The 253237-nt window shown below is 46.3% G+C and overlaps 4 protein-coding genes and 1 long non-coding RNA gene across 13 annotated transcripts in view; 1 reads left to right on the forward strand and 4 right to left on the reverse strand.

The window, feature by feature from the left end:
* LOC309526510 (uncharacterized protein) overlaps positions 1-8017 on the reverse strand; it is a 16284-nt gene extending 8267 nt beyond the window's left edge. Inside the window, exons 1-2 of one of the 2 annotated variants that reach the window (XR_014216754.1) lie at positions 7772-8017; positions 4710-5796 (exon numbers count right to left, since the gene is read on the reverse strand). Coding sequence is in view for 1 of the 2 variants with exons in the window: in XM_082212702.1 (XP_082068828.1) it covers positions 4812-5796; positions 7772-7989 (1203 nt within the window). In the remaining variant the exon portion in view is untranslated. Of the gene's footprint in view, positions 1-4507; positions 5797-7771 lie in introns of those variants that run through there. The other variant, XM_082212702.1, reaches the window with a different exon arrangement.
* Positions 8018-18981: 10964 nt separating this feature from the next.
* On the reverse strand, positions 18982-23934 carry LOC309526647. 2 transcript variants are annotated; one of them, XR_014216781.1, is made up of 2 exons: positions 23115-23934; positions 18982-19718 (listed from the first exon to the last, which is right to left on the reverse strand). It is a non-coding gene; the product is annotated as an uncharacterized lncRNA (long non-coding RNA). The 2 variants fall into 2 exon arrangements; XR_014216782.1 differs by having other exon boundaries at positions 21470-23934.
* Positions 23935-38568: 14634 nt separating this feature from the next.
* Positions 38569-48251, reverse strand: LOC309527604 (uncharacterized protein; the record flags this gene model as incomplete). The annotated part of the gene is made up of 4 exons (XM_082214423.1): positions 48213-48251; positions 43492-43584; positions 38762-40001; positions 38569-38622 (listed from the first exon to the last, which is right to left on the reverse strand). The coding sequence occupies exons 3-4, from the start codon at positions 39998-40000 to the stop codon at positions 38569-38571; spliced, it is 1293 nt and encodes a 430-aa protein (XP_082070549.1). The 5' UTR covers position 40001; positions 43492-43584; positions 48213-48251.
* Positions 48252-71992: 23741 nt separating this feature from the next.
* LOC309526531 (glycoprotein-N-acetylgalactosamine 3-beta-galactosyltransferase 1-A-like) lies at positions 71993-112363 on the forward strand. 5 transcript variants are annotated; one of them, XM_082212743.1, is made up of 5 exons: positions 72870-73119; positions 80428-80522; positions 96457-96720; positions 99613-100277; positions 105750-112363. In XM_082212743.1, the coding sequence occupies exons 3-5, from the start codon at positions 96516-96518 to the stop codon at positions 105969-105971; spliced, it is 1092 nt and encodes a 363-aa protein (XP_082068869.1). In that variant the 5' UTR covers positions 72870-73119; positions 80428-80522; positions 96457-96515; the 3' UTR covers positions 105972-112363. The 5 variants fall into 5 exon arrangements, with proteins under 5 accessions (XP_082068873.1, XP_082068869.1, XP_082068871.1 ...); XM_082212747.1 differs by lacking the exons at positions 72870-73119; positions 80428-80522 and adding an exon at positions 71993-72100; XM_082212745.1 differs by lacking the exon at positions 80428-80522.
* COL2A1 (collagen type II alpha 1 chain) lies at positions 112224-221059 on the reverse strand. Of its 3 annotated transcripts, none has more exons than XM_082212373.1 (54): positions 220686-221059; positions 216542-216748; positions 213991-214007; positions 213160-213192; positions 213021-213053; positions 212870-212923; positions 210066-210167; positions 205289-205366; positions 201594-201638; positions 201420-201473; positions 190353-190406; positions 189465-189518; positions 187441-187494; positions 187292-187345; positions 185066-185110; positions 183699-183752; positions 172145-172189; positions 171696-171749; positions 167901-167999; positions 165152-165196; positions 164836-164934; positions 161022-161075; positions 157286-157393; positions 155314-155367; positions 153286-153384; positions 149704-149757; positions 148322-148420; positions 147444-147497; positions 146430-146483; positions 144823-144876; positions 143033-143086; positions 142353-142397; positions 141161-141259; positions 139171-139278; positions 138902-138955; positions 138008-138061; positions 137334-137387; positions 134949-135002; positions 134709-134816; positions 133747-133800; positions 130874-130927; positions 128686-128847; positions 128476-128583; positions 126588-126695; positions 124583-124636; positions 123312-123419; positions 121425-121478; positions 120355-120462; positions 119517-119570; positions 118820-118927; positions 116833-117121; positions 115165-115352; positions 114220-114462; positions 112224-112899 (listed from the first exon to the last, which is right to left on the reverse strand). In XM_082212373.1, the coding sequence occupies exons 1-54, from the start codon at positions 220777-220779 to the stop codon at positions 112753-112755; spliced, it is 4473 nt and encodes a 1490-aa protein (XP_082068499.1). In that variant the 5' UTR covers positions 220780-221059; the 3' UTR covers positions 112224-112752. The 3 variants fall into 3 exon arrangements, with proteins under 3 accessions (XP_082068499.1, XP_082068498.1, XP_082068500.1); XM_082212372.1 differs by having other exon boundaries at positions 216539-216748; XM_082212374.1 differs by lacking the exon at positions 216542-216748.
* Between the last annotated feature and the right edge of the window lie 32178 nt (positions 221060-253237).

The following is a 253237-nucleotide window of genomic DNA, read 5'->3' on the forward strand; positions in this document are numbered from 1 at the left end:
TTTTGGGTTGTGCAACGTTTGTTCCAGTATGTGTTACAATTGTATAAAATCTAATAAAAATTATAAAAATAAATAAATAAAGCAGTAGTGGATCACCATGAAGAAGGTGCCACCACCGTCAAGGCCTCTGCCTGGTTTCCTGTAGCTTGGCTTCTCGCAGGCGTCTCCTTCGTTTTTCCTTCCACCGCCTGCTGAAAAGTTTTGATTTCACCCCCCAGAGGCACACTCCATTGCCTCTCGAAAGAGATGCCTACAACTTCCCAGGGAACTCTGGGAATGGGAGTTCTGGGAGGGGAATAGGGGGTCTCCATATGGCTCTCAGCACTACAGCTCCCAGAATCCCTTTGGGGGAAGCGTTTCAAGGTACCATATGGCTTTTAAGTGGATGTTGGGAGTGTAACGTCAGCTGTCATGTGTTCCCCATCCACTGGATGTCAGGTTTCCTAACAAAAACCTCCAAAACAAACCCACGCTCCTTTCTACCCCCTAAAAAAAGACCATCAACTGGAGAAAATGCGGTTTATCTGCTGGTATGATTGGTACAACCTGAAGTGGGTGTCAGAATTGTAGGTGAGAGAATGGAAGAGTTGGAAGGGATCCCAGGGGTCATCTAGTCCAACCCCAAGAAATGAGGGAATCATGAAGGGTCAAAAGTGGGAGAATGGACCCAATATTTGTCAGAATGGACCCAATAATAATAGAAAATATGCTTTTAAAAGAATAGATTTGAATGCCAGCTCATTCATTCCATGCACATTTTTGAAAGGGGGGTGGGTGGGTGGAAAGAGTGATTTCATCACCAGGGGGCTTCCAAGTCCTGGCAATTCACTGCTTGCTAAGAACCAGAGAACTAAAAAACACCTGGCGGATAAAAAAAAGCTCAAGCGATCCAGCACTTATCGGACACTCATGATGCACAGAGTTTCTTTAAAGCCACACAGACCATCTATGGACCAATAAATCATGGCATATGCCCCCTGCGCTCAGCAGATGGTACCACACTTCTAAAAGATAAATAAGCTATTGCACTGTGCTGGAAAGGACACTACCAGCATCTCCTTAACCACAACTCCCCCATAGCTGCTGAGGTCCTCTCACAAATCCCGCAAAAACAAATTAGAGATGAGCTGGCTGTATCTCCAAATCTGGGAGAGTTGTGTACAGCTATTAACCAAGTGAAAAACAACAAAACCAGTGGACCTGATGGGATACCTGCTGAAATCTTCCAAGCGGGGGGAATTGAACTTACACAACAACTTCACAAGGTGACAGAACTGGTTGTGGAAACTATCGCGGCATCTCTCTATTAGCTGTGGCCGGCAAAATGCTTGCAAGGATCTTAACAAACCGTCTCTTAACATTATCCGAGGTGACCCTTCCTGAATCCCAAAATGGTTTTCAGCCTTCTAGGGGGCAGTGGGCATGATTTTCACAGCTCAGCAACTTCAGGAAAAATGCAGAGAGCAAAACCAACCTTGGTACTCACACCATGCCGCCAGCTCTAGTGCTGCATCCAGCATCTCAGGGGCTCCCCTTGCTTGCTTATGAGAAGAACTGGCTCTGCATTCCATACAAAAGGGTGTTGTGCCTGCTGTTTTCTGCAGAGACTGAAGAGTCCTTCCCCCAGGTTTTGGCCCTGCTTAAGAACCAGTTAAGCCCTTCCATGCCCCATTCATTTAAACTGCTGAATAAACTTGGCCCTTCCATGAATCCCATTGAAATCTATAACATTATTCAGTTGTGTCTCAGCATATTTATGGGAAATGTCACTATTACAAAGAGTTTGGAAGAAGAGTTTGGACTTGATATTCTGCCTTTCACTCCCCTTGAGGAGACTCAAAGCAGCTAACAATCTCCTTTCCCTTCCTTCCCCACAACAGACACCCTGTGAGGAGCTGCATGTGGAGGAGCAGGGAAGCGAACCCAGCTCACCAGATTACGAGTCCACCGCTCTTAACCACTACACCACACTGGCTCAAAGACTAATAGATGGCAGCTATACATAACCTTTAGTTTAAAAAATAGCAACAATATCTATCTAATGGAACAATGCAGCGTGCTAGCTAGTGTCATAGAATCATAAAATCATAGAGCTGGAAGAGACCGCAAAGGCCATGCTGGAACACACAAGCAAAGCACTCCTGACAGATGGCCAGCCAGCCTCCACTCAAAAACCTCCAAAGAAGGAGACTCCACTACTCTCTGAGGTGGCATATTCCACTGTCCAACAGCCCTTACTGACAGAAAGTTCTTCTTAATGTTTAGGTGGAATCTCTTTTCCCATAGTTTGAATACATTATTCTGCATCCCAGTCTCTAGAACAGCAGAAAACAACCTTGCTCCCACTTCAACATGACATCCCTTCAAATATTTAAACATGGCTATCATGTCACTCCTTAATCTTCTCTTCTCTAGATTAAGCATATCCAGCTCCCTAAGTCTCTCCTCATAGGGCTTGGATTCCAGACCTTTTACATTTTGGTCACCCTCCTCTGGACATGCTCCAGCTTGACAATATCCTTCTTCAACTGTGGTGCCCAGAACTGGACACAGTATTTCAGGTGTGGTCTGACCAACCAGAATAGTGTGGTGGCATTCCTTCGCTTGATCTAGACACTATACTCCTACTGATGCAGCCCAGAATTGCATTGGCGTTCTTAGCTGCCACATCACACTGTTGACTCATGTTCAGCTTGTGGTCGGCTAAGACTCCCAGATCCCTTTCACAGGTACTGTTGTCAAGCCAAGTGTCCCCCACCCGTGCATTTCATTTTTTCTATCCAGGTGTAGTACCTTACATTTCTCCCTACTGAACTCCATATTGTTGGTTTTGGCCCAGCTCTCTAGGCTATTCAGGTCATTTTTGAATTCTGACCCGCCCTCTGGTGTATTAGCAACCCCTCCCAGTTTGCAGTCATTTACAAATTTGATTAGCATGCCCTCTATTCCATCATCCAAATCATTTATAAAAATATTGAATAGCACCAGGCCCAGGGCAGAACCTTGTGGAACCCCAATAGTCATTTTTCCCCAGGATGAAGATGATGAAGTTTTCATCATCATGGCAGGGATGGTCCTTTTCCATAGAATTCTTATTCATGGAGTTGGTTTTTATATCCTGCTTTTCTCTACTTGAAGGAGTCTCAAAGTGGCTAAAAATCTCCTTTCTCTTCCACCCCCACAACAGACACCTTGTGCAGTAGGTGGGGCTGAGAGAGTTCAGAGAGAAGTGTGACTGGCCCAAGGTCACCCAGCAGCTGCATGTGGAGGAGCGGAGAAGCGAACCCAGCTCACCAGATTAGAGTCCACCGCTCTTAACCACTACACCACAGAAACGTATCTCTTAAAACTCTGGAGCAAGCTGTTCAGTTCAGCCTCATAGTGATACTGATTTGCGGAGGGAAGGTTGGTGATGAGCAAGATCTGTTCATGATTGTACTTCCCCTACCCTCAGCCCTAACTCCGTTGAGTATTTTTTGTTATGAGACTGAGTGTTTGGGGCTGACCAGGAAGCCGTGGATCTGAGTTTTTTGTGGACATGATGTGTGATTTGACGGTGAGTTTGGGGTGGCTCAATGCAAAAAGTGTGAGGATCCAGGAGGATCCGTGCTTCAAAACCACATTTTTGGGCCAGGGTATGACCAGGAAGCCGTGGATCCGAGTTTTTTGTGGTGCAGGCTGTGCCCCTAGACATGTGTGATTTGACGGTGAGTTTGGATTGGCCCAATGCAAAAAGCGTGAGGATCCATGAGGATCCGTGCTTCAAAACCACGTTTTTGGGCTACGGTGTCACCAGGAAGCCGTGGATTCGTGATTTTTGTGGTGGATACTGTGCCCATGGCCATGATATTTGAGCTGATGGTGACTTTGGCCTGATCTAATGCAAAAATCATGAGGATCCATCAGGATCTGTGTTTTTTAACCATGTTTTTGCTCCATTTCAGCAGCACGAAACAGTGGATGCGTGATTTCTTTGGTTTTGCTTACAGACTAAAAAGTGGTCTACAGTATCATGGTGTTTTTATTTTGTTTCACTATAAAAATCATATGAATTCATGAGGATCCATGCCTCAGATCCAAGTTTTTGTGGTGCTGCAGCCACGTTTTTGATAGTCCAGTCTGTAGGTGTGCCTTCCAGGTGTGATTTGACACTGCATTTGATGGAGTTATTTTTTAAAAAGTGGAGGATCCATGAGGATCCGTGTAGATCCGCCTTTAACCCAGACCCAAGTGCACAATTATCAAGAACTGAAACATACACAGGAGTAGACCCACCGGTTAGGCTTTAGTGGGTCTGCTCTGGAGGAGGTTCTGAAAAACGGGACGAGAGCGTGCATTAAGACCGGCCAAGATCATGCGAACAGAGTCAATATCTTAATTAATATTGGTTTATTAATTGGTTTATTAATTACAAGCAAACAGCAAAGAACCTGCACAAACAATGCTGATACCAAACCCTAGGTATAGTAAGTAAAATAGAAAAATCGCTACCGGACCCCACCCCCACCCATCGTTCCCCCCTCCACCTATTTCCCCTTTTCTTCCTAATGTCTCAACAAATGAAAATGATTTATAAAAATGTTACATGGGGGGGGGACATGAAAGAGAGACATTGCACACTTTTGTAAATCAACAAAATCTTTAATAACTAACTAACTAACTACTAGTCATAAAAAGGGCCTCCTCACCTGAAGGATATCAAAGCCCACCTGAAGTCCCAAAACAAAACTATCATATCCTGATCCACGCAGATCCATGCGTGTATGGAGCGATCTGCGTTGATCTGGATCTGATAGTTTACGACTCCCTGTTTAAGGGATAACATGTATAATAGTATGTTTTGGGACTTCAGGTGGACTTTGATGTCCTTCAGGTGAGCTTTGGGGCGTACAGCTTTCCTCCATCTCTACTGTGCAGGATTCCTCTGGAACTACAAGATCTTTTGCACAGCTTTCCTCCATCTCCACCGTGGAGGATTTCTCTTGAATTACCAGGTCCAGCAGAGAACCACACTTTGAACACGTAGTAAGACTCTCGTTATTCACCGCACTTCCTGGGGTAATCACCACTACAGTTTCTATTTGAGATGTATCTGTTGCGGTGGTCCTGATGCAACATCTCTCCATCCCAACAAATGCTGCACTCAGCAGCTGGAAACCTGCAGCAATATAGCCTAGATAAATAGAAGGTCCAATATGCTGCTCGCTGGGAATTTGAGGCAATTCAAAAGCTTCAGGGAAGTCAATTTCCCCATTTTGTAAGACAGCAGACATGTTCCATATCACGGAAATCAGGATGAGTATCCCTGCTGGTAAGTTCAGCAGACCTCCAAGTCCAAAAAAGGTTAAGAGAAAATCCTTATGGTTTCTGGTCTCGAACACATTGCAGAGGGCAAATGCCTGTAATCCAAGGGCCGCTGAATTCATAATGGCAGCTAAGGCCATTAAGTCCTGAGCAATAAAAATTTCCCTTGGGAGGTTTGGGTGTTGTTCATGGAGCTCTTCACAATGGTAATAATAGTTTCCGTCGTTAGAAGGGTCTTTCAAAAAACAGACCTGCCAGATCCCAATCCAGATGTTTCCAGAGCCCATTCCCTTTATGTTTTCCACCCGCCACACTCGCCAGTTGACAATGGCTATTGAGGCAATGCACATCATCCAGGCCATAATATCCACCAGGAACGCACACAAGTGGAGGCAGGACACCAATCTCAGCCACCTGACTACCAGGGAGCCTTCTTTCACCCGCAGGGGTGGTTTGGAGATGAGGGGAGCAGGGGAGACCTTGGAAGACATCCTGGAAACAAAAGAGAAGACAACATGCAGTGAGAGAGGGAATAACAAGCATGTCTAGTCATTGAAGGACATCTTTCCATGCACAGAAAGAAGCAGCAAAAGAAAGAGTTCCCCTCCTCTCCCCCCCACCCCCCAGTTAGGTATAGACATCTGATCCACACATACTTTCTTCCAGCAAACTGCTACTGATTTAATATACTCTTGCACTGTTGCTGTGCAAATGGCCAGAACCTCAGCAACCTGTTGTGGATGGGAGCTGCTCATGTTTAGCTGTCCTGCTATCTGCTACTGCAGCTATCCTTTTCCACCGAGCATAAACACACCTGATGGCATAGTGAGGAATGTTTAATCCATAAACCTACGTGAAATGCCTTCCTCAGCTACAGTCTAGCGTGCCAGGAACAGAGCAGGTATTTGCTAGGTGCTCCTGAGCCTCAAGAAGACTGAGCTGTTGGCCACTGAGCTGACGTTCGCCTGAGCAGCCAGCCAGCCACAGCAGCAACTGCTCTGCAGAATTCTTAGGTCAGTTACAGTTACAGTTGAAATCCCGACAGCAACACAAATCATAACTCCAAGGTACTGGTCATTTGGAACATCAGGAAAGTGGAAAATGGGAGGGAACTCAGTTCCCTTCTTTCCCAATGCAGAGTGTTTATTCCAGGACACTGCGCAGTTAAAACACGTTCTTCCTGAAGTCAGATTCAGAGCAGTTCCAGCAGTAAAAATGGTGATACAGTATGTGTATCTCAGTACAGATTTGTTTGATGGGCCTGAATGCATTTCATAAAGGATCTCCATGTACAAGAAAGGCTAACAGCATGAGACATAAGAATTTCCTTGGCAAAATTATTGAAGACTCCTTACAAACCTATCATTCTTCTTTCCCATCCCATCTTGTTCGGACATCATAGTAAGGGAGAAGATCTTAGCTCTTTTCCTTTGCACTGGGATTACATGAAATTTGTGCCATGGGACCCCATCACTCACACCAATACGGGCAACACCATTTTCAGAACCTAGGTGCCCATGATTTAAAATCGCTTTCCTAAGACACTTCAGTCAAAATATTTGTGTTGCTTCCTTCCTGTTCCTTTCTGTGTTGATGCTCCAAATGTGAGCTGCTCAGCTGCATGCAGTTTCCACTGAAGTGTGTGTGTGTGATTAACATTCAGCCAAGCAATGGGCCTAAATCCATCTATTTCACCTGAAATAACTTTGGGAGCAAGCCTTTAAAAATCTAAAGTAGATATCAAATTCAGAGGAATTAAAAGTTGTCATCTTTTTGACTATTTGAAACATCTTAGAACATACACAAATGTTAATGTTTGAAGGAAGGCAGCAAATGGAGCATTGGAGCCATCCATTCATTTCAGGAGTTGTGACCATTGATAAGATGAAGCACTTTCACATCGCATGGCAGTGTGCAGTGCTTTTAAAAAGGTAAAGGTAAAGGACCCCTGACAGTTAAGTCCAGTCACGGCTCTGGGGTTGCGCCACTCATTGGCTTTACTGGCCGAGGGAGCTGACGTTGGTCCGCAGACGATTTTTCCGGGTCATGTGGCCAGCAAGACTAAGCCGCTTCTGGCGAAACCAGAGCAGCGCACAGAAACGCCGTTTACCTTCCCGCCGGAGCGGTACCTTTTTATCTACTTGCACTTTGACGTGGTTTGGAACTGCTAGATTGGCAGGAGCAGGGACCGAGCAACGGGAGCTCACCCCGTCAAATACGCAAGTCCAGTTCTGTATCTGCATGACATCCTCCACACCCAAATGCTCTCCCGTTCTGTTTCCCCCACTTAGTCAGGATACACCATCTCCATTGAAAACTCTACTCAGTGACACCCATCCAATAGAAAAGTGCTGACCGTCTTCCTGCAGATACACTTCCGTGCAGGGGTTTGGCCGACAAGTTCTTCCCGAGTGTGGGGATGTTTTCAGGGGCTCTTTGCTTTTCCCTGCCCCCCTTTCATCCTCACCTGAGGAGATCTTGGCCATTCTCTTGACAGGGACCTCCGTTCTCATGCCGGATTTCTGTTTTCCTCCATTCCTCCTTCTCCCGGTCTGGTTCACTGAGCAAATAAGAGAGAGGAGGTTTCATGCAAGTCAAGGTGTGCAATGGATCTTCAGGGCATTTGGGAGGAAGAAAAGGTTCAGGAACAAGCGTCGCAGCAGCCCCCCAAGCGTAAAAACACATTTGAACATATCGCTCATGAGATTTGCCCCCCCCCAGGATATAAATGCAGAACATCCCGTGCTCCTAAGACCCTTTCCATGTGGCCTAGGCCCAGATTCGCTAGCCCCACAAAAGAGGCTCCTCATGAGGCCAGAGGAACATGGCCTGGCTGTGGGGCATGATTCGAAACCTCCAGTCCCAGTCCAGTGCTCTAACCACTAAACCACACTGCCCCCCATTGCAGTCTATAACAGCCTGGAGGGCCACAGATGCCCCATATTCTCTGGCTCTGAGATTGCCCAAAGTTTCCTTTCTATCCCTTGTTGTGCAAAAAGAAAAATGCCCATGACAAAATGTGACATTTTTGGTTCTTTGGAGACAGTTCTGCTTCTCTCTCTCTCTCTCTCTCTCTCTCTCCATTTAAAGGAGCCTCATCTCTTTGCCCACCCAACTTCCTCCTGCACCCCCCCCAGCTTCAAGATTTTCATAAATAAATACTAAAAAAAATCATAAAAAGAGGCCTCCTCACCTGAAGGACATCAAAGCCCACCTGAAGTCCTAAAATCCCTGAAGTCCTGATCCACGCAGATTCCTCTGTGTGGATTCCTCTGGAATGACAAGATCACTTGCACAGCCTTCCTTCAACTGTGCAGGATTCCTCTGGAATGACAAGATCACTTGCACAGCCTTCCTTCATCTCAACTGCGCAGGATTTGACAAGATCTTCCGCATGGGTTTCCTCCATCTCCACTGCGGAGGATTTCTCTTGAATTACCAGGTCCAGCAGAGAACCACACTTTGAACAAGTTGTTAGACTCTCACTATTCACCGCACTTCCTGGGGTAATCACCACTACAGTTTCTATTTGAGATGTATCTGTTGTGGTGGTCCTGATGCAACATATCTCCATCCCAACAAATGCTGCACTCAGCAGCTGGAAACCTGCAGCAATATAGCCTAGATAAATAGAAGGTCCCCACAAAAAGAGGCTCCTCATGAGGCCAGAGGAACATGGCCTGGCTGTGGGGCATGATTTGAAACCTCCAGTCCCAGTCCAGTGCTCTAACCACTAAACCACACTGCCCCCCATTGCAGTCTATAACAGCCTGAAGGGCCACAGATGCCCCATATTCTCTGGCTCTGAGATTGCCCAAAGTTTCCTTTCTATCCCTTGTTGTGCAAAAAGAAAAATGCCCATGACAAAATGTGACATTTTTGGTTCTTTGGAGACAGTTCTGCTTCTCTCTCTCTCTCTCTCCATTTAAAGGAGCCTCATCTCTTTCCCCAACGGGACGCGGGTGGCACTGTGGGTAAAACCTCAGCACCTAGGACTTGCTGATCGCATGGTCGGCGGTTCGAATCCCCGCGGCGGGGTGAGCTCCCGTCGTTCGGTCCCAGCTCCTGCCCACCTAGCAGTTCGAAAGCACAATTAAGTGCAAGTAGATAAATAGGTACCGCTTTCTAGCGGGAAGGTAAACGGCGTTCCATGTGCTGCTCTGGTGCCGGTTCGCCGGAGCAGCTTCGTCACGCTGGCCACGTGACCCGGAAGTGTCTGAGGACAGCGCTGGCTCCTGGCCTATAGAGTGAGATGAGCGCACAACCCTAGAGTCTGTCAAGACTGGCCCGTAGGGGCAGGGGTACCTTTACCTTTACCTTTACATCTCTTTCCCCACCCAACTTCCTCCTGCACCCCCCCCCCCAGCTTCAAGATTTTCATAAAGAACTAACTAACTAACCAACCCATAATTGGAATTTACGAGATTAAGGAGATAATTTATTTTTATATAAGGAAAATAGATGGAAGGATAAATTAATTGCGCAAGGCAAGAATCTATAGGATGGCAAATATCAAAAGAAACAAAGATTATGATTTGGGTTCTTAAAATAACACCAACACATGCCTGCCCAGTGGATTTCAGAACAAATATGTCTCCGAGAACTACCATTCCCAGAGTTCCCTGGGAAGTTGTGGGCATCTCTTTCGAGAGGCAATGGAGTGTGCCTCTGGGGGGTGAACTCAAAGGTTTTCAGCAGGCGCTAGAAGGAAAAATGAAGGAGACGCCTGCGAGAAGCCAAGTTACAGGGAACCAGGCAGAGGCCTTCTCGGTGGTGGCGCCATCTTTATGGTGATCCACTACTGCTTTAAGGGAGGTCTTGGAATAAGTAGATTGGTTGCTGATCCAAAACACCCACCCACCCCACTCACACATGAAAACAAAGACCACCACAGCCGACTACAAATGAATAACCACACCCTAGGCCAACCCCAACCTCTCTCACCACCAAAGGAACACAAGTGAACGGCAAAGAACCTGCACAAACAACGCTGACACCAAACCCTACATATAGGAAGTAAAATGAGATCCCCCCCCCTTAGCATATAAATGCAGAACATCCTGCGCTCCTATTAATATAAATAGTGGCGTATTTCCTATGATAAGAACAGAGAAAGCTGTCTTATACGGAACCAGACCAATTTTTGGAAAATGCTACATGGGCCAGTCCACCAATTGGCCTGCAAAAGAGGCTCCCCTTGAGGCGGGAGGAACATCGCCCGGCTGTGGGGCATGATTCAAAACTTGTGTGGGATTAGGCTGGTGGTATTGAACGGGAAGCAGCAAAAGGAGTATTCCGAAAGGCAGTGAGGTTTTGCTGCACATGCTCTATACTGCTACATGAATTGTGCAAATAGGCAACAGCAGTAGGGTGCCAGGTCCCCCCCCCCCGCCACAGGCCCTTCATCTGCTGTATTTTTCTTTGGGTAATATTCCAAATCTCCTGGCTCCTCCTTCTCTGCAGTTTCTGGGAATATTGGAACCTAAGGAAGCAGCACCAAGTTCTCCATCAGCCTCCAAGATCTCCACCCTTTTAGTTCTTGGGAATCCTGGCTTTGTAATTATATCATTTCCCGAAGAACAAAAACAGTTATAGTGGCCTCAGATGCTCCTTTGAAGCAGTTATTTGGAAGATCCCAACATCTTCTCTGCTCGTCACTCTAGGCAACTCTAGGCATGAAGGTGGTTTCTGCAGCAGAATTCTCCACAGAGTGCACAATTGGAGAAGTGCCTTTGTAACTCTTTGAGTTTTCAGGATGCCAGGAACGATTTGCACAGTTAACCCAAAAGATGAGCAAGAGATGCATTTGCAGGATCAAAACAAAGGTTTGTCCTGGACTATCAGTTCTGGGAGGGGGGAAGAGCTAAGTGCCTTCATGCCCTGCCTGGAAGCTTCCTTGAATCATCCGTCCGCCTTTTGTGGACATCAGTGCATTGGACTAGAATGGGCTATCGGTCTGTTTGCATGATCTTAAGCAATTGTGAGGTTGGGTAACTCGCAATCTGAACAGCAGTGCCATTTCCTAGAAAGTCAAACAAATTTTCTGTTTCTTTGGAATTCAGCTTTCCTTAGAATAAGATACATTCTCCCGAAATCACAGTCTCCCGCTGTCCTCATCTACCAGAGTCCACAAAAGTCTGGGGGTGTCTTTTTCTGTCGACCTTGTGCTTTCCAAACAACTGGCCTCCTCCCAAACCGTAGTGCTTATATACTGGGATGGATCTCGTACACGGAAAACCACAAGAAGAATTCATTTCCGCAGCATCTAGTAACAGCCCCCCCCCAAAAAAAATATCTGAGAATTCCAAAGAGCTCAATATGGTTTCCAGAACCCTGAGAAAGCTGCAGTTCCCAGCACCTTTAACAAACTACAGTTCCCAGGATTCTTGGTGGGGGCGCCTTAAATGTACGGTGTGGCTACCAGTGTTGCAAAGCCAAGTTCACAGTCCTAAAAAGAAAGCTGGTTTAAGCAGGAATATAGATTCCCAATTAAGGGCTGCTTCAAGCAGGAAGGTGGAGAGGCAGTGCGGCTTAGTGGTTAGACTGCCAAACTAGGACCTGGGAGGCACCTGGGTTCAAATCCCCCACTCGGCTATGAAGCCACATCTAAAAAAGCATAGAAATAAACAAAACGACGAAATGATACAAACATGACCCCCGCTTTTCAGCCTCCTTTGAACAGAAGTGAGGAGGCTCGGTGTGCCATCCTGCCCAGGGCCGGGCGATGTCTGGTTTTCAACGTCAGCCGATGAGCAGGGCTTAAATTCTGCTCAGTTGGGCGGGATTCCAAGCAAACCCCTTCCTGATTCAGGCGCTAGAAGGAAAAAACGAAGGAGACGCCTGCGAGAAACCAAGTTACAGGAAACCAGGCAGAGGCCTTGACGGTGGTGGCGCCTTCTTCATGGTGATCCACTACTGCTTTATTTATTTTTATTATTTTTATTAGATTTTATACAATTGTAACACATACTGGAACAAACGTTGCACAACCCAAAAAAACAAACCAAAACAAAGATTACAAAAGGAAAAAAGGAAGAGATAAAGAATACATCTATAACAAACAACAACAGACAAATGAACCACACAAACAAGCTTAATTATTTAAAAATCCAATCTTCTAGACATATTACTTGACTTCCTCACTCCTCCCTTCTGAGTTTCTTTGTGTCTGAATGTAACAGTTTTCCAATCTCATTATTAAAGCACAATATTCCGGTTCTAATCAAATTTCTTCACTTTTCTTAGTGTTCTATATCCCATTTATTGAAATAAAACCTAATTTAATCCAAGGCCTGTTAGGTACTTTCAAGTAACTTCTAATTTTTAATATTACAATATTTATTCAAATGGTCCTTAAATTTCCTCAAATCTTCTTGATATTCCTCTTCTTTCTGGTCGCAGATTCTTTCAGTAAGGTCAGCTCGCTCCATGAAGTCCATAATCTTCATTTGCGATTCTTCCACAGTTGGTAGTTCTTGTGTTTTCCAGTTCTTGGCTAGTAAGATTTGAGCAGCAGTTGTGGTATACAAAAATAATTTTACATCTTTCTTGGGCAATTCCAAACCTGTTATTCCTAGAAGAAAGGCTTCTGGTTTCTTTATTAATGTATATTTCATTATTTTTTTCAATTCATTCTAAATCTTTTCCCAGAAGTCTTTCACCTTGGGACGGGTCAACCACGTATGATAAAAAGTTCCTTCTTTTTCTTTGCATTTCCAACATAGATTATCACAGTTATGGTAAATCTTTGCTAATTTAACAGGGGTCAAGTACCATCTATACATCATTTTCATTCTCTTTTCCTTTAATATCGTACATGCGGTAAACCTGATCCCTTTCTTCCATAACCTCTCCCAGTCCTCCATCATTATATTATGTCCCACATCTCTTGCCCAATCAATCATAACCGATTTAACTTGTTCATCCTTTGTATGCCACTCTAAAAATAAATTAGACATTTTAGACATATTCTTAACTTTAGTATCTAACAACTCCGTTTCCAATTTCGTTTTTTCTATTGCAAAACCATTTTTCTTGTCAATCTTAAATAATTCATTAATTTGATAATATTGAAGCCAATTCACTTGATCTTTAATTTGATCAAACGGTTTTAACGTAATACCTTCCTGATCCTCAATCAGTAAGTCTGAGCATCTCAACCATTTATTTTCCATGTTTTACTTTTTTGGGGCCTGTGCTTCCATTGGCAAAACCCATTTAGGGATCCACTACTGCTTTAAGGGAGGTCTTGGAATAAGTAGATCTGTTGCTGTTCTCCTGCGCTCCCTGCCTCCCGCCCTGGTCCGTGTGCCCTTCTCCCAAGCTCTGCACACTATTTCATATTTGGTTCTGCATTGCAATAGTGCAACGATGAGAGCATGTTGGCAGGGGGAACTAGTCTGACAGGGGTGGGGCCAAAGGACCTACCTATGTGCTCTTTCCATCTGTCGATCCTGGCTAGCTGACAAATCCAGAAGGCTTTGAAGTGAGTTGCTTCCAAACGACACTGCACTGTGTCCCTTCGCAACACCCCCCAAATGCAAATTCTTAGGGTGACTTTGCCCTTGTAAATGAGTGGTTTTTGCTAGCAAAAAGTCCAGCTTCTTGTTGCTGCAAGGTGGTATCTGTACTACGACTTCAGGGCCTGATACTCACCATTTCATGCCCTGCACCAAGGCATTCCCACACTTGACTAATGCTCTCAAGCTCCACCAACCTTGAAGCTTCCTGCTTTTCTCTTTGGGACATTGCCTCTTGAACAACTGCTTCCTGCCCATTTTTGGGAGCCCTTGTCAATTTCAATAAATTGTGCACGCTTGCTACCTTAGAGCTTGCAGGCTCAGTCTTGGCTGTCATTGTTGAGTGGTGCCAAAACAGCTGGTTGCATGGACCCAGGAAGCAGAGTGCCACAGTCTTGGATTGAGATTAATTTTTCCACATCTCTTGACTTCCAGGTTTTTCTTTGTTTGCTTGTGGTCCATATCATTGAGGAGTCCAAGATCACTTTTTAATACAAATCTATTAACTAATAGATTGGGAAATTTAGCCAATAATCTTAGTAAACCACAACAAAATCCTTAAATTCCTCTACCTATAATCACATTAAATACTACAAAAGAATACAATGAAGATCAATGGACAAAAGTACTGGAGTTAATTTCAAATAATAGAACATAATGTGTTAGGAATTATAAAACAATTGTATGCAGAAAATGATAAAAAATAGGAATGTCTATTCATGATATCCTATAACATGAAAATATATCATATAGCATTAAAGGATGATATCCTATAATATTAAAAGGGAAAAATCCCGAAATTGTCTATTTATTCAAGGCTCTACCGATAAACACTCCTCCAGAGAAATGAAAGAGCTGACAAAAAAATGTAAATCTATGAGTACACATAGGAAAGAAATCCAGAAGAGGAACAAGCTAAAGGGAACAAGGACACAAATGGTAGAGAACACGTAAAAGAGGCCTCCATGTGATTCCCTTCCACCGTAAAGAGCAAACTATCAGATCCAGATCCATGCAGATCTCTACAGTTTGTTCAGGGCGTCGGGAACTGTAGTTTCTTCGGGGCTCTGGAAAGCGCAGTGTGTCAAGGGAGCTGGGAACTGTAGTTTAAGGGTGCTGGGACCTATAGCTCCCGGGATGTGCAGATGCACGCGTTTGCTTTAAGCGCAATTCCGCAACCCAAAAGAAGGTTTATCATGAGGACTACACTCTTGTGCATGGAATTGAAATTACAGAACCCTTGGATTACATATTTTTTAAAAATTGAAAGTGTAGGTTTGCTTCGAAGGGACTTGAGTGTTTTTATGTCCCAGGTTGTTTTTAAGTGCATATCTATATAACATATGGGACCAAAGGGGGTGTGAAATATGTCTACGTCTGAACTGTATTTAAATGCGGAGAAAATATTTGCAGTTCCTACGGAAACTACCGGGGGGGGGGGTAAAAATGCCTGCACAGTCAGTTTTGGGTTTGGGAAACCCATTCCTTCAGCACATCTTTAAAGTTGTTAAATGTTACAAATATTAGGCCTGAACCTATCCTTTCGACTTGACAGCTCAGGGAAGATACCAAGCTTTATGAATCCTATAAAATCAACCCCTTTGCCAAGTTCTTCCATTCCAGCACCATTTTGCCCTTGGAAAAAATACTCTTTCCCCTTCCACCTCCCCAGGATTGAAGACATGTGTACACACCTCGTGCCCCAGGAAATGCCCAGAGGTGACAATTGCTGGGCTCCTGGTTCTCCAAGGGAAGACAAATCTCATCCCCAGACTTGCCTCTGGCTCCAGACATGCCAAGGAAGTTCTGTTATACTTTGGGTGGTGGGTACTAAAGACATGTTTGCCTATGAAGCTAAGCTTATACTGTACTTGGGTGTTGCCCTGACATAGCTGCCTATGCTAATCTTGTGTAACCCTCCCCTTTTGTGACATGTTAGTGATGTAGCAATGATGTATTGATGATGCTGTGTAAACTGTATTCTGACATATGGTGGGAAAGGTTTCAAAGTCAATGTGGCCCCATCCTCTGGGTTCACTGGCTGCTGTTGAACCTGTTGTGCAACAATAAAGGCTCTGAGGCTACTGACTGCTCTTTTGCTCCAAGTTGCTTGCTTGCTGGGATTTCCTTCTTTTACTGACCACATGGACCTGTGGGGGGACCTGTACCCCGACAAGCTGGGCTGTTGAGTAGTCTCTCAACTCGGAATTTTCCTTACCAGTGTGGAACCTCTAATGGAGCTATCTCCCCACTCCCCCAAAAAAATATTGTTCCTTAGACTGTCCCTGTGGCTGGCTTTTTGGTTTTTTAAGAAAAGCACATTTCACATCAAATTTAGCTGCAGATTAAGCTGGAGGAAGGGAGGGGTCACTCTCTCTCTCCTAAATCTCTCCTGTAAACCACCACCCTTTTCTGGGCACAATTATTTTAGACAGCCCACCCCTGTTTCCTCCCTATGCAGAGTTAAGGTCCAATACGCTGCTATTACTGTTATTATTGTGAGCTTTGCAATGGTCATGGGGGATAATTTGTAGGAAATGTGTGGCTTACTGTGTTTCTTTTTTAAGAAAGATCTATTTGCAAAAGGTTTATATAGAAAATCAATCAATCGATTAGTAGTAGGTCCTCAAAACACCTGGGGAGGTACTGCTGCTAGAAACTATTCCCCCTCCCCGTCCATCCCACTTCTAATGCAAACCCCCTTCCTCAGTCAAGATGGGATTTCTGCTAAAAGAGAGTTGGACAACTTGGGGGTTTCAGCAGGAAATTCAAGGCAGCCCCCTGCCTGAATGAGACTGGATTCACCTGCTAAAACAAAGAAGGGGGGCTGTTTAGGAGATAGATCCAGACAAACCCGCGTCTGAATCAGGAATGGATTTGCTTGGAATCCTGCCCAACTGAGCAGAATTTAAGCCCTGCTCATCGGCTGACGTTGAAAACCAGACATCACCCGGCCCTGGGCAGGATGGCACACCGAGCCTCCTCACATCTGTTCAAAGGAGGCTGCAAAGCGGGGGTCATGTTTGTATCATTTCGCGGTCTTCTTTATTTCTATGCTCTTTTAGATGTGGCTTCATAGCCGAGTGAGAGATTTGAGCCCCAGTGCCTTCCAGGTCCTAGTTTGGCTGTCTAACCACTAAGCCACACTGCCTCTCCACCTTCCTGCTTGAAGCAGCCCTTAATTGGGGACCTATATTCCTGCTTAAACCAGCTTTCTTTTTAGGACTGTGAACTTTTAAGGCGCCCCCACCAAGAATCCTGGGAACTGTAGTTTGTTAAAGGTGCTGGGAACTGCAGCTTTCTCAGGGTTCTGGAAACCATATTGAGCTCTTTGGAATTTTCAGAGATTGGGGGGGTGGGCTGTTAACAGATGCTGCGGAAATGAATTCTTCTTGTGGTTTTCCGTGTACGAGATCCATCCCAGTATATAAGCACTATGGTTTGGGAGGAGGCCAGTTATTTGGAAAGCACAAGGTCGACAGAAAAAGACACCCAGACTTTTGTGGACTGTGGTAGATGAGGTCAGAGGGAGACTGCGATTTGGGGAGAATGTATCTTATTCTAAGGAAAGCTTAATTCCAAAGAAACAGAAAAGATGTTTGACTTTCTAGGATATGGCACTGCTGTTCAGATCGCAAGTTCCCAACCTCACAATTACTTAGAGTCATGCAAACAGACCGATAGCCCATTCTAGTCCAATGCACTGGTGTCCACAAAAGCCGGATGGGTGATTCAAGGAAGCTTCCAGGCAGGGCATGAAGGCATTTAGCTCTTCCCCCCCTCCCAGAACTGATATTCCAGGACAAACCTTTTTTATATCAGAACTTTAATGCGCTATTAGAATTAAAAGAGGGGGAAACCTAGCCGGATGGGCGGGGTCTAACTAAATTATTATTACGGTATTTTTTGCTCTATAGGGCGCACCTGACCATAGGGCGCACCTAGTTTTCAGAGGGGGAAATCAAGGGAAAAAATATGACCTCCCCCCATCCCTGGGAGCAGCCAAGTTACAGGGAACCAGGCAGAGGCCTTCTCAGTGGTGGCGCCTTCTTCATGGTGGTCCACTACTGCTTAAAGGGAGGTCTTGAAATAAGTAGATTTGTTGCTGATCCAAAACACCCACCCACCCCACTCACACATGAAAACAAAGACCACCACAGCCAACTACAAATGAATAACCACACCCTAGGCCACCCGACCCCACCCCCACCCATCTTCCCCCCCTCCACCTCTTTCCCCTTTCCTTCCTAATGTCTCAACAAATGAAAATGATTTGTAAAAATGTTACATGGGGGGGAAAACATGAGAGAGAGACATTGCACACTTTTGTAAATCAACAAAATCTTTAATAAATAAATAAATAAATACTAAAAAAAATAATCATAAAAGAGGCCTCCTCACTGGAAGGACATCAAAGCCCACCTGAAGTCCCAAAATCCCTGAAGTCCTGATCCACGCAGATCTATGCGTGTATGGAGTGATCTGCGTGGATCTGCATCTGACAGTTTACGACTCCCTGTTGTAGGGAATCACATGTATAATCGTATGATTGGGGACATCAGGTGGCCTATGATGTCCTTCAGGTAAGCTTTGGGTGTATGGCTTTCCTCCATCTCCACTGCGCAGGATTCCTCTGGAATGACAAGATCACTTGCCCAGCTTTCCTCCATCTCCACTACACAGGATTCCTCTGGAATGACAAGGTCACTTGCCCAGCTTTCCTCCATCTCCACTACGCAGGATTCCTCTGGAATGACAAGATCACTTGCCCAGCTTTCCTCCATCTCCACTACGCAGGATTCCTCTGGAAAGACAAGATCACTTGCCCAGCTTTCCTCCATCTCCACTACGCAGGATTCCTCTGGAAAGACAAGGTCACTTGCACAGCTTTCCTCCATCTCCACTACGCAGGATTCCTCTGGAATGACAAGATCACTTGCCCAGCTTTCCTCCATCTCCACTACGCAGGATTCCTCTGGAATGACAAGATCACTTCCACAGCCTTCCTCCATCTTAACTGCACAGGATTTGACAAGATCTTCCGCATGGGTTTCCTCCATCTCCACTGCGGAGGATTTCTCTTGAATTACCAGGTCCAGCAGAGAACCACACTTCGAACAAGTAGTAAGACTCTCGCTTTTCACCGCACTTCCTGGGGTAATCACCACTACAGTTTCTATTTGAGATGTATCTGTTGCGGTGGTCCTGATGCAACATCTCTCCATCCCAACCAATGCTGCACTCAGCAGCTGGAAACCCCCAGCAATACAGCCTAGATAAATAGAAGGTCCAATATGCTGCTTGCTGGGAATTTGAGGCAACTCAAAAGTTTCAGGGAAGTCAATTTCCCCATTTTGTAAGACAGCAGACATGTTCCATATCACGGAAATCAGGACGAGTATCCCTGCTGGTAAGTTCAGCAGAGCTCCAAGCCCAAAAAAGGTTAAGAGAAAATCCTTATGGTTTCTGGTCTCGAACACATTGCAGAGGGCAAATGCCTGTAATCCAAGGGCCGCTGAATTCATAATGGCAGCTAAGGCCATTAAGTCCTGAGCAACAAAAATTTCCCTCGGGAGGTTTGGATGTTGTTCATGGAGCTCTTCACAATGGTAATAATAGTTTCCGTCGTTAGAAGGGTCTTTCAAAAAACAGACCTGCCAGATCCCGATCCAGATGTTTTCAGAGGCAATTCCCTTTATGTTTTCGACACGCCACACTCGCCAGTTGACAATGGCTATTGAGGCAATGCACATCATCCAGGCCATAATATCCATCAGGAATGCACATAAGAGGAGGCAGGACACCAATCTCAGCCATCTGACTACCAGGGAGCCTTCTTTCACCCGCAGGGGGGGGTTGGAGATGAGGGGAGCAGGGGAGACCTTGGAAGACATCCTGGAAACAAAAGAGAAGACAACATGCAGTGAGAGAGGGAATAACAAGCATGTCTAGTCATTGAAGGACATCCTTCCATGCACAGAAAGAAGCAGCCAAAGAAAGAGTTCCCCTGCTCTCCCCCCCCACCCCCCGGTTAGGTATAGACATCTGATCCACACATACTTTCTTCCAGCAAACTGCTACTGATTTAATATACAGTGGTGCCTCGCAAGACGAAATTAATTCGTTCCGCAAGTCTCTTCGTCTTGCGGTTTTTTCGTCTTGCGATGCACGGTTTCCCATAGGAATGCATTGAAAATCAATTAATGCGTTCCTAGGGAAACCGCCTTCAGACCAGGTCCGGGGACAGTCTGTCCCCGGACCTCTTCTGAAGGCTGGGGGGGGGGACAAGGGCTTTTCTTCCCACCCCCAGCATTTTTAAAAAACCCTGGGACAGTGGAGGACTTCTCCGCTGTCCGGGCGACCTTAAAATGATGGCGGGCGGCATTTTAAAATCGCCCTGGGACAGCGGAGGACTTCTCCACTGTCCGGGGCGATTTAAAAGCCCCTGGGAAGGCAGGCAGGGGGGACAAAGACTTTCGCCCCCCGCCCGCCTTCAGAAGGTGTTCCCGCCCCCCCCCCGCCCGGCTTCGCAGCAGCGCTACGAAGCCCGGCGGCTGGGGCAGGTGTTCCCGCCCCCCCCCGCCCCGCTTCGGAGCAGCGTTCCGAAGCGGGGTGGCTGGGGCAGGTGTTTCCGCCCCCCCACCCTGCTTCGGAGCAGCGTTCCGAAGCGGGGTGGCTGGGGCAGGTGTTCCCGCCCCCCCCGCCCGGCTTCGCAGCAGCGCTACGAAGCCCGGCGGCTGGGGCAGGTGTTCCCGCCCCCCACCCAGCTTCGCAGCAGCGCTACGAAGCCCGGCGGCTGGGGCAGGTGTTCCTGTCCCCCCCACCCCGCTTCGGAGCAGCGTTCCGAAGCGGGGTGGCTGGGGCAGGTGTTTCCGCCCCCCACCCCGCTTCGGAGCAGCGCTACAAAGCCCGGCGACTGGGGCAGGTGTTCCCGCCCCCCCCGCCCGGCTTCGCAGCAGCGTTCCGAAGCGGGGTGGCTGGGGCAGGTGTTCCCGCCCCCCGCCCGGCTTCGCAGCAGCGCTACGAAGTCCGGCGGCTGGGGCAGGTTTTCCCGTCCCCCCCACCCCGCTTCGGAGCAGCGTTCTGAAGCGGGGTGGCTGGGGCAGGTGTTCCCGCCCCCCGCCCGGTTTCGCAGCAGCGCTACAAAGCCCGGCAGCTGGGGCAGGTGTTCCCGCCCCCCCCCCCGCCCCGCTTCGGAGCACCGGGAGAAGCAATCTCCCCGCAGCCGCTTGCTTCAAAAGAGGTCCGGGGGCAGCGGGAAGCGCTTCCCGCTGCCCCCGGACCTCTTTTGAAGCAAGGGGCGGTGGGGAGAAGTGATCTCCCCACCGCCCCTTGCTTCAAAAGAGAAGACCCGCTGTCCCCGGGGCAAGCTTCGTTTTGCGAAGCAAACCCATAGGGAAATTCGTCTTGCGAGGCAACTCGAAAACGAAAAAACCTTTCGTTTTGCGAGTTTTTCGTCTCGCGAGGCGTTCGTCTTGCGGGGTACCACTGTACTCTTGCACTGTTGCTGTGAAAATCAGCAACCTGTTGTGGATGGGAGCTGCTCATGTTTCGCTGTCCTGCTATCTGCTACTGCAGCTATCCTTTTCCACCGAGCATAAACACACCTGATGGCATAGTGAGGAATGCTTAATCCATAAACTTACGTGAAATGCCTTCCTCAGCTACAGTCTAGAGTGCCAGGAACAGAGCAGGTATTTGCTAGGTGCTCCTGAGCCTCAAGAAGACTGAGCTGTTGGCCACTGAGCTGACGTTCGCCTGAGCAGCCGGCCAGCCACAGCAGCAACTGCTCCGCAGAATTCTTAGGTCAGTTACAGTTACAGTTAGAATCCTGACAACAACACAAATCATAAGTCCAAGGTACTGGTCATTTGGAACATCAGGAAAGTGGAAAATGGGAGGGAACTGAGTTCCCTTCTTTCCCAATGCAGAGTGTCTTTTCCAGGACACTGTGCAGTTAAAAACACGTTCTTCCTGAAGTCAGATTCAGAGCAGTTCCAGCAGTAAAAATGGTGATGTGTGTATCTCAGTACAAATTTGTTTGATGGTCCTGAATGCATTTCATAAAGGATCTCCATGTACAAGAAAGGCTAATAGCATGAGGCCCTGAACAATAAGAATCTCCTTGGCAAAATTATTGAAGACTCCTTACAAACCTATCATTCTTCTTCCCCATCCCATCTTGTTTGGACATTATAGTAAGGGAGAAGATCTTAGCTCTTTTCCTTTGCACTGGGATTACATGAAATTTGTGCCATGGGACCCCATCACTCACACCAATATGGGCAACACCATTTTCAGAACCTAGGTGCCCATGATTTAAAATCGCTTTCCTAAGACACTTCAGTCAAAATATTTGTGTTGCTTCCTTCCTGTTCCTTTCTGTGTTGATGCTCTGAATGTGAGGTGCTCAGCTGCATGCAGTTTCCACTGAAGTGTGTGTGTGTGTGTGTGTGTGTGTGTGTGTGTGTGTGTGTGTGATTAACATTCGGCCAAGCAATGGGCCTAAATCCATCAATTTCACCTGAAATAACTTTGGGAGCCAGCCTTTAAAAATCTAAAGTAGATATCAAATTCAGAGGAATTAAAAGCTGTCATCTTTTTGACTATTTGAAACATCTTAGAACATACACAAATGTTAATGTTTGAAGGAAGGCAGCAAATGGAGCATTGGAGCCATCCATTCATCCCAGGAGTTGTGACCATTGATAAGATGAAGCACTTTCACATCGCATGGCAGTGTGCAGTGCTTTTAAAAAGGTAAAGGACCCCTGACAGTTAGGTCCAGTCACGGCTCTGGGGTTGCGCCACTCATTGGCTTTACTGGCCGAGGGAGCTGACGTTGGTCCGCAGACGATTTTTCCGGGTCATGTGGCCAGCAAGACTAAGCCGCTTCTGGCGAAACCAGAGCAGCGCAGAGAAACGCCGCTTACCGTCCCGCCAGAGCGGTACCTATTTATCTACTTGCACTTTGACGTGCTTTCGAACTGCTAGGTTGGCAGGAGCAGGGACCGAGCAACGGGAGCTCACCCCGTCAAATACGCAAGTCCAGTTCTGTATCTGCATGACATCCTCCACACCCAAATGCTCTCCCGTTCTGTTTCCCCCACTTAATCAGGATACACCATCTCCATTGAAAACTCTGCTCAGTGACACCCATCCAATAGAAAAGTGCTGACCGTCTTCTTGCAGATACACTTCCGTGCAGGGGTTTGGCCGACAAGTTCTTCCCGAGTGTGGGGATGTTTTCAGGGGCTCTTTGCTTTTCCCTGCCTCCCCTTTCATCCTCACCTGAGGAGATCTTGGCCATTCTCTTGACAGGGACCTCCGTTCTCAGGCCGGATTTCTGTTTTCCTTCATTCCTCCTTCTCCCAGTCTGGTTCCCTGAGCAAATAAGAGAGAGGAGGTTTCATGCAAGTCAAGGTGTGCAATGGATCTTCAGGGCATTTGGGAGGAAGAAAAGGTTCAGGAATAAGCGACGCAGCAGCCCCCCAAGCGGAAAAACACATTTGAACATATCGCTCATGAGATTTGCCCCCCCCCTCCTTTTAGGATATATATGCAGAACATCCTGCGCTCCTATTAATATACAAAGTGGGGTATTTCATATGATAAGAATGGAGGAAGCTGCCTTAGACGGAGCCAGACCAATTTTGGGAAAGGGCTACATGGGCCAGTCCACCAATTGGCTACCAATGAGAACATAGCAAAACACAAAATGGCTGCCCTATGGTGTGGTATGAAATAAAATTGCCTGGCTGATGGCGTGAAGGCCGCACCCTGCAAGACCCTTTCCACGTGGCCTAGTCCCAGATTCGCTAGCCCCACAAAAGAGGCTCCTCATGAGGCCAGAGGAACATGGCCTGGCTGTGGGGCATGATTCGAAACCTCCAGTCCCAGTCCAGTGCTCTAACCACTAAAGCACACTGCCCCCCATTGCAGTCTATAACAGCCTGGAGGGCCACAGATGCCCCATATTCTCTGGCTCTGAGATTGCCCAAAGTTTCCTTTCTATCCCTTGTTGTGCAAAAAGAAAAATGCCCATGAGAAAATGTGACATTTTTGGTTCTTTGGAGACAGTTCTGCTTCTCTCCTTCTCTCTCTCTCTCTCTCTCTCAAAAAAAAGTTATTCAGACGTCGAGGGCTAATTCTGTTTCCGATGATAAAAACCCATCTGTTTCCACAGAGAAACCTTTCAGGGGATCGTTTGCAACAGTTTGGCAGCATGTTTGAGTGAATCGCAGAACGTCAGATTTTTGCTGAAATTGTGACCGTGTGTCTTAGGGATTTTTTTTTTTTAAGTTGTTGAGACGTGGAGGGCTAATTCTGTTTCAATGATGAAAGGTTTTTACCGAAAAAACCTTTCAGGGGATCGTTTGCAACACTTTGGCACCATTTTTGATTGAATTGCAGAACGTCAGATTTTTGCTGAAATTGTGATTTTTTAAGGGATTTTTAAGGGATTTTTTAAAAAAAAGTTCTTCAGACCTTGAGGGCTAATTCTGTTCTGGATGATAAAAACCCATCTGTTTCCACCGAAAAACCTGTCAGGGGATCGTTTGCAACAGTTTGGCACCATTTTTGAGTGAATTGGCTTAGGGATTTTTTTTAAAAAAAAGCTGATCAGACCTAGAGGGCTAATTCTGTTTCAATGATAAAAATCCATCTGTTTCCACGGAAGAACCTTTCAGGGGATCGTTTGCAACACTTTGGCACCATTTTTGAGTGAATTGCAGAACGTCAGATTTTTGCTGAAATTGTGACTGCGCGGCTTAGGGATTTTTTCAAAAAAAAGTTGTTCAGATCTCGCAGTCTCATTCGGTTTCCAATGATAAAAATCCATCTGTTTCCACCGAAAAACCTGTCAGGGGATCGTTTGCAACACTTTGGCACCATTTTTGAGTGAATTGCAGAACGTCAGATTTTTGCTGAAATTGTGACCGCGCGGCTTAGGGATTTTTTCCAAAAAAAGTTGTTCAGACCTTGCGGTCTCATTCTGTTTCCAATGATAAAAATCCATCTGTTTCCACCGAAAAACCTCTCAGGGGATCGTTTCTTGATGTAATAGCAGAATATGGAAAAACGAATTCATACCAAGGAAAAATGAATAACAATTCAAAGTTGTGGTGCAGGTACCTTGAACTAGCCACAATAAGAAAATTAATCAGAAGTAAAGTAAAAAAAGGTAAACTGTGCAGGATTCCTCTGGAATGACAAGATCACTTGCACAGCCTTCCTCCATCTCAACTGCACAGGATTTGACAAGATCTTCCGCATGGGATGGCCAAGGGGGGTTCAAAGTCTTTTATTACTCCCTTCCCAAAAAATCATATCTGTATATATATATATATATATTTACTTACAGGTCAGAATGATGGATGTGCTTTTTGTTGAAATTGGGTCAAAGCATTTCACCTTCTCCTGTGTTTAGGACTTTTTGCTGTATCAATTTGTGCATTTTTTCTTGCTTTCTTTCTTTCATTTTTGAACGTGGATAACGGAGTTTGTTTTAACAAAAGTCCACAAGGAGTTTCACATGAAAGGCTACTTCGGCAGCTCGCTAAAAAACATATGGCACAAAAAAAACGCGGGGAGAAATCAATCCAATGCAAGACTTTTCACTGTGCAATGGAACTTTCTTTTCTCTTAGTGTGTACCCCCAAAATCTGTTCTGGCATTTCCCCCAACCCCTCGAAACAAGTCTTTTTTTCATATAATTTTTATTAACAAACCAATCAAATCACATTAATTCCAAATTACAAAGCCAAATTTTTAATTTTTTGTTGGGGGTACCCATACTTCGAGCTCAGAAAAGGATCCAAACGTCTCTCTTGCTGCTGCTTTAATATTCACAGTTCTGTCCAAATAGTATTCACAGTTCTGTCCAATCTTCTCTCTATTGTTTTCTTCATCTTCTTGTTGTTATCGTATATTCCTTTCTTTGTGACCTCAGGTAGTCTCCACAAGCGGGTTAAAAACAAACGTTGTTATATCCTGTGTGGATTTTCCGTTCCTCCAAGAGCCATATTCAAACAGACAGATGCCATTTCAACACTTCCGTACAAAGCATTCTTAAAGTCTGCCCATTAATCCTCACAGGCCTGTCACTCTCTCCTCAGACTTCTTAGGGGGTTCTGCCAGGTCAAACTCACATTCCGATATAATAACAAAGCCATGGTCTCCCCCCCCCCCATCGTAAATCCACCAGGCCTGCTTCCTAACGAGTCTCTTTTTATAACTGCTTCATTCCAAAGGCCTTTCATTCCTTTCCAAATATTTCACGTCTTTGATTAGTAATTCATTTCCACACAGTTCTTAATCATTCCGCTTATATTCAGTAATTGCAAAGATTCTTCCTGGGGGGGGGGGGATTGTTAGGTAATCACATAAGATAAAAAAAGAAAAGTCCCCCCCATTCCGTCCCGTTCCAACATACCGACCCTTTGATGTGTCTTCTTCTTGATATCTTTTCCTGTTAAATCCAGCCGTCGCTCCACTTCACAGAGGTCACTTCAATTAGCAATCTTAACTCCCGTTCTTCACTCGAAATACGTGCATTTGCTTCTCTCTCTAATTGTTTATTTTGAGTTGCTGCAAACAGGCTGCGCGACCAGAGACAGCGTCCGGGAGAGCCGTCCCACACGAGTGCTGTGCGCCTTGTGCCCTCACCCCCTTCTTTCGAACTTGAGGGTGATATATGGCAACAGCAGGCGAGGCAGTGTTCCCCATTCCCTTGGGGTAACAAGGGAGGCTGCATACTCCCATATCAGCCTCTTAATTACCTCGTGTGGGCCGGAGAGATGGTATTGTCGTCCATCTTCCAATGCGCCCCTAGCGGCCCCCCCTTTTGAAACAAATCTGAGGATGGCACAGGGTTTATGTGGGGAGACAGTACGTACATGTACTGTCTGTAAGCCCCCCTTCCTCCTGTTTCAGCCTCCCTCTTTTCTCCCAGACAGGAGTCACCCGTTATCTCATCGCCTGAGCTACATTCCTCAAAAGGGGCCTCCTGACTATAAAATCTCCTTCTAAGGGAGAGGGGGGGGTGTTTCCGGACACCTCGCACCCTTTTTAAAACTTTATTCCAACTCTGAAACCAAACCATCTTTCTATACCAAAAAAGCAAAGCTAGGCTAAACTTCAACCCATCACATTACCCCAGAATTTTAAATGCCCTCCAATGCTTTGCAGACTCATTGGCTTCCACATAGCCATAAAATTGGGAGAGTTGAAAGGGACCCTGGGGTCATCTAGTCCAACCCTCCAAAATACAGGGTTTACAGCAAGATTTGTACTACCAAAGAGACACACGCATTTAAGTACAGATGCACAACTGGAAAGGAAACATCTACGCTCCTATCCTGAATGCTGCCTATCACACCCTAAGGAGGAGGAAAATAGAAGTATCCAACCTCGTATAGATCTCAGATCCTGAAATAAGGGTTAATTCAATTGATACAACCACTCAACAATAATAAAACAGCCATAGATTGGATTTAATAGGAATACAAAATGAACATTTTTTTCTTTCCATAACTTGTATAAGAATAGGAAGCCTAATTAAGATTTTTAAAATAACCACACAGGAAAGTTAGACGTGCGGTACCTTTAGCAAACATTTCCCCCCTATTGCAGATTTCTTGTTAAGGGAAGCTTACTCGGAAGTAAATTTACCTGGCACAGAAGTAAGAAGGGGGGGTGCTGAAAGAGACAGGGGGAAGGGGGGGAGTTGGAATTTCCCAAGAGAAGAGGCCAGGAAGTCTCACAGAGACTGATATCAGGAGCCTTACAACTCCTCTGTCCAACCAAATCAAAATTAAAACTGGACTCAGATAGACAATTGCTGGCTAGGGAAGCTTCTGCCTTTAATAACATTTGTCTCTCAAATGGAGACCTACTTAAGGCTCATGAAACACTGGGAAACTAGCTTCTGAGCAAGGAAACATTCCCCAGCAAAGTTACAAATTCCTTTCCTCTTTAGTTGCATGGGGGGGCAACCCCCCCACTCAGAACACAGGATTTTTCGCTGCTCTTGAATAATAAACATTTGCCGTGAAAGAAAGGGCCTTCTTATGGCCCTACATTGGAATAAGCAGATCTGTTGCTGTTCTCCTGCGCTCCCTGCCTCCCGCCCTGGTGTGTGTGCCCTTCTCCCAAGCTCTGCACACTATTTCATATTTGGTTGTGCATTGCAATAGTGCAAAGATGAGAGCATGTTGGCAGGGGGGACTACTCTGGCAGGGGTGGGGCCAAAGGGCCTACCTATGTGCTCTTTCCGTCTGTCGATCCTGGCTAGCTGACAAATCAAGAAGGCTTTAACTGCACTGTGTCCCTTCGCAACACCCCCCAAATGCAAATTCTTATGGTGACTTAGCCCTTGTAAACGAGTGGTTTTTGCTGGCAAAAAGTCCAGCTTCTTGTTGCTGCAAGGTGGTATCTGTACTACGACTTCAGGGCCTGATACTCACCATTTCACCCCCTGCACCAAGGCATTCCCACACTTGACTAATGCTCTCAAGCTCCACCAACCTTGAGGCTTCCTGCTTTTCTCTTTGGGACATTGCCTCTTGAACAACTGCTTCCTGGAAGCCCATTTTTTGGAGCCGTTGTCAATTTTAATAAATTGTGCACGCTTGCTACCTTAGAGCTTGCAGGCTCAGTTTTGGCTGTCATTATTGAGTGGTGCCAAAACAGCTGGTTGCATGGACCCAGGGAGCAGAGTGCCACCATCTTGAATTGAGATTAATTTTTCCACATCTCTTGACTTCCAAGTTTTTCTTTGTTTGCTTGTGGTCCATATCATTGGGGAGTCAAAGATCACTTTATATTACAAATCTTTTAGCTAATAGATAGGGAAATTTAGCCAATAATCATAGTAAACTACAACAAAATCCTTAAATTCCTCTACCTATAATCACATTAAATACTACTAAAGAATACAATGAAGATCAATAGACCAACGTACTGGAGTTAATTTCAAAACATAGAACATAATTTATTAGGAATTATAAAACAATTGTATGCAGAAAATGATAAAAAATGTCTATTGATGGTATCCTACAGCATTAAAAGATGATATCCTATAACATTAAAAGGAAAAAATCCCTAATTTGTCTATTTATTCAAGGTACTACCGATAAACTGATCGCCAAAGAATTGATGCTTTTGAATTATGGTGCTGGAGGAGACTCTTGAGAGGCCCATGGACTGCAAGAAGATCAAACCTCTCCATTCTGAAGGAAATCAGCCCTGAGTGCTCACTGGAAGGACAGATCCTGAAGCTGAGGCTCCAATACTTTGGCCACCTCATGAGAAGAGAAGACTCCCTAGAAAAGACCCTGATGCTGGGAAAGATGGAGGGCACAAGGAGAAGGGGACGACCGAGGACGAGATGGTTGGATAGTCTTCTCGAAGCTACCAGCATGAGTTTGACCAAACTGCAGGAGGCAGTGGAAGACAGGAGTGCCTGGTGCGCTCTGGTCCGTGGGGTCACAAAGAGTCGGACACGACTAAGCGACTAAACAACAACCGATAAACACTCCTCCAGAGAAATGAAAGAGCTGACAAAAAATGTAAATCTATGAGTACACACAGGAAAGAAATCCAGATGAGGAGCAAGCTAAAAGGAACAAGGACACAAATGGTAGAGAACACGTAAAAGAGGCCTCCATGTGATTCCCTTCCACCGTAAAGAGCAAACTATCAGATCCAGATCCACGCAGATCTCTACAGTTTGTTAAGGGCGTCGGGAACTGTAGTTTCTTCGGGGCTCTGGAAAGCGCAGTGTGCCAAGGGAGCTGGGAACTGTAGTTTAAGTGTGCTGGGACCTGTAGCTCCCGGGATGTGCGTATGCACGTTGTCAGGGAACTGCCATCGGAGGAACAGGTGGGGAGAGGGCTCATGGAGGCTGGGAGGGACTCAGCAGCGAAAGCAGGGACCAGCAGGGGGAGAGATGGGTCTCTGGAGGAAGGTCTCATGAATGCGGAGAGAGACGCAGCAGCTAAAGCAGGAACTAGCAGGGAAGGGGAAGGATCTCTGAGGGAAAGCGAGCAAGAGGGAGGGCTCAGGGACACGTCCAGCGAGAACAGTGGGGAGGTGTCAGAAGCTCCCATAGGGAGACCCATTCCTCGCCGGAAGCTGTCACGTCGTGAGTCCAGAAGACGTGTTTCCGTTAAGGAGCTTCTATGCTGGAAGCGCTTCCGAAAACAACCACTGTCGGAATCTGCAAGTGACTAGGGCAGACATGTCTGAGGAGCTCTGTCACACACAGAGGTTTGTGGAGTTGCACAAACTCTGAGGGACCACGATTTTACGCACAAGCAGCTAATCATCCCATCACAGCATTCCGACAGTCTTTGTAAGCTGCCTGTGCAGGAGAAGGCATCATGAGCGACCCAGCTGGAACCGGAGAGGCAGGAGTTGGAGCGGGTCCAAGCTTGGAAGAAAGGTACCGAGCGTTGGAAATCCAACTGGCGCTGCAGACGGCGAGGCTTGAGGAGAGAAGGGCTCAGGATGCAGACAAGAAGGGGAGAGCCACCCAGTTCAACAGAAAGGTACCAGGATTGGTGCAGAAGTTTGGGGGGGACCCCAAGGACTACCATGCCTTTAGGACAGAGATGCAATATGCCCTCAATGTGCAGTTTGATGAATTCCCTGATGAGGAATCGCGAGTGGCTTTCGTGATTGGGCATCTTGAGAGGGGGGCGAGGGACTGGGTTCGACCCCTGATGGCAACGCACAATGACGTCCTAAAGGACACCATGAAGTTCTTTCGTGCAATGGATCTCATGTTTTCCAGCGATATTGAGGAGGGAGTGGTGCGCAGACAGCTAATGGCTTGCAAGCAGGGAAGCCGATCTGTCCGTGAGTACTGGACTGAGTTCACCATGCTGGTTCACAGATTGGGGTGGGACTTATCGGCGGCACCCATTCAAATGCTATTTGAAGAAGGCCTTGCTTCGGCTGTGAAAGACGAACTTTCCCGGGGTCCTAGGGCGGATTCTATGGATCAGCTGACTAAATCTGCGCTGACCATAGGAGCGTGCCAGGAGGCGAGAGCTTTGGAGAGGCGGGAAGGGAAGGGGGAACGCTGGAAGGAGTTCCGCATTCCTGACATTCCAGAGACAACTTTCCCACCGGCAGAGCCGATGGAAATCGGAACAGCGCGCGCGCGCGCAGTTTCAAAGCCCAGTGAGGGGGGGGGGGAGGAGGGAAAAGGCGCCCGGAAATGCTATCTCTGCCAACAGCCAGGTCACTTTGCCAGAGTCTGCCCCCAGAGGAAGGAATGGCAAGGGATGGTGGGAGCTGTTGAGGGAAGAGAGGAGGGAAAACCGGAGCAGGTAAAAGCCAACGCCTGGTTGCCACAGTCGGGGCACAGCAGCCAGGCCGAAGAGCAGTGAAAGTGCCCATGCCAGAAGCTCCTCAACCTGCTCTAGTGATTGAAGTGTCGCTAGAGCTGCAAAATGGACACCCCCTAAAGATAAAGGCGCTGTTGGACTCAGGCAGCTCCTGCAATTTTATGAGCAAAGAGTTTGCTGCTGAACACCAGATACAGACGATCCCTTTAAGCAACCCCCTGCAGGTGACCACGATCGATGGCAGGGAGTTGTTCGGAGGAGAAGTCAGCTTGCAGACCGTCCCAATGATAATGAGGGTGGCAAGGCGCACAGAACTGATAGCGTTTAATGTGGCCACCTTGGGAGGAGCTCCTATTATTTTGGGGATGAGCTGGCTAGCGTTACATGATCCGCTGGTGGGCTGGCATCAGAGAGTGGTTTCCTTTGGTTCAGCACATTGCTTAGAACACTGCAAAGGGGGAAAGGGTTCAGCAGGGGCCCAAGCCACCCTAGCAGGGACGGAAGTAATGGAGAAGGTGAAGGTACCACCACAATACGCAGATCTCAGCGACGTGTTCAGCGAGAAGGAAGCTGACCAACTACCCCCGCATAGGCCCTTTGACTGTCAAATCAATTTACTCCCTGGAGCACAGCTTCCTGTAGGCAAGTTGTATGCCATGTCAGACAGAGAAATGCAGGAGCTAAGAGAGTTCATTGACAAGAACCTGAAGAGAGGCTTCATCAGAGAGTCCAAAGCAGTCGGAGGTAGCCCAGTGTTTTTTGTGGATAAAAAACACACGGACAAGCCGAGGCTGGTGTGTGACTTCAGGGGGTTAAATGCAGTGTCAGAACCCGTGGCTTTCCCTATGCCCAGGATTGACGACATTTTGACCAGGGTGCGGAAGGGAAAGATTTTTACAAAGCTGGACCTAAGGGGGGCGTACAACCTGATACGTATAAGGAAAGGGGATGAATGGAAAACCACCATGTTCACCCCTTTGGGGGCATTTGAATATCTCGTGATGCCATTTGGCTTACAAGCAGGCTCGGCGTGCTTCCAATCGTTTATGAACCACGTACTGGGGCCTTTGCTTTACAAGAATTGTGTGGCCTTCCTAGATGACGTGTTGGTGTATTCTGAGAATGAGGAGCAGCATGTGAGAGACGTCAGAGAAGTGTTGAGCAGGCTGCAAGCCAACAGGCTGTGGGTGAAACTGGAGAAGTGTCAGTTTCATACCAAGGAGGTGGAATTCCTGGGGTACCGCCTGTCAGACAAGGGATTGGCCATGGATCCCGGCAAGGTCCAGGCAGTGCTGGAATGGAAAACACCCAAAACCAAGAAGGATGTGCAGAGGTTCCTAGGGTTTGGGAACTTTTATCGTAAGTTCATCCGAAACTTTGCACACCTGACGGCGCCCATTACGGACTGTCTCAGCAGTAAGAAGAAATTTGTTTGGACTGAGGAGGCGGAGCGAGCGTTTGAGGAACTGAAAAGGGCCTTCGCCTCTGAAGGACAACTTCTGCATGTGGATTTACAAAAAAAGCTGAGAGTCGAAACAGACGCATCAGACAGAGCCATAGGGGCGGTGCTTCTTCTGCAGCCAGGGAAGGAGTCAGAGTGGAGACCGTGTGCCTTTTTTTCGCGAAAGCTGAACAAATCCGAGAGGAACTACACGGTGTACGACCAAGAACTTCTTGCTATTCATGAGGCTTTCCGGAGATGGAGGCACCTGCTAATTGGTGCACAACATAAGGTGCAAGTGTGCACTGACCATAAGAACCTAGAGTATTGGAGAACGGCGCGAGTGCTCAACCAACGGCAGTTGAGATGGGCCCAGGAGTTCTCCAAATTTAACTTTGAGATTTGTTACGTGCCAGGCCCAGAGAACGTTAGGGCGGACGCTCTCTCACGCAAACCTGAATATTTGGAGGGGGAGGGAGCACCCGAAGAAAGACATGTCATTCCAGAGGACCGCTGGGTGTGTGGGGCGGCATTGGTGGGGCAAAGGGAACTGGTAGAGGGAACGGTGCATGATGAATACGCCCAGGACAAACTCAGGGGTCTCAGGAGGGAGGGAGACAAACCCGGGGGTTTTGAGGAGAGAAACGGGGCGTTGTATTACAAGGGAGCGTTATATATACCTGAAGGTGATTTGAGGGAGAAGGTACTCAAGCAACTGTACGATAGCCCCACAGCAGGGCATTTTGGGCAACACAAAACCATGTGACTGGTTACCAGGGAATTTTGGTGGCCCAAGGTCAGGGAAGATGTGCGGGAGTATGTGAGAGGGTGTGACCAATGCCAGCGAGCCAAGGGGGAGAGGTGGGCACCGGCAGGGTTATTAGAACCGCTACCCACACCTGAAAGACCATGGGAAGCAGTGGCAATAGATTTCATGACTGATCTGCCAAAGTCCAGAGGGAAAACAGCCATCATGGTTGTGGTAGACCTGTTAACCAAAATGGCCCACTTTATAGCCTGCTCACATGCTGTCACGGCAGAAGAAACCGCTAAATTGTTTGTAGAAAATGTGTTTAGGTTGCATGGCGCCCCCTTGAGGGTGGTTTCAGACCGAGGGAAACAATTTACTTCCAGGTTCTGGAGGAAGCTCATGAGCTTACTGCATGTAGAGGTCAATTTTTCGACTGCCCGGCATCCTGAAACCAACGGGCAGGCGGAAAGAGCCAATGGCATCCTCCAGCAATATTTGAGGTGTTATGTGAATGACAGAGTGAATGATTGGGTGGAGAAGCTGGCGTTGGCAGAATTTGCCTACAACAACGCGGAGAACGTATCCACGGGGATGAGCCCCTTTTTGGCTAATTACGGGTGCCATCCCCGAGCTTTCCCGGGGGGGGGGGAGGGGAGAACTGGAGCGTTCCAGCTGCCGAACAGTTCGTAGAAGAAATGGAAGCGATCCATCGCCAGCTCCAACTTAACTTAGACAGGGCCAAGGAGGAATATAAGAGGCAGGCAGACAAAAACAGAAGAGAAGGTGAAACCATTAGGGTGGGGGACCAGGTGTGGCTGTCAACCCAAGGGTTACCATTCAAAGGGGGTTGTAAGAAGTTAAGACCCAAAAGACTGGGCCCATTTGAAGTCACGCAACAGGTCAACCCAGTGGCTTTCAGACTCCGGTTACCGAACCACATGAACCTGCATCCAGTTTTCCACAGGTCGTTGCTGTCACCGTATAAAGGGGACAGAGAAGGGAGGGTCACTCGGGGACCAGCAATGGATGAAAGGGAACACAGCTACCATGTAGCGGAGATTCTCGATTCCAGGTGGAAGGGAGATCAAGTAGAGTATTTGGTAACGTGGGAAGGGGAACCGGAGTCGGAAAACACCTGGGTCATGGCAGAGGATGTCAATGACGAGGTTTTAATAGAAACGTTTCATCAGAGGTTCCCACGTAAACCTCAGCCAGTGGCGAGGTTCCGGAGGGAATACTTTGCCACCACCGACGAAGAAGAAGAGTTGGAGGGGTTCACAGATTCCGAGGAGGAGGAGGATTCAGCGAGCCGGAACGAAGACCGATGGAGGGAAATGTTCGAGACGTCTGAAGATGAAGAGGATTCTTTTCGGGGTTTTACCTCCTCACCGCCCAGAGGAGAGGGAATGGGTGGGGGTGAAGGGGGTCATGGAGGGGAGGTGGATGTCAGGGAACTGCCATCGGAGGAACAGGTGGGGAGAGGGCTCATGGAGGCTGGGAGGGACTCAGCAGTGAAAGCAGGGACCAGCAGGGGGAGAGATGGGTCTCTGGAGGAAGGTCTCATGAATGCGGAGAGAGACGCAGCAGCTAAAGCAGGAACTAGCAGGGAAGGGGAAGGATCTCTGAGGGAAAGCGAGCAAGAGGGAGGGCTCAGAGACACGTCCAGCAAGAACAGTGGGGAGGTGTCAGAAGCTCCCATAGGGAGACCCATTCCTCGCCGGAAGCTGTCACGTTGTGAGTCCAGAAGACGTGTTTCCGTTAAGGAGCTTCTATGCTGGAAGCGCTTCCGAAAACAACCACTGTCGGAATCTGCAAGTGACTAGGGCAGACATGTCTGAGGAGCTCTGTCACACACAGAGGTTTGTGGAGTTGCACAAACTCTGAGGGACCACGATTTTACGCACAAGCAGCTAATCATCCCATCACACACGTGTTTGCTTTAAACGCAATTCCGCAACCCAAAAGAAGGTTTATCATGAGGACTACACTCTTGTGCACGGAATTGAAATTACAGAACCCTTGGTTTACATATTTTTTAAAAATTGAAAGTGTAGGTTTGCTTCGAAGGGACTTGAGTGTTGTGATGTACCAGGCTGCTTTTTAAGTGCAGATCTATATAACATATGGGACCAAAGGGGGTGGGAAAGATGTCTACGTCTGAACTGTAGTTAAATGCGGAGAAAATATTTGCAGTTCCTACAGAACCTACTGGGAGGGGGGGGGCACATCTTTAAAGTTGTTAAATGTTACAAATATTAGGCCTGAACGTATCCTTTCAACTTGACAGCTCAGGGAAGATACCAAGCTTTATGAATCCTATAAAATCAACCCCTTTGCCAAGTTCTTCCATTCCAGCACCATTTTGCCCTTGGAAAAAATACTCTTTCCCCTTCCACCTCCCCAGGATTGAAGACATGTGTACACACCTCCTGCCCCAGGAAATGCCCAGAGGTGACAATTGGTGGGCTCCTGGTTCTCCAAGGGAAGACAAATCTCATCCCCAGACTTGCCTCTGGCTCCAGACATGCCAAGGAAGTTCTGTTATACTTTGGGTGGTGGGTACATAAGACATGTTTGCCTATGAAGCTAAGCTTATACTGTACTTGGGTGTTGCCCTGACATAGCTGCCTATGCTAATCTTGTGTAACCCTCCCCTTTTGTGACATGTTAGTGATGTATCAATGATGTATTGATGATGCTGTGCAAACTGTATTCTGACATATGGTGGGAAAGGTTTCAAAGTCAATGTGGCCCCATGCTCTGGGTTCCCTGGCTGCTGTTGAACCTGTTGCGCAACAATAAAGGCTCTGAGGCTACTGACTGCTCTTTTGCTCCAAATTGCTTGCTTGCTGGGATTTCCTTATTTTACTGACCACATGGACCTGTGGGGGGACCTGTACCCCGACAAGCTGGGCTGTTGAGTAGTCTCTCAACTCGGAATTTTCCTTACCAGTGTGGAACCTCTAATGGAGCTATCTCCCCACTCCCCCCCCCCAATATTGTTCCTTAGACTGTCCCTGTGGCTGAGTTTTTGGTTTTTTAAGAAAAGCACATTTCACATCAAATTTAGCTGCAGATTAAGCTGGGGGAAGGGAGGGGTCACTCTCTCTCTCCTAAACCTCTCCTGTCCACCACCACCCTTTTCTGGGCACAATTATTTTAGACAGCCCACCCCTGTATCCTTCCTAGGCAGAGTTAAGGTCCAATACGCTGCTATTACTGTTATTATTGTGAGCTTTGCAATGGTCATGGGGGATAATTTGTAGGAAATGTGTGGCTTACTGCGTTTCTTTTTTAAAAAAGATCTGTTTGCAAAAGGTATGTATAGAAAATCAACTAATCAATTACTAATAGGTCCTCAAAACACCTGGGGAGGTACTGCTGCTAGAAACTATTCCCCCTCCCCGCCCGTCCCACTTCTAATGCAAACCCCCTTCCTCAGTCAAGATGGGATTTCTGCTAAAAGAGAGTTGGACAACTTGGGGGTTTCAGCAGGAAATTCAAGGCAGCCCCCTGCCTGAATGAGACTGGATTCCCCTGCTAAAACAAAGAATGGGGACTGTTTAAGAGATAGATCCAGACAAACCAGCGTCTGAATCAGGAATGGGTTTGCTTAGAATCCCGCCCAACTGAGCAGAATTTAAGCCCTGCTCATCGGCTGACGTTGAAAACCAGACATCGCCCGGCCCTGGGCAGGATGGCACACCGAGCCTCCTCACATCTGTTCAAAGGAGGCTGCAAAGCGGGGGTCATGTTTGTATCATTTCGCGGTCTTCTTTATTTCTATGCTCTTTTAGATGTGGCTTCATAGCCGAGTGAGAGATTTGAGCCCCAGTGCCTTCCAGGTCCTAGTTTGGCTGTCTAACCACTAAGCCACACTGCCTCTCCACCTTCCTGCTTGAAGCAGCCCTTAATTGGGGACCTATATTCCTGCTTAAACCAGCTTTCTTTTTAGGACTGTGAACTTTTAAGGCGCCCCCACCAAGAATCCTGGGAACTGTAGTTTGTTAAAGGTGCTGGGAACTGCAGCTTTCTCAGGGTTCTGGAAACCATATTGAGCTCTTTGGAATTTTCAGAGATTGGGGGGGTGGGCTGTTAACAGATGCTGCGGAAATGAATTCTTCTTGTGGTTTTCCGTGTACGAGATCCATCCCAGTATATAAGCACTATGGTTTGGGAGGAGGCCAGTTATTTGGAAAGCACAAGGTCGACAGAAAAAGACACCCAGACTTTTGTGGACTGTGGCAGATGAGGTCAGAGGGAGACTGCGATTTGGGGAGAATGTATCTTATTCTAATGAAAGCTTAATTCCAAAGAAACAGAAAAGATGTTTGACTTTCTAGGATATGGCACTGCTGTTCAGATCGCAAGTTACCCAACCTCACAATTACTTAGAGTCATGCAAACAGACCGATAGCCCATTCTAGTCCAATGCACTGATGTCCACAAAAGCCGGATGGGTGATTCAAGGAAGCTTCCAGGCAGGGCATGAAGGCATTTAGCTCTTCCCCCCCTCCCAGAACTGATATTCCAGGACAAACCTTTTTTATATCAGAACTTTAATGCGCTATTAGAATTAAAAGAGGGGGAAACCTAGCCGGATGGGCGGGGTCTAACTAAATTATTATTACGGTATTTTTTGCTCTATAGGGCGCACCTGACCATAGGGCGCACCTAGTTTTCAGAGGGGGAAATCAAGGGAAAAAATATGACCTCCCCCCATCCCTGGGAGCAGCCAAGTTACAGGGAACCAGGCATAGGCCTTCTCAGTGGTGGCGCCTTCTTCATGGTGGTCCACTACTGCTTTAAGGGAGGTCTTGAAATAAGTAGATTTGTTGCTGATCCAAAACACCCACCACCACCCCACACATGAAAACAAAGACCACCACAGCCAACTACAAATGAATAACCACACCCTAGGCCACCCGACCCCACCCCCACCCATCTTCCCCCCCTCCACCTCTTTCCCCTTTCCTTCCTAATGTCTCAACAAATGAAAATGATTTGTAAAAATGTTACATGGGGGGAAAAACATGAGAGAGAGACATTGCACACTTTTGTAAATCAACAAAATCTTTAATAAATAAATAAATAAATACTTTAAAAAAAATAATCATAAAAAGAGGCCTCCTCACTGGAAGGACATCAAAGCCCACCTGAAGTCCCAAAATGCCTGAAGTCCTGATCCACGCAGATCTATGCGTGTATGGAGTGATCTGCGTGGATCTGCATCTGACAGTTTACGACTCCCTGTTGTAGGGAATCACATGTATAATCGTATGATTGGGGACATCAGGTGGCCTATGATGTCCTTCAGGTAAGCTTTGGGTGTATGGCTTTCCTCCATCTCCACTGCGCAGGATTCCTCTGGAATGACAAGATCACTTGCCCAGCTTTCCTCCATCTCCACTACACAGGATTCCTCTGGAATGACAAGGTCACTTGCCCAGCTTTCCTCCATCTCCACTACGCAGGATTCCTCTGGAATGACAAGATCACTTGCCCAGCTTTCCTCCATCTCCACTACGCAGGATTCCTCTGGAAAGACAAGATCACTTGCCCAGCTTTCCTCCATCTCCACTACGCAGGATTCCTCTGGAAAGACAAGGTCACTTGCACAGCTTTCCTCCATCTCCACTACGCAGGATTCCTCTGGAATGACAAGATCACTTGCCCAGCTTTCCTCCATCTCCACTACGCAGGATTCCTCTGGAATGACAAGATCACTTCCACAGCCTTCCTCCATCTTAACTGCACAGGATTTGACAAGATCTTCCGCATGGGTTTCCTCCATCTCCACTGCGGAGGATTTCTCTTGAATTACCAGGTCCAGCAGAGAACCACACTTTGAACAAATAGTAAGACTCTCGCTTTTCCCCGCACTTCCTGGGGTAATCACCACTACAGTTTCTATTTGAGATGTATCTGTTGTGGTGGTCCTGATGCAACATCTCTCCATCCCAACCAATGCTGCACTCAGCAGCTGGAAACCCCCAGCAATACAGCCTAGATAAATAGAAGGTCCAATATGCTGCTCGCTGGGAATTTGAGGCAACTCAAAAGTTTCAGGGAAGTCAATTTCCCCATTTTGTAAGACAGCAGACATGTTCCATATCACGGAAATCAGGACGAGTATCCCTGCTGGTAAGTTCAGCAGAGCTCCAAGCCCAAAAAAGGTTAAGAGAAAATCCTTATGGTTTCTGGTCTCGAACACATTGCAGAGGGCAAATGCCTGTAATCCAAGGGCCGCTGAATTCATAATGGCAGCTAAGGCCATTAAGTCCTGAGCAACAAAAATTTCCCTCGGGAGGTTTGGATGTTGTTCATGGAGCTCTTCACAATGGTAATAATAGTTTCCGTCGTTAGAAGGGTCTTTCAAAAAACAGACCTGCCAGATCCCGATCCAGATGTTTTCAGAGGCAATTCCCTTTATGTTTTCGACACGCCACACTCGCCAGTTGACAATGGCTATTGAGGCAATGCACATCATCCAGGCCATAATATCTATCAGGAATGCACATAAGAGGAGGCAGGACACCAATCTCAGCCACCTGACTACCAGGGAGCCTTCTTTCACCTGCAGGGGGGGGTTGGAGATGAGGGGAGCAGGGGAGACCTTGGAAGACATCCTGGAAACAAAAGAGAAGACAGCATGCAGTGAGAGAGGGAATAACAAGCATGTCTAGTCATTGAAGGACATCCTTCCATGCACAGAAAGAAGCAGCAAAAGAAAGAGTTCCCCTGCTCTCCCCCCCCACCCCCCGGTTAGGTATAGACATCTGATCCACACATACTTTCTTCCAGCAAACTGCTACTGATTTAATATACAGTGGTGCCTCGCAAGACGAAATTAATTCGTTCCGCAAGTCTCTTCGTCTTGCGGTTTTTTCGTCTTGCGATGCACGGTTTCTCATAGGAATGCATTGAAAATCAATTAATGCGTTCCTAGGGAAACCGCCTTCAGACCAGGTCCGGGGACAGTCTGTCCCCGGACCTCTTCTGAAGGCTGGGGGGGGGGGGGACAAGGGCTTTTCTTCCCACCCCCAGCATTTTTAAAAAAACCTGGGACAGCGGAGGACTTCTCCGCTGTCCGGGCGACCTTAAAATGATGGCGGGCGGCATTTTAAAATCGCCCTGGGACAGCGGAGGACTTCTCCACTGTCCGGGGCGATTTAAAAGCCCCTGGGAAGGCAGGCAGGGGGGACAAAGACTTTCGCCCCCCGCCCGCCTTCAGAAGGTGTTCCCGCCCCCCCCCCGCCCGGCTTCGCAGCAGCGCTACGAAGCCCGGCGGCTGGGGCAGGTGTTCCTGCCCCCCACCCGGCTTCGCAGCAGCGCTACGAGGCCCGGCGGCTGGGGCAGGTGTTCCCGCCCCCCACCCCGCTTCGGAGCAGCGTTCCGAAGCGGGGTGGCTGGGGCAGGTGTTTCCGCCCCCCCCCCACCCTGCTTCGGAGCAGCGTTCCGAAGCGGGGTGGCTGGGGCAGGTGTTCCCGCCCCCCCCGCCCGGCTTCGCAGCAGCGCTACGAAGCCCGGCGGCTGGGGCAGGTGTTCCCGCCCCCCACCCAGCTTCGCAGCAGCGCTACGAAGCCAGGCGGCTGGGGCAGGTGTTCCTGTCCCCCCCACCCCGCTTCGGAGCAGCGTTCCGAAGCGGGGTGGCTGGGGCAGGTGTTTCCGCCCCCCACCCCGCTTCGGAGCAGCGCTACAAAGCCCGGCGGCTGGGGCAGGTGTTCCCGCCCCCCCCCCCGCCCGGCTTCGCAGCAGCGCTACGAAGCCCGGCGGCTGGGGCAGGTGTTCCCGCCCCCCCCACCCTGCTTCGCAGCAGCGTTCCGAAGCGGGGTGGCTGGGGCAGGTGTTCCCGCACCCCGCCCGGCTTCGCAGCAGCGCTACGAAGCCCGGCGGCTGGGGCAGGTTTTCCCGTCCCCCCCACCCCGCTTCGGAGCAGCGTTCCGAAGCGGGGTGGCTGGGGCAGGTGTTCCCGCCCCCCGCCCGGCTTCGCAGCAGCGCTACAAAGCCCGGCAGCTGGGGCAGGTGTTCTCGCCCCCCCCCGCCCCGCTTCGGAGCACCGGGAGAAGCAATCTCCCCGCAGCCGCTTGCTTCAAAAGAGGTCCGGGGGCAGCAGGAAGCGCTTCCCGCTGCCCCCGGACCTCTTTTGAAGCAAGGGGCGGTGGGGAGAAGCGATCTCCCCACCGCCCCTTGCTTCAAAAGAGAAGACCCGCTGTCCCCGGGGCAAGCTTCGTTTTGCGAAGCAAACCCATAGGGAAATTCGTCTTGCGAGGCAACTCGAAAACGAAAAAACCTTTCGTTTTGCGAGTTTTTCGTCTCGCGAGGCGTTCGTCTTGCGGGGTACCACTGTACTCTTGCACTGTTGCTGTGAAAATCAGCAACCTGTTGTGGATGGGAGCTGCTCATGTTTCGCTGTCCTGCTATCTGCTACTGCAGCTATCCTTTTCCACCGAGCATAAACACACCTGATGGCATAGTGAGGAATGCTTAATCCATAAACTTACGTGAAATGCCTTCCTCAGCTACAGTCTAGAGTTCCAGGAACAGAGCAGGTATTTGCTAGGTGCTCCTGAGCCTCAAGAAGACTGAGCTGTTGGCCACTGAGCTGACGTTCGCCTGAGCAGCCGGCCAGCCACAGCAGCAACTGCTCCGCAGAATTCTTAGGTCAGTTACAGTTACAGTTAGAATCCTGACAACAACACAAATTATAAGTCCAAGGTACTGGTCATTTGGAACATCAGGAAAGTGGAAAATGGGAGGGAACTGAGTTCCCTTCTTTCCCAATGCAGAGTGTCTTTTCCAGGACACTGTGCAGTTAAAAACACGTTCTTCCTGAAGTCAGATTCAGAGCAGTTCCAGCAGTAAAAATGGTGATGTGTGTATCTCAGTACAAATTTGTTTGATGGTCCTGAATGCATTTCATAAAGGATCTCCATGTACAAGAAAGGCTAATAGCATGAGGCCCTGAACAATAAGAATCTCCTTGGCAAAATTATTGAAGACTCCTTACAAACCTATCATTCTTCTTCCCCATCCCATCTTGTTTGGACATTATAGTAAGGGAGAAGATCTTAGCTCTTTTCCTTTGCACTGGGATTACATGAAATTTGTGCCATGGGACCCCATCACTCACACCAATACGGGCAACACCATTTTCAGAACCTAGGTGCCCATGATTTAAAATCGCTTTCCTAAGACACTTCAGTCAAAATGTTTGTGTTGCTTCCTTCCTGTTCCTTTCTGTGTTGATGCTCTGAATGTGAGGTGCTCAGCTGCATGCAGTTTCCACTGAAGTGTGTGTATGTGTGATTAACATTTGGCCAAGCAATGGGCCTAAATCCATCTATTTCACCTGAAATAACTTTGGGAGCCAGCCTTTAAAAATCTAAAGTAGATATCAAATTCAGAGGAATTAAAAGCTGTCATCTTTTTGACTATTTGAAACATCTTAGAACATACACAAATGTTAATGTTTGAAGGAAGGCAGCAAATGGAGCATTGGAGCCATCCATTCATCCCAGGTGTTGTGACCATTGATAAGATGAAGCACTTTCACATCGCATGGCAGTGTGCAGTGCTTTTAAAAAGGTAAAGGACCCCTGACAGTTAAGTCCAGTCACGGCTCTGGGGTTGCGCCACTCATTGGCTTTACTGGCCGAGGGAGCTGACATTGGTCCGCAGACAATTTTTCCGGGTCATGTGGCTAGCAAGACTAAGCCGCTTCTGGCGAAACCAGAGCAGTGCACAGAAACGCCGTTTACCTTCCCGCCGGAGCGGTACCTATTTATCTACTTGCACTTTGTAGTGGTTTGGAACTGCTAGGTTGGCAGGAGCAGGGACCGAGCAACGGGAGCTCACCCCGTCAAATACGCAAGTCCAGTTCTGTATCTGCATGACATCCTCCACACCCAAATGCTCTCCCGTTCTGTTTCCCCCACTTAATCCGGATACACCATCTCCATTGAAAACTCTGCTCAGTGACACCCATCCAATAGAAAAGTGCTGACCGTCTTCCTGCAGATACACTTCCGTGCAGGGGTTTGGCCAACAAGTTCTTCCCGAGTGGGGGGATGTTTCCAGGGGCTCTTTGCTTTTCCCTGCCTCCCCTTTCATCCTCACCTGAGGAGATCTTGGCCATTCTCTTGACAGGGACCTCCGTTCTCAGGCCGGATTTCTGTTTTCCTCCATTCCTCCTTCTCCCAGTCTGGTTCCCTGAGCAAATAAGAGAGAGGAGGTTTCATGGAAGTCAAGGTGTGCAATGGATCTTCAGGGCATTTGGGAGGAAGAAAAGGTTCAGGAACAAGCGATGCAGCAGCCCCCCAAGCGGAAAAACACATTTGGACATATCGCTCATGAGATTTGCCCCCCCTCCTTTTAGGATATATATGCAGAACATCCCGCGCTCCTATTAATATACAAAGTGGGGTATTTCATATGATAAGAATGGAGGAAGCTGCCTTAGACGGAGCCAGACCAATTTTGGGAAAGGGCTACATGGGCCAGTCCACCAATTGGCTACCAATGAGAACATAGCAAAACACAAAATGGCTGCCCTATGGTGTGGTATGAAATAAAATTGCCTGGCTGTGAGTGTGAAAAATTCTTCTCCATGACAAGAGAGGGCTGATTCAGATGTTACCTTGGTGGCTTAGGTGCTGCTGAAAAATGCAAGCAAAAATACTTCTTTGAGCCTCGTGACCATAGTACTTCCATGGTCATGGTCATGCGAAGCCAGGGGTGAGGACCAGAAGGTGTGGTGATCCACATCACTGCTACACTGACTGGCATGGATGCTGCTCACTAGGAGATTGAGCTGTGCAAGCTGATGAAAATCCCTTGTATTCCTTCTATGGTCTATGGCAGCTACTGGAAGGAAATGTAGACTCAAGGTCTAAACCGCCATGGTATTGTCTCTGGTGTACACCCCAGAGTATATACTGCAGCTTCGAAGCAAGACCACAGTGAGACTGTGGTGTCGAGTTTGTTGTTTGGGATTGCTCCACGGCATGATTGATCGCGGTGTCCCCATCAGTGAAGGACAACAATGGCTCCCCACAAGCACTCACCACAAGAGGGGAGGCAGAAGCCACAGACTTCCCAAGAGGCACAAGAGACACAGCAAGGTTTTTAAGGTTTTGTTTTGGTGTCTGGACAAATAGCCAGCAGCACAGGGTAGAGAGGATAGATTGCAAACACCAGTTGCGGCGAGGAGCTTGTGGATCTATGGCCAATTCTCTTCCTGTGCGCTTCTTCGCTCAGTACAGAACGATCCTCTCTCATCACCGCAAGCTAACATCAGCACCGTGGAAACCAGAGGGTGTCTGGGAAATGTTCAGGATGGTGTCATAATAAATAAATAAGCAGAAAAGAAGTTGCACCACCCATGGCTCATGCCTGAGTAATATGTGTCTATGAATTGCAATCAGATTCTTTACTCTCTATGCCAGACAGATCTTTGCTTTTCCCTTTTAAGGGTCCATTTGACATTTTCTCTCTCTCAAATATCAAGCAAGTCTTCAGACACAAAAATTAAGGTAGGGGTAGGCTCTGATCACCCACCCTACCAAAGTCCATCAGAACCATGTGTTCTTAATGTGCCTGCTTGCTCTCTCAGGTCTCACCCCTGATTCCCTCCCTAGCCAGCTTGCATCTGAGTGTGTGTGAGGGAGAAAACAGGGGAAATGATTTGTTTTCACTTCATGTTTTTGGAAGGCAGAAGACCTGGCCTGCAGGTGTCTTTTGAGGATGCCTCAGCAGCACATCTGGAGGCTTTGGTTGAAATGCAAAGGCTGCTTGGAGAGAGGGGAAGATTGATTAAGCTCTTTTCTGTGGTAGTCTCCCCAACTTATTGAGCATATTCAGAGGTAGTCTGCATCTCAACCTGGAGGCTCCATATAGCAATCTACTGACGGACGCCCTTCTCCACAAAAAGCCTCCATTCAACTGAACAGGCAATAGATGTTTACTTACTCTTGCTTTACTTTTAATACAGATGAGCACTGCACTGTACAGTTGGAATCACCTGAGACAGGTGTGGGTACGCTTTAATCAGGTTGGGTCTGGCTGAAGTTGGTGGGGCCCTAAATCTGTCTTAAAATACCAGCCTCCATGGCCTAATTTAGCACAGGAGTGTGGAAAGTTACCCCAGAGCAACATGCATGTGGGGCTCCCACTACTGTCCCTGAGTTATTAACAAACCACACCTTTATGGAGACACATGCCCCAGTTGCATAATCTTCCCTGTACACCTAAAGTTTTGCAGAGAACCCAGTGTTCTCACAAAGCCTTCTTTTTTATATATATATAAATATTTATTAAGTTTTCACAAATTTAAAAACACATACAATACACAGAATACAAAGATATACATACAATAACAAACAAACACATATAATTTCAACTCCTTTTTTTCTTAAACTTACTTCATCAACTTCCCCGTACCTCCCCTTTCTGCATTCCAATTCCCAAAATTATTTCAGCAAATCCTTCCCCTTAATTTTATCCGATTTTTTCCTTTCCTTTTCTTTTACTTAATCTTTAACAGCTGTAATCCCTTACTTTATATAACCACAACATTTTAACATTCATTAATTTTGCAATATTTCTTAAGATAAATTTTAAATTTCTTCCCATCTTCTTCCGCCGTCTCTTTCCCCTAATCTCGGATTCTGTCAGTCATTTCAGCCAGTCCCATGTAGTCAATCACCTTCATCTGCCACTCTTCCAAGGTGGGTAGATCTTGTGTCTTCCAATACTTTGCTATGAGTATTCTTGCTGCTGTTGTAGCATACATAAAGAATGTTCTGTCCCTCTTTGACACCAATTGGCCGACAATGCCCAAGAGAAAGGCCTCTGGTTTCTTAGGAAAAGTACATTTAAGTACCTTTTTCATTTCATTATATATCATTTCCCAGAAGACCTTAATCTTCGGGCACGTCCACCAAAGGTGAAAGAAAGTACCTTCAGTTTCTTTACATTTCCAACATTTATTATCGGGCAAATGGTAGATCTTTGCAAGCTTGACTGGAGTCATGTACCACCTGTAAATCATTTTCATAATATTCTCTCTTAAGGCATTACATGCCGTAAATTTTATACCGGTGGTCCACAACTGTTCCCAGTCAGCAAACATGATGTTGTGACCAATGTCTTGTGCCCACTTAATCATGGCTGATTTAACTGTTTCATCTTGCGTGTTCCATTTCAGCAACAAGTTGTACATTCTTGACAAATTCTTAGTATTGGGTTCTAACAGTTCTGTTTCTAATTTTGTTTTCTCCACCTGAAAGCCAGTTTTCCTGTCCTGTTTGTAAACCTCCATTATTTGGTAATAATGGAGCCAATCTCGTACTTTAAGCTTCAATTTCTCATAACTCTGTAATTTCTCTCACAACAAAATCCTTAAATTCCTCTACCTATAATCACATTAAATACTACTAAAGAATACAATGAAGATCAATGGACCAACGTACTGGAGTTAATTTCAAAACATAGAACATAATCTATTAGGAATTATAAAACAATTGTATGCAGAAAATGATAAAAAATAGGAATGTCTATTGATGGTATCCTACAACATTAAAAGATGATATCCTATAACATTAAAAGGAAAAAATCCCTAATTTGTCTATTTATTCAAGGTACTACCGATAAACTGATCGCCGAAGAATTGATGCTTTTGAATTATGGTGCTGGAGGAGACTCTTGAGAGTCCCATGGACTGCAAGAAGAAATCAGGAAATCAGCCCTGAGTGCTCACTGGAAGGACAGATCCTGAAGCTGAGGCTCCAATACTTTGGCCACCTCATGAGAAGAGAAGACTCCCTGGAAAAGACCCTGATGCTGGGAAAGATGGAGAGCACAAGGAGAAGCGGACGACAGAGGACGAGATGGTTGGATAGTGTTCTCAAAGCTACCAGCATGAGTTTGACCAAACTGCGGGAGGCCGTGGAAGACAGGAGTGCCTGGCATGTTCTGGTCTATGGGATCACGAAGTCGGACACGACTAAACGACTAAACAACAACCGATAAACACTCCTCCAGAGAAATGAAAGAGCTGACAAAAAATGTAAATCTATGAGTACACATAGGAAAGAAATCCAGAAGAGGAACAAGCTAAAGGGAACAAGGACACAAATGGTAGAGAACACGTAAAAGAGGCCTCCATGTGATTCCCTTCAACCGTAAAGAGTAAACTATCAAATCCAGATCCACGCAGATCTCTACAGTTTGTTAAGGGCGTCGGGAACTGTAGTTTCTTCAGGGCTCTGGAAAGCGCAGTGTGCCAAGGGAGCTGGGAACTGTAGTTTAAGGGTGCTGGGACCTGTAGCTCCCGGGATGTGCGTATGCACGTGTTTGCTTTAAACGCAATTCCGCAACCCAAAAGAAGGTTTATCATGAGGACTACACTCTTATGCACGGAATTGAAATTACAGAACCCTTGGTTTATATATTTTTTAAAAATTGAAAGTGTAGGTTTGCTTGGAAGGGACTTGAGTGTTGTGATGTACCAGGTTGTTTTTAAGTGCAGATCTATATAACATATGGGACCAAAGGGGGTGGGAAATATGTCTACGTCTGAACTGTAGTTAAATGCGGAGAAAATATTTGCAGTTCCTACGGAAACTACCGGGGGGGCACATCTTTAAAGTTGTTAAATGTTACAAATATTAGGCCTGAACGTATCCTTTCGACTTGACAGCTCAGGGAAGATACCAAGCTTTATGAATCCTATAAAATCAACCCCTTTGCCAAGTTCTTCCATTCCAACACCATTTTGCCCTTGGAAAAAATACTCTTTCCCCTTCCACCTCCCCAGGATTGAAGACATGTGTACACACCTCCTGCCCCAGGAAATGCCCAGAGGTGACAATTGCTGGGCTCCTTGTTCTCCAAGGGAAGACAAATCTCATCCCCAGACTTGCCTCCGGCTCCAGACATGCCAAGGAATTTCTGTTGTACTTTGGGTGGTGGGTACTTAAGACATGTTTGCCTATGAAGCTAAGCTTATACTGTACTTGGGTGTTGCCCCAACATAGCTGTCTATCCTAATCTTGTGTAACCCTCCCCTTTTGTGACATGTTAGTGATGTAGCAATGATGTATTGATGATGCTGTGCAAACTGTATTCTGACATATGGTGGGAAAGTTTTCAAAGTCAATGTGGCCCCGTGCTCTGGGTTCACTGGCTGCTGTTGAACCTGTTGCGCAACAATAAAGGCTCTGAGGCTACTGACTGCTCTTTTGCTCCAAATTGCTTGCTTGCTGGGATTTCCTTATTTTACTGACCACGTGGACCTGCGGGGGGGGGGGGACGGGACCTGTACCCCGAGGAGCTGGGCTGTTCAGTAGTCTCTCAACCCGGAATTTTCCTTACCAGTGTGGAACCTCTAATGGAGCTATCTCCCCACTCCCCCCCAAAATATTGTTCCTTAGACTGTCCCTGTGGCTGAGTTTTTGTTTTTTTTAAGAAAAGCACATTTCACATCAAATTTAGCTGCAGATTAAGCTGGGGGAAGGGAGGGGTCACTCTCTCTCCTAAACCTCTCCTGTCCACCACCACCCTTTTCTGGGCACAATTATTTTAGACAGCCCACCCCTGTTTCCTTCCTAGGCAGAGTTAAGGTCCAATACGCTGCTATTACTGTTATTATTGTGAGCTTTGCAATGGTCATGGGGGATAATTTGCAGGAAATGTGTGGCTTACTGTGTTTCTTTTTTTAAAAAGATCTGTTTGCAAAAGGTATGTATAGAAAATCAACCAATCAATTACTAATAGGTCCTCAAAACACCTGGGGAGGTACTGCTGCTAGAAACTATTCCCCCTCCCCGCCCGTCCCACTTCTAATGCAAACCCCCTTCCTCAGTCAAGATGGGATTTCTGCTAAAAGAGAGTTGGACAACTTGGGGGTTTCAGCAGGAAATTCAAGGCAGCCCCCTGCCTGAATGAGACTGGATTCCCCTGATAAAACAAAGAATGGGGACTGTTTAAGAGATAGATCCAGACAAACCCGCGTCTGAATTAGGAATGGGTTTCCTTGGAATCCTGCCCAACTGAGCAGAATTTAAGCCCTGCTCATCGGCTGACGTTGAAAACCAGACATCACCCGGCCCTGGGCAGGATGGCACACCGAGCCTCCTCACATCTGTTCAAAGGAGGCTGCAAAGCGGGGATCATGTTTGTATCATTTCGCGGTCTTCTTTATTTCTATGCTCTTTTAGATGTGGCTTCATAGCCGAGTGAGAGATTTGAGCCCCAGTGCCTTCCAGGTCCTAGTTTGGCTGTCTAACCACTAAACCGCACTGCCTCTCCACCTTCCTGCTTGAAGCAGCCCTTAATTGGGGACCTATATTCCTGCTTAAACCAGCTTTCTTTTTAGGACTGTGAACTTTTAAGGCGCCCCCACCAAGAATCCTGGGAACTGTAGTTTGTTAAAGGTGCTGGGAACTGCAGCTTTCTCAGGGTTCTGGAAACCATATTGAGCTCTTTGGAATTTTCAGAGATTGGGGGGGTGGGCTGTTAATAGATGCTGCGGAAATGAATTCTTCTTGTGGTTTTCCGTGTACGAGATCCATCCCAGTATATAAGCACTACGGTTTGGGAGGAGGCCAGTTATTTGGAAAGCACAAGGTCGACAGAAAAAGACACCCAGACTTTTGTGGACTGTGGCAGATGAGGTCAGAGGGAGACTGTGATTTGGGGAGAATGTATCTTATTCTAAGGAAAGCTTAATTCCAAAGAAACAGAAAAGATGTTTGACTTTCTAGGATATGGCACTGCTGTTCAGATCACGAGTTACCCAACCTCACAATTACTTAGGGTCATGCAAACAGACCGATAGCCCATTCTAGTCCAATGCACTGATGTCCACAAAAGGCGGACGGATGATTCAAGGAAGCTTCCAGGCAGGGCATGAAGGCATTTAGCTCTCCCCCCCCCTCCCAGAACTGATATTCCAGGACAAACCTTTTTTATATCAGAACTTTAATGCGCTATTAGAATTTTTTTTTTTTTGTTAATACTTTTTATTAAGTTTTCTTCATCATACACAGCCAAAGAAGAAAAAAGGAAAAAACCCCTCCAAAGAAAAACAATACACATTAAAGAAAAACATTAAGTAAGAATAAAAGATTAGAAAAGAAAAAAAGAAAGAAAAGATACATACAAACAATTTACTAATAACAACTTCCTTCCCTTCTGATTTCGGATTCCTACCTTTAATGATTTCAGTCTAACAGCTGGTATAGGATCTTTGATTGTAACATTGGAAGATTAGGTCAAACCTACTGTAGTTGATAAGCTGCTAAAATTACTATTGAAATAAACCATAAATTTGTTCCAGTCTTCTTTTAGCTTTGTATTTTTTTGATTTCTAATTCTTTGCGTCATTTTCGCCATTTCTATAAAGCCATAAAGTTTCAGTTGCCAATCTTTCACCGTTGGTAAGGTTGGGTTTTTCCAATTCTGGGCAATTAACATTCTAGCCGCCGCTGTTGCGTATTGGAATAAGGTTTTGTCCTTTTCCGGTATTTCTTTTCCCACCATCCCTAGTAAGAAGGCCTCTGGTTTTTTGGGGAATGTGAGTCTAAATATTTTTTTTAATTCGTCATATATCTGATTCCAAAATTTTCTTACTCCCTCACATGTCCACCACATATGTATGAAATTCCCTTCATTTGTTTTGCATCTCCAGCAGGCCTTGTTACCAGTCTTATAGTAAAGGTAAAGGTAAAGGTACCCCTGCCCGAACGGGCCAGTCTTGACAGACTCTGGGGTTTGTGCGCCCATCTCACATCTATTGGCCGGGGGCCAGCGCTGTCCGGAGACACTTCCGGGTCACGTGGCCAGCGTGACAAAGCTGCATCTGGCGAGCCAGCGCAGCACACGGAACGCCGTTTACCTTCCCGCTGGTAAGCGGTACCTATTTATCTACTTGCACCCGGAGGTGCTTTCGAACTGCTAGGTTGGCAGGCGCTGGGACCGAACGACGGGAGCGCACCCCGCCGCGGGGATTCGAACTGCCGACCTTTCGATCGGCAAGCCCTAGGCGCTGAGGCTTTAACCCACAGCGCCACCCGCGTCCCCCTACCAGTCTTATACATCCTATTTAATTTTTCTGGGGTTAAATACCATCTATATATCATTTTCTCTAAGTTTTCTCTAATAGCAGCACTTGCTGTAAATTTTATTCCCTCATTCCATAATTTTAACCATTTCTCCTGTTCTATATTATGTCCTAAGTCTCTTGCCCACTTTACCGTGACTTCTTTAATTTCTACTTCTTTTGTATCCCATTCTAGTAAGATATTATACATTTTAGATAGCAGCTTAGATCTACTTTCAATTATTTCAATTTGGAATTTTGATTTCTTTTCACTCATTCCTGCTTTCTTATCTTCCGTCCATCTTGCATTGATTTGATGATAATGTATCCAGCCCTTCAATTTCCCTTGCAGCTCCTCATACGGTCTTAATTTCCAGCCTTCGTGGGATCTTATCAATAAATCTTCATACGTTAGGTTTTGTTCGTCCAAATTTGTTTTCTTAAATGATAAAATATCTATTGGGGATAGCCACCAGGGTGTTTTAGGTTCTAACAGTTTTTTGTTTCTTTCCCAAACTTCATATCGGACCTCTGATAATATGGTTCGTAAAACTCTTATGTACTTTTCCTTTACTTGACCAGAGGTAGGCATGCCATCCAGACCTGTTTTCTACACCTTCAAGTTCCAATAAGTCTTTGTTTTCCAGAGTTATCCAATCCTTCACCCAGCATAAGCAGGCCGCTTCGTAATACAATCTTAGGTTGGGTACCGCCAGTCCTCCTCTTTCCTTTCGATCTGTAAGTAGTTTATATCTAATCCTTGGCCTCCTTCCCTGCCATATAAACCTAGAGAGTACTTTCTGCCAGTCTTTGAATATTTTGGTCCCTCTGATAACCGGAATATTCTGGAAGAGGAACAACATCTTAGGAAGAATATTCATTTTTATTGCCTCCATCCTGCCAAGCCACGAAAGGTTTACTCTGTTCCAGACGTCCAGATCTTTTTTAACTTTGTTCCAGATTGTTGTGTAGTTATCTTCAATTAAGTTTATATTTTTAGGTGTGAGCCAAATACCTAGATATTTTATTTTTTTGGTTACTTCAATTCCATGTTGTCTCTCTAATTTCCCTTTTATCTCATTTCTCAAATTCTTTGTTAAGATCTTGGTCTTTGATCTATTCAATTTGAATCCAGCTAGCCTGCCATATTCTTCTAATATTTCCAACGCCTTCTCAGTGCTTCTTAACGGTTCTTCAAAGACAACATTAGGTCGTCTGCGTAAGCTTTTAGTTTAAACTCCCTTGGTCCTATTTTTATCCCTCGGATGTCCGATGTCGATCTTATTTCATTTGCTAGAACTTCCAATACCATAATGAACAAAAGCGGGGAGAGGGGACAGCCTTGCCTGGTTCCTTTTTCGATTTGGAATGTATCTGTAAGATTATTATTTATCACCAGTTTGGCTGACTGTTTTGAATATATTGCCCGTATTCCTTTCAGGAATTCACCCTCTATCCCTGCTTCTTCCATGGTCTTTAGTAAAAACAACCAAGAGACATTATCAAACGCTTTTTCTGCGTCTATGAAAATCAAGGCCGCTGGTATGTCATTGTTGATTTCCAAATATTCAATTAGGTTTATAATATGTCTCACATTATCTTTCAGGAATCTGTTCGGTAAGAAGCCTGCTTGGTCCTTGTGTATTAAATGTATCAAGCATTTTTTTAATCTGTTTGCCATAATGTCGGCAAATATTTTATAATCGTTGTTCAATAAAGATATTGGCCTGTAATTTTTAATACACATTTTATCTGTATCTGGTTTTGGGATTAGTGTTATAAAGGCTTCCCTCCACGACTCAGGTATTTTCCCTCCTTTTAAGATGTTGTTCATAGTATCACGGAGCGTCGATGATAGCTGATTTTCCAGAACTTTATAGTATTTGGCCGAAAGACCGTCCGGGCCTGGAGCTTTTCCTATTTTCATTTTTTTTTTATGGCGTTTTGGACCTCTTCTATACTAATGGGTTTGTTTAGTTGAGATCTTTCATCCTCTGTAATGGTCTTCCCTTTATGACTCTTCAGGTATCTATCTATTTGTATTATATCCTCTTCCCCTTTCTTATATAGTTCCTCATAGAAGTCGAGAAACTTCTTTCGTATTCTTATGGGGTCTACTATCAGATCTTCCTCTACCTTTATTTTATTTATCATATTCTGTTTCTGTCTTTTCCTCAATTGCCAGGCTAAAAATTTCCCTATTTTATTCGCTGACTCAAAATATCTCTGCTTCATTAGTTTGATTTTCCATTCAATTTCTTGACTCGTCAGCATCGAATATTGTGTTTGTAGCAGTTTTATTGTTCGGATGCTTTGCTCGTCCTTCGGGTGGTCTATTAATTTTTTCTCATATTCTCTTAGTTGCTTAAGAATCTCTTCCTTCTTCTGCTGTCTTATCTTCCTTTTGTAGTTATTTTGCTGAATGAATAGGCCTCTTGCTACCGCCTTGCTGGCGTCCCACACCACTTCTATGTTTGTTCCTGTGTTCAAATTTAAATCAAAGTACTCTTTTAGAGTATTTTTAGCTTTTTCCAAAACGTCATCGTTTTCTAGTAGATATTCATTTAGTCTCCACCTGAAGCTTCCCTGTGTGACGCCTTTAATTTCTAGAGTTATCTGGTTATGATCTGAAAAGGTCTTGGGTGGATTTCACAACTTGTTGCTCTTAAGGTAAGTGCTCGCGATGTCCAAATTTGATCTATTCTGCTCCAACTTTTATACACTTCTGAAAAAAAAGTAAACTGTTTTTCTGTCGGATGTAGATATCTCCATATGTCTATTAGATCTAGGTTTTCTTCCAGATCTTGAAATGATTTCGGCAGCTTCCCTTGATTTCGTTTTCTGCTTTCGGTTAGTCTATCAACTTCTGATGACGGCACCGCATTAAAGTCTCCCAATAATATCATCTTGTTATCATCTAACTCTATTAGAACTTGTTCTAATTTCTTAAAAAACTCAGGTCTGTTTGTATTTGGGGCATAGATGTTCACTACATTAATCTTTTCTCCCTGGAAGTTGATTTGAACCCCTAATATCCTCCCCTCCTCATCTTTATATATCATTTTTGGCTCCCATTTTTCCTTCACATATATTGCTACTCCTCTTTTTTTTTCCTCTGTAGAGTTTATAAATTCCATACCCAAATACTTGTTTGTTAAAACATGTTTATGCTTTTTGGCTACATGAGTTTCCTGGATACATATTACGTCCATTTTTTCCTTTTTCAGCACATTCACAATTTTATTTCTTTTAACTTTTTCGTTCAAACCATTTACATTCCATGATACGATTTTAAGGTTCATTTTCACTTTTGTCTACCAATAGATCAGTAAGTTCCCAGTCTAGATTGTACCGGTTTAAATTCGGTTGGTTTTGTCTTCTATCTGCTCTTCAATCTCTTCCTCCTCCCTTTCCTCCCCTTCTTCACCCTCCTCTTCCTCTACCCCTCCCCCTGCTCCCCCTTCCCTCTCTAGTCTCTCCTTCAAACTCACTCCTCCTCTTTCCTCTCTCTCTCCTTCCTTCTCTCCACATCTTTCCCCTACCACCCCCGAGATCTTTTTCATATCTGCGTAGGAATTTACTGATTTCCTGGTTTTCCGTTATCTTAAACCTTTTCCCTTTATAAAAAAAGGAAATCCCTTCTGGGAATTCCCACCTGTGTTGTATGCCATTTTTCCTTAGGATACCAACTATTTGTTTATAACCCTCCCTTTTTCGGAGGAGTCTAATCGGTATTTCTTTCAAAATAATAATTGGTTTCCCATTAATTACCAATTTTTTCTGGTAACTTTCTCTCAGAATCATATTTCTCATTTCTATCGATTTAAAAATCACTAAGCAGTCACCTGGGGCTTTTTTCAGTCTATTTTGTTTGGGTTTTATTTTTATTCTGAAAGCATTTTCTATTGTTTGTGCAACCTCTTCTTCTTTCAGTACGAGCCACGCCGCAAGTTCTTTAGCAATTTTCCCTTTTATATCTTCCTCTCTTTCTTCCCCTATCCCTCTAAATTTTAAATTTAGCTGCTTTTGTTTCATCTCCATCAAGGCTAAATTATCTAAGACCTGATCTTGGGTTTTACTCAGTTCTCCAAAATTTTCTTTAGCTTTTTCAGCTTCTTTTCTCTGGTCTCTCAAATCTTTCTGTATTTTTTTGTTTATTTCTTCTAAAGACTTTGTTCTAACTGTAAGGTCTTTTATCTTATTTGAGAGTTCCCCTGTAACAACTTCAATCTTTTTATCAAACGATTCTTGCATCTCTCCTAACTTTTTTTCTATACGTGTTTCATTTTGCCTAAATTCCTCTTTTATTTTCAACCATAATGCATCTAGGTCTTTTATTTCCTCTTGCCTTGAGGTTCTTCTGTCCATTGGGGTCCCCACAGATTTCTTCCCGTCTTTCCCCGGCATCTGTTCACCCTCCTCCTCTCCTCACCCCCTCCCTTCCACAATCAATTAATCTAGAGGTTTGTAGCTTTCCCGAAGCAAAACATACAATCTTGAATCTTATAATTGTCACAGGGTGGGTTATAACCTACCCCTTAATTCAATTAACACACTCTTTCTATATTCTCTGACTTATTTCTCTTCCCTGTTTAAATGGTATTTGTGTTATCCTTTGAGTCAACGTACAGTTGCCCCGTCTATTTCCACAAACAGTACACAATTTGTTCCCTTGCACCGTATTAGAAACCTTCCCCTCTAATTTGGGGATCTTTACGGTTACCTAATAACCAAGATAAATTTCAATTAGGGGGATAATATGTAAGATACCAAAAATAAAAAGGGGGGGAAGGGTTGAGAGGTACTGAAAAAGTAAAATAGGGCGAGAAAAACACAAATGAGAGCAATAAAAAAAATAGTGCAGTCCAAATAACACAAATAACACGGGGACTTCTCTTTAAATCTCCGCTACTTGTTTAACTTAGTCCGTTCCCTTGTATTGCAGGCTCCTGTCCTGCCAAAGTTACCTTAAGTTCAGTCCAAGATCAGGGAGGTCAAGAACACCGATGTTGCTGGGGAGATAGAGTGGGGTAAGAAAAGGGGGGGGGAGCAGACAGGGAGGGCAACCAGGTAAGTATGCGGGCGGAGGTCCAAACGGCTTTGAAACTGCTCAACAAAGTCTGGGTGAATTTCTCACGAGGAAGTAGAGAAATCAAATTTGAGGAGTAAAAGTCTCAGGTTCAAATTCGGAGAGTAAAGGTCTGAATTCCAGTTCCAGAAAAAGAAAGAGGTGCAAGCGCCAAAAAAAGGGGGCTGGCCCCACGATGCAAGGTCAATCCAAGAGAAGAGAGGAGAAAGGAGACCAGAATGAGATGGAAAAGTCTTTCAAAGTCTCTGAATCCTTCAGGAAAAACCAGCTTCGGGCGCGTGCAATCACGCAACCGCTAACCGGACCTCTGCCCTCAAAGGCAAACTGTCTCGTCTCACACGTCCGAGCTTGTGCGCTGTGTCCCTTTTATTGTTGAGGTAAAATGGCAACAGGCTGAAAAAAAAAAAGACTGGAGAGCTAAAAAGAAAAATGGAAAAAAAGAAGACCTGGGAAGGTAAGTACGGAGAGTCTGGGTCGCTCTTATCCCCCCGTCGCAGGGGTTGGGGGGGGGACTTTGCCTCGCCGTCTCCCTGAGCCGATTTACTCTCCCTTCCCCCTTCGTTCGTCTTCTCCACTTCCGCTCATTCCTCCCGATTCTCTCTTCAGCCTTTAGCTTTCTATTCAAGCTCTCCGACAGTCCGCTTCTCGATACAAAGTCACAAAGTCTTTAAAGTTTCATTTCGTTGTATATCTTTTTTTCTAGTTACTTTGCCCCGCGGAGTCTCCAACGGGGGCTTCCCTCTCTTAGTTCTACAGCGGGTGAGTTTTAGTTACTTTGTCTCACTCTTCCAATTAACTCCCAGCGCCATCTTAACTCCGAGATACAGTCGGGCTCCTTAAAATTAATCCGTTAAGTTCTGTCGCGTCTTGGAGTCCTTTCTTCTAATCTTACACTCCAACATTTATTTGGCAACTCCGGAAGCGACAGTTTTAAAAGGTTTCGGAAATTTGTCGCCTCTTTCCAGTGGGAGCTTGAGACATAGCTGCGCGGGGTCGCAGAGCTTACCAAATTGCGTCTTCGGTCCCGTTGCTCCGGAGTCCTCCCAAAGGAGGGGAAAACTCCAAAAAGCTTCGAACCTTTCCGACGCTGCTGGAAACGTTTCCCTCCAGGGGGCCCCCCTGGAGATTTTGGGGTCGCAGTGCCTTTGCGTTGCCCCTCAAAATCCCCGCGCAATTCGGAGAAGTCGTGCAGCAACTTCTCCGCGCTCCCGCACTGCTTGGGAGCCAAACCGGAAGTCCAATGCGCTATTAGAATTAAAAGAGGGGGAAACCTAGCCGGATGGGCGGGGTCTAACTAAATTATTATTACGGTATTTTTTGCTCTATAGGGCGCACCTGACCATAGGGCGCACCTAGTTTTCAGAGGGGGAAATCAAGGGAAAAAATATGACCTCCCCCCATCCCTGGGAGCAGCCAAGTTACAGGGAACCAGGCAGAGACCTTCTCAGTGGTGGCGCCTTCTTCATGGTGGTCCACTACTGCTTAAAGGGAGGTCTTGAAATAAGTAGATTTGTTGCTGATCCAAAACACCCACCACCACCCCACACATGAAAACAAAGACCACCACAGCCAACTACAAATGAATAACCACACCCTAGGCCACCCGACCCCACCCCCACCCATCTTCCCCCCCTCCACCTCTTTCCCCTTTCCTTCCTAATGTCTCAACAAATGAAAATGATTTGTAAAAATGTTACATGGGGGGAAAAACATGAGAGAGAGACATTGCACACTTTTGTAAATCAACAAAATCTTTAATAAATAAATAAATAAATACTAAAAAAAAATAATCATAAAAAGAGGCCTCCTCACTGGAAGGACATCAAAGCCCACCTGAAGTCCCAAAATGCCTGAAGTCCTGATCCACGCAGATCTATGCGTGTATGGAGTGATCTGCGTGGATCTGCATCTGACGGTTTACGACTCCCTGTTGTAGGGAATCACATGTATAATCGTATGATTGGGGACATCAGGTGGCCTATGATGTCCTTCAGGTAAGCTTTGGGTGTATGGCTTTCCTCCATCTCCACTGCGCAGGATTCCTCTGGAATGACAAGATCACTTGCCCAGCTTTCCTCCATCTCCACTACACAGGATTCCTCTGGAATGACAAGGTCACTTGCCCAGCTTTCCTCCATCTCCACTACGCAGGATTCCTCTGGAATGACAAGATCACTTGCCCAGCTTTCCTCCATCTCCACTACGCAGGATTCCTCTGGAAAGACAAGATCACTTGCCCAGCTTTCCTCCATCTCCACTACGCAGGATTCCTCTGGAAAGACAAGGTCACTTGCACAGCTTTCCTCCATCTCCACTACGCAGGATTCCTCTGGAATGACAACATCACTTGCCCAGCTTTCCTCCATCTCCACTACACAGGATTCCTCTGGAATGACAAGATCACTTGCACAGCCTTCCTCCATCTTAACTGCACAGGATTTGACAAGATCTTCCGCATGGGTTTCCTCCATCTCCACTGCGGAGGATATCTCTTGAATTACCAGGTCCAGCAGAGAACCACACTTTGAACAAGTAGTAAGACTCTCGCTTTTCCCCGCACTTCCTGGGGTAATCACCACTACAGTTTCTATTTGAGATGTATCTGTTGCGGTGGTCCTGATGCAACATCTCTCCATCCCAACCAATGCTGCACTCAGCAGCTGGAAACCCCCAGCAATACAGCCTAGATAAATAGAAGGTCCAATATGCTGCTCGCTGGGAATTTGAGGCAACTCAAAAGTTTCAGGGAAGTCAATTTCCCCATTTTGTAAGACAGCAGACATGTTCCATATCACGGAAATCAGGACGAGTATCCCTGCTGGTAAGTTCAGCAGAGCTCCAAGCCCAAAAAAGGTTAAGAGAAAATCCTTATGGTTTCTGGTCTCGAACACATTGCAGAGGGCAAATGCCTGTAATCCAAGGGCCGCTGAATTCATAATGGCAGCTAAGGCCATTAAGTCCTGAGCAACAAAAATTTCCCTCGGGAGGTTTGGATGTTGTTCATGGAGCTCTTCACAATGGTAATAATAGTTTCCGTCGTTAGAAGGGTCTTTCAAAAAACAGACCTGCCAGATCCCGATCCAGATGTTTTCAGAGGCAATTCCCTTTATGTTTTCGACACGCCACACTCGCCAGTTGACAATGGCTATTGAGGCAATGCACATCATCCAGGCCATAATATCCATCAGGAATACACATAAGAGGAGGCAGGACACCAATCTCAGCCACCTGACTACCAGGGAGCCTCCTTTCACCCGCAGGGGGGGGGGGTTGGAGATGAGGGGAGCAGGAGAGACCTTGGAAGACATCCTGGAAACAAAAGAGAAGACAACATGCAGTGAGAGAGGGAATAACAAGCATGTCTAGTCATTGAAGGACATCCTTCCATGCACAGAAAGAAGCAGCCAAAGAAAGAGTTCCCCTGCTCTCCCCCCCCCACCCCCCGGTTAGGTATAGACATCTGATCCACACATACTTTCTTCCAGCAAACTGCTACTGATTTAATATACAGTGGTGCCTCGCAAGACGAAATTAATTCGTTCCGCAAGTCTCTTCGTCTTGCGGTTTTTTCGTCTTGCGATGCACGGTTTCTCATAGGAATGCATTGAAAATCAATTAATGCGTTCCTAGGGAAACCGCCTTCAGACCAGGTCCGGGGACAGTCTGTCCCCGGACCTCTTCTGAAGGCTGGGGGGGGACAAGGGCTTTTCTTCCCACCCCCAGCATTTTAAAAAACCCTGGGACAGCGGAGGACTTCTCCACTGTCCGGGGCGATTTAAAAGCCCCTGGGAAGGCAGGCAGGGGGGACAAAGATTTTCGCCCCCCGCCCGCCTTCAGAAGGTGTTCCCGCCCCCCCCCCCCGCCCGGCTTCGCAGCAGCGCTACGAAGCCCGGCGGCTGGGGCAGGTGTTCCCGCCCCCCGCCCGGCTTCGCAGCAGCGCTACGAAGCCCGGCGGCTGGGGCAGGTGTTCCTGCCCCCCCACCCCGCTTCGGAGCAGCGTTCCGAAGCGGGGTGGCTGGGGCAGGTGTTTCCGCCCCCCCACCCCGCTTCGGAGCAGCGCTACGAAGCCCGGCGGCTGGGGCAGGTGTTCCCGCCCCCGCCCGGCTTCGCAGCAGCGCTACGAAGCCCGGCGGCTGGGGCAGGTGTTCCCGCCACCCCCACCCCGCTTCGGAGCAGCGTTCCGAAGCGGGGTGGCTGGGGCAGGTGTTCCCGCCCCCCCGCCCGGCTTCGCAGCAGCGCTACGAAGCCCGGCGGCTGGGGCAGGTGTTCCCGCCCCCCCACCCCGCTTCGGAGCAGCGTTCCGAAGCGGGGTGGCTGGGGCAGGTGTTCCCGCCCCCCGCCCAGCTTCGCAGCAGCGCTACGGAGCCCGGCGGCTGGGGCAGGTGTTCCCGCCCCCCCGCCCGGCTTCGCAGCAGCGCTACGAAGCCCGGCGGCTGGGGCAGGTGTTCCCGCCCCCCGCCCGGCTTCGCAGCAGCGCTACGAAGCCCGGCGGCTGGGGCAGGTGTTCCTGCCCCCCCACCCCGCTTCGGAGCAGCGTTCCGAAGCGGGGTGGCTGGGGCAGGTGTTTCCGCCCCCCCCACCCCGCTTCGGAGCAGCGCTACGAAGCCCGGCGGCTGGGGCAGGTGTTCCCGCCCCCCGCCCAGCTTCGCAGCAGCGCTACGGAGCCCGGCGGCTGGGGCAGGTGTTCCCGCCCCCCCGCCCGGCTTCGCAGCAGCGCTACGAAGCCCGGCGGCTGGGGCAGGTGTTCCCGCCCCCCGCCCGGCTTCGCAGCAGCGCTACGAAGCCCGGCGGCTGGGGCAGGTGTTCCTGCCCCCCCACCCCGCTTCGGAGCAGCGTTCCAAAGCGGGGTGGCTGGGGCAGGTGTTTCCGCCCCCCCCACCCCGCTTCGGAGCAGCGCTACGAAGCCCGGCGGCTGGGGCAGGTGTTCCCGCCCCCGCCCGGCTTCGCAGCAGCGCTACGAAGCCCGGCGGCTGGGGCAGGTGTTCCCGCCCCCCCCACCCCGCTTCGGAGCAGCGTTCCGAAGCGGGGTGGCTGGGGCAGGTGTTCCCGCCCCCCCGCCCGGCTTCGCAGCAGCGCTACGAAGCCCGGCGGCTGGGGCAGGTGTTCCCGCCCCCCCCACCCCGCTTCGGAGCAGCGTTCCGAAGCGGGGTGGCTGGGGCAGGTGTTCCCGCCCCCCGCCCAGCTTTGCAGCAGCGCTACGGAGCCCGGCGGCTGGGGCAGGTGTTCCCGCCCCCCCGCCCGGCTTCGCAGCAGCGCTACGAAGCCCGGCGGCTGGGGCAGGTGTTCCCGCCCCCCGCCCGGCTTCGCAGCAGCGCTACGAAGCCCGGCGGCTGGGGCAGGTGTTCCCGCCCCCCGCCCGGCTTCGCAGCAGCGCTACGAAGCCCGCGGCTGGGGCAGGTGTTCCCGTCACCCCCACCCCGCTTCGGAGCACCGGGAGAAGTGATCTCCCCGCAGCCGCTTGCTTCAAAAGAGAAGACCCGCTGTCCCCGGGGCAAGCTTCGTTTTGCGAAGCAAGCCCATAGGGAAATTCGTCTTGCGAGGCAACTCGAAAACGAAAAAACCTTTCGTTTTGCGAGTTTTTCGTCTCGCGAGGCGTTCGTCTTGCGGGGTACCACTGTACTCTTGCACTGTTGCTGTGAAAATCAGCAACCTGTTGTGGATGGGAGCTGCTCATGTTTCGCTGTCCTGCTATCTGCTACTGCAGCTATCCTTTTCCACTGAGCATAAACACACCTGATGGCATAGTGAGGAATGCTTAATCCATAAACTTACGTGAAATGCCTTCCTCAGCTACAGTCTAGAGTGCCAGGAACAGAGCAGGTATTTGCTAGGTGCTCCTGAGCCTCAAGAAGACTGAGCTGTTGGCCACTGAGCTGACGTTCGCCTGAGCAGCCGGCCAGCCACAGCAGCAACTGCTCCGCAGAATTCTTAGGTCAGTTACAGTTACAGTTAGAATCCTGACAACAACACAAATTATAAGTCCAAGGTACTGGTCATTTGGAACATCAGGAAAGTGGAAAATGGGAGGGAACTGAGTTCCCTTCTTTCCCAATGCAGAGTGTCTTTTCCAGGACACTGTGCAGTTAAAAACACGTTCTTCCTGAAGTCAGATTCAGAGCAGTTCCAGCAGTAAAAATGGTGATGTGTGTATCTCAGTACAAATTTGTTTGATGGTCCTGAATGCATTTCATAAAGGATCTCCATGTACAAGAAAGGCTAATAGCATGAGGCCCTGAACAATAAGAATCTCCTTGGCAAAATTATTGAAGACTCCTTACAAACCTCTCATTCTTCTTCCCCATCCCATCTTGTTTGGACATTATAGTAAGGGAGAAGATCTTAGCTCTTTTCCTTGGCACTGGGATTACATGAAATTTGTGCCATGGGACCCCATCACTCACACCAATACGGGCAACACCATTTTCAGAACCTAGGTGCCCATGATTTAAAATCGCTTTCCTAAGACACTTCAGTCAAAATATTTGTGTTGCTTCCTTCCTGTTCCTTTCTGTGTTGATGCTCTGAATGTGAGGTGCTCAGCTGCATGCAGTTTCCACTGAAGTGTGTGTATGTGTGATTAACATTTGGTTAAGCAATGGGCCTAAATCCATCTATTTCACCTGAAATAACTTTGGGAGCCAGCCTTTAAAAATCTAAAGTAGATATCAAATTCAGAGGAATTAAAAGCTGTCATCTTTTTGACTATTTGAAACATCTTAGAACAGACACAAATGTTAATGTTTGAAGGAAGGCAGCAAATGGAGCATTGGAGCCATCCATTCATCCCAGGAGTTGTGACCATTGATAAGATGAAGCACTTTCACATCGCATGGCAGTGTGCAGTGCTTTTAAAAAGGTAAAGGACCCCTGACAGTTAAGTCCAGTCACGGCTCTGGGGTTGCGCCACTCATTGGCTTTACTGGCCGAGGGAGCTGACGTTGGTCCGCAGACAATTTTTCCGGGTCATGTGGCCAGCAAGACTAAGCCGCTTCTAGCGAAACCAGAGCAGCGCACAGAAATGCCGTTTACCGTCCTGCTGGAGTGGTACCTATTTATCTACTTGCACTTTGACGTGGTTTGGAACTGCTAGGTTGGCAGGAGCTGGGACCGAGCAACGGGAGCTCACCCCATCAAAGACGCAAGTCCAGTTCTGTATCTGCATGACATCCTCCACACCCAAATGCTCTCCCGTTCTGTTTTCCCCACTTAATCAGGATACACCATCTCCATTGAAAACTCTGCTCAGTGACACCCATCCAATAGAAAAGTGCTGACCGTCTTCTTGCAGATACACTTCCGTGCAGGGGTTTGGCCGACAAGTTCTTCCCGAGTGGGGGGATGTTTTCAGGGGCTCTTTGCTTTTCCCTGCCTCCCCTTTCACCCTCACCTGAGGAGATCTTGGCCATTCTCTTGACAGGGACCTCCGTTCTCAGGCCGGATTTCTGTTTTCCTTCGTTCCTCCTTCTCCCCATCTGGTTCACTGAGCAAATAAGAGAGAGGAGGTTTCATGCAAGTCAAGGTGTGCAATGGATCTTCAGGGCATTTGGAAGGAAGAAAAGGTTCAGGAACAAGCGACGCAGCAGCCCCCCAAGTGTAAAAACACATTTGGACATATTGCTAATGAGATTCTCCCCCCCCCCTTAGGATATAAATGCAGAACATCCCGTGCTCCTATTAGGCCGCACCCTGCTAGACCCTTTCCACGTGGCCTAGGCCCAGATTCGCTAGCCCCACAAAAGAGGCTCCTCATGAGGCCAGAGGAACATGGCCTGGCTGTGGGGCATGATTCGAAAACTCCAGTCCCAGTCGAGTGCTCTAACCACTAAACCACACTGCCCCCCATTGCAGTCTATAACAGCCTGGAGGGCCACAGATGCCCCATATTCTCTGGCTCTGAGTTTGCCCAAAGTTTCCTTTCTATCCCTTGTTGTGCAAAAAGAAAAATGCCCATGACAAAATGTGACATTTTTGGTTCTTTGGAGACAGTTCTGCTTCTCTCTCTCTCTCTCTCTCTCTCTCTCTCTCTCTCTCTCTCTCTCCATTTAAAGGAGCCTCATCTCTTTCCCCACCCAACTTCCTCCTGCACCCCCCCCCAGCTTCAAGATTTTCATAAATAAATACTAAAAAAAATCATAAAAAGAGGCCTCCTCACCTGAAGGACATCAAAGCCTACCTGAAGTCCCAAAATGCCTGAAGTCCTGATCCACGCAGATCTATGCGTGTATGGAGTGATCTGCGTGGATCTGCATCTGATAGTTTACGACTCCCTGTTGTAGGGAATCACATGTATAATCGTATGTTTGGGGACATCAGGTGGGCTTTGATGTCCTTCAGGTAAGCTTTGGGTGTATGGCTTTCCTCCATCTCAACTGTGCAGGATTCCTCTGGAATGACAAGATCACTTGCACAGCTTTCCTCCATCTCCACTACGCAGGATTCCTCTGGAATGACAAGATCACTTGCACAGCTTTCCTCCATCTCAACTGTGCAGGATTCCTCTGGAATGACAAGATCACTTGCACAGCTTTCCTCCATCTCCACTACACAGGATTCCTCTGCAATGACAAGATCACTTGCACAGCTTTCCTCCATCTCCACTACGCAGGATTCCTCTGGAATGACAAGATCACTTGCACAGCTTTCCTCCATCTCCACTACGCAGGATTCCTCTGGAATGACAAGATCACTTGCACAGCTTTCCTCCATCTCAACTGTGCAGGATTCCTCTGGAATGACAAGATCACTTGCACAGCTTTCCTCCATCTCCACTACACAGGATTCCTCTGCAATGACAAGATCACTTGCACAGCTTTCCTCCATCTCCACTACGCAGGATTCCTCTGTAATGACAAGATCACTTGCCCAGCTTTCCTCCATCTCAACTGCACAGGATTTGACAAGATCTTCCGCATGGGTTTCCTCCATCTCCACTGTGGAGGATTTCTCTTGAATTACCAGGTCCAGCAGAGAACCACACTTTGAACAAGTAGTAAGACTCTCGCTTTTCACCGCACTTCCTGGGGTAATCACCACTACAGTTTCTATTTGAGATGTATCTGTTGTGGTGGTCCTGATGCAACATATCTCCATCCCAACAAATGCTGCACTCAGCAGCTGGAAACCTGCAGCAATATAGCCTAGATAAACAGAAGGACCCCACAAAAAGAGGCTCCTCATGAGGCCAGAGGAACATGGCCTGGCTGTGGGGCATGATTCGAAACCTCCAGTCCCAGTCCAGTGCTCTTACCACTAAACCACACTGCCCCCCATTGCAGTCTATAACAGCCTGGAGGGCCACAGATGCCCCATATTCTCTGGCTCTGAGATTGCCCAAATTTTCCTTTCTATCCCTTGTTGTGCAAAAAGAAAAATGCCCATGACAAAATGTGACATTTTTGGTTCTTTGGAGACAGTTCTGCTTCTCTCTCTCTCTCTCTCTCTCTCTCTCTCTCTCTCCATTTAAAGGAGCCTCATCTCTTTCCCCACCCAACTTCCTCCTGCACCCCCCCCCCCAGCATCAAGATTTTCATAAAGAACTAACTAACCAACCCATGATTGGAATTTACGAGATTAAGGAGATAATTTATTTTTATATAAGGAAAATAGATGGAAGGATAAATTAATTGCGCAAGGCAAGAATCTATAGGATGGCAAATATCAAAAGAAACAAAGATTATGATTTGGGTTCTTAAAATAACACCAACACATGCCTGCCCAGTGGATTTCAGAACAAATATGTCTCCGAGAACTACCATTCCCAGAGTTCCCTGGGAAGTTGTGGGCATCTCTTTCGAGAGGCAATGGAGTGTGCCTCTGGGGGGTGAAATCAAAGGTTTTCAGCAGGCGCTAGAAGGAAAAATGAAGGAGATGCCTGCGAGAAGCCAAGTTACGGGGAACCAGGCAGAGGCCTTCTCGGTGGTGGCGCCATCTTTATGGTGATCCACTACTGCTTTAAGGGAGGTCTTGGAATAAGTAGATTGGTTGCTGATCCAAAACACCCACCCACCCCACTCACACATGAAAACAAAGACCACCACAGCCGACTACAAATGAATAACCACACCCTAGGCCAACCCCAACCTCTCTCACCACCAAAGGAACACAAGTGAACGGCAAAGAACCTGCACAAACAACGCTGACACCAAACCCTACATATAGGAAGTAAAATGAGATCCCCCCCCCTTAGCATATAAATGCAGAACATCCTGCGCTCCTATTAATATAAATAGTGGCGTATTTCCTATGATAAGAACAGAGAAAGCTGTCTTATACGGAACCAGACCAATTTTTGGAAAATGCTACATGGGCCAGTCCACCAATTGGCCTGCAAAAGAGGCTCCCCTTGAGGCGGGAGGAACATCGCCCGGCTGTGGGGCATGATTCAAAACTTGTGTGGGATTAGGCTGGTGGTATTGAACGGGAAGCAGCAAAAGGAGTATTCCGAAAGGCAGTGAGGTTTTGCTGCACATGCTCTATACTGCTACATGAATTGTGCAAATAGGCAACAGCAGTAGGGTGCCAGGTCCCCCCCCCCCCCGCCACAGGCCCTTCATCTGCTGTATTTTTCTTTGGGTAATATTCCAAATCTCCTGGCTCCTCCTTCTCTGCAGTTTCTGGGAATATTGGAACCTAAGGAAGCAGCACCAAGTTCTCCATCAGCCTCCAAGATCTCCACCCTTTTAGTTCTTGGGAATCCTGGCTTTGTAATTATATCATTTCCCGAAGAACAAAAACAGTTATAGTGGCCTCAGATGCTCCTTTGAAGCAGTTATTTGGAAGATCCCAACATCTTCTCTGCTCGTCACTCTAGGCAACTCTAGGCATGAAGGTGGTTTCTGCAGCAGAATTCTCCACAGAGTGCACAATTGGAGAAGTGCCTTTGTAACTCTTTGAGTTTTCAGGATGCCAGGAACGATTTGCACAGTTAACCCAAAAGATGAGCAAGAGATGCATTTGCAGGATCAAAATACAAGGTTTGTCCTGGAATATCAGTTCTGGGAGGGGGGAAGAGCTAAGTGCCTTCATGCCCTGCCTGGAAGCTTCCTTGAATCATCCGTCCGGCTTTTGTGGACATCAGTGCATTGGACTAGAATGGGCTATCGGTCTGTTTGCATGACCCTAAGTAATTGTGAGGTTGGGTAACTCGCAATCTGAACAGCAGTGCCATTTCCTAGAAAGTCAAACATCTTTTCTGTTTCTGTGATATTAAGCTTTACTTAGTACTTAGAATAAGATACATTCTGCCCAAATCGCAGTCTCCCTCTGACCTCATCTGCCACAGTCCACAAATGTCTGGGTGTCTTTTTCTGTCGACCTTGTGCTTTCCAAACAACTGGCCTCCTCCTAAACCATAGTGCTTATATACTGGGATGGATCTCGTACATGGAAACCACAAGAAGAATTCATTTCCGCAGCATCTATTAACAGCCCCCCCCCAAAAAAAAAAATCTCTGAGAATTCCAAAGAGCTCAATATGGTTTCCAGAACCCTGAGAAAGCTGCAGTTCCCAGCACCTTTAACAAACTACAGTTCCCAGGATTCTTGGTGGGGGCGCCTTAAAAGTTCACAGTCCTAAAAAGAAAGCTGGTTTAAGCAGGAAGGTAGAGAGGCAGTGCGGCCTAATGGTTAGACTGCCAAACTAGGACCTGGAAGGCACTGGGGCTCAAATCTCTCCCTTGGCTATGAAGCCACATCTAAAAGAGCATAGAAATAAAGAAGACCGCGAAATGATACAAACATGACCCCCGCTTTGCAGCCTCCTCTGAACAGATGTAAGGAGGCTCGGTGTGCCATCCTGCCCAGGGCCAGGCGATATCTGGTTTTCAACGTCAGCCGATGAGCAGGGCTTAAATTCTGCTCAGTTGGGCAGGATTCCAAGCAAACCCCTTCCTGATTCAGAAGCGGGTTTGTCTCCTAAACAGTCCCCATTCTTTGTTTTATCAGGGGAATCCAGTCTCATTCAGGCAGGGGGCTGCCTTGAATTTCCTGCTGAAACCCCCAAGTTGTCCAACTCTGTTTTAGCTGAAATCCCATCTTGATTGAGGAAGGGGGTTTGCATTAGAAGTGGGACGGGCAGGGAGGGAGAATAGTTTCTAGCAGCAGTACCTCCCCAGGTGTTTTGAGGACCTATTACCAATTGATTGGTTGATTTTCTATATAAACCTTTTGCAAATAGATCTTTTTTAAAAAAGAAACACAGTAAGCCACACATTTCCTGCAAAGTATCCCCCATGACCATTGCAAAGCTAACAATAATAACAGTAATAGCAGCATATTGGGCCTAAACTCTGCATAGGGAGGAAACAGGGGTGGGCTGTCTAAAATAATTGTGCCCAGAAAAGTTGGTGGTGGACAGGAGAGGTTTAGGAGAGAGTGACCCCTCCCTTCCCCCAGCTTAATCTGCAGCTAAATTTGATGTAAAATGTGCTTTTCTTAAAAAAACAAAAACTCAGCCACAGGGACAGTCTAAGGAACAATATTGGGGGGGGGGAGCGGGGAGATTGCTCCATTAGAGGTTCCACGCTGTTAAGGAAAATTCCGGGTCGAGAGACTACTCAACAGCCGAGCTTGTCGGGGTCCGGTCCGTCCCCCCCCCCCTCGCAGGTCCATGTGGTCAGTAAAAGAAGGAAATTCCAGCAAGCAAGCAATTTGGAGCAAAACAGCAGTCAGTAGACTCAGAGCCTTTATTGTTGCGCAACAGGTTCAACAGCAGCCAGTGAACCCAGAGCACGGGGCCACATTGACTTTGAAAACTTTCCCACCATATGTCAGATTACAGTTTGCACAGCATCATCAATACATCATTGATACATCACTAACATGTCACAAAAGGGGAGGGTTACACAAGATTAGCATAGGCAGCTATGTCGGGGCAACACCCAAGTATAGTATAAGCTTAGCATCATTGGCAAACATGTCTTAAGTACCCACCACCCAAAGTACAACAGAACTTCCTTGGCATGTCTGGAGCCAGAGGCAAGTCTGGGGATGAGATTTGTCTTCCCTTGGAGAACAAGGAGCCCAGCAATATCAGCCCTCCCTTCCCCACAGGTGGGCAGGGTTTGCGGCACCGAGCGAGGCTCACCTGGGCGGGTGCCACCCACCTGCTTGAGCTGGCCTTTGACCCGCCCTCGGCCAGGGAGGACAATAGACGTCTGGCCAGGGGTGGGCCGAAGGCCAAAAAGAAAAGAAGCTGACTCCTGGGCTCAAGCCTCTTTTGCCATTCTCCCTTCCAGGATCATTTCTTCATTCATTCTTCATTTCTTCATTCACTCAAACACGCACCTGTTGACACAATCACAATTCACGGCAGTTTTACAAAAGCCTTATCTGCTTGCGGTGTTAGTCCCCAGGAATATTCTGTGCACTCGTTCCGTATCGGGGCTGCTACTTCAGCAGCGTTACAGGGTTGGGACCCCGCACACATCAAGACACTGGGGCGCTGGCGCTCGACAGCCTACAAAAGTTACATTCGTCCCGGCTCCTCCTCCTTATCACTTGCAATTTAATTGTCTTACAGGTTTACCCACCATGAAGATCTGGGTGATAGGCCACAGCATTGTCCATTGGGCAGCGGATTATGCACGGTCTCAAAATCATGGCCATAGCCTTAACATCCACCCCAAGGTACGCTTTTATTGGATGGCCCAGCGGGGCATGCGTTAGCGGAGCTTGATGCCCATGCTGCGTAGTGCCGCAGCGACCCATGGCCCTCCAAGGGTCTTGATTATACATGCGGGGGAGAACGATCTAGTGGAGCAAAAAGGCATTGCCCTTGCCCTTGCTGCAAGGGCAGATTTAAAAAGCCTGCATGCCTTGTACCCATCAATGACCATCGGCTGGTCCAATCTCCTACCCCATCTTCACTGGAGGGGGGCTTCCAATCCCTCTCGCCTCAATTATGCGGTGAGTAAAATTAACAGGGCCATGCGCAGCACCATGCGCCCAATTGGTGGGTTCTCTATCCCACATCCCACCATCACAGCAGATAGAGTTGACCTATTCCGGGGGGACGGGGTGCACCTGACCCCACTGGGCAATGACTTCTGGCTGCACGACTTGCGACAAGCCCTTCGGGACTGGATAGATTGCGGGGTTTGATTGGTCCTCGGTTGTGGGACTTGGCGGCAAGACCCCTTAGGGCCTCGAGTGGCGGTTTTAGGCCTTGGCAAGGTAGCCTTTAGTCTAACATCAAGTTGGGGGGGATGGATTCATACTCCCTCCCCATGCGGTGGTGCTTGCAGGGCCCGTTAAAGGGCAAAACCGGGAGTCCCTGGCCCTAGAGCGGCGGCATGTAGGTCAGACTCCCCGGACGAGGTCAGTGGAAGGGCATGCTGTGTAAGTTTGCGCTTTGCAGTCCCCTCTCACTGGGCCTCAACTGCCTGCATATCCTCAGCCAGGAGGGCTAAGAGGGCTACCTGCCAAGGCCTGTGCCAAGTTTCCCACTTCTGAAGTTCAATAAAGTTGTGGCCAATTTGAACCCATACTCTGGTCTCTTGTCTTATCATTTGGGCAGTGGCGTAGCGTGGGTTGTCAGCACCCGGGGCAAGGCAAGTAATTTGCGCCCCCTAACCCCTAACCTGCCGCCGCCGCCAGCTTCTTCTTGCTGCTGCCTGGTCTGGTCTGGTGTGGTTCTCTCCCGCGCTCAGCGCTGCGCTGGGCGGCCGCTACACTGTCCCTCCCCCAGATAGTCCCTCGCTCTCTCTCCGCACCGCACGCCTGGCACCCACTCCCTCCACAGTGGGTGGCAACCCAGCGGCTCGGATCGGATTCGCACAGCCAACACTGCAGTGAGAGAGAGTGAGTGAGCCAGGTAGGGGCAGAGAGCTGAGAGTGCGAGCGCGCCCCCCCCCCAAGATGTTGCGCCCGGTGCGGCTGGCCCCCCCTGCACCCCCATGCTACGCCACTGCATTTGGGGGAAAGGGGTAGGCACCACAGACAGGGTTTAGCGCGTGTGAAGGACATTCTTTATGACCCCCTTATCTGATGAGATCCTTGGAGCAATAGAGAGGCTTGAAAGAGTCAAAATGACAGCAGGAAAAATCCCTTTATTTTGTCATGACAAAAATGGTACAGACACGCGTTGCCTGATGTCTGGCCCCGAATTCTAAGCGAGCCAGCTTTTTATACATTTGCAGAATACAATACCACCTGATTTCTTGTAAACCACCTGATTTCTGGGAAATCGAAAGTTATAGTAAGTTCCTTTTACCATGTAAGGTCTTGCCTCCCTCTTTCCTGCCATGGCCCCACTATGGCCATTTGCATTCCTGAGTTTGCTTATCTCTTTGCAACCTTGAATAATAAACATTTGCTCCATCAATGTCAGCCTTGTTCTCCTGACGGACTTCTCCTTTCTCAGAAAGGCCTTTGGCGGCGGGGGGGGGGGTTGCTATGGCCCTACACATGAAGCAGAGAGAACTGCCCTGTGAGAGGGGATGCCCAGGTTTTGGACCACTACTGTGAAGGTCCCTTTGCTACACCTCAGATAGTGGGGGAATATGGAGCAGGAGCTGCATAAAAGATGAGAAGAACAGGTAGGCTCACATGAGACGTGGTGATTCTTTGTGTATTCTTGACTTGTGTCATTCAAAGATTCAGCAGAACAAGCTAGCTCATAGAACTGAGCCTTGAAATCAACTGGAAGCCTATGAAGATGTCTTAAATTTGGCATTACCTTATGCAGTTCTTACATCTGTCCCTGGGGACATTTTCAAATAGCTTCCAATGGAAAGGAATTGCAAGGGAGACATTTATGCCAGCTCTTGAGTTACTCTAAATAGCCCCCGCTTTGTGTCCTAGTTATTATCCAGGCCTAAATCATAGAATTGTAGAGTTGGAAGAGACCACTAGGGTCATCTAGTCCAACCCCCTGCAATGTAGGAATCTTTTGCCCAACCTTGGATTCAAACCCACAACCCTGATATTTCGAGTCTCATGCTTTACCAGCTGAGCTATCTCTGGCCTCAAGGCAACAGCCACTTATAGAATTTGATATCCCGTTTGGATTTGATATCCCGCCTTTCACTCCCTTTAAGGAGTCTCAAAGCGGCTAACATTCTCCTTTCCCTTCCTCCCCCACAACAAACACTCTGTGAGGTGAGTGGGGCTGAGAGACTTCAAAGAAGTGTGACTGGCCCAAGGTCACCCAGCAGCTGCATGTGGAGGAGCGGAGACGCGAACCCAGTTCCCCAGATTACGAGACTACCACTCTTAACCACTACACCACACTGGCTCTCTCTTATGGGAGTTTGCATCACAAAGGCCAGACAATGCCTCTGCAGCGGCCAATCAGATGCCTCTCAGAAAGTCCCAAGCTGGGTGGGTTAGCAACAGTCACCTTCCTTTGCTGTTCCTTGGCAATGATATTCAGAGCCATACCATCTCTGAACCAGGAGTTTCCATATACTAGCCAGATAACAGTTCCATGTGACACCCACCTTACCTTCCTGGCATTCTCCTTCAAGTCGTGAATGAACTGGACCAAGACCCAGGTTAGTGCTGATCGTTGTATCTGGCAACACTGCCATGGAAGATTATCAAGAAACTTCAATTGGTACAATATATATAGCTGTCATAATTTTGGCTGGTACAGCCATGTGTATGTATACTAAAAAGGGACACAGGTGGTGCTGTGGTCTCAACCACTGAGCCTCTTGGGCTTGCTGATCAGAAGGTCGGCAGTTTGAATCCCCGTGACAGGGTGAGCTCCCATTGCTCTGTCCCAGCTCCTGCCAACCTAGCAGTTCGAAAGCACACCAGTGCAAGTAAATAAATAGGTACCGCTGTGGCAGAAAGGTAAACGGCATTTTGGTGTGCTCTGGTTTCTGTCATGGTGTCCTGTTGTGCCAGAAGCAGTTTAGTCCTGCTGGCCACATTACCTGGAAAGCTGTATTTGGACAAACACCGGCTCCCTCGGCCTGAAAGCGAGATGAGCGCCGCAACCCCATAGTCGCCTTTGACTGGATTTAACTGTCCAGAGGTCCTCTACCTTTACCTTTTTTTACCTATGTATACTAAAAACAATTAATGAACTTACAGGCTTTTTTAAAGGAAGGTTTTGGGTTTTTTAAATTTTTATTCAGAATTTCAGCATAACAATTTATCAAAAACATATCATCCTCATTCCCCCCCATTTTCCCTTCCCCCCTCCCCAAGAAACCCCCCTCCCCCCGGACTTCCCTCAGCTCCTCTCTCTGGTTTTTCAGCACATGTTATTCTCTGCATATTATAAAATTGTAAAAATCCTTAAGTTATCTGTCTATATGTTGCCAATAATAAATTAGTGAATGTTTATTCAATTCTGAAGGAAGGTTTTAGTCCTTATGATTGGAGGAAATAGATCTGAAGCTCCATGAACAGCATCTGGTGAAATCTCAAAAGGGTGCAGCTCAGAATTTCCATTGATTGGAAAGAGTTAAAAGTTGAGTTTGATCAAAAGCAAGTCTCCAAGTCTAATGGGGAAATCTTAGAATTGTAGAGTTAGAAGGGAACCTGATTATCATATAACCCAACCAAATATGCTGCTGTCCCATACAGGGATCGAACCTGCAACCTTGGCATTATCAGCATCATGCTCTAACCAGCAGTGGTGGCCTAACTCGCCCCCCCCCCAGATGTTTTGGGACTACAATTCCTATCATCCCTGACCACGGATTCTGTTAGCTAGGGAAGATGGGAGTTGTAGTCCCAAAACATCTGGAGGGCCGGGTTTGGCCACCACTGGCTGCTAAGCTATCCAGGCTCCTTCCTTCAACAAGCTTATTTACAAACTGGATCCCGACAAAGCCTCACACAAAGGAGATAAGGAACAGCAGCCAGAACAGGGTAGGAAGAAGACAGGGTGGCAGATTGAGAAGCTGCTAAAGAAGAAGATCCAACCTATCCATTCTTAAGGAAATCAGCCCTGAATGCTCATTGGAAGGACAGATCCTGAAGCTGAGGCTCCCATACTTTGGCCACCTTGTGAGAAGAGAAGACTCCCTGGAAAAGACCCTGATGTTGGGAAAGATGGAGGGCACAAGGAGAAGGGGACGACAGAGGACGAGATGGCTGGACAGTGTTCTCGAAGCTACCAGCATGAGTTTGACCAAACTGTGGGAGGCAGTGAAAGACAGGAGTGCCTGGCGTGCTCTGGTCCAGGGGGTCATGAAGAGTCGGACACGACTAAACAACAACAACAACAACAACAAAAGAAGATGCAGCCCAACTCAGCAACTGGGAAGTTCCAGTACAAGAAATGAGACGGACTTGATGCTTTTCAGTTAGTAAATTTGAGGATTATTTCTGGATCAGCCAGCAGAGGGAACTCCTTTGCCATAAATAGCATATGAAGGTTGGTTACACATGCTGATTTGGATTTGTCAAATAAATTTGAGAGCGGGTGACTAGAAAGAAGTGGTGTAAATGAGGAAAATTGTAGAGGCAGCTAGGTAAGGAGACCCCCCTGTTGGTGAGACGGCTTTTTCATTACTTATCCTTTCTTGCATTCCTAAAATTTGCACAGGAGATAGCAGTGGAAGTTGTTGGAGAGTCTCAGTTTTGTATCGAACAGCTATCCAGGCACAATTCTCGGAGCGATTCTGCAACCTGAGATAGCCTTTTTGGACTGGCTGCAGCAAGGTTGTGTTAGGAAGAGTTACTTAAGAGAGAGCAGTCAGGGACGCAAAGTCGCTGGAGGGCTCTTAATGACACAGAGTCATGATCACCCTGATCCTGATCCTGATAATCTCAGTACATTACCTGCTTAATTCTTTTCCGCTGCTCTTCCCCTGCTTCAGAGAAGGTTTCTGGGACCAAGGTTTAAACTTCTAAAACTTGCTGATTTAAAAGTTGATAGAATACCATTTAATCCTAAGATCCTTTTTTTAAAAAAAATAATATTTATTAAGATTTCAAGAACAAAAAATTACATAAAAGACAATGAAAAATATAAAGAAAAAAAGAAAGAAGGGGGAAAAAACATACAAAATGCAAAGTATAGAAAATATATATAAAAAAAACACTTAGAAACAAATTTATCCTTCCGTATCTTACATTTCATTTCCTTGCTTCCCTGACCTCCTCTCACCTCCCTTTTTTGTATTCTTGTTCAATTGGTTAATTCAGCAATTCCTTTCCCTCTTTATTTTTGTCTTAGTCCTTTAACTTAATATATTATAGCTTTAAATTCTCACCTATTAACAGCCATTTTTTCATACAGCTTTATGACATTGCTGCTAGAACCACTTAATTTCATTCTGACATCATTCTAACATTCATTAATTTTGCAGTATTTCTGTAGATAGTCTTTAAATTTCTTCCAATCTTCTTCCACCGACTCTTCACCCTGGTCTCGGATTCTGCCAGTAATCCTAAGATCCTTCCATGATAAAGTAGGGGGGAACATATGCCTTTGCTTTGATACTAAAATATAAATTTAAAAATCAAGTGTTTGGTTTTTAAACAGTGACATCATGAAAAAGCAGCATCAAGCACATGGCAAGAAAGAAGAGAGAAAAATCTAAAGAAAGGGAGGAAAGGGGGAAAACAATGCAGTGTCTCTTGTTCCTGGCATGTACATTATAAACATCATAGCAGTGAACATCTGAACTACTGCTGTAATAATAATAATAATAATAATAATAATAATAATACCCTGCCCATCTGGCTGGGTTTCCCCAATAAAAGAGAAAAGTATGTAACATTGATTCAGGAGAACATAGACATCTCTGCATGTGCTGACCTTTTGGAAAGCCAGTACAGTGGTACCTCAGGTTAAGTACTTAATTCGTTCCGGAGGCCCGTACTTAACCTGAAACTGTTCTTAACCTGAAGCACCACTTTAACTAATGGGGCCTCCTGCTGCCACCGCGCCGCCTGAGCACGATTTCTGTTCTCATCCTGAAGCAAAGTTCTTAACCTGAAGCACTATTTCTGGGTAAGCGGAGTCTGTAACCTGAAGCGTCTGTAACCCGAGGTACCACTGTACTGTAGTTGGAGAACAGCACCGGAGACAGACATTAGACTACAATTTGAGAAAAGATTCTTGCTTTGTGAAAACATGGGGCTTAAAACAGCAGACGTCTAGCTTGCTTACTGTTTACCAGTCCACATCTTAAAGAAGGTACTGTATAGTATGAAAACCTGGCCAACCCCACAGGGGTACATGTAAAACCCTCCTAGATGTTCAGCGTAGTCCAGCATAGCTTTGTTGGTAAAGCATGAGACTCAATCTCAGGGTTGTGGGTTTGAGCCCCAAGGTGGGCAAAAGGTTCTTGCATTGCAGGGGATTGGACTAGATCAAGCATAGCCAAACCTGGCCCTCCAACTAACTGTTTTGGGACCACAGTTCCCATCATCACTGACCACTGGTCCTGTTAGCTAGGGATGATGGGAGTTGTAGTCCCAAAACAGCTGGAGGACCAAGTTTGGCCATGCCTGACCTAGATTATCCTTTTGCTCCCTTCCAATTCTATGATTTGTGTTCTGTTCTAAATAGAACCCATGACTATTATTATTAAGCTTATTCTGAAATTCTTGTCTAGATTTTGTTTGGGTCCATCATTCTTAATATTTCCAAAGATGCTGAACAACAAATAAAATTGTAAGTCTCCAGGCAGACCAGTTTTTCATCTGAAGCAGCAAATGTAAAATTCAAAAACAGTTTGTAGGGGTGTTAGGCTGGCTTTTGCCTCAGCTTTGGAAGAAAGCTTCTATTTCCAACATTATTAATCGATGGAATGGAGATTTAAATGTGGCTTGTGTCCCAGTCAATGCTGTGCTGTTGCCATGGCCTGGGGGCTTTGTCATTGTCAAAGCCTTGCTGCTCTGAGGGCTGAGTTGAATTTAAAGATCAATTGAGAATTGCCTATAGTGTACGTAAACCTCATTGTGCATCCCTGAACAATTATGATAGAAGCCTTTACTCACTCACTAAAGTAATTGCAATTCCCAGATGATTCTGTTTGAATTTGGTTGAAAGTCGCTTTGAGTTGGCATGGCAAGAAAAAGCAGCTAACAAATTTAATGAATAATAATAATTCTGGTGTATCATGTTGAGAATCAGAGTGGGGTGGGGTGAGAGAATGTGTCAGGTAACACCTTTGGCCCAATCATTCAGCTGTAAGCAGAAAAATAAGGAACCCACTGTATAGGAACATACACCAACAGGAAAAAACAGGCCAGCATAGAAAGACACAAGTAAAAGGTAAAGGACCCCTGGACAGTTAAGTCCAGTCAAAGGCGACTATGGTGTTGCGGTACTCATCTCACTTTCAGGCTGAAGGAGCCAGTGTTTGTCCACAGACAGCTTTCCGGGTCATGTGGGCCGCATGACTAAACTGCTTCTGGTGCAATGGAACACCGTGACGGAAACCAGAGTACACAGAAACGCTGTTTACCTTCCCACCGCAGTGGTATCTATTTATCTACTTGCACTGGTGTGCTTTCAAACTGCTAGGATGGCAGGAGCTGGGACAGAGCAACAGGAGCTCACTCCGTTGCGGGGATTCGAACCACCAACCTCCTGATCAGCAAGCCCAAGAGGCTCAATGGGTGGCAGGTTGGGCTGTGGTCCAAACGACGTTTCCGGGTGCTCTGGTTTCTGCCATGGTGTTCTGTTGCGCCAGAAGCAGTTTAGTCATGCTGGCCACATGACCTGGAAAGCTGTCTGTGGACAAATGCCGGCTCCCTCGGCCTGAAAGCGAGATGAGTGCCACAACCCCATACAGTCGTACCTCGGCTGCTGAATGCCTTGGAAGTCAAACGTTCTGGCTCCTGGATGATCGAAAACCGGAAGTGAGTGTTCGGTTTTTGAACTTTTTTTGGAAGTAAACGTCCAGCGCAGCTTCCACTATTGTTTCCGGTGCACCTGCGCAATCAGAAACCAATTGGAAGACATGCCTTGGTTTCCGAATGTTTCGGAAGTCCAACAGACTTCCGGAACAGATTCCGTTCGACTTCCGGTGTACGACTGTAGCCGCCTTTGACTGGAGTTAACCATCCAGGGGTGCTTTACCTTTTTGACAAAGACACAGTACATGGCAAGCAAACTGCAATGAATGTTTTTGTCACAATGTACCCACTATTAAGAGGGACGCGGGTGGGGCTATGGGTTAAACCACAGAGCTTAGGACTTGCTAATCAGAAGGTTGGCAGTTCGAATCCCCATGACGGGGTGAGCTCCCATTGCTCAGTCCCTGCTCTTGCCAATGTAGCAGTTTGAAAGCCCGTCCAAGTGCAAGTAGATAAATAGATACCACTCCGTCGAGAAGGTAAACGGCGTTTCCGTGCGCTGCTCTGGTTCGCCAGAAGCGACTTAGTCATGCTGGCCACATGACCCGGAAGCTGTACGCCGGCTCCCTCAGCCAATAAAGCAAGATGAGCGCCGCAACCCCAGAGTCGGCCATGAATGGACCTAATGGTCAGGGGTCCCTTTACCTTTAACTGCTATTAAAAGACATACAGCACATGCAAGCAGTACTCTGGAATCATCAAAATAAGTACAATATTACAATTCATAATATATTTTCATTATGTCTGATGCAAGGGAATTATTAGGAGCGGCGGAGCACCTGTAGCAAACAGGACTCTACTTGTTCCCGACATGGGACCTCACAAGGTGAGTCACCCTGCTCATGGTCTGGGAAAGTTTACACTATATTGTTTGGCTTGGGTTGCTACCATTTTCTTATATATTGAAGGAGGGGTTTCTCTTCAAAACAGGGATCACTGGGCTCCAGGCCTGTTTGCTATAGCTGTTTCACATCTCCCAAGAATTCCCTTGCGTCAGAGATAATGAAAATATATTAATAATAGTACAGTGGGTTACAGACACTTCAGGTTACACACTCCGCTAACCCAGAAATAGTACCTTGGGTTAAGAACTTTGCTTCAGGATCAGAACAGAAATCGTGCTCTAGCGGCGCAGCAGGCGGCCCCATTAGCTAAAGTGGTGCTTCAGGTTAAGAACGGACCTCCGGAATGAATTAAGTTCTTAACCTGAGGTACCACTGTAATATGGTATTAATTTTAATCATTCAGTTGTGGCATGGCATAATCGTGACAGCTGTTCTCTCCACAGAACCTTGAGATACCTGCATATGGCCTCTGTGAATTACGTCTAGCACATGTAGGTCAAAATTGTGAAGTACAGTTTTACTGATCAAGTAACTTAAGTGTGCAATTCTGGCCTGGGTCTTCTTTTCTGCTGTTTTGTATAAGCACACTACAAGCTGAGCGAACAGTAAATTAAGCTGTATTGTAGTCTAATGTTAAATTAAGCCTACACAAACTAACTTCGCCAACCAGGCCACACCTCTGAGTTGCCTCTCTAGGAGCTGGTTTCCTGGGTCATACCTGTTTCTCTTAAAAGGACCACATGGTAGATATTTAATTGATAATACATACATTACAGCCTGTATATGTTGGATTTAATAGATAGTGGAACAGCCACAGCTTTCCATTCCAGTAGGCATAAGCAGAGGCAGAGCCTGTGCAAACCCTCCAATATTCCGTTGAACAAAATCGGGATGCACATAGTTTGGTGTCGCACTCTTGCGGAAACCAGTTGTGTAATCAGGGCACCACTGCAAGCAACAGCGCCCGCTGCAAGTTCGTCCTCACTGCTGAGCTTGGCGGCGGCAGCACTGGAGAGGGGAAACGGGATATTCTGGAATCTAATCAGAAGGTGGGATGGTTTCTGTAATTCTGGAATGTCTTGGGAAAATCAGGACAGTTGTGTGCTCTGTCGCTGGAGTTGGGAGGTCTGCTCATGCTGTGCTCTTTGTGATGAGCCCAATTGGATAGGAAGCACCACCAGATCTGGCCTAGCATAGCCGTGCAACTTCTGCTGCCAATTAAGATTTGTTTAACTCACTAACAGGAAGGATTCGAAACCGGCGGGACCAGAAATTCACGGAAGACTGGAGTAAATTTACAGACTACTTGAAAAGTATTTGTGAAGATCAGACAACGTATGTAGGCTTGCAAGAGGTTTTGTGAGGAGTATTATTGGAAGTATTGCAAAAATGGAGAAGGGGAAGGATGATTTGTTAAGAGATGTAAAGGCAATGTAAAGTTAAGAAATGCATAAGAAGTGGTTAAAACGATGGATCATCAGAGGTCCTGATGGAAATCTAAAAAGATTGTATAAGTGATAAGTTTTGTGGTACATTTTATAATTTAAAATAAAAATATATAAAGGGGGGGGAGATTCGTTTAACTCAATGATTTGGGTGGGTGTGGCTGTTTCTTCTCTTAAGAAGAAGCAGGAAATGGTTCTAAAACCAGTATGACCCATGGCCTGTTTTCTTTCCCCATCAATTTCTCATATCCTATTTCCTGGATCTATAAATTATTAAATGACACACCTGGGACAGGTGGCTTTGTGCCACAGACTCCCCTGGATCTGGGTGTAAAATAATTTAATATCCAAAAGCTACCAGTACTGCTAATCTTTTCTTTGTGAGCAGCCAGCTTCCTGAACGCTGCTTGTTGGCCGCATAGTTTCTGGATTCAGTAAAAGCTCACAGCACCAAGCTCACTATATTTGGCAAATACGTACTCTTCCCAGAAAGTAGATCAAAGAGTATCAGGAATTTAAGTGCGTTTGTTGGAGTTGCCACTAGAGCCGGCCGACATTTAAATTGAAGTTCAGCTGCGATACCAGTTTCAAACTTTTCCAGCTGGCAATATATCGCACCTCCTCACCCTGCCTGTCCGTCAGTGTTGGAGGCAGTATGATTCTGAATGCCAGTTGATGAAAACCGCAGGACTTCCATGCAAATCTTCTCTGTATCGTTCCAAATTTTTTTTTAGTATATGTGCTGCCGAAGCGAATATATAGTTCAAATATATGTTGGAAGTGTAAGGAAAAGGAGGGGACATTTTATCATATGTGGTGGGATTGTAAGGTAATTTTTTTAAAATGGGAAATGATATAGAACGAATTGAAGAAAATGTTCCATTTAACATTTGTTAAAAAACCCGAGACATTTTTGTTGGGGATTGTAGATCTGCCAGAAAAGTTGAAAAACATCTTCATGTATGCGACAACAGCCGCGAGAGTTCTGGTAGCACAAGGATGGAAGACTGAAGGAACCCCAACTAAAGAATCATGGCAAGAAATTGATGGACTATGCAGAACTGGCAAAACCGACATACAAGCTACGGGACAAGGATAACTGTGACTTTAAGGATGAATGGGAACCCTTTACAAAGTATCTGAAGACGCAACAAAGCGAACTGGACTCCTTGGCAGGTTTTGAATAAACATTCACAAACTTTTTTATTGATAATAATCAGCTAAATAGTTTGAGGATCTATACAACTGTGTAACATGCAGAAAACAGCATTCTTAGAGAAACCAAAGACTGGAACTGAGGGAAATCGGGGAGGGGAGAAAAATGGGGGGGGGAACAAGGATGATATGTTTTTGGATAATATGTCTTGTTATAATTTTGAATAAAAAAAATAATTAAAAAAAAAGAAACCGCAGGACTCCCAAAAGAGGGCATGTCTGGAAATTCCTCAATGTTTGGCAACACTATGCTTGAGGGCTTCCCACAGGCATATTGTTGGCCACTGTGAGAAGAGGATGCTGCAGTAGATGGAGCACTGGCCTGAAACAGCAGGCTCCTCTTATGTGTGGAGTAAATAAGTGAATAAGGCTCAAGGCTCATGTGTATTTTTGGCTGTTCCCATGGCAACCAAAACATTATCTTTCTCTTCTCCTCTCTCCCCTCCCATGCTCTTTCTAGCTCATGTTGCCCTAACTCCTTTTTTAAAAACTCTTCGTCAATACTGAGAAGTTTTCACGAATGCATAGCAACATATAATGTCACTTGGCAAACAAAAAGGATATACGGTGGTACTTCAGTTTTCGAACGTAATCCGTTCCAGAAGACCGTTCGAGTTCCAAAACGTTTGTAAACAGAAAACTCAAAATGGAAAACTCAATACGGAAGTCGCGTTTCTGGTTCAGCTTCCAAGGCGCGTTCAAAAACCGAAGTAATTACTTCTGGGTTTACGGCGTTCAAGTTCCAAAACGTCCTGCGTGTGAGGGGAGCACCCTGTTGCAACAGTTCAATAAAGATCAAGCTTACTAGCTGCTTTGCTTCTCAATATTCTCTGGTTGGCCTCTGTTATTCTCTCCTACCAATAGGGAACCTATGTAAGGACTCTATATGGGGCTCTTGGATACCCCATAAGGGAAAAGGGCTATTTTTGTTTACAACAATAGATACAGAGCAACCTAGAAAATATTTGTGTTTTGGCTTTACCTTGAAGAAAATTATTTGCTTTGGTAAGTTCATCCATTACGAATCAGTCCCATATCTTTCAATGCTAGCTCAAAATAATGAGATGTAAAGATCCTTTCCCTGTGCTTAAAGCTACTTCTGTTCTAACTCTTGAAATTCCTTCCAGTAGCACCTTAAAGACCAACTAAGTTAGTTCTTGGTATGAGCTTTCGTGTGCATGCACACTTCTTCAGATACACTGAAACAGAAGTTGCCAGATCTTTCTATATAGTGAGAAGGTGGAGAGGGGTATTACTCAGAAGGGTGGTGGGAATGGGAGATTGGCAGATAGCTGAGATGAGCCTGTTGACGACTCTTAACGACTGCAATAGGTCTTACAGGAAAAGGCAAGGGGTGAGAAGGTGAAAAATGGCTTAGTCATGTATAATGAGATAAGAATCCAATGTATTTGTTCAGACCAGGTCTCTCCATGGTTTTAAGTTTGGTAATGAGTTGCAATTCAGCAGCTTCTCTTTCCAATCCAATCTTCCAAGAACTAACTTAGTTGGTCTTTAAGGTGCTACTGGAAGGAATTTCTTTATTTTGACTATGGCAGACCAACACGGCTACCTATCTGTAACTCTAACTCTTGAGTAACTGTTTAGTTTTACAAGTCCTAAGATGTCCCCGTTTCCCTGTTTGTTGAGGTGGGGGAAGGAGATGAAAATTCTTGTGCTATTTGTTCTCTGTACCTGAACTAGCTGAAAAGTTAGTTTTTCTTGCCACACTTAGCAAATATATTGATGTCATACTTGTTCCATAAAATATCTGCTTCCTTTTTCTGCGTCATTGCTCTCCAGGATACAGTTCCTCATTCTATAGGCCTGAAACCCTGGAAGCAAAGATCTCTGAATTCAGGGACAGAAGCCATCTCTGAATTTTCCAGGGACAGAAGCCATCCAGGTTACTGATTTGATCCCAGAATGTCCTGGTTTTCATTCTTCCTCCCTTCCATGTCTCTGAGAACAATCAAAAGTGGTGGAGAGATCAGAAACATGCACACACATTCTCTTTGGAAACAGGAGCCTTTGCTCTGTGTGGGGTTGTGTGTGTATGTGTAGTGTAAAAACGGAGTCCTGATTATACTGAAAATAAGGTAAAGGGACCCCTGACCATTAGGTCCAGTCGCAGACGACTCTGGGGTTGCGGCACTCATCTCGCTTTATTGGCCAAGGGAGCTGGCGTACAGCTTCCGGGTCATGTGGCCACATGACTAAGCCACTTCTGGCGAACCAGAGCAGCGCACGGAAACACAGTTTACCTTCCCGCCAGAGCAATGCCTATTTATCTACTTGCACTTTGATGTGCTTTCGAACTGCTAGGTTGGCAGGAGCAGGACCGACCGAGCAACGGGAGCTCACCCCGTTGTGGGGATTTGAACCGCCAGCCTTCTGATCGGCAAGCCCTAGGCTCTGTGGTTTAACCCACAGCACCACCTGCGTCCTTCATATTGAAAATAAAATGCACCAAATAAAGGAAAGGTGAAGCTGGCATACGAAGCCCTTCCTATATGTAATTTTGAAGGAAAATGTCACCAATCCATTTTAAAAAAATTATTTGCAATGCTTCAGCAGCAAGCCATTTTATTTTAGGGTTTATTCCTTTATTGTAAATTGAGCCTTACACTGCAAGCCCTTATATGTCTACTCAGAAGTAAATCCCACTATATTCAATGGAGCTTACTCCCAGATAACTGGGTAAAGACTGTACAGTGGTAACTCGGGTTACAGACACTTCAGGTTACAGACGCTTCAGGTTACAGACTCCGCTAACCCCGAAATAGTACCCCGGGTTAAGAACTTTGCTTCAGGATGAGAAAAGAAATCATGCGGTGGCGGCGCAACGGCAGCGGGAGGCCCCATTAGCTAAAGTGGTGCTTCAGGTTAAGAACAGTTTCAGGTTAAGAACAGACCTCCAGAACAAATTAAGTTCTTAACCCGAGGTACCACTGTACAGCCTTACACTGCAATCCTAAGCATTTTTACTCAAAACTAAGACCCACTGAGTTTACTCTTTGGTATGTTCCTGGTCATTCTCACAGTTTCCGTTATTATTAGTATTACTATATCCTGCCTTTTCCCCCTGAAAGGGACTCAAGGCAACTTACAGCTAAAATTTTATTTCATCCCATTTATCTGTTGAAGGTGTTGTACGCGATCCCTTCCCTTGCATGTGTGAGGGAGATCAAACATGGGAGAAGCTTCCAGTTGTAGAACACGATGTCCCAGTTTTCATCTGAGAAATGTTGGAAGTATGCAGTAGTTGTTACGAGATTAGGACCAGGGTTCGAATTTCCACTCAGCTGTGAAACTCACTGAGTGAACTTGCGAGAGTCGCTTATCTGTCAGCCTGTTTGCTGTCTCCCAGTGGCTGCAAAGACATCACGAGTGAGATTCAAATAAGTTGTTGCATGAGCACACTGAGGTGCACTGATGCAATGGGACTTCTCCCCTGCACACCTCTGTGCGCCCTAAATCTGCTCTGGGGAGATTGAGGGAAACCACAGAACAGGTTTAGGAGGTCTGAGGGGCATGCTGAGGGAGGATATGGGATATGGGACAAGTCCCATTGTGCAAGCGGACCCCACACATCTGTCCCACTTAGTGCCATGTTGAATTCCACCCCATACATTTAAAGCACATGACTTCTCCCAATGAATTATGGGAACTGGAACTGGCAAGCCACTCCAGTATCCCTGCCAAGAAAACTCCATGGACAAAGACAACAGACATATAAAAGTTATGACGCTGGAAGATGAGCCCCTCAGGTCGGGAGGCGTCCAACATGCTACTGAGGAAGAGCGGAGGACAAGTACAAGTAGATTCAGAGCTGATGAAGCGGCTGGGCCAAAGGTTGCTCAGTTGTGGATATGCCTGGAAGCGAAAGGTTGCTCAGGTGTGGATATGCCTGGAAGCGAAAGGAAAGTCCAATGCTATAAAGAAAAATAATGCATAGGAACCTGGAATGTAAGAACCATGAACCTTGGTAAGTTGGATGTGGTCAAAAGTGAGATGGCAAGAATAAATATTGACATCCTGGGCGTCAGTGAACTAAAATGGACGGGAATGGGCGAATTCAGCCCGGATGACCATCATATCTACTACTGTGGGCAAGAATCCCGTAAAAGAAATGGAGTGGCCTTCAAAGTCAACAGAAGCTACCAGCATGAGTTTGACCAAACTGCGGGAGGCAGTGGAAGACAGGAGTGCCTGGCGTGCTCTGGTCCAGGGGGTCACGAAGAGTCGGACACAACAAAACGACTAAACAACAACAAAGTTAGTTTAGGGCAGGCACCCCCAACCTGCGGCCCTCCAGATGTTTTGGCCTACAACAGGGGTAAGCAACCAAAGGCCCATGGGCCACAAGCAGCCCATGGGGGTCATTTAACCAGCCCACGAGCCAACCCCGAACTGAGCCACCTGTTCGGCGAGTCCCTGTGCGCTGCGCTAAACCAGCACAGGAACTCGCTTCTGCGGTGCCGGAAATCGTGTTTGCGCAGACGCCAGAAATCGCATGCGTGTGATCCAGCCCACGAAGGGATCTCCGTTGGAGTGAACCGTCTCAGGAAAAAATAAAAAAAATCCTTCCAGTAGCACCTTAAAGACCAACTAAGTTAGTTCTTGGTATGAGCTTTCGTGTGCATGCACACGAAAGCTCATACCAAGAACTAACTTAGTTGGTTTTTAAGGTGCTACTGGAAGGAATTTTTTTATTTTTGACTATGGCAGACCAACACGGCTACCTATCTGCAACCGTCTCAGGAAAGGTAAACCTTTCTGACCCCTGGCCTACAGTTGTCAGGGATGATGGGAATTGTAGTTCAAAACATCTGGAGGGCCAAAGGCTGGGGGTGCCTGGTTTAGGGTGCTGGGAATGGTAGATCTGTGAGAGGCAAACTAGGATTCTTTTGGGAAAGTCATGTGCTTTCAATGTGTGGTATGGATTGCAGCCACAGTGTACTGTATACAGTGTAGTTGAGAGGATAAAATGGTGTGATGCGTGACCTTGATCTCTTTGGAGAAATGGCAGGATGTAAATGCAAGAACGAAACACACACACACACACCCCGGTTCACTGTGGATTGAGCCTGATACTGAAGTTAAGGGAATCTTGTGGTTTTGGACAGATCATGAAAAAGAGTAGGAGCCTCGAGAATCTGTGCTGAGGCACTTTGGAATGTACCATAGAGCATGGGTAGGCAAACTAAGGCCCGGGGGCCAGATCTGGCCCAATTGCCTTCTAAATCCGGCCCACGGATGGTCTGGGAATCAGCGTGTTTTTACATGAGTAGAATGTGTCATTTTATTTAAAATGCATCTCTGGGTTATTTGTGGGGGCTGCCTGGTGTTTTTACATGACTAGAAAGTGTGCTTTTATTTAAAATGCATCTCTGGGTTATTTGTGGGGCATAGGAATTCGTTCATTCCCAACCCCCAAATATATAGTCCCGCCCCCCACAAGGTTTGAGGGACAGTGGACCGGCCCCCTGCTGAAAAGTTTGGTGACCCCTGGTCTAAAGTATGCATGTTTTGCTTTTTAAAAATGGAAATTATCTTCCTGGTCAGGTTGAAGTAGGAGAGAGTTAGGAGCAGAGACTTTTGGGATCTCTAAGGAAGGATTTATATGGTTTCTTGGCCTGCAGATTCCAAACTTAGAAGCGAAATTGTAAAACTCTTACAACCATGTACAACAGGAAGAAAGTTATCTAAATCTTTGTTTCGTTTCTGTTGTAATAAAATGAGCTTTTACTTTAAGAGAGAGAGAATGAGGGAGCATACCGTCATGGGGAAAAGAAAGTACACCTCTTTGAATTCTGTTGTATTATGTATCATCTGTTGTTATTATTATTGATTAACAACAACACATGACATATTAAACTGTGTCATGCTTTATTTAACAAATATAAAGCCATAATGGAGAAGCCTTGTGTGGAAAATTAAGCACACATTGATGGCAGAAAGTGAGGAGGAATTAAAGAACCTTTTAATGAGGGTGAAAGAGGAGAGCGCAAAATATGGTTTGAAGCTCAACATCAAAAAAAGGAAGATCATGGCCACTGGTCCCATCACCTCCTGGCAAATAGAAGAGGAAGAAGTAGAGGCAGTGATAGATTTTACTTTCTTGGGCTCCATGATCACTGCAGATGGTGACAGCAGCCACGAAATTAAAAGACGCCAGCTTCTTGGGAGGAAAGCAATGACAAACCTAGACAGCATCTTAAAAAGCAGTTACATCACCTTGCCAACAAAGGTCCGTATAATTAAAGCTATGATTTTCCCAGTAGTGATGTATGGAAGTGAGAGCTGGACCATAAAGAAGGCTGATCGCTGAATAATTGATGCTTTTGAATTATGGTGCTGGAGGAGACTCTTGAGAGTCCCATGGACTGCAAGAAGATCAAACCTATCCATTCTGAAGGAAAACAGCCCTGAGTGCTCACTGGAAGGACAGATCCTGAAGCTGAGGCTCCAATACTTTGGCCACCTCATGAGAAGAGAAGACTCCCTGGAAAAGACCCTGATGGTGGGAAAGATGGAGGGCACAAGGAGAAGGGGACGACAGAGGGTGAGATGGTTAGATAGTGTTGTCAAAGCTACCAGCATGAGTCTGACCAAACTGCGGGAGGCAGTGGAGGACAGGAGTGCCTGGGGTGCTCTGGTCCATGGGGTCACGAAGAGTCAGACACGACTAAACGACTAAACAACAACAAAGCTACAGCAGCACAGGCGCAAAGATCGAGGGGCCTTGAGTGCATGCTGGCTTGCAATCCCCAAACCAGCCCCTCGCCCACCCCCACCCCCACCCCCAGGCAGCGCGTCATCTCCAGACAAGCGGGCAAAGCAGCCGTAGCCACGCCCCCTGCCCTCCCCTGCCCGGGCTCGGCCGCTTCAGCGCCTGCATGCTTTTTTGGGAGGAGCTAGCGCACCAATCGGGAGAGGAGTTGCAACCTCTCAGCCAATGGGCGAACCCGGAGGCCGGCTCGGGTAGCCCAGGGCAGAAGCGCTGTGGCTCCTCGATGACCGCGCAGAGGCATCGTGAAGAAAGAGCGCAGCCGGAGTTGCTGGATGATTTCCACCCTCTCCCAATCTGGGGGGTGCAAAAAAAGGTAACGCCGAGCAATTTCCTGCATGCTCCAGGGTTTCCCACGCCGCCCATCTCAGCATCCTAATTCATCCCCCGCCCCCCTTAACCTTGTAGCTCCCAATCGGAGATGCTCAGAGGCGGCTCCCTATTCCTCTTCGTGCCCCCCACACCCCTTTGGTATTTCCAGTCCCCAGAGCCTTCCCAATCGGCTTCCATCACTCCCCTCTTATCTCCTGTTATCCCTCTGGAGGAGCCTAGCTCAGCGTCGGGGAGCGCCGACTGCCAGGCATGCAGATGGTCTCAGGTTAGACCCCCGGCTTCTCCAGGGCAGGGAATGCCGCCCCCCTCTCCTAAAGCAAAAAATACCCCGGAGAGCCGTTACGGGTCAGAGTCGACAGTGGTGAGCTGGGTGGATCAAGGGTGCAAGGCTTGTGCGTCTGTTGCAAGGCTGCAACCTATACGCACTTACATGGAAGTAAGTTGATCTGCAGACTTCTGAGGAGGCATGCCTTCAGCTGCACTGTAACTCCCCCTCCCCCTTTTCCATGCTCATTGTTGCTTAGGTGGGGGAGAAAGAAGCTCCACCACTCTATCTCCCTCCCTCCCAGAGACCTGCTTTTGGGGGGTCCCGTGAGAATCAAAATTAGTTCTGTCTCTGCAACCCTTGTTCCTTCTTCACAGTTGCTTCTGGTCCTAGCAACAGGGACGGTGGCCAGAAAACAGTGTATGTTAGTCCCTTTAATTCTAGAGAGCTGTTTGTTTTTTTCTAGATCCCCGGATTACTAAGAGATCCCTTTTGATCACAGCTACTTGCCACACCTGTAGTGTGCAGCACAAGCTCCCTGAGTGAGCCTATCCACTGCCAATAGCTGCTTATTCCTTGCACTGGCCTTGTAAAACTATAAAATGGGATTGAATGTGCTGCTTTGGGGCATCTGATCCTGGGCCCTGCGATATGCAAGGACAGGGTGTGTCTGGTTCCACTGACCCCTGGAAGCTATTGGGGAGCAACCTTTGCTATGTGCTCATTGGCTTTCCAGGGTGAATGCAAGGAACTTGGCTTAGTTATTTACCTTTCAACCCATAAAAGAACTTCTCTAAGTCATGCATAAGAAGTTAAATGAAAACTATTTTAAGATTAAAATAAAAAAATTCCTTCCAGTAGCACCTTAAAGACCAACTAAGTTAGTTCTTGATATGAGCTTTCGTGTGCATGCACACTTCTTCAGATACACTGAAACAGAAGTTGCCAGATCCTTCTATATAGTGAGAAGGTGGGGAGGGGTATTACTCAGAAGGGTGGTGGGAATGGGAGATTGGCAGATAGCTGAGATGAACCTGTTGACGACTCTTAACGACTGTAATAGGTCTTACAGGAAAAGGCAAGGGGTGAGAAGGTGAGAAATGGCTTAGTCATGTATAATGAGATAAGAATCCAATGTCTTTGTTCAGACCAGGTCTCTCTATGGTTTTAAGTTTGGTAATGAGTTGCAATTTTTTTATTTTGACTATGGCAGACCAACACGGCTACCTATCTGTATTTTAAGATTATAATGGTGATGCAATGAAAACATAAAGGAACGTTTAATGCACAATGCAGCAAGTCCTTTTACACATTGGAAGAGCCAAGGCAACCTTGAGTTGGCCTTCCTAGCCCCCGTGTGGATGTGCTAGAATGCTGAACTGGGCACCTGGATGGGTTTAACATGGGTTGTATACCAGTTTGACACACACAACGTACGCAGCAGTCTACTGTGGAGCTGCTGTCCCATGGCCTGCTTGTCTTCAGTGGTTGAGCCTCTGGGTTGCAAGCAGAAGGTCTCAGGTTCAACCTCTGGCATATTCAGGTAGGACTAGGAATGTCTTCCACCTGAAATCCAAGGAGCACAGCAGTGATGAAGGGTTAAAGCCCAACAAGCTCTATTGGCTTTCAAAATGTTATCCTTTCAATTGCTGAGTGCGTAAATAGAGTGCCTGGTCACTCCAATGCTGGGAGACTTGTTGGAGCCAGTCTTTGTAGACTGGCCACTAACATGACCTGTGTTCTGTTGCCGGCAGGTTGACATGGGCTAGGTGTATGGTGATAAACTTGAAAGTCAATTCATTTTGTGCAGTGAATCTGTCCTGACGACTGACTGTACTGCTACCTCTTCTGGTTTTATGTTTTGTGATTTGAAAGCGGTTTCAAGCACGTGTGTGTGTTTGTGTGTGTGTGTTCATGGGTGTGCATGTGTATAGACCTCTGCTGGGTAAAGGGACCCCTGACCATTAGGTCCAGTCGTGGCCAACTCTGGGGTTGCGGCGCTCATCTCACTTTACTGGCCGAGGGAGCCGGCGTACAGCTTCCGGGTCATGTGGCCAGCATGACTAAGCCGCTTCTGGCGAACCAGAGCAGCGCACAGAAACGCCGTTTACCTTCCTGCCGGAGTGGTACCTATTTATGTACTTGCACTTTGACGTGCTTTCGAATTGCTGGGTTGGCAGGAGCAGGGACTGAGCAACAGGAGCTCACCCCGTCACGGGGATTCGAACCACCGACCTTCTGATCGGCAAGTCCTAGGCTCTGTGGTTTAACCCACAGCGCCACCCGCATCCCCTCAGCTGGGTTATCCTTTGTCAAATACCGCGGAAATGGGAGTGGTCCGGTTAAGCAAAAGTATTCTAGTACATTCCTGGCCTGAGGTACTCATGAACCCACGTGAAGAGCTGGGCAGGACTTTGGGAGGCATCCACAAGTTCACCTTCCAAGAGTTGAGGTATCTTGCTGAGGTTTGTAGGTATGAATTTCTGCAAGAAAGAGAGCTGCCTCTGCAGTCCAGGTACCCACATGGGGCATGTTAGGTTGAAGGTCTTTGGGCTAGGCTGGGAAGCCTGTGGCTCTTCAGATGTTGTGGGCCTCCAACTCCCATCAGTCTCATCCAACGTGCTTATTGGTTAGAGACAAAGACAGTTGTAGTCCAGCAATATCTAGAAAGGGGCAGGAGTGAGGTCCTGCTTGAGGTTTCCCATAGGCATCCGGGTGGCCACAGTGAAATCAGGATGCCGGAGACCCAGCAGGACTCTTCTTAGGTTCTTAAATAAAGTATGTTTAGGATTGCAGCCTTCATCTGGACTGACGGTCCTGCAGCCAGGAACATGGAATCCAATTTTTACTCTGTTCTTAAGCGTGGATGCATTGAAAGAATGGAGAAAGAGAAAATGATCTGTCCTTTTATCCCCCTGATGGCTATTCTATAAGGTGGTAGAGATATGAAAGAGTGATTAGTCTGCATAAAGTGTCCTTTTAGCATGCAGAAGAGGGGGCTTCTCTCCATCCTCTGTCGCTTGGGCCTGGCTTTCCGTTGGGCTGAGAGATGTCCCTTCTGTTGCTATGGAAACCTCTCCCGGTGATGTGTTTTGGCAAACCACTGGCTCTCCGTAGAATTTCACTAGCTGGGGGCTGGGGAGAAGCAGTTTGGGGGTGTGGATAAAACCTAGATTGTTGCTAAACATTCACACTCTCCTCCCTACCCCCAACAATAGGATGTTTGGGTCTGATCAGATGTTTCTCCCTTTCAGTTAGTGATGGTTTTGAGGAGAAGCTATTTCATGTGTAAGACAAGGGTAAAATGTGTGTGTCTGTGAGAGAGAGAAAGGTGTCAGATTATCTCCCCATTTCACTTCCATATAACTGATTGTGTTCCCACTAAATACATTACTGGGCTTTCTGCCAAAAACACTGTACTGGCCATGGGGGGAAATGACCACTTGGCTTGATTCTTGCATTGTCCACCTAGCAACCAACCTATAGGTCACCTTGGACAGCAGGGGAGAATAAATTCAGGCCACATCTGCACCAGACATTTAAAGCACTATTAGGGTAAAAAGGTAAAGGACCCCTGGACAGTAGAATCCAGTCAAAGGCAACTACAGGGTTGTAACGCTCATCTCGCTTTTAAGGCCGAGGGAGCTGGCGTTTGTCCACAGACAGCTTTCTGGGTCATGTGGCCGGCATGACTAAACCGCTTCTGGCGCAATGGAACACTGTGACGGAAACCAGAGCGCACAGAAACGCTGTTTACCTTCCTCCCACAGTGGTACCTATTTATCTACTTGCACTGGCGTGCTTTTGAACTGCTAGGTTGGCAGAAGGCTGGGCAGAGCAATGGGAACTCACCCCGTCACACTATTATACCACTTGAACAATCACTGCTTCCCCCAAAGCATTCTGGGAAGTGTAGTTCATTAAGGGTGCGGAGTGCCATGAAGAGGCCCTCGTTCCCCAGAGTTCCCTGGGGAAAGGGATTAAGCCACTCTGAGAATTGCAGCTCCAAGAGGCAGACTGGGGTCTTCTAACAACTCTTGTCAGCCTTAACAAACTACCGTTCCCAGGATTCTTTGGAGGAAGCCATAAAGCAATATAACAGTACTTTAAATGCCTGGTGGGGAAGAGGCTTCAGGTTCCAGAAAGATGAGCCTGAAGACCTGTGGCCCTGTCTGCAGACAGAGACAAATTATTTCATGAGGCGTTCTCCCCTAATAATAATAATAATAATAATAATAATAATAAATAAAGTCCCTTGCTCATATTGGCTCAGTTTCCTTCTAACTAGGGCACATTTCCTATTTGATGCCATTGTAAAGATTGTAAGGTGATTGCTATTATTATTATTTATTAAATTTGTATGCCGCCCTATGCCTGCAGGTCTCGGGACGGTTCACAAGATAAAAATAGCAATATAAAAACATAAAATAAGTGATAAAAATGGTGTTTTTTAATTGTTCGTATTATACTGAAACAATACTGCCCTGGAAACTGTTGGGTTTTAGGCCGAGATGTCAGGGCATGGCCATAGCCAGGATTTATTTTTTTGGAGGGGGCAGGCTTTATGTGGGGGGAGCAGAACCAAGTTATATGCAACGCAATTGGTCAGTTAAGTATTTTTATTTATTTACTTGATTTGGGGGGGGGCAGCTGCCACCCTGCCCTCCCAGCTACGCTCATGTGCCAGGGTATAAAATAAATGTGGGAGTCTGACCCATTTTTTCACCCAGGGAAGCACAAAGGGAATATTTTCCTTCTAGTGTACTTGACTTCTGCCCAGCGCTTGTAACAAATCCCCCACCCCTTTCCTTGTTTCGTCTTCTCCCTCCTGCATTCCATTTTTTAATGAGAGCAGGAGGAGTAAAAGAAGAATCTGTCACATTTTGTCTCTTGAGGCTGCTTTCCTGAGTTGTTCTTCTCGGCCACCCCTTGCAAGCCTGCTACAAGGGGCGTTAATTGGGTTGTTGTTTTTAATTTTGATTATATATTTTGTGGTTTTACATTGTGAACTCCCCTGAGACCTCTGGCTATAGGGCGGTATATAAATTCTAATAATAACAATAATAATAATAATAATAATAATAATAATAATAATAATAATAATAATAATAATACTCCCTCAACTATACGTGGCACATTAACAAACTAGGACAGCTGTGGTGACTGATGGGAGTTGTAGTCCAAAATATCTGGGCCCAGCTGTGGTGGCTGATGGGAGTTGTAGTCCAAAATATCTGAAGGGCCCCACTTTGGCAAAACCCTCCCTGGAATTTAGCCTCCAGCCCTAATATTTATCCCCCAGCGTACAAGAGTTTTCCGTGGTGCCATCTGCCTTTTCTTGCCTCGAGGGCCGCCGCTTCTGCCAACTCTTTGGGCAATTAGTTCGTTAAGTCCTCTGGGGCCAAGGGATTAATTAGCAGTCACTTTGAACTGATTAATAATAGATGGAGCTGGGTTTGTAACCGCTGCCAGCAGCCAGCTACTAAGCAATTCATTAAGACAGCAACCCTTGGTGCAGTGCATCCTGCAGCCCTCCTGGAGTGGAGCGGGGAGCGTGGCTAAGCAAGTCAAAATAAAAGGGGAAAGGAACGAGGTGCATGTCGCATAGTGGTTACACTAGAGTGTTGCACAGGGACCCGGGAGACCAGGGTTAGCATCCCCACTCAACCCTGAAGCTCTCTGGATGACCTTGGACATATCACTGCCTCTCAGCCTGATCCACCTCGCAGGCTTGTTGTGGGGATTAAATGAGGAGGGGGTAGAGAGAGAAGCACGTCTGCCACTTTGAGCGAACAAAGGTAGCTATCAATGCGGGAAATTAAAATAAATCAATAGACGTGCTCTCTTAGGAACATAAAGGTAAAGGGACCCCTGACCATTAGGTCCAGTCACAGACGACTCTGGAGTTGCAGCGCTCATCTCGCTTTACTGGCCGAGGGAGCCGGCGAACAGCTTCCGGGTCATGTGGCCAGCATGACTAAGCCGCTTCTGGCGAACCAGAGCAGCACACAGAAACGCCGTTTACCTTCCCGCCAGAGCAGTACCTATTTATCTACTTGTACTTTGATGTGCTTTCAAACTGCTAGGTTGGCAGGAGCTGGGACCGAGCAACGGGAGCACACCCCGTCGCAGGGATTTGAACCGCCGACCTTCTGATTGGCAAGCCGTAGGCTCAGTAGTTGAACCCACAGCAGGCAAAGCAGTAGTTTAGCTCAGTACTGTTTACACTGACAGGCAGCGGCCAGGATGCCAGGTTGGCGGCTGGGGAAAGCAAAATGTCACTTAGAGAAGGATCTGAAATATTTTCCTTAAAGCCTGAATCAGTTGAATTCTGGATTGCTTTATGTGATGTTTTAATGTGCTGTAAACCACAGAGCCTAGGACTTGCCGATCAGAAGGTCGGCGGTTCGAATCCCCGTGACGGGGTGAGCTCTCGTTGCTCGGTCCCTGCTCCTGCCAACCTAGCAGTTCAAAAGCACGTCAGAGTGCAAGTAGATAAATAGGTACCGCTCCAGCGGGAAGGTAAACGGCGTTTCCGTGCGCTGCTCTGGTTTGCCAGAAGTGGCTTAGTCATGCTGGCTACATGACCCAAAAGCTGTACGCCGGCTCCCTTGGCCAATAAAGTGAGATGAGCGCCGCAACCCCAGAGTCGGCCATGACTGGACCTAATGGTCAGGGGTCCCTTTACCTTATGACATTAAACTGCTTTGAGATTTTATTTTTTTTTAATATAAAACAGCATAGGTATTATTGTTATTGTTATCATTATATTATTTTATTCCTGGAGAGGGTGGAACAAAACTAGACAGCCCATTGTGGTGACTGCAGTCCAGGTTTAAGGTGCTATTTAAGGTGCTATTTAGATAATATATCTGGATTTCTAACGCTGACAGCAGCTCTCTCTAGGATTTTCAGATTACAGTCTCTCCCTGCCATACCTGAAGATACTAGGGATTAAAACTGGAACCCTCTGCACACCTGTTCGACAGCATTGCTAAAGCTAAGCTGATGTGGACCTGACCTTTCCCTTAGATAGGGAGGCCTCTGAGAGCACCAAAATCCAATAAATAAATAGTTTTCAGCTGAGGTGGTTTCTATAAAGATCTGAGCTGCTAGACCAGAATTTAACTATTAACTCCTTGGCTGTCACTGGGAGCAGAATGGCTATATTTCTAGGCAAGGCCCCTCACTCTTATTCCTCTGTCTTTCCTTCCCTCCACTACAGGCCACATGAAGCACTCTGCTCTTCCCGTCCTCCACCCCTGACACTGGCCGCAGGTGGCCATGGGGTTCCTAGGCTCCAAAAGTTCCTTGTTGGCGTTCCACCTAGGCCTCATCGCTGGCTTTGTCAGCACCTTCTACCTCATGGGCAACCTGACGTGGGAAGGGCCCCCACGCCTTGGCACCCAGCTGCCGCGTGGCTACAAGGACCCGGAGTGGATTGTCGATAGATCAGCTCTCTTCAGCGTGGCACACCCGCACCTGGAAGGTAAGGGCTGGAGGGGTTGTTGTTTAGTCGTTTAGTCGTGTCCGACTCTTCATGACCCCATGGACCAGAGCACGCCAGGCACTCCTATCTTCCACTGCCTCCCGCAGTTTGGTCAAACTCATGCTGGTAGCTTCAAGAACACCGTCCAACCATCTCATCCACTGTCGTCCCCTTCTCCTTGTACCCTCCATCTTTCCCAACATCAGGGTCTTTTCCAGGAAGTCTTCTCTTCTCATCAGGTGGCCAAAGTATTGGAGCCTCAGCTTCAGGATCTGTCCTTCCAGTGAGCACTCAGGGCTGATTTCCTTCAGAATGGAGAGGTTTGATCTTCTTGCAGTCCATGGAACTCTCAAGAGTCTCCTCCAGCACCATAATTCAAAAGCATAAATTCTTCGGCAATCAGCCTTCTTTATGGTCCAGCTCTCACTTCCATACATCACTACTGGGAAAACCATAGCTTTATCTATACGAACCTTTGTTGGCAAGGTGATGTCTCTGCTGGAGGGGAGAGGGAGGCAAGTGTTATAAGAAAAATACTGTTCCCTTTCCCTTATGGGGTATCTAAGAGCCCGTATAGATTCCCTAAGTAGGTTCTCTATTGGTAGGAGAAAATAACAGACGTCAACCAGAGAATATTGAGAAGCAAAGCAGCTAGTAAGCCTAATCTTTATTAAACTGTTGCAACAGGGTCCCCCACTCCCCCATGTAGGGAGGGAGGAGAGGAACCCACAACATTGGTGTGCAAGCTCTTCTACAGACTTTTGAAATCGCCTCCCCTGTAGCTCAATACCACCCCCCAAAACATCATACATACATCACAGAAAGAGGTGGTCCTGAGCAGAAATTTGAGTGTGTTGCTTCTCTCCTTTTGTGCCAGGATATCTGATACTGCCTTATCAGATTGTCTTTTCTGGGTAGCCTGGCCATTCCTTTGAGATGGTAAATACTTGGTTCCTGAAAGGTAAAGGGACCTCTGACCGTTAAGTCCAGTCGTGGATGACTCAGGGGTTGTGGCACTCATCTCACTTTACTGGGACAAACGCCGAGGGAGCCAGCGTTTGTACGCAGACAGCTTCTGAGTCATGTGGCTAGCATGACTAAGCCGCTTCTGGCGAAACCAGAGCAGTGCACGGAAACGCCGTTTACCTTCCCGCCAGAGTGGTACCTATTTATCTACTTGCACTTTGACGTGCTTTCAAACTGCTAGGTTGGCAGGAGCAGGGACCGAGCAATGGGAGCTAACCCCGTTGCGGGGATTCGAACCGCCAACCTTCTGATCGACAACCCGCGTCCCTTTAGTTCCTGAAACTCTTACGCATATTGATAGTGTGCTCAGCTTAACAGATACTTCCAGACTGCATTTACAGTGAGGTGTAAGCCCCTACAGTCCAAAGAGGATTGGAAAGCTTTTCCCATTTCCTTTCTCCTTGCAGAGAAATATTTGAGGTAAATTTGAGAGAGTCAAACAAAATGGCTTCAGGATTGTTCTCCTGTACTATTTCAGGCACGTGGCTTATATACTTATATTTATATACTTATGTATGTGTTTGCCTTGTACATTTATGAACACACACACACACGTGTGTATATGGCCTTAGAATTCCTATAACAAAAGGGTGGGAGGAATCTCTGTTGGACTACCACTCCATTGGTCTCCAGTCACCGGCCACGTTGAATGGGGTTGATGGGAGCTGGGAATGCAACAATGTCAGGAAGGATGCAGGTTCCTTAGTGGTGCAACAGAGAAATCTAAGTAGGGGCCTTTAGGTAGGAGCAGTGCTTTTTTTCTAAACAAAAATGTTTAGGGGTGCTCTCATTTTGACTCAAGAAAATCACCATTTTATAGTTCAAATTGAGCAAAATAAACACAGTAAATGGACCAAAGTACAACGATTCACAAAACATCTAAGGGTATGCGTACCCCTGCATACCCCCAGAAAAAAGCACTGGTTGGAAGTATGTCTTCCACTCTATTTGGGGTTACCTTTGAAGGTGACTCAGAAACTACGACTAATTCAGAATGCGGCTGCATGGGAGTAGCCGCTGGGACCATATAACACCGGTCTTGAGATATCTGCATTGGCTCCCAGTACGTTTCTGAACAGAATTCAACGTGTTGGTTCTGACCTTTAAAGCCCTAAACGGCCTCAGTCCTGTATACCTGAAGGAGTGTCTCCACTCCCAGCATTCAGTCTGGGCACTGAGGTCCATCTTCGAGGGCCTCCTACCCATGATAACTGAGATCAGGTGTCCCAGTTCATCCCCTCCCCCCTCCCCTGTGGAGCCTGTCCCAGCCATTCTGTTGGCTGTGGCTCACTCCCAGGGAGCCCTGATCCTCTCCCCTTCAGAACAGAATGCAAACTATACTATAAACCAATAAAACAGTAGAAACTAATTTTCAAAAAAACCAATTTACAATTATACTAAAATTAAACAAATCCCCACCCCCAACAGAGGAAAAACAAAACAAAAAACCAAAATTTTAAAAGCCACAGATTAAAAACTATTTAAAAACATAAGTATTTTCAACATTTGCCCCAACCCCAGAGTTTGTTCCAGTGAGTCTGGGCTCTTCAGGACTCACAGCAGGGCAATGTCCCTCTGGTCTCCCAGGAGTCTAAAGCAGAGCAGGGCGAGTCTGGGCCCCGCTCCCTAGGCCAGGTGGAAAAAAGGCCTTGCAAGGAGCAGCCAAACAGACAGATAAACAGGGAAAGGTTCCTCTATTGTCTCCATTTTCAATTAACGATTTTGTGTTGGTATATGAAGCCCTGATGTTTTGTGAGTGGGAAGTCTATAAATACTTTAATCAATAAACAAAGTGCGTAGTACAAGCCCTATAACCGGAAGCGTCTATTGTGGAATATGCTAACTCTGTGGCCTCCTCTTTCTCAGGTGAGGAGAGCAGTGTGGCTGATGAGCTGTATGACAAGGTGCGGATCCTGTGCTGGGTGATGACAGGCCCCAGTAACTTGGAGACGAAGGCTCGCCACGTCAAGGCCACCTGGTCGCGCCACTGCAACGTGGTCCTCTTCATGAGCTCCGTGCAGGACGACAACTTCCCCACTGTCGGGCTGGGGACCAAGGAAGGCCGGGACCAGCTCTACTGGAAAACCATCCGGGCTTTCCAGTACGTGCATCAGCACCACTTGGAGCAGGCGGACTGGTTCCTCAAGGCCGACGACGACACCTTTGTGGTGGTGGACAACCTCCGGTGGCTGCTGTCCAACTACACCGCCGACAGGCCCATCTACTTTGGCAAGCGCTTCCGGCCCTTCGCCAAGCAAGGCTACATGAGCGGGGGAGCCGGCTACGTCCTCAGCAAAGAGGCCCTGCGGCGCTTTGTGGCTGGTTTTGAATCCAAGGTGTGCAGCCACACGACTTCAGTGGAGGACCTTGCCCTGGGCCAGTGCATGGAGAAGATGGGTGTGGAGGCTGGGGACTCGCGGGACACAAAGGGGAGAGAGACCTTCCATCCTTTTGTGCCGGAATCTCACCTGACGGAGAAGTTCTCGAAAAGCTTCTGGTACTGGAACTACTGCTATTACCCCATTGTGGAGGTAGGTGGCCGTATCCTGTTTTGGGAAGGGGCAGGGAAGCTGAAGTGGCTCTCTGAGGTTTTGGAAAGGAGAGATGCTGGGGTTGAACCTGGGACCAAGCCCTGTGCTCTGGGGCAGCGTATCAGGAAGGAAATCATCTTTCACAGCCCTGTCTCACAGTGCTGAACTGCCAGGAGCTGGAGTCAAGGAGTAGGTCAGCAGTCAGAGAAAAACACAGTGCTGTGCTGTCTAGGACTGATGAGAGTTGAACTTAGACCTCCAAACAGGCAGCAGTGTGCATGGATGAGAGTTTATGTACCTGAAAAGAGCCTGAGCTCCTATTCATGTTAGCTCTGAGTTAAGTCCCGTCCAACTTCAATGGGTTTTACCCCCAGGTAAGTGTGTGCATAGGGACGCGGGTGGCACTGTGGGTTAAACCACAGAGCCTAGGACTTGCCGATCAGAAGGTCGGCAGTTCGAATCTCCGCGACGGGGTGTGCTCCCGTTGCTCGGTCCCTGCTCCTGCCAACCTAGCAGTTCGAAAGCACGTCAAAGTGCAAGTAGATAAATAGGTACCACTCCAGCGGGAAGGTAAACAGCGTTTCCGTGTGCTGTTCTGGTTCACCAGAAGCGGCTTAGTCATGCTGGCCACATGATCCGGAAGCTGTACGCCGGCTCCCTCGGTCAGTAAAGCGAGATGAGCGCCACAACCCCAGAGTCGGCCACGACTGGACCTAATGGTCAGGGGTCCCTTTACCTTTTTAAGTGTGTGTATGGCAATAGGCCAAAGTGAGCTATAATCAAGGCCCAACCTGCTCCTTCACGCATTGCAGCTGTCAGAGCTGATAACGTTTTAATAGGGCAATATTTGCTGCTCTCACCTACTCCTGGTATTTATTTAACCAGAACAACAAACATCCTCTTTGCTACATCAGTGCAGGACTTGCATTCAATCCTGGTGCCTGTTGTCGTTGGTGGGGCATGGTAGTTCCCGGCAGGCAGCTGGCCTTACGTTTCCTGAATCAGAAGTCTCCTCTGATAAATCCTACGCATGCCATAGCTAGGAGAAGCACCTTCAACAGTAGAGACAGGGGTGAGACTTTGCTCTTTGGTTAGGGAGCGTGTCTTTGCCTTTCAGTGGTGAAAGATTCTGGAGGTACGATCCCAGATTCATGTGGTTTTCTAACAGAGGCAAGAGGTCTGTGTGCTCCAGCCATTCCCAAAGCGTTTCCCTCCAGCTGTCAGTGATGTGTGGATTTTACCCAGTGAGTGATGCTCAAACCTGGTTTCATTCCTTTCCTAAGGCGTGTTTTTCCACCCTGAGCTTTCAGCAGTTGGAAGTTTCTCTGTGACGGCAGCAATTTGTGGCACCCCTGTGGATAAGGTGATAGAGTTAATAGCATTAGGCACTTTGCCCTGCTTTATGCAGGAGGATGTAGCAAGGGAAGGACCAAAGAGGGTCTCCTCATCCCACCTTTGGTTTTCCTTTTTTTTTTTTTAATCTGAGTGGCATATATGAGGGGAGGCTCACAGGTACTTAGTCAGAAAAGGGGAATGTTCGGAATACGGAAGGTAAAGTTGCCCGAAATATGAGTGGCCTGAGAACTGAGAAGACCGAGGGGATTAAGTAATTAGGTTAACTTGTGTTTAGCTGTGAGATGCATGAAAGAGAGCCAATAGGATTTCTCTGCTTCAGGGAGACTTTTTTTTTTTGCCTAGTGTGAATCTGGGCTGTTTGTTCTCTGGAAACTTCATTTATACTGGAAACCAGCACTGCTTCTTCACCAGTGGTGCTGGGGTAGGCAGGTTGCCATCAGAGATGCTACCCTAGGGCTTCTGCTACCTGAGGTAGCTACCTCAGCTCACCTCATGGCAGACCAGCCCCAATACCAGGGATAAGGAATTGGATCTGACCAGTGGGCGGGGTCCTTATCTCCGTGGCCCACTGTGGGCCAAGTTTTACGGGTGGGTGTGGCCACCCACCTGCCAGTCACTTGCCATCATTCTGTTTTTCTAGCCCAGGTTTCCTCAACCTTGGCCCTCCAGATGTTTTTGAGACTACAATTCCCATCATCCCTGACCACTGGTCCTGCTAGCTAGGGATCATGGGAGTTGTAGGCCAAAAAACATCTGGAGGGCCAAGGTTGAGGAAGCCTGTTCTAGCCTGTCTTTCACCATCTTCCATTTTTCATAGACCAAATGGAAGGGGCGTGAAGTGGCTGCTCTGCTGAAACTAAGCAGACCTGGGACTGGCCAATAGCTGAATGGGAGAACACGTGGAACCTTGAGCTCCATCGTGGAAGAAAGTTGGGAGGACATAAATGCAACCCAGATATTGGTAGACTACAACTCTTGTGGTGGTTGCCTCCTAGGATGGCTCATAAGGAAAGGGTTAAAATAGGTGTGATGTGATTGGCCAGTGAGAATGCAAGGGGGGAATAAAAGTTAGAGTGGGAGGTTTTGAAAGTCAGTTGAGGTTTGGGAGTTGAGGGTTGAGGTTTGGGAGTTGAAGAAGGAAGAGGGAGGTTTAGGTGTGGGTTGGTAGACTTGTATTGTGAGAGAGTGCGAGGAATTGTTAGGTGGAGTCAGATACATAGTTGGAATAATCAATTTGGAGTTGTTAGGAACTAAGAATAAGAAACTGACAAGAGAAATATTAACTGAAACCATAAGCTTGTTCCTGCATTTTAAAATAAACTTGCTTATTTGTTTATGTTAACAACTGTCTGGACTCCGTGTCCCCCCGTGAGATACGGGGTGGTGGCAGCGGAAAAAGCAATCACAGTGGCGGCACAGGGTCAATAGACCGTCAAACGTCCGGGGGCTCTGGGTGTGATCGCCACAACTCCCACCATCCCCAGACAGCATGGTCAGTGGTCAGGGAAGATGAGAGTTGCAGTCTAACAGCATCTGGAGGGCCACAGCTTCCCCAATCCTGATTTAATAAATGAATTATTTTTTTAAAATTCCCGAGTCCATTGCCAAACACACCCAGATTCTTAGGAGAGTTGCTGTCCGGTGCAGAATACCTTCTGCAAAATAAGCAGGTACCGTATTTTTCGCTCTAAAGGACGCACTTTTCCCCCCTCCAAAAATTGAGGGGAAATGTGTGTGCGTCCTATGGAGCGAATGCAGGCTCCTTGGCTTCAGCCATAGCAACGCTAAGCCTCCAAACGGCAGAGGGAGCGCTCCCTCCGTGCTCCAAAGGCTTCGCATTGCTTTTGCTGAAGCCTGGAGTGCGAGAGACGTCGGTGCGCACCGACCCCTCTCGCTCGCCAGGCTTCAGGAATAGCCGTGCGCAGCCCCTTCCTGGGAGAGGCTGCGCGTGGCTATGGCTTCTTTAGCCCCGCGCAGCCTCTCCTGGGAAGGAGAGGTTGTGCGGGGCTAAAGAGGAAGCCAAAACAGCCAGCGGGATCCATCCCGCTGGCTGCCTTGGCTTGTGCCATAGCTGCGCGCAACCTCTCCGGCAGGGAGAGGTTGCGCGCAGCCTGTACGCTGCTCTTAGGGGCTGGGGGGGTCTTAATAAGATTTTTTCCCCTTGATTCCCCCCCCCCAAAAAAAAAAACTAGGTGCGCCCTATGGAGTGAAAAATACGGTATGTACTTATTTATTTGAATAATTAGTTCAGCTTGCTAAATGTTGCAGAATCACAATTTTTACTTCTTTCTTGATTATACAGAGCGCACACCCAGCCCTATTCTCATTGGATCGTGCAACTGGCATGGCCGGGGGTCGTGGATGATGGATTCAAATTCCCATTACCCCTGACGGTTGACCATGTTGGCTAAGGGTGATGGGAGCTGGAGCCCCACAGAATCTAGAGGGCCTCAGCTTCTCCATTCCTGACTTAGAGAATGCCTGGCATTTCTGATAAGCATGCATTTCTGCATGTGGGGTTCTTATAAAGGAATGATTGGCACTGAGCTTTGCGTTGCCTGACCCTTTTAGGAGGCCGTTTACCAGTTCCACCCAACCCCAACCTCATGTTTCCTGAAGCGTATTATGCCCCTTTTCCTTAATCCAACTAAGGCTATTGCTTTAGTCTGTAATGGGATGAAGGTTTCCTGCGACATACATAGATGGTAGGAGTGGACAGCAAAACAAAAGGCTATGTCTGCTGATATGGATGTAAGGGAAAGAGGAAGGAGCAGGCCATTGGAACGCTAGACCTGTCTCAGCAGAAGGACTCATGTCACCCCATGTCCTCGACCACACCTGACCTGCAAACCAGTCTGTCTGCTCGACCAACACGTGGGATGAACTTGGAGTCCTGATTCAGCACAGGGGGATTAGCCCTTTACCCATTGTGTAATCGGTCCTCGGATAACAAAACTGCAGCTTAGAATCAAGGATGCGTAGTTTGATCGCAAAACCGGATTCTTGATCAACGTGCATGTTGTTCCAGAGTTATTGCAGGGAGGATGAACTGGGCAAGCAGCAATCAGATTGGCAGCTTTGTTACATCTGTGGCTGTGTCACAAACCAATATTGTAGGCTGCCCTGATGGATAGGTAAGCAGGCAGGGTCCTCCATTGCACCACAAGTTTTCTGGTGAGAGCATCCTCACATTTGTCTGCGGCTTCTGCCGTTCTCTGTGGTTGTCACTTCTGCTTCTTGTGGCATATGGAAAAAAGGGATACGGGTGGCACTGTGGTCTAAACCACTGAGCCTCTTGGACTTGCCGATCAGAAGGTCGGCGGTTTGAATCCCCGCAACAGGGTGAGCTCACGTTGCTCTGCCCCAGCTTCTACCAACCTAGCAGTTTGAAAGCACGCCAGTGCAAGTAGATAAATAGGTACCTCTGTGGCTGGAAGATAAATGGCATTTTTGTGTGCTCTGGCTTCCGTCACAGTGTTCTGTTGCACCAGAAGTGTTTTAGTCCTGCTGGCCACATGACCTGGAAAGCTGCCTGTGGACAAATGCCGGCTACCACAGCCTGAAAGCGAGATGAGCGCCACAACCCTATAGTTGCCTTTGACTGGACTTAACCATCCAGGGGTCCTTTAAAGGTAAAGGGACGCCTGACCATTAGGTCCAGTCGTGACCGACTCTGGGGTTGCGATGCTCATCTTGCTTTATTGGCAAAGGGAGCTGGCGTACAGTTTCCGGGTCATGTGGCCAGCATGACTAAGCCTCTTCTGGCGAAGCAGAACAGCGCACGAAAACGCCATTTACCTTCCCGCTGGAGCGGTACCTATTTACCTACTTGCACTTTGAGGTGCTTTCGAACTGCTAGGTTGGCAGGAGCAGGGACTGAGCAACGGGAGCTCACCCCGTCGCAGGGATTCGAACCACCGACCTTCTGATCGGCAAGTCCTTGGCTCTGTGGTTTAACCCACAGCGCCACCCGTGTCCCTTTTCCAGGGGTCCTTTACCTTTGCCTTTATGGAAAAAGGACAGCTGTTCAGCTAGCGAAGCAACAGTGAAGGGGATGGCTTTCCTCGCATGCTGGGTGGTCCACAGTTAACCCTGGTTTTCCTTTGCTCCTCCTAGGGTCCCCAGTGCTGCTCCGACTTGGCCGTCTCCTTTCACTACGTGAGTTCAGAGTTGATGTACACCTTGGAATACCTGTGCTACCACCTTCGCGCTTACGGCTACAGGTATCGCTACCACCCGCCTTTGCCTGAGAATGCTGCTCATCTCCAGCCCCGCCCTCGGGGGGAAGCCCCGGAGAGGACCAATAGTACTACACTGCAGACCGAGAAGAAGGTGTAGGGGCGGATCCCTGGCACGTGACCCTTGAGCAGAGCGGCCCGGCCCAGCCATCCTCGGACAAGACCAGTGCTCCTGTTATGGGGCCATCTACGCGGGAAAAAACAACAAGAGCTGAGCAGGACACAAGCTGAGAGATTTCTTTTAATCCCTAAAGGTGTGTGTGCACGCACACTTGCCACACAAGGGGTCTTGCACATGGCAGAGGAGCCATTCTTATTTGTGTGCTGAGAAGCAAATGTCTGGCCTACTATGGCCTATCCTATGCTTGCTCGTTTTCCTACTGCAAGCTGGAGAGGCCCAAGCCTTCCATGTGCTGTGAAGCGGTTTCATGCTTAGTAAGTGCTCTTGATGCACTGGGGTGGGGAGACTGGTCCCTGGGTGGTGGGGAAGAAGAGGGGACAGAGGGGCTCTTGTGGGTCCCGGAAGGGAGAGCCGAACTCACAAGGGTGTGGGTGTGTGGCTGCTGCCACCACAAGAATGAGGCACAACTGCATGGCCATAGACTGAGCAAGGAGAGCACCACAGAGTGGGGCTTGGGTTTTACCACTGGAGAAAGAATAGTAAGGGTCCTGGCTGGTCAGTGGTTGGTGCCATTGTGGTAAGAGGGACCCAGCACTACAAGAGGGGGACGCACGGTCCGCTTGCACCCTTGCAAGCTGTGTTCGGGGTCTCGCAGTTGATATTATAGGATGAAGTGCTTGTATCTCCTGTGCCTGCAATTTCCCCCCATTATTAGGTTTCCTAAATAATTAAGCCATCTGCCTTTAACGTCAACACGTTCCAAGTCGGGGTTCTTCACTCTTGGGTCCCCAGATGTTGTTGGACCACGAGTCCCATCAGTCCCAGCCAGCATAGCCTTGTTGTTTAAGGGAAAGAGAAGGAGAGAATAGGAAGAACAGAGAGCTGGCAGGTAAGCAATTAAAAAAGGTAGGGGAATGTGTTTTTTTTTAAAGTGGCAATTTGTGGCTTAAGGCAGGTCCCAAATCCGGAAAGGCTAAAGACCTGTGAGCCTGCAGTTGTTTCTCAACTGCACATTCCATCATCCTCGACCACTGGCCGTGCTGGCTGGGGCAGATGGGAGTTGTAGTTCCACAGTATCTGGAAGGCAACAGCTTCACCACTCCTTGTATGAGACACCCTAACTGTGCATGGTCCTCAACATTCACATGAATAAAGGTGCTGCTGTATTATGGCCATCTCGCAGTCAAAAACTGATGTTTTGTGCCAGAACCAATAGGTTTGGGGCAGGGCTTGCCTGCCCAGGAGTTGGACTGAGGCAGTTGTATCAGGTGGAAAAATCATGGCAGGACTGCCCCCTGCTGCCACTGCTGGAGAAGCAAGGAGAACGCTGCAGCTTCTGGCGAGATATTGTAGAGCTCACAAGATATCACTGCTGCTTCTCCTGGGGCGGGGGGGGGAGATGCACCTGCCCCCTTCCACTCACTGGAGAAGCAAGGAGAAGTGGCCTCAGCTTCTGAGTTCTGGTGAGATCTCATGGACTTCTCACGAGATCTTGCCAGAAGCTGCAGCCGCGCAACCTCAGTAAACAAGACTTCAGTGGAGGGATATCAGCCGTGAGGTGGGTGGCACCTTCCCATTTTGCCTCTGTATGGGTTGGTGGGTGAAACAGGACAGGACAGGCAGGCAGAAGAACAAGCAAAAGTCAGGCAGTGTGAGAAAGCCTGAAAGCGTTATTGCTCCTTGCTGTGTCACTAGATTTGAACGTTCTTGTGTTTTTTGCCTGGTGGGTTAGTCTCTTAATCATTTGATGGCCCCAAGTGCCCCCTGGTGGCTATTACATGCCATTTTATGGTTACGGTAAGACTTTTTACCGAACCAATCTACTGTATTTTTCGCTCTATAAGACGCATCAGACCACAAGACGCACCTAGTTTTTGGAGGAGGAAAACAAGAAAAAAAATATTCTGAATCTCAGAAGCCAGAACAGCAAGAGGGATCGCTGCGCAGTGAAAGCAGCAATCCCTCTTGCTGTTCTGGCTTCTGGGATAGCTGCGCAGCCTGCATTCGCTCCATAAGACACACACACGTTTCCCCTTACTTTTTAGGAGGGAAAAAGTGAGTCTTATAGAGCAAAAAATACGGTAATTTGTTGAAGATGCAGGCAGACCTTTGAATTGTTCAGAGCTCTTTGCCAGATGGAATGGAAAGGCAGATGCATTTTCAGCTTATAAGGAGAGAAAAGATAGGCCCAATTTAATAACCGAAAGTACAGCCTTTGTTTTGATCAAGAGTTAAAGCCGAAGCACTTGTGCAGTTCACAACGATCTGCCTCCATAAAACAGCATAGATGGGTGAAAGAAATAGCTAAGCATCCTTTTTGTGGTCTGTTGCAAAAGCTTGGAGTAGAGGTAGCCCTGCAGATGTTGTTTGCCTTTATCTCAGATCATCCCCAGCCAGCATGGCCAGTGGTCAAGGATAATGGGACTTCCAGCATCTGGAAGGCAGCACGTTGGGGATTCGATGGTTACTGAATCCTGAACCTTAAGGGGTGAGCAGTTGCCAAGACATACTGGGCTCACTTGCTGATAAGAATTTTGCTGGCATGTTTGTTGACATCTGACTGTCCTCCTTCCAGACGTTTTGTTTTGCTTGCTTTTTTGTCCAGAAGAGGGCAACAAAGATGAGGAGCACAGCAGGAGACCAATTCCATGGTGGAAAGATTGAAGGAGTTAGTTGTGGTTTAATCTGGGGATAGGATGGTTAAGAGTCACAGCCATCTTCACATATTTGAAGGGCTGTTGCATGGAGTCTGCCAATGGCATGAATGATTCTGTTGCTCCAGAGGTTATTACCCAAACCATCGGGTTGGTATTACAAGGACTTAGGCTAAAAATTAGGTCTTTCCCAACCGTCTGAGCTGTAAAAACAGCTGGCTTCCTAAAAAAGACAACTGAGAAGGATTTATGCTCTGAGTCTTAGTCTGACCTTCTGGGGAACCTCCGCTAACACTAGCTTGGAATTAGCACTGCCTGTGAGCCTTACCTGCACATTTCCCAAGAATTTTACGAAATCATAAGCCAACAACATCTTCTCTTTCAAATGAACAAGTCTGTGGACTCTCTCCTTCATTAGGGTTCTTCCCCCCCTTTCCCTTTTGACATTTCATAATACTGTTGGGTTCGATCTAGAGAAGAGTAAGTTGAAACGTATGGCAGTATTTCAGATAGTCCTCCTGATTGTCTTTTAAAAAAGAAATTAGAAGGAGCTGCCAGTTACCTATTCATACTGCTGGGTCACATCAAGTCTGACTGATGAGTTCTCCAGTATCACAGTCAAAGGCCCTTAGATGCTTTTAAAGCAGAGTTGCCAGGGACCCAAAAGGTATTTCTCTGGACTGCCCATTTATTAACCTGTTGCCTTCCATGGTACCCTTTGCCATTCACTTCAGTTGAGGGATTGTTCCACTGTTATGTACTTCTCCTTGTGCCTGCACAGCTGTTACTGCCATTGAAGTGAATGGTGACTTACTCACACACAGTTGTGTAACCAGAGCGTACACAGTGTCCTAAACTGGAATGTTCTCTTATTCCATAAATTATAATGATATTTTTTAGAAGAAAGACTTTGGGAGCTACGAAATGGTAATAACTGGTGATAACTGGCAGAATGCTTCCTGTTGCCAATTTTGTTGTTTTTCTTCGTAAAAGAATGTTTAGATATTTACTGAAAATGATTTTGTTAAAATCTTTGGATCTGGGGGAGGTAGGTAGTTTCCACAAGAGACATGTTTGAAGTTTTTCCTTTGCTTTACAAATAAACCAAGTTTCAAGGACAGTTAATTCTGTGCTTCTGCTGATCTCTGAAGGAAATTGCTTAGCCAAGGTTGAAGATTGTGAGTTTTCAAAAACAGGTCGTGGGAGAATGCATTGTTTAAAGTTGAAAACCACAAAGGTTTTAAAAATTTTCTTTCAGAAAACTTGCACTCGGAAGCCTTATGCCATAGCTCAGTGTAGATTCAAGATGGGGAGTCTGTGGCCTTCTGCCTATTTTAGTCTCAAACTCCCATCAGTCCTTGCCAGCATGACCAACGGTCAGAAATGAGTGTTATGGTCTCTGCTGGGGTGGGCTCAGTTGCTCACCACCCAGAGTATATACAATACTTGGCTACCTCAGTATAAGGCAGCTTTTTATCTACATACGTGCCCTCTTTAAGGAAAAGCCCACCTTTTCCTGGTTATCTTGAAATATTGTGGCCTTTGATGTTACTGGTTTAATTGTAAGCTGCTTTGATCTTAGGCAAAGGAAAAGCTGTGTTTTAGGCTCATGCATAGTTACTTGCCTGGTTGGTTGCGACAAGTAAAAAATCATTTCTGGGTGACCAAGCAAGAGACTTTTAGAAAAGTTGGCTTGGTGTTTTCGGTTTCACTTTAAGTTAATAATGCTTTCTAACATAGTTTTGTGTGGCTACAAAGCCTCTCCCCCCCCCCATACCTGTCCCCTGATCATGAGGTTGCAGGGCAGGTTATAAAAACTTTTATAAAAAATACAATCTTGGATTGAATGAAAACAAATCAGGGAACAAAATGTGGCCGTCAACCTTGGGGATTTACAACTCAAAACTTGCAAGCCTGCTAAGGGTTGTAGTCAACCTAGTAGCTCTCTGTGCGAAGGGACCTGCTTCTGTTTGCACAACAGGAAGGACTCCCCCTCCCCTCCTCCTGTGCACCCCATAAATCTCTTCTGGGGGTTCAGCCAACCATCTGGGGCAGATTGGTGATCGCAGAAGAGACAACGGAGTGGTGGCAATGGGGAGAAAGACCAATTGCACAAAAGGAAGTAGTTCCACTCGTGCAGTTACTTATTTGTATACTCTGTCCCGATGAATATTTGCTGCCCTGGGCTCCTTCAAGAAGAAGGGTGGAAAATTAGCCGAGTTAATAATAATGTACTGCACTGCTGTCCTATACATCTGCTAGGAAGTAAGCCCGTTTTTAATTCAATAGGCCTTACACCTAAGTAAGCATGTATACTAGGATTGCAGCCTTAAATGAAGTTAGGGCACAATCCATTCAAATTAAAGGACTTGTATGTATGAAGGCGATTTTGTGTCTGAACTTAAATATCTCTCACTGAAATCAACAGAAGTTGAGAGTGCTTCAATCTTTAAATGTGGAGAAATGAATATTACCATTGACAGATTGAAGGAAAGCTGCCGCCAATGTTACTGTGCTCTTACCTCTTTGTAAGGTAAGAAGAGTTATCTTGATTCAAAAACACAAAGACTAAAATCCCCTTCCCTCCTTCTAAAAGAAATTCTGGTCTTTTCTGCTTTTCTTGGAAATGTTTCCTCAGGGAAGATAAACATTGTTTAATAAAGATTACCTCTTAGGGTGAAAATTAATACACACGGAACAACTTCAACAAAGATGTCTTTATTTGGAATAGGAAAAGCATTCTACCTTGAGTGCAAGGGTGGGGGGAGCAGAAATTAAAGAAAGCAACTGGTATTGATGGTGATGGGGGTGATCAGGATAGAATATGGGGTGTGATGTGGTGGACCTGACTGTGTTTTAGTCATTTTACATTCCTTAGTTTTTAAAGGAGAACAACAACCTGCTCTTCTTTTTACCTTGCACTTCAGAAACTCTCCTTTCTCTTGATTTACTAACTCTGAAAGTAGACAAATCGAAGCAGAAGAGGTGGTGAGAGAGAGAGAGAATGTAAAAGTGGGACCAACTTTACAAAAAGGTTGTAACTGCCGTGTCGGTCCCAGAAATATAAAATAGGTAAGAAGCTATCTTTTATTAGGCCAACAGAGCTCTGTGTAACTCAAAAGTGTACATATGCTTACAGTCAGCCAAAGTTGACTAACAAAAGGTAGTTTTGTCTACTCAAAAAGAAGAGGAATTGGTAAAGGAGCGTTCTGCCATCAGCCAAGTCTCACTTATGCAAGGGAGTAGCAATGTGTTAACCTGGTGTCTGAGAGCTGTAGTTCAGAAAGGCACCAGGTTGTTGAAGGGGGTCTTAAGCACCATGTGTTTCTGTGGGAAGGGGTGGTAGTCCCCGAACTTGCACCTCATCTCTTTTGTGGCTGGCGGTGAGATCATACTGACAAATGTTTCCTTAAGTGTGAGGTAGCTTAAAAACCAGGGACGTTTGAGAGTTGACCCTATGACTTCCTTCATTTTGTAAAGAGAGAGTAGAGCGAGTAGATGAGGCTTGGTAGACTTCAGAACGGTGGACAGAAGCAAAAATAGTAAGAAAAACAACAAAAATCAGATCAACTTGTACTTTCCAACGAAGGTTTTTTATAATCAATTGATGTTAAAAAATACAGACTTGTTTTACAATAATAATAGCACCATTTTTAGTATTATACACAGTAATCTTGCTTGTGATACACACCCAGGGTTGTTTGGATGGGTGGGGGGGGGGAGAATTGGCTACAACCTGTACTTTGGGGCATCAGCACCTTGGAGGGGAAGGACCCTTCCTGCATGCTAGTTAGCTTCCAAGAAAGGTCTTACAGGAAGACAATAAATAAATAATACCATTATTTGTTGTTCCTTTTTTTCCTTTTTCTCCTTTGCTTGCTTTCATGGTCTGCCCAAGTGATGGTTGCCTCGGAAACTGACAGAGTCCAAAATGTAAGCATGGGGGAACGGATGGAATTTTGGGAAGGGAAGAAGGTTTGGTTCAACTCTTCAGTGCAGAAAGTCCTACAAGGTGATTTGGGGAGCACTTGGGTTCCTTGGGTTGGTTTTGTATGGTAATGGACTGGTTTTTTAAAAAAATATTAATTTTTGAAACTTTTTTTTCTTTACAAGAAGCACACCGGGCCAATGTCAACACCAAATTCTTGATCAGCTCCGCCAATGTCCATAGGTGCAATGTCAATGATGGGCAGGCGTGAGGTCTTCTGAGAACGGTATTCAATGATTGTCTTCCCCCATTTACCAGTGTGTTTCTGGAATGGAAGGAAAAAACCCACAAAAGAATGCATTATTTTAAGTGCCACAAGATCTCCAGCTGGGATCAGTTGCTGGGGGTGGCTGGCTGGAACAAATCAAAGTTCTGGAAAGCAGGGCAGGAATAACCATGGTACTAAACATACTAAAACACAAGAGCTTTTACTGTGTTGCTGTTATCTGGGGAATCTTAAGATCTGCATTCTGTCCTGCTCAGGTTGCTATGCAACTTTGGAAGCTAGTACTAACAACCCACAGGGACGCAGGTGGCGCTGTGGTCTAAACCACAGAGCCTAGGGCTTGCCGATCGGAAGGTCGGTAGTTCGAATCTCCGCAAAGGGGTGAGCTCCCGTTGTTTGGTTCCAGCTCCTGCCCACATAGCAGTTCAAAAGCACGTCAAAGTGCAAGTAGATAAATAGGTACCGATCTGGTGGGAAGGTAAATGGCGTTTCCGTGCACTACTCTGGTTCACCAGAAGCGGCTTAGTCATGCTGGACACATGGCCCAGAAACTGTCTGCAGACAAATGCTGGCTCCCTCGGCCTATAGAGCGAGATGAGCATGCAACCCCAGAGTCGTCTGCGACTGGACCTAAGGGTCAGGGGTACCTTTGCCTTTACTAACAACCCACACGCTCATGGCCATTAAAAAGGATCATATCTGATTTCATGTGCCATGAGCAGAAGCTGAAATTGTGCATGGGGGTGCAGAATGCCAGCTTCAGCAGGAGTATACAGTGGCTGCCAGCATACACATCAAGCAAGTAAAGGAAGAAGGATAATCCTCTGAATCTGTTTTGAGAGTCCTATGACTCTTGAGCACAATGGTGGTTTTCTTGCTACAGCCATGTCTCCTCTGTGTGTGTCTAATTTTAAAACACACCCATAGCCCGTCTACTTTGAGAAGTGCCACACAATGGCTGATTTCAAGTGGGGGGTGGGGGGACACAGGGTGAGAGAATCAGTCTCTATTTGATCACTACTGTGAAACGAGATGAGCAAATGATGTGGGATTTAGTGAAGCAAAAAAGCAACCCTGTGGGGTCTTGTAACACTGCTCTCACCCTACAGTGCACTCCCAAATAGGGCCAGACAAAGGACTTTGTGGGTCCCACTCAGGCTAGGGCCGCACTTTTCAATCTAGCTGGTTTCTCACGTGGAATGGAAGTATTCCTGACAGTCTTCTCTGCTGATCCTCTCCTTATGGTCAGACTGGGCCTTGGCAAGTGCCCGGCCTGGCTGGCTGCTACTGTCAGCTGCCTTAGTTCTGTGCCTTTAACCCAGCAACGTCATATTGCTGTGGCAAACCCCTCAAACTTACCGTGCAACCATCCTGCAAGGCGCTATATGTGAACCTGCTATTGCCCTCGGCTCTGATCTCCACGTCGTTGGATCCCTGTATCAGGAGAGCTTTCTTAAGGTTCCCAGAAGCCTCGTCCATGTAGGCAATGCTGTTCTTGCAGTGGTAGGTGATATTTTGAGAGCCTTCGGTAGACAAGAGGCGCAGGAAGGTCATCTGGATGTTGGCTGTGTTAGGAGCCAGGTTCTCATCTCCATAGCTGAACTGGAAAGGGACCAAGAAGACAGAGGTTGAGAGACGCCTTTCTTAGAAAGACCGCACAAAGCAAAAACTGGTACCTCTGTAGATTGTGAGTTTCCCTTGGCCATGCCAGTACCTCCCTCCTGTCTCACAGTGACCCTACTGCACTCACCAGCTGAGTTTGCTATCAGGGTGATGCCTCTGAACATCAGCCACCATGGTTGGTTTATCATTCTCAAATTTGTCTAAATCTTTTAAAAAGCAATCTAAGCTAGTGGTAATCGACCACATCTCATTGCTGCGAACTCTAAAGTCGCCCTGTTTCCTTTCTGCTGCCTGTTGCTTGATTTCTTCTCATTTCTCCCAAAGTTGGAGAATAAGCCTCACACAGACATTTCAAAGACAAGAATAGTGAGATGCAAGTATAAAAACAGAGGGTCAGTATAACGATTAATGGACAAACAGAACCTTAAGCCCCAAGGTGAACATTCTGTAAGTGCAAGGAGAATATTCTCTCCGTTCTGGGTTTCTCTCCCCACTGCAACCTTTCAGAGCAGATTCAGAGAATGGCACAGTAAGTGTGTGTGTGTGTGTGTGTGTAAGTAATCCTGTTATGCTAGCGCCAAGCCTTGCACTAATGCAACCGTTTACTTGCATGGGTTCACGCTGGATTTGCATGCCTTGGATGAAATATCAAAAGCATTTATTCTAGCTTGACCCACTTACGTGGAAACCTCCATTGATTGTCTCTCCAAACCAGATGTGCTTCTTGTCTTTGCTCTTGCTTGTCCACCAGTTCTTCTTGGGAATGCTGCTAGGCTTGGGGTAAACACAGCTCTCTCCCGTCTCCATATTGCAGAAAACCTTTATGGCATCCAAAGTGCAACCCTGGTTGGGGTCAATCCAATAGTCGCCTGCAAAATTAAGAAAGAAGCATTTGGGACGGTGTTTTTCCTCTTTCTCTCTCTCATCACACCGCTGTTCTGTGCTGCTGGGTCTTAGTCACAGACTTCCTGCAGTGACCCCCGCCCCCAATCCCTTAGGTGGCATGTGCAAATTCAGAAGCTTAAGCAATTATAATATCTACAGGGGAATTGAATTTATTAGTGTCAGATTGCAAATAGAAAGTTAACTATTTGCACACAGTAATCCTGCTCTGGAAATTATGAGGATTGTAAGTGCGATTCTTTGAGCTTTAAAGCCTCTGCAAACGGTAGGTTATTAAAACATTATTCAGGCAATTTTCATTCTGAAATACTGATCAACAAACATATGATCTAAAAGCTTTGTTTACTTTATTAGGATACAATAACATGAATATCACACACACACCCCAATTAAGTTACTATGGCCAGATGTGTTTAATTAAACACGTTAAATATTTTGATAGGAGCTTAAACTCTCTGAGCTCTTGTTAATGACTTTGGTCAGAAAAAAGGTTGTGAATTTGATGCCAAGGGAAGGGGTAGGTGGGTGTCTCTGTGGCTTCCACAGGGAGAAGAAATGTATCGCCAGCTGTAGGGATTCTGCATGCCACTTTCATGCCTTCTGCTATGTGGATGAGGCTACATTTCCCATGCATTTTGGTGGCAGGAATTGGAAGTGCTCAAACAGTAGCCTCAGTCCTTGTAGATGCTCTGGGTTAAGGTTACCAGACATCCCCGTTTCCCGGGGACAGTCCCCGGATTTACAAATCAGTCCCCTGACAAAATCCATCCATTTAGTAGGAAGTTGAAAAATGTCCCCGGATTCATTTTAAAAATCTGGTTACAGATAGGTAGCCGTGTTGGTCTGCCATAGTCAAAATAAAAAAATTCCTTCAAGTAGCACCTTAAAGACCAACTAAGTGAGTTCTTGGTATGAGCTTTCGTGTGCATGCACACTTCTTCAGATACACTGGAACAGAAGTTGCCAGATCCTTCTATATAGTGAGAAGGTGGGGAGGGGTATTATTCAGAAGGGTGGTGGGAATGGGAGATTGGCAGATAGCTGAGATGAGCCTGTTGACGACTCTTAACGACTGTAATAGGTCTTACAGGAAAAGGCAAGGGGTGAGAAGGTGAGAAATGGCTTAGTCATGTATAATGAGATAGGAATCCAATGTCTCTGTTCAGACCAGGTCCCCCTCCCCACCTTCTCACTATATAGAAGGATCTGGCAACTTCTGTTTCAGTGTATCTGAAGAAGTGTGCATGCACACGAAAGCTCATACCAAGAACTAACTTAGTTGGTCTTTAAGGTGCTACTGGAAGGAATTTTTTTTATTTTAAAAATCTGGTAACCTTACTCTGGGTGGTGAGACGCAAAGACCTCTCTGGGATTGTTATGCTGCGGAATAGGAAGCGAGGCTCCTGAGCCCACAACCCAGCCAGTGACAAGCCCCAATACACTCACCGCTCTTCCATTCGGGGTGGCAGAGTTTTAGGTCACGGCAGGTACGAGCTGGGTTCTTCCTACTGCCCTCGGGGCTCCGGATGCTCTCAATCTGGTTGTTGAGCGACTTCAGGGTGGCATCAACCTCTGCATCATGCTGCCTCAGGTTGCTAGAAGCCTGGTCGGATCGCATGTAGCGCATGGGGTCGGGGCCTTTCTCCGTCTGACCCAGGCCAGCAAAGGCGGACATGTCAATGCCAGGTCCGGGTGGGCCAGGAGGACCAGGGGGTCCAGGGTTTCCAGGAGGACCCTACAGGGTTAAAGGAAAGGAGACAGCCCTGAAATGCTTGCTGTTGGACGAAAGCAACCCCCTGCTGTATGGTAGGTGCATTTATGGAGGTAGCCCATCTGGGCCCTCACGTTCCATTTTCTTTCACTGACATGGGACTAGGTTGAGCCGATAGGACCTACAGTTTAAGTTCCAGATGGTCTCACTCTTGGGCAAGAGGGGCTGAATCAGAAGTCTTTTTCATGCTTTCCAGCTCCGTAGTACATCTGCTGCTGGAAGATGACTTAACAGAAGCTATCACACTTGCTGAGACATCAGCAGACACATCACCTTGCCGACAAAGGTCCATATAGTTAAAGCTATGGTTTTCCCAGTAGTGATGTATGGAAGTGAGAGCTGGACCATAAAGAAGGCTGATCGCCAAAGAATTGATGCTTTTGAATTATGGTGCTGGAGGAGACTCTTGAGAGTCCCGTGGACTGCAAGAAGATCAAACCTATCCATTCTGAAGGAAATCAGCCCTGAGTGCTCACTGGAAGGACAGATCCTGAAGCTGAGGCTCCAATACTTTGGCCACCTCAAGAGAACACTCCTTGGAAAAGACCCTGATGTTGGGAAAGATGGAGGGCACAAGGAGAAGGGGACGACAGAGGGTGAGATGGTTGGACAGTGTTCTCGAAGCTACAAACATGAGTCTGACCAAACTGCGGGAGGCAGTGGAAGACAGGAGTGCGTGGCGTGCTCTGGTCCATGGGGTCACGAAGAGTCGGACACGACTAAACGACTAAACAACAACAACATCATCATACTTGCTGCTATTTTGGAGATGGATTATATGGTTTAGATCAGTGTTTCTCAAACTTGGGTCTCCAGCGGTTTTTGGACTACAGCGCCCATCATCCGTAGCTACCAGGACCAGTGGCCAGGGATGATGGGAACTGTAGTCCCAAAACAGCCAGAGACCCAAGTTTGGGAAACCCTAGTTTAGATGTTATTTTATGGTGCTCTTCCGTAAACTGCTCTGTTGTTTTTAAAGGAGAGTGGTATATATTTGATGATAATAATTCTCATCGATTTCAAATATTTAGACGTGCTGGGCTGTACATTAGATCCTGCTCATAGAACCCCATGTAATTCCCACAGGGAGATGAAGCACAGCCCTTCCGTAGCACAGAGTGCTGTAGGCCACCCTCAAAAGGAGAACAATTTGAGCCACTGATTAATACCTAGGCAAGCTCCACGGAGGCAGTCAAACCAGCTGGGTAAAGGGCACAAGGGCAGGGGACTGCCTAGACACAGAGTGCACAGAATTTGCACTCCCCTGTTCTAGGTGCATTTTGCAACAGGGAATTTTCATTTCATTGGCGCTAGCAGTTTCTGAGCTTTGGGCACAGTCCTGCGCCTAAGATTTCAGATTAAAACTGCGGAGTGGAAAGAAAGGAGGAGCTTTTTCTGCCTCTCCACTTCCAGCCACTCTCTGAAGACTGGAGAAGAGACCCTCTTAAGAATATTAGGAAGGTGGGCAGGGGAAGGACTAGACCATGTGAAAAATGAGCATAATATTTTAGCTGCAGTTCATTTTCAGCTTTGAATTATTGTTATAAAAAATCACGCCGAGACATTCCATCGTTGCGCCCATAACCTTAAGGTGACATTTAGCTCCTAGCTTTCATATCTTTGTTTCTGTACTTCATTTATGCCATTGCTTCAGTTACTTACAGCTTGGCCAGTTTCTCCACTACGACCACGAGGACCGGGGGGGCCAATGGGGCCAGGCATTCCGTTAGAGCCATCTTTGCCAGAGGGGCCAACTGGACCTGGGGGTCCCTAGGAGAGAGGCAATGAGCATGAGTTAACACCAGGCTGCGCATGAACATTAGCAAGTACTGGGATGGGCTTCTTAAAAGAACCACATAGTAAAATCTACAAGTGGTAGTATTGCAGCGCAGTAGAATTGTGTCTGACTCTGTCCCCCAGATCCCACACTGCATATGACATTTACCATATAATCGACCAATGAACCTTCTTCAGTTATCAGCCATGTACACACTCTGACAACATTTCAAAACCCACCAGGCCAAAACAAACATTCATATCACAACACACAAAAAGCAGAGGTCCCCAGATTTCTGATCACTAAAATTTATTTGTAATACCAAAATAGTGAAGATCGGTCTTCTCCCTCTTAAAGTTCTCTCCTCCAAATACATTAATTTCTCCCCAAATCAGCTGGCATCCAGAAATTGGGGCCTGGATATAACAATCCCACATTCTACCAGCTGAAAAAACTGAGCAACACACAAGACACTTAGTGAATAAGGCTAGTGTACACAGCAGAGTCTTAACACCCAGCCACAACACTCCCTGGTCTTTCGCCAAGGAAAGGAGCTCTTCTTATCAGGGAGATTGGACTTACCCTGGGACCAGAAGGACCAGCCGGACCTGATGCGCCTTGATCGCCAGAAGGACCCTATGGAAAAAGGTGAGGGGGTGGGGGAAAGCAAAGCCATAGTTACATACCAGCCATGTCACAGCCTCTGCAGAAGGGCCTAAAGAGTTTAGGAGTTGTAGAGAATGGCTTCAAGGACGTTCCATGCCAGAATTATTTTCTACCTCCTTAGGTTTTTACTTTGCTGCTTTAATTGCTAGACCTGTACTGTGCCAACAATGTTTTATCTTCAACTGTATGCTGCATTTAACCAACTAGTAAAGGTAAAGGGACCCCTGACCATTAGGTCCAGTCATGGCCGACTCTGGGGTTGCGGCGCTCATCTCGCTTTATTGGCCGAGGGAGCCGGCGTACAGCTTCCAGGTCATGTGGCCGGCATGACTAAGCCGCTTCTGGCTGTTTATCTTCCCGCCAGAGCGGTACCTATTTATCTACTTGAACTTTGACATGCTTTCGAACTGCTAGGTTGGCAGGAGCAGGGACCGAGCAACGGGAGCTCACCCCGTTGTGGGGATTTGAACTGCCGACCTTCTGATCGGCAAGTCCTAGGCTCTGTGGTTTAACCCACAGCGCCACCCGTGTCCCATTTAACCAACTACCCAGGGATAAATACTATAAAGGGAAGTTAATAAATAAACAAATAAATACTAATTAGACAGACAGGCATCCCTGCAGGGAGAAGTTGATTCACATCCCTGCTGCAGCAGATAGACTCAAACCCAAAACTCCCCTGAGCCCATGACAAGCCTAGAACAGAACACCACGGACCGAATTCTACTCTAAAGATACGGAAACCAAAACTTACGGGAGGCCCAGGAAGACCCTGCAGGCCAGTGAATCCCCTGTGACCCTTCAGACCTCTCTCTCCTGCCTCGCCAGCTTCACCCTTGTCGCCACGAGGACCTTGTGGACCCTAGGAGGAGAGAACACAAGCAGCATTCAGGGCAAGAGAGTCATGCGCAAAGTTTGGCAACATAGTATGGGGTGGCGATGCTGCCTGCAGATCTGAACACAACTTCCCTCCTGGCAGCCCTACACTTGGCCAACATCTCTCGACCCTGTTGGTTGCTATGTTCTGATGTCACAAAGGGCCTCTGTTTCTCCTGCAAGTGACTTGACTTCATGGTCCTATGCTGGGGGGGGGGGGGACACATTCCCTGTGACTGCCTAGAACTCATTTGCCTGAGGCAGCAGCTGACCAGTTAGCGGAAACCAGTTAATTTCTGGTTCTGAATCCATGAGCATCTTTGAGCTGAAGCAGAGTGCAGTTACGCCTTGGGATTAAGAATTATGCTCATGCAGGTGAACTAGTTGATCTTAGAACCCTTATGCGGAAACAGACATATAACACTTGGCACTTCGAAGGGGTGTGTGTGTCGGGAAGTGGCACTGATTAATACAGAGAAAGATGTTCTCCGTTGCTCTCTGGTGGAGGCAGTAAATAAAGCAGAAGTCCCCAGGGCTTTTACCTGTTCCTTAGGGCTGCGATTGCTAGGATCACTCTGCTTCCTTTCTTGAAAGCAGAGGAAACCTTCACAGTACTGAACTAGGATCCTCTTTTCAGGGAAGGTGGGCAAAGTACTCCTGTGACTACTACAGGTAAGAGGCAACTGCTTCTGAATGACCCCACACCGAGTACTTATTGCTGTTTGCCTCTGTGTCAGATGAATACATTTTTGTTCAAATGGCAGGTGGTCGTGTTCTAAGAGCGAGAACTTCAAGCACTCATTCATTGTGCCAAAAGCACAAATTGGAAGGAAACTTTCCTCTTTTGGATGTACACAGCAGTGACTCGGGGGATGCTCAGTAAATGCAACAGCCTCTACTGGGAGCCCAGGAAAAATGAAAGTGGGTAAAGGAGAACTAAATACTCACGGGCATGCCGCGTGCCCCTGCAGGACCAGCAGGACCCATTGGACCTTGAGCACCCTAGAGAAAGATGAAAACAAAAATTATAAGCTGACTACTGGGCACCTTCTTCCTCTATGCTAAGATGAGATAGGAGGCCACAGCTCTCCGTGTTGACCAACAGGATTCGAATCTAGTACAGTACAGTCATGCTCAGGGCTCTCCTTCAAGGCCTGACCCAAACCACACAGCAGCTGAGGTATGGATATTAGTAGCAGAAAGTCCCACTAGAAGGGAAAGGGTTAAGAAGTGCCTTCCTCATTCTTCTACTTATGCACTGTAAACAACATTCAAAGGGGGAGGAACTACATGTGACTGAGCACAACATGCTGTTTGGCCCAAGCTAAGTAACTGGATAGCTCAGTTGGTTAGAGTGCGGTGTCGATAATGCTAAGGTTGCAGGTTTGATCCCCATACGGGATAGCTGTATATTCCTGCATTTCAGGGGATTGGACTAGATGACCCCTGAGGTCTTTTTCACCCGCATCCCTCTGGTCTCTCAGGGAAACTTTTGAACTGCTGATCTTAAAATGCACCACCCACAAGCCAAGCCGAGATTTATTTTATTCTGCTTTCACATTTTGAAAGAGGCACAGCAATTACCCGAGAGGAGGCTTCTGAAGGTACTATTTATTGATGTGAATATCTTCTTACGGGGTTCCTAATCCATTAATTTCATCCCCACAGAACCAGTTCTGCCTGTTCTAGGAATGGCTGGGGCTGTTCAGCAACGTTTAGAAGGTCACAGTGTGTTCACACTTGATGCAGAGCCTTAAAATGAGAGACAGCAGCTCCAGCTCTTGGGTTAAGAGTGTCTCTTTGTCCCTTCCTGCTGGATCCTGCCCACAGCTCCATTTCCTAACCCATCAGAGAGGCCTGCTGTCACTTGCAGTTTACTGCTAAATTGCCTTGGTCCTGTAAACAGTGGTACCTCGGGTTACATACGCTTCAGGTTACATACTCCGCTAACCCAGAAATAGTACCTTGGGTTAAGAACTTTGCTTCAGGATGAGAACAGAAATTGTGCTCTGGCGGCGTGGCAGCAGCGGGAGGCCCCATTAGCTAAAGTGGTGCTTCAGGTTAAGAACAGTTTCAGGTTAAGAACGGACCTCCAGAACAAATTAAGTACTTAACCTGAGGTACCACTGTACCTGAAGGAGAATCTCCACCCCCATTGTTCAGCTCTATGATTCTAAGTTTGGCCCAAACTGGGAAATCCTGTAGATTCTAAATATTCTGGAAGGATAAAAAGGTAAAGTCACGAATGACTCTGGGGTTGCAGCGCTCATCTCGCTTTACTGGCCCAGGGAGCTGACGTTTGTCCGCAGACAGTTTTTCTGGGTCATGTGGCCAGCATGACTAAGCAGCTTCTGGAGAAACCAGAGCAGCGCACGGAAACGTCTGGAAGGATAGGATTCAGCAAAGCCATAGGAAAGGGAAAACCATCTAGCAAGTCAGGGCAATTCAATCAGCCTCTTATAGCATTCCATTAAGAAGTCCCCTCCAGCCCAGCATTCTGTTCCAACCTTATGTTTCAGGAAGTTCACAAGCTATCAAGGCTAACAGCAACCGGTGCACCAGTTCCCAACCTTGGGTTCTTAGATGTTGTTGGGCTACATATCCCATCATCCCTGAACACTGGCCATTCTGGCTGGGGATTATGGACATTGTAGTCCAACAACATCTGGGGACCCACCTAGTGCACGGTGTGTTTTTCTTTTCAGCCAATTCTTTTTATTGATTTTCCAAATTACAACCCATTTTCCACAAATTATTACAATACCAAATCAATGCAATTTTAATTAAATGGCTTCCCACGTGCCATCACCTGGGGCATGTTTACTGGATACTCACCGCTTCACCTCTATCTCCTTGTTTACCAGTTGGACCAACAGGACCAGGAGAACCAGGTGGGCCGGGAGCTCCAGGACCACCGACAGCACCAGTCTCACCACGATCACCCTGTCAGGGGGACAAAGTAGATGCATTAAATACCAAATATGTATATGAGATGTAGTGAGGGACAGCAACCTCACTGATGGGACATTTCCTCCCCCTCCCTTCTCCCCCCCCCCTGACTGGTTCCATGCTCTTAGAAGATATGGCAGGTGCTGGGGCTGAAGGAGCAATCTGAGAAGGCTCTTGGAAGACTTTGGTGAAGAGGTGTGGGAAAACCTTTGGTTGAACAGCAAGGAACAGACTAACAAACAAGGCACTGCCATAGGACATAGGGATAGAGGGAGAGAGCGGCCTTTCTTCCAGCCTCCCAAAATGCATATTATGATGGCAGATGAAGATGTTGGACTTCATGGAGCTAGCTGACCTCACTGGGAGAATCCGCGACCAGAAAGAAGAGGAATATCAAGAAGATTGGAAGAAATTTAAAGACTCTTTGAATAGATATTGTAACATTGAAAATTAGAAGTTACCTGAAAGTATCAATTAGGCCTAGGATTAAATTAGGATTTAATTATTAAATGAGATTTAGAAGGTTAAGAAAAGTTAAGAAACTTGACTGTAATTGGAATATTGTTTTTGAATAATGATATTGGCAAACTGCTACATTTAGTTACAAGGAAATTCAGATGGGAGGGACTGGAGGAAGTCAAGTAATATGTTTATGAGGTTGGAAGTTTAATCAATTATTAATTTGTGTTGTATTTGTGTAACTGTTGCTATATCTTTTGTTGTTATTTGCTTTATTTGTTTTATTTTTCTTTCTATTTTTTCTTTATGGGTTTTTTAGTATGCGTTATATTTGTAAGAAACCTAATAAACATTATTGGGGGGAAAACAAAAAAAAAAATGCATATTATGTGGCTGGAATAAATTGTGTAAGTAAGGGTAATGTTAATGGCTTATTCCACAAAATGTTGCTGCGTTACTCAGATTTCAGGGAAAGAGGTGGAAGAGATGCATGAGAAAATTGTGGGGCTAAGAACAAGGAAGGTAAGAGCTAAGAAGGTGGACAGAAAGATTAAGCAGGTGAGCTGCTCCCACCTGGATTATACCCTGAGATTATACCCACATGGCATTAGATTTTTGACTCGAGCGACACACGTTCCTTGAGCAAATCATATTTAAATACAGCAGTGGTTAATGCTCCTTTGTGATGGGACACTCACCTTCACGCCAGGGGAACCATCTCTACCTGGGGGACCATCTGAGCCAGGATTGCCCTGAGAATAAAAATGATAGGTGTTTATCCTTAGGAGCCAAGGAAGTGGCGCTGTGTGTCTTTCTGAGAAGGCATAGCCAACCGCCCCAGACAGTGGGTTGCATTTCCTAAAATCATTCCCGATTCACAACCTCGGCTTGACAAGCAGCCTTTGCCAATATACACTCATCGCAGTCATGTATGCCCCTCCTCCAAGGGAGTTTGGAGACTGTTCCTTCTTGGAACCTACTTTTGCAAGAAACTGACACCTTGCTCCCAGCAAACTTGGGCATCAGGTTTAGCAGATCCTAGTCCAAGCATTTGAAAGAGCTCCTTCGCAGCTCCTCTTGCAAAATCAACCCTCAAGCCAAGCCCAGGCACCACTGGCAGGCAAGGGTGAGGAGATGGTAACCCAGAACTGGAAGAAGAACTGCTTTCTTGAATGGCTGAGGAACCACCTTTCAGCACTCCCCAAATTCACCTCTTTTAAATACTGCTTATAAACTGTACCCCAAGTTGCAGTTATAATTGCCTGCCATCTCTACCCAGTGGAATCCCACTTGCAGAAAAGCCCAGCCCACTATAGGCTGAAAGCAATCAGTTCCTTGAATGGTTGGTAATTTTTTTGGCGAATGCCGCCACTTTAGAAACACAGGGAGCAGTGGGGTGTTAAGTGGAGGAAAATGACAACATGGATCGTAGCTTTAGATTCCTGATCAGCAACAAAGGTTTTGGAAGGCTACTTGGAGAAGAGAGTGGGGGTAATCTAAAGCTTATTTAATTGCACCCCTCCCTGACCCCCCAATGGGCTGCTGCTAAATACAGGCATCCCTTACAAACCTTAAAAGCAAAAGGGGTCCACATGTAAGAAAAATGTAGATTGTATCACTTACAAGGCATTCGATGACTTCTAAACTACATTAATGGCTATGATTTTAATCAAAAGGAAGTAATTCCCTCTAAAGGCCAAGAAGGAAATATGTTTAGGATCAGGGTTTAAGAAGGATGCATACATTCTTTAGAATATTCCTGGAAATGCATCACTAAATTGAGGCTGCTGCAGCATAAATCAAAACCAGCAATCACTGTACTGGGAAATGCTACAAATTCAGTACTGGAAATGCCATCACATCAACCTTCTCTAACCCAGCGCTTCCATGCTAGACTACAATTCCCATCACCCCTGACCATTCACTATGCCAATTGATGGGAGTTGGAGTCCAACAACATCTGCGGAGCAACAGGTTGGGAGAAGGCTGGTTTAAAATATTATCAGGGTGTTTTATTTTTAAAAGTTTGTTCCACTCTGGGGCATTGAATGAAAACACAAGTTTTCATTCCCCCCCCCCCGCCCACTCATCCTCTAGTCCAGGGGTCTGCAACCCGCGGCTCCGGAGCCGCATGTGGCTCTTTTACACCTTTGCCGCGGCTCCGGGGCGGATACTAGCGAGGGGAGGAGGCGCATTGTGCGCCCCGACACTCCCCACTGTGGCAGGCGCTGTACTGGCTGTGACATCGCATGGAGGCGGTGCATGCGTTAGTCACGCACCGTCCCGACGTCACCTTCCCGCCCGCCCGCTCGCTACATTGTAAGGGGCATGTACGCTGGTCACTGCATTGAAAGGGGGCATGTACGCTGGTCACTGTTTTGAAGGGGAGTGAACAACACACACACACACATACCAAAAGGTAACTTGTTAATTTAACGTTTATTTCTATGAGGAGGAGTAATTCTGAGGGGTCAAACAAAGAAATATTAAAAAAAGTGACAAAAAAGTTATTTTTATAATGACAAGTTTTGCGGCTCCCAGTTTTTTTTTCTTCGGAAACGGGTCCAAGTGGCTCTTTTTGTCTTAAAGGTTGCAGACCCCTGCTCTAGCCCTTGACATGTTTTGCTGCAGGAATGCAGTTTTAAAATAGGATAGGTTGCCCTTTCCCCCAGGCCACACATAGAACATGTTGAGGATGCTCACCTCACGTCCAGGTTCGCCAGAGGGACCAGTCAGGCCTGGTGGACCAACCGGGCCAGGTGGACCTCTGTCTCCAGGGCCGCCGGGAGCTCCTTGTTTACCAGGCTCACCCTGAAAAGAGGAGGGTGGGGAGAAAAAAACCAGCTCAGGTAAAGAACAGGTACTTTGCTCAGAGACATCACCTTGCCAACAAAGGTCCGTATAGTTCAAGCTATGGTTTTCCCAGTAGTGATGTATGGAAGTGAGAGCTGGACCATAAAGAAGGCTGATCGCCAAAGAACTGATGCTTTTGAATTAGGAGACTCTTGAGAGTCCCATGGACAACAAGAACAACAAACCGATCCATTCTGAAGGAAATCAGCCCTGAAATCCAACTCTATGATTCTATGAAATCCAACTCTATGATTCTATGATTCTATGACCCTTGGATTTCAAGGTCACAGGTTTCCCATTCCTGCTCTATGCACCAGAGTGGAAACTTCAGTTCAGTTTCACTCCACAATCCTAGGGGACTACAATCCTGTTTACCACTTTAAAAGTTTCTGTGCACTGAACTCCCACCAAAAGCTGCAGAACTGTGTTTATGCCTGCACTAGAATCCTGCCATCTGAAATAATATAGTATATCAGAGAGTTTGTCTTACACAACTATGGGCTTATCCTCTTGTCCCACTGCTTTCGTCCAGGGAAAGCTGCTCTTTAGTGCTCAATCGAAGCAAATGGCAACTTGGATTTTCCACAGATTGCTGTTTGTTCCAGAAGAGCTGAAAGAGTGGGTTTTCCCTGGGAAAGGAGTGGGGCAAGGGGAAGCCACTCAACCCAGGCCTACAAAATGTGTGTCAAGTGCAAAGCAGATGGTCCACGTAGCGCAGTAATATCAACTAGAAACTCTCCACGACCTCAGGTCTTTTCGTACGAAGGCAATCTTAACTCCTTTAACTGGAGATGGTAGAGACTGGATTTTGGAAATCAGGTCTCACTCTCTGCGGGTCTAGATCTTTCCCCTATTTGGTGCCCAAACATCAATTTCCCCCAAAACCTTTCCATTTTCATACATGGTAAGCTAAAGAGACTTATTTGTGATGCCAACTGGTCACTTATGAATCTGTGAGACAAATTTTTGCAACACATTCGGCAATTCAGAATATGGCAAAAAAATAATAATTTCCTGATCCACAAAAGCCCAAGTATTCAGAATGTGGTAAATTGGACCCCTGACAGGTTTTGTAGTTCTATCACCGATGGATGGTGTTGAGGCCACAGGCTCAGTATATACTTGAGGAACAGACACTCATCTCCTCGTGCTTCAAACCCAAAAGTACTGCCTGCCCCTCCACATTTTTGCTAACTGAAGCTCCTCAGCAAACCTAGACAGCATCTTAAAAAGCAGAGACATCACCTTGCCAACAAAGGTCCGTATAGTTAAAGCTATGGTTTTCCCAGTAGTGATGTATGGAAGTGAGAGCTGGACCATAAAGAAGGCTGATGGCTGAAGAATTGATGCTTTTGAATTATGGTGCTGGAGGAGACTCTTGAGAGTCCCATGGACTGCAAGAAGATCAAACCTCTCCATTCTGAAGGAAATCAGCCCTGAGTGCTCACTGGAAGGACAGATCCTGAAGCTGAGGCTCCAATACTTTGGCCACCTCATGAGAAGAGAAGACTCCCTGGAAAAGACCCTGATGTTGGGAAAGATGGAGGGCACAAGGAGAAGGGGACGACAGAGGATGAGATGGTTGGACGGTGTTCTTGAAGCTACCAGCATGAGTTTGACCAAACTGCGGGAGGCAGTGGAAGACAGGAGTGCCTGGCGTGCATGGTCCATGGGGTCACGAAGAGTCGGACACGACTAAACGACTAAACAACAGCAACAAGCTCCTCAGATCACTTACGGAAGGACCCGGCAGACCAGGGAAGCCTCTCTCACCGCGCTGACCAGGGAGACCAACGATCCCTCTCTGACCTGCCAAGCCTTGAGGTCCAGGTGGGCCATCAGCACCCTGGAGGGGAAAGAAAAGGGCAGAGATGGGTGTTAATTTGCAAATGACAAAGCAGCAAGCCAGATCCATTGTACATGCAAAGAAGGAGGGATGAATACGTACAGGAGGACCATCTTCTCCAGATTCTCCCTTCTCGCCTGGGGGACCAGCAGGACCTTGCAAACCAGGATCGCCAGCACGCCCAGTGGGGCCTGCGTCGCCACGAGCACCCTTGGGACCATCTTTACCAGGAGCACCGGGAGGTCCTGCAGAACCGGGATTGCCCTATGGGGAAAAGGAAGAGCCAGTAAGATCCCCAGAGACTGATTCTCTGCATTGAAAGTTATACTGTTGAGAGAAAACATGAATCCACCTTATCTGCAAGAGAATGGCAAGTTGTTAGGCTTCAGGACACAATAAGATTCTTTTGGGTACAATGTGAATTGAGATAAAAGCTTCCTGTCAGCCTCCAGATTTACGTATACAGTGGTGCCCCGCAAGACGAATGCCTCGCAAGACGGAAAACCCGCTAGACGAAAGGGTTTTCCGTTTTTGAGCTGATGCGCAAGACGAATTTCCCTATGGGCTTGCTTCGCAAGATGAAAACGTCTTGCGAGTGTTCCGATTTTTTTCCTGCTTTCCCCCTTTTTCTAAGCCGCTAAGCCGCTAATAGCCTTTTAGCCGCTAAGCCGCTAAGCCTTTAATAGCCGCTAATCCGCTAAACCGATAATAGCGCTAAGCCGCTAATAGGGTTGCTTCGCAAGACGAAGAAACCGCTAGATGAAGAGACTCGCGGAACGGATTATTTTCGTCTTGTGAGGCACCACTGTACCTCCCAAAAGTTAAAAGGTCCCCAGGGCTCTACAGTTTTGAAGATGTTCCATGAGACGCTGCATTTTCTTGCATTCATGACAACTAAGGTTACCACCCATCCCTCAAAAAATGGGACTGTCCCATTATGGGGCACCGTGTCCTGTTTGGCCCTCAATTTGTCCCATTTTCAAAGTCATAAAAAGAAAAATAGGCATTTGTGTGCTCACCCAAACATGCTTATCTTGCATGCAACCAATATCAAAATGGCTTTGAAGTCATATCATTCTGCACCAGGTAAAGTAATTTTCAGCCCCCCAATTCCCCCCGACTTGTCCCTTATTTCACCTGACCAAAGGTGGCAACCCTAATTACAACGTAGCCTGAATCCATGAGCAGGTCGGTCATCAATTTAATCAGAGAAATGTCCTGGTGATCTCACCTGAAAGCATCTAAACCAGACACCTGGAGTGAAAAACAAACTCCAATTGTAGGAGATAAAATATCACATCAGTCATTTAAGACCGATTGAGTTGTCCTCCCCCCTTACAGACTCATATTAAAGGAAGTGAAAGGAGAACTTAAATGCATTTTGTAAGCTCCTGGGGTTGAAAGTATTCAAGGTTAGAGCCCCACTGCTTGTTGTGCAAGTAGAAGACAAGTGATTTAGAACTTGGCAGGTCCCAGATTGCGGGGAAAGGGGGCACAGGAAAAAAGGCCTCTAACCAATTAATACAGGTCAGGTTCAAGGGACTACTTCCATAATTCCAGGTGGAGTATCAAAAGCATCAGAGCTTGTAGGTGAATAAACCAGACTTGTTAGGAAGTCCACTCAAGTTACTAGTCAGATCTTTGTTGTTTTTAACTAGGTAAAATAATAGACCAGGGAAGAAGGAACTTTCATGTGACTTTAGTTTTAGTGCTTTTATCAAGGCAACCCAACAGAAGCGTTTGATGTTTCTACCCACAGGACTCTTAATTTTGAGTAGGCTTGCACTATAAAAGTAAGTCTAACTGTTCAATAGGGCTTACTTCCACGTAAGTGGATGACTGCAGCCTCAGTTTCTGCCACTTCTATATCCCTCTCCTGTGGGATTTTATATCAAGTTATCCCTTATTAGCTTTCATGTATTTATGATTTCCTCTATTTATTCCTAAAACAATTGAAATAAACACATAAAGCACATTTTAAACGCCATATATATATATATATATATATATATATATATATATAGTGTTTAAAAAATATATATAGTGTGGCCTTTGCCACATTTAACCTGAATCACCCCAACACTGTTGTCAGCCTACCCTCTCTTATCTCCTAAGTATTTTGTTTTATTCACAATCCCACTTGGTTCCTGTTTCAGGCTTTTAGCTAACTCTTTGGTAAAGACATAAAGCTATTAAAAAACAAACACATTCCCATTGAATACCTCTTTCTTGGTTGCCTATAATACAAATTTAAAATAAAATAAATGCCTATCAATGACCAACAACTTACGTTAGGGCCTGGTGGTCCAACTCTTCCTGCTGCGCCAGGGAATCCAGTAGCACCCTGGGAAGAAATAAAAAGGATTATGAACAGAGCACCCAGGGACATTTGAGGCACCAGCGGGTGGTTAGGGAGCTGCAGGACCACCCCCTTTATTTTCAGCCTGTTTCACTGAAGACTCAGTTATACAGCGGCAAATAAAACGTTTCAAGTATGTTTTAAGTGCAATATACAATGTGACACCAGATGGCGATGGTGAGCGTTATGGAAAATTCAGTGTATTTTTTAAAAAGCACTTTTTTCAGAACATTTTTTAATATGTGTGTAGATTCCACCTAAAAAAGGTTTCAGTTTGGTGAAGTTTGGAAAGCATATAAGAAACCCTCTTTGGCTTTGAGAATTACCTGCTGAGGTCAAAAAAGAGGCCAGACTGAATAAGGGAGTCCTTCTATTTCTCCCCTGCTGCGTCTCAGTGCTGATGTGTTTCATACATGGGGGCAAGGACCCTTCACTAAAACACAGTCGGTACTGATTCTACCAGCTGACCATGCTCTCAAAGCCCAGCTCACCACACAACCATTTCTTGGGCTGATGTATGTTCTAGATCGTGGTTGCCCATAGCACCCATAACATCCAAGCTTGTTAAAAGCATCAAGTGAGATAGCTGACCCACAGATGGGCAGGAGACTAGGCTGCAGATACCTCGCCTCTAATAAAGCAGTGCAAATCTCAATGGTTCCCTGGAAGACCCGTTTATGAAAGAGCCCTTCCACTTTAGCTTCTCCACTTCTTGGCCATCATGAAAGAATCATCAAGTTTGAAAAACCTTTCTGAAGACAGGAGCTAGCTTGGCCTAGACTGTGATCCTCCTGTCTTTTATATAATAATAATAATAACTTATTATTTTCCCCCTTCCATCAGGCTGGGCCTCCCCAGCTACTCTGGGCGGCTTCCAACCGAACATTAAAAACAAGACAGCATCAAACATTAAAAACTTCCCTAAACAGGGCTGCCTTCAGTTGTCTTTTAAAAGTAAGATAGTTGTTTATTTCCTTGACATCTGATGGGAGGGCGTTCCACAGGGTGGATGCCACTGAACAACAGTACAGTGGTACCTTGGGTTACAGACGCTTCAGGTTGCAGACTCCACTAACCCAGAAATAGTACCTCGGGTTAAGAACTTTGCTTCAGGATGAGAACAGAAATCGCGCAGTAGCGGCGTGGCAGCAGTGGGAGGCCCCATTAGCTAAAGTGGTTAAGAACCTCAGGTTAAGAACAGCTTCAGGTTAAGAACGGACCTCCAGAACAAATTAAGTTCTTAACCCGAGGTACCACTGTATAAGGTACTGTCTTACAGCCTTCCAAGTGTTGTTGGACTACAAGTTTTATCATCCCTGACCACTGGGCATGCTGGTTGGGGCTGATGGGAGTTGTAGTCCAACAGCACATGGAGGGCACTAGGTTGAAAAAGGCCAATCTTATACTAACTGGCAGTGGCTTCCCACGTCTCCCAGCCAAGAGACTTAAGCAGAAACAGCAGAGGCTGAACCTATGACCTTATGTAGACGAAGTATTTTTAATCTTTGTTGGAAGCTGCCCAGAGTGGCTGGGGAAACCCAACCAAATGGGTGGGGTACAAATAATAATTTATTATTATTATTATTATTATTATTATTGACACAACAGCCCAGGGCTGGCCCACCAATGAGGTGGGATGAACCAGCCGCCAAGGCGGTACTCCTATGGGCTCCCTGACTGCCCTGCTGCCTCCCACATCGGTGCCAATTTCCAGCAATATCTTGCTGGAACCTGTCATTGTTGCTGACATTTTGCACCCCCACCACCCCAGGTGAGGACTGTGTGGTAGACCGGCACTTCCTGTTTTGCCTCAAGCAGCAAAACAGCCCGGTAAATTGCCCACAACAGAGTGTGGAACCTTTTTTTGCCTCGGGTAAACATTCCCAATTTTAAACCGGTGACTGAGTTGATGAGGCTCGTGAAGAGAAAGTAGCTATGACATAAGCACATGGGGAGGTTTTACAGTTACCAGATAAACCAATGGAGGGTGGCAGGCTAAGTAAGGTTCATTGACAGTAGTCTTTGGAGGGAAGCTACCATATTTACATGAATCTAGAGTTGGACCATAAAGAAGGCTGATTGCTGAAGAATTGATGCTTTTGAATTATGGTGCTGGAGGAGACTCTTGAGAGTCCCATGGACTGCACAAAGATCAAACCTCTCCATTCTGAAGGAAATCAGCCCTGAATGCTCACTGGGAGGACAGATCCTGAAGCTGAGGCTCCAATACTTTGGCCACCTCATGAGAAGAGAAGACTCCCTGGAAAAGATCCTGATGTTGGGAAAGATGGAGGGCACAAGAAGAAGGGGACGACAGAGGACGAGATGGTGGGACAGTGTTCTCGAAGCTACCAGCATGAGTTTGACCAAACTGTGGGAGGCAGTGGAAGACAGAAGTGCCTGGCGTGCTCTGGCCCATGGGGTCACGAAGAGTCGGACATGACTAAATGACTAAACAACAACAATGTGCACCTCAGTTTTCAAAACCTTGAAACCAAAGAACTGTTTCCTATGTCAGCGGCGTTTTACAAGCTTGCAATAGAATATAATGCGCCATCAAATCTAATGCGCACCCTAATTTTCAAGACGTAATTTGGCCAAAAAAAGGTGTGCATTACATTTGAGTAAATATGGTATTTATCCAAGTGGTATAATCACCGACTTCTGCTCTCCAAGGTACTGAACAGGGTGATCTACAGTAGAAGCTTCAAGTCAAGTATGGTTATTTTTAAAACTATCACAGCACAGTTATCAGAGGTGCCAGTAAGGGAAGGAATGAAGCAAATTGTCCATAAAATACTTACCGGAGGTCCCTGTGCACCACGAGCTCCCTTAGGACCAGTCACACCAGTTGGACCCTACGGAGACACAAAACAAAACCTGGATTAGGCACAGTTAACCTTCTCGCTGAGCTTCTGCCAGAGATCTCTGCTGCACAGATCTGAAAGAAGCAACCAGCCTCCTTTCTGACAGACCTCTGCCTCATCTTTCGATGTTTACTCTCTGCCACTCTCTTGCATGATGTGAACTCATGTGTGCCACACAGAGCAAAATCTCTGCTTTACAGGGTTAGGGGTTTTTTGACTTTGTAAGAGTACATGAAAATAGGAGCGACGCCCCGGCACATGAAAACATGCTACAGAAGCCATTTCTACCAGTTCTCGTGCAGTGCAACATTTGTACCCCAGAAACTAATATTCAGAAATACATCTCCTCTGAACTTGGAGGTACCACAGCCAGTAGCCATCTAGCAGACTCCATGAACGTGTTTAATTCCAGTTGACTAAGTTAGGGGGTGGAGGTTAACATAATAGATAATATAAGGATGTATACAATTTTACAATATGCAGAAGTTAACATGGGTTGAGAAATCAGAGAGAGGAGCTGAGGGAAGTCTTGGGGGAGAGGGAGGGTTTGTTGGGGAGGTGGAGGGAAAAATGGGGGGATAATGAAGATGATTTGTTTTGATAATTTGTTATATTGAAATTGTTAATTTTTTTTAAAAAAAAAACAAGTTAGGGGAGACCCATATGAATGATGTTCTATCCAGCCTATGACTCTGCTCCAATACTTCCCTCATATGAACCTTAAGCCCCAATCTTCTTTCAACGAGGAGACAGGTCTCCTCCAGCATCTTAAAAAAGCCCCCACCTGGCTCTTGCTAGTCACTGGCTACCATCCCAGGAGAGGAATCCTAGAACTGTAGAGTTGGGAGGGACCCCAGTGGTCATCTAGTCCCACCCCCTGCAATGAAGGATTTGCCAACCTGTGGGCCCGGAGCACCAGATGAACCTTGTGGGCCTGGGGCCCCAGCATCTCCCTTCTGGCCAGTTTCCCCTTGCTCGCCTTTAGCACCAGGTTGTCCATCAGCACCCTGTATTGGGGAGGAAGGCAAAAGCATCCATGGTAAGAGAGAGAGAGAGAGAGAGAGAGAGAGAGAGAGAGAGAGAGAGAGATATGCCGGCCAATGGGAGGAAAGAGGTTTAAGAGTCTGAGAATTACTCACAGGAGGACCAGCGAATCCAGCAGGGCCGGGCGCACCAGGTTCACCACGGTCACCCTGAAACAGAAACAGTCGTCAGCTGTGGAAAGAGTTGGTTAAAACACCATCCACCCAGTCATCTGGATGCCCTATGCCAGGTATGGCCAACACCTGCACTCTCAAGGTCAGTTTTATTCTCCAGGAACTAGTCTAGTCTAGGGCTGGAACTCACCAGGCCTCACACATAAAGGTAAAGGGACCCCTGACCATTAGGTCCAGTTGTGGCCGACTCATCTCGCTTTACTGGCCGAGGGAGCCAGTGTACAGCTTCTGGGTCATGTGGCCAGCATGACTAAGCCGCTTCTGGCGAACCAGAGCAGCGCATGGAAATGCCATTTACCTTCCCGCCAGAACAGTACCTATTTATCTACTTGCACTTTGGCGTGCTTTCGAACTGCTAGGTTGGCAGGAGCAGGGACCGAGCAACGGGAGCTCACCCAGTTGTGGGGATTTGAACTGCCGACCTTCTGTTTTTGTGGGTTTTTTTATAAGATATTTATTAGGATTTTCAAAGTATTACAAAAGAAAAAGAAAAAAGTACAAAATAAAAAAATGGTTAAAATCAACTCCATCTTTCCATTACTTATTTTTCATTAGCTTATTTCCCGGACCTCCTCATGATTCCCTTTTTTGTAATCCAATTCGATTTGTTGGTTCAGCAAATCCCTACCCTCTTTGTTTATCCTAGTCTTTAATTTTAAAATATTATGACATTACGTTTTCACCTAAATAATCCATTTTTCATATTCTCTTATAATATTACAGCTGAAAACCGCTTAATTTCTATCCAACATCATTCTAACATCAATTTTACAGTATTTCTGTAGCTAGTCTTTAAATTTCTTCCATGAACCTTCTGATCGGCAAGTCCTAGGCTCTGTGGTTTAACCCACAGCGCCACCCGCGTCCCTTAGGCCTCACACATAGTGATCTGTAATTAAGTCAGCATCACCCACTGGTAGAGGATTCCTTCCACCCAATGGGATGAGGTCATTAACTGGGAACCTTAAGAATAAACATGCTCCACAAGGCACCCAAGAGAGGATGGGGAGAGAGAATGACTGCTAGTGGCACTTTGAACATGAAATAGTCATGTGGGGTTCACTGCTGATTTTCCTTATAAGTAGAACTGTGAACAGTGTCCCCCTGCCCAATTCTACACCTTGATTAAGGTTTGCTAAGGTCACCAAAGAAATGGCTGGCCTGTAGGAAGGGCTGGATTTTGGTTTGATGAGGCCCTAAGCTACTGAAGGTAATGGGGCCCTTTAAATGTCCAGCTGTCCTTTGTCAACAACAAATTGTTGCTGTTTTTTGTGTTGAATATATGCTATATGGTAATTTATGGACCTAAAGCCATTTGCCACTGTAGCTGTATGTAGGTTTTATTTTATTTGTTTTTTATCTTATATTTTGGAAATGTACATCCAGTTTTTCCCCCTTTAGATTTTTTGGGGGCCCCCAAGAGAGTAGTGGGGCCCTAAGTTATAGCTTGTTTAGCTTATACGTAAATCCGGCACAGCCTGTAGGCCACCAACTCACATTCTCTGCCCCATGCAAAGAGTCCCACAACCTTACATTGTTGGGGCATGAAATTGGGATCTGTCTTTTCTTCACTTAGCATAGCGAGGCTCACATCCTCAAGTAATGAGAACTGTTTATGCCAAAGATGGAAGGTCAAAGATTCGTGAAATGTTAAGCGGCGCTAATTCACAATTGCTCTATTTAAAGAAAATGTGACTCCAGCTAAGGCCTGCTTTGCTTAATGCCGGTCAAAGCAACAAAGGCCCTTCTCTTGAGATGATATTCACACACCACAGCAGCACACAGTATGGAAACAGCAAGAAATGTGCTTGTTTGCCCCTCTGTGCTACTGATAGGAGCTGAAGGAGACCCCTATTAGGGTTTCAAAGATTTTAAAGGCCAAGCTGAATCTTTCCCCATTCAGATAAAGGAAAAGGGACCCCTGACCATTAGGTCCAGTCGTGACCGACTCTGGGGTTGCGGCGCTCATCTCACTTTATTGGCCAAAGGAGCCGGCATACAGCTTCCGGGTCATGTGGCCAGCATGACTAAGCCACTTCTGGCGAACCAGAGCAGTGCACGGAAACGCCGTTTACCTTCCCGCCAGAGTGGTACCTATTTATCTACTTGCACTTTGACGTCCTTTCGAACTGCTAGGTTGGCAGGAGCAGGGACCAAGCAACGGGAGCTCACCCCGTCGCGGGGATTCGAACCACCGACCTTCTGATTGGCAAGTCCCAGGCTCTGTGGTTTAACCCACAGCGCCACCCGTGTCCCCCCCATTCAGATACCCTTCTACAAAAGAATTCATAGTAATATCAAACTTACGGGGCCACCACGAGCACCAGCAGCACCAGCTGGGCCAGGGGGGCCAGATTCACCCTGGTGGAATTAAAAAAAGAGAAAAAAGTGAGGCAGTACGGTCTCCAGTTCATAGTTCAAATCTTACGTCAGTAGAAGATCAAGGATTTTGTATGATCCACATTTTTCTCAAACCAACCTGGTGAAATTATCTTCTGTTTTTTTTGTTTTTTAAAACTTTTTCTTATTTTGAAATACAGTTCTTAGATTTTATTTTTTTTAAAAAAGGATAAAAATGTGTATTTTAAGATAAAAATGCATAAAAAATGTACATTTTTTGAGGATCAAGTATGTAGAAAAATGCATATTTTGTGAATATCTGTTTTAAAACGTAGTTTTCTTCATGCTTTGCAGATCAGTGAGGAAATTCAACAAAACAGAATTAGGAATAGACATGAATGAAACAGCATGGACCAGAAATAGACTGATCCATCGTGAAAGGCATTAAAATACGCTAGAAGCAACAACAGACAGGAAGTCACCATTAAACCATTTTTAGTCTGGAGTGAAATATGCCCAAATTTGACACAAAATGTGGAACAGGCTGTTACCGTGACAAATATACCCACAAGACTTAGAAACCACCTCTGCCTGCTGCGTAGCCTAACCAAGGACAACTCGTTTGCAGAAGACTTTCTTACCTTCTCTCCATTGGCGCCAGCAGGGCCAGGAGGACCAATGGGACCAGTCAAGCCCTGGCAAAGGGGAAAAAGAGAATTAGGTGTACTGGTGAGAAGCATCCCATTTGTATCAAAGGCATCCCTGCTTTACTGGCAGTTTTAGAACATTAGCACATAGTTTCCTAAAAAATACCTCCCCCCCCACTCTTTCTGAAGCGCATAGAAGATGGGACTGGATTCACTTTCGGAAGAGTAGCCGGGAACACCTAACACTTATTCATCAGTACTGGTTTTCTTACCTTGACAGCTTGAGAATATTCTGTAGTTAGGCCTTTGACCTAAACTCTCTTTTGGCCTTGTCAAGTTTTCAGAGGCTCAGCTCTAACCAAAAGCCCACTCTTGCCTTCATCACAGTTCCCCAATGGTCAAGTCATTTCCCTCTCTTCTATAGAGGAGGTAAAGGTAAAGGGACCCCTGACCATCAGGTCCAGTCATGGCTGACTCTGGGGCTGCGGCGCTCATCTCGCTTTATTGGCCGAGGGAGCCGGCGTACAGGTTCCGGGTCGTGTGGCCAGCATGACTAAGCCACTTCTGGCAAACCAGAGCAGCGCACGGAAACGCCGTTTACCTTCCCGCCGGAGCGGTACCTCTTTATCTACTTGCACTTTGACGTGCTTTCAAACTGCTAGGTTGGCAGGAGCAGGGACCGAGCAACGGGAGCTCACCCCGTCACGGGGATTCGAACCGCTGACCTTCTGATCAGCAAGTCCTAGGCTCTGTGGTTCAACTCACAGCGCCACCCGCGTCCCACAGCACCACCCCAGTAGATGTGTTTTTCCCCACTATCAACATCTTAGTTGGCTAAACCGGTTGCTTGACGTCTTAAGAAAGGAAAAAGCCAAGTTGGCCACTTACTCTGCCGCCATCTTTGCCAGGAGCACCTTCTGGTCCCTTCTCACCAATATCACCCTGTTGGAGGACAGCAGAAGGAAAGACGGTAAGTAGGTGGCAATTCTGAGAACCCTCTTTGTTTATGATAATTGCCCCAGAGTGAAAAGATTAAAAAAGTGATTTTCAATTCCACCCGGCTAATTGGCAGGTGGCACCCAACCCCTGACAAAACAGCCCTTCAAGTATTCCATGAAGAGGAGGAGGAGGAGGAGGAGGAGAAGGTGACCACTTACCCTGTCTCCCTTTGGTCCAGAAATACCTGCAGCTCCTCTCTCACCAGGCATTCCCTGAAGACCTGGGGGGCCTTGTGCTCCAACGGCACCAGCAGGACCAGTTGCGCCCTGAAAAAGAAAAATAAGGGTCACCATTAAAGCTTGGCAATATTTCCATATATCTTCCAAACTCGGTTTGAAATCCATATTGTGGTATCTGTTTCATAATTTTTGACCTGCCAATATATGGAAAGTCATGGTGTGTGTGTGTGTGTGTGTGTGTGTGTGTGTGTGTGTGTGTGTGTGTACTATTCCCATATATCTTCCAAACTCGGTTTGAAATCCGTATCGTGGTATCGGTTTCATAATATTTGACCTGGCAATATATGGCAAGACATGGGTGTGGGGTGTGTGTGTTGTGCAAAAATCAAATGCGGGAAAAACCGTGAAGCCAGCCAATGCTGCTCTCGATTCCTGAAGCACCTGTTAACTCTGCTGGCTCAGCTTTCCTCTGACTCCTGAAGAAGGCAGCGACTTACAAGAGCAGGTGCTGGCAAAAATCACGATGTAGGAAAAAACATGAAGCCGGTCATTGCCTCTACATAAGGTAAAGGGACCCCTGACCATTAGGTCCAGTCGTGCCGACTCTGGGGTTGCGGCGCTCATCTTGCTGAGGGAGCCGGCGTACAGCTTCCGGGTCATGTGGCCAGCAGGACTAAGCTGCTTCTGGCGAACCAGAGCAGCGCACGGAAACACCGTTTACCTTCCCGCTGGAGCAGTACCTATTTATCTACTTGCACTTTGATGTGCTTTCGAACTGCTAGGTTCTGATCGGTTCTGACCTTCTGATCGGCAAGTCCTAGGCTCTGTGGTTTAACCCACAGCGCCACCCGTGTCCCTTCAATGCCTCTACATAGCAACATCCTTATAGTGATATATCACAATGTCTGAAATATCGCAATGTTTAGCTGGTGATATATCATAGTGTTGAAAACCAGGTATTGCCCAGCCCTAGTCACAATCCCTATGCAGCTGCTTGGGCATTCATCACAATAGACTTGCAGGATTACAGAGAGAAGCACTATCATGTATTATTTCACCAACATGGGATCGATGAGCTGAACGCACACCTCCCTTCTCTGGGAGAAGATGTCCCCCACATTACAAGATTGTCATGTATTCAAACTTGATAAAAGGAATTCAGGATGTAGGACAAATGCAAGAGGCAGTGGAAAGCCAGGAAAGCATGACAAGCGCTCTCTCAACCTTCTCTATAGAGCCACCTATTCACAATTAATAATAATTTATTATTTATACCCCGCCCATCTGGCTGGGTTTCCCCAGCCACTCTGGGCGGCTTCCAACAGAACACTAAAATACAATAACCTATTAAACATTAAAAGCTTCTCTAAACAGGGTTGCCTTCAGATGTCTTCTAAAAGTCTGGTAGTTGTTGTTCTCTTTGACATCTGGTGGGAGGGCGTTCCACAGGGAGGGTGCCACTACCGAGAAGGCCCTCTGCCTGGTTCCCTGTAACTTGGCTTCTCGAGGTGAGGGAACCGGCAGAAGGCCCTCGGTGCTGGACCTCAGTGTCCGGGCTGGATGATGGGAGTGGAGATGCTCCTTCAGGTATACTGGACCGAGGCTGTTTAGGGCTTTAAATGTCAGCACCAACATTTTTGCTCAGAAACGTACTAGGAGCCAGTGTAGGCCTTTCAATTAATCAGTGTAGGTCTTTCAATTAATCTAATCTCTGCTGAACTCCGCTGCCCAAAGTCTCTTCAAAGAAGCAGCGCCCTGACAAGGAAGCTTGCCAATATCTTCCCCCCAACGGTCCCTCAGCTGATTTCCCTGTTATCCTCTTTCTCTGAAAGAAACTGAGCTCATAATGTACCTGGCGGTCCAGATGCTATGAGGCTCTTTCTGTATGGCAGCCACCGGGGTTGGGAGGTGGGAGAAAGGTGTGCAGGCTGCACTGCAGAACAGGAAGTGATGCTAAGTCGCCACCTACCTTGGGTCCATCGGTCCCAGGAGTGCCGGGAAGACCACGAGGACCCTGCAAGCCTTGGGCGCCTGGAGATCCACGCTCACCTGGGAAGCCGCGCTCGCCCTAGAGAGGACAGAGATCATTTTAGTGCTCAGGATGAGTAGAAGGCTCTGTTCTAGAGTGGCATGATTATGGTAAGGTGTTGATGGGAATGGTTGAGGATTTTGTACTTTCCTCATTTTAAAGCAAACACCCTATACTTAATAAATAAGATTCCACCTAAACATTAGGAAGAACTTCCTGACAGTAAGAGCTGTTTGACAGTGGAATTTGCTGCCAAGGAGTGTGGTGGAGTCTCCTTCTTTGGAGGTATTTAAGCAGAGGCTTGACAACCATATGTCAGGAGTGCTCTGATGATGTTTCCTGCTTGGCAGGGGGTTGGACTCGATGGCCCTTATGGTCTCTTCCAACTCTATGATTCTATTATTCTATGATATGCAGCCTGGAATCCTTCATTTATCACAGTCCTCTGAATTTTGAGTTTTCAGCTCAAAAACACACCAAAATACAAATAAAAATGAGTATTTTTGATAGGGTACAGAGAAGTGTGTATTTTAGGATAAAATGCATACAAAAATGTCCATTTTGTGGAAGAAAATTATATTAAAAACCAATGCATGCTTCACACTTTTTTAAAAAAAATGTGACAACTGAAACAAAAATAAAATGGACTTACGATTTATTATTAGTATTATTTAACTAAATTTATATACCACTGACTCAAACTAAAGACCTCTAAATAGTTGACAAAAGACAATCCAAAATGGCAATAATAGCAAACATTGAAACAAGTTACATTAATAAATTAATACATAAAAAATCAATAATTTAAAAACAATTTTGCTTACTAAAATAACACGCCAAAATTACATGCCTGGGTAGGCTTACTGGAACCGTAATGTTTTTAGCAGGCACCAAAAACAACAGAGCGAATGCACCTGCTTATTAATTTCAAAGGGCATGGCTGCTGCCACATTAAGATTTTATTTCTTGCAAGTGAGGAATGGATAATATGGGGCAGTGGTAAAAGTGCCAGTTCTGCAGATCTGTGTGGTCAAGTGGGTATCTATGAATTAACCACAATGTGAAAGTGACAGTGGATTTAGACTGATTCACCCACCCCCTAGGCTCTTGATTTTAATTTTACGCTACTCACTCTGGGACCAACAAGACCGGGAGCGCCAGCCTCTCCAGGAACACCCTGAAAGAAAGATATACATATATATTTAGAAGCAGGGAAAGAGGGAAGGAGAGAGGTTAGCTAATCTACAGCCCCCTGAACAACCATCAAGATTCCCCCTTGGATCAAATACTTCTCAACCGTTATACTTAAATATAGTGTGTTGCTAAACTCATATTTGCAGAGAATAATCTAAAAATACCTATGAATAGAAGGGCAAAGGGGAGGTCAAAAGAGACTCTCAATGATCAAGTGGGCCCTCTGTTGCAGATCTCATGCAGTTTTTCCTCTGTTGTGTCCAGCACATTGATTTCACACGTCCAGTGAACATTACTGCCAACAATTAAATGAGCCCAAGCATGCATTTGCTTCAAAACAACATTTGTTTCTCTAGCTTGCTGCACTGAATACATGCTGACCCTCCCTGACCAGTTCAGCTGCCAAGAATTACTATCTGGAACAAGGAGGGCTTCACAGAATAAAACACCTGTGGCTGATTTATTCCTCATATACACAGAAACTATTGACTAGAAGGAAGTCTCTTTGCAGCAGGACACCCTGAAGCTTAGAAAGTCAACACTCTGCAGGCTTGAGTTCTTATTCTGTCCAGATTATTCCAAGGGTGATCCTCAATGCACATCTCTCTCATTACTTACCTGGTCCCCTGGCTTTCCACCTTCACCCGGAGGACCTGGGGGCCCTGGAAGTCCCTGAAAACAAGAAATATAGTGTTAGCATGACACTCTTGGGGAAGTGCCAGTCTAGAAACGCCAATAGCGTCCAGGGCAGGAAGGGAAGTCTTGTGATCCAAAATGATTGCCATTAAATTTTTATCAGACAGGAAGTAAAACAACTTGGTTTAACTGTATACAACTGGAGCAATGGGCAAAGAAGTGGTTAAGGGAAAAGAGGAAATGCAAAGAATATACAAAATTAAAAAAAAAAAAGATTACAAAAAGGGGAGATAAAGAAGAAAATACAGGGGAAATCAGTGAAATTTATAAAATATTAGTAGAAATGGAGGAACAAGAAGATCAATTAAAACAAGTGTGGGAAAAGGAGACAACAGGGCAGATAGATAGTCAAAGCTGGGGAGAAATATGGGAGAAACGTACATTGAAAATGTTGTCTATAAGAATAAAAGAAAATTATTATAAATTAGTTTGAAGATGGTATTTTACACCAGTCAGATTAAATCAAATAAAGAAAGGATATTCGGTGTTATGTTGGAAGGGATGCTAGGTAACAGGGAATTATGTTCACATGTGGTGGGGGTGTAAATATGTACAATTTTTTGGCAAAGGGAGTTTAAGGAGATAACAGATTCCACAGTTCAGATAATGGAGAAACTGGAAATAAAATATTGGAATGAATACCCCAACCCTGAGACATTTGCAACAAAATTATGCCTGCCCACCCAAGCACCTCTAATTAATACAAAACGAACCTTCTCCAAGCTGGTGCCCTCCAGATGTTGATGGATCACCAGCTGGCATGACCAATGGTCAATGATGATGGGAGCTGCAGCCCAGCAACATCTGGGGGACAGCAGCTTAGGGAAGACCAATGTATCTCAAGCAGCCCTATGCTATCCCTGCAAATCTCAACTGAGGCACACCTCTTTGAGGAGCTCCTAGTCACCTTGGGAGGTGTGAGGAACTCAATGCAGCTTGAGACCCAAGTAGTTGGGACAGAGAGCTGGACCATAAAGAAAGCTGATCACCGAAGAATTGATGCTTTTGAATTATGGTGCTGGAGGAGACTCTTGAGAGTCCCATGGACTGCAAGAAGATCAAACCTCTCCATTCTGAAGGAAATCAGCCCTGAGTGCTCACTGGAAGGACAGATCCTGAAGCTGAGGCTCCAATACTTTGGCCACCTCGTGAGAAGAGAAGACTCCCTGGAAAAGACCCTGATGTTGGGAAAGATGGAGGGCACAAGGAGAAGGGGACGACAGAGGACGAGATGGTTGGACAGTGTTCTCGAAGCTACCAGCATGAGTTTGACCAAACTGCGGGAGGCAGTGGAAGACAGGAGTGCCTGGCGTGCTCTGGTCCAGGGGGTCACAAAGAGTCGGACACGACTAAACGACTAAACAACAACAACCCACCCACCCCCTGCAGGTTCATGGATCACTCTGCCAGAAAACCTGCATCTAGGCATCTTGCTTAGCAGGTACTCACTACTAAGGCATGCAAGACTAGAGAACATGGATTCATTCTTCATGGACAGTTAAGAGTTTATGAAAACACTGTGCTTCCCTGTCATATCCTTCCAACAGAGCTAGACAGTCATTTGGGATGGGTGGCGGGCGGTCCTTTCCCTAACTTCTCTCCACATTTTCAGTTCGTGTTACTTGTGCAAACAGTTACACTCCCCAGCACAGGCAGAATTAACAATGGTGGGCACTGCCCTTAAAGAGGCACAAGAGAATTGCTCTACTTACTTGGAATCCAGAAGGTCCGGGCGCACCCTGTTCACCTCTCTCTCCTACTGGCCCCTAAGAAGAAGAGGGGGAAACAATAGGTTAAGGGCAGACCTAACAGTGGCATGTGCTGCCTGGGGCAAAAGTATAGCTCTCACGTGAAAAATCTAGCATCACCTAGTCAAACACATACAAGTTTTCTTAAGTCTACACTTTCCTCTGTTAGCAAATAAGCTGCAGCCATAAAAAGGACCCCTTTCCATTTGCCTGCTAAACCTTGAAAAGTTGCACATTCCAGCACGTTCACAAGTTTCTATGCTGGCCCCAACATAGAGTCCAAACTCAGAGCTGATTCATGTATTAAACTTTTAGGTCCTTTTTTGATTTAATGTGTAAATGAGAATTATTTTTTTAAAAAAAACAACTAGTCGGAGAGCTAGAACTGCCTACAGCTCTGTCAAGTGCACTCTCCATTTTCATTCAGTTTTCAAGGATGCACTGGGGTGGTTTTTTTGGTCATGTGTTAAATGGTCCTCAATGGGAGCAACTTTTCTATGGGAGAGGGAACTAGGAAAAGGGCTCGCTAATACAGATAGACAGGTAGACTAGGAGGTTATAGCACTATTGCTTGTATTTAAAACGCAAAGTGAAGCAATAGTTAAAGAGAGCAATAGTTAAAGAGGGAAGGCTAGTAAGATAGCGCCTCGGGTCTAAATATATTTGAAATTAAGTGCCACAGATGTCACTTCAGAGTGGGCATCTCATGAAGAAATGCACACAGGTCAGTTTAGCCATAATAGGTAAAAGGTAAAGGGACCCCTGACCATTCGGTCCAGTCGTGGCAGACTCTGGGGTTGCGGCGCTCATCTCACCTTCGAACTGCTAGGTTGGTAGGATAAGTACACACCAATTATCTCCACACAGGAAAAATGCAATGCTAAAACTGCTCTGAACTTTAAAGAAATTACAAAAGAAATCACAATGCTGCAATCCAGGTGTGCATCCACTTGTAACAGCACAAGGCTCTCTGCTGTCTCTACTCACTTCTAGTGGCTGGTCATACTTCCTGGAATGCTTACAGAAGGACATTACACCCACCCATGGCTAGCAGAAGGCTACTATGAGTGTGTGGAAGCATAAAAAAAGTATAATGGAAGAAAAAGAAGCATGATCTCATAAAGCAGGCATGTCCAACAGGTAGATCGTGATCTACTGGTAGATCACTGGACGTCTGTGGTAGATCACTGGTAGATCAGTGGCTCCCCCCCCCCAAAGAAGCTAAAAAACTTTGGCTCCCCTAAAAAAGGCTCAACATCTTTGCTCTGCACCCCTAAAATGACCTGAGCCACCAAAAACAGGGCTTTCCTTCCTTAAAAAAGCCCTGAACCCTCCAAAAGGGGATAGCTCACTGCCAGTTTTTAACTATTTGAGTAGATCACAGTCTCTTGGAAGTTGGCCACCCCTGTTATAAAGCAAGAGGAAGCACCAACACCCCAGAAAGTGTCACCAAAATTCTCCAGACACCTGAATCTTTGGGGCATATTCAGTTCCTCCCTTATGCCTAAGAAAATGCAGGGTTTCGATTCAGCCAACCTCCTGCCTGCCAGGAGAAAAACACTCATACTCACAGCAGGCCCTGGCGGTCCACCTGCTCCCGTCTCGCCATCTTTGCCAGGAAGACCCTAATGAGAAAAAGTGATACATTTGAGACAGGATCGGAAAGTCTTGACGAACAATGCAATTTCCCCTCCCACAGACCAAAAATTGCCCCCAAGTACAGGGAGCTGGCAGAAGGAAAGGGCTTTCTTTTTGTATAAGTTTCTTACTAAGCAGCTAGGATTAAAGGATAGCTGCCTGAAGTGCTCATTGTGAAGGAAATGACTGCTGGTTGGCATGATTCTAGGGTGCAATCCTTCCTCCTCCCCTGAGGGCAGTAGGTGTCTCTGGTGTGCACTCCCTGTGCTACCGATCACGGAAAAGCTGCAGAAATGCACAGGGTGCGTCAAAACTGCATGTGAAGGTGCAATTTTTTTCAAGAGGGATGGGAGTCTCCAGGAAGACTCATGGCTAAATTCTGAGGTCTCAGAGTTATTATTAAATAAATTTCCCTCTGCCATTCTGCATCTCACCCTCTAAAGGGCTCATGGCTCTGAATTCTTTTACTAGCGTTTCTGAAAGTCTGATTGCTTTACAGGTGCAATAGTTCCAATTGAAATTAGACTAGAAGCTATGTCAGGTTTGTCAGAGGTGAGCTCTCTGCAAAAGCAGCATTGAAGTTAGGAGACCCAGAGCTTAAACCCTTTTATTTCAATCGTTCTGTGGCCATGCAGCAAATTAAGTCACAGTCATTCAACAGACTGTATGCGACTGAGAGGGACCTTAACTGGGACTAAGGTGTCACACGGTACTTTATGAAGCATCTGCCTTCAGTGGCTTCTTCATGAGGTTGGTTGTGAGCACTCTGCATTCCAAAGCACCACCCCAATGTCATCTGGACTGTACCCCAATAAGCTGGGTGGAGGGAACCAAAGCATGGCATCCTGTTCAGCTCAGGCAGAGAGAGGCTGGGTTTCTCTCTATTGAAGGGCAGGGTGGGGAGAAGATGGCAGTGGGAGGAAGAAACAAGAATCAACCCCACTTACTCTTAGGCCAGGAGCACCAGGAAGTCCTTTCTCACCAGCTTTACCAGGTTCACCCTAGATGGAAAGAAAAAACTGAAGTCGTCACTGGTGTGCTTTTGGAAGAAAGCTGAGCCCTCCAACCTGGTGAGGAGAGCCAGTTCTACTTCTTCTGTCCAGCTCTCTCCTCTGTTGTTATAACCAAGGTATAAAGGTAAAGGGTAAAGGGACCCCTGACCATTAGGTCCAGTCGTGACCGACTCTGGCTCATCTCGCTTTATTGGCCGAGGGAGCCGGCGTACAGCTTCTGGGTCATGTGGCCAGCATGACTAAGCCACTTCTGGCGAACCAGAGCAGCGCACGGAAACGCCGTTTACCTTCCCACCGGAGTGGTACCTATTTATCTACTTGCACTTTGACGTGCTTTCAAACTGCTAGGTTGGCAGGAGCTGGGACCGAGCATCGGGAGCTCACACCGTCGCGGGGATTCAAACCGCCGACCTCCTGATCAGCAAGTCCTAGGCTCTGTGGTTTAACCCACAGCGCCACCCGCGTCCCTTATAACAAAGGTATAGGCAGTGCTTGGGGGGGGGCACATGGGGGAACGCATACCACTAAACATTTTGTGAATCTAAGTTGAGGGGCAGTATTTCAATATGAGTAGGAAAATGAGAGTACCCCTAAATATTTTTTTTAAAGAAAAAAAGCACTGGGTATAGGTATATGATTTTATGGGAACAGCAGAACAAGCCTGGACAATAACTAAGTGACTTTCCTGCTGTGCTAGTTACAAAGTGGAACTATTCCATGTTACAACCTTGTACCATTTCCCCTCAAACATCTTCCCTGGTGACGATGCTCGGGTCATAGTGTCAATAGTTGCTGAGTGCAGATTTACTTACATTTGCACCTTTCGGGCCTGGGAAACCCATGACACCAGGCTGGCCACGGGCACCTTGTGGACCAGGTGGGCCAGGTCGCCCATCTTCACCTGGGGCACCCTATGGAGAGAGAGAGAAACAGGAATGCTTTGTTAATGATGCTGGGAAGTAAAGGTAAAGGGACCCCTGGCCATTAGTCCAGTCGTGACCGACTCTGGGGTTGCGGCGCTCATCTCGCTTTATTGGCCAAGGGAGCCGGCGTACAGCTTCCGGGTCATGTGGCCAGGATGACTAAGCCGCTTCTGGCAAACTAGTGCAGCGCACGGAAGCGCAGTTTACCTTCCCGCCGGAGCGGTACCTATTTATCTACTTGCACTTTGACATGCTTTCGAACTGCTAGGTTGGCAGGAGCATTGACCGAGCAATGGGAGCTCACTCCGTCGCAGGGATTCGAACCGCCGACCTTCTGATCGGCAAGTCCTAGGCTCTGTGGTTTAACCCACAGCACCACCGGCGTCCCTTGGGGAAGACAAATAATATATCCCATATAGAGTGGACCCAACTTTATGGAAGTGCTACTTTCACCCAGACATGCTGGATGCCTTTCAGAACGTCAAAAAGGAAAGGAAAGGCATCAACCCATAATAAAAATCCACAATCTATTGTAGGGCAATGCCTTTATTATGTCAAGCAAAATGTCACAAATTAGTGAGCGAGTTTTTCTGTTTGCTCCCATGTGGAAAATCAGCACATTGGTGCATATTAGAGCTTTTTTGTGCCCTTAGATAATTCCAGTTCCCAAATGTGATTTTGATTTTAAAAAGCTCACCAATGACGCAATAACATCCACTCGCCATTCAGTAATGCTGCTCATATAAACAAACACAGACTTCCAGTCTGTACCCATACAATATCCAAGGTTCCATTGAGCATCCCTAAGACTCCACCATCCACTTCTCTTGCAAACTCCATATTTGCCTTTGAAACGAACCCCAGAAATTCTGCAAGTCAGCACCCACCTACTTCCTGAATCCCATCTCCTCGAATTGTCTACTGACCACTGTTACCCTCATCTACATATTATCAACTCGCAGTCTTTTACCTGGCATTGCTCAGGAATTCTAAGATACGAAACAAAAACTACGCAGCTTTGAAAAATTCTGAAAAGTTCCATCCATCATCTTGATTCAAAATGGTGTCCAATTGTATCCAAACATCAAGAAAAGCCTGCTTCTTCATCTCAAGAACCATCGAGCAAAATTTGGTTACAAGATCTTTAGAGGTGGCCAAATGCATAGCCAAGATGCCAACAATTTTCCAAAATATATAGTAGATCCATCACTCCTTTCTCAAAGCTCTCAGCACCCCTATTATTTTGGATGACACAAGAAGAAAATACTTACAGATGGGCCAACTTTGCCTTGGGGACCAGCATCACCCGGGCGACCAGTGAGACCCTAGATGCAAGAAGAAAAAGGCAGACCATTAAGACCTTTTCCCAGTCTCTTTCCTTGAACAGTCAACAATACAATTTATACACATATCTCCAAAATCGTTCATCTAATCTATTTTTTGATGCAGGTTCAACAATCAGTTCTGCTATTGGTTCAATAGAAGCTGTCAGCCAAATAAATTTTAGATCCTAATGGTGGCAGACAACTAAGTTTTACTCAAACCCGCTCAGATTAATGAATATGACTAAACTAAGTCCATTAATTTCAATAGGTAAAAGTTGAACACGACCTTAATTTACTTTCTTTGGGACAGCTGTAACACCTTTGCTGTGGTCAAAGGCTCAGCCCAGGCCAGAGAAACAAAAGAGGCTTAGGCCATGATAAAGTCTCCTCAAAGGATATTCCTAATCTAAATTTAATAAATCTGAAACATACCACTTTTAAACTGAATTTGAAGCACCCGGAATGGGCTCAGAGAATAAAATGGTCAATGATGTAGTACTACCTTAGAAGCTAACAAGTCCTACAAGTTGTTTGTATGGGAGACTACCTAGAAGTATTATATTAGACACTCTGAGCTCCTCAAAGAGAGAGAAGAGCAAAAGTATGATAAAGTTTTGAAGGAGATAATCACTGCACACCATGCTAAAGTAGAAGGAACTGAGCCTTGGGAAACCAAGGAAATTCAAGGCTTCCTAGCAGTGCCACTGCAAGCTAGCTGCCCACTGCTTTTCCCACCCTCAACTGGATTTACAGCTTACTCCACAAGACGGAGAAAATGCCATTAGTAGCAAGTCTGTGTGGGGAGAAGCTCCACTGGTAGAACATCTCCCAGGCTCAGATACTCTAAACTTGGACTCTGTCCTGGGTCACAGGAGGTAACAGAACTGCCCGTTCTTATTATTCTCAGTGATGGGGCTCTTTACTTTTGCATATAAGAGGAACTTTCAACATGTTATCCTAAAAGATTGTTCTTTCCTTCTAAGACTGTTAGGTACTCTCTAACCCTTCCAGTCTTATGGAATTAAGACAGACATGCCAAATACAAGACGAAAATAATTTGTTCCGCAAGTCTTTTCGTCTTGCGATGTATTTCGTCTTGCGAAGCACGGTCCGTCGCAACTGCGCCTCTTCAAGCGGCTTTAAGAAAAAAGCGCAAGACGTTTTCATCTTGCGAAGCAAGCCCATAGGGAAATTCGTCTAGCGAAGCAATGCAAAACTGAAAAACCCTTTCGTCTAGCGAGTTTTTCGTCTTCCGAGGCATTCGTCTTGCGGGGCACCACTGTACAGTGGTACCTCTGAATGCGAATGGGATCTGTTCCGGAGCCCCGTTCGCATCCTGAGTAGAATGTAACACGCAAATGCGCGTGTGTGGGTCGCCACTTCCGTGAATGCGCGTGACGTCATTTTGAGCATCTGCACATGTGCGAGCAGCGAAACCCGGAAGTAACACGCTCCATTACTTCAGGGTCACCACGGAGCGTAACTTGAAAACGCTCAACCTGAAGCATATTTAACCTGAGGTATGATTGTACAGTGGTACTTCGGGTTAAGTACTTAATTTGTTCCGGAGGTCCGTTCTTAACCTGAAACTGTTCTTAACCTGAAGCACCACTTTAGCTAATGGGGCCTCCTGCTGCTGCTGCTGCAGCTGTGCCGCCGCTGCACAATTTCCGTTTTCATCCAAAGTTAACCCGAGGTACTATTTCTGGGTGAGTGGAGTCTGTAACCTGAAGCATCTGTAACCTGAAGCATATGTAACCCGAGGTAAAGGGTCCAGTCGTGACCGACTCTGGGGTTGCGGTGCTCATCTCACTTTAATGGCCGAGGGAACCGGCGTACAGCTTCCGGGTCATGTGGCCAGCATGACTAAGCCGCTTCTGGCAAACCAGAGCAGCGCACGGAAACGCCGTTTACCTTCCCACCGGAGCGGTACCTATTTATCTACTTGCACTTTGACGTGCTTTCGAACTGCTAGGTTGGCAGGAGTAGGGACCAAGAAACAGGAGCTCACCCTGTCGTGGGGATTCGAACCGCCGACCTTCTGATTGGCAAGTCCTAGGCTCTGTGGTTTAACCCACAGCGCCACCCGCGTCCCTGTACAAATGTGCTTCAAATTGTTACTGCCATCTGCTGTTGAGAATGGACAGATGCATGCAGAAAGAGTTTAATGTGGGCATCCTAAGAATAAGAGATAGTAGAGGCAGGGGTAGCCAATGTGCTACCTTCCCATACTCTCTGATGCTAGTCGGGGCTGATGGGAGTTGGGAGTACAAAACGCATCAAGCGCTCCCCCCAAAGTCTAGCAGAGTTTACTCATGGGCCAGTACAGTTGCGGTCCAACGTTTCTGCCAGGCTTCCAAGTCTGTAAATGGCATGTGGCAAGCAGAAATTGAACTGGTGAGGTTCGTCTCAGCCTGCAGGTGCTGTGATGAGGAATATTCACCTGGAGAATATCTACCTAATGTTAAAGGTATAGGAGCCCTGACAGAAGCGAGTTGGAAAGCCTACTTGCAGTCTGTCATTATTATTCCCATTTTACAGAATGTGAATTAAGCTGAGAAGTAGTGGCATCTCCTTCCTGTTACTATTACAGTGGTACCTCGTGTTAAGTACTTAATACGTTCTGGAGGTCTGTTCTTAACTTGAAACTGTTCTTAACCCGAAGCACCACTTTAGCTAATGGGGCTTCCCGCTGCTGCCACGCTGCCGGAGCACGATTTCTGTTCTCATCCTGAAGCAAAGTTCTTAACCTGAAGCACTATTTCTGGGTTAGCAGAGTCTGTAACCTGAAGCGTATGTAACCTGAAGCATATGTAACCCGAGAGACCACTGTACTGTGATGAAGGCTGAAGAGCCTGCGTGAAATGAAGGAAATCTCAAGAGACTTTAGAATAAAGTCAAGCTTTTCAAAAGGACTCCGCCCTCCTTTAGACATCAAAAACTGTCCCGTAATTGCAGAAAAGACAGCTACCCAACCAGCGTTAATGGTGGAGTGATTTGTGACACTGAAACATTTTGTCATTATTTGTTCCATTTATATATTGCCCTTTATCAAAAGTTCCCAGGGCAGTGTACAACGTTAAAAACACATTACAGAACACCCATGATAAAAGCATAATAAAAAGGATACTGGAAGACAGCCTAAAATATAATACAACAGTCCCCTCCCCCACACTTTCACAGGCCATAGGTTATTTAATAGTCATAGGCCTGGAATGTTTTTGCCTGGTGCCTAAAGACATGGAATGATGGCGCCAGGCAAGCCTCTCTGGGGAGAGCATTCCACAACCGGGGAGCCACCACAAAAAAGGCCCGTTCTCATGTTGCCACTCTCTGAGATAGGGAACAGAGAGAAGGGCCTCAGATGACAAGTGCGCAGCCTTGAGGTTCTCCCACACTGTTTATATAAACTTCTGTTAACAGGAAGGGGAGGCCTTATACTGAGAATGAACATTCTAGTCAAAGCGGGATTTTTACAAAGCGATGGAAGCAAAAACCACTTTAACCCTCATATGTGCAATGTCTTACCCTAGCGCCAGGCAAGCCAGGCTCTCCAGGACGGCCGGGATCTCCAGTGGCTCCTTTGGGACCCCCAAGGCCAGGAGGTCCGCGTTCACCGGGAGCACCCTGCCCAGGAAAAAGTAGGCAAGAAATGCATTAACTCAGAGAAATCAGGAGGGCTAGACCCCGTGATGCTTGGGTCAATGGTTATCTCTGGAAATGGCTATAACTATACACTTGATGAACCATTTTCAAACCAGTTTTAACAGTGAACTTCGCAACTTCTGTGAAAGGGGTGCGGCTGATGCAACTAACACAATGCAGACCAAACTAACATTTCCAAAATTCTTTAGCAGGCATGTATGACTGATTTCAAAACTAGTTTAGATGTAATTTAGACACACCTGTCTGCACTTTCATTATAAGGTAAAGGTAAAGGGACCCCTGACCATTAGGTCCAGTCACGGGCGACTCTGGGGTTGCGGCGCTCATCTCGCTTTATTGGCCGAGGGAGCCTGCGTACAGCTTCCGGGTCATGTGGCCACCATGACCAAGCTGCTTCTGGCGAACCAGGGCAGCACACGGAAAACGGCGTTTACCTTCTTGCCTATTTATCTACTTGCACTTTGACGTGCTTTCAAACTGCTAGGTTGGCAGGAGCAGGGACCGAGCAACGGGAGCTCACCCTGTCGCAGGGATTCGAACTGCCGACCTTCTGATCGGCAAGTCCTAGGCTCTGTGGTTTAACCCACAGCGCCACCCGCGTCCCTGCACTTTCATTTTGGGGCTGCCCATATCATGGAAAAACCAATGCTGTAGCTGATCTTGATTCATTCAATTAACTTTGGCTGCTCTGACTATTTGCAGACCATTCAAATTTAACATCTGTGAGTCATTTACCCCGTATGTGCCCACTCGACCGCTTCAATCGGAACAGGTAAAAGTGCCACATAATACCCACACCACATCTGTAAGAACTCGATTGTTTAGTATGGCAGCACCAAAATATTGGAGCTCCCTGCCTACTGATTTCAGGCCGGTGCCTTCAATGCATTCCTTTTGGTGCCCGTTGAAGACATTCTTACTCAGACAAGACTACCCAGATGTTTAGAAGGTTTGTAGGAGTTTTAATTTATTTTAGTCTATTTCACTTGGTTTTAAGCTTCTGTATGTTTTAAATTACAGTTGTAAATTTTTTAGCGATCATTTAATCATTTTTGTAAACCACTTTGAAGGTTTTCTACAATCAATCCCATCAGATGTCAGAGATGAACAATTACACAATTTTCTGAAGACAGTTTTTAATGTAAGATGTTTCACTGGGGCAACCCAGTAAGATGGCCAGGGTATAACAAATTCATTATAATTATTATCATAAGTATATAATTTTTATGAAATAAATAAAATTTTAAAAAATAGAGCTCCAACATGGCTTTGATGAAATACCGTATTTTTTGCACCATAACACTCACTTTTTTCCTCCTAGAAAGTAAGGGGAAATGTCTGTGTGTGCTATGGAGGGAATGCCTACAGGTGGCATGCCTACGGATTTTCCTCCTCTAAAAACTATGTGCGTGTTATGGTCGGGTGCGTGTTATAGAGCGAAAAATACGGTAATATTTGAGGTTACAAAAACATTTAAAAGAAAGCTTTACTAGAAACACAGAAACTTATGCTCTGAGACCCAACTCAGGGGCTTAAAATTTCTTATCAAGGATCTCCAAATTCCATTTGTTACAGAATAAAGTTGACTTAACCTGTGTCCCGTCCCACCGCCAATGTTTCTGGACTCCCAACTCTCATCAGTCCAAGCAAGCATATATAACAGTCAGGGATGATGGGAGCTGTAATCCAGTAATAGTGGAGGGGCACAGGTGTCCTATGTCTATTCTAGAGCAAAGCACACAGGAGAAAACATCGCTCCTTCAAAGAAGCAGTCAAAGAACCCTATACAACACAGAGAAAGGAAGCAGGAAAGGGCATCTAAATTCACTCTTAACCCTCCCAAATTTGTCCTTTCATTCAGATGGAAGTACGTCAGGCCCAAATGCTCACCTTGGGACCGGCCAATCCATCCTGACCTGGGAAGCCACGGTTTCCGGGAGCACCCTAAAAACAAGAAAGCAATGATAACATAACCTAGTAAGTCAAGGAGTGCAACAGTTCAGGAAGCTGGGAAGGACACTAGGAAGCATTGCCAATAGCAAGGAGTAAACCAGGAACTGTGGACATCTTCAGTTTAAAAGGCATGGCTCATATAGCACAAGGAAGCAGCACAAACAAGAACTACTAGGGGTGCTATAGCCACCAAGTGACCCAATATTATACAACCACTAGACAGGTGACAAAGTCCTGCAGTACTTGCTAAGCTTCTGCAGGGCTTTGTTCTGTATCCATATACTATAACCCATTCTAGGTAAAGAGGGTTTGTGCAACAGAATTCCTAATACTCTAAAGTCCACTTCAAATAAGGTCACTTCCTGTTCATTGAGCATTCATCCTGGTCTGCACAAGGTTTGCAGGTAGGTGAGACAATAGAGCACTAGGCACACTTTCCCAGGACATTTCCCTATCACTTTCCTTCTTGCTCAAAGTCCAGTTTTAAGAGGAAGCAGGCGAGTTCAACAAGAGCACCAAATCAGCTGCAATCGTGCAACTTGAATTTGTTGGTATGCGTCTCAACCCCACCCCAAAACCGTCAAAAGTCTGGAAGTGCCCTTTGTGATGTGAAGTGTAAATACAACACACACATTTGCAAACAGGGGTGTTAGAGAGGTTCACTCTTCAAACAGCCATGACTGGCTGCAGCTCAACTGCTGAGAGTATAAAGCTAAAGGGACCCCTGACCGTTAGGTCCAGTCGTGACCGACTCTGGGGTTGCGGCGCTCATCTCACTATATTGGCCAAGGGAGCCGGCGTACAGCTTCCGGGTCATGTGGCCAGCATGACTAAGCCGCTTCTGGCGAGCCAGAGCAGCGCACGTAAATGCTGTTTACCTTCCCGCCGGAGCGGTACCTATTTATCTACTTGCACTTTTGACGTGCTTTCGAACTGCTAGGTTGGCAGAAGCAGGGACCGAGCAACGGGAGCTCACCCTGTCGTGGGGATTTGAACCGCTGACCTTCTGATCAGCAAGTCCTAGGCTCAGTGGTTTAACCCACAGCGCCACCCGCGTCCCTGTTGAGGGTATACTCTGTGCCAAAAAGGTGAACAATAAGATCCACTGTGCAAGCCATTGGGCGTTTCATCAGGCTGGGTCTCGGGCTATGTACTGCAGTGGTGGCTATGCTACAATTCCCAAAGGACCGCTGCACTTTTAGGGTCAGGACTCACCTGCCCCCATGCATCTTAATGAAGAAATTGTTCAAAGTGTAATCATTCCTTGCTTGGCCCTTCAAGCTTCATTCGTGCTCCATCTCACCTCCCACTTCCAGAGCCCAGGACAGTCCCTCACCCATCTCTCAGCAGCATCCCACCATTCTGTGCTCAGCTCCTCCCGTCTCAGAGTCTGCCCCCTGCTACTTGTGATCCCTGCTTCTCTAATGGCTTCCTGGTACACTCTCTAGCTCTTCCTGGTCCTTTGAGCCCACAGGCAATTCTTCAATGCAGCTCTATACTACTATACCAGATTTTTTCAATGAATCCAGGGACACTTTTCAACTTCAACGGATTTTGTCAAGGGACTGATTTGTAAATCTGGGGACTGTCCCCAGGAAACAGGGACGTCTGGTAACCTTACTCTATACTCCATTACAACGACCACTCACCTTCCCCCTGCCCACACCTGCTGAAAGCTGAGCAAGAGGTAGCAGCTTGCCCCTGGTATGCCACAGAGACGGCAGTAAAGCAAAGTTCTTCCATCACCTTCTGCATTATGTTGGGCACCCCACAGGGCACATTCCAAGTTCCAAAGCAAGCCTATTGGCAGGGGTTTGAGCCATATGGCTCAATGGCTTCCCCCCACAAAGAAGACAGCCCTCTGCTCTTCATGTAGGAAGGTTCCTTGCCCCCAAACGATGTCACCTACCCTCTCTCCAGGTGGTCCAATGGGCCCTGCAGCTCCTGGCTCACCACGGCCACCTCTCTTGCCTTCTTCTCCAGCTGGTCCAGGAGCTCCTTGTGGGCCTGAAGGTCCCTGGGGTCAGCGGGGAACAGAACATACGGGCTTAGTCACTCTTTGAGCCCCTTCATCATTTTATGCCAAGCCCTACCAATGGTCAGCCTGTTAGGATATTTCCGTTCCACCTTAAAAGGGAGCAGGATGTTTGTGTCACAGCCTGCGTAATTCCTGTTCACAGGATGTTTAAGTTTGCTATTGCTTTCGTTTCTCTCTCTGTCGGAGACACTGACGCAGAACAGTCATGTCTTTCTTTGTTCTGATCAACGCTGAATAAAAGCTTGTAAATAATGCTCTCCTGAGTGCAACTTCTGGCTGTGCATTATCTGCTGATAAGAGTGTGCATGAGCCCTGGAATGTGGCATGGTATTTCCAGGAAACTCGTGTCGCTACTCGCTCATACTGCGTGACTATGGGAGATCGATGGATCGTCCGGCAGCCGGCTTGGGGGCCATGATGGACTTTATCTCCCTGGCAGTATCCCAACAACAGGTTTCGGGCCCAGATTCACGGCACTTACAGGAGAGTAAGACTGCGACAGACTGCGTTGAAAGGTATACTGTCTTAAAGAGACAATAAGGCATCACCAGGAAGTGACCTCAGAGTCTGATGAGAGAACAATGCAAATAGCCATGGCAACAGAAAGGTAATTTGGGGCAAGTGGCTTACAAGGCAGGAAACAGAGGTCACTATCCTTTTTTCCTGGCTGCAAACTATTTATTGATTTGCTGCATTTATATCCCCCCCTTTCTTGCTAGGACGTCAAGGCAGTCCACTCCATTTTATCCTCGTAACAACCCTGTGAGGTGGGCTATGATCTGAGATCCAAAGTTCCCTGGCTGTGGATTTGAACCCAGGTCTCCTTAGTCCTACCCTGACAACTCTAACCACTACCCCAACACTGGCTCTCTTCCAGTGCCCAATAAACTGGGACCATTAATGGCAATTCCATTAAATTTTATCCTGACAAAGTTCCAGCCCAAGAAGGGATTAGATTTCAACCTTGAAGTGCTGCTGGGTGAAAAAGTATTATCAACTGAATTATTTTAGCCAAAATATACATGAAGCTAATATTATCTACTTGCAAAAAAATTGCAATCCATTATCTATTGAGGGATGATATTCCCAAAACTACTGAGATTGTTTCAGGATATTTTGCCGAGATTTTAAAAGTCAAATTTAAAGCTTCTTAATTTTACTTAATGGCGGCTATCGTGTCTTTTAGACATTTTATGTCTGCATTACTAATGGTTTATGGATGGTTCATTGGTATGTTAATTTATTGTCTACATTATGCCAATAAAGGCTGAATAAATATACATGATTCTGCACAGCCATGGGATGTGGAAGCCCTCCTGACATCCTGTTGGATGAACTGTCTCACATCTATGGAAGCTGATGTGCCAGAGAACCACTTAGTTTGTTTAAACTGGAACAGCTTCACTAAACCCAGCAGGCCTTCTGCTGAAGCACACACACTACTGTAAGGGACTCTTTGAAGGCCTCTGATGCCAACCTGCTGAGCATTATCTCCTCATTTTCAGAATGGAAAATGAAGCAGTGTTCAGCACAGAACGACATCAGTGCCAAGCATTAAAGAGTGGGGGACCCAGAAGCAACAGGGCAGCCATTGTTTGCCAAGCCCCAGGCCACCCATAGGGCAGAATTTTTAGCCAAAGGGACTGGCAGGGGAGATGGCCGAGCCTTATTCCTTCCCAGAAAGCAAGCAGGGGAGATGGGCACAGAGATCCTTTATTATACCAGATAGGCTATAAAGAAGATTGATAGCCAAAGAATTGATGCTTTTGAATTATGGTGCTGGAGGAGACTCTTGAGAGTCCCATGGACTGCAAGAAGATCAAACCTATCCATTCTGAAGGAAATCAGCCCTGAGTGCTCACTGGAAGGACAGATCCTGAAGCTGAGGCTCCAATACTTTGGCCACCTCATGAGAAGAGAAGACTCCCTGGAAAAGACCCTGATGTTGGGAAAGATGGAGGGCACAAGGAGAAGGGACGACAGAGGATGAGATGGTTGGACAGTGTTCTCAAAGCTACCAGCATGAGTCTGACCAAACTGCGGGAGGCAGCGGAAGACAGGAGTGCCTGGCGTGCTCTGATCCATGGGGTCACAAAGAGTCAGACATGACTAAACGACTAAACAACAACAAAGGCTATAAACTAGTGTTTACCAAACCTAGTCTCCAGCTGTTTTCGGACTGCAATTCCCACCATCCCTGACCGTTGGTCTTGCTACCTAGGGGTGATGGGAGTTGTAGTCCAAAAACAGCTGGAGACCCAGGTTTGGGGAAGCACTGCACAAATGGGGAAGCATTTGCCCATATGAAACATCAGACCATTGATCTACCTAGTCAAATTTACTCTTTGACTAGCGTCAGTGGCACTGCAAGGACTCAAGCCACGTTCTTTCTCAGCCCTGCTACCCAAGACCTTTTTAAATGGATATGTGGGGACTGAGCCTGGGACCATCTGAATGCAAGACATTTGTTTCACCATTCAGCCAAGCCCTTGCCAAAGGCGCAAGCTCCTGGCAGCACCCGATTAAATCAGCATGCTGTTTCAAAGTGACATGATACAATTGTGCGGCGGCGTCATCCCCACCCCCCAGATGACCTCTGCAGCAGTAAAACAGTTAACAATGAACTGGCCCTAATGAATTTACAATCTACATGTAGATAGCTTGTGGCTATGTGTCCTCTGCTGGTGTCCTGTCCCATGTTTGGCTCTGCCAGACAGCCACATATAAGCATTTCATTTGCACAGAGAATAGCATGGAAAATCCACGAGTAGAACTGAACTGCAGTCATTTTCAGATTTTTATACTGGATTTCATAGAGCAAGGCACCCATACGTGAAAGTACAAAGCCCAGAAGGAGGAAAGGTGGGCATTAACCTTCTCCCTTGCCATGTGTAGTCTGGGGGCAAAGGAATTCTAATTTCTGAACCGTGCAGCTGGAGGGGATTATGACGCAGCAGAATTCCCCCTCCGCCAGAAGCCCTGGGTGCACATACCATGACGTGGGCTACTGACAGGCTACCACAGTGTACATGCCGGTAGTAGCTGGCAGATGGCCCTGAAACTCATATCAGATTGCTCAGTGCATCCACCCTAATGCCCAGAGCAGGGGTAGCTAGAAGGTGTTATTGTTTTTTGGGGGGTGTTATTGGATTATTGTTTTTATTTTTATTTTATATATTATCTTTTCTGTGAACTGCCCTGAGACCTCCAGTTATAAGGCGGTATATAAATTCAATAAATAAATAAAATAAATAGCCACACCCACAACTGGCATATGGCCCTTGGAGGGGTGGCTGAGAGTCAATGTGGCCCCTGGATCGAAAAAAGGTAGCCACTCCTAGTGTAGAGGATGAACGGGGAGCATGTGATACCATATTTACTCGAATCTAATGCTCACCTTTTTTGGCCAAATTACGTTGCGAAAATTAAGGTGCCCATTAGATTTGATGGCACATTTACATTTGCCAGCAAATACCTTTTTTTGGTTTCACAGTTCTGAAAATCGAGGTGCGCATTAGATTCAATGTTGCATTAGACTTGAGTAAATATGGTACATCCAAAGATGAGACAGCATGCCAGGTATAAAGGCACGTCATCAAATACTTACAGGTTCACCCTTGGGACCTTGTTCACCTTTGAAGCCTGCAATCCCAGGTTCTCCCTATAGAGAAAGAAAAGGAAACATATTAAGAGTAGTCGAGCGCCTATTATCACGTCAAGCTACTTGCTGATCTGTTCAGCAGAATTTCCAACTCAGGATCCTCTGTGTTGAAACATCCAAAGGGTGTTTCAACAGTGCATTCCTTTGAATAGAAGGGCAGAGACCCAACACCAGGCTGGACAAGTGGCAGAAGGACTGGGATAATACGGAGTATGGGAAGGGAAACACTGATGAATGAAAATTGGGAGGCGTGGGAAAGAGAAGATTCTAAATAGAAAGAATCACCAGTTTAGCTTTCGAAGTCTCCTAACAGCATGTGCTACAGCTGGTGGTTTCTGTTGTTGTATTCAAGCTCACTTCTGTTTCACAACCACGTGTCTAGGTCTTCAAACATGCACCACAAAAATCCAGAATCGACCTCATCCCTTAGCAGGTGTGGATATCCTCACTATCAGACAGATTTTCTGAACTTAGGTAAACAGAGCTGTACAGTGGTACCCCGCAAGACGAACGCCTCGCAAGACGGAAAACCCGCTAGACGAAAGGGTTTTCCGTTTTGGAGGCGCTTCGCAAAACGAATTTCCCTATGGGCTTGCTTCGCAAGACGACAGCCCATAGGGAAGCGCAGCACGTCTTCCCCACTGTCCTCGGACCTCCTCCCGCCGCCAGCTTCGGAACGAAGCTCCGATGCTGGCAGGGGGGGAACGCCTCCTCCCGCCGCGCGGCATCGGAACGAAGCTCCGATCCCGGGCGGGGGAGGGGAAACGTCTCCTCCCGCCGCGCGGCATTGGAACAAAGCTCCGATCCTGGGCGGGGGAGGGGGAACGCCTCCTCCCGCCGCGCGGCATCAGGACGAAGCTCCGATGCCGGGCGGGGAAGGAGGAACGCCTCCTCCCGCCGCGCGGCATCGGGACGAAGCTCCGATCCCGGGCGGGGGAGGGGGAACGCCTCCTCCCGCCGCGCGGCATCGGGACGAAGCTCCGATGCGGAGGGGGGACACCTTCTCCCGCCGCCCGGCATCGGATGGCTTTTCTGAAGACTTGGGGTGGGAGGAGGGTTTTCCTTCCCACCGCCAACATTCAGAATGCTGTTCTGAATGTTGGCGGTGGAGAGGAAAAACCCTCCTCCCACGCAAGCCCCGGGAACAGAGGGAAAGCGCTGCGCGCCTTCCCCTCTGTTCCCGTACCTGTCCTGAAGGCTTGCGGTGGGGAGAAAAGCCCTTCTCCGCACCGCCAGCCTGGCAAGCGGTTTCCCTAGGAACGCATTAATTGATTTTCAATGCATTCCTATGGGAAACCGTGCTTCGCAAGACGAAAAACCCGCAAGAAGAAAAAACTTGCGGAACGAATTAATTTCGTCTTGCGAGGCACCACTGTACACAGAATTCCCAATGTGACCATATCCGATTCAACTTTTGACCCCTTTGCCAATAATCCCTAATTTGTCTTTTTTTCACTGGCACATCACACTGTCAACATTTGCAGTGAGCTATTCATCATGACCTCAAGATACCCTGCCTGGGGAATCACTGAAAGGTCAGATCCCATCAGCGCAAGAAAATCTCTCCTCTTATCTCACAACTGCATACTTGTGGGACACTACCAAAGAGCTGCAAGGGGTAAAGATAAAGGGTAAAGGGACCCCTGACCATTAGGTCCAGTCGTGACCGACTCTGGGGTGCGGTGCTCATCTCACTTTATTGGCTGAGGTAGCCGGCGTACAACTTCCGGGTCATGTGGCCAGCATGACTAAACCACTTCTGGCGAACCAGAGCAGCACACGGAAACGCCGTTTACCTTCCCGCCACAGCGGTACCTATTTATCTACTTGCACTTTGACGTGCTTTGGAACTGCTAGGTTAGCAGGAGCAGGGACCAAGCAACGAGAGATCACCCCGTCGCGGGGATTCGAACCACCGACCTTCTGATCGGCAAGTCCTAGGCTCTGTGGTTTTAACCCACAGCGCCACCCGTGTCCCTTCCAGTTTTTATGGCAAAGAAGCTGATTTTAGTGACAAGATACATGTTTTTGCTAGAAGCCAAGCAATTGTCACATACGATAACTCTTTAAGAATACCTGGGCATCTGCCACCCAAGACCCAATGATTTGTTTGGTTTTAGATGTCAAAGCACCTCTTTGTCACCAGTATACGAATACTCAGCATGTTTTCTCAGAAGTTAAGTCCTTCAGAGTTCAGCTGGCAGTCTGCTCCTGTATATGTGTCTAGCACGGAAGCATTTGTCCTTTAGATGCCCCCAACGTGGTTCAGATGTAGGTCTCTTTCTAACATCTTCCACAGTGAAGAGCAATGCAAAGCATTCATTTAGCTTCTATGCAATCTCCTTACATTATTTTAGTACAGTTGTGTCTTGGTTCTTGAACGCCTTGTGACTTGAACGTTTCGGCTCCCGAACGCCGGATACCCGGAAGTGAGTGTTCTGATTTGCCAAAGTTCTTTGGAACCTGAACATCTGACGCCGCTTCCACAGCTTCTGATTGAGTGCAGCAAGCTCCTGCAGCCAATCGGAAGCCGCGCCTTGGTTTTTGAACGTTTTCGGCATCCGAACGGACTTCTGGAACGGATCCCGTTCGAAAACCAAGGTACAACTGTAATTCTTCCATGCTGTTGTCACACCTTTTTCTCAACACGGACTGTCCATCTCTGGGACTGCTTGGTTCCATCTCAGCTGAGGCTCCCCCACAAACTCCTCCATAATATATTCTCTATCTAGAAGCCGCTTGCTTTTCGTTGCTCAGCACAGAGTGAAAGGTGCCTCTGCTTCTCTGCGTATCACAGAGAGCTCTGAGGTTCAAGGACTCTCCCTTTGTGCTGGGCACAGAGAACTAAGGGGAACTAAGGATGCAGTTAGACTGATACACCAAAATAATTTCTCACCACATCCAACATAGGAAGCTGCCTTATACCAAGTCAGACGGTTGGTCCATCTAGTTCAGTATTGTCTACACTGACTGGTAGTAGTTATCCAGGGTTTAAGGCAGGGGACATTCCCAGCTCTATCTGAACTTCTATATACAAAGCAGGTACTCTACAACTGAACCATGTCCTTTAACCCAAGTGTTTCTGAAGCCCCATGTGCACTGAAATACTGACCTCTCCACATGGCAAAAAAATCAGGGGACTGGCAGGGTTAGGGCTGATCATCGATAATGACTGGCTACAAAAGCCAGGCAAAATTTGTGGGTTCCTAGCTACTTTCACCTCTTATTATCCACTTTCCCAAAGCTTAGTTAAAATGTGAATATCAGCCTTGGGGAGAGGTTGTTAGTTTCCGTTTTGCCACTGAGCAGCTGCGTGGAGTCACAGGACTCTGTTTACATTCCAGAGACAGTCCAGGCTATTGGAAGTCTCACGGGAGACTAGAGACGGATGTGACATTACTGGTTTCCTGTTTCTTTTGTTCCTTTGTTCAGTTGCTCTCTGCTTTCATAGAGAGAGGATGTGTCTTTGCTCTCTGCGTAGTTAGGATAATAAAAATCTTTGCAATGTAGCCCAAACCTCTCATCTCTTTCCTGTGCTGGAAACTCTGCTGAATGGAACATGCCTTGGAGCCTTATCAAAGGCTCAGGTTGTTAAATACGTCGGGAGGCGATTCCAAAGGACTTGGGGGAAGAAAATGAGCTTTATCAGCTTGGCCGAGCGGAGATCTCGACAGAAGTTATGCCTAGTAACTTTGAGCACAGGATCATCAGTCTGGAGAGTCAGACACCTTGAAGTTTTGCATTGGTTTGGGTTTCTTACCGCCTGGCCTTTGGGACCCAAAGGCCCAGTTGCACCTTGAGGCCCAGGTGGTCCACGTGGGCCAGGAAATCCCGGAGCGCCAGCAATGCCAGGAGCACCCTATGGACAGAATCGAGAAAGCAATTAAGGACAGGAGGGGGAAAGTGCAGGGGGTCTGAGGAACAGCAAATTACTCGGCAAACTATTGTACAGGTTCTTGGTCGATACTGTTCATGTGATGGGCAGAGGTTATTGAACATTTACTAGATCTTCTGCAGACAACATCAGTTCTCCCTTTCAAATGCATCTCCACGCACCCAAGTAATGTGGCACTCACCGCTGATCCTTTGGCACCAGGGATCCCATCAGTTCCAGGGTTGCCCTAAAAACAAAAAGAAGGCATTGATCAAACCTCTTTCCAATAAATGGTTGACTTGCTCCCTACCATGTTTCCTTCCCAGAGGGCTACCCAATATATTAATGGACAGATTATTAAAGCATGGGTCTTTTTTTCCCTTCAGAAAAGGGATAAGAGTACCGAGAATGGTGAGTCTGGAAAGAAAGCACATCCATATTCTTCATGGGGAAAGTTAGTAGGTCACCAAACATTTAGTAGTCTTCCTGACTTGGTGCTGCCATCTGCTGGTGGTTCCTGTATTTACACCTAGTTCACTTCCCATTGCTGGTTAAAACACAAGCAGCTGGGAAATCAGGGAATATTTTTGCATATATCTACTGGGGGAAGAAAAAGAGTAAATAACCACAGAATAATCAAGTTGAACCCTATACCTGATTAGAAATGATTTGTCAGTTAAGGATGATTTCTTCCTCAAGGATAATTTTGCCCTCACACCACAGCTAGAAGTACTTGCTAAACGTAAGGTAAAGGACCTCTGGACAGTTAAGTTAGTCAAAAATGACTATGGAGTTGCAGCACTCATCTCGCTTTCAGGCCGGCATTTGTCCACAGACAGCTTTCTGGGTCATGTGGCCAGCATGGCTAAACCGCTTCTGCCATAATGGGACACCATGACGGAAGCCAGAGCGCATGGAAACGCTGTTTACCATCCCGCCGGAGCAGTACCTATTTATCTACTTGCACTTTGACGTGCTTTTGAACTGCTAGGTTGGCAGGAACTGGGACAGAGCAGCGGGAGCTCACCCCGTCGTGGGGATTCAAACCGCCGACCTTCTGATCGGCAAACCCTAGGCTCTGTGGTTTAGACCACAGAGCCACTCGCGTCCCGGTAGAAGTACTTGGACAACACTTTTATTCAGGTGAGGTAAGACTATCCAGCAGGTGCCTTTCTCCACTTGCTAAGTGGAATGTGTCAACCAAGCCAATCACGGCACTGAAGAGGACTGGATTAGATGCCTCTTAGGGTCCCTTTCAACTCTACAATTCTACGATCATAGAGCTGGATTACCATTATTCTATATACTCTACAGAACAGTGCCCCAACCAAATAGCTAGGCATGTTTTTCCAGGTCAAATTGGTTCCTACACCGTTGAAACTATGTGGTTTTGTCATTTAAAAGCAACAATTATTATAAAGTGCCGCAATGGGTCCCACAATGTGATGCTAACAAGGTTTGTTTTTTTGTGGCTCCCAATGCTCCTCTAAAAGATTTCCATATTTCAGCTCTTCTCTCTCTCTCTCTGAATTACTGACTGCTCCCATAGCCTCCCACTGTGACACTGTAATGCAGCATGAATAACTGGATCTGGCCAGCCCAGCTGTCGGTCACCTGATGACATCAGGTGACCCATTTGCACAACGCGTGGTGTGCATGGCACTTTGTCGTGACAACCAGCTGACAGACTGGGCCAGGGACGCGGACTTATAAAAAATATTGGGGGGGCCCGGGAAAGCTCATGAATAATAAATAAGCTCATGAATATGCAAATAAAGTGGCACCGCCTCCTCGTGAGCGAATAGGGGAGAGCGTGCTGCGCCTATTAATCAGCTCCGGAACAGCTGATATGCGGGAAACGTGGGGCTAGCCGGAGAAGAGAGGGCGAGCCCCCTCCGCTCCGGCCCTAAACCGCTGAAACTGCCAGGAGGAAGGAAATTCCCCCCGGCAGTGCCTTGGCAGTGGCGGTGGTGCTGCGAAGCAGCGAGGCAGGAGCCCCCGCCCCCGGGGATTCCCTAATCTCGCGGGGGACGGCCGGGGCTCTCCGACTAGGGCGCGCGGCTGGCTGGCTGGCTGGCGAGGGAGCAGGTGGGGAGGAGGCGGGGAACGGCGGCGGCGCTCTGCTGGAAGGGCGCCCGAGATTATTGGGGGGGCTGAGCCCCCCCAAAAAATTTTTTGAGGGGGCTCGAGCCCCCTCAGGCCCCATGGAGTCGGCGCCTATGGACTGGGCTTCAAAGCACCACCATGCTGTTCATTGACAGCACAGACAATCAGTTGAAAGGTGATTCAGCTGCCTCCCCTTTGCCATTTATAAAAATAATAACAGTAATACTTCTTTTAAAATCATAAAATTTTAAACTGGGCATTCCCCCTGCTCTCCTGCTGTGGTTCTGTGATGTGAAAATGTTGTTATGACATGCCCCCAGGGCACCCAAATTTGTTTCTGAAAACAAAATTACAGTCATACCTCATGTTACGTTTGTTTCAGGTTGCGCGTTTTCAGGTTGCGTCTTGGGGAGACCCGGAAGTAACGGAACGGGTTACTTCCGGGTTTCGCCACTCGCACAGAAGCGCAAAATGACATCACACGCATGCACAGAAGCGGCGAATCGTGACCAGCGCGTGCGCAGACACAGAGACACGGGTTCCGTTCTTTTCATGTTGCGAACGGGCCTCTGGAATGGATCCCGTTCACAACCAGAGGTACCGCTGTAATGCTTTTGGTCACAGCCATGTTTTACACTTTGGCCATGCCCAATTTGACCCACAGCGTCTGAAGGGCTGACCATGGGTCAGTATGGCCCTCAGCTTGAGAAAGGTTAGCCACCTTTGAGTTAGGGGGCCTCAGAAGGAAAAGATGTGGAAATCTTTTAATGATGCCCTAATAAAGCTAAACCATCTCCATGCCCCCCTGGAAATTCTGGTTCTCGCCAGAAGAACCAGGTACTTACGGGAGCTCCCGATGGACCAGGAGAGCCAGGGGTTCCGGATTCACCACGAGAGCCTTGGGCGCCCTCAGGGCCACGAGCGCCAGTGGGGCCAGCTTCACCCTGCACAAATATGAGAAGGAACATTAAGAGGTCAAAGGGAAACATGACAAAGTATCCACTAGGATGCCACAAGAAGTAGACCCGGATGCTTCATAACTTATGGTGACCGTCAAATGCTGGGCTATTGTCCAAGAAGCCTGCCTAACGCTCTCAGTCTTTGAGCTATGTGTCCTTGGGGCCTGACACTTTCTGTTCCACCTTTCTGCATTTCTAGATTTTACACCATTAGGACTCCATATTAATGGGGAGTGGTGCATGCTCTAGTTATCTTTCACTTGGACTACTGCAATGCGCTCTATGTGGGGCTATCTTTGAAGGTGACCCGGAAACTACAACTAATCCAGAATGCAGCAGCTAGACTGGTGACTGGGAGCGGCCACCGAGACCATATAACACCGGTCTTGAAAGGCCTACACTGGCTCTCAGTACGTTTCCGAGCACAATTCAAAGTGTTGGTGTGGACCTTTAAAGCCCTGAATGGCCTCGGTACAGTATATCTGAAGGAGCGTCTCCACCCCCATCGTTCTGCCCAGACACCAGTGCCAAGGGCCTTCTGGCGGTTCCCTCCCTGCGAGAAGCCAAGTTACAGGGAACCAGGCAGAGGGCCTTCTCGGTAGTGGCGCCCGCCCTGTGGAACGCCCTCCCACCAGATGTCAAAGAGAAAAATAACTACCAAACTTTTAGAAGACATCTGAAGGCATCCCTGTTTAGGGAAGCTATTAATGTTTAATAGGTTATTGTATTTTAGTGTTCTGTTGGAAGCCGCCCAGAGTGGCTGGGGAAACCCAGCCAGATGGGCGGGGTATAAATAATAAATTATTATTATCATCATCATCATTATTACTATTATTATTATTATGGGGAGCCGGTTTTAAGTGGCCACCACTACATGCTATCTCTTGCTATTGTTACAAGGATGAAGAGTTCACTGAACTGTACACAAGATGGACAGCTCCTTCCTTTACTTTTCACTCTATTTATTTGTATTTTGTTCAGTATTGATTCCTGCCTTAGGTGCTCTCAGAAGCGCCCTCTGTGAAAACAGCTATTCCTTATGGAACAGTTGTGCTCTGCTCTTTCTCTTGCTTTGCGCATCTTACTAATGCGCGACCCTCCTCTTCAGAAGGCTCCCCACATCATCTTTTTATAATGAGGACGCTGATTATGATTGAAGGCCCGCTGTCAGATATCCCACAAACGGCCTCGTTCCCCCTCTCCCCTACTGCCTCTTCACTGTCTGGTTACCATAGAAACCAGTCCTCAGGGAGATTAGCAACCCTAACCCATTCTCACCAGTAGTAATGGGAATTCCCAAAGGACTCTCTCTCCCATCTCCCTCTTGTCCACCATACCCTGAAAGGCCCCACCATTAAGGAAACCCGATATGCTGTCTGGAGATTTTGAAGTGCATACCACTCATGCCACAGACAGAGGAGAAACACAGCGCGCGCGCACACACACACACACCCCCGCTTGACTTGACCCTTTGGACAAAACCTGAGCTCCTTTCACGACCATGGCAAAATGCAATCAGAATTTGACTGCCACGGTATCTCTTGTCCAGGTGGCATTTTAACCAAGAAGGGCTTCAAACATCATCAAAACAAGCACTGCTAGGTGCTAGGCCAAGGGTAGGCAAACTAAGGCCCGGGGGCCAGATCGCCTCCTAAATCCGGCCCGTGGACGGTCCGGGAATCAGCATGTATTTACATGAGTAGAATGTGTGCTTTTATTTAAAATGCATCTCTGGGTTATTTGTGGGGCCTGCCTGGTGTTTTTACATGAGTAGAATGTGTGCTTTTATTTAAAATGCATCTCTGGGTTATTTGTGGGGCATAGGAATTCGTTCACTTCCCCCAAAAAATATAGTCCGGCCCCCCACAAGGTCTGAGGAACGGTGGACTGGCCCACAGCTGAAAAAGGTTGCTGAACCCTGTGCTAGGTGCACTCATTACTTAAATCAGGCGGTGTGGCTTCTTGTAACATTTGAAGGGGAGCATGCACAGGCAAAAAAAAAACCCACAGAAAGAAGAATAAGAACAAATCATACAATAAACACTGCCAGCTGAATGTGGGAGTGAAGAGGCATTCAGTTGCCAACGTTTCTTTGATAACATCCAAGACCAGATATATTCCTTGTATGTCCTCAAATCAAAGTCAATCATGGGCAAGAGAGGCCAGGGGGGACTTCTCAACATGTTTTTCAGACCACATGTGACTTATTATGGAAGCTTACTAGTTCCACATATTGACTAAGGTAAAGGTAAAGGGACCCCTGACCGTTAAGTCCAGTCGCGGACAACTCTAGGGTTGTGGCGCTCATCTCGCTTTACTGGCCGAGGGAGCCGACATTTGTCCGCAGACAGTTTTTCCGGGTCACGTGGCCAGCATGACTAAGCTGCTTCTGGCGAACAAGAGCAGCACACGGAAACACCGTTTACCTTCCCGCCGGAGCGGTACCTATTTATCTACTTGCACTTTGGCGTGCTTTCGAAGTGCTAGGTTGGCAGGAGCTGGGAGCTCACCCCGTCACGGGGATTCGAACCGCCGACCTTCTGATCGGCAAGCCCTAGGCTCAGTGGTTTAGACCACAGAGCCACCCGTGTCCCTGATACATATTGACTACTATTGACTACTCTGTAGTAAATACAGTCCCGTGTAAGGAAAGCAGAGGAACAACAGAAATCCCTTTGCAAGAAGAAGTGACTTTTGGACCTACGCTCTCCCACTGAACTCAGTGTAGATATGCAAATGGTTGTGCTTTTCATCATTAATATACCTGAGTCTTTAAGCTGTGCTGAGAATCTTGCTCCCCTCCAACCCAAAGCTCTTCTCTCTCCTAAAGTACTCTGAAATGGCACCCCTGCTCCTAGTTTAAAGCAATATACAAGCATTTTGCCCTCCAGGGAATTAACAAACTTTATACTAGACTCCATCTCAAATGGTTTTACTAATAGCAGAATGGTATTTCTGACAGCCTTGGAAATTACACAGCCCTCTGGGCATTATGCGCATATACCCTGTGTGTTTTCCTTGCAATGGGTTTGTTTTGGGGGTCACTGGGTTTTCCCTATTTTCACAGCGCTAAATAATGGTTCACAAAAAAGTAGGTAAATCTCCAGGGAATGATGGATTAGAAGCCTAAACTGCTTCAGTGTAATTCAGTTTTCTGTCAAGGTGGAAGCAACACATTCGAAGAACAATTCATACATGCCATTTTTCAAAGGGATCTACAGGCAGTTAATTTGTCAAGATTTAACAAGAAGACGAGTGCAAACAGGAGAGTTGTTTTAGGACTTTCTGCAACATTACCCCTATAACTTCTCTCCACATACTCAGCTTCCATTTTCCTTCACAATTGCCTATATGTTGATTTCCATCCAGGCCTTTCCCAGACCTTCTGAAACTCCTTTTCCTAGTCTCCTTTCCTCTCACACAGATGTTCACAGACATGTATTCACAGGCTGCTTTTTCTTGGGGGCTGTCAATCTTTCCACCTTCTCCTTACTTTGCAGGCAGGCAGACCTGACGAAATGCTTCAGGCCTCTTTCCAAAGCGATAAAAGGAGCAAAATACTCAGTGGGCTCTGGGAGGAGAGCGTTTCACAGTTGCTTAGAAAAAGCAGTGTGTGTATGTGTGTATCATAACAAGCCAGCGGCTGCAAACACACTCATTGGGCCTTGAAGCACTACTTACCTTTGCACCTGGTGCACCTGGGAAACCTGGAGCTCCAGCGGGGCCGACAGGTCCCTGAAAAAAGAGAAAAGGGTTTCAATAAATTTGAGAAAAGGAGGACAGAGTAAATTTTAATTATTTACCCTCCACAGCTTTCATGACAGCCCTACAAGTTATGTAATGGCCCCTTATGCCTGAAAGTCTTTTGCAGAACATATACACGCCAGCTGTCTTTTGCCTCCCCACTTTTTTTTTGGTTAAGTCTATGTCTTTTTTTAAAAAAATGCCACAGAATTTAGGGGAGAACAGGAATTCTTTAAAAAATAATAATTTTAGAACTATTTAGTATTTCAGTAATAACATATCCAATTTGTAAGTTTCCATTTTAGCAGGAAAAAACTAAAAATAAGTGCATGTTCAGAAATCTTTTAAAAAGCAATTTATAATCTTTCAAAAAGCAATTTACTTACGGGTGGACCAGCTGGACCAGGGAGACCATCATTACCACGAGCACCCTGTGGGGACAAGAGATCACGAGTCAGAAAAGTGTTATCAAATAGCATTGCAGCTGTGCTCCCAATTATGCCACCAAATGGAATTGGAGCCCCAGGTAAATATATCTTGTAGAACATACAGAAGCCACTGCATTGGACTGTATCAGGAGACATAAATGCACTAACTAGTCTGCTGCTGTGGAAACAATTAAGGGTCTTGGGTCACCTTAAGGACTAATATGGATTATGTCGAGAGCATTGTGGACTGGACTCCAGATGTATGAAATGGAAACCTCAGGTGGCAGGTTTACACAAACATGAGCATAAAGGGGTAAAATATGTAGGAGTTAAATGGCAATGGAATTAAAAAAGGACATTCTTTGACGACTCAATTAGAGCTTGAACGGAATGTTTTCTGGTGTTAACATGCATATAAACAAACACAAGTTTACATGTGTTTATAATACAGGAAAAACAGAACTGAAAGCATGAAAGCAAATCAAAGCGACAAAATACAAAAATCAAAACATAACTCCAGAAATAAAATACTAGGGTAAAGGGGTACAGGCCCCACTAACCATCAAAGTTGTGGCAAAGAAATATAGGTGCCAATTAAGCACATTTTTTAGAATAGTGCCTGAAGTCACCTCTGGAGAATGAGCATCAGAAAAGGCTTTGTGTTGTGCGTAAAAAGGTAAAGGGACCCCTGACCATTAGGTCCAGTCGTGACCGACTCTGGGGTTGCGGCACTCATCTCACTTTATTGGCCAAGGGAGCCGGCGTACAGCTTCCGGGTCATGTGACCAGCATGACTGAGCCGCTTCTGGCGAACCAGAGCAGCGCACGGAAACGCCGTTTACCTTCCCGCCAGAGCGGTACCTATTTATCTACTTGCACTTTAACGTGCTTTCAAATTGCTAGGTTGGCAGGAGCAGGGACCGAGCAATGGGAGCTCACCCCGTTGCGGGGATTCAAATTGCCAACCTTCTGATCGGCAATCCTAGGCTCTGTGGTTTAACCAACAGCGCCACCCGCGTCCCTCCAGCTAAAGTTACTACCTTCCCAATTCACCAGGAATCTATGCAGTGTTTCATTGCAAGCATCAACCTGGTGGGTTTATTCCCACCTCCATGGTCTGCAGGTGCATCCCCCCCCCCACTGCCCCTTAGTTTAATGCAGAACAAAGTCAAGTTCCATCAATCTAGAGTAGGTGGAGAAGGAGGTGAAGGAGAGCAAGACAAGCCTATCTGCCACCCCCTGTCCTGTTCATAAGACAGAGAACCAAGGAGGGCAATGGAGGATGAGTTTGCTGCCATGACATTTGCAACCCTGTGCTCACTTGCAGGGAACGGCAGGATACAAACGTAATAAACAAATAACTGTGTGCATGTGATGAAGTTTTAGGTCGTTTTTGAGGAGACAGTTAGTGAACTGAAGGGACAGATCAGAGAGGTTTCAAAGAGAGTGGATGAAGGATTTAAGAAATCAAAGCAGGAAATGAAAGAGTTGAAACGGGAAGAAGAGAAGATGAAAAATGAGATTGCAGACTTAATTAAAACACAGGAAGAAATGAAAGACTCTATTGCAATGAATGAACTAAAACAGAGAGAAGTGAATTTAAGATTGAGACACATACCGGAAATACAAAACGAAAATATAAAAGAAAGATTGACAAAGGAAATTGCGCAGTGGATAGACTTACCGGAGGAAGAAGTTGCAAAGAGAATACAAAATGCATTTAGAATGAAAATCAAAACAAATAAGTTAAAGAAATTCCCGGGTGATTGTTTAATAATCTTTAAAGATAGAGAAATGAGAAATTTGGTACTCCAAAGGAATAGAGAGAGAAGATTATACATAGACGGGAATTACATAATTTTATTCAAAGACATACCAATAAGACTGTTGAAACGAAGAGAAGCTTACAAACCGCTGGTGCAATTACTTAAGAAAAACAAGATCGACTTTAGATGGGAATTCCCTGAAGGAATTTCGTTCTTCTATAAAGGTGTAAAAAGAAGACTAGTAAGTCCGGAGGAAATAGGAAAATTTACAAGAAGATATAAAGAACTACAACAAGGAGAAGAAGAGGCAAAAGGAGCAGAAGGAGGAGCAAGAAGGAAGGAAGACTCTACATCAGAAGGAGAAGAAGAATTGACCGGGAGAGAATCAGAAGAAGAGGAGGAAGAGGAAGAAGGAGAAAGGACAGAAAAACTTTAAAGTAAACTCAAATCCAAACAGCTAAAAGAATGACGCTAAAATTATGGAACTGGAACATCAATGGAATGAACGATAAGAAGAAACGAAACGGAATTGAACATATCTTGAAAAAGAAAAAGTTGGACATCATATGCTTGCAAGAAACGCACGTGGCAAGAAAGCATAGGAAAATTCTGATCAATAAAAGATTAGGGAACGAATTTATATCTTCGGATAAAGAGAAAAAAAGAGGCGTTGTTCTATATATTCAAAACAAAATCGAATCACACCAATTATTTAAAGATGAAGAAGGGAGAATCATTGCGGTCCAAATTAATTGGCAAGGGGAAAAACTAATAATTGTTGGGATCTACGCACCAAATGGGAACAAGACAGAATTTTTTAGATCGCTCGAAGAGAAGTTATTTGAGTATATGGTACAGAGAGAAAGGGTTGCAGTAATATAAGATTAGATTAAGAAAGGACTATGATGAATTAGGATCGGAAAAAACATTTATAAGTTGCTATAAAATTTGGACATGAGGATGCAGAAAGGGGAGGTATGGGGAAGTCCGAGGAAAGAAGTTTATGAAAGGACATTTTGAAATTATATTTGTTTGTTTGTCTGTTTTTCTTTTATGTTTGTTTGTTATAAAAACTCTTGTAAAACCAATAAAAATTTTATAAAAAAAAAAAAAATATTTGAGTATATGGACCAAAAAATTATACTAATGGGAGATATGAACGGTGTGACTTCAATAGAAATGGATAGATTAAGAAAAACGATGAATAAAGAAGGGAAACTACCCAAAACTTTCTTTATGATGACGAAGAACTGTAATCTGGTAGATATGTGGAGGCTCAGACACCCATTGGAGAAGCAGTTTACCCATCACTCAGAACCAAATCAATCTTTCTCAAGAATAGATCAAATATGGGTCTCGAACGAGTTAACCCCAAAAATACAAAGAATTGAAATACAAGCGAGGGTGATCTCCGATCACAATCCAATAGTAATGGAGTTAAAAAGTTTGGAAGAACGATCTTTTAGGTGGAGACTAAACGACAATTTATGGAATGACCAAAAGTTTGTTGAAAAAGTACAAAGAAATCTAACTGAATTCTTTATGAATAATATGGATAAAGGGACAAAAACGAGTGTGGTGTGGGACGCGAGTAAGGCAGTGATGAGGGGCCTCTGCATCCAACAGAATGTATGGAAAAGGAACAACAAAGAAAGAGCGACAAAAGAGATTCTGAGACAGATTATGAACAATGAACAAAAGTTGATTAAAAAACCCAACAACGTGAAGATAAAACAGGAAATAAAGATTCTCCAAACCCAATTTGCAATGTTAGTTAATAAAGAGGTTGAATGGAACGTGAAAAGATTAAGACAGATAAACTTCGAGTTCGCCAATAAATCAGGAAAATGGCTCGCCTGGCAGGTTAAGAAAAAAAAAGAACAAAACACAATTCATAAAATTGAGTTGAATGGAGAAGAAACATCAGAACCGAAGGAAATTAGGAGAGCATTTACGGACTTTTATAAGCAACTATACAGAAATAAAGATAGAAATAACAAAAGAAAAATAGAAAGATACTTGAAAGGAAAAATGGTAAGGAAGATCCCGGTAGATCAAAAAGAACAGCTGAATGCACCAATATGCAAGGAAGAGGTAGAAGAAGTTATAAAAGAGTTAAAAAGAGGGAAAGCACCAGGACCGGACGGATTCACTTGCAGCTACTACAAAGAAATGAAAGACATATTAATGGCTCCGTTGATTAAAGTAATGAACAACATCTTAAAAGAAAAAGATATCCCTGGAACATGGAAAGACGCATTTATTACAATAATACCAAAACAAGATTCGGACCTCACACAAGTCAAGAACTATAGACCCATCTCGCTATTAAATATAGACTATAAGATTTTCGCAGGAATTTTAGCTAAGAGATTAAAAAAGATACTAGTAAAGATCATACATAAAGATCAAGAAGGCTTTCTACCCGGCAGACAAATAAGAAATAATATAAGAAGCATAGTGAACGTTATTGAATATCTATCTGATAGATGCGATAAACCAGCAAGCCTAATATTCGTAGATGCGGAGAAAGCCTTCGATAATGTGGTTTGGGAATTTATGTTGAAGAACTTGGAGCTTATGGAGGTGGGTCAAGACTTTTTTAACGGCATTGAAGCAATATATACGGACCAGAAAGCAAGATTGATAGTAAACAACTCTATCACAGAAGAAATAAAGATATGTAAAGGTACAAGGCAGGGCTGCCCACTTTCGCCTCTACTATTCATTGTAGTTTTGGAAGTCCTTCTAAATGCAATTAGACAAAATAGCCAAATTAAAGGGGTGACATTAGGAGTAAATGAATACAAAATCAAGGCCTTCGCGGATGATGTGGTTTTGACGGTGGAAGAACCCATAGAAAGTATAAAAGAGATATTAGAGGAGATGGAACAATTCGGAAAAATGGCAGGATTTAGGTTGAATAAGAAAAAGACTAAAATGATAGTAAAAAATATGGATGGCGATAAGATCAAATTATTACAACAAAGAACGGAAATTGAGGTTGTGAAAAAGATTAAATACTTAGGAATATGGCTTTCCGATAGGAACATAGATTTATATCAACTTAACTATATCCCAGTATGGAAAGGCACAAAAAGAGATTTAGAGAATTGGACCAGAATGAAATTATCATTCTGGGGAAGAATATCGATGGTAAAAATGATGGTTCTTCCTAAGTTGCTATTCCTATTCCAAACTATACCCATAATTAAAGACACAAAAATATTTAAAGAGTGGCAAAAGGCGATTTCAAGATATGTATGGGAAGGGAAGAAGCCCAGGATTAAATTTAAATTACTAACAGACACAAAAGAAAGAGGTGGCTTCGCCCTACCAGACATGAAACTTTATTATGAGGCAGCATGTCTGTGCTGGATTAAAGAATGGGTAAAGTTGGAGAATAAGGAATTATTAGATCTTGAAGGGTTCAACAACAAAGCCGGGTGGCATATGTATTTGTGGAGTGACAAAAAGAAGGCAGATAAAGGATTTACGAATCATATTTTTAGTGGTGCTCTAATAGAGGTATGGAACAGATACAAAAACATATTGGAACCAAAAATCCCGCACTGGTTATCCCCGTTAGAAATGATGTCTGTAAAAAAAGTTAATATGAGAGGGAAATGGGGAAACTATGGAGAAATGGTTACCAAGGAAGGAGGGAAGTGGAAATTAAAACCCTATGATCAAGTTAAGGAGTTAACACACGATTGGCTGCATTACTTTCAGATAAACGAAATGTTTAAAAAGGAGTTGAAGGAAAGAAATTACGTAGAAAAAGAGTCAACTTACCAAAAAGAGATAATAGATAACGAACATAAAATCCTGTCAAAAATGTATAAAATACTACTGGAGTGGCATATGAAGGATGAGGAAGTGAAAGTGGTGATGGTACAATGGGCAAGGGACCTAGGCTATAACATTCAACTAGAGGATTGGGAAAGGTTGTGGAAAGAGAACATTAAATTTACGGCTTGCATTTCACTGAGGGAAAACATGATGAAAATGCTCTACAGATGGTACCTGTCACCTGCCAAATTGGCAAAGATCTATAAGGTGGACAACAAGTGCTGGAAATGTAGATATAAAGAAGGGACTTTCTTCCATCAGTGGTGGGAGTGTAAGAAAGTTAAAAGCTTTTGGGAAGAGATATATAACGAGATGAAAAAGATGCTAAAATATACTTTCGTGAAAAAACCAGAAGCATTTCTATTAGGTATCGTAGGGAAGGATGTCAAAAGAAAGGACTGTAGACTTTTCCAGTACGCGGTGACAGCTGCCAGAATTGTGTTAGCCCAGAAGTGGAAGCAGGAAGGAGTTCCAACGGTGGAAGAGTGGAGAACAAAACTGATAGAATATGCTGAATTGGATAAATTGACAGGGAAAATCAGATATACTAAGGACCAGAAATTTATAAAGGACTGGGAGAAATTCGTGTGTTATTTGGAAAATAATTATGGGGCAAAAATAACGCTAGTGGGATTTAAAGAGGCTTTGTAAAATATCAATAAATATTGTTTAGTAGAGATTATGAGGAAGGATGGAATAACTGGCAATAGGAACAAAAAAGATGGAATGTGTATTAAAAGGTTAACTATGAATGATGTCAGCAACGCTGATGGAAGTCCAAAAGGAAAATGATTGGTTGTACATATGGTTTTACTTTTATTGTTATTTTCTCTTTTTTTTTCTGTATATGAAATTTTCTTTTTTTGAAACTCTAATAAAAATTATATATATAAAAAAAAAAGTTTTAGGTCGTTTTTCTATGACAGAGCCTTCTTGGTCGAGATACAACATGATGGGATAGTTAAGGTAAAGGGACCCCTGACCATTAGGTGCAGTCGTGACCAACTCTGGGGTTGCGGCGCTCATATCGCTTTATTGGCCGAGGGAGCCGGCGTACAGCTTCCGGGTCATGTGGCCAGCATGATTAAGCCGCTTCTGGCAAACCAGAGCAGCGCACGGAAACGCTATTTACCTTCCCGCCAGAGCGGTACCTATTTATCTACTTACACTCTGACGTGCTTTTGAACTGCTAGGTTGGCAGGAGCAGGGACCGAGCAACGGGAGCTCACCCCATTGCGGGGATTCGAACCACCAACCTTCTGATCGGCAATCCTAGGCTCTGTGGTTTAACCCACAACGCCACCTGCGTCCCTTCAATGGGATAGTTAATGTGGCATAATTCTTCCTATAGAAAAGCTTTGCTAGAAATTAAATCTGTGACTCACACCGCTTACTCAGATGTTCAAGATAACTTTTGTCTGCACACAGAAGCTTTTCACTCCCGCCCCTGCTGTGCCTGTATCAAGAACCACTTTTGAGCTCCCCCTCCCCAATGAAGTTACAAACAGACAGAAATAGCTTATCAAACAGTGCACAAGGCTGCTATTTGGAGTGGGGGGGGGAGAGAACAGCTTCACTGCATATAGGAAGTTGGCTATGTGTATTCCTCTGGATTAATGCCATTTTTATGTGAGACCCAACACAACAGGAGCAGACATCCACTCAGGCAACAGGCCATCTCCTTCCTTTCCTCCTCTCTGCAGCCCCCTCCGCTACTAAATTGTAATTGGATAAATTGTTTTCCTCTTCCCCACTAATTGGAGTCTGGCTGACACTTTGAGGCAGAAAGGGGAGCCGATTCCTTCTAATGGGTGCTCACTGAATATGTTTAGAGTTGCTAAGTTAAACCTGGTTACTTCAAGGCTGTTAAACCGTCTTCGTTACTTTATCTCCTTAATTCTCTCAACTACCTGAATCTGTAAGGAATATGAAGACTGGATATTTGAGCTAAAACGCTCCCGCTGAGCTTCACAGCCAGCCCCATGGGGCTTTGACATTTGTTCAATAAACAGCCAGAGGGAATTTCACGCTAGGTTTATTACAGTATCAAGTGAAGGCTGAAATCTCCGGAGATGTAGAATGGAATGCTGGAAATAGGCCCAGGCACGATGTCTCTGGCTTGCTAGTTTGCTAAACTGAGCGCAGCAATGCCTGTTAGCTTTGCTTCGCAAAAGACCCAGGTTCAAATAGCCATGCAACCGCACAGTTTATGGGTTGACACAGGATCAGTAATTAACTCTCAGCCTGATCTATCATGCAGAGCAGCTGGGAGAATAAAATGAGGGAAGCCGTGTAGGACACAACTCCCTGAGCTTCTTGAAGCGCAGGACAAAAGCAAAGTGAATCAACAAACATGTGGATGTTCACATAGTTTTGCTAAGGAGGGTGTCGCACAGCAGTGGATGGCTGCGCTACTCACCTGACCTCCCACCAACTGGGTCGCTGCTGCATAGCAGGATGGAGAGGGGGACGTAGCAGCAAGGTCAGTACAGGCCTAACATGCTGGCAAGACAGCAAGATTGGCTTTGGAGTGTTTGCGCCGCACTGACCTCGCCACCCTCTTGCTCCTCTTGATCCCAGTACAGTGGTACCTCGGGTTAAGTACTTAATTCATTCTGGAGGTCTGTTCTTAACCTGAAACTGTTCTTAACCTGAAGCACCACTTTAGCTAATGGGGCCTCCTGCTGCCGCCGCAAAGTTCTTAACCAGATGTCATATTTCTGGGTTAGCGGAGTCTGTAACCTGAAGCGTATGTAACCTGAGGTACCACTGTATGTAGTAGCGACCAAACACTACCAGTGTGATATTTCTCAGCATCCACATTTCCCCCCATGATCCAATCAATACACTAATCTTTCCAGTTTAGCCAAACCCCCTGAATTTTGAATCTGAGCATCTAAACCAGAGTTTCCCAAGCTTGGATCTCCAGCTGTTGTTGGACTACAACTCCTATCACCTCTAGCTAGCAGGACCAGTGCTCAGGGATGATAGGAGTTGTAGTCCAACAACAGCCAGAGACCCAAGTTTGGGAAACTCTGGTCTAAACATGGCCTCTAGGGTTGTGACCTCTCTTCTACCTGATGCTGAACTTTAGATTTACAGTGGAAGTAAGTGGGAGAAGAGGCAGCCACAGTTCCTTCTGCTTCCTCTTCCACTTCCTGGCACTGTATGGCATTGTGCATATGGCACACCTACAGATTTGAGGAACTGTCTGGGTGACAGAATCATGCAACATATGGGCAGGAGGAGCTGTTTCGGCTCCTGCCTTAGCCACTCATCTGACCTCCAGTCCGTCATGTTATTACTGGAGCTGGAGAGGGAGGGGCGAGGTAGCAGCGAGGTCAGCACGGCGGAAGCTCACCAATAGGAGCACCAGATGGGCTCTGCCGGTGCACTTGCACTGCGCTGATCTCACCACCACCACCACCACCTCATCCATCACCCTCTCCCCACTCCCAAAGTAAGCAGCAGCAACATCACCAATCAGAGGTCAAGTGAGCGGGACATAGCTCAATTGGTAGAGCATGAGATTCTTAATCCTGGGGTTGTGGGTTCGAGCCCCATGTTGGGCAAAAAGATTCCTGCACTGGAGGGGGTTGGACTAGATGGCCCTCGTGGTCCCTTCCAACTCTACAATTCTATGAGTGGAGGCTCCCTGCCACACTATCCGCTCCACCTGATGCCCAGGTTACAAGGTTTTGTGTTACAGTGGTACCTGGGGTTACAGATGCTTCAGGTTACAGACTCCGCTAACCCAGAAATAGTACCTCGGGTTAAGAACTTTGCTTCAGGATTAGAACAGAAATTGTGCTCCAGCGGCACAGCGGAAGCGGAAGGCCCCATTAGCTAAAGTGGTACCTCAGGTTAAGAACAGTTTCAGGTTAAGAACAGACCTTCAGAACTAATTAAGTTCTTAACCTGAGGTACCACTGTATTTATTTAAAAGCATTTATATACTGCTTAATAGTCCAAAAATCTCTAAATGGTGTAGCGTGTAAAAAAAACCAAGCTATATATCAGTAAAACAAAAATGCAACCTAAAACCAGTCAAACAGCAATATAAAAAAACATAATAGCACATGCCAATGAATAAAATAGAAATTTGCTCTGATGGTGTTTCCTGCTTGGCAGGGGGTTGGACTCGATGGCCCTTGTGGTCTCTTCCAACTCTATGATTCTATGATTCTATGATTCTAATTTAGAAGGCTTGGATATTTAAAACAGGGTCCAGTCTTATGAATCAGGGAAAAAGATAAATTGACACAAGACGTCTGAAGCCATTGGTGGCTGCTGCTTCCCGTATGGCAGAGGGAAGGGCATTGCACAGTACAGGGGGTAACAGCAGAAAATACCTGCTTTTCAGTCACCATCCTACGATATTCTGTAGAGTGTGGTGCCACAAGTAGAATTTCTCCAGGTGATCTAAGTCAATGATGGCCAAACTTGGCCCTCCAGCTGTTTTGGGACTACAACTCCCATCATCCCTAGCTAACAGGACCAGTGATCAGGGATGATGGGAATTGTAGTCCCAAAACAGCTGGAGGGCCAAGTTTGGCCACCACTGATCTAAGTGGTCTGACAGTCTTTGACTTAACATATAAAGTCCTAAATAACTCAGGACTAAGTTAACAACAATATAATGAACGTGGCTCAATAGCTGGCCGGTATCCAAGACATACAAAAAGTTGCACCTCAGCACAGATGTAATATATGTGCGCCCAGGTGCTCCAATCAATAACCTGGTCTCAGGTTTCTGAATCAGCTGCAGCTTCTGGACCAACCCCAAGATGGCAACTCCAGTTACTTCCTACCCTTTGAAAAGCATTAGCACTTTCCTGCACAGCCTGTCTACAACTTTACAGCGTGAATGGGGAACCCGTGAACCTTCAAACGTTGTTGGACTCTGGCTCCCATCAGCCCCAGCTAGCGAGCTGATGGTCAGGGATGATGGGAGTTGTAGTCCAAGGGCCACAGGTTCCCCACTGCTGCCTCTATTTGCATAGGAAAAACGATCCCATTTAAGCAAATGCAAGTTTCTCTGCAAAGCAAACAGCAGCTATGCAGATTGGGACCACAGCAGGGGGCAAAGGCTTAAAGCCCCCGAATTCCCATGCTAGATCCCCACACCATGTTCACAGCAATTTGTATAAAAGAAATTCTGCACTTAACAAAGCAAAAGTTGGGTCCCCCCTGCAGCAAGCTGGATTTAAACTAGAAGTTAGCCCCATTCAGTGCTACTAATCAGAGGCTGCTTTCTGCTTCTCTCCACGGTCAACATAATAAAGCATGCCATGTCCTTTAGGGAGATGCCCACTGCCATCTTTTGCGAGATGCCCGCTGCAGTAAAAATCAGCTGGCTGGCGGGCAAAAGACCATTACCATGCATCTTAGGGCACAGCAACTTAAACAGCCTTTGCCAACTCATGCCCTCCAGGCATTGGAGACTAGTCCATTAGGGCAAATGGGGCACTGCCCCACCAACCTTGGCCCTGGCTTTCTGTTTCCTCCTCCTTAGTCGTCAGAGTTGCTGTAGCAGAACTCAGCAGAGAGGTGGATGGGGAGGAAACTATAGCTAACTGACTCTGCCTGCCGCTGGCTATAGCACCTCCTGTTGGCCTCCTTGCCTTCTGCCCTACCAGGCCCAATAGGCACCAGTCACCTCTGCCTCCAGATGTTCAACAACCAAAAGCCACAGCAAGTATACTGCAAAGGGCAAAGAAATCTCATGCCATCATTACTTTTACAGAAACGTGGTAGGCCATGACAAATGGGGTAGGGAGATCGCAGGGGGCAGGAGGTTTTCCACTAAAGTAATGGGTGTGCACATTGATTCCGCACTAGCAACATTTCCAAGATACAGGACTTGCAGCGTTCAAGTTAATGCTGATACTCACCGCAGCACCAGATGGGCCAGGACGTCCTCTCTCGCCTGGAAGACCACGGGGACCCTGGGGAAAAACAGTAACAAATGTGAGAAGGGCATCATCATCACATCCTAATCTTCCAGAGTGCAGACTTCTGAGTGTGAAGGAACCTAAGGTAAAGGTAAAGGGACCCCTGACCATTAGGTCTAGTCGTGGCCGACTCTGGGGTTGTGGCACTCATCTTGCTTTACTGGCCCAGGGAGCCGGTGTACAGCTTCCGGGTCATGTGGCTAGCATGACTAAGCCGCTTCTGGCGAACCAGAGCAACACACAGAAAATGCCATTTACCTTCCTGCCGGAGCGGTATCTATTCATCTACTTGCACTTTGACGTGCTTCCGAACTGCTAGGTTGGCAGGAGCAGGGACCGAGCAACGGGAGCTCACCCCATTGCGGGGATTCAAACTGCCAACCTTCTGATCGGCAAGTCCTAGGCTCTGTGGTTTAACCCACACCTACTTTTCAACATTGTGGCTAGTGAAATGCTCATCAGCACGACAGTGTGGTGTAACAGTTAAAAGGGTTGCAGTAGGGTCTAGTAGTAAAAGGTAAAGGTAAAGGACCCCTGACAGTTAAGTCCAGTCGCGAATGACTCTGGGGTTGCGTGCTCATCTCGCTCTATAGGCTGAGGGAGCCGGCGTTTGTCCGCAGACAGTTTTTCCGGGTCATGTGGCCAGCATGACTAAGCCACTTCTGGCGAAACCAGAGCAGCGCAAGGAAACGCCGTTTACCTTCCCGCCGAATGAGCGTGGAGTCACATGTGAAGCTGGCACAATTCACCGCAAATTCCAGGGAGGTACATTTAAGTTGCACAAACTCTCAGGACTATTTCCAAGCACAATTCAAAGTGTTGGTGCTGAACTTTAAAGCCCTAAACGGCCTCGGCCCAGTATACCTGAAGAAGCTTCTCCACCCCCATCATTCTGCCCGGACACTGAGGTCCACCCCAAGGGCCTTCTGGTGGTTCCCTCACTGCGAGAAGCCAAGTTACAAGGAATGAGGCAGAGGGCCTTCTTGGTAGTGGCGCCTGCCCTGTGGAACGCCCTCCCACCAGATGTCAAGGAAATAAACAACTATCTGACTTTTAGAAGACATCTAAAGGCAGCCCTGTTTAGGGAAGTTTTTAATGTTTGATGTTGTCGCTTTATTATTAATAATATTCTGTTTGGAGCCACCCAGAGTGGCTGGGGAAACCCAGCCAGGTGGACGGGGTATTAATAATAATAATAATAATAATAATAATAATAATAATTCAAATACAAATAGGCAATGCCCACCCTGCAGGGCTAAGAGTGCTGTTCTTACTGATTAAAAATAAGTTGAGCAGCGGATACTCACCATCGGACCAGGTGACCCAGCTTCTCCAGCAGCGCCAGCTTCACCCTAGAGTAAGAGAGACCATGGTAATTATGGAAGCAAAACTTGTCTTTGCTGCCAAACTCCACACCTGTGTGGATCAGGGGTGGGAGATGAGACTCTGAAGGAGCTTCCAAATGACCTCTTTACTATTCTGATTTGTTTGTGATGGCAACACAGGTTATTTAATGAGCATTCGTCGTGGTTTGTTGGCAACCTGAATTTGCTGGTCTGCGTTTGAAAACAGTGGTGGTCTGGAAGTGCCCTGGATGCTGTGGAAACAATTCTCATTGCCATTCCACTTCGTTAAACACTAGAGGGCACTCCACTAGCACATACAGTGGTGCCTTGGTTCTCAAACTTAATACATTCTGGACTCTCAAAACTTTTCGAAAACCAAGGCACAGCTTCCGATTGGCCGCAGGCGCTTCCTGCACCCAAGCGGAAGCCACAGGAGGCGCGTTGGATGTTCGGCTTCCGAAAAACGTTCACAAACTGGAACACTCACTTCCGGGTTTGCGGCGTTCGGGAGCCAATTTGTTCAGCAACTAAGCGGTACCACTGTACAACTGTATCAATGGCAAACAGTTGCCTGCAGATGCATCTCAACTGGCAACCCCATTTATGGCAGAAAGGCAGAGGTGGAATAGAGTGGGATGAACTATTGCTGCCAAAGAGGAGGCTGCACAACTGTAAGGAGCCTACTCAGTTTCAGCACCCATACAAAGCCGAGTGCAAAGTCCTCCAAGTTCTTGTGGTACTTGCTGGCTGCAGAAAGGGAAGACCTCTAGATGCCATGCAATGAAATGAGCATCTACTATGAAAAGTGGAAAGGTCCTAAGTTACAGTTAGGAATCCTCATACAGCTTCTCCCACTCCTTCTTGTCTTAGGCTCCTAGACATGGGGGGGGGGGTGCAGGGGGCTTCCAGGTAGACTAGGAAGCTTAGAGATATCATGTGCAGTGGGCATCCATGATGCCACAACAGCAGTTAGCAAAAGAGATACCAGTTGGCAGAGACAAGGGTAGTGATAGACTACGGCTGTTCATTGCTCTTAAATACTGCGTGCTTAATTACTACAGGAAAACAGCAATCTGCTAATTATGCACTTGGCTGCTAAGAGAACATGGTCATTTTCAGCATCCGCTTTCTTGGGTGCTGCTGAAAACCAAAACAGCTCCCTGCTTTGAAAATCCTGCTCTCTTTGGATTGCACCGTTTTATCCCTGGAGAATGGATTTTTAACACAAACTAAAGTGTTTTCTTTTCCTGACACATCTAGATCAATTGGTCTACCTGTCATGATTTCTTTGGGGCGGGGGGGGGGGGGATACAGTGTAATTTACTTTGAAAAGTCTACAGAGAAATTTTAAAACTGTACACTGTAGATTCACTTAAGAACTGTTAATTTCACCCTGGCAAGCAAATTGGTTTTGATGTGCAAGGCTTCTGTTTTAAAGGAATATAAGCTCTCAGTCAGCTTAAGCTGCACATCTTGAATTTGCAAGGATGTGATTGAATCCCACCTGAAAATAGTGATAGTCTGGAAGCGCCTACAGTCTGAAACTTGGTAAGGGGGCGTTGATTGGAAGAAGTTATTTGAGTTTGCAAAGGGACCTTGACATAGCTGTCAACTTACAGATTTGAAAATAAGGGACCAGCAGCCTCGAAAATAAGGGATCAGCAGCCAAAATAAGGGATTTTCCAAGCACAGGTATGTTCAACCTCTGAGGCCCTCCGAGCCAAAGGCAGAAAGCCCAGCCAGCAGCCAAACGAAGCCTCAAGCCTCAAGGAAAACCACCGTCACCTCTCCGCTGGGAAGCGCTGAGCAAAGGCGAGTCCCCAGGCAACACAGCCGATTTGATCGGCACAAGGCATGCAAGCGCCACCCCCCAGTCGTTCTTAGACTCCTTATTGGGTGAGCAACGCAGCCAAATAACACAGTTGGAGCCTCCCTCCTTCCTGGCCTGCAGGGAGGGAGGGAGGAGAGCTGCTTCCTTTGAAACCCGTGAAATTTAAGGGACATCATCAATAAGGGACAGCAGCGGGACATGGCGCTGGGATAAGGGACTGTCCCGCCAAATAAGGGACGCTTGACAGCTATGGACCTTGACAGTATTTAGAAAAACTAAATGGTATTCATTGGTTGGGGTGGGAGGCATGGGAAAGCCATAGGTGCCCATGGCTACTAAAATCTAATGTCCCTTACCTTAGCACCTGCAGCACCAGCTTCTCCCTTGGAACCATCTAATCCAGGATAACCCTAGAAAGAGAGAGGAAATCATGAAGAAGTTTCATTGCATATCCTTGGTAGAGACTTTTACTAAAAATCAGCCTTTTTAATGCTTGCATACTTACTCTGTGACCTTTTACGCCGGGAAGACCTGGGGTCCCAGGGAAACCTCGAGCACCCTAAGAGTCAACGAGAGATCAGTTCAGGTAAATAAATAAAGTTTCTCAAACAGATGCTGATAACTGCACAAAAGCTGGAATACTGAACAGCTCACTGCAGAAGCTAAAGGGCCAAGTTTCTGGCCTATCAGCCATTTACATTGAAGGAAGACCTATCTATCTGCACCAGAGTATGGAAACAGGAAGCAAGACCAACTTGTTCATGTTAAGCTGTGACTTCTTTAGCCCTTTATTCCATCTCTATCTATACTCAGAATGTAAAGCTCTCTGTTCCCCATCAGTTACTCCACCCTTTTCAGCAGGCTTTGATTCAGTGACTTCAGTGATTAATGGGAAGGCAAGCAAAATTGCTGACATCATAATGCCAATTCATGACACCTGTAAGACAAAGGTAAAGGTACCCCTGCCCGTACGGGCCAGTCTTGACAGACTCTAGGGTTGTGCGCTCATCTCACTCTATAGGCCGGGGGCCGGCGCTGTCCGGAGACACTTCCGGGTCACGTGGCCAGTGTGACAAGCTGCATCTGGTGAGCCAGCGCAGCACATGGAAACGCCGTTTACCTTCCCACTAGTAAGCAGTCCCTATTTATCAACTTGCATCCGAGGGTGCTTTCAAACTGCTGGGTTGGCAGGCGCTGGGACCGAGCAACGGGAGCGCACCCCGCCGCGGGGATTCGAACCGCCGACCTGATGATCGGCAAGTCCTAGGCGCTGAGGTTTTACCCACAGCGCCAACCGCATGACACCTGTACTGGCTGCCAAGTTTCAAGCATGCCCTAACCTTTTCTCCACAGACAGCCCAGTCTCAAATGAATACCATCTGCAGATAGGTTTGTGCAATTCCACACTAGTCACAGAATTTAGAATTTTGTTTTAAACCAAGCTTCCTACGGCTGCAAACATAGGCTTCGAAGATATATAGATATTTGCTGTTGCAATTTGTATACAAAAGTCCAAATATATATGGTGTAGAACAGATCAGATAAAATTGCCAAACAAAACAAAAATGTTAAAAAGTATACAATTTAAACCTCAGAGAACAAAACTGTGGGCCTTATTTTAATGGTAATAGCTTAAAAAAATTGCAGCCTTTGCTGTCACCAGCTTATCTTGTTCCTCCAGGAGAAAAGTTACCGTATTTTTTGCTCTATAAGACTCATTTTCCCTTCTAAAAAGTAAGGGGAAATGTGTGTGCGTCTTATGGGGCAAATGCAGGCTGCGCAGCTATCACAGAAGCCAGAACAGCAAGAGGGATTGCTGCTTTCACTGCGCAGCGATCCCTCTTGCTGTTCTGGCTTCTGCAATTCAGAATATTTTTTTCTTATTTTCCTCCTCCCAAAACTAGTGTTGGGCTTCTAATTGCTCAGGCAATGATGGCAGGGGAGAATTTTCTAGGGACCAGGGAGCAGAGTTTCAATGGCTAGCAGAAGCAGAATAAAATTCATAAAAACGTAAAATAAACATTGATTTATTTAATTTGAATAACGTAGACAGATTGGAGAATTTAGTTTTTAATGAGATACAGAATTTGGTCTTGTGGGTCTTAATGTTGCTCAACACTGATAATTTTGTTTGCAATCCGTTTCTAAATGCAATAAAAGTCTTGGTCACCAGCATGTGGCAAGGAGCTACAGGAGTGAGTTATTCTCTGGCTCTCTAAACAACCTGAGAGCCAGGGTGGTTTCAAAGTCAAATTCATCAGGGACTCCCACATTTATCCAGTAGCCTAAGCCAGAAATCCAACATACTATTTTTATTTTTAATCAAGGCGGAGGAGAATCCAGAAATTCTAAGCTCATCTTCAGGAAGAGTAAGGAGATCCCTGCATCCAAAACCACAGAATATTTCCTCCAAAACTGTGACTGTTTATGTCAACTAAATGTACTCTCAGAATAAAAGTGCATTCTGCTGCATTTCTTTATCCGGTTGTATGTGCACAGATATCTGAGATATGCTGGACAAAGCCATACCTGAGGCCCAGGTGGGCCACGCTCTCCCGATTTGCCAGGTTTGCCAGATTCACCCTGAAAGAAACAAAAGTGATCAAGTGGTTAAAACATACCCTTTAAGAAAAGGATGACATTTATACAAAAGTCAAGGTCAGAAGAAGACATCACAAGTAGAAACAAGAAAACAGCACAAGTAGTTTCAGTTCTTTTGTTTTATATCTCCCTTGATATATATCCCCCCCCCCCAAAAAAAGCTGCCCTTCTAGATTCAGATTTACCCTGGTCAAATCACCTTCAGTAACTCAGGAAACAAAATATAACCTTCTCATTACGGTAAAAAGCCCCCAATCCTTGCAGGTCTGTTACAAAGGGCATGTCAATTTTATACCAGTTTAACAAGCCCTTCGAAGAATCCTTGGAATTGTAGTCTAAAGAGAATGCTGAGAAGTCTGTATGAAATTACAAGCCCCGTATCACTGAACTACAGCTCCCAGAATTCCCAGCTGTGAAGCAATGACTGTTAAACCATTTTAAATCTGTAGTGTCTCTTTTCCTCAGGTTTTTTTTAAAATACTTTTGCAAATCTTGAGTTTTCCTACTTGATACCTTTCCTCTTGTGTGCAGAATGTGCTATTTTGGCTGTATATTAGGACCCACATTCTGAGAATGACTTCGAGATTAGCCTGAGTGATACTGTGTGTGTGTGTGTGTGTGTGTGTGTGTGTGTGTGTGTGTGTGTGTGTGTGATAGGATGAGACATAAACACTCTGTCCCTTAAAACGTCACCTGTTTTGTATTTCACTTTAGCTTTAACTTTTGCAACAAACTCCTCGTTCTGCTATGTATGTGCTAAGCTGCTCAAGTCTACCATCATCATGATGGGCAGATGTCAAAAGAAAGGATACTCACATCATCGCCAGGTTTTCCGGGTGGCCCAGGTGGCCCACGGGGACCCATTGGACCCTGGAGAGAGGGGGAGGGAAAACAAAATATATTAGAAGTCTGAGATACAGCCTCTTGTATATTCTACACCACCTGCTGACACCTGTTAGTGGCTAGGGGGTCTTAACAAGGTGAATATGTTGACAGTATACATAGGGATCCATCCTTTCTGTAACTGTGGACTCCCCAATTCACTGGTCATGCTGGTACTTCTGGTATCCCCATCTACAGTTTTATGTAGCTTCTTGAAATCTGTCCTTCCATATCAGGAGAAAACGATTCTAGAGTAGGCTTTGCCTAAGAGATTTCCATGCCAATTACTGACGAAAGAAGAATGGAGGATGAAAATGATGGACTATGCAGAATTAGAGAAACTAACAGGAAGAATTCGAAACCTGCGGGACCAGAGATTCTCATATGACTGGAGTAAATTTACAGATATTTGAAAAGTAATTGTGATGAACAGATTACGCTAGTAGGTTTGCAAGAAGTTTTATAAGGTGAATTATTTGAAATATTGCAAAAAAGACAATGAGGAGAATTGTTAAAGATAATTAAAGGGAATATGAAATTAAGAAATGCATAATAAGTGATAAGAAAGGGAAATCATCAGAGGTGTTGACGGAAGTCCAAAAATTATTGTATAAGATGAGAAGTTTTGTTGTATGAATGATAATTAATACGTTAAAAACTAATAAAAATGTATTTTTTAAAAAAAGAGATTTCCATGACATGTGGCTGCTAATACACCACTACAAAGCTCAGGAATGGGACACCCTTTTGGGGGGGGGTTCAAGGGCCACATTCCCTTGGGGAAGGAGTTCAGGAGGCAGGCAGAAGACTTCATTCATCTCCCTCACTTTTCATTCATATATTCATTCTCTTCCATTCGTTATATCCCTCAGCAGACAGAGCAAAGGATCCAAAGCGTGTCATTTGCCAACCCATGGCAAAGCTGATGGTCAGTTCCAGTGGCCAACAGCACAGGACAGAAACTAGAGGGAGCTTCTAAAAGAAGGGAGCATGTGGCTTTTGCTTCACCCCCACTCTTAACTAGGCTTTCTAGTTATCATATTGCATTCACAATTAGAATGACAAAAGCGTAGGGCGTTTCTCCCTCCGCACACATGCAGTGCATATCTGTTAGGGAACTAATCTCAATTTCATGACTGGCAAAAGGCAGTGCTTGTGCAAATAACACTAAACCATGGTTTAGTGTTATTTGCACAAGCAAGACGGGTGTGCCGTGAGCCTTGGGCTCACGACTGCCCCTCCTCCTCCTCCCATACAGCTCATTTCAGTTCCCACAAGACCTGAATTGTTGCATACAAGCCAGGGACTGCGGCTGAAAACAAACCTGGTAAGTTTCAAGACAACCCAGGCTTTGTAGGAACCAGAAAACTAAACCCTACCGGACTCCTCCTCCCAGCAACATGGGAGGACCAGAGGGAAGGCTGCAGTAGTGTAGGTAGTCAGGGTCTGCACCGGGCTGGGCTCGGCCGCGGGAACCATGTAGGGAACCACGGAGATCTTTAGGATGGCACGGGGATCTGTACTGCAGCATGGTGGCTGCTGTGTGTCAGGTTATGGGATTCTAGGGTAGCAGGGGAGCTTGAAATTGGTGGCTGCCCTGAAAAAAGGTGGAGTGTGTGAGATTAAGGCTCACGGCAACTCCTTACAGCTTAATGCATAAAGCACTAAACAGTGATTTAACAGAACATGCAACAAGGCCCCTGGCATTGTGCTGTACTAATGTAGGATGTGCAGATAATATTCCTGAGCAGCATTGATATGAAGTACAGTTAAGCTGTATTTTAATTATGCCCCAGACAGTTAGAATATGCTTTTTAAAAATTGGCGAAAGTCAAATTCAGCAGCTCCCGAGTCACACACACACAACCCACTGGTTAAAGAGGGGTCATTGCTGCACTCTTTTTTCCATGAGCCTCCAAAAACTTTGAAATCGTAGTTCTAGCCACCAGCAGAAATCAGCCCAATAAAAACATTTTACTATTTTACTATTCTATTCTACCCTATCCCACCATATAGAATTATTGGTCAGTCTGGACTCCTTTGGGAGCCATGGTGCGATACAAAATTAATAAAGAAAAAATACCTTGCTATTTCAGGTATGGTACCAGATTGTGGAATGGTCTCCCACAGGAGACATGCCTTCATCCCCCATTTTTTAGACAAAGGCTGAAAATGATGCTGTTTCAAGAAGGCATCTTTAAAGGCCTTTAAATTGTGCCCTATTTCACAGCTGATTTTGCTATTGCTTTAAACTGCCATTCCCGATGCTTGGTTTTGTTCTTTAGTATGTCGTTTTATTTTTGCTTTTTCCTCAAATGAAGTTTATAAAGCCACTTTGAGGATATGTTAATCTCACCTATATCCAACTCTCTCCATTAAGATGTACCCAAAGTGGCTTAAAAGCGTTAGGACAAAGTAAACAGTAGCTTTTATTTTATTTTTGAAAAGAAAAATCCAGATCATCAGTAATGTAGTAACGCCCATTCAACTGTACTAGGTGAGGGAAGAGTTAATAATTGTAGGAGTTGTTTTTTGCATTAATGATAAGAAAACTGACCACTTTTGGAGACTCAAGGCCTTAATTATGTTTTATAGTAAAATACACAGTTAGATTCCACTACTAAGTGTCACTGTCTGTTCTTACTGAAGCTTGAGGACACCACACACACACAGCTGCCACTCAAGGTGGTATTTGATAAAAATTCATTAAAACAGCCATCCCACCAAAAAAATCCCTAATTTTTTAAACAACAAGGCATGAAAGCAGCCACAAACAGCTAAGAATAAACACAAACTTAAGAACAAGCAAATCAGATGGTTGCCTCCAAAAGCAATCTGAAATAAAGTTTTAAAAAACTTGATCCATCTTTCTAAAACCACAAAGGCCAAAAGCCTACCTAGTAGTACATCATCCTGTTTCCACTGTGGCCAACCTTGATGCCTCTGGGAATCCCACAGGCAGGACATGAGGGCATACTCATGACAGATCAGGGTTCATAAACCTTCCTACCTAACATACTGTCCAGACAAAGTGCCACCACAAAGAAGGCCTATCTATTTGTTACCTTGCCAGTTTCCTTTCTGAACTGCTAGTGTACTCAGACAGAACCTCATCAGATAAAAAGGGCACACCAGAGAATATATCTACATCTATACCAGGCATGGCCAAACTTGGACCTCCAGATGTTTTAGGACTACAACTCCCATCATCCCTGGCTAACAGGACCAGTGGTCAGGGATGATGGGAATAGTAGTCCCAAAACATCTAGAGGCCCAAGTTTGGCCATGCCTGATCTATACAAAGTGACATGTAAGTTATCCAATACATAGGCAAAATGTCACATACCACATCTTCAGCGTCAGAGAGAGCTGCTTCACACTTTGCATGGTACAGTACTGGAGAATCCCAGTTGGCAAACAGATGGGAGCACCTGCTCTGGACAGTATGTAATAGATTCCCAGCAATTAAGAAATGCTCTTTATCGAGGTGCGGGGAAGAAATTTGAGGCAGAAAATCCGACAAGTGCCTCTTCCCCTTCCTTGGCAGTAAAAATGCAATACAGTGGTACCTCAGGTTACATACGCTTCAGGTTACATACGCTTCAGGTTACAGACTCCGCTAACCCAGAAATAGTGCTTCAGGTTAAGAACTTTGCTTCAGGATGAGAACAGAAATCGTGCTCCGGCGGTGCAGCAGCAGCAGGAGGCCCCATTAGCTAAAGTGGTGGTTCAGGTTAAGAATAGTTTCAGGTTAAGTACGGACCTCCAGAACGAATTAAGTACTTAACCCGAGGTACCACTGTAATAGCACTGTTAAGTAACAACTTGCTGCTGTTTTGCAACACCCCACATCTGCCTCACACTGCCCAATAATAGGGCCGACCCTGACTAGATGGGATGCTCAACACAGAACTGCTGATCGAAACGGCAGTGTCACGTCAAGTTCCATCAGTGTGATAAAAGTCAGATAGTGGACGGCACAGTGAGGCCCCTCTGCACCCCTGACCTTCCTCTGATTGTGCAGTTACAGCAGGCTGGGATGGAGATGGGGGTGGGGCAACTGTGAGGTCAGTGTGGTGCAAATGTGCTGGTGGAGGCAATCCAGCGCTCCTGCCAGCGCATTTGCACTGCGCTGACCTCACCAGTGCCTCACCCCCACCCATTTCCACCACAGTAGGCAGCACTTGGCCAGACGGAAGTGGCACGGCCCATCGTACCATCGCAAATGAGACTCACCCATGTATTCTCCCTGCATTTCTCCACCCCCAGGAGTGGCAACCAGGAATATTGAGTGTAACAGGGAGGTAAAGGTAAAGGTACCCCTGACCATTAGGTCCAGTCGCGAACGACTCTGGGGTTGTGGCGCTCCTCTCGCTCTATAGGCCGAGGGAGGTGACGTTTGTCCGCAGACAGCTTCCGGGTCATGTGGCCAGCATGACTAAGCCGCTTCTGGCAAACCAGAAAAGCGCACGGGAACGTCGTTTACCTTCCCGCCGGAGCAGTACCTATTTATCTATTTGCACTTGACGTGCTTTTGAACTGCTAGGTGGGAAGCTGGGACCGAACAACGGGAGCTCACCCCATTGCGAGGATTCAAACCGCCAACCTTCTGATCGGCAAGCCCTAGGCTCTGTGGTTTAGACCACAGCGCCACCTGCGTTCCGTAACAGGGAGATAGCACAATACAGATTTGCTTTTAAATGCAAATGGAGGTGAACTTCTTCCCCATACTTATACACAGCTGGCATATTCAGTAGCAGACATGTGTCAAGGATCACTTCTTGTTCCTGCAAACCTGGCTGTCTCCCACCACAACATTGTTCTCATATGCAATGTAGAAATACATTAGAAGCCTGGGTTAATTGTAGGACACCACAGACTTCCTACAGAAACCACTATCTATTGATGCTCTCCCAGAAAACAATCTCCTAGCAACTATAGATGTACTAGCCCTGTGGACCAACATCCCACTCAGAGATAGACGGAGGGTCAGAACCCACAATGATACAGAATAACTGCTATGTCTATTCCCTTATGCCAACAAGTTTGTAGGCCAACTTGGAACCTTTTAAGCTGCTCTTTGCTGCCTAAACTACATCAATGACATTTTTATCTGCTGGATCCGTGGGAAGAATGCTCATGAACAATTTTCACCCCTTCCTACACCTGAGCCTGGAAACAACTAAAGCAGGAAATCCACTCTGCAGTCATCACAATGCAACTGTGTACTGGATACCCAAGTCCACTGGTCGCTGTACGTAAGCACACCATATGGTTGACAGTGGTGGGCCAAGTCCTAGGGTTCAAGTACATTTGCTGCAGCCAATCAAGGCCTCTCACCTGGTGGGTATATTCAGGTAGGAGCTATTGTCTTTGTTTGTTACTATGGTATGCATTTTTGTGTTTTTACATTGCAAACTGCCCTGTGATCCTCGGATGAAGGGCGGTATAAAAATTTAGCAAGTGATGATGATAACAATAATAGTCTTTAAATTAGAATACATTTCCAATGAGAACATTGATTAAAAAACAGCAAAAGGCTGGCACCAGGGTCATGAGCCATGCTGAGCCACATGCCTTAGGTGGCAGATCAGAAGGGAACCAGATCATACACAGATCCACCATCATATGTCTACCTGGCTAGCTTTCCAGTAGGGCTGGGCGATATATCGTCCAAAACTGGTTCGAAGTCACTTCCGGGTTAGCGCCTCCGGCAATGGCGGATTTCCTCTGATCGGGAGGAATCCGCTCCGTGGAAACTAGGGTCTGGACCACCACGGTGAGGCGGAGACCCATTAAAAACCACAGGCAGGAGAAGCCTGTGGTCGCGGGATTCGGCTGGCACCTTTCGCGCCTCCCCTACTCGCGGGGAAACCCAGTTTCGGGGAACCGGAGCGACATGGGGTGAGTGGCGCAGTGCTTTGAATCGACTGCTTTTTTCACGGAGTGAAGCCGCATTGCTGTTGCCGGAGAGCGCTGACATTTTCCTGTGGACAATTGGACTTTAAACAACTACCCGTGAGTAGAACGGAAAATTGGATTTCTAAACTTCTTAATTTGGCACCAAAACGGGAAGGTTCCAAACAGGAAGTCCGCCTTCCTCTTTTGTAAATAGATCAAAGTAAAGACATTGCAAGCTAAAGTCTGGAGAGTCTTTTGTAAAGGATTAAATCTCCATCGGCTAAAATTACTAAACCCCCTTGGAAGCAGGAGAAGAGGGGGGGATTCTAGATCGTTTAAGCCTGCAGGAGAGAGAGTGAAGAAAGTTAAATCACCACCATTTCGAACCTGAGAACGGGCTGCCAGTAAGATTGACAGATAGTTATATAAGAGAAATATATTGTTTCCATTGTTTCCTTTTGCACTTAAAAGGAGCAAAAAAAGTAACTGAAAATCGAAACTAATTCTGTCACTGGATCTGCGTTTGATGGATACAAATAGAAATTGTTTCCCCTAGAGGGAGCTTTTGAAACTGTTGCAGGAGTGGAGCTAGGGAATTTTCCAGCTGCAGAGATTAAAGAGCGTGAGAATCAGAGTTTGACCTTGGACAAGAATGTTGACAGAAGAAGCCTTAGTGATTGCATTTTGCAAGACAAGTGCTTTATTGGAACAGCTTCATGAGAAGACGGATGTGTGGATTAATAAAATTGACAATTTGGGACAAAAAATGACTGAGTTGGGACAAAAAGAGAATATCTATACAGAAATTACTCAGGAATTGACCCAGGAATCTGTTTTGACATGGCAAGCTGTGGAGAAGACGAAGGAGAAAGTTGTTGTTGAACCTCAAGTAATTCAAGTGGAGAGAGCCCCGGCCTCACAGAAGCAATTTGATGATCATAAGCCGTTGCCCTTTATGATCGAATCTAGAGAAAGCCAGATTTGGTGGGATGGAGCCCTGCTTGGATTGGAGAAGGAAAGTTGGATAGATCCTCCAATGCAGGGATGCTCTGGCCTTTGGGATCTGGATTTGGGTCAGGGGGAGATTGGCGCTCTGAAATATCTTTTGGACTTTAGATTTGACTATGGAGAATGGGCTGACCCGTCAAGAAGGAATAAAGACATTGCTAGGTTGGAGTTTCCCCGAGATCTACTCAGTGCCAAAGAAAGGAAATTAAGAACAAGATCAGCAGAAGAGAAAGTAAAGTGCATGTATAAATATGAAGATCTGCAGAAGGGACATGGAAGAGAGTTAAGAGTCTCTGACAGAAGGTCACCAGGTTGATGGACTATATGGTATTGATGGAAAGGACTGACAGAATCTGAGACCAGGGAGAAGAGACGGTGGAAGAAGATTGGAAAAAATGTTTAATTAAAAAAAAAAATATTTAGAGAAATGTTGCAAAATTAATGAGTGTTAGAAAAATGTTGGAATGAAATTATATGGCTTTAGTAGAAATGTTATAAGGAGTTAAGTATAAATAAGCTTTAGGGTTTTAATGGTAAGATAAGGTTAAAACAAATTAAGATAATTAAATGACAGAAAACAGTGAAAGATGGAAAGGATTTGCTGAAATAATTAATAACTAACTAGAATACAAAAAGGGAGGTGTGAGGAGGTCGATGAAACAAGTTAATGAAAGATAAAGATATGGAAATATTGGATGTGTTTTTAACTGTTTTTGCTTTTGTTTTGATATATTGTGTCTTTTGCTTTTTTATATGTATTGTAATGTATTGATTTGTATTGTTTATTTTTTCTCTTTTTCTCTCTTTTTTGTACTTTTTTCTTTAATTCTTAAACTTTTAATAAATATTATTTTTTAAAAAAAAAAACTGGTTCGAAGTCCATATCGCGATATCGGTTTTATAACTTTTGACCTGGCAATATAACATGAATCACGATGTGTGTGTGCTATGCAAAAATCATGTGGGGAAAACTGTGAAGCCAGCCAATGCCTCTACATAGCTCCATCCTTATTTCAGACATTGTGATATGTCAGTGTATTGGAATGTTTAGCTGATGATATATCATGATGTTGAAAACCAGATATCTCCCTACACTACTTTCAGATTAATGAAATGTTTAAAAAAGATTGTAAAATGTGTGGGTATGAAGGTAAAGAATCAAAATTCCAAGTGGAGGTATTGAATAATGAGTATAAAAACCTGTCTAAAATGTATAAAGTGTTGCTGGAGTGGCATACAAAAGATGAAGAGGTAAAAGTAGTAATGATACATTGGGCAAGAGACTTTGGTTATAATATACAGTATAATGATTGGATGAAATTATGGAATGAAAGGCTAAAATGTACGGCATGTACTGCGTTGAAAGAAAATGTAATGAAAATGTTTTACAGATTGTATATAACGCCTGTTAAACTGGCCAAAATGTATAAAACATGCAATAAGTGTTGGAAATGTAAAGAAAAAGAAGGTACTTTCTATCATATGTGGTGGGAGTGTAAAAAGGCGAAAGACTTCTGGGAAATGATATACAGTGAATTGAAAAAGATGTTGAAATATACGTTCGTTAAAAAACCAGAAGCCTTTCTATTAGGAATGGTAGGAAACGAAATCAATAAGAGAGACTGTAAATTGTTTCAATATGCAGTGACTGCCGCAAGGATACTTCTGGCCCAAAGATGGAAACAGGAAGAAATTCCAACAGTGGAAGAATGGAGAAGGAAATTGACCGAATATGCAGAATTGGACAAATTGACTGGGAAGATTCGATATCAGAAAGACCAAAAGTTCATCGAGGACTGGGGGAAATTTACAGAATATCTGAAAAATATATGTGATGCACAAACAACACTTATTGGTTTTGAAGAGACTATGTGAAATAGTAAGAAATACTGCAAAAAAGAGAGTAAGAGGAAAAGGAGTGGGGAAAGGAATATCATGTTTAGAAATGCGTCAATAAATAGAAATTTTTCAAAAGATTGACAGAGAAACTGAGGGAAGTCAAAAAATGAAGCATGAGTGTAAAATAATTTGTTGACTGTATAAAACTTGTTTGGAAAATGAATAAAAATTATTTTTTAAAAAAGAAAGAAAACCAGATATCTCCCTATTGCCCACCCACAGCTGGTGGGAACCCTGTGCGGCTCTCCAGAACATCTGTCCTGGTCTGTCCTCAGAGTGAGGCACCGTGGGTATGATGGACTGTGATGAGAGAGGCAGTACCTTCAATATCAGAGGCAATATTCCTCTCCATACCAGTTTCTGTGAATCACAAGTGGGGAAGAGTGTCATGCTTCCCAACCTTAGGTCTCCAGCAGTTTTTGGACTACGACTCCCATCATCCCTAGCTAGGGATGATGGGAAAGCCATTTCCCGTTCTCGGGGAGATGACGTTGAGGGCTGGGAGCAAGCCCTCCCCACGCGTGTGGGGTAGGATAGCCCCTGCGCCATTGGTTGGTCCTTGGCCACGTCATCCCTAGGCCGTCCAATCCGGACAGTCCGTGGGCGTGGCACGGGCTATTTAAACTGCCCATAGACGAGCACTTCTTCCTTTTCTCACTGCTCGGTCAGTTCTGTAGTCCGAAAGCAGCTGGACACCCAAAGTTGGGAAGAACTGCTATAGAGGCATTTGGTTGTCCACTGCGAGAATAGGATGCTGGACTAGGTGGGGCTTAAACCTGATCAAACATGGTCCCTATCAGGCCAGAGTGTCTCCGAGATCTGGTGTTTAATACTAAGGACTATCAAAAAAACCGGCAGAGAGGAAATGAGAGAAAATTAAGAGCCTCGGACGTGAGATCTCCAGGCTGATAGTAGATTAAGACTGATGGACATTTGTTTGGGGATTGAAACCGGGAAAGGGGATGGGGTGGGGTTTGGGGATCCAAAGGGTGTATAATTATAATCCGTCTTTTTTCTTTTTATTCTGTTTTGTTATTAGTATGAAAAGTGGGGAATTCGTGGAAGGGAATTTGGGTCGACTTTAGAAAAAGGATTTAAGATTTAAGAATGAGCACTGATGTATAAATTTTGATGTTGTAAAATTGGTTTTTTAAATTGAACTAAATATAAAAAGGTTAAAAATTGGGGATAAGAACTTGTTGAATTAACAATTTGAATTGGAATATAAAAAGGGGAGGTGTGGGGAAGTCAGGGAAATATGTTATGGAAAATTAGGACTGTAAACTGTATATGTTTTTCTTTTTTTTCCTTTTGGTTTTTTAATGTATTTAAATGGAAAATTCTTAATAAATACCTATTAAAAAAAATAAACCTGATCAAACATGGCTCTTCTTATCTTTTTTATGTTCCTCTCCAATCCACTAAAACCCAATTATGTCCACCCTTAGTCATTCTCCCACAACTGAAAAGCTGCAAAGTCTCTCCATGGGATAACTGTTAGACCTGACTTCAACTGCAAAGCTCAATAAATCTTTTCAGTTTCCTCGTGCCCTTGCTTTTTGAGAACCCCCTAAGCGAAGTGCTTTTGATTGATACTTTATAGACAGGCTTCCTCAGGAGGTTGAGGATCCCAGAAGTGAAGAGGGGCTTTGCAGGTGTATCGTGGCAAGAGAGAAAGGAGGAAAACAAACTGGAACGTGTCCAGAGGAGGGCAACCAAAATGGTCAAAGGCCTGGAAACGATGCCTTATGAGGAACGGCTAAGGGAGCTGGGCATGTTTAGGCTGGAGAAGAGGAGGTTAAGGGGTGATATGATAGCCATGTTCAAATATATAAAAGGATGTCACATAGAGGAGGGAGAAAGGCTGTTTTCTGCTGCTCCAGAGAAGCAGACACGGAGCAATGGATCCAAACTACAAGAAAGAAGATTCCACCTAAACATTAGGAAGAACTTCCTGACAGTAAGAGCTGTTCGACAGTGGAATTTGCTGCCAAGGAGTGTGGTGGAGTCTCCTTCTTTGGAGGTCTTTAAGCAGAGGCTTGACAACCATATGTCAGGAGTGCTCTGATGGTGTTTCCTGCTTGGCAGGGGGTTGGACTCGATGGCCCTTGTGGTCTATTCCAACTCTATGATTCTATGAAAACACGAGCGCATTAATTGTGCCGCAAAGGTGCGAGCTTCCTAGATACTCACGCCAGTACCAGGTTCACCAGGTTCACCAGGGCTGCCTTGAAATCCTTGAGGTCCCTGAAAAAAAGAGCACAGATACATAGTGGTCCCCTTGGGAAATTCTTCTATCTGCCTCATTTTTTTCTTCCAAACATGAGAGATCATCCAAAAAAAGAGTTGAAAGGTTTTGATACTTACAGGAGATCCTGGAGGTCCCGGAGGTCCTCGTGGTCCCATAGGTCCCTATAATAGAAAATAAATAAAATTAAGCAATCATTACCCTCCCAAAAAGAAAGGAAGATACAATCTCACAGCACAAGAGATACACTAGACCCTGGCTGTACAGGCATTAAGAACCAGAGCAGGGCTTCTTCAATGGCTGCTGCTTCTTTAATTCTCCCTCTCTTTCTTTGTAGCATCCAGGGCTATTTGTATTTATAGAAATCATTCGGCGGTGAAAACACACACACACACACACACTCTCTCGCTTTCCCTTGGAAACGGTCCATGTTTACTAAGCCCGAATTTCATTTACTGCTTGCCAAGAAATGCTAGAGAGTAGAAATTTCCTGCTGGAAGTCTTGTGGGATCTTGAAGAACAGTAGCTGCTGTCTGTCTTTGCATACTTCAGCTCTCAGTCCAAGTGCAACAGTGACCCGGCCCCTTAAAACAAATCTCTCTATTACTTCCCTGTCCATAATCATCTGTTTCAACTCTTTTGGCACATGGCTTGGGAAGTTCTGGCAAGCGATGCAAAGGCCCGGAGACCTTTTCTCTCTCTCTCTCTCTCTTTAGAAGTCAGCCTTTCCGTTAAAGCGGCTTGCTTGAACAATCTTGGAATAGCAGGTCAACAAACGTTTATAAAGTAAGTTAGGCAATAAAATTAATTGATAATGAAAAGAAACGTGGGTTTTCTGGAACTCTGGGTACAAAGGAAGGTGGTGGCGATGAGATCATTCTGGCTTAACATCAGGAATGCATTGGATTCTATGGGCTTCAATAAAACTATGCTGGTTGAGGTGCTGCAAGCAAAAGCTGTAGCTCCTTTGGGCCAAATGCAGCTATACTGGTGACTCAGCTACCCTATTTTAAGGGGACAGAAACAGCCCCATAGAATCATAGAATCATAGAGTTGGAAGAGACCACAAGGGCCATCGAGTCCAACCCCCTGCCAAGCAGGAAACCAGTATTATTGCAGTGCAGGGATCAGGAACAAGTAGCCCTGCAGATGTTGCTGGACTACAACTCCCATCATCCTGACCATGCTGTTTGGTGCTGATGGCTGTGGGAGTCCAACAACAACCCAGAGGGTCACACGTTTCCCCTTCCCTATTGTAATGTATTATTTTATGCAAACCATCTTGAGCACCCTTCTGAAAGTATCCGAAGAGGTTTTTTTTAAATAAATTTTAAAAATCAAATAATTAAAAAATGTTATCTAGCTATCTATCGATAGATCTATACACACGGTGTCGGTGTTACCTTGGAACATTTTATTTACTTTTCTTAACATTTATATACCCCACTTTCCTTCCATCACAGAACCCAAGGCACTGTACATGGGGCTCGTATGACCAAACCTAAGTGGTGGCCTCAGGTGGCTTCAAATTGTACCTTGGGAGAGCCTAAATGGTATATGGGGGGTCTGCTTGTCTGTTTTACTGTAGCTCTCAGTCAGAGAAACTAATATGGGCTATAAAACACTCTGAATGTCTGGAGCAGAGGTGAGGAATCAAACACACAGAGCACCACACCAGATCTACAAATTTAGGGCCATTTGGAAGAGCTCCTGTAACATTTACTCATTGGAAGTCCCACCACTTTCAATGCAACTCAGCCCCAAAACGTGCTAAGGATTATGGCCCAGGTGTACATCATACCTAGATCTCAAGATGGCTGAACTCTGACTGGTCTCACTGATGTCCTTCATAATTTCTCTATTTTGTTCTGCAAAATGCATCTCCTGTCAAGGATTTTCCAATGTAAAATGAGGCTCTTTGCCTGGCCTACAGCACATATCCCTCACAGGTTTAAAAGAAAGCAGGTGTGGCGGTTAAGTGTGATGGACTAGGATCGGGTTCAAATCCACACATGGCCACAAAGATCACTGGTGACCTTGAGGGTTGTGGCTGAGGTTAAAATAGAGGGGAGAGGAAGAGGCATGTATGCTACCTTGAGCTCCTTACAGGAACAGTGGGATATAAATGTAGTAACACAAATATAATATCCATTAGTAGTTGGTCACATTCCAACAATCAAATGTTGTCTTAAAAAGCCAATATTATGAACAAGTCTCAGACACCGGCATAAGGCAGGAAGCTACTGTTAACCACAGCTTCCTATTACATCTGAACAAGGAAACTGAGGTTAACAGCTTTCACACAAGCCAACATGTAAAGCCATCATTTGAAGATGGTTTCTGAAGCCTGGCTAGCTTGGAAGTCATTAACTGTAGTCTTGGCTCGGACATGACCTGAAGCTATGGTTATCTATAGCTTCTTGTTTCATCACTCACACGAAGGAAGGAGTGACACAGGTGTGTGCAGGTACCTGAAGCTCATACCTATCTCAGTTTACTAGACCAATCTCTGATCAACTGAACGTGACAATTCCCGCTCCCCAGGACAGACTGGCTCCAGAGGGTAGCATTTGCCAAGTTCACAGGACCAATGGATGATCCACCATCAGCGCTACTCGACAGTGCCACCATTTTGTAGGGGGCACCCACCCAAGAAGCCCCAAGGCACCCACCATTTTCAGGCTAAGGCCCAATGAAGCCCTGGGTCTTGCCTGAGAGCCTCAAAACCCTGCAAGGTCAGCACTGTCTGCAGGGAACCTAGGAAAATACTGTTGTGTGAGTGGAGCTTCTCACCATCACTAAACTACAATCAGTGACATAGTATGGGAGGGGCCACAGGGGCGGTTGCCCCAGGTGCAAATTTGTTAGGGGCGCAAAATTTCAGCACCTGGGTGCTGCCTCATGCTTTTGCCGCTGATGCGAACCAGGAAGTGACCTCTCTAGACAACGGAAAGGCTCTTTTCTTACTTCCGTGGCTGTAATCTCCGTGGTGACGCGGATGCTGTTAGTATGCACATGCGTACTCCGTCCATTTCCCTGCCTTCCATCCACCTCCTCTGCATGGGCCCCGGGCACTGGCAACCCATGTTACGCCACTGACTACAATTGCCAGGATTCTTCATGGAGCATCATCCCATGGCAGCCAGCTGCCATAAAACCAATACACCAGCTACATCTGGGGTGAGGAACCTATGGACCTCTACATCAGAAATTGCCAAACCAGAAGGCTTCCAGTGGCACCCCTGGGCACGTGCCCGAGACTTTGAGCTTTCATTTTTAAAAGAGCTCCAGCCCTTCAAGAAAGAAAGCTATGAGGTGAAATGTGCAGGTACTTTCTAAGCAATTTCTGTGCAATGAAAATGGTGTAACTGCCTTGTATATATTTCATGATACTGAGGAATGCTTCTGGTTGTTATTAGACAGCAACAGCATCAGTGTGTGTGTGTGTGTGTGTGTAAGAGAGAGAGATCTCCAGAATCAGGGCAAGCAGGACATAGCTGACTTTCCACGGTAAGCATAAGATTGCCAGGAGTGGCTGCTTGCTAATTTTGTGTTATGCCACACTCCCTCCATGGCAGCCATTTTGTGTCTAGCGCCCCCAGCACCTTCCTGAAATTCAAAATGTGTCCACTAGTCTAAAAAGTTGGGCAACCCCTGCTAGATTACAACTTCCATTTGTTGCTGATCGTTGACTGTACTGGCTGGGTTGTAGTCCCACAATATCTGGAGAGTCACAGCATACCCACCCCTGCAATATACATTTGTTGCGCAGACATGAGCTCAAACGACTTGGGGAGACTCTCCTGGTCCTTACCATTGGTCCTTGCATCACTCCCATCTGAGCGCCGCCTGCTTTCTCGTCAAATCCTCCAGCCATCTGAGCAGCAAAGTTCTGCAAAGATAAAGCACGGAGAGAACGTGGTCAGTTTCAGTAGAACATGATGTGATCTGACGGAGAACATTCACACAATGAGGAATACAAGAAGTCTTTTGAAAAGTCCAGAGTTTCCCGTGGTATCTGATGGGCAAGCATGCCCACATCACAGAGGAAGAAATTAGGGCAAGCTCATTTTACATTTTTTTACGCTCCTTGGGGACTATACCTCCAGACATAGGGTGATATTTTTAGGCGGAATTTCATCTGGAGAGAAAAGGAAGGGGGCTTTCTAAGTAGCAAGTTGTATTTTTTTGCCCACCCTATTATCAAGTCATTGTTTTGGTGTTTTCCACGACAGTAAATGAGCAGGGAGTCTGCAAGGATAGAAATCAACTGTGGTACACAAACTTTCCAACAAGTTATCGAAAACACAAAACATTGTTCATTATATCTAGAGACCGGGTGTCTGGAACACAGAGCTACATCACTGAATCTAAACAATATTCAAGTGCACTTGGAATAATTAGAAAGTGTGGCTTAAAAATGGACACCGACAGGTCAAACTTAGCTCCAAAAAAGCACTGTTATGCATTCTGAAGAGACATCACCTTGCCAACAAAGGTCCGTATAGTTTAAGCTATGGTTTTCCCAGTAGTGATGTATGGAAGTGAGAGCTGGACCATAAAGAAAGCTGATCACTGCTTTTGAATTACAGTGCTGGAGGAGACTCTTGAGAATCCCATGGACTGCAAGAAGATCAAACCTCTCCATTCTGAAGGAAATCAGCCCTGAGTGCTCACTGGAAGGACAGATCGGGAAGCTGAGGCTCCAATACTTTGGCCACCTCATGAGATGATTCCCTGGAAAAGAACCTGATGTTGGGAAAGATGGAGGGCACAAGGAGAAGGGGACGACAGAAGATGAGATGGCTGGACAGTGTTCTCGAAGCTACCAGCATGAGTTTGACCAAACTGCGGGAGGCAGTGGAAGACAGGAGTGCCTGGTGTGCTGTGGTCCATGGGGTCATGAAGAGTTGGACACGACTAAACAACTAAACAACAACAACATCATCATACTTGCTGCTGTTTTGGAGATGGATTATATGGTTTAGATCAGTGCTTCTCAAACTTGGGTCTCCAGCGGTTTTTGGACTACAGCGCCCATCATCCGTAGCTAGCAGGACCAGTGGCCATCAGATTTATTTATTAATCCTATTATGAAACCAGTGAATACACCTCTATAAAAGGATGCATGTCCAAAGACAGTGGTGGAGCGTATGCCCACCCGTCTGACCCAGTGGTGGAGCCGGGTGCAAGGTGCACAGCAGCTGAGGAGGGTGGATGGCAGTGTTGGCGCCCATTCTCCTGCTCTCCTGGGGCTGAGCTGCAGCCGGGCACAAGTGCCCAGCCAAGACTCAGCTCCTTCTCACTCAGAGCCAGGCTCTGATGAAGGAGCCTGCTGTGGGGGCGCCTGTTTGCGCCCCCTCACAAAACTGTGCTCGGAGCCACGGACCCCCACGGACACCTCCCCCCGCCACTACATCTCTGTCCAAAGGGACAACTTCAAGATCAGTTACTCCTTAAAACATTTTAACTCTACCTCCGTGTCCATAAAAGACTGAGGGGAATGGGAAGAATGGACATTTCCCACTCTTTTCAGTGGGTGTTTCCATACAGAGTAGCAACTCTAATGTTTACCAGTAGTGACTCAGTAAAGAATGTGGATCATTGGCTACCCTATATGAACCTGGAGTAAAGGAATATGACTTGGTGAGTGTGTCCTATGTGTGGAGTAACATTCAAAAATCAGGGTTGATTACTTCAATCAAAGAACAAGAACACTTTCTACACATTAATATCCTCCAGCATGCCAATCTTTGATATTGTTTACATGCCCCTAATAGCAATCAAGTGTGGGTTTCAAAAAATAAAATAAAATATAGTCATTAAACTACGTTACAGTGTAGTGTTCCTCAAACATGGGCCTGTAGATGTTTGACTGCAAATCCCATCATTTCTGACTACTAGCCAAGCTGGCTGGGGATGATGGGAGTTGTAGTCTAGCTCCACTAAGTTCCCTGGGACTTCTTCCCAGGTAAGAAGCTATAGGATTATAGCTTTAGCGACTCTAAAATACAACCTTAAGGAAATGCACTAATGGAATGTCTGCCTTTGTCCACAACTGCTAATCTCCGGATTGTTTCATAAAGGTAAAGGTAAAGGTAAAGGGACCCCTGACCATTAGGTCCAGTCGCGGACGACTCTGGGGTTGCGGCGCTCATCTTGCTTTATTGGCTGAGAGCCGGCGTACAGCTTCCGGGTCATGTGGCCAGCATGACTAAGCCGCTTCTGGCGAACCAGAGCAGCACACAGAAACGCCATTTACCTTCCCGCCAGAGCGGTACCTATTTATCTACTTGCACTTTGACGTGCTTTCAAACTGCTAGGTTGGCAGGAGCAGGGACCGAGCAAGGGGAGCTCACCCCGTCGTGGGGATTCGAACCGCCGACCTTCTGATCAGCAAGTCCTAGGCTCTGTGGTTTAAACCACAGCGCCACACACAAAATCAAAACCTGCTCAGTCCTAGCAACACTGTCGCTGCAGCCCATTGCTAAATGGCTTCCCCAGCTGAAAATTACAGTTACAACAATTTCCCTGAAATAGACACAACTGGTTGGTGTAGCCATTCATCTGCTGGGGCTAGTAAAGGCCACCTAATGGCCCTCAGAACTAGAGTTGCCTAGGCAAGTTGGGTGTAATTAACGAGGAATGAATTTAAGGTGCTTTGCGGAGAAATTTACAAATGTATTTTGGACCCACAATGGAGTATGGAAATAGGTATGCTTAAGACTACAGAAATCAGAGGGCTTACGCACATCTAATTCTACACTGGGCTGTTGATCCAAGTCTATAGACAGTGGTGAGCCCTGATGATCCTCCTCTAGCACAGAAGTTTTCTACCTTGAGGGAACCTTTTCCAAATCAACTGATCTGCATTTGATTCCTGTATTGCAGTGGGCTGGACTAGATGACCCTTGGGGTCCCCTTCCAACTCTACAATTCCATGATTCTATGATCTCCTATGAAATGATCTATGCCCCTGCCACAGACCACCAGTGCATTAAAAAGTATTCTATGACATCTCACAGTTAGAAAAAAAGCCATAGCCCAGCCTGTTGAGAACACTCTCCGTCTTGCATGAATTGAGAATGTATTGCTATGTGTCGGGGGGCCGGGGGAGTGGGCTGTATGCCAAGACCCTTCTAATTCCTAGATCCAGCGTTAAAATCTAAGGAAGGATTCAAATTGCTGGAATAGCCAGAAAAGTGTTCTTATATATATATAATGGCCCTATAAATATAGGTCATTAAGGTATCAAAGGAAGTGGCTCTGTGTCAGACAAATGGGGGGGGGGCTCCCTCAACTCACTATTTGTTAGAAAAGACAAAGGCCAGAATTGAGTTGTGTAAGGGTAAGCTAGAACCTGGAGGAAGAAGCAGGCTGAAGCCTATGAAAGAAAGAGATGCCTGATTTCTGTGGCTATGGAGAAGCAAGACCCACTTGGGGTGTCAATGCTGTGAACCCCTCCATCATAGGCTCAGGTTGTACATATGTTTAAATAAAGCATATGCCATAAGGCCCTTGTAACTATGGGACCGCCTCTCCTGGTATGCCCCGCAGAGGACCTTAAGGTCCATGAATGACCATAGTTTAGAGGTCCCGGGCCCTAAGGAAGTCAGACTATCCTCCACCAGGGCCAGGGCCTTTTCAGTCATGGCTCCGAACCGATGGAATGCTCTGTCCCATGAGACTAGGGCCCTTCAGGATTTAACCTCCTTCCGTCAGGCCTGTAAGACAGAGCAATTCCACTTGGCCTTTAATTTGAATTCAGCCTGATTTTTTATTTCCTTTCTCTTCCTTGCCCCTCCCCCTTTTATGAAGATCACCCGCTTTGAGACCCCACAGCTAATTCTCCCCTGGCCTCCTCGCTGGCCCAAGTAGCACCAATTCAGCCAGCTAGCCCTGGGGATTATCTGATTTTCGAATTTTATTGTTATTCATGTTTTTATACTGTATTTTATGCTGCTATTATAATTGAGTGTTTTAAATTTGTTGTTAGGCACCCTGAGCCCGGTTTTTGAACCGGGAAGGGTGGGGTATAAATAATAAAAAAATAAAATAAAATAAAGACACTACAATCTCCACTGTAACCTCATTCGAAAGGAAACACAAATGCCTGGGTAAATGCCTGGAACCCCTGGAATCTCGCACCACTCAGAGATAGTGGTGGAGTTTCTCTAGAGAATACCCAACACTCCCTTGCAGATGACTTCTGGCAGAATAAGCTTGGCAGTGAAGAGTTAGACAGTGTTTCAAGGGATTCTGACTTGTTGCAGAAACGCATGTTATTGTGGGGAAGGGGGTATTTCCAGAGGACCCTCCCAGAACAAGGTTTGAAAAACCACAACTCTAATGGCAAAAGAAGGCAATCTAGGCCATTGGAAACCCAGCAGTCTGTTGCATTCTGAATATGTGGCATTTTTTAGGTAGCATATTATGCATGCTGAACTGAATTAAGGCTTATTGCAGAGTTAGAACACCAGGAATTCTTGGTAGGTAGCAGAGTGAAAGAGCTCTTTTCATTCTGTAACCACACATGAAATGTGTGTGTGTTTGTGTGGGGGGGGGGTGTGAATCAAGCAGAGGATACTCACTCCACCAAGGCCAGGGGGACCTGGGGGTCCAGGGGGTCCAGGAGGCCCAGGGTTGCCAGGTGTACCAGGTTCGCCATCTCTGCCACGTGGTCCAGGAGCACCCTATTTTAAAAAAGGAAGAAAAACGTCCCAAGGAAGTCAGATCATAAACCACTATATCATCTCATCCAAGATTACACAGGGAAAATCATGTTTTAAAACGGCAACGGCACACGGTTCAATTAACCCTCATAATTGGTATCATGTATCTTATACAGTCCGAATCTAGACACATCTACTCTATTCAAAAATCCTTTATTAGGCATAACACACCACACATTAACAAACAAACATCATATACAGACTGTATAAAATACGGGCTCAGCGGACACAATTTATCCTAGTCCTATTCTTAACTCCAAGAAATGAATCGAGTACAAAGATAATATAATACAACACAGCAACATCACCTACCATTGAAAACCACTAAGTCTCTTTATCATGGCCCATTCTTTCTTCATGGACAGCACTTAAAAATCTAGACACGTCTACTCAAAAGTAAATCTCACCGAGTTGGCCTGAGGGTTCATAGGATTGTGGACTTAAAATATTGCTAAGTCTTCTCTGTTAATTTCATCTGTGTATTAACAGCCCAGCCCAAATAATTGTTACGCTCACCAATGTAAAAATGCTCAGCAGTGATGCCAGCGCATGCTACTGCTCTGCTTTAGCAATCTGTGGCCTGTGTATACTTATGATCGCACAACAGTCAGATTTTCTAGGGGAAAAACTATTTAGGATGCAGGAGATGGCCCTAACGGACCCTTCGGTTGTGTGCATTTGCGTAAACTGCTTTGGGAAGCTCCTTTCTTCTTTAAAATTGAAAAAGACTGATTTTAGAAACTTCTAGTTTAAGCCCCTGCCCAATACACTGAATTCAAAGCTAGAGCCCCTCTCACTATCTGACAGGTGTCTCTCCTGCCTCTGCAGGAATATCTCCAACAAGAGAGAGCCGACCTACCGAACCTGGAGCTGGTTCCACTGTCAGACTGCTGTGACCATTAGCAGAATCTACCCCCCTGTAACATAATCCTATTAGATTGCAGAGTGGTTTAACAGTCAATTGTTCTTCCCAGGGAACTCTGGGAATCTGTAGGCCCTGTGAGGTGAACAGGGGTCTCCTAGCACCCTTAACAAGCCACGGTTCACAGGATTCTTTGGGGGAAGCCTTGACTGTTTTAAAGTGGCATGATGCTGCTTTAAATGTATAGTGCAGATGTGACCCTAGTCTTGCCCTTTGGGGCAGCAGGGAACAACCCTTTGCCTCCTTCTATGCAATTTCCACCCCCTCATCACCTTTGCTGCCATCCTCTGAACCCATTTCCAATTTGTCTACCTCCTTCTTAAAGTACCCAACATTGGGTGCAGTAGTTTAGATGAGGCTGGTACAGAGCAAAGTGGAAGTATTACTTCTCATGACCTGAAAACTTTGGGCCTATTGAGTCACCCTAAAATACAAACATGTTCTCCGACCAAAAATGTGATGCGTACAGGGACTTGTTTCACATGCTAGGGATGGCCCTATCCATCCAACAGAGACAGCCAAGGAACAAAGATGTACAAAAGAATACTACAGCCCCGGACGCTCGACGAAGGGGACGCTCTGCGCATGCGCGAAGCAGCGCTTCTGTGCATGCGCGAGCGGCAAACCCGGAAGTAACCCATTCCAGTACTTCCGGGTTTGCCACGGATGTTGGACGAAATGGACCCTAAACGGGGCGGACTCAAAACAAGGTACCACTGTACTTCCTCCCTAGGGTGGGGAGAAGGGGGGGGAATTGTTCTGCCTAGCAAGCTAAAATGCTTACACTGACAGAATGATCAGTATAGCACAATGCTGAATTCTTCCAAAAATATTTGCCTAGTTGCCTATGGTGAGCAAGCATTGTCTCCAGGCAACAAGGCAGAAAAGCTCTTCTGAATTCAGAAACGAGTTGTATTTATTTCTGCTTCAGACCTTCAACGTACCACAAAGAGCTGTCATAGTTACCTGTGGGAAGGTGAGGCAGTAAAGCAACTGTGCAGGCATGCAACTTTTGCAGATTACAGTATGCTTTAATCTCACATAGGTACAAATCTTATATTTAATACTCCAGGTACACTGCTCAGGGTGGCACAGACAATCCTCTCCCACCATGCTCCACTCCTGCCTCTCACCCCCCACCCCCCAATTTTACCACCACAAAAACCTTATGAGGAATGTTAGAGCAACTGGACAAAGGTCAGGCAGTAAGTTTCATGGGTGAGGGGAACTTGAACCCAGTTCTTCCCAGTCCTAATCCAACAACACTAACCATTTCATCATTGACTCTCCTTTGAAAAAAATACTGAAACCTTACTCTCTGACTCAACTAAGCACAAAAAGCAGACTATTAATAACTCATCTTGTACCCTCTATAACTAACTTTCAAAAATCAACACTTTAATGTGTGTAAATCATCAAGATGCCCCTGACTTGAAGATATGACAGGTTTGATATTTTAAAAACTAGCACAGCCAAGACTTGAGAACGGAAGTCAGGTGCTTTCAGTCGTGATGTACAATGAAATCCTATACATGTTTCCTGGAGAGCAAGTCCCATGGTGTACAAAGGGACTCACTCCCTGGAAAGCATGCATAGGACATAGCTGTCAACTTTTCCCTTTTCTTGCGAGGAATCCTATTCGGAATAAGGGAATTTCTCTTTAAAAAGGGGAAATGTTGACAGCTATGGCATAGGATCTCAATCTTAATCCTTTGCCCAATGTGTGAGAAGTTGGCATTACCTTCTCTCCTTTATCTCCGCGTTCTCCCCTTGGTCCTTGTTCACCTGAAGGTCCCTTAAGCAGGTGGAGACAAGAGACTCAGTTAGATATTTCGGTAAACCTTTTCCTCCAAAACATTTACATATTGTAGCAGAAGAGCTCAGTTCCCTACCTGTGGTCCAGGGGGTCCTCTTGGTCCTACAACCTGGACAGGAAAGAGCGAGAGAAAAAGCTGGTTATGTCGGAAGCACTTTTTGTATTGACAGCATTCAAGGGATGAGGAAGGCGGACACAGAAAGTGTAGCACTTACATCTTTAATATCGCCAGGTTCTCCTTTTTGTCCCTGCAAAATGTAAAAGTGTGCACAAGGTTTAACAGGACAACGGAACAAAACACCAGAGCCAGGCTTCCCCTACACACAAATGATGCCCTGTGTTCAACTCATGCAGAATGTTGACATTCTATCTAGACTCCCTGCTTGAAACACTGTGCAACTGTAAGCAGGCCTGTGTACTTGAAAGGGGTAAAGAACATCTGGGCCCCAATTTTGCACAAGAGGTATGCATAAACTTAGCCTAAGTTTTGAATGGCCTTATTTAAGTCAATGGAAGTATTCATTGCTTTTAAGTTAAGGAAACATTTCGGCTTTTTCACTAGGTCTGGGATATGAGAGCTGCAGTTCACATTTCATGCCCATGAGACAGCTCAGCTCTGCAATAATTCACAATAACCATCTGTTGCAGTAGCTCCACTGGCTTCTCCAGATTTCCTTCTGTTCTTCGCGGGGGACAGGAAATGAGGTACATTCTATATGCCAAGTGAATGTGTGCAGCAAGGGACTGACAGGGCCACTGACTTGACATGTTCCTGTGCCTTTGACAGCATCTCAATATGCAAAAATCAGCAGGCAAATCATTTTAGGACATCTTAAGCGGTAAGCATTATTGCCCTGTTAATGCCCTCCACTGATACGCCACCTAAGAAAAGCAAAGACAAGAGTCTAAATACTGAAACTATGAAAGAAATCTACAGGTCAGATCGCTGTCAAAGGCAACAGGAGCTGACGCCACAAGTAAAATTTGGCACCCCTAGGGGGCAATTAAATAAAGCCATGGTTATTAACAGCATTCAGTTGCCTCACCTTGGGGCCAGGTTGCCCTGTTAAGAAAAAATGGGGGGGGAGGGGAGAGAAAGAAAGCATCAGAACCATGTCGCCATAAATCATATGAGCATTATAGTACCTTCAGCCGTACGCATGAGATGCGCACAATAAGACAAGGGGGCAGGAAGATAAGGAAGAGGCTCTGTGACTCGATGGTGGTGGTGAGGAGATGCTGTGCTTTTCTAAACCCATCCGCTGTGCTGGAGATACTGCCGCCCCAGGAAAATTATAGGCACAGGACTTTTACACTTGGAACGAAAGCCCCATGCAAAGTGGCAGAGCAGGAAAGCACAGGCGGAATAATAGGATTCCAAACCAATCGCTGCATGTTCAAAGCCATTCTGCAGGATCACTCAGTTTAATTCCATTTTGCCCCACTGGAATTAAGTGTTCTGTTTATCAAAGCAGCAGCAGCAGCGCACATTCGGCCATGATCCTGCACACAAGTACGCATGCCTAAGGCTGCAATCCTATGCAGACATATTTGGGACTAAGTCCTACAGAACTTAGTGGGAGTTTCTTCCAAACAAATGTGCACATTTGCAGCTGCAAGTCTCCCTGAGTGATGTGAGACAGATTCCAAACCTAAGCTCACTTCCTTGGAAGAAAATCCTCACCGAAATTACGAATCAGTTGGACTCGTCACCAATCAAGCATGATTAGGATCAATCTGTTAAGCCATCGCAAATGTGCACAGAACAACAAGTTTTAGAGGAAAGCATGCTTTTCATGTTTGTCTGTTTGTTTTTTAAAGCAAGAATGACACAAAATGCAGAAATTAAAAGCCACATTCAGCTTAACAGCAAATAAACATTGCGGAAGGGACACAGTTAACTTTTGCAAGGCTCAACCCTTTACTCATTCTGGCTGCCTCACACTGTCATTTGTTTTACTTTTTGAAGTAGAGGAGCCTCAAAGGTAAAAGGGTTAAAAAAGGCCACTTCTAATTGTAACATGACTCCTGGGATAGAGCGAAGTCAGTCACATTACACACACATACAAAAAGAACACCGTTTTTGGAACCTGAAATAATGCTGGATTCTTTCCTTGCACCAACTAAAAATCACAGTCACTTTGCTAACCATGCCTCCTGGGCAGCACTTTTGAGACATAGCAAAGCACTATTAATCACCCTCAATATCTCAGGTATGAAAGCTAGCCCCCACCCCCTCGCTTCCTGACTGTCTATTTTCTCACAAGGCTAAATCTTGAGCTGCTGGTTCTGAGACCACTTTTTTAAAAAATAAAATAAAATCTCAGAATCCCTTAAGCATCAAGGGGCTGCAAGAGTAGAGGGAGTAAAACGTGGTTGGGGGTGTATCTGCCAACATCTTCCATAGTTTTACACTGCAGCTGGTTCCCCAAAAATGAGGATAGTGTTTCACTCCTGCTAGCTCCAAAGCCTACACTCTGCAAGAGGTTTTTTCACATCTCTGGCCAGCACATGAAATGGAAATGGCTGAAGAGCAATGCAGAATGGGTGCAATCCTGAAAAAGCAGGCATGCCAAAGTCATGTTGACATTAATGGGATTAAGAAACGCTCAAATTCCATTGATTTCAGTAGGACTTAGGTGCATTATAACTGGGGAGGGGGGGAATGTACTGGAGGCACTTATTTTAAAGCACTATAATTTACCATCAACCTTCTTATTATCACTACTGTATTTAGCGTTCTCTGGATTGCACACAATAAAGTTTGTGCAAATCCCACTGATTTAAGTGGAGCTTTACATGTCCCTAATGTGTTTAGGATGGGACAACTCACGTTTAAAAGACCCCATTAAGGGGGGAAGGTTTAATTTGGTGGTTTAATGAGACCTTTCTCATCTGAGTGAAACTGTAAAGGAACTGTCCTTGTCCAGCTCACCCTGTAATTTCTGACACTGAAATCACAGCTAAACATGGTGCAGTTGGGGGGAAGACACAGTATCATATACTTAAGCACTGCAATGCTCTTCTCATTTCCTTCGTGCTCACAAAAATATATACAGCGATGGCAAGTGGGCCACAGAAAAGCTTGATTCAAGGCTGCATGTCTGAGGATCTTGTACTTTACCAGACCAGCCTTTTAAAAACAAAAATAAACCATTTATCTTGTCACTTCTAAGGAGTGAAACTTTTCTCCAGGGGACCAGACAGGAAATGTTTTGTAAACTGGCAATTATTATTTTTTTTCCTTTTAGCCCATCAGTGTGTCACAAACACAGATACACGCTGCTAAGTAAACAACTGTGGGCTACCTATTTTATGGGCTTGCTTACATAGACAAGTTAATCTTTTGTCAATACTGCTACCCATCTAAGTTCCTTCACATAAACTATGACTCAAATAAGATAAGACGTATTTTCTGCACCTGAAACTGCTTTACCAACTGTGAGAAGTAGCCTTTCCTAGCAGTTGCCATGGATGCTGCAGAGCTTTTTGTGGTTTGCATCCATGGCCTTTAGGAAACACCCCCCCCCCTTTTTTTTTTTGCTATTATCTCTCAGGTAATTTATTTATATGGAATGGAAATAAATAAATTACGACCACTGGCGGCAGGCTGGTCAGTTGGGCAGGTGGGGCAACACTCTCCGAAGCCTATCTCGGGGTTGGGACAGTCTCTCGGTTCTTCGCAGATTATGTTGTCGCAGAGGATAGTCCCAGTATCACAGACACAGATCCGGCAGCGCTCAGGTTTCCACACATCTTTATCACTATACCTCTGCCCATTCTGTACACAGCTGCCTGCCTCCTCTGTGCCAGAAGGGGAGGGAAAGAGCAGGGTAGGGTAAGGTAGGGGGACAAAGGAGGCCAAAAAAAGGAAAAAGAGGAAAAGAACCAGAAAGGAGGGGAGAGAGAAAGAAACAGGGTAATAACATCAGCATTGGTTATAGCAATCCTAAATAATGAACACAAAGGTGGCCTCTTCTGTTCCAGACTGGCTCCATTCAAGGACATCTCTCCATCTTCCCCAGATTTATGATATTTTGGCAGTGTTATCCAGAAGCAAAAAAAAAAGGGGGGGCTTAGTAATCTGCTCTCTCTCTCTCTCTCACTTACACACACAAATACAAACACACAAAGACCCCTCAGTTCGCACAATGCTGGTTTGAGAGCCTTTACCAGGACATTACAGAACAGGGATGGGGAGCCTGTGGCCTTCTCAACAGCCCAAAATAGCATGGTCCCTAATGGAACAAAGGATGATGGGAGTCGTAGTCCAACAATGTCTGGAGGGCCAGGAGCTCTTCTGTAGAATCATGGAGGTTTTCTTCCTATAAGATCTCTGGAGCTCCAGACAGGACATAGGTTTGCTTTGGTTGCTCCTCACAACAAGCCCTTTGCGAGGTAATTCTCAGTGAGGTAAGGGCTAGGCAAAGGTCTTAACTACTCGCCCCCCAGTTGCCTCTCTGGAGATGAACAGGATTTCGAACCTGTCTCTGCCACAGTGTGAAACAATAACACTCTGCCCGCTGTGCCACTCTGCCTGGGTGCACAGCATGTGGAATGCCACTTTCAGAGAGGGCATCTGGCAAATTTTAGGCCCAATTCTGCCTTGGCCTCAACGTCAGTGCATCTTTTAACAGTTGTCATACACACCTCTGCCCACAGTAGCAAGAATGCTGAATTGGCAGATGATGGGGATGCAGAGGATAAGAAGTGTCACAAACAAAAAAAATCTGGTGTTTAAAAGTCTCCCGAAGGCCTATATGCTTGCGCCTGGTCTGGCACGACTAGCTTTGCAGCTTGAATTCTTGGGTGCACTTCTGGTGTGCAAGAAATTCAAACTGATCGGCCATTTCTTAGTCAGAACAGTGTTATACTAGGCCACACAGTCGATTCAGGTTTGTAACCTCTGGCCAAAATGGAAACTGCCGCCACCTGGCAATCGTGGGGAAGGGAGACCCTTTTAAAATGCTTCTCATCTGGAACACAGACAGCAGAGTGCGCCTAAGAAAGAGCAACGACCCTATCTGACTCTCTGTATGTGCAGAAGAGGACTAAAGCTGTTTTTCCAATTAAAAAGGAGTGAGTGGTTTAGGGGTTTTTTAAGCGGCAGTAGACACAATTGATGTGAGATCTTGAAGTTGGCAAAGGGGGGGGTGCATTTTGGAACTGGAAGGCACAAGTAATAGATGGCAGAAACCCCGGTGCTCTAATCAGAAGAACTGACCATGTTTATCCCCCATTAGGAGACTTAAATAGAAATGATCGTGGTAGGGAAGAGGTCACTAGAAACCCATTAAAAATGTGCCCCTTTGGCACATGCTTTCCTCTTCCCCACCCCCTACCCCCACCCCCACTTTCTAAAACACATCCTAGTGAAGGCTTGACAGCACCAGCAAAATGACAGGGGGCTTATTGTGCCCTGAGCAGGGGGAGCCTGCAGGAGCCCAAGGGACCCACACACTCATGAATGGGGCTTTTCTCGAGTACACACAGAGCGCGATTCACATGGCTCAGTTAGGGACTAGTTTAAATAAATATGGGCAGCATTTCAGCATCTGGAAGCTATTGCCGCCAAAGGCAAACAAATGTTCATAGAGCGGGAATTGAGCTCGCTCCCTGACCTGGGAGCACACTTTAAAAATAAAATAAAAGACATAAATACAAGACGAGACTCCCAAAAGGCGTGCTAAGGTAACAGTGAGCGAAAAAGCAACGCTATAGGCAAATCCACTCTCTCCTTAGCTCATAAGAATGCAACAATAGGTCCTTTTTAAAAAGGTAAAGGGCGATACCTGCGCTCCCTTACTTGCCCACACACCTCTGAAATTCAACGCTTGACCTGAAATCGCTGGACACAATGAAGGGGAAATGGATGTGCTAAGCTGCGCTGCTGTGCAGTCAGGCCAGCTGATCACAATTGTCTAAACTTGAAAGAGAAGCAAGGGCACCTGGCTGACATAACACAGCACCCACCAAAGAGATGGTCAAGGACAACTCTCCACAGGGCACCCCAGCTCATGGCTGAACCCAGAACCCTTTCTAGGGGAGGCTGGTCATGGGGCAGAGCCTTACCAGTAATCTTCTTACGGAGAAGACTGTGGGAGAAAACCAGAACTGGTGACACCACCGCCGCTTGGCTGCCCTTACCAGGTACACGGCCCCACCTCCCGCAACTGGCCCTTTCTGCTACGAACTTGGAAAACTCAACGACAGATATTTGCTCCACATGAGCAAAAAGCAATTCAACTCCTTGGCCTCCCCCTGTCTTTTCCCCCACTTCTTTTTCTGGAAGCTTGAGCTGAGAAAAATAAAGCATGGCCTGTGATCCAAGGCAGGAGGCCTCCCTCCACCCTCACCCTGCTTTTCGAGCTCTATTCCCTGCAATTGATTTACAGTCTGGAGCATACGGAGGCAGGCGTGGAATTCGAGCAATAGGGAACCTACCCAAAGAAATGAGCTTTTTTTAAAAAAAGAAAAAAAGTTCTTTCTACCTAATAAAGTTTCCGTCTTCCATCCCTGAATAATATCCCAGACAACAAAAGCTTTCTGGGTAGGGGGGAAGGGACAGCCCTGACTGTATGGTTGCTGTCTTTCGTAGTATCGCATTTTGCGATTATTTTGTAATTCATTAGAATATATATATATTCTAATATGTATATGCAATATGAATGGGGGAAGCGGGGAAAGGACATTGCCACAAGGAAGAAACTACTGTATCTTCCACCACCTAATTTAAGAGAAACCATTTTTTCCCTGGGTTTAAATTTTGCATGCATGTGCTGTTCATGCATATATTGGGGGGGGGAGGTAGGAGAGGGGGAGAGAGATGGAGAGAACAGAGCAAACTAGACTGATGTGTCTCTGGAATGCTTTGCACCCTTCAGGTGGCCTCTTGAGTTGGGGGGGAATTTTCCCTTCTGCTCCTTTCAACAACAACAAAAAAATCTGTTAGCTATCAAATTCCCTGGGATCTCCATCTGCACCTTACTCCACATCCCTAACTGAATTGGGGGAGGGAGCAAAAGGGGAGGACAGATTTTTTTCTGCACAAAGATCTTTCTTTGTAAAAAAAGAGGAAAAAAGGGGGGGAGAAGGCAAGGAGTCTTGCTTGTCTAACCCCAATGTTCTCTTTTGTCTGGATCCCCTTTTGAACCCATCGCCACCACATTCAGTTAACTCTTTCGCTGCCGTCACAGGCAGAAAGTGCATTTCCACCACTTTCGGGTGAGCTCTGTCTTTCTGACTTAGGGGGGTTGTGGGGGATAGAGTCCTGGGTGGAATATAATGGTTTGGCCGGCTCTTTAAGTAACCTTATCCCCACGTCACCCCTCTCCCCGAAAGGCCAAAGGCAGAAGAAATGGGGAAACCCTGGGATTGTGGTAAGTGGAGCTCTCTTCTCAACCAAGCAGGCACCACAGTGCAGCCTCCCCCTCAACAGGCATATCAGTATCTCATACCAAAGGAGATGATGGAGAGAAGCTTTTTATGGGAAGGAAAGAATCTGGTGAGCAAAGGAGAGAAATCCAAGCACAGGAAGGCGTCTCAGGCCAACTCGGAACAAAAAGTTTAATTGTGCAAACCCTCAAAACTCTCGGTCTTTGCTCCAGATCTTTCTTTTCAAACACCTCTTCCCTCCCTGTTATTTCCCCACCTCATCCGGATAGGTTTTCTTTTCGCCCTCTTGCAGAAGGAGGAGGAGCAGGAGAAGAAGAAGATGGAGAAGAAGAACGGTGCAACTTACGTATATCCTCATCCTGACATTTGACAACTGCTAATAAAATGACTTGCGTGGCTGCTAGGAGCACTACAGTCCTTGAATCCACAAAGCTGAACATGTCTAAATGTTAGACATGCAGGACCTTTGCGGGGAGGAGGGAGGTGGTGGTGGTGGAGGAGGAAAAGGTGGTGATGGTAGTTCCCCCAGTGGCTACCGAGCCTTCATGCAGCCGATCCTCCCTTTTCTTTGGAAACAGCAGGAGAATCCAAAGTCCCCCCCGGAGGCCCAGCAGAAAGTCCCTCTGCTGCTGCCGTCGTGTGCTCCGGGCTGAGGCACCGCGGCTTTATGCTCCCCTCTGCCTTCTAGCAGCCAGCGTATATGCCCAGGTCCCCGTCTCCCCCCCCCCTGTCCCCCAGCTGAGCTGTAACCTGAGCCCCGAGCCTTGTCCCCGACGGTAGAGACCCCTCCCCTCCTGGCCCATCTCAAGTGCAGCAGGAGCCCTGCAAGCCAAAACGGGTGGCAACCGGGTGAGAGGGAGGGAGGGGTCTGTGGCTCCTTCCCCCCGCCCTCGAAACACCCATCTCGATACCTCGACGGCGGGCGGATCCGAAGTGAATCAGTCCCGCCACCGTGGGACTGCAAGTTGCAGAGCGCTCCTGGGTCGCTCCGCTTCTCCACGCGCAAAGAGCCGGCTGCTTCTGGTCTACTGCGCTAAGCTCCTTTCCCTCCGCCTGGGAAGAAGCAGGGGCCAGGATGAGTCCCCCCCGGGGTGGGGAGGGGGGGATCCGGGGAAAAGCCACGCAAACGGAGCCAGGATCAAGAGGGGCCTCGGGGAACACCGGCGGCTGCGCCTCCGCACCTGCTCCAGAGTTTGCAGCCGGTCCGGTTTCACTTCGAATTCTCCCAGACGGCGCAGCTCCCCGGCTTTTCCGCCAACGAGGAGTGCGGGGAACAGCTGCCGCCTTCGTGGTCTAGGTTTTCTAACGCCTAACTACGCAAATACACCCCGTTTTCCAGCCCGCCCCACCCCCAGTGGTTTCACCCCCAGCCTCCAATTGCACCGTTGCTCTCTTCGCTCTCACAATTCGGAGCTGATTCGCGCTATTTCCTTTTCCTCGCTTCGCTTTGCAAACTGTACGGATCCAGTTCCAACCCTCTCCTCCTTTCCATCGACCCTTCCCACTCTGCCTTTCTCGGGATTTTTACACACACACACAACGTACATGGTGGCATTCTGGCCTAAAGGTGTGAGATCGCTTTTAAAGATCAGGTCCCGGCGCAAAGATCCCGGGACAACTCTTCCCACCAGAAGCAGGAATTCAGCTTGAAGACAACGCATTGCAGCGCCGCTACTGCATGGCGACGAACCCTAGGCCAGACAGGCGGATACAGTGTCGTCTTCTTTTTCTTCTTCTTCTTCTTCTTCTTCTTATTATTATTATTATTATCGTTGTTGCTGTTAAGGCAGCAGGGCAGGTTGCAAGCAATTTAAAAATCAGTGTTAAAGCAAATCACAGTCATGGAAATAGGGTGGCTTACTCCCTTAAGACTACAGGATCTGCCCCCATTCATTCTCTGCCCCCGCTCTTTAAAAGTTAAAAGTTTGATGGCAATCCTCTTGAGATCATTGGAACGGACACGGGATTCCGCCGTTAAAGCGCAACGCTAGACAAGGGGCTTCGTGCCTTGATTCCGGCGTCCGATTATTGATCGATTCCCCAGCCCGCCTCTTCCTTCTTTCCCCCCGCCCCGGTATTGGAATCTCCTGGGGCAGGAAAAGAGGAGAGGTGCGCAAGTCTGGCGGGTGGAGGAGGAAAAGACGGCGCAAAAGCACGCGCCACACCCCTATGCATGGGTTTACTCGGAAGTAAGTCCCTCTGAGAAAGGGGCTTACTCTCGAGGAAGCCCGCGCAGGATCGCACCAGCCCTGCAAGTGCGTACTTAAGAAGCGTGCGTCGCGCCCTGCTTTCGGTGGCGTCGCCGCGCAAATGCCCTAACAGGGCGCAGCAGCCAAGAGAAGCTTTGTTTCCCCTACGCGAGCCCGGAATCCCCTTGCGCACGTGGCTGGCGCGTAGGGATCCAATGAGAGCGCTCCAAAAGAGACCCGCCTTTGCGGATGGAGGGAAGATTCCCTCGTTAGGAAATGCTGAGTGAATAGGTCAGTGGTTTTCAGCCAGTGTGCCATGGTATCCTGGGGTGCCTTGAATGTTGGGCATGGGTGCCACGGGCAACACTGGCCTCTGTCCCTCTCTCTCCCATCCTTCCCCTGATGCCCTCTCCTGTCTCTGCCTCCCAAAGGCTTGCACAGCTGTTAGATGCAGACCCCTGGCTACAAGCTCCCCAGGCAAATGGTGCCCCATAGGGTAGTGTGAGGAGGCCCAGGGGATTCCCAAGGAGAGGGGAGAAAAGGAGGCTGAAGGAACACTCCACTGGGGGTGGAGGTGGGGGGCTGCCAGCTCTGCAGGCAAGGGGTGACATAACTGGGCTCCTGAGCCCCACAGGGGTGCTGCAGGAAGAATGTACAGTGGTACCTTGGGTTAAGAACTGCCCAGGCTTGCACCTAGCAAAGGTCACTTTGGTGCTGCTGCTAATGCTGTGGTTTGACTTAACCCCCATTGCCTCTCTAGACAGACGGATGCCAACAATCTATTCCAAAGGTTTTCAACCTTTTTGAGTCCACGGCTTCCTTGACCAACTACAGTGGTACCTCGGGTTACATACGCTTCAGGTTTCAGACTCCGCTAACCCAGAAATAGTACCTCCGGTTAAGAACTTTGCTTCAGGATGAGAACAGAAATCGTGCTCCGGTGGCGCGGCGGCAGCGGAAGGCCCCATTAGTTAAAGTGGTACCTCAGGTTAAGAACAGTTTCAGGATAAGAATGGACCTCTGGAACGAATTAAGTTCTTAACCCGAGATACCACTGTAATGTCTATGAATTACAAAAATGACATGGTACAATTCCCATAAAGATGCCACCAAACACAGGTTCACGATGGTTAGTGATTCCACAGACACTCTTAATGTGGTAATGATAATAACAAACTCATTCTCGGAGGGCTTATCCTAATGTAGCCAAAGCAGCGGCACAAGAGGGCAGTGACAGCAGACTTGGGGGAACCCCAAGCTTTGCAAAAAGAACAGAACAACTTTGTGGAGGGACTCTAAAGAAGGGAGAGAACCAAAAACCACCCAGCGGGCACACAGAGTGCTGTCTTAGCTGTTGAGAGCATGGAGGATGGTGTATAATAAGCAGCGCTTTTCTTCTAGAATAAAAAGTGCCCTTGAGTACCCCCAGAAAAAATTACTTTCAAATTGTTATGTACTGAAGTTCTCACTCTGGGCCAGCAGGGGGATACTGTAGATAGTTTTCACTCAGGTCCACATATGCAAATAAGGGATCGAAAGTGATGTTCAGTGATTGGATAGTTACAGAAAATGGTTACTGTTGCGTTCTAGTGGAGCTCTATATAAGCAGGCTGGCTGAACCCTTCAGTTCAGTTCTTTTCTGGCCTGTGAATAAACAAGAGCTGTTCGAAGAATCGCTGTGTCGTCTGATATGTTCACCCACAACTTAACACAAATTGTCAATGCTATGCACACTATGCCCAGGGAGTGGAGAGGTCTTGCCTATCACAACCTTTTGACAAGTGTAAAACACTAGCAACACTAAGCCAACTAAGTCATACAGCAGGCCTACTGAACTTAATGGATTTAATTCCACTGATCTTAATAGGTCTACTCTGTGAGTAACACTGGAAATCACCTAATGCATTTATTTTGATCTAGCAGCAGAATACACAGTTCAGTTATTCTTACAGGTCAAAGGGACACTTTCAACCCAGAAAAATAAGATGGTTCCATGCCTATCAGCACCACAGCAATGTGCAAATAATCCCATATATGCTGATCAGATCAAAATAATAGCCAGTCCACTGCTCCCTAAAATCTGCCCTGTCTAATCTGGAAGTCATGCTCCCTAATATGCAATGTACTGTTGCTGGCTGTGGGCTTGTTCCGTGGTTTCGGAAGCATACTCTGCACATGCCCGTGCATACTCTGCACAAGCGCTCTCCCTTCCTCATAACTACAAATTCCAGAGCAGAGTCCAAAATTAATGGGTGGTTCCAGAGGTGGTGAGCACAGCCTGATATTAAGCTGCAGACTCACGAAATCAAAATTTCTGATACCTGTGGTGGGGGCTGCCAGATTGGATACAACAGGGCTGTGCAGTTCATTATGAATCTAGGGGCAGAGCCCAGCATAAAACTTTTGCATCTGACGCCACATCTGGCTTGTGGCCCTCAAGAGATTGCGCAGAAAGGAATGCAGCTTGTATAGGAATGTATAGCTTTTTTAAAAAAGGCTGGGGCAGAAAAAATAATAATAACAGCTTTGCTCCTTGTTTTCTAGCAACTGACCTAAAAACAAGCTAACAAAACAAACTTTTCTCCGGCGAGTTGGCAGACACAGGCCCTTGTCCAGAACTCACTGAGAGATGCCCTCTTGCCAAGTTCAGCTTTCTCAGATTGACCTGAGTCAATCTCTGCTATCAGCGTGTGTGTGTTGGCACAGGGCTTGTCCGCACCTGAATCTAACGTGCGCTCGAAGTAGTTTGCATTGAAATCGGATGGGAGCTGGTTGTGGGAAAACGCATCAAGCAGCATCACACCGCAAGAAACTCCGGGATAGATATCGATGGTGGCTTAATGTCATGTATATTTAGCATCAAACACCAGGGGTGGGAGCACACTGGAGCCAGAGTTAAAAGGTATTTATTTAGTTTCCGACCCTCTCTCACGGCGTCAGAAGTGAGCAAAGCCCTCTGGTTCCAGAATTTGGAGCTGGCCGTCTCCTTGCCAGGGGACGGAGTGAGTTAAATTGGGACATCTTAATGACAGGCTGCAAGGGATGATAAAAATAGGAGAACTAAACCACACATTGGCTTGATGTCCTATCAAAGGCAGCTGCACTCAGCAAGTGCTATGGTTATTTCTAAGCCTTGGCAGAATAGCTCGCTTGTTTAAATCCAGTGCGGCGAGAAGATCCATCTAGCTGTGTGCAGAAGAATGGGATGTCTTTGCTGCTGGTTTATCGATAGGGCACATTTTTAGCATCCACGACCAAACATGGGCGAAGCAGCACACTGGTCTTTTTTATGAGAAGCCCTGCGGGTTATTTCTGGTGAAGGTTCGCACCACTCCATAGCAACGTTTGCCCACAAGCACACATTTCAGCTTTTCATGAATTGCTCGCCTCTCTCTCTCTCTTTTCCTGTGGCCAGTTCAGAGCCTGCCTCAAAGATACTTCCACTGTCTGCAGTAGGCAAGCAACAAAGTCATCCCTTTGTCCTCCATTTTGCAGATCTGGACTGAATGGAATGCAGGACTCTGAATAATGTGCTTTGTGGCAACGGCTTCCAGAGGTGGCGGAAGGGTGCGTGTGTGCGTGCAAATCCCTCTCCTGCTAACAAAGAATGAGATATTATTTAAACTTCTAGAAAAACCCAGTGTGAGGGTTTCCGAGCACAATTCAAAGTGTTGGTGCTGACCTTTAAAGCCCTAAACGGCCTCGGTCCAGTATACCTGAAGGAGCGTCTCCATCTCCATCATTCAGCCCGGACACCGAGGTCCAGCACCGAAGCCAAGTTACAGGGAACCAGGCAGAGGGCCTTCTCGGTAGTGGCACCCGCCCTGTGGAACGCCCTCCCACCAGATGTCAAAGGGAAAAATAACTACCAAACTTTTAGAAGACATCTGAAGGCAGCCCTGTTTAGGGAAGCTGTTAATGTTCAATAGGTTATTGTATTTTAGTGTTTTGTTGGAGGCCGCCCAGAGTGGCTGGGGGGGACCCAGCCAGATGGGCGGGGAATAAATTATTATTACTATTATTATTATTATTATTCTTGCCAACTACTTTACCAACCCCATGGTGGTCGTGTGCCTTTCAAGCAGCTGGACCTGCAGAGGTTAGCAGGTGACAGTGCTTATTTCTATGCTACAGAAAGCTTCACCTGTTGACATTTGCAGATGTGGTGCAATTTCTATTATTTATTACTATTATTATTATTATTATTATTATTATTATTATTATTATTATTTTCTATTGCCCATCTGGGCAGCTTCCAACAAAATATTAAAACACAAAAAACTCAAACATTAAAAACTTCCCTGTGCCTTCAGATGTGGTTTAAAAGCCAGATAGATGTTTATTTCCTTGACATCTGATGGGAGGGCATTCCACAGGGCGGATGCCACCACCAAGAAGGCCCTCTGCCTGGTTCCCTATAACTTCACTTCTTAGGGAAGTCTTTAATGTTTGATATTTTATCGCTTTTTAAATATTCTGTTGGGAGCCACCCAGAGTGGCTAGGGAAACTCAGCCAGATGGGTGGGGTATAAATAAATTATTATTATTATTATTATTATTATTATTATTATTATTATTATTACCACCAGAAGGCCCTCGGACCTGGATCTCGGTGTGTGGGCTGAACAATGCGGGTGGAGTTGCTCCTTCAGGTATACAGGGCTGAAGCCACGTAGGGCTTTAAAGGTCAGCACCAACACTTTGAATTGCGCTTAGACATGTACTGGGAGCCAATGTTGATCTTTTAGGATTGGTGTTATATGGTCCCGGCAGCCACTCCCATTCAACAGTCTGGCAGCCACATTCTGCATTCTGGATTAGCTGTAGTTTCCGATTCACCTTCAAAGATAGCCCCACATAGAGCGCATTGCAGTAGTCCAAGCAGGAGATAACCAGAGCACGTACCACTCTGATACAGCGCACAGGCAGGTGGGGTCAGAGGCGTAGCTAGCTTCTCCGGCATCCAAAGCGGTGGGGGCGGGGCGATCCGGCCAGGGGGGCGGCACAGCGAGCTGCTCATGGAGTCCGCCTGGCGGACACAAGCCCCACGCTGCCATTTCAGGCAGCACGGGGCCCCGAGCTACTACGACACTCCCAGAGGGACACATGGCTCAGGCGCGCTACAAGTCAGGCCCCATGGTAAGTGCAGCTCCCCCCCCCCCCGTGGTGTGTCATTTTGTCAACCCCTCAGGGATGACACCTGGGGCGGACAGCACCCCCTTTCTATGCCCCTGGGTGGGGTCTCAGCTGGCATACCAGAAGGAGCTGGTAGACCGCTGCCTTGGACACAGAACTGACCTGATCCTGCATGGACACCTATGAGTCCACAGAGCCTAGGACCTGCCGATCAGAAGGTCAGTGGTTTGAATTCCCGCGACGGGGTGAGCTCCCGTTGTTCTGTCTCAGCTCCTGCCCACCTAGCAGTTTGAAAGCACACCAGTGCAAGTAGATAAATAGGTACCGCTCCGGTGGGAAGGTAAATGGTGTTTCCGTGCGCTGCTCCAGTTTGCCAGAAGCAGCTTAGTCATGCTGACCACATGACCCGGAAGCTGTACGCCGGCTCCCTCGGCCAATAAAGCAAGATGAGCACCACAACCCCAGAGTCATCCATGACTGGACTTAACTGTCAGGGGTCCTTTACCTTTACCTTTATGTGCACTGGACAAACATTCCATTTTGTTGTGTAGTAGTCTTGGAACATGGCTGCGGGAAGTGGGGAGGTTGTTCACCTGCAGTTCAGAACGCATGACAACAGCACTGGCATGGAAAATCTCTGCAGATGCAGCTGTAGGCAGATGGACATCTCACTAAATAGGCACATATTAGAAGCTGGAGTAGCACCCACGTGCACCCACAGAGGGGACAAGGGAAAGGGTGCCCGAGTCTTGCGATGAGGTCCTTTTGGCTTTTCATCAGCCTCTAGGAAGCTGAGCCACACTCCAAACATCCCAACTACTTTCCTAAAACAAAGATGATACCATAGGCAACGTACTGCTTTTGCATTCTCTCCCAGTAGAAGAGTTTGGATTTGGTATCCCGCTTTATCACTACCCAAAGGAGTCTCAAAGCAGCTAACATTCTCCTTTCCCTTCCTCCCCCACAACAAACACTCTGTGAGGTGAGTGGGGATGAGAGACTTCAGAGAAGTGTGACTAGCCCAAGGTCACCCAGCGGCTGCATGTGGAGGACTGAGGAATCGAACCCGGTTCACCAGATTACGAGACTACCGCTCTTAACCACTACACCACACTGGCGAACCAAGCCCACCTGAGGCAGGTGAATTGCATGGAGTAGCAGCACTCCTTCCCACTTGGGCTGCTTCTTCCCTCCAAATCATAAACACACATGTTTTCAAGGTGGTAGGTTTAAAAAATAAAAGGCAAGTTTTCTCCAAGGCCTAGTGAGGGTACCAAGCCAGCTAAGGGCAGCTGCAGTCTTTCATTGGCGGCGGCGGCCTAACACAGTACAGCACATTCAACACTGTTAAGGGATAAAGCGAAAAGCTGGAGAGACATCATGTGTCTTTGGCCAGTTTCTGTTGAGTGGGTGGCAGCAGCCAGAAGCTGGGTGTTTGGTCTGTTGGCTTGTTTACCCAACAGCATCCGAGGAGCAGAATAGCAGGAGCAGTCTATCTGTCAGTGTTGCCTTGGAGTTTGGGAAGCCATCTTCTTCAAGCTCTGCACCATTACCAATCATTCCCTGTAGGGGTCAGTCCAGGGTAACTGCTGTTTCTACCTCTTAATTTTGTTTTTCACTTCATCATGACCTATTAGATATCTATATCAAACATAGGTTATTGTCCCAGACCACTTTTTTTAAAAAAAATGGTGTGGTACTGGGCTGTCCCATGTGTACAACATCTAGTTGTGGCACTGTCTACCTCGTTCTTGGGAAGGGAAGTGCCACCTTGGTTGAGTTTTGAGCGATGCTTCCTTATGGTGCAAAAAGGAGTATATCAGACCAAACTGCATACAAGAATGCGCAGGTTAGGAGAAATGTCCATAACAATGTGTGAAGCTTTTTCTGTGGACTTCAGGAAACTGGTGTACATATGGGGTGAATTGTGTATCAAACTGGCAAAATTAGAAACCAACTAAAAAGAGAAATTGACAGATTCATCCAGTGCTATTTTTCTTTAAAAAAAATGTTTAGGGGTACTCTCATTTTCCTACTCATACTGAAACACTGCCCCTCAATGAGGCCGAACTTTGATTCACAAAATGTTTAGGAGTATGCGTACTCCTGCGTCCCTCCAGAAAAAAAGGACTGGATTCATCCATTTCTACCATCTGGTTTCTCCCATATCATTTGCATGTGCTCTTAATAGCTAAAGGTAAAGGGACCCCTGACAATTAGATCCAGTCGTGACCGACTCTGGGGTTGCGGCGCTCATCTCGCATTATTGGCCGAGGGAGCTGGCGTACAGCTTCCAGGTCATGTGGCCAGCATGAATAAGCCGCTTCTGGCGAACCAGAGCAGCGCACGGAAACGCCGTTTACCTTCCCGCCAGAGCGGTACCTATTTATCTACTTGCACTTTGACATGCTTTCAGACTCTGGTTGGCAGGAGCTGGGATTGAGCAATGGGAGCTCACCCCCTCGCAGGGATTCGAACTGCCAACCTTCTGATCAGCAAGCCCTAGGCTCTGTGGTTTAACCCATAGCGCCACCCGCGTCCCTTCCTTAGAAACTAGGCTCTCAGTAATACTTATTTTTGAAAAGGTAAAGGTTCCTTTACCGGCTCGCAGTCCTGGCAAAGAAACAGCCCCCAGGCAACCCAGCCTAGGCTTTGTCTATATGATGTAAAGCCATTTAGAAAACACAGATATTTCTGTCCCAAGGGGAGTTATGAAGAGGGTTTCTTTCCCCAAAAAATTGACCTGAATGAATGTGATTTTTTAAAATAAAAAAATGTTGATGGCTCCGAAATTGTGAGTGGGTAAGAGAAAACATAGCAAGTAGCATTTTTAATGGGAATGTACTTCTGGGCATCAAACAGAATCTGACCTTTGCTGGGGGGTCAACTTGAGTAAAATATTGTGGGGGCTCAGGTAAGGATAACTGATCACATGACGCAGTGCACACACACCATTTGAATGGGAATGCCCATCAACTTTGTGGGGGACCGGACCCCTCAAATGTTTTATTGTGGTGGCTGAAGCCCCCACAAGCCCTAGGAGTTGGCTTGAGCCGGAGCAGGATCAGATAATAAAAAACAGGCAAAGCACCCATAAATCACGAAACTACACAGTAATAAATTAAATGCTTTGGAAGTCAATCTTAGCAATCTGCAGATCGTGAAGGCATTGATTTTTGAACAATGTTTGTGCTCCAGGAGTGTTGTGAATTTCTTGGCAAATGTTTTTTCCGGGAGAGGAAGGCGCTTTCTAAATATTATACCTACATAGATTGGAAAAAGAAAAGAAATCTGAATGCTGGTATAAAGGCAAGATGCCACAGCTCCAAGCCGCTGTGGGAAAATGCATGAGCCTCAGACCTTTGCCCCTGCTTAAGAAAGATGAAAGCAGACAGAAAAAGAATGTGCTTCCCAGCTCCTCCTTCTCTTGGGTCTGCTCCGAGCTCTCGCTCACCTTTGGGAACCTTGGGGGGACGTGTGCCCATCTGGGATGGATCTGGTATTAATGATGAAAGCCATAAAACACGGAGGGTGCCAAAAAAAGGCACAAGATGTTTCCTTTCCTGTGTACCCTGCACGGTAGCGGAACATCAGCTGCGCAAAGTGATTTGCAGCACATTGGTGGGATCTGCTTGTCTCTGGGGCCAGGTGGCCTCTGGGGCAGGCCCAGCACGACTCGAGCACAGAGATATTTCTGATTTTTTTTTCCAAATTTCAGCATCACTTCAGAAGCAATGCAGCGCTCACCAGGAGTCAGTCCTAGAACCTGCTTTCTTTTCTTCTTCTTCTTCTTCTTCTTCTTCTTCTTCTTCTAGGACTTCTGTATATATTTCATAGAATTGTAGAGAATTTGGAGGGACCCAAGGGTCATCTAGACCTACCCCCTGAAATGCAGGAATCTCAGCTAAGGCATCCATGATGGACATCCATCCAACTTCTGCTTAAAAACCCCCAAGGGAGTCCACAACCTCCCAAGGGAGACGGTTCTGTTTCAGCAAGAATGTTAAAAAACCAAGAATGCAACTTTTAGATTTGTACTATGATAGAATGCTAAAGGCATATGTAACATTAAATAAGAGTAACAATAAGGCTTCATATTGTTGCTGTTTAGTCGTTTAGACGTGTCCGGCTCTTCGTGACCCCCTGGACCAGAGCACGCCAGGCACTCCTGTTTTCCACTGCCTCCCGCAGTTTGGTCAAACTCATGCTGGTAGCTTCAAGAACACTGTCCAACCATCTCGTCCTCTGTCGTCCCCTTCTCCTTGTGCCCTCCATCTTTCCCAACATCAGGGTCTTTTCCAGGGAGTATTCTCTTCTCATGAGGTGGCCAAAGTATTGGAGCCTCAGCTTCAGGATCTGTCCTTCCAGTGAGCACTCAGGGCTGATTTCCTTCAGAATGGATGCGTTTGATCTTCCTGCAGTCCATGGGACTCTCAAGAGTCTCCTCCAGCACCATAATTCAAAAGCATCCATTCTTCGGCGATCAGCCTTCTTTATGGTCCAGCTCTCACTTCCATACATCACTACTGGGGAAACCATAGCTTTTACTTCCGCTGCCGCCGCGCCGCCGGAGCACGATTTCTGTTCTCATCCTGAAGCAAAGTTCTTAACCCGAGGTACTATTTCTGGGTTAGAAGAGTCTGTAACCTAAAGCATATGTAACCTGAAGCGTATGTAACCCGAGGTACCACTGTACTGAGAAAGAGAATGTCTCTTAGCACATGCAGTGTGACTCTTTCAGAATCTGGAGTGAGGGCCCAGATGGTCTTGCCTGCACCTCTATCTGAGTTTAAAGCACATTCACCCACCCCTAAGAACCTTGGGAGCTCTAGTTTACCCCTCACCCAGTTACAATTCCCAGCCCTGTTAACAAACTACATTTCCCAGCATTCTTGGTGAGAGGGTAAATTCATGGTGTGAGGGCAACTTGAGCCATCCCACATCATGCTGCCCATGATTTAAATATACCTTTTTTAAAACCTAGATTGCTAGGAGGGTTTCCCAAATTTTTGCAGCTGCTGCGTCTGTGGATATGATCATTTGGCAGCCCTCGCTGCTAACCTTTCCTGCTGCTACATTTTCACATTTTCAGGAATGCGTGATCCAGGTGCATGGGCTTAGTTACACTAGACAGCAACCCTGGAAGAAAGCTCTGCCCATCACTAATAATTAAAAGCAAAGACAGGCAAAGATGTTGAGGAACATTATTCCTGACACAGGGGTCCAGGTGCAGAGCTTTTTCGATTATTCAAGCCATCCTCCTTGACATACATTCAAAGCAGGCAAGAAAATGCAGGCTTAAACTTGCTTGGCTCGAGGTAAGGCTGTCAAGAGGCTGAATTTTAACTGATTATCTACATTTTAATCAATTAGGATCTGTTACTCAAGAGTCGAGAGTGGATTTTATGCTCTTTATTCAGCACATAGTGGTGAGGAGGAATGGAAGTTCCCCCAGAATGTCTGCTTTATATACATTATTTACACAAAGGGCCCCACGTGATTGGCTAATTCCAGGATTCTCCTGTAGGCCAATCAGGTTGCGGATTCACTTTCACCTGGAGCTGGAATGGGTGGCTCCTGTGGACCAATCAGACTGCTGCATTCTGGATCCTCTTGTTCTAGGACCAATCAGACCCTGCATTCTGGATCCTATTGTTCTAGGACCAATCAGACTGCTTCATTCTGAATCCTATTGTTCTAGGACCAATCAGACTGCTGCATTTTGGATCCTATTCAACTCAGTACATAACAGGATCCAATAAAGGTACATTTCTGAGCTACGTCGGGAAGTGCCATGCCTTAGTTTACTAAACAAAACAATTCCTTAAAAGGAAAAAACACTTTTTGTATTTCCCCTCCCCCACTCTGTCTTAGAACCCAAAACTAGTGTGAACTTAATTTGAAGCATAAACATTTAATTCCTCCCCCCCCTTCATATCAGACAAGTAAAGCAAGTTCAAAAATGGCATGTCCAAGTAACCTCAGGCCTTCCCAGCTAAGGTGATTCATGCATGCAAGTACGCTTCGCTTGTTGAATGTAGATGCATAGAACAGTTCCGGATTCATCAAAGGGTAGATGTGCATCTCTCCTCACTGCCTTAGTTTCAGTACGATGTACATTTGGCGTATGCAGATGCTAGTATGAGGTGTTATATACAGAAGTTCTCACCCTGGGCCAGCAGGGGGATACTGTAGATAGTTTTCACTCAGGTCCACATATGCAAATAAGGAATTGAAAGTGACGTTCAGGGATTGGATTGTTACAGAAAGTTGTTACTGTTGCGTTGTAGTGGAGTTCTATATAAGCAGGTTGGCTGAACCCTTCAGTTCAGTTCTGTTCTGGCCTGTGAATAAAGAAGAGCTGTTTGAAGAATCGCCGTGTCGTCTCATATGTTCACCCACAACTTAACCTGAGTGGACACACATAAATAGCTGTTTAAAGCCTGATTTGATTTGAACGAGTGTGGAAATTCCATTGCAGGTGGCTGGTACAGTGGTGCCTCGCAAGACGAAATTAATCCGTTCTGCGAGTCTCTTCGTCTAGCGGTTTTTTCGTCTTGCGAAGCAACCCTATTAGCGGCTTAGCGGCTTAGCGCTATTAGCGGTTTAGCGGCTATTAAAGGCTTAGCGGCTATTAAAGGCTTAGCGGATTAGCGGCTAAAAGGCTATTAGCACTGAAAAGGATATATCAAGAACTCTGGCCAAAAGTTTCAATATAAGGAATAATTCCTACTCAAGAGTTGAAATTAAAAACGTGTATATTCTGCTAAGAATAACAGTTTGAAGCTAGTAGTAAATTTAAACACAACGTGTAAGTGCGATAGTTTTAAAGTAATGGTAAGTTTGGATACAACGTTTAAGTACAGAAATAATGTAGTTTCAAATATACAGTGATATAGTACAAAGGTACATAAAATACCAGTGCACAACAATTGTTCTATACAAGTCTTAGATAATTGAATCCAAGTTTTCTTGCGTTTCTCAATTATCTAAGACGCATGTCGAAAAAGAAACATAAAAGAATTAAATGATACAGACTTCCAACAGATTTATAGTCCTCAAAAAACCGAGCTGAAGAAGGCGTGTACTCCGAAACAGGGCCCTGTCCTGGTCACCACTACTGAGTCGTACATCTGATTCACACTCCGGATACTCCTTTTTGGCCCTATTTGATTCTTTGTTCGTTATTTTTTATTCTGATTTTATATAATATGGACTCTTTTTGACTGCTATTGAGACTTGTATAGAACAACTTTTCAGTGCAGTTTCAACAAGAACTTCAATTTCTTTAACGTTTTCTAAAAGGCTATTAGCGGCTTAGCGGCTTAGAAAAAGGGGGGGGAGCGAAAAAAAATCGGAACACTCACAAGACGTTTTCGTCTTGCAAAGCAAGCCCATAGGGAAAATCATCTTGCGAAGCAGCTCAAAAATGGAAAACCCTTTCGTCTAGCGGGTTTTCCATCTTGCGAGGCATTCATCTTGCGGGGCACCACTGTAGGCTGAATCATGGCAACAATCACTTAAAATGCAGACGTCGCTGAGTGCATTACTAGATAGTCTCAACTTTCAGCCATGCAGTGGTGCACACTGTTATTCATAGAATCACAGAACCATAGAGTTGGAAGGGACCCCAAGGGTCATCTAGACCTACCCCTTGAAACGCAGGAATCTCAGCTAAGGCATCCATGATGGACATCCATCCAACTTCTGCTTAAAAATCCCCCAGGAAGGAGAGTCCACAATCTCCCGAGGGAGACCGTTCCACTGTCGAACAGCTCTTACTGTCAGAAAGTTTTTTTCCGTATGTTTAGTCAGAATCTCCTTTCTTGTAACTTGGAGCCATTGATTGGTAGGTTTAGGTATTAGCACTGAAAGTTAAAGGGTACAAAGGGTACCCATAATCTTAATGCCCTTTTGTGCACCTGCAGAAGCTGGCTGGCACACAACGTTGGACTGGATAAATAGACTTGATAGACCTCAGTCTAGCCCAGTAAGGCAATACTTACATTATAATGTTATGTACAGCAACTGAGGAGGGTCAAATAATCACAAACTTTTTATAGAAGAAGAATTAAGAGGCTGGTGTGGGCTCAGAGAATAGCTGTATGTTTGCTTCAGGTTAAATCTTTTCAGGTTGCGTCCCGCGGCGACCCGGAAAGGGTTACTTCCAGGTTTCGCCGCTTGTGCATGTGCTCAGAATGATGTCACACGCATGTGCAGAAACGGCAAATCGTGACCCGCAAAGACGCGGAGATATGGGTTGCGTTCTGCTCATGTTGCGAACAGGGCTCCGGAACGGACCCCGTTCGCAACCAGAGGCAGTGGTACCTCAGGTTAAGTACTTAATTCGTTCCGGAGGTCCGTACTTAACCTGAAATTGTTCTTAACCTGAAGCACCACTTTAGCTAATGGGGCCTCCTGCTGCTGCCGCGCCACCAGAGCACGATTTCTGTTCTCATCCTGAAGCAAAGTTCTTAACCTGAAGCACTATTTCTGGGTTTGCGGAGTCTGTAACCTGAAGCGTATGTAACCTGAAGCGTATGTAACCCGAGGTACCACTGTACACACTTTTGGGAACAGAGCAAATTATCTGTATCATAACATTTTAAATATGCTTCCTGGTTTCCGCTAAAGAATCCTGGGAGCTGTAGTTTGTTTAGGATGCTGAGAGTTGATCAGAGATCCCTGTTCCTGTCACAGAGCATTCCCAGCGTTCCCGAGGAAGAAGAGTTGGGTGGAATAACAACTCTCAGCTCCCATAACAACCGTTTCAGTTAAACGCGTTGTAAACTTTGTGTGAGAAATCAGGTTGGCAAAAACGGATGTCCACAGCGCCATCTGGTGTCACAGTGTTATAATGCATATACAATGCGTATTCTGTAAAGCACTTTTTCTTTGCCAGTGTAGCTGAGTCCCTTTGGTCTCACTGATGTGGTCCAAAAGAAAGCAGAGCAATAATATTATAGTATATTATTATTATTATTATTATTATTATTATTATTATTATTATTATTATTAAATGCCATATAATAATATTTATATTCTTATAGTATAACAACAGCAACAACAACAACAGAAATCATTAAAATGTGGATTGAGCCTTAAACTCTATTTTGAGTGAGTGGAATATCTTAATTGTGTATCCCCGATTGGTTGTAGTGTTAGTATTACATTTCCTGCAAAAGCATTTGGGAATCGAGGTACGGAAAGACGATTACATCGACTAAGTGTTCATTTAAATAAAAATTAAAAATTACTGTATCTTTGTCTCTCACTGACCCCCACGTTAGTTCCTTCAAGAGTAACAGTACCCTCTAGTGGTAAAGACCTTCTGTTAATTACAACATTTGCAGGAATACCACTTACGGCAGGGGTCAGCAACCTTTTTCAGCCGTGGGCCAATACACCGTCTCTCAGACCATGTGGGGGGCCGGACTATATTTTGAAGGGGGGGTGAACGAATTCCTATGCCCCACATATAACCCAGAGATGCATTTTAAATAAAAGGACACATTCTACTCATGTAAAAACACACTGATTTCCTGACCGTTCACGGGCCGGATTGAGAAGGCGATTGGGCCTCATCCGGCCCCTGGACCTTAGGTTGTCTACCCCTGACTTACAGTCTGGTGGAAGAGAAGAAAGATTTGCATCCGTTGAGCATAGACCCACGGAATTATGTCATGTGTCAGTATGGCAGCACACACCAAAGCGGCCCCTTATCATGTCAGGGAGATCACGACGAGTAATTTATTGCTAGCCATCATTTTTAAAGAGTAAGAACATAAAAATAACTTTGCGCCAACAGTGGGCCAACAGTGTGACGCGGCAGCTAAAAAAGCCGCTGCATCAATAGGAGTATAGCATCTAGATCAAGGGAAGTAATAGTGCCACTGTATTCTGCTCTGGTCAGACCTCACCTGGAGTACTGTGTCCAGTTCTGGGCACCACAGTTCAAGAAGGACACTGACTAACTGGAACGTGTCCAGAGGAGGGCAACCAAAATGGTCAAAGGCCTGGAAACGATGCCTTATGAGGAACGGCTAAGGGAGCTGGGCATGTTTAGCCTGGAGAAGAGGAGGTTAAGGGGTGATATGATAGCCATGTTCAAATATATAAAAGGATGTCACATAGAGGAGGGAGAAAGGTTGTTTTCTGCTGCTCCAGAGAAGCGGACACGGAGCAATGGATCCAAACTACAATAAAGAAGATTCCACCTAAACATTAGGAAGAACTTCCTGACAGTAAGAGCTGTTTGACAGTGGAATTTGCTGCCAAGGAGTGTGGTGGAGTCTCCTCTTTTGGAGGTCTTTAAGCAGAGGCTTGACAACCATATGTCAGGAGTGCTCTGATGGTGTTTCCTGCTTGGCAGGGGGTTGGACTCGATGGCCCTTGTGGTCTCTTCCAACTCTATGATTCTATGATTCTATGATTCTATGATTCTAGTCCAGAATCTTGTTCTCACCAAAACTGTCCAGGGAATGTAATCAATATGAGGATGACCCTCATCTCTATTTCTCCTTGCCATTTGGATCAGGTGAAGTCTGGCAGATGATAGACCAGTGTGTGGAGACAGTGCTGGATTGGGAGAGAACGGAGCTGGTTTTAGGGTGGCGCCGCTAGTTTGGCCACACTGGGTAGGGTGCCAGAGAAATACTGCAGACCCTCCAAGGGTCCCTATTTTCCAGGGGCGTCCCTGATTTAGAGAAGCCGTCCTGGTTTCTGATTCTGATTTGATCCCGGAATATCCCACTTTTCCTTAAAAGGTAAAGGGACCCTGACCATTAGGTCCAGTCGTGACCAACTCTGGGGTTGCTATGCTCATCTCGCTCTATAGGCCAAGGGAGCCGGCGTACAGCTTCCGGGTCATGTGGCCAGCATGACTAAGCCGCTTCTGGCGAATCAGAGCAGCGCACGGAAACACCATTTACCTTCCCGCCAGAGCGGTACCTATTTATCTACTTGCACTTTGACATGCTTTCAAACTGCTAGGTTGGCAGGAGCAGGGACCACACAATGGGAGCTCACCCCGTCGCGGGGATTCGAACCGCCGACCTTCTGATCGGCAAGTCCTAGGCTCTGTGGTCACCCACGTCCCTCACTTTTCCTTAGGATGTCCCTATTTTCAAGGGAGAAATGTTGGAGGGTATGGAGTTATCCACCGCCCGAGCCATCTGAAGGCAATCCTGTATAGGGAAGTTTTGTGTTTTTTTAATGTTGAATGTTTTAATATATGTTGGAAGCTGCCCAGAAAATAATTGATGTCCCTATTTCCACCGGAGAAATGTTGGAGGGTGTGATGCTGTAGAATGGAGTGCGAAGGGGGGCGCCAAATTTTAGCGTCGCAGAGGGCGCTGTCGAAATTTGAGAGCCCAAACTCTGCCACTGATGAGAGCCAATGAACAGATTCTGAATCCTGACAAGGCAGAGATTCTGTGGATAGGTGCTTTCTCAGATCCAGGAAATAAGAGTTTAGCGCTGGTCACGTCAACCAAAACATCTGGAGGGCTTAAAGTCAGAGAAGGCTTCTTTGGGTGCCTGATAATGGAATATAGTGAACTGCCTTTCATAGGGAGCGAGGGATAAATCCACCTTTGTATTCTCCAGTGCCGTCCACCAGCTCTGAGATTGACCACCTATTCATTCAGCAATTTCCGCACTGTCTTTAAATGCTGTGTTTTAAAACTTGCCTTTCCTGGCATGAAAGACCACATGTTGTCCACAGTCCAAATTCTCAGCCTCTTCCTCCTCCTCTTCATCTAAGTAAGATGCTGGCTCCTTGCTTGCTTGCTTGCTTGCTTGCTTGCTTGCTTGCTTGCTTGCTAGTATTTTCAGCCTCCCAAACCTGCTTATTTTACATCACTCTTTCTGGTGCATACATTAAATCTTTCCCTTCCGAGAAGATGAAAAGAGAATGAAAGAGATAGATAGAGAGGGTTTCAAGGACCGTGATGGCAGCGTAATTTGCTTACTTTTAAAAAAGGGGACTTGCGCGATGAAAATAGCCCGTTCATAAGAAAAATGTTTGTTTTTGGAAGGAGAGAGGCAGATGAAAAGAGGCTTCATCTGGGCAAAAGTGGCTGCTCTCTCCTGCAAACCGCCCCCCTCTCCTCAGTGGCAGGCAAAAATCTGGAAAGCTAATCAAGCAAGGTTGGGTGGGACAAAACAGCTGTTTCTTTAAGGAAAGCTAGCGAGAGCATTACAGGCCAAGTCTGGAATTTGACACTGTGACAATGGAAGGAATGACATTAAACGGAGCTTCTTTCTATAGAACACTGATGCCTATTGACTCCACGGGAGCCTGATATTGCTTTTGGTGCAACGGGTGATATATTGGACAAGAAAGGTGACCAGATGCCTGCTTTTTTCCCACCTCTCTGTGACAAATTGTCCTTGCACCCCATTTCAAAGACAATTAAAATCACAGAAATTCCTGACCTCATCTGGTACAGTCACCTCTTGTGTAAAAATGGATATTGGGGAATTCTGATGGGAGCAGAAATTGCTGGTATTCACTTCTTCATTCCATGTCTGCAATGGAAATCAGTCCAGCAAATACCACCAACATTCTGTTGTTGCTTTCAGCACTTGACCTGGGTTTGCATTTCCATTGGAAAATTAGGCACAGTGGAGACTGTAGTGCCTTTATGAAATACGGTTTATATACACCTGAGTCTGGATGGAGAGAGGGTTCTGAGCATCACATCTCAAGAGAGGCTGGCTTCCCACAGTGGCACACCATCAAGGGCAGCCAAAACATCTTTGTGTCTCTGACCCCACCCTTCTTCTTCTCCCAAGCCCTTGCTAAAATGCAACCCAAGCCTCATGCAAAAAGGACACTTTTTTCTGTGATGACATCATGCCCCCTGTAACCTTAGCAACCTCTCCCTCCCAACTCTACTATTGTCTTTTACTAACTAACACTCAGCTGGGAGAAGGACTCCATCCCTCCTTCTTGTCTGACACTGAATGTCTCACCTTTGCTCAGGGTAATGACATTGCCATCGCTTGTTTAATGGCACCAGTCTCAGCCAGTCTCCTGAGGAAGTTGGCTTGATGTTTTTAAGGCCTTATTAAATCCATCGATTAAGCCCCACATTTACTGATTGCAGAAATTATGGGGAGAACCTGGTGCTGGAATTTTAGGGGATCTCTGCCCCTTGCAAACTCATAACAATATTTATGTAAATAAACAGTTGCCTACTGCTATAATTTATAATGAATACATACCCTAATTGACCCCTGGATCTTTCTTCCAATGTACAAACTGCTCCTTTAAAGCTTGCTTTAAAGGACTCTTCCTGAGACAAACATTGCAGGCTGCATTCAACTAACCTGGTAATCTGGTGGTAGCCAGCACAAGGAGTCCTGCTCTTGCAGAGGGGCTTTCCCATCTTCTCTCCCCCTGCCCACACACCATGTGCCCCCCCATGCCTCCCCTCAATGTCCTATGGAGGGTCACAAAGAAAGAAAGAAAAGTTTGTGTGAGGGTTTTGAGGACATGGAGAAAATCCCCGTAGTTGCACATGAGCCACAGACCCTCCAAGTGGCCCTATGTCCCGCTTTTCCTTAGGACATCTCTATTGGAGAAATGTTAGAGGGTATGGAGTCATGCAACCCTCAAGCCAAGGAGATAAGTAACTATGCAACCTTTAGAAGACATCTGAAGGCAGCCCTGTATAGGGAAGTTTTTAAATGTTTGGTGCTTTATTATGTTTTTATAAATGTTGGAAGCCACCCAGAGTGGCTGAGGCAATCTAGTCAGATGAATAAAGTAAAGGTAAAGGGACCCCTGACCATTAGGTCCAGTCGTGGCCGACTCTGGGGTTGCGGCACTCATCTCGCTTTACTGGCCGAGGGAGCCGGCGTACAGCTTCCGGGTCATGTGGCCAGCATGAATAAGCCACTTCTGGCGAACCAGAGCAGCGCACGGAAATGCCGTTTACCTTCCTGCCAGAGTGGTAACTATTTATCTACTTGCACTTTGATGTGCTTCCGAACTGCTAGGTTGGCAGGAGCAGGGACCAAGCAACGGGAGCTCACCCCGTCGCGGGGCTTTGAACCGCCGACCTTCTGATCGGCAAGCCTTAGGCTTTGAACCGCCGACCTTCTGATCGGCAAGCCTTAGGCCACCCGCGTCCCTAGTCAGATGGTTCCATACTCCCCAACATTTCTCCGATGAAAATAGGGACGTCCTATTCGTCAGTCAGATGAATAGGGCATCCCTATTTTCATCGGAGAAATGTTGGGGAGTATGGAGCCATAGAGAGGGCAGCTTCCACAATTTAAAGTCACCTGTGCATCCATCAGAGATGGAGAATCAGCACCGAGACCCCTCCATGGAGCCCCACACAAGGGCCGTGGAGGCTATTTACTTTCCTTCCTTCCTTCACGCCCCCCCACCCACCCACTGCCTTATCCAGGTTGGAGTGATAATAAACTCTTGTGCTGCTTTCAGCTTCGCATGCAGAGGACAGGAAACAAGCCGTCTGGCTGACTGACTGCCTCGAGTGTTCCAGCAGGCGCCTGGGCCCGTGCAGGCTCCTTTTGAAAGATAAAGCTGTTTGGAGGACTGGGTAAAACAGGCGCATGAACTCCAGCATGGAGGAGAAGTGGAAGGGGGGGAGCCCATAAATATTAACAAGCGCTATGTGTCGCTCGCTGCATCCCCATAAAACAAGATTTGGAAAGCTATTATTACACTACTCTCACTGTTTACAGGAGGAGGGGCCAGAGCTGTGCCATTTGGGGTGGGGCAGACACCCTCCTCCAAGGAGATGATGCTTTCTTGCTTGTAGGTCATTTTAGAATAAGGTTGCCACCTTTCCATCTGGCTTCTGGCTTCTGCAGCTGGGTATTGAGGTTGAATCCTGACAAGACACAAGTACTGCTTTGGGGGGACAGGGGGCGGGCGGGTGTGGGGGATTCCCTGGTCCTGAATGGGGTAACTGTGCCCCTGAAGGACAAGCTGCGCAGCCTGGGAGTCATTTTGGACTCACAGCTGACCATGGAGGTGCAGGTTAAATTCTGTATCCAGGGCAGCTGTCTACCAGCTCCACCTGGTACGCAGGCTAAGGCCCTACCTGCCTGCAGACTGGTTCACCAGAGTGGTGCATGCTCTGGTTATCTCCCGCTTGGACTACTGCAACGCGCTCTACATGGGGCTACCTTTGAAAGGTGACCCGGAAACTGCAATTAATCCAGAATGCGGCAGCTAGACTGGTGACTGGGAGGGGCCGCCGGGACCACATAACACCGGTTCTGAGAGATCTGCATTGGCTCCCAGTATATTTCCGAGCACAATTCAAAGTGTTGGTGCTGACCTTTAAAGCCCTAAACGGCCTCAGTCCTGTATACCTGAAGGAGCGTCTCCACCCCCATCGTTCTGCCCGGACACTGAGATCCAGCACCCAGGGCCTTCTGGCAGTTCCCTCATTGCGAGAAGTGAGGCTACAGGGAACCAGACAGAGTGCCTTCTCGGTAGTGGCGCCCGCCCTGTCGAACGCCCTCCCTTCAGATGTGAAGGAAATAAGTAGCTATCTTACCTTTAAAAGACATCTGAAGGCAGCCCTGTTTAGGGAAGTTTTTAATATTTAACGCTGTACTGTTTTTAACACTTGATTGGGAGCCGCCCAGAGTGGCTGGGGAAACTCAGCCAGATGGGCGGGGTATAAATAATAAATTATTATTATTATTATTATTATTATTATTATTATTATTATTATTATTATTATTATTATTTAACAGTGGCCAAATATGCAGGTGAAACTCGGAAAATTAGAATATTGTGGAAAAGTTCATTTATTTCAGTTATTCAACTTAAAAGGTGAAACTAATATATGAGATAGACTCATTACATGTAAAGTGAGATATGTCAAGCCTTTATTTGTTATAATTGCGATGATCATGGCGTACAGCTGATGAAAACCCCAAATTAGCAATCTCAGAAAATTAGAATATTAAATGAAATCGTCATAACAAGGACTGCAAATAGAGCAATATTGGACCTCTGAGAAGTAGAAGCATTGCATATGTACTCAGTACTTGGTTTGGGCCCCTTTTGCATCAATTACTGCCTCAATGCGGCATGGCACTGCTGAGGTCTTCTGCATTGCTCGGTCTCATGTCTCTCTCTTGGCAATGCCCCATAGATTCTCTATGGGGTTCAGGTCAGGTGAGTTTGCTGGCCAATCAAGCACAGTAATCCCATGGGCCTTGAACCAGGTTTTGGTACTTTTGGTAGTGTGGGCAGGTGCCAAGTCCTGCTGGAAAATGAAGTCAGCATCCCCATAAAGCTCATCTGCGAAAGGAAGCATGAAGTGCTCCAAAATCTCCTGGTAGACGGCTGCGTTGACCCTGGACTTAATGAAGCACAGTGGACCAACACCAGCTGATGACATGGCTTCCCAAATCAACACCGACTGTGGAAACTTCACACTGGACTTCAAGCATCTGGCATTGTGTGCCTCCCTATTCTTCCTCCAGACTGTGGGTCCTTGGTTTCCAAATGAGATGCATGCTCTCACCAGAAGAGATATTTTGTGTGTCGTGTACACAAATGTGCATTGGAGGGGGATGCCAAACTGGATCTTTGACCCGGGTGAAATAAAGTCTCATTTCGCCCCTGATCAAAGCAGGGGGGGGGGTTCCTGGCAATGGCAGAACTTCGCTTGCTAGGGTAGGCCAAGGTGAGGATGGAGGTGCCACTGATGCTGAATCCCCAACCTCATGCACCACTGCAGATTAAAAGCATTAGAGCAGCCCATGGTGGATTTTTTCCTTCTGATCAGTTGGTGAACCTTCTGAAGCAAGGTCGGCCAATTCAGAAGTCTCAATAAGTTAAGCTGTCTCTGTTTTGTTGTTGTTGTTTAGTTGTTTAGTTGTGTCCGACTCTTCGTGACCCCCTGGACCAGAGCACGCCAGGCACTCCTGTCTTCCACTGCCTCCCGCAGTTTGATCAAACTCATGCTGGTAGCTTCGAGAACACTATCCAACCATCTCGTCCTCTGTCGTCCCCTTCTCCTTGTGCCCTCCAACTTTCCCAACATCAGGGTCTTTTCCAGGGAGTCATCTTCTTGCAGCCCATGGGCCTCTCAAGAGTCTCCTCCAGCACCATAATTCAAAAGCATAAAAATAAAAAGTCTCTGTTTAGTGTAGTTAATTTATGACAATTCTTAAATGTCTGGTTCTAAAAACGAAAACAAAAGAACACCCACCTGATGGTATCTTACAGCAGGTTAAAATGTATAAAAATTAAAACAAAACAATAATAATACAAAACAGTGTAAACAGAATTGTAACATAACAATCACATTACCCCAGCAGACAAAACATCAGGGATTATCCACTAAAAAAACAACCCATTGAAATCAACCATCATAGCCTATCAAATGTGTGAGGGTAGTATTATTTTAATATGTTGCAAGTTGGAAATCATTTGCTTAATGTGTTGCATATCACTTGATTGAAACCCAGAGTGTCTGCAGCAGTCAGGACGCCGCCTGTCTGCCAGATGTTGGTGGACTCCAACTCCCATCAGCCCCAGCCACCCTGGCTAGTAGTCAGGGATGATGGGAGTTGGAGTCCCAAAAACATCAGACTGGCACCACATTGGCAACCTGAAGCACCACAAACAAACAACTCAAGGGAAAACAGAAAATGAAGCAGGAAGGGAGGCAAGGACTGGTGGTTCCTTATAGTGATGTCCATCACATCTTCCAGACTCTTCATGCATCCCTAATTTCCAGGGACGTCCCTGATTTAGAAAAGCTGTCCTGGTTTCTGATTTGATCCCGGAATGTCCCGCTATTCCTTAAAAAGGTAAAGGGACCCCTGATCATTAGGTCTAGTCATGACCGACTCTGGGGTTGCGGCGCTCATCTCGCTTTATTGGCTGAGGTAGCTGGCGTACAGCTTCCGGGTCATGTGGCCAGGATGACTAAGCCGCTTCTGGCGAACCAGAGCAGCACACGGAAATGCCATTTACCTTCCCGCCGGAGCGGTACCTATTTATCTACTTGCACTTTGATGTGCTTTTGAACTGCTAGGTTGGCAGGAGCAGGGACTGAGCAATGGGAGCTCACCCCGTCGCGAGGATTCGAACTGCCAACCTTCTGATTGGCAAGTCCTAGGCTCTGTGGTTTAACCCACAGCGCCACCCGCGTCCCCCGCTATTCCTTAGGATGTACCTAATTTCATTGGAGAAATGTTGGATGGTTTGGAGTTATCCAACCCTTAAGCTGTCTGAAGACAATCCTGTGCAGTGGTACCTCAGGTTAAGTACTTAACCTGAAACTCTTCTTAACCTAAAGCACCACTTTAGCTAATGGGGCCTCCCGCTGCCACCGCGCCGCCGGAGCACGATTTCTGTTCTCATCGTGAAGCAAAGCTCTTAACCCAAGGTACCATTTCTGGGTTAGCGGAGTCTGTAACCTGAAGCGTATGTAACCTGAAGCGTATGTAACCCGAGGTACCACTGTACTGTATAGGGAAGGGTTTTTTTAAAAATGTTTAATGCTTTATTATGTTTTTTATATATGTTGGAAGTTGTCCAGAGTGGCTGGGGCAACCAAGTAAGATGTGTGGGGTATAAACAGTAAAATTATCATTATGGAATGGAACGCCCCTATTTTCATCAGAGAAATGTTGAAGGGTATGATCTTCTCATTTCCCAAATGGAGAGGGGCATTGCTGACATATGAGATGGGCAGCTGGGTGGGCCTACCCAGGTTAGGTAGACTGGACCTACCTTCTGGGCCGGCCCTGAAATTAATCCCCACGGACTGTCAGCATTCACAGACATCTCCTGATCCCCCCCAAAGGCAAAAATCTCTTCCAGTCTAGACGAAATTCAGTATGCAACATGCATTTGATTGAAAGGTGGACAAACAGTGGGTGGGGTGGGGCGGGGAATTAGACTTTTCATCAAGTGCAAAACTGTCTCCTCTCCCCTGCTGGCTTCAGCGATGCAAGTCCAAAACGACATCTCCAATTAACCTCAGACTTTCCCCCAAAATATTTCCTCTGGCTTTTAATGGGCAGGCATGAGAAATGGCTGCAAGAAAAGATTCCTTGTCAGAGTGGAGCAGAGAGGTTCTAAAGGCAAGCGTGTCATGGTCCTTAGAGGGGGGGGCGCTACCACAGCTCCGCAAACAACCCCACTCCGAGCCGCTCTGCTCTCCAAGAAGAAATCCCATTCCAGTATGACTTCGGCAGCAGAATGGAATGTGCTTCTGCATCAACAGCGGCCTGTACTCAGCTTCTGAGCAAGGAACACGAAACAAGGAAACGAAGAGGAGAAATATCCTTGGGACAGGAGACTGTCATATCGGACACCTCCTCTGGCCCTCTTCACTAGTTGGTGGAACCAAAAGTTTCCATTTTCTCCCAGTTTGTTGCTCCATTACAGCAACCCAGAGCCAGTGTGTTTATTCAGATCAAGCTATTCCTCAGAAATGCAGCCCGTAGTCAACCATGTCTTGTACATACATCAAGCAGTTTCCAATCCTTTCCATAAACATTTTTTTTTTTTTTGAAGCTGGACACTTTTCCACATTCTATTTATTTATTTTCTCACTTTTACACTGAAGTTCTGAGCTGCAGATTCAGTAATTGCTTTGGCACAACTCCAGAACACGGTCTGTTCCAGGACACATTACTGTGCTGGTTCTCAAAATATGGGGGAGCAGGTTAATGGGCCTAATTGCAGCTAATTCCTTACATACGCCCAACGGAACAAGACCTACTGAATTCAGCAGGATTGAATCATACAGAGGATTGAGCACCGAGTTCCAGTCTAAACTGTTCAATGAAGCATGCAAGAAGTGCAATCCTTCATGGTAAAAGTATGTTTACAATATGTAATTATTATGATGGGATATCCTTTTGCTTCCCATCCCTTTGAGAGGACATGAGACAAAAGCCTTAGGTAAAGGTAAAGGGACCCCTGAGCATTAGGTGCAGTCGTGGCTGACTCTGGGGTTGCGGCGCTCATCTCGCTTTATTGGCCAAGGGAGCCGGCGTACAGCTTCCGGGTCATGTGGCCAGCATGACTAAGCCGCTTCTAGCAAACCAGAGCAGCGCACGGAAATGCCGTTTACCTTCCCGCTGGAGCGGTACCTATTTATCTACTTGCACTTTTAGGTGCTTTCGAACTGCTAGGTTGGCAGGAGCAGGGACTGAGCAACGGGAGCTCACCCCATCGCGGGGATTCGAACCGCCGACCTTCTGATCGGCAAGTCCTAGGCTCTGTGGTTTAACCCACAGCGCCACCCGCGTCCCGTGATAAAAACCTTATGCAAACTTAAAATACATTTTTAAAAGCCCTCCAAGATTATTGCAGTTTTATATGAGAGCGGTTCATTCTGATTGATGACAATGAACAGCCCACTACACTGGGCAGGGGAGGAAGGTGAATGTTTGGCAGGTTTTTAGGGTCAGAATATGAGAGCCAGTGTGGTGCAATGGTTGGGGTGTCGGGCAAGGACTTAAGAGACCAGGGTTCAAATCCTCACTTGGCCACTGTGTGGAAACAGAAATACACTGTCCAAAGTTTTGGGGCAAAAGTAATCAAACCCATACCCAAACCAATGATTGTTCATTATGCAAGGACTCTCCAGTCAGAAAGTAATATTCTCACTTAGAATAGAATCATAGAATCATAGAATCATAGAGTTGGAAGAGACCACAAGGGGCATCAAGTCCAACCCCCTGCCAAGCAGGAAACACCATCAGAGCACTCCTGACATGTGGTTGTCAAGCCTCTGCTTAAAGACCTCCAAAGTAGGAGACTCCACCACACTCCTTGGCAGCAAATTCCACTGTCAAACAGCTCTTACTGTCAGGAAGTTCTTCCTAATGTTTAGGTGGAATCTTCTTTCTTGTAGTTTGGATCCATTGCTCCGTGTCCGCTTCTCTGGAGCAGCAGAAAACAACCTTTCTCCCTCCTCTATGTGACATCCTTTTATATATTTGAACATGGCTATCATATCACCCCTTAACCTCCTCTTCTCCAGGCTAAACACGCCCAGCTCCCTTAGCCGTTCCTCATAAGGCATCGTGTCCAGGCCTTTGACCATTTTGGTTGCCCTCCTCTGGACACATTCCAGTTTGTCAGTGTCCTTCTTGAACTGTGGTGCCCAGAACTGGACACAGTACTCCAGGTGAGTTCTGACCAGAGCAGAATACAGTGGCACTATTACTTCCCTTGATCTAGATGCTATACTCCTATTGATGCAGCCCAGAACTGCATTGGCTTTTTTAGCTGCCGCGTCACACTGTTGGCTCATGTCAACTTCTTGAGATAAATAACACTGCAGAGATTTCCTTATAAAGATGGACATTTCAGTTTCTTCCAGACGCTCCCTACTTTTCTCCAATGAAAAGAGGGATGTCCTATTCCATAATAATAATATTAATATTAATATTAATAATAATTCCATTACAGTCATACCTCGGGTTGAATATGCTTCATGTTGAGCATGTTCGAGTTGCGCTCTGCAGCAACCCGGCAGTAATGGAGTGCATTACTTCCGGGTTTCGCCGCCCGCGCATGCGCAGACGCTCAAAATGATGTCACGCGCATGCGCAGAAGCAGCGAAAAGTGACACGTGCGTGCGCAGACATGCCGTCGCTAGTTACGATTGCTTCTGGATGTGAACGGGGCTCTGGAACAGATCCTATTTGCATGCACCCCGAGGTACCACTGTATTTATAATCTGCCCATCTGACTGGATTGCTCCCGCCATTCTGGGCAGCTTTCAACATATGTAAAAAATAAAATAAAACATTTAAAAAATTTAGACAGAGTTGCCTTCAGATGTTGGGAGTCAGAGAACTCCATACCCTCCAACATTTCTCCAATGAAAATAGGGACGCCTGAGCAGTTCGAAAGCACGTCAAAGTGCAAGTAGATAAATAGGTACCGTTCCGGCAGGAAGGTAAACGGCGTTTCCATGCGCTGCTCTGGTTCGCCAGAAGCGGCTTAGTCATGCTGGTCACATGACCCGGAAGCTGTACGCCAATTCCCTCGGCCAATAAAGCGAGATGAGCGCCGCAACCCCAGAGTTGTCTGCAACTGGACCTAATGGTCAGGGGTCCCTTTTCCTTTACCTTTTAAGGAAAAGCATGACACATTCCAGAATCAAATCATAAACCGGGAATGCTTCTTTAAATCCGGCACTGTCCCTGGAAAATAGCAAAAATTGGAGGCAACTGAGTACTCCTCTGCCCCACAGTCTCACTACTGACTTTTTCTGACCTCGAATCAGCTTCCTAAATACCTCACCAAAGTACTGTTGTTTCTTTGTCATTGGCACTGATGGATATATTCTGGGAGGAAATTACAGAGGTGAGGTGGCTTCAGTTTTCAATGGGTATGCAAACTAAGGCCCGGGGGCCGGATCCAGCCTAATCGCCTTCTCAATCCGTCCTCTGGATGGTCTGGGAATCAGCGTGTTTTTACATGAGTAGAATGTGCCCTTTTATTTAAAATGCATCTCTGGGTTATTTGTGGGGCATAGGAATCCGTTCATATTCCCCCCCCCCAGAAAAAAAATACAGTGGATGCTCGGGTTGCAAATGTGATCCGTGCGGGATGCATGTTCACAACCTGCAGCGTCCACAACCCACAGTGGTGCGTCTGCACACGCACGGGTTGTGATTCGGCACTTCTGCGCATGCGCGACTGCTGAAACCTGGAAGTAACCCGTTCTGGTACTTCCAGGTTTTGGCGGTCCGTAACCTGAAAAAGAAGGCTAATCGCCGAAGAATTGATGATTTTGAATTACGGTGCTGGAGGAGACTCTTGAGAGTCCCATGGACTGCAAGAAGATCAAACCTATCCATTCTGAAGGAAATCAGCCCTGAGTGCTCATTGGAAGGACATATTCTGAAGCTGAGGCTCCAATACTTTGGCCACCTCATGAGAAGAGGAGACTCCCTGGAAAAGACCCTGATGTTGGGAAAGACGGAGGGCGCAAGGAGAAGGGGACGACAGAGGACAAGATGGTTGGACAGTGTTCTCGAAGCTACCAGCATGAGTCTGACTAAACTGCGGGAGGCAGTGGAAGACAGGAGTGCCTGGCGTGCTCTGACCCATGGGGTCACGAAGAGTCAGACATGACTAAACGACTAAACAACAACAACCTGAAAAAACACAACCTGTAGCGCCTGTAACCTGAGGTCTCACTATATAGTCCGGGCCCCTCACAAGGGCTGAGGGACAGTGGACCAGCCCCCTGCTGAAAAAGTTTGCTGACCCCTGCTGTAGTGCTGGGGGAAAGCACCAAATCATAGAACAATGCCCCTTGCTCTCACTTTCCCCTTCCTTCCAGATTTACTGAATGTAGGAAAGGGGGGGGGGATTGAGCAAGGCCAGTGGCTGCAGTGCACTGGAGGGTTGACTTGCGCTTCCCCTTGCAAGAGGTCTAGGCAGAGCCTAATGTATTGTGATCCCCTGCCCTGGAGCATCTGAAATGTGATTGTGATGAATGCAGGGCCAGCAGTTGTCCACCTGCCTGTGTATCTGATTAAGCAAGGGCCCTCTGGAGGTTAAGGCACATACTCTGCCCTGTGTTTTGAATAGGAAAAATCAGGCAGAGGCTGCGATGCGCTCCACCCGCCCCGCATATACACACCTAAAAAAACGGAGGAATTGCAGGACAAATAATACCATGCCAGTTTTAGGATATACTCCATAAAATATGTGGCCTGCACTATAAAAACATAAATAAAGCTGCACCAAAGTCACCCAAATTCCATGCCAGGAAATGCTACGTTCAGCAATCTGTATAAACTATGCAAATGCAGCAGGTTTGCATAATGCCTCTTATTTTGCCTCCTTTATTCTGAAGTTGGTGCGTTTTAATATATTCCATTTCTGCTAAGCATGGGGAGAGATGGAATGCAAGATACAGAAGACCCAACACTTCCTAACTTATGTACATCATATGCATCCCATATTATTGTATACTGCATTTATTTATTTGTTTAATAGAATCATAGCATTGTTGGTTGGAAAGGTACACCAAGGGTCATCTAGTCCAACCACCTGCAATGTTCTTCCTAATTCTGTTAGAGTATATTGAACTGGCTAGATTAACAGAGGCCATTAGAGATCACACTAGACAAGAGTTTCAAAAAGCATGGGGGAAATGCAGAGAATACTTCACAAAACAGTGCCCTAAAATACATACCTGGACTTGTTTCGAATAATGTCTGCAGGAGACTTTGTGGGTATTTAAGTTATAATTAGAAAAATCTTAATAATTATTCATAAAGGGAACAGTTTATAAGAAGTAAATAAGGGGGCCAGGTACAGGATAAAGGAAGTCTTTTATTTGGTTGTTTGTATTGCTGTATGTTATGCTCACTGTATGTTATGTTCACGTTTAATGAGGGTGGATTTGTGTATTGGAGGGTGGGGGTTTATGTTATGTTGTAAAAAAAAATTCCAATAAAAAAGAAGAAGAAGAAGAAAGTTCTTCCTGATGTTTAGTCACAAACTCCTTTCATGTGACTTGAAGTCATTGCTTGAAATTCTACCCTCCAGAGTGAGAGAAAGCAAGCTTGCTCCATCTCCCATGTGACAGCCCTTCAGATATTTGAGGATGGCTGTCTTTTCTCCTCAGTCTCCTCTTTTCCAGGCCAAACATACCCAGCTCCTTCAACCATTCCTCATAAGGCTTGGTTTCCAGACCCATGATCGTCTTTTTTGCATTTATATACAGTACCACCTTTTTTCTCGAAGAAGAAGAAGAGTTTGGATTTGATATCCCGCTTTATCACTATCCAGCAGCGTAGCGTGGGTTGTCAGCACCCGGGGCAAGGCAAGTAATTTGCGCCCCCTAACCCCTAACCTGCCGCCGCTGCCAGCTTCTTCTTGCTGCTGCCTGGTCTGGTCTGGTGTGGTTCTCTCCCACACTCAGCGCTGCGCTGGGCGGCCGCTGCACTGTCCCTCCCCCAGATAGTCCCTCGCTCTCTCTCCGCACTGCACGCCTGGCACCCACCCCCTCCACTGTGGGCGGCGACCCAGCGGCTCGGATCGGATTCGCACAGCCAGCACTGCAGTGAGACAGAGAGAGTGAGTCAGGTAGGGGCAGAGAGCTGCGAGTGCGAGTGCTCCCCCCCAGATGTTGTGCCCGGTGCGGCCGGCACCCCCTGCACCCCCCACGCTACGCCACTGTCACTACCCTAAGGAGTCTCAAAGCGGCTAACATTTTCCTTTCCCTTCCTCCCCCATAACAAACACTCTGTGAGGTGAGTGAGGCTGAGAGACTTCAGAGAAGTGTGACTGGCCCAAGGTCACCCAGCAGCTGCAAGGGGAGGAGCGGGGACGCGAACCCGGTTCACCAGATTACGAGTCTACTGCTCTTAAGCAATACACCACACTGGCTCTCAAGGTGGTGTACATGGTAGTCTTCTTCCTCATTTAATTTCCAACAACAACCGGGCAAGGTAGGTTTTAGGCTAAGAAGCAGTGACGGGCCCAAGGCCTCCCAGTGAGCTTCATGGCCAAGTGGAGATTTGAACACTGGGCTCCCAGGTCTTAGTCCAACACTCTAACCAATACACT

This window comes from Podarcis vaucheri, assembly GCF_965113315.1.
Source record: "Podarcis vaucheri genome assembly, chromosome: 2".
Taxonomy (NCBI): Eukaryota; Metazoa; Chordata; class Lepidosauria; order Squamata; family Lacertidae; genus Podarcis; species Podarcis vaucheri.

Excerpts from the sequence above, each read along its gene's own strand:
- LOC309526531 (XM_082212747.1), top strand. The coding sequence starts at position 96,516 with ATGGGGTTCCTAGGCTCCAAAAGTTCCTTGTTGGCGTTCCACCTAGGC. Across the intron at positions 96,721-99,612 it reads GGCACACCCGCACCTGGAAG|GTGAGGAGAGCAGTGTGGCT; the intron begins GTAAGGGCTGGA and ends CCTCTTTCTCAG. Across the intron at positions 100,278-105,749 it reads GCTATTACCCCATTGTGGAG|GGTCCCCAGTGCTGCTCCGA; the intron begins GTAGGTGGCCGT and ends TGCTCCTCCTAG.
- COL2A1 (XM_082212372.1), bottom strand. The coding sequence starts at position 220,779 with ATGTTCAGCTTTGTGGATTCAAGGACTGTAGTGCTCCTAGCAGCCACG. Across the intron at positions 144,877-146,429 it reads GTGGACCGCCAGGGCCTGCT|GGGCCAGTAGGAGAGAGAGG; the intron begins GTGAGTATGAGT and ends TCTTCTTCTTAG. Across the intron at positions 139,279-141,160 it reads CTGGGACCGATGGACCCAAG|GGCGCAACTGGTCCTGCTGG; the intron begins GTAGGTGGCGAC and ends TTTCTTTTTCAG.